Source organism: Eretmochelys imbricata, chromosome 2 (assembly GCF_965152235.1).
Source record: "Eretmochelys imbricata isolate rEreImb1 chromosome 2, rEreImb1.hap1, whole genome shotgun sequence".
Lineage (NCBI taxonomy): Eukaryota > Metazoa > Chordata > Testudines > Cheloniidae > Eretmochelys > Eretmochelys imbricata.
In genome coordinates, this window is record NC_135573.1 from 85,982,642 (window position 1) to 86,270,999 (window position 288,358).

Below are 288,358 nucleotides of genomic sequence, written 5' to 3' on the forward strand. Positions count from 1 at the left end.
GAAAACACAAATTCTGAGTTTTCTCATGCATGAAGGGAGCATCTCATAAACATCTACAAAGACATCTCGTTTTCTTCCTTCAAATTCCCCCTTAAAACTACTTTGCTGTTGTAACCCTTCTGCCTGTCAGAGTTGGCAGCAACAAGGGCCGGGTTCAGTATCTAGGGGTTCCATTCCAATAACACAATGCAAAACCGGCTCGAGCCCCCACCCAGTGACCTGGGACAAATATATATCACCCCGGCTGGGCACCTCCAAGAGGCAATACTTCCCCTCTTGCAAGCACATAGTCTGAGTGTAGCAAAAAGCCTTTTAATAACAGAAACAATGTGGTATTTTGTTGGGGAAACACACTAACAGGATTCATAACACAACCCATGAGCAAAAAACCCACTCCAAGTAAATTGGGGCATGTCCTTTCCCTTTGGTTCTTGAGTCCAGCAACCCCAAATCACCCAAAGTCCCAAAAGTCCAATGACCCAAAAGTCTCTGTCCCTGGTCAGGAGCAGCCCCAGAGTTTGAAAGTTTATCTGCAGTTTTACTTCCCAACCTGGGTGGAGATTGGGGGGGAGTGGGCGTGTTAAGGGGCACCTTACATGAGCCAAAGCTGATGGCCCCACCTCCCCAGGGGGCTCCACTCTGCCAGCTGCCCGATGAGCTGCTCTAGGCATCCAACAAACTGCTCTGCTCCACAAGCTGCTCTGCTTGCCGTCCCACAAACTGCTCCACCATAAATCTGCAGGCTCCCCCACTACTTAACACTCAGTGATTTCAGTTCTTCTTAAGTTTGGCTCTTTTGTGATTTCAGCTTGTGGTAGGGGAGCCTCAGTGCTGGTGCGCCATTAGCCCAAAGTGAATTCAGCTCAGCAGCCTGTAATTAGACTCCTAATGGAATCAAAATTAGTTCTGATATTCCACAGTGGAGAGAGGAGGAAGTGCAATTAGCATTTAATACCCTCACCAGGGGGCCCATACCACCAAGTATTAATACCTATTCCCAGCCTTTCTCAAATTCACAGAGTTTTGGAACCCATGTCCCTTGACTAGTGAGTGCTAGTTAGTTGATGGCGAGTCCCTCCATCATAACAAAAGGCCAAGGACAGTTCCACTGTCTTTGATTCCCATAATCAGAGTATAACAATTTATTCTTCCTGCCCCAATAACAGAGACACTGAGGATCCCACAGCAGCCAAAGTGACCGCTTGGGCAGCTATGGCGTCATTCTAGGCGGGGTGGGTGTGCCTGTGCAAATGAGATCAGCCCCTGAAGTTCTTTTCCACAACTTGCCATACCTCACCACCAGATGTCAGAGTGGAGCTCATCCTGACTCTGCTTATACTATCATACCTAGAACAACCTTGACAACAGATAAGCAGTTGGTATACTGAAACCACTGCTTATTTTGCTGACCCATATTGTCTCACTGTTTCTTAGTGCTCCTTCCAGCTGCTATATCCACCTGTTATTTTGTTTTATATTTATCTTTTAAATGCTTTACTGCAGGAGCAAGCTTTGATGGGTTTGTAAAGTGGATTGAATAATGGGGACCTGTCCATTGTAGGCTCCTGGATACTACTACTGCAATACAAATAATGGGAGTCCTTTAAAGAACTTCTCAGTGACACAGCAGGTGTGGCAATTTGTTTTTTCTTCACCTTTGTGTTATAGGGCTGTTGAATGTGTGTTTGAATGTCCCTCTAGCGGTAACTCTTGTAGTTCTACTTAATACAGGAAATATATGCATACTACTCAGAATAGTTTGCAGAAACTGTGGGTACATCTACACAGCAAAAAGAAGAAGGAAAAACAACCCCACAGAGCCTGTGTCAGCTGACTCAGGTTCACACTATGTGGCTAAAAATAGCAGGGTAAACATTCCAGACAGAGCTGGTACTTGGAGACCCCTTCCTCACCAGATCTCTGAGCCAGCCCAAGCCCAAATGTCTGCACTGTTAGTTTTACCCTACAATTCAAGCCCATGTTAGTTGACACAGGCTCTGGGACTAGTTCCTGTGGTTTTTGTTGCGCTTTTTGCTGTGTAGATGTACCATTAGTGTGTTTGAGGAATGAAAGATAAAGTATGGTTCATTGTTAATATAAAACCTTAAGCTTAATGTTTTCTTATACACAAAATTCTGACTGCACAATGTGATACAAAAGTTGGCAATGATGTGGGTGTGACCCTGAGCACCTCATACTCATACCCTACACACTGTCATAATAATCTGTACAAAATGTTTATTGTGAGGTATCATTTGAAAACTAATAATTCATTGTTCGTTAATATCCTTGCGGGATATATGTGTGTGGTGTGTATTAAAAGTTATGGATTTCTGCTGAAAAATGATCAAAGTGTATTTAAACCAAGCATGTCGGGAAGTTAGTGAACTGAGGTGAAGTTAGGTCTGCCCTAGACAAAGGAATGTGTTTGCTTCTCTGACCAGCTCATGAGGCAAAGACAATCAAGGTCCATTTTTACATATTAGGTAAGCAAAGCTAACAAGTGGGGTGTGAGACAGCCTGGCATCTACACCCAGCAGGAGAGAGATCTTGATCTGGGTTTTACTTTCCAAAGACTACATTTCAAAGGTTTACTGGTCTATAAAGACGGGGTGCTGAACCTCAAATGATAAACAATAGAATCAACTGATTCTGTATAATATTGCTGTATTATAAAAGTGTATAGAGTGAGGTCTTTTCTGAAAACTAATGTCACACTAATGATTAATATCATTGTGAAATTTATGTATTAATATTATATAAGGAAATATAGATACTTAATAATGATGTGTTTTCAAGTCTGTCACCAAACAGGGAGAAACAAGTTCCCTCTCAGACAGGAGAGAAGGCAGCTATTTACCTGTCTCCCAGGTAAATTAAATATGGTGAAACAACAGAAGCCCTATTTACATACAGGAGGGGTGGGAAATTCATAGAAAGGGGAAAAAAGCATGAGGTCATCCTGCCTCTTGGAACAAAGTCATTGAACTTTAGAAGATATAAGCAAAGACAGAAGCTGTCTTTGTCATCCACCAATAGACAGTTTGCTGGAATCAGAGTTGCTGAACCAAGGCTGACTGCATAGCACACAGACTCTCAGGATGTGACCTGCATGTTTGTTGCTGACTGTTAGCATCCCAGGCAGAGAGCTACAGTAGCAACCTTGGGTGCCTCACAATGCTTTGCTACTGTAGCTCTCTGCAGTGTGAGCTACTCAGGGTTACAAAGTAGGTGACAAAAAGAAAAGGAGTACTTGTGGCACCTTAGAGACTAACCAATTTATTCGAGCATAAGCTTTCGTGAGCTACAGCTCACTTCATCGGATGCATACTGTGGAAAATACAGAAGATGTTTTTATACACACAAACTGTGAAAAAATGGGTGTTTATCACTACAAAAGGTTTTCCCTCCCCCCACCCCACTCTCCTGCTGGTAATAGCTTCTCTAAAGTGATCACTCTCCTTACAATGTGTATGATAATCAAGGTGGGCCATTTCCAGCACAAATTCAGGTTTTCTCCCCCCCCCCACCCCAAACCCACTCTCCTGTTGGTAATAGCTTATCTAAAGTGATCACCCTCCTAACAAGGTGTGTGATAATCAAGGTGGGCCATTTCCAGCACAAATCCAGCGTTTAACAAGAACGTCTGAGGAACAGTGTGTGTGTGTGGGGGGGGGAAATAATAATGAATCAGCCATTCCCAGTATCTATTCAAGCCTAAGTTAATTGTATCCAATTTGCAAATTAATTCCAATTCAGCAGTCTCTCGTTGGAGTCTGTTTTCAAAGTTTTTTTGTTGAAGGAGAGTCACTTTGAGATCAGAAATCGAGTGACCAGAGAGATTGAAGTGTTCTCCGACTGGTTTATGAATGTTATAATTCTTGACATCTGATTTGTGTCCATTTATTCTTTTACGTAGAGACTGTCCAGTTTGACCAATGTACATGGCAGAGGGGCATTGCTGGCACATGATGGCATATATCACATTGGTGGATGTGCAGGTGAACGAGCCTCTGATAGTGTGGCTGATGTTATTAGGCCCTGTGATGGTGTCCCCTGAATAGATATGTGGGCACAGTTGGCAACGGGCTTTGTTGCAAGGATAGGTTCCTGGGTTAGTGGTTCTGTTGTGTGGTATGTGGTTGCTGGTGAGTATTTGCTTCAGGTTGGGGGGCTGTCTGTAGGCAAGGACTGGCCTGTCTCCCAAGATTTGTGAGAGTGTTGGGTCATCCTTCAGGATAGGTTGTAGATCCTTGATAATGCGTTGGAGGGGTTTTAGTTGGGGGCTGAAGGTGACGGCTAGTGGCGTTCTGTTATTTTCTTTGTTAGCCCTGTCCTGTAGTAGGTGACTTCTGGGAACTCTTCTGGCTCTATCAGTCTGTTTCTTCACTTCCGCAGGTGGGTATTGTAGTTGTAAGAATGCTTGATAGGTGACACACGCTCTTACTGGTCTGGAATGCACTCCCAACCCCATGACAGAGCAAACAGAGACAGACTTGTTGATTTCTACGTGGTGATGCTAGAGCACTGTGTGATTGTTAGTGATGTGGCTGAATAAAAACAAGTACGTGCCTAAACGTAACAGGACCTAAGGTTTTTGGTTACTTAAATTTAGCAGCACCACATAATGAAACAAATTACATGGGAATTAATAAACATCTTAGCTTAAATTGTTGGTGGGAGACTTACTTATTTCCCTGTTACAGAGTAACAGCCGTGTTAGTCTGTATTCGCAAAAAGAAAAGGAGTACTTGTGGCACCTTAGAGACTAACCAATTTATTTGAGCATAAGCTCTCGTGAGCTACAGCTCACTTCATCGGATGCATACTGTGGAAAATACAGAAGATGTTCTTATACATACAAACCATGAAAAAATGGGTGTTTACCACTACAAAAGGTTTTCTCTCCCCCCACCCCACTCTCCTGCTGGTAATAGCTTATCTAAAGTGATCACTCTCCTTACAATGTGTATGATAATCAAGGTGGGCCATTTCCAGCACAAATCCAGGATTTCTCCCCCCCTCCCTTTTTTCCACACACACAAACCCACTCTCCTGTTGGTAATGGCTTACACAATGCAATCCACAGCCCTCAGAAACAACTCTGACATCATAATCAAAAAGGCTGACAAAGGAGGTGCTGTTGTCATCATGAATAGGTTGGAATATGAACAAGAGGCTGCTCGGCAGCTCTCCAATACCACTTTCTACAAGCCATTACCCTCTGATCCCACTGAGATTACCAAAAGAAACTACAGCATTTGCTCAAGGAACTCCCTGAAAAAGCACAAGATCAAATCCGTACAGACACACCCCTGGAACCGCGACCTGGGATATTCTATCTACTACCCAATTTCCATAAACCTGGAAATCCTGGGCGCCCCATCATCTCAGGCATTGGCACCCTGACAGCAGGATTGTCTGGCTATGTAGACTCCCTCCTCAGGCCCTACGCTACCAGCACTCCCAGCTACCTTCGAGACACCACTGACTTCCTGAGGAAACTACAATCCATCGGTGATCTTCCTGAAAACACCATCCTGGCCACTATGGATGTAGAAACCCTCTACACCAACATTCCATACAAAGATGGCCTACAAGCCGTCAAGAACAATATCCCCGATAATGTCACGGCTAACCTGGTGGCTGAACTTTGTGACTTTGTCCTTACCCATAACTATTTTACATTTGGGGACAATGTATACCTTCAAATCAGCGGCACTGCTATGGGTACCCGCATGGCCCCACAGTATGCCAATATTTTTATGGCTGACTTAGAACAACGCTTCCTCAGCTCTTGTCCCCTAACACCCCTACTCTACTTGTGCTATATTGATGACATCTTCATCATCTGGACCCATGGAAAAGAAGCTCTTGAGGAATTCCACCATGATTTCAACAATTTCCATCCGACCGTCAACCTCAGCCTGGTCCAGTCCACACAAGAGATCCACTTCCTGGAAACTACAGTGCTAATAAACGATGGTCACATAAACCCCACCCTATACCGGAAACCTACTGACCGCTATTCCTTCCTACATGCCTCCAGCTTTCACCCTGACCACACCACACGATCCATTGTCTACAGCCAAGCTCTGCGATACAACCACATTTGCTCCAACCCCTCAGACAGAGACAAACACCTACAAGATCTCTATCAAGCATTCTTACAACTACAATACCCACCTGTGGAAGTGAAGAAACAGATTGATAGAGCCAGAAGAGTTCCCAGAAGTCACCTACTACAGGACAGGCCTAACAAAGAAAATAACAGAACGCCACTAGCCGTCACCTTCAGCCCCCAACTAAAACCCCTCCAATGCATTATTAAGGATCTACAACCTATCCTGAAGGATGACCCAACACTCTCACAAATCTTGGGAGACAGGCCAGTCCTTGCTTACAGACAGCCCTCCAACCTGAAGCGAATACTCACCAACAACCACATACCACACAACAGAACCACTAACCCAGGAACCTATCCTTGCAACAAAGCCCATTGCCAACTGTGCCCACATATCTATTCAGGGGACACCATCACAGGGCCTAATAACATCAGCCACACTATCAGAGGCTCGTTCACCTGCACATCCACCAATGTGATATATGCCATCATGTGCCAGCAACGCCCCTCTGCCATGTACATTGGTCAAACTGGACAGTCTCTACGTAAAAGAATAAATGGACACAAATCAGATGTCAAGAATTATAACATTCATAAACCAGTCGGAGAACACTTCAATCTCTCTGGTCACGCGATTACAGACATGAAAGTTGCGATATTACAACAGAAAAACTTCAAAACCAGACTCCAGCGAGAGACTGTTGAATTGGAATTCATTTGCAAATTGGATACAATTAACTTAGGCTTGAATAGAGATTGGGAGTGGCTAAGTCATTATGTAAGGTAACCTATTTCCCCTTGTTTTTTTCTACCCCCCCGCCCCCTCCTCAGACGTTCTTGTTAAACCCTGGATTTGTGCTGGAAATGGCCCACATTGATTATCATACACATTGTAAGGAGAGTGATCACTTTAGATAAGCTATTACCAACAGGAGAGTGGGTTTGTGTGTGTGGAAAAAAGGCGGGGGAGAAATCCTGGATTTGTGCTGGAAATGGCCCACCTTGATTATCATACACATTGTAAGGAGAGTGATCACTTTAGATAAGTTATTACCAGCAGGAGAGTGGGGTGGGGGGAGAGAATACCTTTTGTAGTGGTAAACACCCATTTTTTCATGGTTTGTATGTATAAGAACATCTTCTGTATTTTCCACAGTATGCATCCGATGAAGTGAGCTGTAGCTCACGAAAGCTTATGCTCAAATAAATTGGTTAGTCTCTAAGGTGCCACAAGTACTCCTTTTCTTATTTCCCTGTTGAAACTGGGAGAAAAAGTTTCTGACTGTATTCAGTCTTTAATGATTTGCAAATTGTGAGCTTAGGACTCAAGGATTTTACTTTCCAGTTAACTTGTGAAATATGATTAAGCAGTAGAGATGGCCAACAAATAGGGCAAATGTAGTGTGGCACAGCAAAACCAAATGTTTTTGCAGAAACCCTAATGTATAAAATATTCCTACAGTGATCCAATGAGTAAATAAACTAAAATGAAGAAAAAAGGACAGAAGTAAAAAATGTTGTTGGCATGGGGAAAGGATACATTTAAAATCAATTAGTTTCACCGTTACATGATTTGCTGAAGAGTGACAAATTTTGGGGATGATCAAATAATACTACTTTTAATATTATGGGGGGAGGGATAGCTCAGTGGTTTGAGCATTGGCCTGCTAAACCCTGGGTTGTGAGTTCAATCCGTGAGGGGGCCATTTAGGGATCTGGGGCAAAAATTGGGGATTGGTCCTGCTTTGAGCAGAGGGTTGGACTAGATGACCTCCTGAAGTCCCTTCCAACCCTGATATTCTATGATTTCTAAGTGAAAACAGCAGCTATTCAATAGAAATGTATTTGTGCATTAAGACACACAATCTTATGTAGCTTGCAATGCATATGGAAAAGGCACTGTGGTATTGCTAATGAGGAAGATAACAAGCAGAGACTAATTGGCCTTGACTCGAACTAGAAGGATCATGTACACAGAAAAAGTCACCGTCCATAATTTTTGGTGTATGAAAATTTCATAACTATATAGCTGAGAATGTACCTTAGTTACTGACCACAACATCTTGATGGTCATTTAAGGTTCTTTGTCAGCAGTATCTGCTCTCACCCCACTAAAGATGCAACACTGGGCATTGATCTTACTTATATTTATAATATCAAATAATGGAAGTCATTAGACCTTGGAAATGATGACAACTTATCAATATCACCATGTAAAGATCTTCATCCTTCAAAAGATATTGGTGAAGGGATTGGAGAAGACATTCTATCCCAAGTTTAATCAATGGCTGGCTTAGTTTTTCGGCTTAAGGTGGCTTTTCAACTGTACATAGTAATATTTATTTCTGGTGACCAGGACTAGATTATACCAGACAAAATCCTCAACTGGTGTAAATCAGTGTCATGGCAATGAAATTTCTGACCCAGTTGGTGTCAATCACCATGGAAATATCTGACCTGTATGTACACAGGCATAAGGTCTATATGACAGGAAACATAAATCTGTAGAGACTCTCCATCCAAGTGATCAACTCCCTTCTAGTGGACTTTCAGGGTCTGATTTTCATTCACTCCTGATCTACGCTGACATAATTCCATTGATTTCAAAGGACTCACTCATAATTTACACCAGTGTGAGAGAAGAATCAGGCCCCTCAGAACTTTTAGAAGTGATTACAACTGTCAAGGAAACAGTAGGTACCAACCAACAGGAAGAGAAGTGTTCAGGCAGTCTATACCAATGGCACTCTGCAATGGATAGTAGTACTGTTACCTCTGAAAAAATGTACTTGGAAATTCAGACTGCATACTACAAACTGAAATAAGACATGAATTCACAAAGCCTCAGAGACATCACCCAATCTGTACTCATAAATCTCCTACCCAAATGGACATAAACAGTTAATCCAGTTAAAAACATATCTACACCTACAGGACCTAATAATCTGAATTTGTTCACAAGGTCAGAGAAGTCTACCTTGCTATAATAAATAATATAATAAAAGCACTTAACAATTTTAAAGCAATTGTTAACTATTTTAAACCTAAGTATAAGAGACTATTTTACATATCTTATATAAAATGTTAACAATGTGTGTGTTTCCTTATATGTAATAGAGCAGAAGAGTGTAACAGTAATAGGAGCATATAGTGACACATCCTATATGCGCACACAACTCCCATAGAAATTAATGTAAATTGTACTTGCATATCCTATTAAAAATTAATAGAAGTTGCAGCTGCATATCTGAGGACAGAATTTAGCCCACTATATGTCAAAGTAAATATTTAATAGTCAACCTAATAAAAATGTAATATAACAATGTCACTGTAAGTTAATTTTATTATGCAAATCTTAATCTTTTCATAGTCTGACCAGTGTGCATTTAAATGTGTACCTTTAGTGTTGCAGAAACATACTGTAGGTTTTTGCATTTACAGCAGTTTTCTTGGATCAGATGCTTCTCTCTACTGTGCTGAATAAGCAAAAGAATAAGAAAATAAACACAAGGGGCCCAAAGTTAATTAAGGGGGTGGGGGTAGCAGAACTTGTTCAGCATGCTCTCCCTTGGCAAACTGCATTTGGACCTCCATGGGAGGAAAGTGAATTTACTAGGGCAGAGGGGGATGGAGTCAGGGAGCAGATGCTTTGTGCAGCATGCTCCCCTAGCAACCTGGCAGACTTCCCAGTTGAAATCTCCGTGGGAGTTAATAATGTTTCTTGCAGCATTAGCTCCCCTCTGTAGTTTCTAGAATCCTCAGAGAAGAGGATAGCATGAAGACACACTGGGAGGGCTGGGCTGCAATATGGGCACAGCCCTTGGTTGAGCTGTTCTACCAGGAAGAAGGGGGAGGCTTAGGAGCGGGGCAGAGTGAAAATGCCCCTGTGGATTCCCAAAATTCAATGGGATTGGAGGATCCTTAAGCTGTGTATTATTAAAGGTCTGTGTACCCTACTGTGTCTACAGTGTAGCCAAAATCCTTTGGTCCTAAATTACTATACTGCACTAACATTGCTTAAGTAAGTAATTTTCTTAGCAAAGGTTGATGTACTCTTTGTGCCACAGATACACAAGGTTGTACATGTATTTAAGATTGTGGGACAGTATACATTATATTGTATTTTGTATTCTTAATGGTTCCCATTGGTTCCATTCCCAGTGGTTCATTTTTGATTACCAGCTCACCCCTTTGGAGCAAAGTTTTCTTAGCAAAGTTGCCATATCTAGCTGTTGTTTGCATATTCTTGTGTCTTTTTTCTCTGTCTGTTCTTTGCCCTGTTCTCCTGGGGTTTTTCTTAAACTTGTTGATTTTGGTTTTGCTTTCCATTTTTACTCTTCTTTTCTCTTGCACACCCAGTGTCTCCTTCTTTCTTGCTCTTTCACTCTCAGTTCTCTTTGTCTACATCCAGTCCTTGCCTCCCTTTCAATCCTAAATACCTCTTTCCCCGGTGATCTTCTTTCTTCTGTGTCTCCCCACCTCCAGTGTTGGCATCCCTCTGCTCTCTCTTCACTGTTTCGGTGCTGTTTCCCTGCACCCCGGTTCTGGGCTCCCCATTACCTCCTTGCCCATTCCAGCTGCACATTCCCTCATGCTCTTCCTTCACTCCATGCTAAGCAATGTGCTCCCTGCCTGTTGTCATAGAGACTGTAGGGAGCAGCACTGTATAGCATCACCGATGGGAAGGGAGGAAGGGATGGCAATGTGTAGGAGCAGCAGTTCCCAGGATAAAAGTGAGTTTTGGTGCGCCACATGCTGGGACTCTTTCTCCTAACTAAAGAGGATATTACAACATACACATTACAGATTACACATTCAACCTTAACTTTGGTATTTCTTGACTCTTGAGCAGTTCCGATTGCTTTATTGGAGGGATACTTTTGCATTTGATAAATTAATTAATATTTTTTAACACTCTGAAAATATAAAGTATTAAGAATTATTACTTCTATGCTGAGTTCCCTTTTGTATTTGCAGGTTGTGCAAATCATTAAGTGAATGCACTGTATAAAGAGGCTGGCCCTTTTTTATGACTGGTTTATCACTATGAACACAGGGTCAGATATATCCTTATGCACAGGGTCAGATATATTTTTGATTTACACAGCACACATACCATATATCCTATGAGACGAGCTGTCAGGTTTTAGTCCATTTGCAATTCAGTTTCAAGACAGATTTTTCAGTACGTAGTTAATGGAAGAGTTTAATAACTCCTTGGTCAAACATTTACTTGATGCCTTCTTAGTCGAGTAGTTTGATTAGGTTTAGGGCAGATTTCTTGGATATTGTATGTGTTAGGGGTAGGAGTAAGGAGCGTGAGCCAGTTTAGTTCTGCTTCAAGGTAGATTTGTGGCTAGCAAACCATAGTGAGGAATCTTGCAATGTCTATGTGTGAAATCCTTATTTTTAGTTACAAAATGTGTGCACTTTCGACATTGCACAATGTTTTTCCCATGGACTGAATCTATTGAACATGCCAAAATGTAAACAAGTGCCATATACCATAAGTTAATTATTTTGTTTAAAAAACAAGTGAAAGCAGCTTCTAGTCTGTGACATTCATGCAGAAGATATTGCCTCCAAAGTGAGCACATTCCATGACCGAGAAATCATGTTACTATATTGCTACAGCCCTCATCCTCTTTTCCCAATTCTTTGTAAACTGCACAGTAGCCCATGTCTGAAATTAAACTATAAGGTCTTTATGGCAGGAAGAGTGGGCCAGAGTCTTCATTGCCTTATACTCTCATTTACACCTGTGCAGGCAAATACAAAGTACTTTAATTCTTATTGGATAGTTTCATACCCACAGGTATAAATGGCTAACCAAGGTGTAAGGATGTCAATACCCCTGGTGGAGTCACCTGCAGGTACTGAACCCAAGACCACTGAATCTAAACACTTGAATCCACATGGTTTACACTAACGGACAAGGGCCCTTGGCTAGGAATCAAGATCCAGTAGCAGACTCTTGAACCGCAAAAATTAGTGAGGAATCAAGAATCACACTGGGTTAAGGTGTGCTACAAAAGTCCGCACAGAGTAAGGCTCTATGTCTTTTTTATTTGTTCTATGAAGCACCTAGCATACTTTTGAGTGCTACAGTTGTTTCCTGCAACAACTGATGCAAAGCATGATTTCCTCTCTCTGAAGGTGTATAGCAGGGGTGGCCAACCTGTGGCTCCAGAGCCACATGCAGCTCTTCAGAAGTTAACATGCGGCTCCTTGTCTAGGCACCAACTCTGGGGCTGGAGCTACAGGCACCAACTATCCAATGTCCTGTGGGGTGGTCACTGCTCAACCCCTGGCTCTGCCACAGGCCCTGCCCCACTCCATCCCTTCCCACGCCCTCCCCTGAGCCTGCCATGCCCTTGCTCCTCCCCCATCCCCCCCAGAGCTTCCTCCACTTCACAAAACAGCTGATTGAGAGGTGCAGGGAGGGAGGGGGAGACAGACTGGCGGCGTTGCCGGTGTGTGGGAGGCGCTGGGAGCGGGGGGTGGGGAAGCTGATGGGGGGCTGCTGCTGTGTTACTAAAAGAAAACGAGGACTTGTGGCACCTTAGAGACTAACAAATTTATTTGAGCATAAGCTTTCGTGAGCTACAGCTTACTTCATCGGATACATTCAGTGGAAAATACAGTGGGGAGATTTATATACATAGTGAACATGAAACAATGGGTGTTACCATACACACTGTAACCAGAGTGATCACTTAAGGTGAGCTATTACCAGCAGGAGAGCGGGGGGCAGGGAACCTTTTGTAGTGATAATCAAGGTGGGCCATTTCCAGCAGTTGACAAGAACGTCTGAGGAACAGTGGGGGGGAGGGGGAATGGGGGGAATAAACATCGGGAAATAGTTTTAATTTGTGTAATGACCCATCCACTCCCAGTCTCTATTCAAGCCTAAGTTAATTCTATCCAGTTTGCAAATTAATTCCAATTCAGCAGTCTCTCATTGGAGTCTGTTTTTGAAGTTTTTTTGTTGAAGTATTGCCACATTTAGGTCTGTAATTGAGTGACCAGAGAGATTGAAGTGTTCTCCAACTGGTTTTTGAATGTTATAATTCTTGACGTCTGATTCATGTCCATTTATTCTTTTACATAGAGACTGTCCAGTTTGACCAATGTACATGGCAGAGGGGCATTGCTGGCACATGATGGCACATTGGTAGTGAAGAAACAGATTGACACAGCCAGAAGAGTACCCAGAAGTCACCTACTACAGGACAGGCCCAACAAAGAAAATAACAGAACGCCACTAGCCATCACCTTCAGCCCCCAACTAAAACCTCTCCAATGCATCATCAAGGATCTACAACCTATCCTGAAGGATGACCCATCACTCTCACAGATCTTGGGAGACAGGCCAGTCCTTGCTTACAGACAGCCCCCCAACCTGAAGCAAATACTCACCAGCAACCACACACCACACAACAAAACCACTAACCCAGGAACCTCTCCTTGCAACAAAGCCCGTTGCCAACTGTGTCCACGTATCTATTCAGGGGACATCATCATAGGGCCTAATCACATCAGCCACAATGTCAGAGGTTCGTTCACCTGCACATCTATGAATGTGATATATGCCATCATGTGCCAGCAACGCCCCTCTGCCATGTACATTGGTCAAACTGGACAGTCTCTATGTAAAAGAATAAATGGACACACTTCAGACGTCAAGAATTATAACATTCAAAAACCAGTCGGAGAACACTTCAATCTCTCTGGTCACTCGATTACAGATCTAAAAGTGGCAATACTTCAACAAAATAACTTCAAAAACAGACTCCAACGAGAGACTGCTGAATTGGAATTAATTTGCAAACTGGATACAATTAACTTAGGGTATGTCTATACTATGAAATTAGGTCAAATTTATAGAAGTCGTTTTTTTAGAAATAGTTTTTAAATAGTTGATTGTGTGTGCCCCCACTCAAAATGCTCTAAGTGCATTAAGTGCATTAATTCAGCAGAGTGCTTCCACAGTACCAAGGCTAGAGTCGACTTCCGGAGTGTTGCACTGTGGGTAGCTATCCCACAGTTTCCGCAGTCTCCGCTGCCCATTGGAATTCTGGGTTGAGATCCCAATGCCTGATGGGGCAAAAAACGTTGTTGCAGGTGGTTCTGGGTACATGTCATCAGACCCTCCTTCCTTCCCTCCCTCTGTGAAAGCAACGGCAGACAATCGTTTCGCGCCTTTTTTCCTGAGTTACCTGTGCAGACGTCATACCACGGCAAGCATGGAGCCTGCTCAGCTCACTGTCACTGTATGTCTCCTGGGTGCTGGCAGACATGGTACTGCATTGCTATACAGCAGCAGCAACCCATTGCCTTGTGGCAGCAGATGGTACAATAGGACTGGTAGCCGTCATCATCATGTCCGAGGTGTTCCTGGCCACATCGGTCAGGAGTGCCTGGGCAGACATGGGTGCAGGGATTACATTAGGAGTGACTCGACCAGGTCACTCTCTTTAATCCTGCAGGCAGTCCTATTGTACCATCTTCTGACGGGCAGGCAGGAGATGAGGATGGCTTGCAGTCCTTCTGCACTGTCTGCTGCCAGCCAAAGATATAAAAGATAGATGGAGTGGATCAAAACAAGAAATAAACCAGATTTGTTTTGTAGTCATTTGCTCCCCTCTCTCTCTCTCCCTCCCTCCCTCCATGAAGTCCTGCCTGAAATACGAGAGGGAGGGATAGCTTAGTGGGTTTAGCACTGGCCTGCTAAACCCAGGGTTTTGAGTTCAATCCTTGACGGGGCCATTCTGTGTGACAGTTGTTTTTTTTCTCCTCGATGTAAAGCCACCCCCTTTGTTGATTTTAATTCCCTGTAAGCCAACCCTGTAAGCCATGTCGTCAGTCGTCCCTCCCTCCATCAGGGCAACAGCAGACAATCGTTCCGCGCCTTTTTTCTGTGCAGACGCCATACCACGGCAAGCATGGAGCCTGCTCAGATCACTTTGGCAATTAGGAGCACATTAAACACCACACGCATTATCCAGCAGTATATGCAGCACCAGAACCTGGCAAAGCGAAACCGGGTGAGTAGGCATTGTCAGCACAGTGACGAGATTGACGAGGACATGGACACAGACTTCTCTCAAAGCATGGGCCCTGGCAATGTAGGCATCATGGTGCTAATGGGGCAGGTTCATGCCGTGGAACGCCGATTCTGGGCTTGGGAAACAAGCACAGACTGGTGGGACCGCATAGTGTTGCAGGTCTCAGTGATTCCCAGTGGCTGCGAAACTTTCGCATGCGTAAGGGCACTTTCATAGAACTTTGTGACTTGCTTTCCCCTGCCCTGAAGTGCATGAATAGCAAGATGAGAGCAGCCTTCACAGTTGAGAAGCGAGTGGCAATAGCTCTGTGGAAACTTGCAACACCAGACAGCTACCGGTCAGTCGGGAATCAATTTGGAGTGGGCAAATCTACTGTGGGGGCTGCTGTGATGCAAGTAGCCAACGCAATCAAAGATCTGCTGATATCAAGGGTAGTGACCCTGGGAAATGTGCAGGTCATAGTGGATGGCTTTGCTGCAATGGGATTCCCTAACTGTGGTGGGGCCATAGACGGAACCCATATCCCTATCTTGGCACCAGAGCACCAAGCCAGCGAGTACATAAACTGCAAGGGTACTTTTCAGTAGTGCTACAAGCACTGGTAGATCACAAGGGATGTTTCACCAACATCAACGTGGGATGGCCAGACCAGAAAATAACAATTGGGGATGTTGAAATGCCTATAGTTATCCTTGGGGACTCAGCCTACCCCTTAATGCCATGGCTCATGAAGCCATACACAGGCAGCCTGGACAGTAGTCAGGAGCTGTTCAACTACATGCTGAGCAAGTGCAGAATGGTGGTAGAATGTGCATTTGGACATTTAAAAGTGCGCTGGCGCAGTTTACTGACTCGCTTAGACCTCAGCAAAACCAGTATTCCCATTGTTATTACTGCTTGCTGTGCACTCCACAATATCTGTGAGAGTAAGGGGGAGACGTTTATGGCAGGGTGGGAGGTTGAGGCAAATCGCCTGGCCACTGGTTATGCGCAGCCAGACACCAGGGTGGTTAGAAGAGCACAGGAGGGCACGGTGCGCATCAGAGAAGCTTTGAAGACCAGTTTCATGACTGGCCAGGCTATGGTATGAAAGCTCTGTTTGTTTCTCCTTGATGAAACCCCCTGCCCCTTGGTTCACTCTACTTCCCTGTAAGCTAAGCACTCTCCCCTCCTCCCTTCGATCACCACTTGCAGAGGCAATAAAGTCATTGTTGCTTCACATTCATGCATTCTTTATTAATTCATCACACAAATAGGGGGACAACTGCCAAGTAGCCTGGGAGGGGTGCTGGAGGAGGGAAGGACAAGGACACACAGCACTTTAAAACTTTTTGAATGCCAGCCTTTTGTTGCTTGGGCAATCCTCTGGGGTGGAGTTGCTGGATGGCTGGAGGCCCCCCCACTACATTCTTGGGTGTCTGGGTGAGGAGGCTATGGAACTTGGGGAGGAGGGAGGTTGGTTACACAGGGGCTGTAGTGGTGGTCTGTGCTCCTGCTGCCTTTCCTGCAGCTCAACCATACGCTGGAGCGAATTAGTTTGATCCTCCAGCAGCCTCAGCATTGAATCCTGCCTCCTCTCATCACACTGCCGCCACCTTTCAGCTTCAGCCCTCTCTTCAGCCCGCCACTTACTTTCTTCAGCCCACCTCCATTCCTCCCTGTCATTTTGTGCTTTCCTTGCACTCTGACATTGTCTGCCTCCAAGCATTCATCTGTGCTCTGTCAGTGTGGGAGGACAGCATGAGCTCAGAGAACATTTCATCACGAGTGCATTTTTTTCACCTTCTAATCTTCACTAGCCTCTGGGAAGGAGAAGATTCTGAGATCCTTGAAACACATGCAGCAAAGGGACAGTGGTATTTAAAAAGACACATTTTATAGAACAATGGGTACACTCTTTCACGGTAAACCTTGCTGTTAACATTACATACACAGCACATGTGCTTTGGTTCCTAGGTCGCATTTTGCCTCCCCCCACCACGTGGCTAGCCCCTCCCCCTCCCCGTGGCTAACAGCGGGGAACATTTCTGTTCAGCCACAGGCAAACAGCCCAGCAGGAACGGGCACCTCTGAATGTCCCCTTAAGAAAAGCACTCTATTTCAACCAGGTGACCATGAATGATATCACTCTCCTGAGGATAACACAGAGAGATAAAGAACGGATGTTGTTTGAATGACAGCAAACATACACTGCAATGCTTTGTTCTACAATAATTCCCGAGTATGTGCTACTGGCCTGGTGTGGTAAAGTGTCCTACCATGGTGGACAGAATAAGGCTGCCCTCCCCAGAAACCTTTTGCAAAGGCTTTGGGAGTACATCCAGGAGAGCCACAGATGCCAGGGCAAATTAATCATTAAACATGTTTGCTTTTAAACCATGTATAGTATTTTAAAAGGTACACTCATCAGAGGTCCCTTCTCCACCTGGTGGGTCTGGGAGGCAGCCTTGGGTGGGTACTGGTTCCAGGTCCAAGGTGAGAAACAGTTCCTGGCTGTCGGGAAAACCGGTTTCTCTCCTTGCTTGCTGTGAGCTACCTACAACTTCACCATCATCATCTTCCTCATCCCCAAAACCTGCTTCTGTGTTGCCTCCATCTCCATTGAAAGAGTCAAACAACACGGCTGGGGTAGTGGTGGCTGAACCCCCTAAAATGGCATGCAGCTCATCATAGAAATGGCATGTGTTGGGGCTCTGACCTGAAGCGGCCGTTTGCCTCTCTGTTTTTCTGGTAGGCTTGCCTCAGCTCCTTAAGTTTCACGCGGCACTGCTTTGGCTCCCTGTTATGGCCTCTGTCCTTCATGCCCTGGGAGTTTTTGACAAATGTTTTGGCATTTCGAAAACTGCAACTGAGTTCTGATAGCACGGATTCCTCTCCCCATACAGCCATCAGATCCCGTACCTCCCGTTCGGTCCATGCTGGAGCTCTTTTGCGATTCTGGGACCCCATCATGGTCACCTCTGCTGATGAGCTCTGCACTCACCTGCAGCTTGCCATGCTGGCCAAACAGGAAATGAGATTCAAAAGTTCGCGGGCCTTTTCCTGTCTACCTGGCCAATGCATCTGAGTTGAGAGTGCTGTCCAGAGCAGTCACAATAGAGCACTCTGGGATAGCTCCCGGAGGCCAATACTGTCTAATTGCGTCCACAGTACCCCAAATTCCACCCGGCAAGGCCGATTTAAGCGCTAATCCCCTTGTCGGGGGTGGAGTAAGGAAATTGATTTTAAGAGCCCTTTAAGTCGAAAAAAAGGGCTTCATCGTGTGGACGGGTGCAGGGTTAAATTGATTTAACGCTGCTAAATTCGACCTCAACTCCTCGTGTAGACCAGGGCTTAGGCTTGAATAGAGACTGGGAGTGGATGGGTCATTACAAAAAGTAAAACTATTTCCCCGTGTTTATCCCCCCCCACACACACTGTTCCTCAGACGTTCTTGTCAATTGCTGGAAATGGCCCACCTTGATTATCACTACAAAAGGTTCCCCCCCACCCCACTCTCCTGCTGGTAATAGCTCACCTTAAGTGATCACTCTGGTTACAGTGTGTATGGTAACACCCATTGTTTCATTTTCTCTATGTATATAAATCTCCCCACTGTATTTTCCACTGAATGCATCCGATGAAGTGAGCTGTAGCTCACAAAAGCTTATGCTCAAATAAATTTGTTAGTCTCTAAGGTGCCACAAGTACTCCTTTTCTTTTTGCGAATGGAGACTAACAAGGCTGCTACTCTGAAACCTGATGTGTTACTGTGGCTCTTTGGCAATGTACATTGGTAAATTCTGGCTCCTTCTCAGGCTCAGATTCACCATCCTTGGTATACGGTTTAATAACCAGGGAATCACTCATTAGAGAAAATACTGAGAACAAGTGTCTAACAATAGCAACTTTGTATATACATCTAAATTTCCATATTTAGAAAGCATTAGTTTCAGCCACTGTTTGTGCATGACAATGATTACAAACAAACAAACAAACAAAAAGTAGAATAAAGTAGGAAATCATTCTCCTCCCTTCCCCCGTTTCACTTCCTCATCAACATAAAGTCAACAGCAGTTCAGAGAGAGGCATGAATTTGCAGAGATTACAGGAATTCCTCTGGAGATTTTTTTCCTAATGTCAATATATTTAAGGAGGCTTCTCCAAGTAGTGGAGAAGCATATGTTAAAGACAGATGGAGCACTTCACATAGCTGCCAAGTTTTGTGCAGCTCTATGTGTGACATTTATGAATGTTTAATGAGCGAGTTTGCCTATTTACAAATAACTATGAACTTCAGCTTGGGGAAAAAAAGCGTGATTTAGTGCTCATGAAAGGCATGCTTCCCATACACCCTGCCATGCCAGCGGGACACAGTCCCGATCTGATGGGGAACTTCCTTCCAGGGTAATAGGAGTAATTCATGACAATGCTATTTTTAAGTCTCACTGCTGAGTCTGACAGTCCATGCAAAGTGTGGTGGTAATTTTGTGATGTCAGAGCTGGAATTGAGATCCACCAAACTCCTCTCATATAGCGGGCACCAAACATCCATTAGATGGTGTAACTGTGCCTCAGTGGGTCACAACTGAAAACAACAAATTCAGGACAAACTGCTGAGAAATAGGGCAGACATACCCCAAAACTGGTGGTTATTCTCCCATAAGATATACCAAACCAGCAACAAAAGTAAACGCCTGTTTCACCACACTGGCTAACAAGAAGTCAGAACAGCAGTTTCCTTAGGCATTCCAGTCCTTGTATCTTCACCAAAAGCATGGAACTTAATGATGAGTGGTTATTTAAAACCAATTTAATCAAACAAAAGGTTCTTCTGATCCCAAAGGACCAGCCACACACCCAGGTCAATATATAACTCAGATATTACCCAATAATCATGCTGTTGCCAGTCCTTTAGTATCTAAAATCTAAAGGTTTATTTATAAAAAGAAAGAAAGGTGAGAGTTAAAATTGGTTAAAGGAATCAAATACATACAGTAATTGTAAAGTTCTTGGTTCAGGCTTCTAGCAGTGATGTAATAAACTGCTGGCTTGTTAAGTCTCCGGTTACTTCCAAATCATTGGAAGGCCCTCAGTCCATTGGTTAGAATGCTCCCATTAGTATAAGTCCATAGCCCAGAGGTTTCAGCAGGAAAGAGGCAAAATGGAGATGTTTCCAGCACCTTTTACAGCTCATCTCAAGTGAAGGGAATGCCATTGTTCTCACTTTGCAAAATTACAGGTATAAGATGGAGTTTGGAGTCACATGGGCAAGTCACATGTCCATGCATAATTTCACTTAGGGCTTGCCTACACTGGCAATTTACAACATTGCAACTTTCTCGCTCGGGGTGTGAAAAAACACCCCCGAGTGCAGCAAGTTTCAGCGCATTAAAGCCCCAGTGTAGACAGTATACCAGTGCTGGGAGCTGCGCCCCTGGAGCTGGTAGCTACGCCCTTCGTGGTGGTGGGTTTTTTAGAGTGCTGGGAGAGCTCTCTCCCAGCACTCTGCCGTAACCACACAAGCCACATTAAAGTGATGCCGTGGCAGTGCTTTAGTGTTGCCAGTGTAGACTAACCCTTAGTCATAGCAGGAAAGTCCGTTACCTGTAGATAGGCATCTCCCATGGTCCATTGTGAGTTAAGTGTTCCTTGATGAGCCATTTAATTTGAATAGTCCCTTCAAGATGTGCAGGCTAAATACATTGTGGGTGTTACCTCAGGAGCAAACATTTGAAATTCAGGTATAGAGCCAATACTCAAATACAAAAATGATACATGCATAGAAATAGCATAATTATATTCAGCAATTCATAACCTTTCTATAGACATCTTACATGGCACATTTTGTACAAGATTTGTTGCAATTGTATAACAGTGATAGCAACAATGATCTACATAGTCATAGTTTAATCAGATAATGTCACAGATGAAAAAACTTTCAGCCCTTAATGAACTGGGCTAGATTCTAACTATAGGCAAAAAGTTCCATAGCCCATCAGCAATGTTAAAATCACTGGTTATCACCTGTTTAGGAAGGATAGACAAGGCCAAATTAACCTTTTTTGAGCCCCAGCGCCTGGACTCTGGCTCCATTTTGCCCATGCTCTGCCCCGAGGAGCCACCCATGCTCTGCCTGAAGCCCCACCCCTGCTGAGCCTCTCCCCTTGGGGCTCCGCCCACTGCTTATGGGGGAGTAGCGGTGGGGGGAGGGGGGAAGAGGAGCCAGTGGCCAGCATGCAGGCGTGGGGGAGGGGACAGAGAGGTGCGAGTGGTGGGCAGGTAGGAGGGACAGAGAGGAGTGAGCAATGGAAGGGAGGGGGAAGAGAGGAGCAAGTGGTGGGCAGGGCCTCAGGGGGAAGAGGCCAAGTGGGGTGGGGCCCCTACTGAGTGTGGGCCTGGCACCAAGGCAGCATTGCAACCATTTTAAACCCAGTACTGAGGATAGAATGGGTTAAGAGGTGGGATGATGGCACACTACTTTAAAGACACTGTTTCCTGTTTTAGAGTTACTAATAACTCAGAGCCACAGAATTTTAAATAGATATAGTTCAATGTGCTAACTAATAAAGTGGGTGTCTGTTACAGACCACTGAATTAAATCAGAGAACAGGGTGAGTCAGTCACTCCTTAAGCATCTGTCTGTAATGTATGGAAAGAAAACTTCTGTTATTCTGGGGGACTTCAGTTTAGGAGATATATGCTGGAGGACTCATGCAGCCAGTAGCAAAACATTATCAGACATTTTAAAAATATAGAGAGAATTTTGCAACACAAAAAGCTATTGCACACAAGATGGGGTAATTACTTTGTACCTGAATTATGATGGATAGAAACAAATTAATTACTGAACTGGAACTTGCTGGTTGCCTAAGGACCAGTGATTGCGACCTGTTTACATTCAGTGTTGGCAACCAGAGGACAGTCCCAACTGGTAATATACATAATTAGTGATTCAAAAGATTTAATTTCCCAAAGCTGAGGAAAATTGATTGTGAGGAAAAATTTAGACCGAAAAAAATTGAATAAAAATTGGGAGTTCTTTAAGAAGAGTTTGTTAGATGGCCAAAAAGTCATGATTCCACAATCGAGAAAGAGGACAACTTTTAATCTAAAAGCCCACCCTAATTCAGTGGTGACCTAGAGGCAGCAATTAGAATTTAAAAAACCCAATAATATATCACAAATGGAAAAAATGGGAAATAGCTATTGATATACATTGGAAGATATGAAGTGTAGAAAATTGATGAGGAAAGCTAAAAACATCAGGAAAAAAATCCCTGACTGGTAGGACTAAGGAAAATAAGAAGGCTTTTTTTTAAATAAAGAAAAAATATCCTACCACAAGTATGGGTCTGTTACTAGATGGAGATAGTAAAAATTATAATAATGCTACAGAAAAGGCAGACATATTAAATAAATACTTCTGTTCTGTATTTGGAAAGAAGCAGGATGATGTATTCATATCATATGAGGATGATGAAGTACTTTCCAGTCCATTAGTAACCAACAAGTATGTTGAGCAACATCTACTAGGGATAAACATTTTAAAATCAGCAGACATAAATAATTTGAACCCAAAAGTCCTAAAAGAGTTGGATCAGGAGATCTGTGGCCCACCAATGTTAATTTTTAATAAATCTTGGAATACTAGGGAAATTACAGAAGACTGAAAGCATGCTAATGTTGTGTCAATATTCATAATGGGCAAGTCGGGTGATCTGAGTAACTGTAGGCCAGTTAACCAAACATCAATCCCAGGAAAATTAATGGAAAAGCTTATATGGAATTCATCTGATAAAGAATTAAAAGATAGTAATATAATTAAAGCCAGTCAACATGTCTTAATGGAAAATAGATGTTGTCAAACAAGTCTGATTTCATTCTTTAATGAGGTTACCGCTGATAAAGGTAACTGCATAAATGTACTAGGCTTAGATTTTTGATTTAGTATCATGAAACATTCTGATTAAAAATAATTCTGTACAATATCAGTAAAGCACCCACTAAATGAATTAAGAACTGGCTAACTGATAGATCTCAGAAGGTTGTGGTCAGTTGGGAAGAATCATTGAATGGGGGTTTCTAGTGAGGTTCTGCAGGGATCAGTACTAGGCCTGACACTATTCAACATTTTCATCAATGATCTAGAAGGGAATATAAAATCACTGCTGATAAAACGTATTGGTAGAGAAATAGATAATGGTGAGGACAGTGCAGTCATACAGAGCAATTTGGATTGTAGGATAAGCTGGGTCCATTCAAACAAACTGCATTTTAATACGACCAAATGCAAAGTTTTACATTTAGGAATAATGAATGTAAGCCAAATCTACAGAATGGGGAACTGTATCTTGGAGAGTAGTGAGACTGAAAATGGATATTGGGGTCATAGTGGACAAACAGCTCAATATGAGTTCCAAGTGTGATGCTGTGGCAAAAAGGGCTAATACTATTATTGGATGTATAAACAGGGGAATAGTGAGAAGTAGGGAGGTGATTTTATCCCTACATATGGTATTGGTGAGGCTGATACTAGTATATTGCATACAGTTCTGGTTCCCATGTTTTAAAAAAGGATGTTGAAAAACTGGACAGGGTTCAGAAAAGAGCCACAAAAATGTTTAAAAGGTTGGGGACTTACCATGAGAGACTTAAAGAGCTCAATCTGTTTAGCTTATCACAAAGAAGATTGAGAGGTGTTTAAACACCTTCACAGGTAGAAAATATGGGGTACTAAAAGACTCTGTAGTCTAGCAGAGAAAGGCATAACAAGATCCAATGGCTAAAAGCTGAAGCCAGACAAATTCAAATTAAAAATAAAGCATTAATGTTTAACAATGAGAGTGATTAAACATCGGAGCAAACTATGAAGGGAAGTGGTAGATTCTGTATCTCTTAAATTCTTCAAATCATGACCTGGATGCCTTTTTGGAAGATGTAGGTTAGTCAAACACAAGTTATTGGACTCAATGCAGGGATAACTAGGTGATATTTGCATTTAGGACCAGATCCTGCTCCCCTTGAAGTCAGTGGGAGTTTTGCTGTTGATTACAAGAGAAGCAGCCCTGGGCCCTTAATTTCTAACTTGTGCTATAGGGGAAACTGACATATCAACTACATTAACAATTATTGGACAACTAACTATATATACTTAGAGATGAATTCATGGAATGAAGAGAATTATATTTAACTTTTTAAATTATTTTTAAAGATACTCCTCTCTAAGACTATAGACATATAAACAAATAATTTTTAAGTGCCTACAAGTTTATTTAGACCACAAATTTAGGTCATTTGGGGGGAAAATGACATTATAAATAATTTTTTTTTGTTTTGGGTTTAAACATTCTCCTGCATCTTCTACATTTCAGACATTACAACATTGCAATAGAGTCAGAGAGAGAGAGAGAGAGATTAGAATTACATGTAAACAAAATGTAAGTGGATTTGTCCATTTTCATTACCCCCTCCCATTCAGCCCTCCAACATTCCACAGCAGCCTTCTGCACATGGGGCCTGATCCAGCCCCCATTGAAGTCAATGGAAAAAACTTCCATTGACTTCAATAGGAATTAGATGAGGCCCTGCAGAAGATGGGGCTGACTGTGCACCTTAATGCATGAACCACTATCCTTGTTCTCTCTGTCAAGTGATAAATCAAAAACGATTAGTGCTAATTAACTACCTGAGCCCTGTTTCTTGTAAGGTGAAGAACAATTACATATCACAGTCTGATTTGATTATGCATTAAAAATTATGAAGCATTAGACAACTTGCTGAAATCAAACATACTGCCTTCTTCATCCCTACTAACTCAGGGCCAGATTCTGTAAGAACAATACTGAATCATGTGAATAATCCTATTGACTTCAATGAGGCTACTCCCATTATTTAGTACTAATCAATGTGAATATAGGTTGTAGAGTCCAGACCTCCATGACTATGCTGAAGAAGGCTATTAGATTTACTTGGCATGACCAAAGAAATCTACATTAGCTGGTTATGAGACCTAAGGTCCGTTCCAAATATTCATATGTGCTTTACTCCTTTACTATGCTCAAATACATTGCCCAGAAGAGACATCAGGTTAATTGGTTGGTAGCTGTACGGTTCTTCCTTAAATATAAGTGCATTATGTACTAACTTTTCTTTTTTACAATAATCAGGAAATATCAGGCTTTTCCTGAAGACTGAAAAATCATGTCATCAGTCTGATGTCCGAATAATGAAATATGAGTTATTTTTAGAAGATTTTTAGAAGTATCAGCTCAGAGAGCTTATCCATATTGTATTTCTTTAGACTTATATAAGGCACAAAACCGGCGCCTACCTTACACAAATTTAAAATAATGAAATGCAAGGCCACCAGACAGTAATATGAAGGTAGATCCCTTTGTGCTCCAGAGGATTGGGCAATGGACTAAGATTCAGGAGACCAGTGAGCTGTTGCCAGCTCTGCCATTGAGTTGCTGTGTGACTGGGGACACTTCACCTCTCTCTGTCTCTATTGCTTCTTCTACCCTTTGTCTGTTTTGCCAGTTTAGGGTCTAAGCGCTGGGACTGACTAAGCTAAGAGACTGACTCTGGCTATATGTGTGTACAGTGCCTAGCACTGTGGGATCTTGATCTCACTTGTGGCCTCAAGGTCCAAATATTTGATTATGTTGACACATCAAAACCCGTATGGAAACACAACCAGATATACTGTTGGTTGAAATGATTGTCATCTTCTCAAGAACACCCACAGAAAATAGTATAAGACTGAAACTGAGTTCCACAGAAAGAGTAACTGTAGGTAAAGACCAAGCTAAGCAGACTGAGCGTTCAATAGTCATATTCTCTGTATGTATGTTTCTGATTCTGAGATCGCCACTTCCTTATTTTTTAGCTCTGGTCAATCCCCTAAATGTACTCAGACCATAAGTATGTACAACAACATCATCATCTGGTAGGTACCAGCGTGGTATTTGAAAGCATAGTCAAATTGTTAAGACATTTCTTTGAGGTATCTGCGTTTTGAACCAGGCTCTGCATCTCCCTTGCCATGTGATCTTGAACACACTACTTCAATATCTCTTTGCCCCAGTTTCCCAGTCTGTTAAAGGACATAATAATACTTATATTGAAGAGTCTGTGGGGAGGTGCCTTTTCCAACCTGCTCTAAAACAAAGTTCACACACTGCATAGAGTAAAAAGCCACCTCATTCCAGGGGGTTGGCTTCATTAACAAAGAAATAAACAATTAGGCTGGGATTTTCAAAAGATTTTAAGGAAATTAAGTGCCCAAACTCCCTTAGCCTTCTTTAAAAATCTCAACCTTAGATAACAGCATTCAGTTCAAACCTTCCCTAGTCTCAGCTGCTCCTAAAAGTCCAACCTCAGTACTGTTCTGCACATACTGAAAAGGAGTACTTGTGGCATCTTAGAGACTAACAAATTTATTTGAGCATAAGCTTTCATGAGCTACAGCTCACTTCATCGGATGCATTCAGTGGAAAATACAGTGGGGAGATTTATATACACAGAGAACATGAAACAATGGGTGTTACCATACACACTGTAATGAGAGTGATCAGGTAAGGTGAACTATTACCAGCAGGAGAGCGGGGGGAAGGGAATCTTTTGTAGTGATAATCAAGGTGGGCCATTTCCAGCAGTTGACAAGAACGTCTGAGGAACAGTGTGGGGAGGGAGAATGGGGGGAATAAACATGGGGAAATAGTTTTACTTTGTGTAATGACCCATCCACTCCCAGTCTCTATTCAAGCCTAAGTTAATTGTATCCAGTTTGCAAATTAATTCCAATTCAGCAGTCTCTCGTTGGAGTCTGTTTTTGAAGTTTTTTCGTTGAAGAATTGCCACTTTTAGGTCTGTAATCTAGTGACCAAAAAAATTGAAGTGTTCTCCAACTGGTTTTTGAATGTTATAATTCTTGACACCTGATTTGTGTCCATTTATTCTTTTACATAGAAACTGTCCAGTTTGACCAATGTACATGGCAGAGGGGCATTGCTGGCACATGATGGCATACATCACATTGGTAGATGTGCAGGTGAACGAGCCTCTGATAGTGTGGCTGATGTGATTAGGCCCTATAATGGTGTCCCCTGAACAGATATGGGGTCACAGTTGGCAACGGGCTTTGTTGCAAGGATAGGTTCCTGGGTTAGTCGTTCTGTTGTGTGGTGTACCACACGATCCATTGTCTACAGCCAAGCTCTATGATACAACTGCATTTACTGCAACCCCTCAGACAAACACCTACAAGATCTCTATCAAACGTTCTTACAACTACAATACCCACCTGCTGAAATCAAGAAACAGATTGACAGAGCCAGAAGAGTACCCAGAATTTACCTACTACAGGACAGGCCCAAGAAAGAAAATAACAGAACGCCACTAGCCATCACCTTCAGCCCCCAACTAAAACCTCTCCAACACATCATCAAGGATCTACAACCTATCCTGAAGGATGACCCATCACTCTCACAGACCTTGGGAGACAGGCCAGTCCTTGCTTACAGACAGCCCCCCAACCTGAAGCAAATACTCACCAGCAGCCACACACCACACAACAGAATCACTAACACAGGAACCTATCCTTGCCACAAAGCCCGTTGCCAACTGTGTCCACATATCTGTTCAGGGGACACCATCATAGGGCCTAATCACATCAGCCACACTATCAGAGGCTCGTTCACCTGCACATCTACCAATGTGATATATGCCATCATGTGCCAGCAATGCTCCTCTGCCATGTACATTGGTCAAGCTGGACAGTCTCTACTGTGACAGGGTCAGGCCAGATGGCTATAGGAGACTAATTTTTTTTTTTTTTTTAAAGCAGAAAAGAATTTTATTTGTGTAACACTTACAAAGAATCACCAAAGAGAATAAAGCAAGACTATGCAACAAAGCAAAAGCAAACAGAAGGTATAACATAGCAGCCTTCAGGAGGGAGACGTGTTCAGGCTAGCCTGGGCCCAGAGCGGGGGGGCTTCCTCGACACTCGTGGTCTTCCACCCCCTCGAGTTACCTAGTGCCACGCCCAGTGTCACCGATTATTCCTCTCCTGAGAGTGCCCGACAAGATGGGCACAGCTGCGGGGTGGGCGGTTTGGGGGTGGGGGGGATTACACCTACGTGTTATAGGACCCCTCTTAGGTGACAGTAATGATGGTATCCACAGCGACAATGGCTGGGGCTGGGGTCTCTCGCTCTTCCCCTCAATCAAAGGGTCAGACGGAGGGAACTGGACGGGGTCACTGAGCAGAGAACTTTGGACAGCGCCCACCGCTCCTCGAAGGCGTCAAGGGAGTCGTGGACGCCGCCCAGAGGAACTCCGCCCGGATACATGAATGTACTGAGGATCGGAAAACGGCCCTACAATCGCAGGACGCTTCATTAGCTAACCTTCCCTCTCTGGTTTTATAAATGGCTGTTTTAGCTAGGGCTAGGAGGAGGTTAACCAGGAGATCTTGCGATTTTGTGGGGCCACGGATGGGGAGTGTGTAGATAAAAAGGTGAGGGGAAAAATGGAGCCAAAAGTGTAATAAAATGATTGTGAGGAGCCGGAGAAGGGGCTGCAGCCTGGCACACTCTAAATATACGCGCGCCAGGGTTTCCCTCACATTACAAAAAGGGCAAGTATCCGGGATGGGGGTAAACTGTGTCAAAAACACGCCCGTGCTCACAGCTCCGTGAAGGAGCCACCAACTAATGTCCCCGACGGGCCTCGGGACCAAGGTGGAATACAGGCTGGCCCACCGAGGTTGCTCACCCTCCAAAGGTGGCAGGAGGTCCTGCCACTTTGTATCGGGGTGGGATACCAGGGTGTGGGCGTGAAGGGTGTGATGCTTGAGTGTGTATAAATATTTCCGTGGCGCAATTTGGAAGCTGACCGGCTGCAGTTCATGCAGCCGGCTTGCAGTGAAAGGGTGAGGGGTTTGTTGGAATCTATGGGGTAAGGGCCCAATTGAAAGGTCCGGCGGGCCTGGGGTAGAGGATGGGCGGGGTGCACCCTCGCGCAGGGCTCGGTTGAGATAAGCCCGAGCAGCGGGCGTCAAGGCGGCCTTCACCTCCTGAAGTACGCACTGGGGGGTACGAAGTCTGGAGAGTCCCATGCGCCGAGCGAGCGTCAGGGGATCCAGCCAGTCTCCCCAGTCATAGTCCAGGAGGTCTCTGACTCTCGTGACTTCCTCCAGGACCAAACTCTGGTGCACCGAGCGGGACTCCGCCACCTGCATACGGAGCAGGGGCTCCGTGAGGAGATCTGCTCTCACAGTGGCCGCCACAGACCTGGTCGTTGAAAACAGTTTCCACGTCCGGAGGAGGTCCTCGAGAAGACCGGCAGCCCGGAGAGGTCTCGAGGAAAGCCTCTCGGACAGAGATAAAAGAGCTGCCAGTCGTATCGGAGTCCTTGGAAGCAACGCAGGAAGGCGTGCGCCAGTATGCTCCACGTCGAACTACCTGCACTGTAAAGGAGCCTCTGCAGGGCCTGGAGGCGGAAGACATGGACCTGAGTGTGCAGACACTTCAGGTCCTGCCCTCCTTCCTTCAGGGGTAGATGAAGAACCCCAACAGGGGCCCAGTGCATTCCTGACCAAAAGAACTCTAGAATCGATGTCCGGAGGTTGCTCAGGAAACCCGGGCCAGGACCAGGGTGTTGAGCCGGTACCAGAGCGTGGACAGGACTAGTTGGTTAAGCACCAGTGCTCTCCCTCGGAGGGAGAGACATCGGAGTAGCCTTGTCCATATCCGGAGCAGCTCTATCACCCAGCCCTCTAAATTTTGCCAGTTCTCTGGTGGGGAAGGGGGCGTGGCAGAAAGGTAAACACCTAGGTAGAGCAGTGGACCCTCACTCCACCGGATGGTCTGAAGTGCGGGTGGGAGGGAGCCTACCTGCCGCCAGTCCCCTACCGCCAAGCCAGAGCTATTGACCCAGTTGACTCGGGCGGAGGAGGCTGCCGAATAGATGGCTTGGCATGCCTCCACTCGCGCCAAGTCGCCCGGGTCCTGGACCACAAGGAGCACGTCATCAGCGTACGCCGACAGGACCAGCCGTAGCTCCGGCTCCCACAGCACCAACCCTGTCAGCCTCCTGCGGAGGAGACAGAGGAAAGGCTCAATCGCCAGAGCGTACAGCTGGCCCAAGAGGGGGGACCCCTGCCGCACTCCTCGCCCGAAGCTGACCGGTTCGGTCAGGGTCCAGTTGAGCCTAACCAGACACTCCACGGAGGCATACAGCACCCAGAGAAAACTCACAAACTGAGGTCCGAATCCAAATGCCTGCAGAGTGTTCAGGAGATACCCATGGTCTACTCTATCGAACGCCTTCTCCTGATTGAGAGACAGGAGGGCGAATGACAGACCGTCTCTACGCCCAAGCTCCAAAAGGTCTCGGACTAGGAAGAGGTTGTCAAAAATGCTGCGACCCGGGACAGTATAGGTCTGGTCTGGGTGGATCACATCCGCCATCAAGGACCCTAGCCGCAGCGAGATTGCTTTCGCTACGATTTTGTAGTCCGTGCTAAGAAGTGAGACGGGACTCCAGTTTCGTAAATCGCGGAGGTCCCCCTTCTTTGGTAACAAGGCGAGCACTGCTCGCCTGCACGAAAGAGGGAGGACCCTGCCCTGCAAAGACTCAGCCCAGACAGTGGCTAGGTCTGGGCCAAGGGTGTCCCAGAACGCGCGGTAGAACTCCATGGTCAGCCCGTCCATGCCCGGAGATTTATTGCTGGGCATGCGACGGAGGGCTTCCGAGAACTCGGCCAGGGTGAGAGGCAGCTCTAGCCGGTCTCGGTCACCCACGCTGACTGTGGGGAGTTCCTCCCAGAGCACCCTGCAAGCGCCAGGATCGGTCGGATCCGGGGAGAAAAGGCTAGTGTAGAAGTCACGGGCCCTCCCACACATCTCCACCAGATCCGTGAGGGGTGTGCCGTCTTCTGCTAGAAGGCAGGTGACGTGTTTCTTGGCCTCCCTCGTTTTCTCCAGGGCGTAGAAGAAATGGGAGCCGCGATCCATCTCCTGAAGGAGGCGGATGCGGGATCGAACAAAGGCACCTCGGGGGCCCGGAGCTCCTCCCGCTTCTCCCGGCACGCTCCGCAGAGGAACGGGTCCTTGGGGCTGGTGGCCAGACGCCTCTCCATCTCTAAGACCTCCTGTTCCAACTGCTCTATCACTGCATTTCTCCGTCGGCTGGTGCCGCGGGTGTAGTCACGGCAGAAGAGCTTGGCGCGCACCTTCCCTAGATCCCACCATTGCCGCACCAAGGGAAAGGCACGCCGCTGCTCTCGCCAGGCCAGCCAAAACTCCCGGAAGGATGTCACGAAGCCCTCATCCTCCAACAGACTGTTGTTAAAGTGCCAATAGGTCGGCCTCGGCCTCTCTGCATGGAGGGAGGCTGTTATGGTGGCTAGATGATGGTCGGAAAATGGGGCTGGCCGAATGTTGGAGGAGTGGGCCTGTGAAAGATGGAAACGGGATAAATAAATACGGTCCAAACGAGAGTGGTGTGACTGATGGGCCTCCACCCGGACAAAGGTGAACAAAGGAAGTGTCATCTGGGTGGTGGTCACGCCAGACGTCTACTAGGGAGTGATCGACTATTTTTCGGAGAATGTTTGCAGCGGCCGGGCTCCGCTCGGCCCCTGAGCGGTCCCGTTCCTCGAGGGTGGTGTTAAAGTCCCCTCCCAGGACTAGGCACTCATGAGAATCTAGGGCGCCAAGGAAGTCGGACACCTGCTGATAGAATTGTGGCCGTTTCGGGCTCATTGTCGGGGCATAGATATTAACAAAGTTGACCACGAGCCCCTCCATACGGACTCGGAAATGCAGCAGGTGGCCCAGCACGGCCTCAGTGACCCCTAGCACCTCGGGCCGTAGGTTGGGGGAGAACAGGGTCGCCACTCCAGCTTGCCGAATCGCGAAGTGGCTAAAGTATACCCTGTCCCCCCACTCCAGCCGCCAGCTGTCCTTGGCAGTCGGATCCGTATGGGTCTCCTGCAGGAAAACTACAGAGTACCCCCCTTCCCGAAGGTAAGAGAGCACCTGGGACCTGCAGAGAGCCATCATACAGCCCCTGGTGTTCAAAGTTGCGACAATGAGAGGCGTCATGCGGAGGGCTGGTGGGGTGGTGGTTCTTTATTGGTGGGGGTGTTAGCGGCCCCCGGCGGGTCGCATAGCAATCCGTGACCCATCCCGTAAGTGAGTAAATCATTACGGAAGCCACGGGCCTGCCCGTAGGCCGCAGCACCACGCCTTCCTTGCCCTCTACCCTCCTTTATAAGGGCCCTTGTGGCCTGGAGGATTTGATCAAAGTCCCCCCATAGCTGGAGAGCCAGCTGTACCCTGTTGCAGGCGCCACGGATGTTTTCTAAAAACTTCCGCAATGCATTTTGAAGCTCATGGGGGGGTGGGGTTGCGATTTCTGGGTTATTCCCTGGCGGGGCTCTTGATGGAGCCTCGTAGTCCCCTGAGGCGGGCAGGCAGGGTGCGGACCACTGACGGGGCATCTGACAGGCTAAAGTTATTAGGTTCATCTCACGCCTTGGGGTAGAAGGGGATGGCGGAGGGAAAATTGCAGCTCCTAATGGGTCATGGCAGGAAAATGCAAAGGCTGCTCCCTGGGGGGAATCTGCAAAAAACGGAAAAGAAATAACCCCAGGGGTGGCAATAGCATTGCAGGAGGAGGTGGATTGGGCAGGGACAGGGGTGGGGGCGGGGGCAGAGGCAAGGCTCTGGGCTTCGGGAGGCAAGCAGCTGAAAGGTGGTGCCTCCTGAGCAGATTTGAGGGTTGAGGGAGGGGGCTCCCAGTCATGCTAGGCACAGGCTCTGTGGTGGATTTGGCGGCCATGGCATCAGGTGGTGGACCACCATCTGTAGGGTGCCCGCCCGGGAAGGCGGTTAGGGGGAGGGAGCATGGGGAAAGGGGGACTGGGGTGAGGTTGCCAGCCGGCAGTAGATCATCCTCTCCCTGGGTGACCGAGGTCAAACCTAGGGCCTCAATCTCCTCATACATGGAGGAGAGGTCGTCTTCTGCTACCCCGGGGGCCTCTCCTCTGGGGCCCGACTCGACGGTCGCTTGGGGGTTCGGGTGGTATCGGGGCTTCCTCAGGGGTCTCAGAGGTGAGGGTCTCCCATGGAGGGGAGATTCTACTTTCCAATGCCATTCTGTCTTCCCCTCCTGACACCGGCGGATGGATCTGATTCGTGGGCATAGCGGAAGGCTCAGTATCAGTGCCTCCCTTCCTGGTCTTCCGGGAGGCCTCCGCATTAGATGGGTGCAGCGGAGCTCGAGCCTTCCGCTTGCCTCACTTCCCCTGGACTAGGGTCCAGCCCTCCATAGCATCGTCTGGGGGTTGGTTAGCAGGGGTCGTGTCAGGGGGCAGAGGCGATGGTTCAGGGGTTGGGGGGGGGGTAACGGTGAGGCAGTATGAGAGGCGGGGGGTTCTCCTTGGGGCGGGCCCTCTCCTATACCCAGTAATATCTTTGCTGCACCCTCCTCCATAGGCTCTGCTGGATTGTTAATAGCAAGAGTGGGACTCCCTTGCTCGTCTGGGTGTTGTAGGGGAGGTGTCTCTTGGGCCTGGACGGGAGCAGCGGTGAATCGAGCAGGAGGAGAGGTGGTTTCAGGTGCCGGGTGGCCAGGGGCGTTGGCAACGACGGAGCCGACGTCCTTCCGGGTCTCGGGTGCCCCTCCTTGCTGGGTCAAAGGGCAGTCTCTTCGGACATGCCCCGCTGAGCGGCAGAGGTAGCACCGGGCTTCTCCCGTGGAGTAAAAGACCCGATAGCGGGCTCCCTGGTAGGGGACTAGGAAGGACCTCTCGATGCCTCTCCGTCACGCACCGCTGGCGGCGGTAGAAGCTGCACTTGCCGGCGGAACGAGAGGACGTGACAGAGGGTGGGGTCCTTGCAGCCCAACGGGAGAGGGCTGATGACAGAAACAAGTTTCCCCAGGGTGGAGAGAGCAGGTAACAGGGTGGCATTGGGTAGAAAGGGAGGGACAGAGGTGAGGACTAGGCGAACGCCCAGGTCCTCTAGCGGCTCCAGGGGGACAAACACCCCCCGCACCGCCAGGCCCTTCTCCACCACCTCCTGGGCGGCAGCCTCCGATGCTAAAAAAAAGACGACCTTCCCGTACATTTTGGAGGCCGCCACGATAGCTGTGGGTCCTACCACCCTCGCCAATGCCTGCACGTATGTCTCCATGTGGGGCAAGGTGGGGACCAGGAGGCAACGGACGCCGTGCTTCCTGGTCATGGTGGGAAAGGGGCCCCGGCCGCTATTGATGATAGTGGAAGTGGTGGGTGGGCGAGATGACGAGGCGGCAGGCAGGGTGGGGGCTGCCACCGCCCGGGCATACGTCCTGGGGGCCGGGGGAGGGATGCTCGCAGAGCTGGTGGAGGGAACAGCGGGGAGGGACACCGTGGTCGATGACGAGGCCACAGCGGTGGGGGCAGCCCCTGCCATGGAGGGCCTGGTGGTTTTAGCAGGGCCCTTTCCTTTCTTCACACCCTGGCCTTTCTGGCCAACTGTGGGGGGTTTCCTAGAATCTGGGGGGCTGGTGGGCATAGCAGCGGCAGTAATCGCCCCGGTGCCTCCTGTTGCTGATGCCCTAACGGGGGCGGTGGCAGGTGTTTTGGCAGCAGTGAGGTGGGGGCTTGGGGGTTGGGCAGGGGGTAGGTGGGGGAGGGGCAGCTGAGGTTATTAGGGGGGTCTCACCCCTCTCATTCCCCGCCATTGTGAGCGGGGAGAGACGGGGAGATACCAGAAGGAGGAGGGGGAAGGGGGAAGCAGATTAACCACTCCTCCCTGCTGGGCTGCAGGCGGGGGAGGGGGTGGGGTGCCAAATGGGTTGGACTGGACGGGGGAGGAAAACAGGAATTGGGGTCCGGTAATAGGGGCAAACTGTGGGGTAAACAGTTCGGGGGGGGGGGGGACGTGGACCCACACGCGTTTGTCCAAAGAGTCTTGTTTTGTCGGCTGTTGTGTCTGGTCCGAAACGGCAAAATTCAAAGCAAACAGCTGAATCCAAAGGCAGATGGCAAGTTGCCAGCAGGGATGGATAGCGGGGGGGGCCGTGACGGCTGTAATAGCATTGGGGGGGGCACCGATGGATTGGGGGGGGCAGCTCCGTGCTACACCCCCTGTGCCCCAACAAACGCAATTAGGACAGAGTCAAACTCCCCCCACATGAGAGTATAGTTCAAAAATTACTCAGTCTTACGGCCCCCTCCACAACGGTTAGTAGCTTCCCTTGGTGATTTTTCCAGTCGGCTGTCTTCTCTTCCGGCTTTATAATAAGGCTTTCAGCAGGCCAAGAATGTTGCAAAGATAAGAAGATTCCTCTTGGCCATAAACATACAGCAGAACAGCTGGGTCTGGGGGCTTCCACTCCCCTCCTCCAGGTAGCGGGTCGGCAGTCCTCCCCCCCCCCCGGGGATTTCAACTGGAGCAAATAGCAGTGTCCAAGAGCAGGCGTGGAGGGGCAGCAAGCTGGCAACCGACCAGCACTCGAATGGCAGCAAAAAAAACAGCAAAAAAAAACCAAACCAAAAAAAGCGTCTGGCCCGGTCTAGGGGGGAACTAAAGCAGGGTCAAAAAGTAAGAAAAATCCAGGCCAGGGGGCTTTAGGAAAGAATAGAAAGCAAAGAGAGTAGCAGCAAGCGAAGGAGGTCCCTTTTCCCTGGGTAAGGGAGCAGGGAAGGTTTTTTTTTAAAACAGAAAGAAAGTTTATTGGTAACGCTTACAGAATTACCAAAGGAAACAAAACAACTATGCAACAAAACAACGCAAACAGAAGGTATAACACAGCAGCTTTCAGGAGGGAGAAGTGTTCAGGCTAGCCTGGGCCCAGAGCGGGGGGGCTTCCTCGACACTCGTGGTCTTCCACCCTCCTGAGTTACCTGGTGGCCTAGAGCGCGGGGGCTTCCTCGACACTCGTGGTCTTCCACCCCCTCGAGTTACCGAGTGCCGCGCCCAGTGTCACTGATCCTCCCTCTCCTGAGAGTGCCCGGTAAGATGGGCACGGCTGCAGAGTGGGCGGCTTAGGGGTGGGGGGGGGTAGACACCCATGTATTGTAGGACCCCTCCTAGATGACAGGAATGATGATATCCACAGCGGCAACGGCTGGGGCTGGCGTCTCTCGCTCTTCCCCTCAATCAAAGGGTCAGACGGAGGGAACCGGACGGGGTCACCGAGCAGAGAACCCCAGACAGCGCCCACCGCTCCTCGAAGGCGTCAAGGGAGTCGGTGGACGCCACCCAGAGGAACTCCGCCCAGATACGTGAATGTACTGAGGATCGGAAAAAGGCCCCACAATCGCAGGACGTTTCATGGGCCAACCTTCTCTCTCTGGTTTTATAAATGGCTGTTTTGGCCAAGGCTAGGAGGAGGTTGACCAGAAGATCCCGCGACTTTGTGGGGCCACGGATGGGAAGTGTATAGATCATAGAATCATAGAATATCAGGGTTGGAAGGGACCCCAGAAGGTCATCTAGTCCAACCCCCTGCTCGAAGCAGGACCAATTCCCAGTTAAATCATCCCAGCCAGGGCTTTGTCAAGCCTGACCTTAAAAACCTCTAAGGAAGGAGATTCTACCACCTCCCTAGGTAATGCATTCCAGTGTTTCACCACCCTCATAGTGAAAAAGTTTTTCCTAATATCCCAATCTAAACCTCCCCCACTGCAACTTGAGACCATTACTCCTCGTTCTGTCATCTGCTATCATTGAGAACAGTCTAGAGCCATCCTCTTTGGAACCCCCTTTCAGGTAGTTAAAAGCAGCTATCAAATCCCCCCTCATTCTTCTCTTCTGCAGACTAAACAATCCCAGCTCCCTCAGCCTCTCCTCATAAGTCATGTGTTCTAGACCCCTAATCATTTTTGTTGCCCTTCGCTGGACTCTCTCCAATTTATCCACATCTTTCTTGTAGTGTGGGGCCCAAAACTGGACACAGTACTCCAGATGAGGCCTCACCAATGTCGAATAGAGGGGAACGATCACGTCCCTCGATCTGCTCGCTATGCCCCTACTTATACATCCCAAAATGCCATTGGCCTTCTTGGCAACAAGGGCACTCTGCTGACTCATATCCAGCTTCTCGTCCACTGTCACCCCTAGGTCCTTTTCCGCAGAACTGCTGCCTAGCCATTCGGCCCCTAGTCTGTAGCGGTGCATTGGATTCTTCCGTCCTAAGTGCAGGACCCTGCACTTATCCTTATTGAACCTCATCAGATTTTTTTTGGCCCAATCCTCCAATTTGTCTAGGTCCTTCTGTATCCTATCCCTCCCCTCCAGCGTATCTACCACTCCTCCCAGTTTAGTATCATCTGCAAATTTGCTGACAGTGCAATCTACACCATCCTCCAGATCATTTATGAAGATATTGAACAAAACCAGCCCCAGGACCGACCCCTGGGGCACTCCACTTGACACCGGCTGCCAACTAGACATGGAGCCATTGATCACTACCCGTTGAGCCCGACAATCTAGCCAGCTTTCTACCCACCTTATAGTGCATTCATCCAGCCCATACTTCCTTAACTTGCTGACAAGAATACTGTGGGAGACCGTGTCAAAAGCTTTGCTAAAGTCAAGAAACAATACATCCACTGCTTTCCCTTCATCCACAGAACCAGTAATCTCATCATAAAAGGTGATTAGATTAGTCAGGCATGACCTTCCCTTGGTGAATCCATGCTGGCTGTTCCTGATCACTTTCCTCTCATGCAAGTGCTTCAGGATTGATTCTTTGAGGACCTGCTCCATGATTTTTCCGGGGACTGAGGTGAGGCTGACTGGCCTGTAGTTCACAGGATCCTCCTTCTTCCCTTTTTTAAAGATTGGCACTACATTAGCCTTTTTCCAGTCATCCGGGACTTCCCCCGTTCGCCACGAGTTTTCAAAGATAATGGCCAATGGCTCTGCAATCACAGCTGCCAATTCCTTCAGCACTCTCGGATGCAACTCGTCCGGCCCCATGGACTTGTGCACGTCCAGCTTTTCTAAATAGTCCCTAACCACCTCTATCTCCACAGAGGGCTGGCCATCTCTTCCCCATTTTGTGATGCCCAGCGCAGCAGTCTGGGAGCTGACCTTGTTAGTGAAGACAGAGGCAAAAAAAGCATGGAGTACATTAGCTTTTTCCACATCCTCTGTCACTAGGTTGCCTCCCTCATTCAGTAAGGGGCCCACACTTTCCTTGGCTTTCTTCTTGTTGACCAACATACCTGAAGAAACCCTTCTTGTTACTCTTGACATCTCTTGCTAGCTGCAGCTCCAGGTGCGATTTGGCCCTCCTGATATCATTCCTACATGCCCGAGCAATATTTTTATACTCTTCCCTGGTCATATGTCCAACCTTCCACTTCTTGTAAGCGTCTTTTTTATGTTTAAGATCCGCTAGGATTTCACCATTAAGCCAAGCTGGTCGCCTGACATATTTACTATTCTTTCGACTCATCGGGATGGTTTGTCCTTGTAACCTCAACAGGGATTCCTTGAAATACAGCCAGCTCTGCTGGACTCCTTTCCCCTTCATATTAGTCCCCCAGGGGATCCTGGCCATCCGTTTCCTGAGGGAGTCGAAATCTGCTTTCCTGAAGTCCAGGGTCCGTATCCTGCTGCTTACCTTTCTTCCCTGCGTCAGGATCCTGAACTCAACCAACTCATGGTCACTGCCTCCCAGATTCCCATCCACTTTTGCTTCCCCCACTAATTCTACCCAGTTTATGAGCAGCAGGTCAAGAAAAGCGCCCCCCCTAGTTGGCTCCGCTAGCACTTGCGCCAGGAAATTGTCCCCTACATTTTCCAAAAACTTCCTGGATTGTCTATGCACCGCTGTATTGCTCTCCCAGCAGATATCAGGAAAATTAAAGTCACCCATGAGAATCAGGGCATGCGATCTAGTAGCTTCCGTGAGCTGCCGGAAGAAAGCCTCATCTACCTCATCCCCCTGGTCCGGTGGTCTATAGCAGACTCCCACCACTACATCACTCTTGTTGCACACACTTCTAAACTTAATCCAGAGACACTCAGGTTTTTCTACAGTTTCGTACCGGAGCTCTGAGCAGTCATACTGCTCCCTTACATACAGTGCTACTCCCCCACCTTTTCTGCCCTGCCTGTCCTTCCTGAACAGTTTATAACCATCCATGACAGTACTCCAGTCATGTGAGTTATCCCACCAAGTCTCTGTTATTCCAATCACGTCATAATTCCTTGACATCACCAGGACCTCCAGTTCTCCCTGCTTGTTTCCAAGGCTTTGTGCATTCGTATATAAGCACTTGAGATAACCTGTTGATCGCCCCTCATTCCCACTATGAGGCAGGAGCCCTCCCCTCACAGGCATTCCTGCCTGTGCTTCCTCCCGGTATCCCGCTTTCCCACTTACCTCAGGGCTTTGGTCTCCTTCCCCCGGTGAACCTAGTTTAAAGCCCTCCTCACTAGGTTAGCCAGCCTGCTGGCAAAGATGCTCTTCCCTCTCTTCGTAAGATGGAGCCCATCTCTGCCCAGCACTCCTCCTTCATGGAACACCATCCCATGGTCAAAGAATCCAAAGCCTTCTCTCCGACACCACCTGCGTAGCCATTCGTTGACTTCGACGATTCGACGGTCCCTACCCAGGCCTTTTCCTTCCACGGGAAGGATGGACGAGAACACCACTTGTGCCTCCAACTCCTTTATCCTTCTTCCCAGAGCCACGTAGTCCGCAGTGATCCGCTCAAGGTCATTCTTGGCAGTATCATTGGTGCCCACGTGGAGAAGCAGGAAGGGGTAGCGATCTGAGGGCTTGATGAGTCTCGGCAGTCTCTCCGTCACATCGCGAATCTTAGCCCCTGGCAAGCAGCAGACTTCTCGGTTTTCCCAGTCAGGGCGGCAGATAGATGACTCAGTCCCCCGGAGGAGAGAGTCCCCGACCACCACCACCCGCCTTCTCCTCTTGGGAGTGGTGGTCGTGGAACCCCCAACCTCAGGACATCGCATCTCATGCCTCCCAACCAGCGGAGTCTCCTTCTGCTTTCTCGCCCCAGACATATCATCTGGTCCACTCTCCGCAACGGTACCTGTGGAGAGAACATGAAAGCGGTTAGTTACCTGTGTCTGTGTTACTGGAACCCGGACATTCCGCTTACCTCTTCTGGAGGTCACATGTTGCCAAGCTTCTTCACTGGCCTCTTGGCTCCTCTGTGCAACCTGCTCTATATCTTTAGAGCTTTGTGCCCCTAGAAGCATATCCTGAGTTTTGTCCAGAAAATCCTCAGTTTCTCGTATGCAACGCAGGGTCGTTATCTGTTGCTCCAGACCTTCAATCTTCTCTTCCAATATGGAGACCAGCTTGCACTTTGTACAGACAAAGTCGCTTCTGTCCTGTGGAAGAAAGACAAACATGGCACATCCAGTGCAGGTCACAACAGCTGAACCCCCCCTTCCATATCACCTTCCTACTATGAGCTTCCTCAGAGCAGTTTGCAAGATGTAAGCCTCACTGGGCTCACTCCAGGCGAACTCCCAGGCAAACTCCTGCTGTGAGCTGCTCTGCTGGTTCGCCGCCGCTCAGCTGGTTCACAAAGCTCTGGCTATTTTTAAACAGCCAGGCTTCCCTGACACAAACAAACGGACACCCTAATGCCCGCCCCCTGCAGGCTAGCAGCCAATCAGACACTCACTCAGGCTCTCACACTGCCCTCCCAGCAAACACACGCTCGGATACTTCCTCAGCAAGCAAACACACACACACACACTCGGATACTTACCAGTCCCAGGCAAACTCCTGCTGTGAGCTGCTCTGCTGTCCCCCGCTGCTCAGCTGGTTCGCCGCCGCTCAGCTGGTTCACGAAGATAAAAAGGTGAGGGGAGAAATGAAGCCAGAAGCGTAATAAAATATTTGTGAGGAGCCGGAAAAGGGGCTGCAATCTGGCACACTCTAAATATACATGCGCCAGGGTTTCCCTCACATTACAGAAAGGACAAGTGTCCGGGATGGGGGTAAACCGTGTCAGAAACACGCCCATGCTCACAGCTCCGTGAAGGAGCCGCCAACTAATGTCCCCGACGGGCCTTGGGACCAAGGTGGATACAGGCTGGCCCACCGAGGTTGCTCACCCTCCAAAGGTGGCAGGAGGTCCCGCCACTTTGTATCGGGGCGGAACACCAGGGTGTGGGCGTGAAGGGTGTGAAGCGTAAGTGTATATAAGTATTTCCGCGGTGCAATTTGAAAGCTAACCGGCTGCAGTTCGTGCAGCCGGCTTGCAGTGAAAGGGTGAGGGGTTTGTTGGGATCTACGGGGTAGGGGCCCGATGGAAAGGTCCGGCGGGCCTGGGGTAAGGGATGGGCGGGGTGCGCCCTCGCACAAGGCTCGGCTAACATAAGCCCGAGCAGCGGGGGTCAAGGAAGCCTTCACCTACTGAAGTACGCGCCGGGGGTACGGAGGCTGGAGAGCCCCATGCGCCGAGCGAGCATCAGGGGATCCAGCCAGTCTCTCCGGTCGTAGTCCAGGAGGTCTCCGACCCTCGTGACTTCCGCCAGGACCAACCTCTGGCGCACTGAGCAGGACTCCGCCACCTGCACACGGAGCAGGGGGTTGTGTAGCAGGGGCTCCGTGAGGAGATCTGCTCCCTCGGTGGCCGCAACGGACCTGGTTGTTAGAAACAGTTTCCAGGTCCGGAGGAGGTCCTGGTAGAAGACCGGCAGCCCGGAGAGGTCTTGCGGAAAACCCCTCGGAGAAAGGTAAAAGAGCTGCCGGTCGTATCGAAGCCCTTGGAAGCTGTGCAGGAAGGCGTGCGCCAGTATGCTCCACGACGAACTACGTGCACTATAAAAGAGCCTCTGCAGGGCCTGGAGGCGGAAAACGCGGACCTGAGTGTACAGACACTTCAGGCCCTGCCCTCCTTCCTTCAGGGGTAGATGAAGAACTCCAACAGCGGCCCAGTGCATTCCTGACCAGAAGAACTCTAGAATCAATCTCCGGAGGTGGGTCAGGAAACCCGGGGCCGGGGCTAGGGTGTTGAGCAGGTACCAGAGCGTGGACAGGACTAGTTGGTTAAGCACCAGTGCTCTCCCTCGGAGGGAGAGACATCGGAGTAGCCTCGTCCATCTCCGGATCCGCTCTATCACCCCGCCCTCTAAATTTTGCCAGTTCTCCGGCGGGGAAGGGTGCGTGGCAGAAGGGTAAACGCCGAGATAGAGCAGTGGACCCGCACTCCACCGGATGGTCTGAAGTGCGGGTGGGAGGGAGCCTACCTGCCACCAGTCCCCTACCGCCAAGCCAGAGCTCTTGACCCAGTTGACTCGGGAGGAGGAGGCTGCCGAATAGATGGCTTGGCATGCCTCCACTCGCGCCAAGTCGCCCGGGTCCTGGACCACGAGGAGTACGTCATCGGCGTACGCCGACAGGACCAGCCGCAGCTCCGGCTCCCGCAGCACCAAACCTGTCATCCTCCTGCGGAGGAGACAGAGGAAAGGCTCGATCACCAGAGCGTACAACTGGCCCGAGAGGGGACACCCCTGCCGCACTCCTCGCCCGAAGCTGACCGGTTCGGTCAGGGTCCAGTTGAGCCTAACCAAACACTCCGCGGAGGCATACAGCATCCGGAGAAAACTCACAAACTGAGGTCCAAATCCAAACGCCTGCAGAGTGCTCAGGAGGTACCCATGGTCTACTCTATCGAACGCCTTCTCCTGATCAAGAGACAGGAGGGCGAACGACAGACCATCTCTCTGCCCGAGTTCCAAAAGGTCTCGGACTAGAAAGAGGTTGTCAAAGATGCTGTGACCCGGGACAGTATAGGTCTGGTCTGGGTGGATCACGTCCGCCATCACGGACCCTGGCCGCAGTGAGATTGCTTTCACTACGATTTTGTAATCCGTGCTAAGGAGTGAGACGGGACGCCAGTTTCGTAGATCGCGGAGGTCCCCCTTCTTCGGCAGCAAAGCGAGCACTGCTCGCCTGCACGACAGAGGGAGGACCCCGCTCTGCAAGGACTCAGCCCAGATGGTGACTAGGTCTGGGCCGAGAATGTCCCAGAATGCGCGGTAAAACTCCACGGTCAGCCCGTCCATGCCCGGAGATTTATTGCTGGGCATGCGACGGAGGGCTTCCGAGAACTCGGCCAGGGTGAGAGGCAGCTCTAGTTGGTCTCGGTCGCCCACGCTGACCGTGGGGAGTTCCTCCCAGAGCACCCCGCAAGCGCCAGGATCAGTTGGGTCCGGGGAGAAAAGGCTTGTGTAGAAGTCACGGGCCCTCCCACACATCTCCACCAGATCCGTGAGGGGGGTGCCATCTTCCGCAAGAAGGCAGGTGACGTGTTTCTTGGCCCCCCTCGTTTTCTCCAGGGCATAGAAGAAGCGGGAGCCGCGGTCCATCTCCTGAAGGAGGCGGATGCGGGACCGAACGAAGGCACCTCAGGCCCGGTGGTCCTCAAGGGTCCGGAGCTCCTCCCGGCACGCTCCGCAGAGGGACGGGTCCTCAGGATCGGCGGCCAGGCGCCTCTCCATCTCTAAGACCTCCCGTTCCAACTGCTCTATCGCAGCATTTCGCCGTCGGCTGGTGCCCCGAGTGTAGTCACGGCAGAAGAGCTTGGCGCGCACCTTCCCGAGATCCCACCATCGCCGCACCGAGGGAAAGGCACGCCACTGCTCTCGCCAGGCCAGCCAAAACTCCCGGAAGGACATCACAAAGCTCTCGTCCTCCAACAGGCTGTTATTAAAGTGCCAATAGGCCGGCCCCGGTCTCTCTGCACGGAGGGAGAACGTTACGGTGACTAAATGATGATCGGAGAACAGGGCCGGCCGAATGGCGGAGGAGTGGGCCTGTGAAAGATGGAAACGGGATAAGTAAATACGGTCCAACCGAGAGTGGTGTGACCGATGGGCCTCCACCCGGACAAAGGTGAACGTGGAGGTGTCATCTGGGTGATGGTCACGCCAGACGTCCACTAGGGAGTGATGTTCAACTATCCCTTGGAGAATATTCGCAGCGGCCGGGCTCGGTTCGGCCCCTGAGCGGTCCCGTTCCTCGAGGGTGGTGTTAAAATCCCCTCCCAGGACCAGGCACTCGTGCGAATCCAGGGTGCCGAGAAAGTCGGACACCTGCTGATAAAATTGTGGCCACCTGGAGCTCATTTGCAGGGCATAGATGTTAACAAGATTAACCACGAGCCCCTCCATACGGACTCGAAGGTGCAGCAGGTGGCCCGGCACGGCCTCATTGACCCCTAGCACCTCGGGCCGTAGGTTGGGGGAGAACAGGGTCGCCACTCCAGCTTGCCAGGTCGTGAAGTGGCTAAAGTATACCCCGTCCCCCGACTCCAGCCGCCACCTGTCCTTGGTGGCCGGGTCCGTATGGGTCTCCTGCAGGAAAACTACAGAGTACCTCCCTTCCCGAAGGTAAGAGAGCACCTGGGACCTGCGGAGAGCCATCCTACAGCCCCTGGTATTCAGGGTCGCAATAATAAGAGGCGTCATGCGGAGGGCTGGGAGGGTGGGGGCTTCGTGTTGGCGGGGGTGTTCAGGGCCCCTGGCGGGTTGCGCAGCAACCCGTGACCCATCCCGTGGGTGAGTAGATCGCGTCGGAAGCTGCGGGCTCACTCGTAGGCCGCAGCACCGCGCCTTCCTTGCCCCCTGCCCTCCTTTATAAGGGCCCTTGTGGCCTGGAGGATTTGATCAAAGTCCCCCCATAGCTGAAGAGCCAGCTGTGCCCTATCGCGGGCGCCACGGGTGTGTTCTAGGAACTTCCGTAGTGCATGCCGCAGCTCATGGGGGGGTGGGGTTACAATTCCCGAGGTGTTCCCTGTTGGGACTCTTAATACAGCCTCGTGGTCCGCTAAGGCGGGTAGACAGGGTGCGGACCACCAACAGGGCGTCTGACAGGCTGGGGTTATTAAATTCATTTCACGCCCTGGGGTGGAGGGGGATGGCAGGGAAAAAAATTGCCACTCCTAATGGATCACAACTAGAAAGTGCAAAGACTGCTCCCTGGGGGGAATCTACGAAAGGCGGAAAGGAAATAACCCCAGGGGCGGCATTAACATTGCAGGAGGAGGGGACTTGGGCAGGGGCAGGGGTGGGGGCAGGGGCAGGGGTAAGGCTCTGGGGTTCAGGAGGCAAGCAGCTAAAGGAAAGTGCCTCCTGAGCAGAGTCAAGGGTTAAGGGGTAAGGGAGGGGGCTCCCAATAATGCTAGGTGCTGGCTCCATGGTGGTCTTAGCGGCCATGGCATCAGGTGGTGGACCACCTTCTGCAGGGTGCTCACCTGGGAAGGCAATTAGGGGGAGGGAGCATGGGGAAAGGGAGGCTGGGGTCAGGCTGCCCAGCTCGAGGCCAGCCGGCAGCAAATCATCCCCTCCCTGGGTGACCGGGGTCAAATCTAGGGCCTCAATCTCCGCGTACACGGGGGAGAGGCCAACTCCTGCCACCCCGGGGGCCTCTCCTCTAGGGCCCGCCTCAACGGTCGCCTCGGGGTCCGCGGGGGGTTCGGGTAGTGTCCAGGCAGAAGGGGCGTCCTCAGAAGTCTCGGAGGGGAGGTTCTCCTGTGGAGGGGGGATTCTACCCTCCAATGCCAGTCCATCTTCCCCTCCCGACACCAGTGGATGGATCTCACTCGTGGCTGTGGCGGGAGGCTCGATAGCAGTGCCTCCTTTCCTGGTCTTCCGGGGGGCTTCCGCGTTGGATGGATGCAGCGGAGCTCGAGCCTTCCGCTTGCCTCGCTTCCCCTGGACTAGGGTCCAGCCCTCCATAGCGTCATCTGGGGGCTGGTTAGCAGGGGTCGTGTCGGGGGGCGGAGGCGATGATTTAGGGGTTCGGGGAGGTAGCGGTGAGGCAACATGAGGGGCGGGGGTTTCTCCTTGGGGAGGGCCCTCTCCTATGCCCGATAATATTCTTGCCACACCCTCCTCCATGGGCTCTGTTGGATTGGTACTAGCAAGGGTGGAACTCCCTTGCTCGCCCGGGCGTTGTAGGGAAGGTATCTCTTGGGCGCGGACGGGAGCAGCGATGGGTCGAATAGGAGGAGGGTTGGTTTCAGGTGCTGGGCAGCCAGGGGCATCGGCAGCGACGGGGCCGATGTCCTGCCGGGTCTCGGGGGTTTCGGGTGCCCCTCCCCCCCGGGCCAAAGGGCAGTCTCTGCGGACATGCCCCGCTGAACAGCAGAGATAGCACCGGGCCTCTCCGGTGGAGTAAAAGACCCGATAGCGGGCTCCCTGCTAGGGGACTAAAAAAGACCCCTCGAGCGCCTCTTCGTCGCGCACCCCTGCTGGTGGTAGAAGCTGCACTTGCCAGCGGAACGAAAAAATGTGACGGAGGGTGGGGTCCTTGCAGCCCAACGGGAGAGGGCTGATGACAGAGACAAGTTTCCCCAGGGTGGAAAGAGCGGGTAACAGGGCAGCATTGGGTAAGAAGGGAGGAACGGAGGTAAGGATGAGGCGAACGCCCAGGTCTTCTAACGGTTCTAGGGGGACAAACACCCCCCCCACCGTCAGGCCCCTCTCCACCGCCTCCTGGGCGGCATCCTCCGAGGCTAGGAAAAAAACGACCTTCCCATACATCTTGGAGGCCGCCACAATAGCCGTGGGTCCTACCACCTTCGCCAACGCCTGCACGTATGTCTCCACGTGGGGCGAGGCGGGCACCAGGAGGCAACGGACGCCGTGCTTCCTGGTCAAGGCGGGGAAAGGGCCCCGGCCGCTGGTGATGGTGGCGGAGGCGGGGGGGGGCGAGATGACGAGGCGGCAGGCAGGGGGGAGCCCGCTGCCGCCTGGGCATATGTCCTGGGGGCCGGGGGAGGGACAATCGCAGAGCTGGTGGAGGGAAACGCAGGGAAGGGCGCCACGGTTGATGACGGGGCCACAGCGGTGGGGGTAGCCCCTGCCATGGAGGGCTTAGTGGTTTTAGTGGGGCCCTTTCCTTTCCACCCGCCCTGGCCCTTCCGGCTAACCGGGGGGGGTTTCCTAGAATCTGGGGGGGCGGTGGGTGCAGCAGCAATCACCCTGGTGCCTCCTGCTACCGGTGCCCCAGCAGGGGGGGTGGCAAGTATCTTGACAATAGTGGTAGGGGGGGGACCTTGGGGGTCGGGCAGGGGTGGTGGTGGGGGAGGGATAACTAATTTTGTTGAAGCAGTCTCGCCCCTCTCGTTCCCCGCCATTGTGAGCAGGGAGAGACAGGGAGACACCGGAAGGAGAGGGGGGGGAGAAAGCGGAGTAGCCCCTCCTTCCGCTAGGCTGCGGGCAGGGAGGGGGGGAATGCCGAGGGGGTTAGACTGGGGGGGGGGAAACAAAATCGGGGTCCAGTAATAGGGGCAAGCTGTGGGATAAGCAATCCGGGTGGGGGGGTGCAGACCGCACACGTTTGTCCAAAGAGTCTCCGTTGGTCGGCTGTTATGTCCGGTCCGGAAGGCAAAGTTCAAAGCGAACAGCTGGATCCGAAGGGAGATGGCAGGTTGCCAGCAGGGACAGACGGCGGGGGGGCCGTGACAGTTGTAATAACGATGGGGGGGTAGGGGCACCGATGGATCGGGGGTGGGGGTCTCCACGCCACACCCCCTGTGCCGCCACAAACGCAAGTAACCACAGTCAAACTCCCCCCCCACGAGAGTATAATTCAGAAAATTACTCAGTCTTACGTCCCCCTTCACGATGATTTATAGCTCTCCTGGATTATTTCTCCTGTCTGCTGAAATCTTCTTCTCCGGCTGTGTTGGCTGTGTTCCAAGGCTTCCTGCCTGTAAAGGCCTGTACTTTAAGAATTTAGGTGTATTCTTATCACTTGGCTAGTTAGAGGTATAAAAGAAAGAATCAAAATCACTGTCTGCCAATGTAAGGTCCTTCTCTTACTGTGACAGTCTGAGGCCCTGTTCTTAGGCTAAGGCCTTTGGCTAAGCAGCAGAGGCAGCCATAAGCTGGGAAGCGAACGGTCACATCCTCACATTCCAAACTAGTCACATTGAAATAAGGTGCTATTGGGCTGTTAGGCACTATCAGGACAGGATTGTATTGCTATCACCTCCAGACAAAGGGAAGTGCCTAGAAAATGTAAAAGAAAACTTAATTTGATAGCATCCTGTCTGGCAAGAACTCACTTATCAATACTGGGATGTGAAATCCTCACTTCTGTATTGTCTTGCCATTATAGTTCCCACTTTGCTATTGTTTGTCTGTATAATCTCTGTCTGGTTCTGTGATTGTTCCTGTCTGCTGTATAATTAATTTTGCTGGGTGTAAACTAATTAAGGTGGTGGGATATAATTGGTTACATAATCATGTTACAATATGTTAGGATTGGTTAGCTAAATTTTAGTAGAATGATTGGTTAAGGTATAGCTAAGAATATTACTATATAAATTAGGGGCAAACAGGAAGTAAGTTGGGATTCGGAAATAAGGAAAAGGAACTTGTATTTAAGCTTGCTGGAAGTTCACCCCAATAAACATCGAATTGTTTGCACCTTCGGACTTCGGGTATTGTTGCTCTCTGTTCATGTGAGAAGGACCAGGGAAGTGGGAGGAATAAGCTCTCTAACAAGAATGTTGTAAAGTCCGAGCTGCTGGCAAAACGGCTGGGTCTGGGGGTTTCCACTCCCCCCTCCGGACAGCAAAATCGGCAATCTTCCCCCCCCTCCTCCGGGGGCTCAGCTGAGGCAAATAGCTGCGCCCGAAAGCAGGCGTGGGGGGGGGGGCGAATGCTGGCAAACTAAGGGCCGAAGCACGTAAACGGGAAAAAAAAAAACAAAGAATCAAGAAAAAACAAAAAAAGCGTCTGGCCCGGTCGGGGGGGGGGACTAAGGCAGGTGCAAAAAGTAAGAAAAATCCGGGCCAGGGGGCTTTAGGAAAGAATAGAAAGCAAATAGCTGAGGAGCAAGCAAAAGACGTTCCGTTTCCCAACAGGGAAGGTTCCAGAACAATCAGGAACCTTCTGGAGACAATTAAGGCAGGCTAATCAGGGCACCTGGGTTTTAAAAAGGAGCTCACTTCAGTTTGTGGTGTGCGTGTGAGGAGTTGGGAGCAAGAGGCACTAGGAGCTGTTGGAGGACTGAGGTGTACAAGCATTATCAGACACCAGGAGGAAGGTCCTATGGTGAGGATAAAGAAGGTGTTGGGAGGAGGCCATGGGGAAGTAGCCCAGGGAGTTGTAGCTGTCGCACAGCTGTTCCAGGAGGCACTCTAGACAGCTGCATTCCACAGGGCCCTGGGCTGGAACCCGGAGTAGACACTCCAGGTGTGTAAAGAAATCATATGCATGCAGCACTGCCATTGCAGTATGATCACCACTCACCACGTATCCGAGTAAAAAATTTTGTGTGTACAGAACATACTGCTGATGTGTATTAAATCATCCTATGAGTGTCTCAGGTGTCCAGAGCAAGTACAGATATGGAGAACACCTTCAGTTACTCATTTTATCTTGTAGAAAGTTCCTTCATTAGGTATATTGTGCCAAAAGACAAAGCAAGCATCATTCAAATATTGGCAGCTACAGAATGTGAAATTGCATCAAAAAAACAAAAAATAAAGAAATAACCAGTCTGTAAAAGAGAAGGTGCCATTGCTCATATTTCATTCCCTTTATGGAGGCCTTTCATCCATACCATACAAACACTGCAATATCCATAAATATGTTGTAGACCACCATCTCTTTCTACAAATGCACAGATTACTATGGTCACCTACTACTGTACTTTTGAGAACTTCATGACCCTTGCTCAGCCTTGTGTCATAATCAGGAAAGGGTACATTCAGGGCCGTCCCTCAGGGGGTGCATGGCCTGGGACAAATCAGCCTGTATGGGCCCCCCCTTAACAGGTGAAATCTGATGTGGGGAGGGGATACCAGTGCTGGGGGGCAAGGGAAGATGGAGAGTCACAGGGTGGCACCTGTGCTAAGGGCAAGGGGGCCCCCCGTGCTGAGGGGTCCTGGAAAAGGGAGGGTTCTGGGGTGGAAGAGCAATGGATGGGGTCAGCCTGGTGCTGGCGTGTTCCAGTGGCACTAGGATGCTGGTGGCTGATGTGGTGGCAGGCGAGCAAGAAATACAACACGTGCTTCCTGCTGAACCCTGCTGCCAGCACCAGCCCCCCTGTTAGCCCTCCTGGGCCAGCTGGGCCCCCCCAGGCACCTCTAACCCCACCCAGCCTGGGCTGGCCTAGCTCCCCACATGACACATGCACACTGAAACACGGTGGCCCCCACAGCGCGTGGCCCAGAGCGGTCACCCCAATTTGCCATACCTAAGGGATGGCTCTGGTTACATTTTTGGTCATCAGCCTGACTGAAGTATAAATGAAATTTGCTATCTATGTCAGGAAGGAACCCCTTTGGTGATAGAAGCAACCAAAGTTTAGAAGTTCTATGCAATGCACATGTAACTGCAGACTGCCATAACTGATAAAATACAAGCATATTAAAACAGCCCACAGTGCTAAGATTTTTCTTCTCAAATATATTCAACAGCTTGTTGTTGACGTTTCTGCTAGCTATTTAATTTTCTGCCCATCGATGCCCAAGGGAATAGTGCTAACATATTCTGAAAACAGCAATTTAGGTCACATGATGGAGTGTCTAAACAATAAACAGCCTGTTTCCAGTAAGTCTCTAATGGACAAAAAATTGTGAGAATTAAGAATGAGGTAGCAGCATTATTAATCTCATCAGCTGTAAACATCTCAGCTTATAAAGAAACTGGTGTCTAGTGAATTTATGTTGCTATCATTTCACTATCAAAAGTATTTCCTTGCAAATCTATCACATATTTCGTCAACGAAGGCCATTTAATTTTTATCTTATGTGGAGCACATGCTTGTATCAAGATAGACAATGCTTGCTTGTTTTTAGTACAGTAGAAGCTCAAAGATATGAACACCAGAGTTATGGACCGACTGGTCAATCGGACACCATGTGAAAATTGTGAGAATTAAGAATGAGGTAGCAGCATTATTAATCTCAGCTGCTGTAAACGTCTCAGCTTATAAAGAAACTGGTGTCTAGTGAGTTTATGTTGCTATCATTTCACTACCAAAAGTATTTCCTTGCAAATCTATCATATATTTCGTCAACCAAAGCCATTTAATTTTTATCTTATGTGGAGCACATGCTTGTATCAAGATAGACAATGCTTGCTTGTTTTTAGTACAGTAGAACCTCAAAGATATGAGCACCAGAGTTATGGACTGACTGGTCAATCGGACACCATGTGAAACTGGAAGTAACCAATCAGGCAGCAGCAGAGACTGTACTGTGCCTGGTTTCAGAGTGGTAGCCATGTAGCCCATGAAAGCTTATGCCCAAATAAATTTGTTGGTCTCTAAGATGCCACAAGTACTCCTCTTTGTACTGTGCCTGTATTGCATCTTAAAGGTAGGCAATCTCATTTGCCTGTCCCCACCCCCACGTGCAGGGCAGCCACTTAGAGCAAGACACTGGGGCTGTCAGCCCAAGGGAGCCAGAGCCAGCAGAGGAGGAGCAACGCTGGAGTCTGCACCACTTTCACCCCTCCTCTCTTGCTGTTTTTCACCCTCCCTCTTCTGGGAGAGGGACACACTGTTTTCACTCACAGACATCCACCTACCCACCCCAGGCGGGGGATAAGCTTGCAAACTCATGTGGGCACTGAGTAGGGAGCTCAGCTGCTGCTGAAACCTGGCCTGGAGTGTCAGCTGCTGGATCTGGAGCCCAAACTGTGTTTTGTTCAGAGTTACGAACATTTTAGAGTTTACGGACAACCTCCATTCCCAAAGTGTCCGTAACTCTGAGGTTCTACTGTAGTGCATGGTATTAAAGGCTGTTACATGTGGTTGGATACACTAGGAACACAACATTAAATGTCCTAACGTTAAGGAAATTTGGTACAGTGATCATCTGAGAGTCATACTTATGATATAATTCCTATGTCAAATATGTGCAGCTATTATACATTAATGTGGGCTACCTGAAAGCATCTAAAAATAACATTGGCTAGATCCCAAGGGAGCTACACTGGCTTCCATGAGCTGAGAATCTGGCCCCATCAATTTATTATTTGCTTTGTTAATGTCAGAGATACAGATAATTATAATTTTAAAATTTAAAAGGAGTTTTAGAAAAAATAGTTTACAATATGCACAAACTCACCCACCGTAGCAATATCATGAACGGTACTCCCTTTGCACTGGTTACTGGTGTACAATTTATTCCAATTTTTCAAATAGATAGTTATACATTAAAATTCTTCATGGCATAGTCATAAACTTAGAACGTAAAAGAGCAGCTTTATAAACAGAACACCAGATCATATTTCAAACAGGTGTTCTGAAATGTTACCTCTCCAGTGGTGGTGGGGGTTATACCACATACATTCATCCACAAATAGGTAAGTTCTGACTATTTCCAAAGCCTAATTTTTATAACACTTCCTTAAAACCAAAAAGCAAATATGCAAGTTATAACTAAGTAGATATATTTCACACACTCAGAGTTGTGTGTGTGATTCTCTAGGAGACCAACAGGGGCAGCCCTTACTTAGGTCACTGGTTGTAAGTATCCACTTATGAAAATCTTGACCTATCAGAGTAGCACATACCATAGAATGTAGATCACAGTCCGTCCAGGCAATAACACTGCTCTGTGTTTACTTTGATTTTTATTCTGTACCGACATATTTAAGAGAGCACTAATATTTCACGCACTGTGGAGCAGAAGTCAGAAACATATCAGTAGTAATGTTTACTGAGTTTGATAGTGTACCACTAGTCACCCAATGTAAAATATAGCTTCTAGTTCTATTACCTTTTGATTAGTATGTTGCATGCTGTTCACAGTATTCATAGTTTGCCATCACAATTATAAGACCTGCATGGGTCTATGTAGTCAGCTCAGCACCAACATGTGTAAATATTATATCAAACAGGGCTTATTCTTCCAATATTCTTTGATAACATTACTTATCCTGCAACAGCTCCAAAGTAGTTACACATATGAATTCTTTAAAGGGAAAAAAACAAAACCATAAATCTTGGTCATGCATGTTACCTTTATTTGCCCTGAAACGTGCCACGTGTTGCTTACAGTAGTCCGTGAAAATAATAATACAAATGAGGCTTAATGTGTTCATAGAATCATAAACTATAGGGTCAGAAGGGACCACCATGATCATCCAGTCCGACCTCCTGCACAACACAGGCCACAGAATCTCACCCACCCACTCCTGTAACAAACCCCTAACCTATGTCTGAGCCCAAATCGTGGTTTAAAGACTTCAAGGTGCCGAGAATCCTCCAATAAGTGACTTGTGCCCTACACTGCAGAGGAAGGCGAATAACCCACAGGGCCTCTGCCAATCTATCCTGCAGGAAAATTCCTTCCCGACCCCAAATATGGCGATCAGCTAAACCCTGAGCATGTGGGCAAGACTCACCAGGCAGACACCCAGGAAAGAATTCTCTGTAGTAACTCAGATCCCACCCCATCTAACATCCCATCACAGGCCATTGGGCATATCTACCGCTAATAGTTGATAATCAATTAATTGCCAAAATTAGGCTATCCCATCATATCATTCCTTCCATAAACTTATCAAGCTTAGTCTTGAAGCCAGATGTGTCTTTTGCCCCCACTGCTTCCCTTGGAAGGCTGTTCCAGAACTCCTCTGATGGTTAGAAACCTTTGTCTAATTTCAAGAATAACTTCCTGATGGCCACTTTATATCCATTTTTCCTTGTGTCCACATTGGTACTGAGCTTAAATAATTCTTCTTCCTCTGTGGTATTTATCCCTCTGATATATTTATAGAGAGCAATCATCCCTCCTCTCAGCCTTCTTTTGGTTAGGCCAAAACAAGCTAAGCTTTTTGAGTCTCCTTTCATAAGACAGGTTTTCCATTCCTCAGATCATTCTAGTAGCCCTTCTCTGTACCTGTTCCAGTTTGAATTCATCTTTCTTAAACATGGGAGACCAGAACTGTACACAATATTCCAGATGAGGTCTCACCAGCATCTTGTATAACAGTACTAACACCTCCTTATCTCTTCTGGAAATACTTCGCCCAATGCATCCCAAGACCACATTAGCTTTTTTCACGGCAGTATCATATTGGCGGCTCATAGTCATCCTGTGATCAACCAGTACTCCAAGGTCCTTCTCTAAAACAACAAGGAGTCCTGTGGCACCTTAAAGACTAACAGATTTATTTGGGCATCAGCTTTCATGGGTAAAAAACCACTTCTTCAGATGCATGGAATGAAAATACAGATGCAGGTATTACTATACTGACACATGAAGAGAAGGGAGTTACCTCACAAGTGGAGAACCAGTGTTGTCAGGGCCAATTCGATCAGGGTGGATGTAGTCCACTCCCAATAATAGATGAGGAGGCATCAATTCCAGGAGAGGCAAAGCTGCTTTTGTAATGAGCCAGCCACTCCCAGTCCCTATTCAGGTCCAAATTAAGGGTGTTAAATTTGCAAATGAATTTTAGTTCTGCTGATTCTCTTTGAAGTCTGTTTCTGAAGTTTTTTTGTTCAAGTATAGCTACTTTTAAATCTGTTATAGAATGTCCAGGAAGATTGCTCCTACTGGCTTTTGTATGTTACCATTCCTGATGTCTGATTTGTGACCATTTATTCATTTATGTAGGGACTGTCTGGTTTGGCCAATGTACATGGCAGAGGGGCATTGCTGGCACACGATGGCATATATAACATTAGTAGTTGTGCAGGTGAACGAGCCTCTGATGGCATGGCTCATGTGGTTGGGTCCTCTGATGGTGTCGCTAGAGTAGATATGGGGACAGAGTAGGCAACGAGGTTTGCTAGAGGGATTGGTTCCTGGGTTAGTGTTTCTGTGGTGTGGTGTGTAGTTGCTGGTGAGTATTTGCTTCAGGTTGGGGGGCTGTCTGGAAGCAAGAACTGGCCTGCCTCCCAAGACCTGTGAGAGTGAGGGATCGTTTTCCAGGATAGGCTGTAGATCATTGATAATGTGCTGGAGAGGTTTTAGCTGGGGGCTGTACGTGATGGCCAGTGGTGTTCTGTTATTTTCCTTGTTGGGCCTGTCCTGTAGTAGGTGATTTCTGGGTACCCGTCTTGCTCTGTCAATCTGTTTCCTCACTTCCCCAGGTGGGTATTGTAGTTTTAAGAATGCTTGATAAAGATCTTGTAGGAGTTTGTCTCTGTCTGAGGGATTGGAGCAAATTTGGTTGTATTTTAGGGCTTGGCTGAAGAGAATGGATTGTGTGATGTGTCCTGGATGGAAGCTGGAGGCATGTAGGTAAGTACAGTAGTCAGTAGGTTTCCGGTGTAGGGTGGTGTTTATGTGACCATCACTTATTTGCACTGTAGTGTTCAGGAAGTGGATCTCTTGTGTGGACTGGTCCAGGCTGAGGTTGATGGTGGGGTGGAAGTTGTTGAAATCCAGGTGGAATTCTTCAAGGGCCTCCTTCCCGTGGGTCCATATGATGAAGATGTCATCAATGTAGTAGAGGAGGGGCACTAGGCGACGAGAGCTGAGGAAGCGCTGTTCTAAGTCAGCCAGTTTATAACAAAAATTCTTGTTATTAATCCCTAAATGCATGACCTTGCACTTTTCACTATTAAATTTCATCCTATTACTATTACTCCAGTTTACAAGGTCAGTCAGATCTTCCTGTATGATATCCCGGTCCTTCTCTGTATTGGCAATACCTCCCAGCTTTGTGTCATCTGCAAACTTTATTAGCACATTCCTGCTTTTTGTGCCAAGGTCAGTAATAAAAAGATTCAATAAGATTGGTCCCAAAACTGATCCCTGATGAACTCCACTAGTAACCTCCTTCCAATCTGACAGTTCACCTTTCAGTGTGACCCGTTGTAGTCTCCCCTTTAACCAGTTCTTTATCCACCTTTCAATTTTCATGTTGATTCCCATCTTTTCCAGTTTAGTTAATAATTCCCCATGTGGAACCGTATCAAATGCCTTACTGAAATCGAGGTAAATTAGATCCAGTGCGTTTCCTTTGTCTAAAAAATCTGTTACCTTCTCAAAGAAGGAGATCAGGTTGGTTTGAGACGATCTACCTTTTGTAAAATCATGTTGTATTTTGTCCCAATTACCACTGACCTTGTCAAGGTTTCTCCCCCACTCTGAACTCTAGGGTACAGATGTGGGGACCTGCATGAAAACCTCCTAAGCTTATTTTTACCAGCTTAGGTTAAAACTTCCCCAAGGTACAAATTAATTTTATCCTTTGTCCTTGGAATATCCACTGCCACCACCAAACTCTAACTGAGTTTACTGGGAAACGTAGTTTGGACACATCTTTCTCCCCAAAATCCTACCAACACTTGCACCCCACTTCCTGGGAAAGGTTTGGTAAAAATCCTCACCAATTTGCATAGGTGACCACAGACCCAAACCCTTGGATCTGAGAACAATGAAAAAGCATTCAGTTTTCTTACAAGAAGACTTTTAATAGAAATAGAAGTAAATAGAAGTAAAGGAATCACCTCTGTAAAATCAGGATGGTAGATACCTTACAGGGTAATTAGATTCAAAACATAGAGAATCCCTCTAGGCAAAACCTTAAGTTACAAAAAAGACACACAGACAGAAATAGTCATTCTATTCAGCACAATTCTTTTCTCAGCCATTTAAAGAAATCATAATCTAACACATACCTTGCTAGATTACTTACTAAAAGTTCTAAGACTCCATTCCTGTTCTATCCCCAGCAAAAGCAGCATACCAACAGACACAGACCCTTTGTTTCTCTCCCTCTTCCCAGCTTTTGAAAGTATCTTGTCTCCTCATTGGTCATTTTGGTCAGGTGCCAGCGAGGTTACCTTTAGCTTCTTAACCCTTTACAGGTGAGAGGATTTTTCCTCTGGCCAGGAGGGATTTTAAAGGGGTTTACCCTTCCCTTTATATTTATGACAGACCTCAATGTCCTTAACTAATTTCTCCTTCAAAATTTTTTCCAAGACCTTGCATACTACAGATGTCAAACTAACAGGCCTGTAGTTACCTGGATCACATTTTTTTCCTTTCTTAAAAATCGGAAGTATGTTAGCAATTCTCCAGTCATACGCTACAACCCCTGAGTTTACAGATTCATTAAAAGTTTTTGCTAATGGGCTTGCAATTTCATGTGCCAGTTCCTTTAATATTCTTGGATGAAGATTATCTGGGCCCCCCGATTTAGTCCCATTAAGCTGTTCAAGTTTGGCTTCTACCTTGGATGTGGTAATATCTACCTCCATATCCTCCTTCCCATTTGTCATCCTACCATTATCCCTAAGCTCCTCATTAGTCTCATTAAAGACTGAGGCAAAGTATTTGTTTAGATCAGGGGTCAGCAACCTATGGCATGCGTGCCAAAGACAGCACGTGAGCTGATTTTTAATGGCACACTGCTGCCTGCCAGATCACAGCTGCTGGCCCCGCTCAGCCCACTGCTGAACCCAGGCCGGGACCCCGGCAGCTGTGTGCCATTAAAAATCTTGCCCACCCCAGCCCGCTCTTCTCCCCCCTCCCCCGCCTCTTCCCCCAGCATGCTGGGTTCCTGCCCCTCCTCCTCTCCCTCCCTGCCACCGATCAGCTGATGGCCCTTCCGAGGGAACGGGAGAAGTCGAGCCGCAGCACACTTGCTGCTCCGGGGAGGAGGCAGAGAAGAGGTGGGGAGGAGGCCTTGGGGAAGGGGGGTGGAATCAGGGCATATCCCCTCCAGCCCCCTGCCGTGAGCTGCTCCAGGCTGGGAGCACCCCTGCAACCCCAGCTCACACCCCCAGCCCTCTACCCTGACCCTTACACCCCAGCCCCCTGCCCTGAGCCCTGCACCCCCCTCACACACACCTAACCCTCTGCCCTGATCCCTGCACCCCCTTCACACACACCCAGCCCTCTGCCCTGATCCCTGCACCCCACATCCCCCCAAACTCCAGCCCCCTGCCCTGGTCTCTGCACCCGCACAGCCCCCAGCCTCCTACCCTGACACCTGCATGCCCCACGACCCCAACCCTGATTCAGTAACCCCCACACATACCCAGCCCCCCCACACCCCATGTCCTGACTCTTGCACCCCCCACATTCCCGCCCCCACCCTGAGCACCAAACAGGAGCTCCTGCACCCTCCGACATTCCCACCTGAACCCCTCTCACCAAATGGGAGCTGCCCAGGTAAGCACTCCACAACCAAACCTCCTGCCCCAACCCTGAGCCCCCTCCCTCATTCTAGCTCCTGGCCAGACCACCCCAACCCCCAGCCTGCTCCTTCACTCCCAGCCCTGTGCTCAGTGCACTCCCACCCTCAGCTCAGTGCAGAGGGAGAGGAAAAGAATGGGCTAGAACCAGGGAGAAGGTAGGTACCCACTCTGTGTGGACAGGGCCGGGACCCCAGACTGGCAGCAGGCTGAGCCGGGCCGGCAGCCAGAACCGTGGCTGGCAAGAGCTGGCGGACGGAACCCCAGACCGGCAGCGGGTTGAGTGGCAGCGGGCTGAGCCGTTCAGCCCACTGATGGTCTGGGGTCCCGGCTGCCGGCCCCACTCAGCCTGCTGCCAGTCTGGGGTTCTGGCTCCTGGCCCCTTGCCGGCCAGGGTCTCGGCCACAGGCCCCGCTCAGCCCACTGCCAACCTACGTGAACGGAATGCCAGGCTGGCAGCGGTCTGAGCGGGCCAGCGGCAAAAGATCAGCATTTGAATTTAATTTTAAATGAAACTTCTTAAACATTTTGAAAACCTTGTTTACTTTACATACGACAATAGTTTAGTTATATAATATATAGACTTACAGAGAGACACCTTCTAAAAAACATTAAAATGTATTACTGGCACGTGAAACCTTAAATTAAAGTGAATAAATGAAGACTCGGCACACCACTTCTGAAAGGTTGCCGACCCCTGGTTTAGATATTGGGCCATGCCTAGATTATCCTTAACCCCCACTCCACCCTCAGTGTTTAGCGGTCCCACTTCTTCTTTCTTTGTTTTTGTCTTATTTATAGGGTTAGAGCCTTTTACTATTGGTTTTAATTTCCTTTACAAGGTCCAACTCTACATGGCTTTTGGCCTCTCACACTTTATCCCTACATGTTGTGACCTCAATAAGGTAACTTTCCTTACTAATCCCTCCCATCTTCCACTCCTTGTAGGCTTTCTGCTTTTTCTTGGACACTCATTGCAGACGCTGAATTATTTAACCACGGTTTTATGATAAATTACAGAACTCGAGAACCACAAAAACTCACATGGTATCCCAATTATACATTGTAATTAGCAATGGTCGGCTACGGTAAGCATATAGAAACATCAGGCCTGTTCTCGTTTACGCTGGTGGAGTGGGGGGGGGCCTTAAAGTGCTCATAAGTGTAATTCATGCCCACTTTAAGGCCCTATTACACTTCCAGAGTAGTGCTAAGGGACCCAAGCACAAATGAGAATCAAGCACACTGTTTATTTCTTTTACAATTTTTCAGTCACCCCGATTGTGTCTTGGCATTTTTTGTTCTCCCTTTTAGCTTGGTGTGGTTCCTACTGTATGTGTCCAATGATGACAGCAGCTGTATCTTTTCCATCAAATCCCTTGGGAAGTTCTTTATTTCTGAAGCTACCATAATGTAGAGTTTACTCCCATTTTCTTGGACATTCTCATCTGTGGATGATCTGGTAGCTGTTTCTTCATTTTAACAGTGTTTCAAGCCAGTAGCACAGGTGAGGATTCAGAGTTCCATCTCTGTGAATTTGTTCAAGGATTTATTATTATTTGTAATTCATTTGTTTTGATTAAAAATCATTTTGTTAAGCAGACTTCGTTAGCCTGCCATCCTTTCTAATACTGCATTTTGAGGCTTTGCTTCAATTTCACAGAGTGGGTATATTTCTTCTCAACCTCTTCTGGTTTTCCTTCAACCTCTCTAATCACTTCTTCAAAGTGTCCTTTGAAGGATCCTCCTCATGCGCCCTCCAACTTTCTGCAGGAGTTCCACAGGGCTCTTTTCCTGGTTCCCTTCTCTTCCTTATCTCTGTGTAATCTCATCCACAAACACATATTCAACTACCATTTCTGTGTTGGCAACTTACAGATCTACCCTCTACTCCAGATCTGTCTTTTGTTGGAACCAAAAATCTCACCCTCTTTCCCTGACATCTCTTTGTGGACATCTAGCTGTTGGCTCAAGATCAACATAGCTAAAAGAGAGCTCTTAATCTCTCCCTCCTCCTAAAGTCCTCCCTACCACCTCCTTTCTTGATCATTGTGGAGAACACCATCCTGAGAGTTATGCAGGCCCATAACCTGAGTGTCATCTTTGACTCAGTTTTGTCTCTAGGTGCTTACATCCAGACTATGTCTAAATCTTGCAGATATTTTCTGCATATCATCTCTAAGATATGGCCTCTCTTATCCAGGCGCTCATCAGGTCATGTCTCAATTACTGCAACATCCTTCTCTCTGGCCTTGACAAATGCAGTCTTGCTGAGTGCTGCTGCAAACATTATCTTTCTAGCCTGTCGCTGTGACCATGTGATCCGTACTTTGCATCCCCCCCACTAGCTCCCCTTCTTTATCACATCAAACATAAGCTACTTGTCTTCACTTTCAAGGCCCTTCACGGCATAGCCCCATCATCCCTCATTCACTATCGAGATGTCACCCACTGCTTCCGAGTGGACCATAATGCCAGCCTCCAGTGCCCATTTGTTAAATTTGTTCTCTTCGTGCTTTTATCCAGGCAGCCCATCACATTTAGAAGGAGCTCCTTGTAAGTGTCTGCAAAGCGACCTCATTATCATCCTTCAAACCCTCCCGAAAACTCCCCTTTTCTGGGATGCCTGTAAAAAGCTTGACAGTAGTTAGGCTGCTCGTGTGCTGGTGCCACTGTCTACCATGCTATTTAATATTGTCTCATCGTTTTCTTGTACGCCCTGGTCTTGCTGTCTGTATCCACCTGCTGTCTCGTTTCATACTTAGATTATAAATTCTTTGGGGCAGGAACCATCTTTTTGTTCTGTGTTTAGCAGCACTTAGCACAATGGGCCATGGCCCAGGGCCCCTAAGCTCTACAGTAATACAAATACATAATAATGATGCTGTTTATCATAGAACCTCCAATGCCTCAACAAATACGTTTGGCCCATCATCCTTTCCAGCTTGGGTCAGGCAGTCCCTGCTTCACTTGTAGGTTTGGGTTGCAGTGAGTGTTAGCAACACTCTGCTCGGGTGTGCCAGGAATTCTGGAACAGCATCATGTGTTTCAGTTAATTCTGTATTAGTTTCTCTCCTCTCCTGCACATTTGCTGACATGTTTCCAGCATAGTTATTTCCACAGGATATTGACATAGCACATATGATGTACAACATCTATTACAATAAATGTTCCTGATTTTCCTGAACCTGATCCCAGGATTTGCTGGACAGTGTGTTTTCTTTGTTTCTCCTGTGGGGGGAAAAAAAGTCACTGCAGTTCAAAACATGTGCATCTTTGCCATATGAATTACCGTCACGTGCGGGAAACAACCCCTCATCCCAAAACATCTGCTGTTTTATGGTTGCACTTGCTTTGTTTATGTTTGGTGTCTATACTCAATTTATGAGGCAGCTATAATATTGTAATTCTAATAATTTGCTTTGGGCTTTTTTCCAGGTCTTGGGCAGAAAAAAATCAGCAGGCATTAAAAATATTGGTCCCATAATCTATATGGGTGACACAAGATCATTCGCCAAGAATGCCATAAATTGAGCAATTTTAAGAGGACTTTGGCGACCACAGGTTGTAAGAGCAAAGCAGGCTTTTCCAAGTTGTAACTAGTGGAACTGTTGTTACAAAAGTGTGTATCATCACATCACTGTTATCAGATGCCTGAGATCATGATGATCCAAAAGAACATCTGTAATAATTAAAGTGACTTACTAGAAATATATTTAAGAGGTTAAACTGGGCATTTTGGGGCCAAAATGCTTCCAAAGTAGACTTCTGTTTTGTCTTATCTGTCAGGGTTTTCAAGTTATGTTCCTATTATGTTGTTTACTAACCAATTTTACTGCTTCCCAAAAAGTTTTATTCAAAAGTCAAAATAAAATCCTTGGCTCCTTCCAGCCCAAACAAACCATAACAATCAGATCTTTACTGCATTTATTTTGATCCCTAAGTGAGGACCCCTCCCTTAACTGTATCTTATGGCTTTTTTTGGTCCAAAACTTTAAGTTCCTCTTGGTGGTACTGATTTGGGCCCTTCAGCTCCAGCTCGTCAGTGGAACCTTCTTTCTCCAAACTAAATCATACCTTTTCTATGAGAAGTCTTTTTAATCTTACCCCTCTAATTGAGGCAGGGGCTGTATTTTCCTCCAGTTCTACCTCCACTATACACCTGTAAGTTAGTGAGGGTAAATGCATTCCCTCACACAGGCATTTCTCAGTAGTGCTATCCCAGGTAGCTAAAACTCACCACTTTTTCTTCAATTCTCCAGTGTCTTGTCCCTTGTGTAGTTATTTACAGCTGTGTAAAGAGGATGTGAACTGATACCAGATCAAAATGGTTGAGTTTTTCCACTTATTTGGCACAGGTTTAAGTGACTACATACAGCACAAGGCAATGATATATCAAGTCCATGGCTTGTAGAGCAGTTGTGTCCACATGGTGGGCTTCTCTGCTATGATCTATACACCATTTAACTCTCAAATCAGTCTCACTTACTGAAATCTGGTTTTTCAGAGCCATGACCAGAGGATTTTTGCTGCAAAGGCAACAGCTGCTGCTGGAATTGAATGCACTTAAATATGTTTTAGTCATAAGAAATATGCTGTGATTACAGTTATTATAAAAATGTAGAAGCAAGTGTGGCTGTACATTGTTATTCCCATCAAAGGGGGGCTCACATCCCTATTTATTTGTGGGTGAAATAAATTAATTACTTATTGAATCTTGATTGGCAGGCCATGTGACTGCAACATTTGTGGATTGGTGTAGCTGCTGTGATGCAAGACTTTATGTCAAACTACTAACTAATGCTGCTTGTTAGATTTGTTTGCTTTGACAAAACGAAAGACAGGAAACGTAGAGATAGTCTTGCCTACTTCTTAATGTCCCTCAAAATGAAATTTACACCACATTAAGGTTTAATCCGTAGACTCATACACTTAGTGACTTGTAAGTATCGGCAAAGTGTAGCTAGTTTAGTATTCAATGATTGTCATTTATTGCCATTTTTTATTTATTGCCACTATTTGTTTTATATTGTTAGTTGTACATTGTGGAGAATGAAGGTGTTATCTGTATTTTGTATGAACAGCAAATGCACTTCAGTTTATCTGCTTGTTATTATCCTGCTTGACTGCAAGGAATTGAATCGGGGGGGATGTTGGGTTGGGGATGGGGGCACAAACAGGAAATGAAACTATGAATAATAAAATAAAGTATAGCTAGAGAGAATACCCAGGGTCCTTGAGGAAACAATGGGGATACAATTAATTGGGGAATGTCCCTGTCTGGCTCCATCCAGGATAGCATGATTTCGTATCCACAAACCTAGGGGATACATTATAAAATTTCATGGATTCCAAGGCTGGACCTTTGTGATCATCGGCCTGGTCTAAGGACAAAGGGTGCATCTATTCAGCAGCATCTAGGGAGAAGTCTCTGAAAAAGAGAGCGAGAGGATGCAGCAGGGCATTCTCTATCACTCCCAGCCCAGGTGTATGGAGGGCTGGGCTCAGTAGGATTTAGCCAACGCTGGCAAGGCATGAATATAGTGTAGGTATGACCTAGGCATAGAGACCTTTATACTTTTAACCCTTGTCTCGAATTGCTATGGATCTTTGGGTAAACAAATAAAGAATACTTTGTTTTGAAGATGCTGTCTTTCAGTCACTTTAATCAGCTTGTCACAGTTCCTTGGGGTGAAAGAGCTTACAAATGCCAAAACCAGTTGTGTCTGTTGTATTAACATGGTTGGAAAACAGCCTAGAGACCCTTGAACTGCTTGGTTCCACCCTTGAGAGATGAAGAAAACCAGGCCTGCTACCTGAAGAGTGCCCTCAAAAGGGACAAGAAGTGGTCTAAAGCACAGCTCACCCTGCAACAGCGACAGCCATTAAATGAGGAGCTCAGTTAGCCAGCAAAACTGCCACCTACCCACCAAAGCAGTGTTTTCAATAATGCTGAATGCATTGCATTAGTAATAGCTGTGCAAGTGCCAAGGAGCAATTCAATGGTAGTACAGAAAGTCACTAGTGATGGAGGCTATAAATATGCATGCAATTTGTATCTATGGCTACACTAATAGCACACTTTGAAAGAAAGACATGGAAGTAGAGGGCTGCCTTGGAAAGCCCCAGAATAGGACTCTAAACATGACTAATCATGAGACTATTAGGAGAGTTTACCTAGACAAGTCTTCTATTACTGGCATTTTGAACTTACTCTGAGCAAAGATCAAGCAGTACTATTGGCAGTTCTAGTAGCTGTAACATTTCAGCACGTAATAGCTGGGGTAGCTGGCCTCAGTCATTAGTTTTACATTGCATGACAGCCCTTATCAATGTATTAGTTATAAATATTGCTGGTTTTATCATTTTCCCATGTACACCTGCAGCCATACCTGTGATAAAAGACGCTTCTTTAGGTTACAGCTCATTTACCATGCTGTAGCTGGATGGCACAACCCAGTGTGCAGTCTGCTCAGTAACCAAGACATATATCAGTGGGAAAAATTTCCAGGGCTAGAAGGTTCTGGGTGTATGTGCAGTGTGCATAACATCATTATAACTATTCATGCTAATTAATTAGGCTTCCCGTTATGACTCTGATGGGAGCTCTATGCAAGGAGCCAGTGCTGTGTGCTCTGCAGGGATAGGGTGACTAATAGGTGAGAAAGGGGTTGTGCACTTCAGCCACTTAGACTTGGGGCACACAGGGCTGGAGCACACACGGGAAAAAATTGGTGGGTGCTCTGCACCCACTGGCAGCTCCCTGCCCCAGCTCACCTCTGCCGCAAGCACGCAGCGTGCCTGCTTTCCCCCCCTCCCTTCCAGTGCTTGCTGCCATGAAACAGCTGTTGGGGCAGGAACTTTGGGGGAAGGGGATGGAATGCGGGGAGGGCCAGGGGTGGGGCACGAGCACCCACCACCGCCATGAAAAGTTGGCACGTACATTGGGGCAGCCAGCACAAAAACCCCAGAGCAGGGGATACTCTGAAGCAAGGCTGGGGGTGCAGAGGAGGCAGTGGGACAAGACAGAGTGTGGTCATAGTTTCCAATTCCCCATGGGCAAAACACCATAAATTTATGGCACCAAGAAAATTAAGATAGAGCAGCCCCATGACAGCCCTAGCTTGTGCCTTGGCCACAGCAACAGCAGAAAGGAAATGCCTTTCAGTCCTTGTGTCGACTCTAGCACTGGGATTGAATCAGGCGAAGGGGTTGAAGTTCACCTCCGTGCAGCAGGCCTGCAGCAGGCCACCAGTAGCCCCAAGAAACACTTAATAGCTATTGTCATAAATATAAAGGGAAGGGTAACCACCTTTCTGTATACAGTGCTATAAAATCCCTCCTGGCCAGAGGCAAAAGCCTTTCACCTGTAAACAGTTAAGAAGCTAAGATAACCTCGCTGGCACCTGACCAAAATGACCAATGAGGAAACAAGATACTTTCAAAGCTGCGGGGGGAGGGACAAAGGGTCTGTCAGTCTGTGTAATGCTTTTTCCCGGAACAGATCAGGAATGCAGCTCAGAACTTCTGTAAAAAAGTTAGTAAGTAATCTAGCTAGAAATGCATTAGATTTCCTTTTGTTTAATGGCTGGTAAAATAGGTTGTGCTGAATGGAATGTATATTTCTGTTTTTGTGTCTTTCTGTAACTTAAGGTTTTGCCAAGAGGGATTCTCTATGTTTTGAATCTGATGACCCCGTAAGATATTTACCATCCTGATTTTACAGAGGTGATTCGTTTACCTTTTCTTTAATTAAAATTCTTCTTTTAAGAACCTGATTGTTTTTTCATTGTTCTTAAGATCCAAGGGTTTGGGTCTGTGTTCACCTGTACAAATTGGTGAGGATTTTTACCAAGCTTTCCCCAGGAAAGGGGGTGTAGGGCTTGGGGGATATTTTTGGGGAAGACATCTCCAAGTGGGCTCTTTCCCTGTTCTTTGTTTAACACGCTTGTGGTGGCAGCATAGGGTTCAAGGACAAGGCAAAGTTTGTACCTTGAGGAAGTTTTTAACCTAAACTGGTAAGAATAAGCTTAAGGGGTCTTTCATGCAGGTCCCCACATCAGTACCCTAGAGTTCAGAGTGGGGAAGGAACCTTGACAGAAGTTGGCAGAGGTGGGATCATTTTGAGATTTTTTTGGGGATCATTTTGAACCAGAAGCACAGCAGGATTTTAAAAGGTTTTGTAAATTCTGTGTGTCTGCCTGGGGGACAGAGCAGCAGGCATAACAAAAGGGATCTTTCTTTTTTCAGCTGGAGTTTTCTCTACCTAAAGGCAGGGTAGTTAACCTCCTGCAGGGAAATTCACAAGTTTTCACAGACCTGAAAAGTTTTTTTTTTGTTTTTTGTTGGTTTTTTTTTAGCTAAGAGCAGTGAGAGGGTTTTTCTGTCTATTTGCCTGGAGACAGAGATGTTAGCTTTTTTAACGGATTTTTCTGTAGGCTGAGAATAGCTATCAGAGAACATAGGTATCAGATTACAGCACAGCAAAATTTTAAAAGCTTGTTTTTTTTTTGTTATTGTTTGTTTTGTGGTTTTCTTTCTAACTCTCGGGTGTAAAGTTAGTTAAAAATAGAGATGACAGAAACCAAGGCACAACACAAACTGGAGTTAACCAGATTGGAGACAGTGAAAGAGGCAGAAAAAGCCCAAGAGGCTGCCCACAGGAGAGCTATGGAGGCAAAGGAAAAAGAAACGGAGGCAAAGGAAAAAAAGAGTGGAAGCATGCACTGGAGATGGAGAAAGCAAAGGCTCAGCAGAATATACCAGATAAACCTAAGAATCCTTACCCAACAATCCAAAAATGGGAGTGACTATGTCCACAGTATGATGAATCCAGTGATATTGCTGAATATTTTCTCACCTTTGAGAGACTGTGCACACTCCATAAAATTCCTGAAGCTCACAAGATGACCACATTGGTCGCAAAATTGACTGGAAGGGCTCTGGACATATTCAATAAGATGCCTATTGATGAGGCATCTGACTATAATAAATTCAAGGATTTGGTTTTAAAGCAATTTCAAGTTACACCTGAAACTTACAGAGTAAAATTTAGAGCCCTTAAGAGAGGACCTGGTTAAGTAATGTGGCTTATCTAAACCAGATGAAGGACCTGTTAGATAAATGGGTCAAAGGAAGGGGTGTAACTAGCTTTGAAGGAATGTGTGATTTGATGGCTCAGGAGAAATTCCTGAATATGTCCAAGGAGGAAATAAAGCAGTGTTTAAGGAATAAGAAAATGGACACAGCAGAAAGTCTTGCTTCTTATGCTGATCAATACGAGCAGTGCTAGACCACCAGAGAGGCAGGGCAAATCAGAACAAAACAGGTGGAGGGAGGAGAGAGAAACAACCCTGGTCACAGTCGGAGCGGATACCAGAAGAGACAACCTCAGACCACACCCTACTACCAGGGGCAGCCCAAGGCCCCAACTACACAACAAGGAACACTCCAGACACCTTATCGTCCCGCCACACCATTCTCCAGCAACCCACCTCGCCCCAGTGACCCGTCAGCTGGACGATGTTTTAAATGTAACGAGCTGGGGCATGTAAAGGCCAGCTGCCTCAAGAACCCCAACAGATTACAGTTCATTGCACCGGAATCACACCAGAGGTCTGCAGGCCCAGATACCTCCCAGATACCCTTGGAGCGGAGGGAAACTGTGAGTGTGGGCGGGAAGAAGGTCACCGCGTGGAGGGACACTGGAGCACAAGTGTCAGCTATCCATGCTTCCTTAGTGGACCCCAATTTAATCGACCCAGAGAGCCAAGTGATGATTCAACCCTTCAAGTCCAACTCTTTCAATTTGCCTACAGCCAAGTTGCCTGTCCAGAACAAGGGCTGGTCAGGAATGTGGACTTTTGCAGTCTATGATGATTATCCAATCCCCATGCTGTTGGGGGAAGACTTGGCCAATCATGTGAAGCTAGCCAAGAGGGTGGGAATGGTCCCCTGCAGCCAGGCTAAGCAAGCTGTCACACCTAGCTCTGTTCTGGAAACTTCTACCAGGACCCAGTCAGAGGTGATGGACCCGGACTCCATGCCAACGTCTGCAACAGCAGTAGTGGATCCAGTCCCAGAGACCCAGACACAGCCAGTCTCTGAACCAGAACCCGCAGAACAACAAGCACCAGAACCATTGCCAGCACTGAATCCAGTACTTGCAACCTCAACACCAGAGGGCCCCTCCGAACCTGCACCACCACCAGCAGATAACCTGCAAAAAAGGCTCAGCTGGAGCCTGAACCCCAACATAGTGCACCAGCAGAGAGCGGTTCACAGTCAACGGAAACAGCCCCATCCCCTACATCGCTTCCAGAGGGACCAAGCCTAGGTCCACAATCCAATGAGGAACTGATGTCTCCAGCATCAAGGGAGCAGTTCCAGACTGAACAGGAAGCAGATGAAAGCCTTCAGAGAGCTTGGACGATGGCATGGAGCAACCCACCGCCTCTCAGTTCTTCTAATCTATCCAGGTTTGTTGTAGAAAGAGGACTTTTATACAAGGAAATTCTGGTGGACACCAGGAAGACTGGCATCCTCAGAGACAGTTGGTAGTTCCAACTAAGTACCGGGTCAAGCTATCAAGCTTAGCCCACGATCATCCTAGTGGCCATGCTGGGGTGAACAGAACCAAAGACCATTTGGGAAAGTCATTCCACTGGGAGGGAATGGGCAAGGATGTTTCTACCTATGTCTGGTCTTGTGAGATGTGCCAAAGAGTGGGAAAGCCCCAAGACCAGGTCAAAGCCCTTCTACAGCCACTCCCCATCATTGAGGTTCATTTCCATTTCAGCAAGTAGCTGTGGATATTCTGGGTCCTTTTTCAAAAAAGACACCCAGAGGAAAGCAGTACATATGGACTTTCATGGATTTTGCCACCCGATGGCCGGAAGCAGTAGCTCTAAGCAACACTAGGGCTAAAAGCATGTGTCAGGCACTAACGGACATTTTTGCTAGGGTAGGTTGGCCCTTCAACATCCTCACAGATGCAGGAACTAATTTCCTGGCAGGAACTATGGAAAGCCTTTGGGAAGCTCATGGGGTAAATCACTTGGTTGCCACCCCTTACCATCATCAAACAAATGGCCTGGTGGAAAAGTTTAATGGAACTTTGGGGGCCATGATACGTAAATTCGTAAATAAGCACTCCAATGATTGGGACCTAGTGTTGCAGCAGTTGCTCTTTGCCTACAGAGCTGTACCATATCCCAGTTTAGGGTTTTCACCATTTGAACTTGTATATGGCCGTGAGGTTAAGGGGCCATTACAGTTGGTGAAGCAGCAATGGGAGGGGTTTACGCCTTCTCCAGGAACTAACATTCTGGACTTTGTAACCAACCTACAAAACACCCTCTGAACCTCTTTAGCTCTTGCTAAAGAAAACCTAAAGGATGCTCAAAAAGAGCAAAAAGCCTGGTATGAGAAACATTCCAGAGCTCATTCCTTCAAATTTGGGGACCAGGTCATGGTCTTAAAGGCATTCCAGGCCCATAAAATGGAAGCGTCGTGGGAAGGGCCATTGACGGTCCAAGAGCGCCTGGGAGCTGTTAATTATCTCATAGCATTCCCCACCTCCAACCGAAAGCCTAACTTGTACCATATTAATTCGCTGAAGCCCTTTTATTCCAGAGAATTAAAGGTTTGTCAGTTTATAGCCCAGGGAGGAGATGACGTTGAGCGGCCTGAATTTGTCTACTATGAAGGGAAATGTGCTGGTGGTGTGGAAGAGGTGAACCTCTCCATGACCCTTGGGCATATGCAGCGACAGCAGATCAAGGAGCTGTGCACTAGCTATGCGCCGATGTTTTCAGCCACCCCAGGACAGACTGAACGGGCAAACCACTCCATTGACACACATAATGCTCACCCAATTAAAGCCCAACCTTACCGGCTGTCTCCTCAAGCTAAAACTTCTATAGAACGAGAGATCCAGGGTATGCTACAGATGGGTGTAATCTGCCCCTCTAACAGTGCATGGGCACCTCCAGTGGTTCTAGTTCCCAAACCAGATGGGGAAATACGTTTTTGCATAGACTACTGTAAGCTAAATGCTGTAACTCGCCCAGACAACTATCCAATGCCACGCACAGATGAACTATTGGAGAAACTGGGATGGGCCCAGTTCATCTCTACCTTGGACTTAACCAAGGGGTACTTGCAGGTACCACTAGATGAATCTGCCAAGGAAAGGTCAGCCGTCACCACATGTTGGGCTGTATGAATTTAATGTGCTCCCTTTCGGACTGCGGAATGCACCTGCCACCTTCCAAAGACTTGTAGATGGTCTCCTAACGGGATTAGGAGAATATGCAGTCGCCTACCTTGATGATGTGGCCATATTTTCGGATTCCTGGGCAGAACACCTGGAACATCTACAAAAAATCTTCGAGCGAATAAGGGAGGCAGGACTAACTGTTAAGGCTAAGAAGTGTCAAATAGGCTTAAACAGAGTGATTTACCTTGGACACCAGGTGAGTCAAGGAACTATCAACCCCCTACAGGCCAAAGTGGATGCTATCCAAAAGTGACCTGTCCCAAAGTCAAAGAAACAGATCCAATCTTTCTTAGGCTTGGCCGGATATTACAGGCCACTTGTACCGCAATACAGCCAAAATCGCCGCCCCACTGACAGACCTAATCAAAAAGAAACAGCCAAATGCCGTTCAGTGGACCCAAGAGTGTCTCAAGGCCTTTAACCAGCTTAAAGCGACACTCATGTCTGACCCTGTGCTAAGGGCCCCAGACTTTGCCAAATCGTTCCTAGTAACCAGAGATGCGTCCGAGCGTGGTGTGGGAACAGTCTTAATGCAAGAAGGACTGAATCAAGAGTTCCATCCTGTAGTGTTTCTCAGCGAGAAGCTGTCTGAGAGGGAAAGCAACTGGTCAATCAATGAAAAAGAACGTTACGCCATTGTCTACGCTCTGGAGGAGCTATGCCCACACGTTTGGGAACGGCGTTTCCACCTGCAAACCGACCATGCTGCGCTGCACTGGCTTCATACCGCCACGGGAAATAAAAAATGTATTCGGTGGAGTTTAGCTCTCCAAGATTTTGATTTCGACATCCAACACATCTCAGGAGCTTCTAACAAAGTGGCTGATGCACTCTCCATGAAAGTTTCCCAGAATCAACTGGTTAAAATCGTCCTTGAGATGTGGAAAATATTATTAGTCTTTATACACTTGGTAGTATATTTAGAGGTGCATGTGTCTTATTAACTCTGTTTTCTCCTAGAGCTCCAGGAAGAAATCACAGCCAGTGCTTCACCCTATCTGTGATTTTGGGGGGGGGTGGGGGGGCGGCGTCATAAATATAAAGGGAAGGATAACCACCTTTCTGTATACAGTGCTACAAAATCCCTCCTGGCCAGAGGCAAAAGCCTTTCACCTGTAAAGGGTTAAGAAGCTAAGATAACTTCGCTGGCACCTGACCAAAATGACCAATGAGGAGACAAGATACTTTGACAGCTGGAGCGGGGGAAGACAAAGGGTCTGTCTGTCTGTATGACGCTTTTGCTGGGAACAGATCAGGAATGCAGCTCAGAACTCCTGTAAAAAAGTTAGTAAGTAATCTAGCTAGAAATGCATTAGATTTCCTATTGTTTAATGGCTGGTAAAATAGGCTGTGCTGAATGGAATGTATATTTCTGTTTTTGTGTCTTTCTGTAACTTAAGGTTTTGCCAAGAGGGATTCTCTATGTTTAGAATCTGATGATCCTGTAAGGTATTTACCATCCTGATTTTACAGAGGTGATTTGTTTACCTTTTCTTTAATTAAAATTCTTCTTTTAAGAACCTGTTTGTTTTTACATTGTTCTTAAGATCCAAGGGTTTGGGTCTGTGTTCACCTGTACAAATTGGTGAGGATTTTTATCAAGCCTTCCCCAGGAAAGGAGGTGTAGGGCTTGGGGGGATATTTTGGGGGAAGATGTCTCCAACTGGGCTCTTTCCCTGTTCTTTGTTTAACACGCTTGGTGGTAGCAGCATAGGGTTAAAGGACAAGGCAAAGTTTTTACCTTGAGGAAGTTTTTAACCTAAGCTGGTAAGAATAAGCTTAGGGGGTCTTTCATGCAGGTCCCCACATCAGTACCCTAGGAGTTCAGAGTGGGGAAGGAACCTTGACAGCTATTTTGAGGGTTTGTGTATGATTTAAGACGTGCACAGCTAGTCTTGTGCTGGCCTTCTGCTGAGAAGTGAATTTCATCCTTACAGAGCTGCTTGTGGAAATTAAGTTAACTAGTTGTGCATCAGAACTATGTGCAGCAGATGCATCTTTTATCTTAGGAAACACAAGATGGTATTTTTTTCGATAGCACGGTGATCATGTTTAGTTATAATCTGTCTAAATTCTCCTGAGCACTCTGCGTTTATTTGTAGACAGTACGATGCGTATGCCAGGCTGAACGTGACAGAACCTTGTGAATGAGGTGGTAATGGTGAATAAGCAAGCTACACGGAATGTTATGATGCATAGGATTTTTCTTTCTGGCAAACGTGATCCTACGCGCCTGCCCATACCAGACTGATGCAGGATTCTTCAATCTGAATTCTATTTTATTTTAATTTTCCGCTAATGATTTCTCTTACTTTAGAACCCAAAGCCCAGTGTTAAGTCACTTTGGAGTCAGTGGATGCTTTAAGAATTGTTTGTGATAAGCCAGGTTATAAAAACAGGAGCAGTATGCAAATTGCCAAATGGGATAGCATGGCAATTTGTGTATTAACTATTACTTATTATAGAGAGGAAGGGCTGTCCAGTGGTTAGGGTGCTAACTTCAGACTTTGCAGACCTGTTTCCAGTTCAATTTCTTGTTCTGCCACAGATTTTTTGAGTGACCTTAGGCAAGTCACTTAAGTCTCCCTCTGTCTCTCTATGTCCCCTTCCGTAAAATGGGGATAATAGCATTTCCTTACTTCACAGAGGTTTTGTGAGGATAAATACATTAAAGATTGTGAGGCACTCAGATACTCTGGTAATAGCAGCTCTGTAAGTTCCTAAGATAGTCAATTGTGTTGTGGTAGCACCTAGGGGCCATGGACATGAATCAGGGCACCACTGTGCTTGGTTCTCTCCAAACACAGAACAAAAAGATCACCTCTGGTCCAAAGAGCTTACAGACTGCACATCATAATCAATGACATGTGGCTGCTGTGTGTGGTTGGTAATTGTGAATGCACAAAATAGCGATATGATCCATATCTCTATATATTTATCTGCAAGCTCTGAGAGCATAGGGCAGTGAAATGAGTATAAGTGCCATGCATATTTTTTGTTCAGCAATAAATAATAAGAAGGTATCCACATATTACAATGGGTGTATTTTTATAAAGTAAATCCAATTATTTATTGTTTTCATAGGTGCTCTATTCCATTAGTGTTTCACTGTGAATTTTCATCTACCAGGGCTTTGAGCTTAGGACAATTTGTCCAAATATTATTTTGAAGTATTGTTTGACCAGGTTTGTTTTTAACTGCAGATATTAGCTGTGTAGAATGTTGAGCGTGTTTGTGTGATATGAACTAAATGATATCAATGGGTGTGGTATCCAATGCATTAACTGCGGCAGATGGATAAATAAATGTAGTGCTCTGAAGCGGTACTGTGCTATTTATGATAACATGGTTTCAACATGACAGAAAATGATCAGCACCTTAATGTTCTGTCATTGCAGGAGACAGTGGAAGAGAAAGTCCCTCTGTGTTTACTTACACTGTTCCGGTACCAGTCAACTCTGGCAGAAGCAGCTTATAATATTTCCTATTGCAAAACATGGTAAGTGATAGGAATGAGAAAGTCTGTTTTGGATAACGAAGATGTACTTTCACCACTCTGTGATAGAACCCAGGAAGTCTTACTGGCTGGCTATATAGTTGAACAGCCACTTTGCACAACGTTGAGGGGCCAAGAACTCTTCCCTTGAATGAGGATGATACTGTTGCTGCAGATAGCTTTGACAAGGAACAAGGGGCTGTCATCTGCAGAAAGGAGGACAATAACCTCTCTGAAGATGACAGCCCTTTGTTCCTTGTGGTTCCTGCCTCTGGCTTCACAGGGGTGTATGAAGAACGGATACTGCTTCCTACAACCCAACACTCGTTCGAAGAGCTCATCCTGGGACTTGAACCGGAGCTGTGTGGAGATCATCTCCACACTCAGCTCCTTCTTACGCCTTGGGGAGGAAGGTCTGGATGGCGGCTGAGAACTGCCTGATGCCAACCATATTTCTGAAGAGGTTTTGGACTTGGACATGACCAGTTTCTTGGACAATGTGTCCCAGAACTCAAAACTGTGAAGGTATCTTTGTGCTCTTCATTATTATGGCTATAATCCCTCTCTCCAGCTTCCCCAAAGATCCAGGTCTCTCTGTAGCAATCTATCAGACATGTTTGGATCCAGGCCTTGACAAACACTTCATTGCTGTCAATGTATTTCACACAGTCATTGATGTCCATCTCCTTCAGCAGCTTCTTCTGCATGGTGAATTTGATGACGCTCTGGCTGCTGTACTTGATGCATTCTCTGCAGCAGAAAAAAAAAATCATCCAGGTTTTCCTATCCTGAGTCTTGTCATACAGTCCTGCAGGGTAGGTTGCGGACATTGGTTGCAGAAATCAAAGGCCCTCTTCTGGCAGGCATCCTTCTTGTAGTAAATGTCTCTGAAGGTGCAGTAATACTGACGTCTCAGCTCCTCCAGGTGATGCTGAGGACTTTTGTTCTTGCAAAAGTCTTCATGCATCTTCTGGAAGGCACTGGCCACATCCTCTGGATTGTGAAGCTTCAGGTAGACTTGGAAGGAAGCACTGGTGTGAAGTTTCCCACGATTCTCCTGCTGGAGCCTCTCACTGATTATCTGCAGCAATTCCCTGCAGTAATCCCTACATAAGTGGACCTTCAGCCCAAGATACCTATTCCTTTAGAGACATAGCAAACTCAATTCACACCAACATTCCTGCATTAGAAACTCCATATTGTACCGTGCCAGGTCCAGATACTCCTCCTTCATGTGGAAGGGTTTTCTTTGGTATCTCAGCTAGCCCTAGGCTGTATGAAGCATTTACTTGACCAGACTCCGTCTGTTCTCCAGGTCCCTTATATGGCTGGTAGTGGACATCTTTGTGGATTTGGAGCTGGGGTAAGCTCCCCAGTGGCAGCTCTGTTAAGGTTTCCTTCCACATTTTTGAAAACTCCCATTCCACCCTCCTTGGGTTTCAGTGCCCTCTTCCTCTCTATCCTGACCCACATGAGCCTGCTCATGAGCCTTCCCTTCAATGACTTTCATGTACCCAGCCTGCAGATGGTCTAACTTGTGCCAGCCTTTCTGGGTATCAATGGCCTCTTCAGACTAGCAAATAGCTCTCCAGCCCACCTGAAGATATGTTACGCTTCAAATAAAGTCTTCTCTGTATTTCTCTACCAGGTGTAGGCTCTCACTTCTACTCTCAAAGTAGCTCTGTAGACTCTGCAGCATCTTCTGCTGTCTGTCATCCAGCATCTGGTAGACTTCCAACCTTAGCTTCTCAAAGGTACTGGAGCTGAGGTCATCTGAGAACTGGTTCTGGAGCGCGGTTTCTGCTTTGGATGCCCAGAGATATGGATGATGGCTGCTATTGTAAAGACTGCTGAGATAATTTTCCCCCCAAATTGTGTATTAATCATTGTCATTAATCAAGTTGAGTGTAACAGGCTGATAACGTTACCTGATGTTTCAAGAGAGTGAGATCTTTTCCAACTCAATGGAGCCGTGAACTTTGTCCTGCTGAGGCATTAGCTGGTTTCTCTTACTCTGCAGTGTTAGATGTCAGCTATCCACAATGATGAAAAGCCCATTCCATACCAGAGAGGACAGTGTCAGCCCTCAATGACTGACTTGTCTTCCTGGTCAAAAGTATGTAATTCTATGCAATTTGAGCAAGGAGCCAACTTCCATGGGGTTTGTTACCATCATTTGGGCACAAACTAGCTTTTGTTTCTGAAGGGATCTGTCTCTAATGCATATGACACAAGCTGTAGGACTTCAGAACAAGTAGGTGTCAATTCATTGATGATGTAATTAATTTATTCCATTACACTAGTAGGTAGCTTATTACATAGTAGTCATTGCATATTGTCTTCATGTATGGTTAAGAAATTGCCAAGGATGATTCTGGCATGAAGAAAGGGCAATTTATTTGTCCATTATGGGGAAGCATCATGAAATCATGGATATTCAGACATGTCTTTGCAGACATGTATGTAGTTGGTTATTAGCAAAATATGAAGCAACATGACTTCATACAAATTGCAGCAATTTTGTAAGGGTAATCCTCCAAAAATAAGCTCCTAGATTTGCTCAGAAGTCTGATTGGAACTACAAGTTACCAAAACTTTAGGACAGGCATAAATTCTGAAAATTTTATGTATTGGCAACTTGACAATGGTTTCAAATGAAAGTTACTCCTTGCCTCTTATTTTCCCACAAAGGGATTCAAACAACCTTTCCATGAATGTATGTTCCTAGCACAGAGGCACATGCAAAGTCCAGATTAATTTATTAAATGGAAGGAGAGTGATTCTGTCCTTACCCCCCAGAGTCCTCCTAGGTCAGGTATACACTTATACAGGAGAATACTAAAAACACTGTACATCAGCACACTACAACTACCTTGTAACAGGTATGTGCTTAGCATTAACCATTTATGTTTTTCATAGGTAGCAGATGTTATTATGACAAGTGTTTGTCTAATGTCTATTCCAAGGATGACATAAAGGAAGCACTGCTTTGCCAGAGGCTGTACCACAGTCAATCTCAGTACTGTGCTGCATGTTAGTATCACTGACAGGCTTTGGCATTAGAGCTATGACCATGGTGCACATGTATGGGTTTCATCAGTAGCTAGGGAACCAGGAAGTGTGAGGTACTAGTGGGTAGATTAACACCACCCCCTACTGCTGTGTAACAAGATGTACACTTGTGTGAATTATGTGCAGGTTGTGGTCTAGATCAATGGAATAAATGCCTACGCCCCTACTGCCTTAGAAGTCCCTGTGAGAAGGGCACTTAGCTGAGGGATGCACTCTTTGTGCTATTTCCACTCCTTGTGCCAGGGATGAGCATAGTGTTTGGCCTGACGACTCCTACTGGAAAAGGTTTTGTAGACTCATGAATATTTTGATTTTGTACCTTCACATTTTTTCTTCCCTTCAGCATCAAGTCACTTCCCTCGACCCCATTCTACAGGAAGAATTTGGATACTCTGTATATCCATCCCCTGGATATGCGTTTTATCTAAGCTTTATCTTTGGGACTATCATCACCCTGAGAAATAAGACTGGGCCTTATCCAGGAAAAAACACTCTGTCAGTGCTTAATAATAATAAAGACTGGCTTAGAATACAAGGTGAACTTTAATCCATCCGTGTTGAAAAGTACAGAATAATTTGTGATTCTTAGAACCAGTAAAATGTTCTAGTATCCAGGCAGAATTTTGCAAAGCAGAATAGTACTGGGACTGGCATCACTGTTGGGGTACGTTTGTGTGAGTGAATGGAGGAGCTCATGTATCACTGGAACATTTCCTGCTAAATAGCCGAGTGATTTCTTAAAAGAAAATAAAAAAAAATCCTGGTACATCTTGAGAGGCAGGACATCTCTCAACATAAAGTGGCTGTTAGCTAAGCTATTGTACTGGAGAAAACAGACCTGATAGAGCCTTCTAAAGATAAAAGTAAAATAGCAATGAGGCTAATATTATTGCTGGCATCTTCATTACTTTCCTTTAAGGCTCTCTCTCCAGTATAGCCATTAATCCTAATTATGTGGAATGGTGATTATGTTACAGACTAGAATGAGGCCATCAGACTATAATGGTGAGTTCTGAACTCTGGACCACGAGATGAAAGGAGAGGGGGTACTGTGGATTACATATAAGCAGATCAGTCTTCTTTCAAACTAGTATTTTTAAATCCTGGAGCTAACAGTCTGAGAAGCATGACTGTGCATTCGAATAGGAGCAAGGAAAGGGAAACTAATCAGATATGAAGAAGCACAAAGAATATTTAACAAAATTACTAAGTGGCTACTATTACTTCCAATAAAAGGTACTATTTAGTCTTCAAGATAACGAATACAGTATTTTGTGGCTGCTCGGCAAGACTAAGCAGTGTCACACCTATTGCTTACCTCCCCTTAAATCTCTACTTTGAGATGGAACTACAAGATGCATAGGTGGTAATGGTCTTACTAGCTGTCTGATAAAGCTACGTATTCCTAGATGTGGAAGTCTAATCATGTTTTCCACTGGGTTATTGGAAGGAACCTCGAGCAAGCCAGCCACAAAAGACTGTTATTCACCTTCTTGTAACTGTTGTTCTTCGAGATGTGTTTTTCACGTCTATTCCAATCAGGTGTGCGTGTGCTGTGTGCATGGTCATCAGAAACTTTTTCCCTTAGCAGCTCCCATTGGGTTGGCTAGGGAGCCCCCTGGAGTGGCGCCCTCATTGCATTCAATATATGACCCCGTTGACGCAACTCCCCCTTCAGTTCGTTCTTGCCAGCTACTCTGACAGAAGGGAAGGAGGGTGGGTATTGGAATGGATGTGAACACCACATCTCGAAGAACAACAGTTACAAGAAGGTGACTTGTCTTTTCTTCTTTGAGTGCTTGTTCATGTTGATTCCAATCAGATGATTCCCAAGCTCTTCCCTGGGAGTGAGGTCAGAGTTAAGGAATCGCTGATTGGAGAACTACCCTGCCAAAAGCTGCGTCCTCTCTAGCATGCTGGGTGATGGCATAGTGGGTGGTAAACGTGTGCACCAAAACCCAGGTTGCTGCTCTGCAGATCTCCTGGATGGGCACCTGGGCCAGGAAAGTGGCAGAAAAGGCTTGAGCTCATGTCGAGTGGGCCATAATAGCCAGGGCTGGGACCTTGCCGAGATCATAACAAGCACGGATGCAGTCTGTGATCCAGGAAGAAATGCGTTGTGAGAAGACTGGAAGCCCCCTCATCAGGTCTGCCACCGCTACACTTCTTTTGACTTCCTGAAAGGCTTCATGCACTCAGTGTAGAATGCTAGTGCTCTCTGGACATCTAGTGAGTGAAGCCTCTGTTCCTGTGCATTAGCATGTGGCTTGGAATAGAAGACTGGTAGAAAAATGTCTTGGCCAATGTGGAATTAGGATACCATGTTGGGCAGGAAGGCTGGGTGCAACTTGAGTTGTACGTTGTCCTTATGGAAGACTGTGTGTGTGTGGGGGGGACTGGGGTCGGAGGTTAACACTTTTAAATCTGACATCCTCCTGGATGGTGTGATGGCAACCAGAAATATCACCTTCCATGAGAGATACAGAAGGGAGTGTGTAGCCAGTGGTTCAAATGGGGCCCCCATCAGCCTAGAGAGGACCAGACTGAGATCCCAAGCAGATACTGGCAGCCAGGACTGTGGATACAGCCTTTCCATACCTTTCAGGAAACAGCCCACCACAGGGTTGGTGCATAGAGCCTGGACTGTGTTTTTGGAAAGAGCAAAATGTTGGACACTTCCTGTTGCTCATGGTGGCAAATAGGTCTATCCAGGGAAACCCCCACCTTTGGAAGATGGAATGCATGACATCTGGACGGATGGACCAGTTGTGATGAGGTAGTCTGAAAGCTCGTTCCATACTCCAGAGAGATAGGACGCCTCCAGGTGAATGGAGTGGGCTATACAAAAATCCCAGTTAGAGAGCTTCCCGACAGAGAGGGGAGGAGCGGGCTCCGCCCTGCTTGTTTATATAAAACATGGCGGTGGTGTTGTCAGTCAGCACCACCACGCATTGACCTTGTATTCTGCTCTGGAAGACCTGGCAGGCCAGTCTCACCGCTCTGAGCTCCTTTATATTCATATGAGTGGCAATCTCGAACTGTGATCACTGGGCCTGTGTCTGTATGTCTCCTAGGACGGCCCCCCAACACAGGTCTGACACGTCCGTGACGAAGGTCAATGACGGTTGAGGGGTGCTGAATGGGACTACTTCACGGACCAGGCGAGGGTCCAGCCACCAGCATAAGGCATCTAAGACTCGCCTCGGCACTGTTACTACCAAGTCCAAACTGTCTCGAGCTGGGTGATAAGCTGAGGCAAGCCATGCCTGGAGTGGTTTATGCCTCAGCCTGGCATGCCTGACCACATAGATGCATGCCGCCATGTGTCCAAGGAGACTGAGGCACATCCTTGTGGTTGTGGTGGGGTATTGCCTGAGAGTCTTAATGATGCCTGTCAGTGCTTGAAATCTGGTCTCTGGTAGTATGGCTCTTGCCTGCACCAAGTCAAGCACCGCCCCAGTGAATTCTACTTGTTGGGTCGGTGACAGCGTCGACTTGTCCATGTTGAAGAGTCGTCCTACTCTCTGGAAGGTATCTCTGACTAACCGGGCCTGGGACTTTGCCTGCTCCCTGGACCGCCCCCACAGCAGGCAGTCATTGAGACAGGGATACACCTGTACCTGCCTCTTGCAGAGAAAGGCCACAACCACTTACATGCCCTTGGTGAACACCCGGGGGGCCTTCAGTAAACCGAATGGGAGCACTGTGAACTTATAGTGTTTGTGGTCGACAACAAACCTCAGGAAATGTCTGTGGGCTGGCCAAATGGCTACATGAAAGTACACGTCTTTCATGTCAAGGGCGGCATACCAGTCCCCCAGATCTAGGGAAGGGATAATCATGCTCAGGGAGACCATGCGGAACTTCAACTTTACCATGAACTGATAGAGTCTTCGCAGGTCTAAGATGGGGACAAGGAAGTATTGGGAGTAGAATCCCTTGCCCCATAGCTCCTAAGGAACCTCCTCCACTGCCCCTATGGTGAGGAGCGATTGCACCTCCTGGATAAGGAATTGCTCGTGAAAAGGGTCCCTGAAGAGGGACGGGGAAGGGGGGTGTGGGGGAGGGAAGAGGCAGAATTGGAGAGAATATCCCACTTCTACCATGCGAAGAACCCCGCAGTCTGATGTTATATGGGACCACACATGGTATAAGTGGGATACACGGTTCAGAAAGCTGGGGGAAGGATCTGGGATAGCGGTGGGTACGCCGACCTTGGGTGACCCTTCAAAACCCTTGTTTGGGTCCTGACGATGGCTTGGTTGGGCCCAGGCAGGTTAGAAGGTCAATGTCTATTGTTCCTGCCCCTACGGCGATCTGTGTCCTGCCTTGGGCAAGGCTGATATTGCCTCTGCTGCTGCTGGGGTTGAGGCTTGAAGAGCTTTCTCTGGGTAGCGGGTGAGTGCATCCCCAGAGATTTCCCAAGAAATCTCTGGGGATGCACTCGCCCGCTACCCAGAGAAAGCTTCTTGAGTAACTTGTTTTAAACGGAAGTCATGCTCCTTTCTAGTTCTAGTCTTGAAAGCCTTACAAATCTTGCAGTGCTCAGACTGATGCACCTCAGGCATGAGTCGTGGGGATCTTTATTAGGCATAGGCTTTCAGCATACACTGCAAGGCAGGACAGAAAAGGTGGGGGAGTTGCACTGTATGTAAGGGAGCAGTATGACAGCTCAGAGCTCAAGTATGAAACTGCAGAAAAACCTGAGTGTCTCTGAATTAAGTTTAGAAGTGTGAGCTACAAGGGTGATGTCGTGGTGGGAGTCTGCTATAGACCACCGGACCAGGGGGATGAGGCGGACAAGACTTTCTTCCGGCAACTCACGGAAGTTACTAGATGGCAGGCCCTGGTTCTCATGGGAGACTTCCATCACCCTGAGATCTGCTGGGAGAGCAATATAGTGGTGCACAGAGAATCCAGGAAGTTTTTGGAAAGTGTAGGGGACAATTTCCTGGTGCAAGTGCTGGAGGAACCAACTAGGGGCAGAGCTCTTCTTGACCTGCTGCTCACAAACCTGGAAGAATTAGTAGGGGAAGCTAAAGTGGATGGGAACCTGGGAGGCAGTGACCATGAGATGGTCGAGGTCAGGATCCTGACACAGGGAAGAAAGGAGAGCAGCAGAATAAGGACCCTGGACTTCAGAAAAGCAGACTTTGACTCCCTCAGGAAACTGATGGGCAGGATCCCCTGGGAGAATAACATGAGGGGGAAAGGAGTCCAGGAGAGCTGGCTGCATTTTAAAGAATCCTTACTGAGGTTACAGGGACAAACCATCCCGATGTGTAGAAAGAACAGTAAATATGGCAGCTTGGCTTAACAGTGAAATCCTTGCTGATCTTAAACACAAAAAAGAAGCTTACAAGAAGTGGAAGATTGGACAAATGACCAGGGAAGAGTATAAAAATATTGCTCGGGCATGCAGGAGTGAAATCAGGAAGGCCAAATCACACCTGGGGTTGCAGCTAGCAAGAGATGTTAAGAGTAACAAGAAGGGTTTCTTCAGGTATGTTAGCAACAAGAAGAAAGTTAAGGAAAGTGTGGGCCCCTTACTGAATGAGAGAGGCAACCTAGTGACAGAGATGTGGAAAAAGCTAATGTACTTAATGCTTTTTTTGCCTCTGTCTTCACGAACAAGGTCAGCTCCCAGACTACTGCACTACAGCATGGAGAGGAGGTGACCAGCCCTCTGTGGAGAAAGAAGTGGTTCGGGACTATTTAGAAAAGCTGGACGAGCACAAGTCCATGGGGCTGGATGCGCTGCATCCGAGAGTGTGAAAGGAGTTGGCGGATGTGATTGCAGAGCCATTGGCCATTACCTTTGAAAACTCATGGTGATCGGGGGAAGTCCCGTACGACTGGAAAAAGGCTAATGTAGTGCCCATCTTTAAAAAAGAGAAGGAGGATCCTGGGAACTACAGGCCAGTCAGCCTCACCTCAGTCCCTGGAAAAATCATGGAGCAGGTCCTCAAGGAATCAATTCTGAAGCACTTAGAGGAGAGGAAAGTGATCAGGAACAGTCAGCATGGATTCACCAAGTGCAAGTCATGCCTGATTAATCTAATTACCTTCTATGACGAGATAACTGGCTCCGTGGATGAGGGGAAAGCGGTGGACGTGTTGTTCCTTGACTTCAGCAAAGCTTTTGACACGGTCTCCCACAGTATTCTTGCCAGCAAGTTAAAGAAGTATGGGATGGATGAATGGACTATAAGGTGGATAGAAAGTTGGCTAGATTGTCGGGCTCAACGGGCAGTGATCAATGGCTCCATGTCTAGTTGGCAGCCGGTATCAAGTGGCGTGCCCCAAGGGTTGGTCCTTGGGACGGTTTTGTTCAGTATCTTCATAAATGATCTGGAGGATGGTGTGGATTGCACCCTCAGCAAGTTTGCAGATGACACTAAACTGGGAGGAGAGGTAGATACGCTGGAGGGTAGGGACAGGATACAGAGGGCCCTAGACAAATATGAGGATTCGGCCAAAAGAAATCCGATGAGGTTCAACAAGGACAAGTGCAGAGTCATGCACCTAGGATGGAAGAATCCCATGCACTGCTACAGACTAGGGCCCAAATGGCTCGGCAGCAGTTCTGCAGAAAAGGACCTAGGGGTTACAGTGGATGAGAAGCTGGATATGAGTCAACAGTGTGCCCTTGTTGCCAAGAAGGCCAATGGCATTTTGGGATGTATATGTAGGGGCATTGCCAGCAGATCGAGGGATGTGATCATTCCCCTCTATTCGATATTGGTGAGGCCTCATCTGGAGTACTGTGTCCAGTTTTGGGCCCCACACTACAAGAAGGATGTGGAAAAATTGGAAAGAGTCCAGCAGAGGGCAACAAAAATGATCAGGGGACTGGAACACATGACTTATGAGAAGAAGCTGAGTGAACTGGGATTGTTTAGTCTGCAGAAGAGAAGAATGAGGGGGGGATTTGATAGCTGCTTTCAACTACCTGAAAGGGGGTTCCAAAGAGGATGGATCTAGACTGTTCTCAGTGGTAGCATATGACAGAACAAGGAGTAATGGTCTCAAGTTGCAGTGGGGGAGGTTTAGGTTGGATATTAGGAAAAACTTTTTCACTAGGAGGGTGGTGAAACACTGGAATGCGTTACCTAGGGAGGTGGTGGAATCTCCTTCCTTAGAAGTTTTTAAGGTCAGGGTTGACAAAGCCCTGGCTGGGATGATTTAGTTGGGGATTGATCCTGCTTTGAGCAGGGGGCTGGACTAGATGACCTCCTGAGGTCCCTTCCAACCCTGATATTTTATGATTCTATGATTCAAGACTTAAACCCTTGGGCTTGAGGCATGCCCCAAAGCCCAAGGCGGGGTAAGAGGATAGGAACGATCCCACTCACCAATTTCTATACCAACTATAAACAATAATACACTAACTACTAAAACAAAAACTAGGACTAGGTACTAGCCTAAGGGAACACTTGCAAGGAAGCGAAATGCCGTTCCAACCCTGCCATAGATGGTAAGAAGGAACTAAAGGGGGGTCAGGTTGGCAGGCTCATATATTGAGCGCCATGGGGGCGCCACTCCAAGGGGCTCCCCTAGCCAACCCGACGGGCGCTGCTAAGGGAACAAATTTCTGATGACCATGCACATGGCACGCGCACACCTGATTGGAATCGACGTGAACAAGCACTTGAAAAGAATCTCTTGTTTCTGAAGTGGCACAAACTTTAGTGATAAAGGTGCTTCCTCTGTGCATTCTTAACTCAAGCAGCATTTGCAGCTCTTTGGGAGTTACTGAATTAATACAATCCTTCATTTTCTTTTTCAAATCGAAATCATATGATAAAATGAACCATCATCTTGGCACTCATATTTAGTAAATATTTGCAGTTAAGCCTGGTGGTCCACAGAGCACTTCAAGGTGTTCTATGTAGTTTTTTCTGTCACAAAGTGGAACCATTTGTCTTATTCAAGCAGCTGTGCTCCTTGCTGTAGTTCAATTAAACACTCCCAGAGTTCCCACAGGGTTTTTTTGATCAGCTAAACTCGAAGAAACAAGCATCTCCCTGAACAACTGCTTTTTTGTCCCTCTTCTTTGGGAGTTTCTTTGGTATATATTCGGCTGTGGTCAAATTTGTGGACACTACCAAAATTGGAGACCTATAAAACATTCAGAGAGGCAGAACTAAACTGCAAAGGGATCTTGAGAGAGATCAGAGCAGTAAGGGCTGCAGACAACACGAAGATATTCAATATTAATAAACAAAAAACCTCTTCCCAGAGAGATGTAACCAAGTAGCTTGTTTTCATTATAGCTCCTTAATATTGGCCTGATATATGACACTTTTACTTCATACAACCAGGCACTAGAGTTCCTGCAGGGACGGCATGGATTCAAAACTGTGAAGTGGGGAGGTAAGGGGTGTCCATAACATGAAAAAGGTTGAGACCACTCTTCCAGTCCAATCACCCTTATATGGTTTGGGACTTGCCTGCCTTAGATGCTGCCTCTTTTCCTTATGTTTCGCTGCAATGGCTGAAATCCGCTCAAGAGCTCTTGCTGGTATTAACAGACCTTTGAAGAATGAAGGTATAGGCATTTTAGTATAGGGTCACTGCCATCTGTCAAAGCTTGGGTTACTATCAAAGCATGATGCAAGCTAACTTTGATCAAGCATTTGCTCAACTGTGCATTGTTGTTATGGTTCTTTATGATAGACCAGGGTAATCTGAAGTGTTGCCTGCTGTTGGCAGCTTCAATATTTTATATATAACATATGCTATGTGCCCAGATGTTATAACAATGGGTGTATAAACAAAATATTTACATAACAAAGTAGCACTCAAGTTGAAGAAAGATTAAGGCACAGGATTCAGAAGATCAGGGTTGAGTTCTGTCACAGATTTCTTGAGCAAGTCATATAGCCTCTCTGTGCATTCAATCCTCATCTATAAAATGGGGATACTAATATCATCTCACCACTAATGCTTGTGAATTGGGAAGATTCTATGGTTCACAACACCATGGAAAAGCCAATAAATGACATTAAATGAAATACTGAAATTCAGATTGTGTCCCACAATCTTTTATGAGATAACAAAGGAAATTGGTATCAGATTTTCCTGAATTATAGGTTGGTTGAAAGACTGAAGCACGGCCTCATTGTCGAATTTACCTGCAAAATGTGCTAACAAGGAACAATATCTGAATGGGAGCTGACAAGGTGAACATCTGTCACCCCCTCACCTTTCCCCCAGCTGAACAAATCTTGTCTGTTTGAAGAATATGGGTAAAGACATCAGTTCAGGTTCTGATCTAATTTCTGAATACAGAGGCCCATCAGAAAATTCCTGTGATGCTTGAACTTGGTCAACATTACTTATTATTTATGTAGTAATAGCCTCAAAAAGCTTAAGAAAGATCAATACTGATTCTTAAGGACAGTATTTGTTTGTAATGATTATGAGATTATTGTATTTATACTTTCTATATCTAGAATGGTCATACCAGCTATATTTCTTTTTTACCAGATATGCTAGTTCCACTAAACTCCACCTACACATTTGGATCCCTTATCTTAATGATGCAGAACAGCCCGTTCAGACAGTGCTGTATTGTCAAAAATTATTATTCCAGCTGTAATGAGTGAGATTTCTCTCTGTATTGGTCTGTGTTAGTAATGGTGCAGGTCTCGTGACAGTTTGTTTCTAGGGACGGTCGTACGGCTCAGAGCTGGACAAGTGAGAAGAGACCGACACAAAAGGCATCTGGTAGAAACAGGGAAGTGTTTTTTATTTCATGTGGCACAGCATTAGGCAGACAACCCAAGAAAGAGTCACTAAAAAAATCAAAACTATTATTCCCAGGAACCATCCCAAGGAATTACCCCAAACAAAGGTCTGCTGCTAACAATGACTGAGATGTCATTGCCAATCCACTCTAATCTTCTCTTATTCTGTACATGCTTAGGCCATACCTAGCTTTTTACGGAGACTAACCTCAAAGATACAGTATCTTCAGACAGCATACATACTGTACATAATCACTATAGTACATTTCCCTCAAGCCATGCTAAAATATAATGCTAAGGGTAACTCTGGACAGAAGGCAGTATAGTAGCCACTCACATCTCTGAGGTAACATAATGCTGTTTCTTAACTGACAAGGAAAGGGCCACCTGAGGGAAGATCAATATGGCTTCAGAGTCTATTTTTAAACTCCTGATGCAGACGCAAGAGCCTGGAATGTAGTCTGCTGAGAAACAGGGTGGATACCTCTTCTCTCTGTAGCTGACGAGGTGGTGGTGGGGGAATAAATCCAATTCTACCTTCACTGGGAAGGAACAGAATTTACAGACACATTTTGTTTTATTAGGAAGAGGGTCAGGAAGAGAGAACTTCAAAATATGGACATAAGAACACAATCTTTGCATTATTCATTAGGTAATAGGTGAGAGATGACTGATGTGCTAGAAGGGGAGTTACATAAAGGGAGGTCTTAAACAACAAAGACATGAAGAATGGCTACTGAAAACATCATTTTAGAGAGAGAGAGTAGAACAGTCAAAGCCTCAGGATATTTCTTTTTAATTATTAACTACAGATTATTCTCTTGATATATTCTCTTTTCTTTCTTTCTAAATTAAGAAAATAAATACTTGCAACAAATCTGTGGGCCAAATCCTGCCCTCCATTGAAGTCAATGAGAAGGAGCCCTGCGTACACAAATTCACTTGTATTTATTTCTTGCATCCTACCAGGGTTTATGGATTGAAGGGTGAGTTAGCCTCTACAAATTCATCTTAAATCACTAAGGGAATGTCATCAAAGTGTGGTCAAGGAGCAAACAACAGCAAACAGAAAAGTAAGGATTCTCTTACATAGATAATTCATCCAAGATTCAGAGCAAAAATATAAAAGAAAACAGATCTTGAGCCAATACTACATTTTCATTATAATTTTGTTAGCCAAACACAAATAATTTCCATTTAACTTAACTGAAACACAGTACACAGCGATAGAAAAAAGCATAATGTTCTCTTTCCTTCGCTATCATCATTTTACCCAAAGGAGTACATTTTCATATTATTATCCCGTAGGCTGCCCTGCAAACTCCAGTTGTCTGCACGGTGTACTGCGGTCCATTGTAAGACAGAACACATCTACTATGCAGATGAATAAAGCCTTTGATATCATACAGATATTACTTGGGTTTTGAATATAAAAAACAATGGATTCTTTTAGACACAAAACAATACAATTTTGGATGCATTTACCACTTTTATTTCACTATGCAGAAACATACATTCACCATGTGTTGTGACGCAGCTGAGAGTGTAATGGAGACTATATCCCTGCAATGGATATTATAACGGAATACTAATGAGTTTTCAGTGGATGTTCTGTACAGTTTAAGGCTTGGCTCTGAACTAGATAGTAAATGCTGCTGACCAGATTCTGAAATGAAACATTTTTTTCGCTGAGAACAAAAGGGAAGTCAATAAAAAACCATCAAGGTTATTTCAGAGTAATAATTTTGTAACACTATAAACTAAGGAAAATACAGACTTTCTCCAAAATAACTACATATAATTTACAGGGTTAGAACTTCTGAAGGGCGACTGGAAACTTTCTGACTTAAACTCTGATCAATGCTGACAAAAAAATCTTAAAGTCAAGTAAATGTGCTGAAATCTTTACTACCTCACAAGGTATTAAATCAGGTATGCAAAGCACATTTTGTAAGAATTTAAATATTTTGATAAGATTATTTTTTATCAGGCAATAGTAATAAAACCAGATAAAACAAATACAAGATTCAAATTGTTTCCTGAATAAACTGTGTTATTGGCACATCTAATGTGTGATAAAACATTATACACAGTACCTATACAGCTTCTAGCAGTTTCGGGTAATCTTCATATACAGTATCCATAAACAAAAGGTTTGCCACCTAACAAATTTTAATATGTTTAGATTTAATAAAATGTGAAAGGCATGAACTGTTTATGTGTTACATTAGATCACTGTTTATATCGTTTATGAACGTGCAGGTATAGCTGAAAACTTAGATATAATGAAAATTAAAAATGCTGCTTTTCTGTAAATTTATTGTTGCTTCATGCAATATTGTTTCACTGATGCTGATTCAGATTGCTTTATACGGGAAAATATCTCTGCCAGTGTCTTTATTAGCGTTTAAGATCAATTCTTCGGTACTGAAATTTTCCACGGACAGATACATGTCAGTCAGGTTAGAACTGAGACTCCATATAGGCTCTGGTATTCCTAAGGGTGTGCATGACTGGATTCGTATGCAAGCTAAATTATTCCTGCAGGAAAGAGAACCGAGTTAATTATTTGAAACAACTGAATTTCTCTCTCTCTCAAATCAAGGGTGAAAAGGGGCTCATGTTGAATACTTCAGGTGACAACATTATAATAACCGCATCATTCCAGTATAAGTAACTGCCAACCTTGGGCCTGATCCAAGGTGCATTGGAAAGACCCCCACTGATTTCAGTGGGCTCTGCATCTGGCCACTTCATTGTTTTCTCTGAATTGATTAGCAGAAGACCATAACTGTTATTGGTGCTCATTCCTTAAGGACTGGCTCCATCTTCCAAAATAAGTAGCAGTTGTCCTACTCACATTTGCTTTAGGCATTTATATTTCCTCATCCAAAGCAGGAAAGTAGTAAACTTTCAAGAGATGTTGCACATCATACTATGTTACTTATACCAAATGCTAGGGAATACAGAGTGCTTCAAGAATATGATGCTGCTATCATTTCAGACAAATTCGACAAGCAGCCTCTTTTTGTGTGTGCATACAGCATTCAAAGCAGCCTATGGATGATGCTGTCATTAAGAGCTCTTGCATAGCAGGTTAGTAGGCATGATATGTTTCTGCACATACAGTAAATACAATATTATCAAGATGACTGTTTAGCCAAACTTAGTTGGAGAGCATGCCTTTACTGAAGACAGCTAGACACAAGAAAAGCTGCATTATCATCTCATCCTGAGAAACAATGCCACTTTCAAACACAAAATGTCCTTTCAAAATACAAGGAAGTGAAGACATCCAAATATTGACAAAAAAATAATTTGGATTTAAAAAAAGAAAATTGGACCACATAGCTTTACAAGTTTGAACTAAAAACCTAAATTGTGCCATATTTGTGCCTAAAATAGGGTAAGTAGCTATAGTTATTTTCCTCAGCATTTTAAAAGAAATTAAAAGTGTACCTTTAAGAACAAAATGCTTTTGTTCTTAAGTCACATATATAAACAGACAACAGATTTTTGATCGCAGAATTAGAAATTTTAGGAATACATCAAAGCATGGATAATGAGTAACATCCAGAGAGCCAACAAAAGCAAATTTCCATTTCTCTAACTGGCACTATTAAACAAGGAAAAATACATAGAACTAAATGTGTATAATTTACATCTAGAGTAAATTCCAGAATTAATACTTGCATGGTTTTTGCAAATGCCAGTAAAAGAAATAAGGAGTTAGAGGTGAATTATGGAAGGAGAATGCCTTTGCTGCATGCCAGCCCAGTGAGTGCCTAGGAAAATCATCTATTCCTCTTACCTGTGGGTCAATCTTCCCCATCTTCTGGTGTGATTTCTGTCTCTTTATGTACCACTACTTTGGTCACTGACATGTCAGGGTGCTGCTCTTTGGCCTCTTTAATTGCCTGAGCCAGCGCCTAGCTCAAGGAAACCACAGAAGGGCAAAAACAAAAAGGAGGTGGAACATGCATGATCAGTAGCAAGGTGGAGAGATTCATGAGAAATTACACAATTTACAAATGAGGAAAAATGATTAAAATATACTATCATTGATTTAAATACTAATCCAGTTTAAGGCATGCCAGTAGGAACAGTGTTTTAAAGCTTAAGGTTAAATATTCCCTCTCTGGTAGTCTTCAGTTCAGGGCAGCTTTTTGTAGCTTATATACTCTACCTGGTCATGGTCGATATCTGCATCTCCTGTGATGACTATTCGTTTTTCAATTCTTGTCTCTGAAATGCCTCCTTTCACAGTCTAAAAGAGAGATGAACAAATACAAATAAATGCACACACTTAAAAGTGGTGCTGCTTGTTCCAAGAAACAGTTCCAGAATCTGAAGATAAATGAGCAGGAACAGTTCACCTAGCAAGAGTTTCAGAAAAGATGGTTATACAGTGCATATATCAGAATGGTTGCCATCAACTGCATATCCAACATATGAAAAATGGCATGGATATACAGAATATCTACACACACACACACACACACACACAATAGGAGAAACACAAAGCCTCTGCTCCCACTTACGTCCCATTGTGAGGGCTCTTAATGGAGTGTGGCCTTGTGTAACTCCTTTCCCCAGAGATCAATTTCACCCAGATAGCATTAAATCCTGGTCCCAAAAGGTATGTCTGCACAGGAACTAGACACCCATAGCTGGCCTGTGCCACCTGGCTTGGGCTTGGGCGGTGGGGCTGTTTTATTGCTGTGTAGACTTCTGGGTTTGGGCTGGAGCCTGAGCTCTGGAACCTCCCACCCCTTAGGGTCCTAGAGCCTAGACCTCATCCTGAACCCGGAAGCCTGCACAGCAATCAAACTGCCCCGCAGCATGAGTTGGCTGGCATGGGCCAGCCGCAGGTTATTCCTTGCTGTGTAGACATACTCAGTGAGATTAATGGGAGTTATGCTTAGGGATGAAAGATGGTCCAGGGGCGGGGTGCTAGCCTGGGACTTGGAAGACCCAGATTCAATATCCTGCTCTGCCACAGACTTACTGGGTGACCTTGGGCAAGCCACCAAATTTCTTTGGGTCTCATGTGTAAAATGGGGATTACAGTTGCCTACCTCACAGGGATGTTGTGAGGTGCTCAGGCACTACAGCCATGGGGACTACATAATTACACAAGCCAGATAGGATTTCACACGGAAAATATTAGCTTGCATCCATCTTCTGAAATAAATATTGATTTATAGAGTCATGTCAAAGTTCTGAAAATGCACCTACTCAAGGACTGAACCTATCATTTTCTTACTTTGGTGATATGGGTAGTGGTTGTAGTACTGGTAGTTTCAGATGTGATGGTTTGTGCACTCATCAATACACCTGGCTCCGAGTCAGCACCAGAATCCGCCTAAAGAAAAAGAATGCCAGAAATAGTGCGTGAAAAATGAGGATATTGGCTGAGCTTTCCCCATCTTTAGACTTCTTCATAAAGAATGCGGCTGATGATATAAACTAATTGCTGCTGGGATGTTCCTTTGTAGCCGACAGGCTATTCCATTTGCCTGAAACAACAGCATTCCTGTACTGTCTTGAGGTGTTCAAAGTGCTTTCAAATAGTTCCTATTTTGGCCACTTCTAGAGTGCAACGCAGCAGCTGCTTAACATGGAACATGAAGTGACGAATTCTACATGCAACTGGAACTGCCTGGAGAATTCAGAGGTAGAAGTTAATTGCTTGAGTTGGAATTTAGTCTGAAGACCAAAATTAATATCCTTACTTTTACAAAAAGAATCATGTGGTTCTTTAATGGCCAGGAGTGGTCAGGACCTGTCCCGTAGGATTTAGATGTTATTTCATTACTTATGTCTCTACTTCAGAATTTTGCATCACCTCATAAGTTTACAACAGTACTTTTGTTTGTATTACAATGTGTCTCATACAGTTTTTAAGGACATATGTTTAAACATATACATCAAAGTCCTGTAGTCTAACCAGTGTTCACGAAAGACCGTATACTGATACAAATAAGGGTACCTTCAGATAAGCCTACATATTTATATAGTTCTTTTGTTTAGTACAGAGTTACTATGGGTGATATGACTATTTAATACTATAACATATTTAACACAGCTGACACTCAGGTATTTTTTTAGTCCCTGGTAAATTAGGTCCTGGGTCTTGCAAAGTTTCTTACCTGTGATGATTCATATGTAATGGTTTTTGTTTCTGTATGAACTATGGGAACTTCCTTGGTAGAAATTTCAAGCTTCTCCCCACCTGCAGAAACACTGCCAAAGCTGATGGTTTCAGTCTTCACAACAGGTGACTGCTTCAATGGAAAAGTAATTGGAGCATTTATTAAAGCTTTTGGATTTCTCAGAGAGATGTTTTTTGTTGGGGAGTGGAAGAAAAAAATAATAAAATAAATGTGCTCTGCATTACAGGAGGGAAAAAATGTCAGCATAACGGTCCATACATGTATATATGTTAACAATACTCCAAGGTGGTTTTTATATCTAATGTTAAGCTGTACTTCGTGGAAGTTGACTTTAGAAAAGATGCAAATATTAAAAGTTTGCTTATTTCAAAATTACAGTAGAACAGATTGACATTACAAGCTTATTTTCTTGTAATTACCTCTCAGAAAGAGAAGCAAAACAATGTGAAGGTTTTTAACCCCTTAGTACAAATAGGTCTAGAAATCCTCCTAATGAGGCTAAAATGAGAAAACTTAGTAGTTTAAGACAAGGTAAATTATTTCCAGTTGAGATAAATACAGGCGAATGTATTATTTTCTGATGTTTTTGGACAAGGGAACTTTATACGTTTTAATGAACTTTCCAAAGGCAGTGGAAACTTATCCTTATGATTAGCTACATAAAAGGCATCAGTCTTCAGCACTGCCCACTCTTTTAGGTAAAATATACATTGCATGTTGTCCAGGACCGGCCTTACCGGTGGGCAACCGCGTAGGGTGCTGAGGTCTGGGGAGACGCCATGCTCAAAAAGGAACGGAGTGGGGTAGACCTTGGGTGCGAGGCTGCGGAGGGAAGCTCAGAGCAATGAGGAAGGAAACAGCGGGGTCTGGGGGCAATAGAGGGTTGGGGAGCCCAGGGAAGCAGTGGGGGCCAATGGCGCCAAAATACAAGTTCACCCAGGGCACCATTTTCCCTAAGGCCAGCCCTGATGTTGTCAATAATGGAAACCAGCAACACGCCTCAGAACTGCCATGCAAGACGGAAATAAGAGGAGAAACAAACTGCCCACTATAAAGATGTGATAATGTAATCTACTACCTGTGTATGTTTTATTTAACTCTTCATCAGTGCAGTTAATTTAGTCCGATATTGTATACATTATACCAGTGATACTCAAACCTCAGCGGTTCAGGAGCCAAATTAGCAATCATTACCCAAAAGAGCCACAGTAGTGTAAATTCATTGTTTCATTTATTTTTTTTTAATATATATGTGTGTGTGTATGTATGTATATGTGTGTGTATACACACACACACACAAAAAATAAATGAAACAATGAATTTATATATATAAATAAAATAATGTACACACACACACACACATATGCATGTGAGTGTTTGTATATATATTTTCGCTCATAGCAAAATGATTGACCAAGTATTCTACAATTGGTTAATAATATAGTAAAAATATCCTGATTGGTTAATAATTAAATCACACCGTTTTTTAATATCATGTGCTGCCAAGAGCTGCAGGAGACTCATTAAAGAGCCACTTGCAGCTCCCAAGCCTCAGTCTGAGTATCACTGCATTATACTTCAATGCAGAAATAACTGATTATTAATAACTAGTTACCTCAAAATGAGGTTTTCTTTCCAATGTATCAGAAACGTGGACTGTTGCACTCTGCTCCTCCTCTTGCTGATAAGAAGCAGCAGCAATTTCTTCTTGTTTGGTTACAGCTTTATCAGCCTCCTCCCTTTTTTCCTCCTCAGCCCCCTCAGTCACAGCAGAACCCTCCTTTCCTTTCATGCTAGAAGCAACAGCAGATACTGCCTGTGCCATAGCATCCAGCTGATCTCCAGCCAATTTAACAGCATCCCCACTTGCATGCACATTCGTCACATGTCTCTCCTCTACCAATACAGTCTCCTGCACAACCTTCTTCACTGCATCCTGATGTGGCTGAATCTCTTCCTTCATTTCGCTGGCACTTATCTCCTGGCCTGTCTTTGTTTCTGTTCTCTGTAGGGAAATGGATTTAAATGTCAGAAGTGAAAAATAAAACTTAATTCAGCTCCTAATGCCAATGTACTGTAAATATAAGTAACAAATGATATTAAAGTTTGCCATTTTGTTTCTCCTGAGTTGCTTAAGTTTTCGCTTTAAGGTTATTATTATAGCAAAAGCGCACCATGAACCAGCATTTAAAAAAGGGAGAAGAAATCTCATACTATCCTTTTCGTTTGTATCCATGCCCTAGCATTCTAAACGCAAATAAAATAGCCTGTAAAATGACAAAAATTTAAAAAAAAAAGGAATAGAACTTGATTTTCTTGTGAGGTTTCTAGTTGTGATCTAGCTTTAGGAAGTAAAAGGTACACCAAGCATTTGAATTAATATTAACCATGCAGATTCTGAAACATCAATGAGTCAAACACACGTATGTGCAAATACAGGGAACAAAAGAAAAACAAAAATCAGTAGTGTGTAGTTATAAAATTCATAGATGGAATCAAACGGCCACCTGAGCCCTGCTATGTGAAGTAGAAGTAACCTCTCCTATGAACTCAGTTGGTTTTCTTGCAGACTCTAATAAACTGAAGATATCTGAACCATCCAAGGTCTTTTCACTGGAGGACTGTTTAGTCTAAGTGGACAAAGAAATGCAGAGTCATACACAAAAGACAGACAGACAGACACACACACACACACAAAGAGATATGTTAATTGACAAAACTCTAGGCTGAGATAGAGGAAGGGAGGATAAGATTGCAAGGACACAGACAGGTTGAAAACAGGAAAAGAATGGGAAAATAAATGAGCACAAATCTGTAATGACTATAAGCAGTAATTGAAAAGCATACTTGTTAGCACTGGGATTTTGCTGGTTCAAGCAAACCTCCCCCACCACCCCCAATTACAAGCCACAGCAGCAACACTACATTTCAGCGACATGGACTTCAAATAAATTGGAAAAGTTTAAAGGATTATAATGCCTGCTTTGGACTGTGGTACTGACTTAAATCATGAGGAAAAAAAAAATAAGCTGGGTTGGCTATTGTCAACATAAAGCCAAGCAGCAAGATAACTGAAAGGTAGGGCAGTGTGAGGGTATTGCCTACAAAAGTCATGCTTTAATCTTTAAATTGTGGCACAAAGTCAAAGCCACTTGTTACCACTACTCTTGATGCAGACGATTCAGTAACATAGTGAGCAGTAGCAATGGTAAATGGCTGTTCTCTGGAATATCTCCACTCAGACAGGCTCTTATCTTTCCGACCAAATGCCCCTGCTTTCAGAGCTTCACTGTCAAGGTGTTTTTCAGCTCTGCCAAACTGCAAGCTTCCCAGTGTACCATGAAAATCCTGGTCCATCTTTTGTGCTTTCTTCAAACTTTCCTCTTCAGGACTATGCAACTGAGACTCTGCTTCCTTTATGGGTGTCAAAGATTCAGACAGCTTTCTTTTTGTACTCTGTACATCGGATCCCCTCCTGGCTTTTTCGTCAGTGATGGGCTCTAGAATTTCATATTCAGCCACTACTGGAATGATTTTCACAGATTCTGGCATTCCCCTCTCCATTTTTTGAAATGCTTCTAGTGATGACTGCACTGTTTTCTCTCCCTCTTTAGCTTTACTTGTCATGGTTACAATTTTCCCGGATACAGTGTCATAGGACTTTCCTAAGGTGTACATTTTCTGTTTATTCTCCTCTTTTGATTGTATTTCATTTTCCAAGTCCTCAAAGCTTTGCATTTCAATGGTACTGGATTTTAATATCTCAGGTGGAATGTCCCCAGTTCTACTGCTCACAGTCATTACTTTGTATGTCACAATTTTTTTCGATTCACCATCAACTACCTCAGTAGGTATTTTGTCTACAATAACCCAATCCTCAGTGCCCTATATTTGAAATATAAAAGCTACATTAGATTATCCAATTGTTTATTTTTGTTTTAGGAACACTAAAATACTAAAACTTAAGAAATTTGAGGTAGCTATTTTGAGAACATGTAATAGCTGTACCTAGTACAGCAGCAATTAAATTTATAAACAGCATCACTGTTTGCAACATAAAATCTGCAAAGAATTTCTTTTGTGACCCCCATTTGAAGCCATTTATGATGTGGCTGCAAACATTTACTTTAGGCACAGTCTTTCTCTGATAACTTGCAGCTGAGTAGCATTTAAAAAAAATTAAACACACATCTGACTGGCTGTTTTTGAGTAATCCTGGCTGGCTATAAGCTCATGCACCATAACAATACCCTATTTCTTTAAAATAAAGGTCAAATTATAAAAATAGGACAAATTAGCCCATTCAGTCACACCCCCCACCCCACTACCATGCAAATATTATTTTGTGGAAGTACTTTGAGGTCTCAGGACAGCGCATGTTTGTATATGCCAGTCTTAACTGAGTTTCCTTGCTTTTATGGGAATAAATCAGACTTCTTTAGCATTGTTTAAATTTAGCTATACAGTATATTAAACACCCTGAGTATTGTGGATTTTATTTGAACATAATGCAAAATATACAAATGCAATGTACCTGTATACATATACAAGTATGCTATGTGATTTAGTTTCAATGCACACAGTGTCCAATTATTTATCCCTACAATAGTTTAATTTATTCAACTAAACCAATGCACTGGTTTAAATCAAATGAATTAAAAATAACCTCTAAGGATGATGGGACAGTTTTCTGGAAAATGATTTGATGAGAAGTAACAGTGCCAGTGGATTCTCCTTCCTGCAGCTTCTTCTCTATCTCCCTTGGCTAATGGAAAAACCAGTGAGAATTCAAACTTCATCATCACTCAGGATAATCTGAATTCACTTGACACCATAAAGGAAATTCATTCTAATGACAACAGTGCCTCATTCACTGTAACATTTTCAGTGAGACTTCTGTACTCTGCAAATGCATGCACAGTTAGAGAACCTTCTCCCCCTGAGATCCACTCACCCAAGGCTGTTAACCATAGGGAAACAAATCTCTAGTAGGTAGACAAAAACTTTGGAGGGTACTTGTTCTCCTTCCCCAGTATTCTGTCCACAATAACATACCTACTTGTGGAGCTTTTTTTAACATAATTTTGTGGCTTTGAAAAGGAAAATGATAGCAAAAGAGTAACTCTGTGCCAGTCTATTTGATTGCATTTTAATAAAGTATGTTTTGTTTTTACCTGGGACTCCAGGAATGTAGTACTTCCCTTCTGCAAAAATATAAGTTTTTCATATTTTTCTTTTTCTTCTTTGGTCTAATGAATAAGAGAGGGCCAGGAAGTAGACACTCTTAATAACTGAAATGCATTTTTACTCCATACTCTACACAAACTTATCTATGTTTCATACATTTCTAATGTACAAGCAAACCATTCATTGCCAGACTATTTCATTTGAGAAATAGCAAATAGAATTAAACAGGAATGATTGTAGCAAAGAATTTTCCAAGCAATAATAAAAAAAAAATATCAAGGAGTACATCTTTGCTCAGGATACACAGGTGAATGAAAGATAGACACTGGAATGGATTTTAAGCAGCAGGCTACAACTTTATTAACTTACAACTGGGTATGGATGGTATATAAACACCCCATCTCATATACCAGACATTTAACGGAGTCTAGTGTGGGGTTACAGGGCTTCCACCATATAACCAAAACCAACCTGTCCCACAGGGCCCAGCCCACTTCTGAGTCCTCTCACCCACTCGCCTACTCCCCATGAGGGGGACAGAGGTTACAAATGGGGGATCTCGGTCTGTGAAAACGTAGGTCTCATTTACCACTGGTAGCTGGCCCTTTTAGCCTTTATGTACACTGGACACAGGCTGAAAATTGTGACAAACTAAATATTCCTAAATAATCCCTAACTAAGACTTCCAAATCCTATTCTTCTGTACCTCAACTGTGCCTCCATAATGATTCAAGGAAAGTGAAAAACCCTTTGGAAACTGACAGTTTGGCCCAGTGTGGGGAAAAAATCCTGATCCCCAAAGACTGATTGGCCAGACCTATCCCTTCCTATCCAGCATTCTGGAAACAAAACTCACTGTGGTTACAGCTAAAGGCAGGGAGGGGAGAGCAGACGAAGAGGCAAGAGGCTCCTGAAGTCCAGGGGAAAGTTTAAATTGTTGGGAGGGGTGTGGCGGGATCAATCAGCTCCCAGTACCCCCACTCCCTAAAGCCAGCCAATGGGAGGCAAGAACCCGAGGAGGAGGGACACGACTTCTGCATCTTTGGGCATGGGTTTTACTCCATCCATACCTTCTAGGAGGGGTCCATCCCCTTTTCTGGTCCAACACCCCACAATCTCACTTGTTGAGATGTGGGTGGGGATATTTCTCAGGCATGCTCTATCCCTCCTCACTTCTAGGGCAATTCATTTTCTTGGCCAAATATCCCCCGCAGTGTGATGAGGCAGAGAGGTAGAATTATGGAAAAATCCGCATCTACTATAACATCCAGTGTATTATCTTTTATTATATTTTTTGCAAGTATTATTGCTGAAGTGATAAAAGTGTAATCTTTCAACATCTAATGTGACGCGTATTCTACATGGTTTAGTCACTTGAGAAGAATACAAATTTTAACAATGAAAAAACAGACAAAATAAAGAACATTTACAAACTATGCATGAAAAGGTAACTCGCTGAACTTCAGGAAACAAACGGCTACTACTGGTTGAACCTCACTGCCAAAAGCTGTGTGTGTTTTTTTTTTAATCACATTTTCCCATTTTTAAAAATGTTAGTCTTTCCCCTATTGTTGTGTGAAACTGACTAGTGGACTATACATTTCCTTACAGTAATCTTAAGTGTTACTTTTAAGTGTACTAAACAATTCTTAAGTGAGATTTAACTAGACTGTGTATCTCTTTGAATTGATTACATTATTTTAATAAAACAAGTGCAACTGGGTGTTATCAAAATTCTTATATTAATATACCATGTTCCAGAGGAACCAGGCAATTTATTTAGGCACCATACATTTCCAGTACATACAAAATAACATAACTCTATCACTCAATGCACTGGAGAGAGCAGTGGTGCTTAGTCAAAGTAAATGGGGCCAATATGACTTAATTTATAATACAGATCACAAAAATCAGTAGGTGATACTAAAAACTAATATCTCCCAGTTTCCTGTGTCAGATGTTACCAAATGGGTCAGTAGAGAGCCTAGAACAATTTTCAGGTAACAATAATTCAAGGACTGATTTGGGGAAGACAAGGGTAACAAGTGAGAAATGGTGTGCTGAGTTGAATGAAACTTATTATTGGACAGGTTGTGATACCCTGACTCCTGTTGAAAAGCCCCATTAAAGTCAGTGGGGCTAACAGCAGAGAAAGATTATACTCTATCTGAGAAAGAGTATTGTAATCTGACCCTATCTGACTGTGAAATAATAATAATAAAAACTATCTGAGGGAAGACTGTTGTCATGAGACAATTCTCACAGTATCTGAATACTCCTTGACCTTTGTCAATATGGGTGCACTTGTATCCTATCCTCTCATTTTTGCACTGGCTGTGGGTTTCCAAGTGGAATTTGAGGTATTGATTTTGACCTATAAATTGCTTGGAACCTGCCTGACAGACACCCACCTCTCTGGGCAGTACTTGAGCAGGAATCCCTTTGGTTTATAAGAGAGACAGCATACTGAGGTGTCATGTTTAGTGAGGGCCCTTCGCCTTTGGAATTCCCCCTCTCACCGTTGGTCCACAAGAGCCCTCACATCTGTGAATCTTTAGAGCATTTTGCTGAATCTCATTTATTGGGTGGGATTTTGGGGAGAACTGAATATTAAGGTTGGTGAAATTGGGTGGCATGTACGGTTTTGAGAGAGAATTTAGGTGGTTGGTGAGGGGGGAATGGCTGTTTTTGTGGGGAGTTTGTTTGCTACTGCTGGCTTTTGTCTTACGTATGGACTTGGGCTTTTATTTTGTTAAGGTGCCTAGAGTTTCAGATAAATAACTTTATGGTACGTTCACAACAAAAGTAAACAGGGATTTTTAGTTGCTTATACATTTTTATCATGCCTCTCTCGGTCATATTTGGGCACATTTATCAAAATGACAACCAAAATGATTTCTATCAAATAGTAGTAAGAAAAAAAGCCATTTCAATAATCACCTCTTCCACTGATAATAAATAGCTTCCCAGCCACTGATTTTAAAAAGCCAAGGTAAACAGATGAGTCTTGCACTGTATCCCAGAAGGCAGCCAAACTGAGACTCTGGCATAGTGCGATTTCTAAAGCTAAAGCTGTCCATCACGAATGCTTTGTCATCTACTCACAGGGATTCATCCCTTGGGGAGGACAGCAAGAGCATTCCAGCCAATTGTAGCTACCACTGATGTATTGACATAACAGATTACAGTGACTATAAAGATACCGCCCGATTCATGAAGGTGTCATTAGCTGCTATTCCAAGTATAAACTCTGAGGATTTTCTCAAAACAAGGGGACATAATCTGTGCTCTCATATTCATGTAAACCATCAATGAAGAAATTATGTTTTACAGAAGAGGCACTCAGAGATTTAATACATTTAGTATTGCTTGGTTACCTTTATGTGGATTAAACTTTATCTGACGTTAGAAAGTGTGATCTCTCTTTGGGGAAAAAAAAGAGTTAATTTAGGAAATGTAATGGCAGGGAAGTTACCGTACCACATTGTTAGAAAAGGGTGTTACTACTCACTGCAGAACTGTACAGAATTTCCTTTGTAAGTCCCCATCCAGTTCAGCAAAATACTTAGGCACGTGCATAGTTTTACACATTTGAGTAGCCCCACACAAATCAACAGGGTTATTCGCATGCTTAAAACTACGCATTGTGCTCTATACTTCCTGACTCAGAGCTTAAATACAGTGTTTAGGAATACCAATTTTTACTATACCGGAACTGGATTCCTACTATGTCACTGCATTTTTAGAGGCTCTTCCTTAGGCATCTGTAGGGTACCAATCACCATAGTGTCTAAGCACTGCATATATTGGATGCAAGCTGAAAGATCCTTAGGATCATCCCCTTCTGATTCCTGGCTTAGGCTTCCTTACAAGTCTGAGATTGTACACAATCCCTGAATGCATTGCCCTGATCTGCATAAGCAGTTCCTTGTAATATTTGGGGTCCAGGCTTTTCTGAGTGAGAGACTGTTTCTGTCTTCAGGTGTTCAAAGAAGAGGAAGCTGAGGAATGTTTCCAAAAATACAAGTGCAAGCTTCTCCATATTTTCCCATCATTGTTTTTCTGTAAGTACAACCCAACAGGCGTTCAGTTTCCAGGATCATTCAATCACTGCCCTATAGTGATAACAGTTACTGACAATTGTGATAATGGTTCTGGAACTGGATTAAGAGCATGAGTTTTCTCATGAAGACCACTGGTAACAACTTTGAGACCCTACCGACTTGAACTAGATTCAAACTAGTGGAAGGCTCCGTATTCCCCATTTTCTTTGAACTTTTAGGAATGGTGAGGCAGCTTCGTGTCTTAGGTTGTTTTGATGTTACAATACCACTTCTGTCAATATCGTAAACCATACAATTTATGCTTAACTTAAAAAGAAACATTTTTGTTGGAAACAGAGTAGCAGTCGTGTTAGTCTGTATCCGCAAAAAGAAAAGGAGTACTTGTGGCACCTAAGGGACTAACCAATTTATTTGAACATAAGCTTTCGTGAGCTACAGCTCACTTCATCGGATGCATGCAGTGGAAAATACTGCATGCATCCGATGAAGTGAGCTGTAGCTCACAAAACCTTATGCTCCTATAAATTTGTTAGTCTCTAAGGGCCACAAGTACTCCTTTTCTTTTTGTTGGAAAGTTCTTCTACGAGCATTTCCTGACCACTTAGTGCCCCAGGTTTTTACTTTTGGCAATCTAGCCTTTCAAGCTGGTCGCAAATAAAAATGTATCACATAGTTTACAGCTAATGCCTACAAAATGTTAGTCTGGATTATGAAATTGGAAAATTAGGCATAACTAACACATCACCATCTTCAAAGTTCTAAATAACTCTGCTCCTCCCTACCTACTCCCTCTTGTCATCCCCTCCTCCTCCTCTGCTCTGCCAATGCTCCTGACCTTTGTCCAAGCATTTGCCAGATTTTCATACAATTGCCTCCATGCCTTCTTTCATAAAGCCCTCTAGGCTGGTTCACACCCGCCCCCCCAAGCTCATCAGACCCCTTAACCCTATCCACATTTAAGTCCCTCTTCAAGACGTACCTCTGCCATGCTGCTTACAGTGAACCTTACTGATTCATCTGTAAATGCACATAAATTGCCTACTGTTCTTCCCCTTTCCCTGACCTCTGCCTTTCAATTGCGAGTTCCTCAGAACAGAGAATACCTTTAAGGGCTTGGAAAGCACCTAGCACCTAATGGGAGCGACCGCAAATAAAGTACATAGAGAGTAATAGGGTGATAAGGAATTGACAGCATGGATTTGTCAAGAACAAATCATGCCAAACCAACCTCATTTCCTCTTTGAAAGGGTTACTGGCCTATTGGATGCGAGGGTGGGAGGGGTAGTACATATGCTATATCTTGAGTTTGGTAAGGCTTTTGTGACACAGTCCAAAATGACATTCTCATAAGCAAACTAGGGCAATGTGGTCTAGATGAAACTACTATAAGGTGGATGCACAACTGGTTGAAAAATGGTACCCAGAGAGTAGTTATCAATGGTTCACTGTCAAACTGGGAAAGCGTATCCAGTGGTGCATGGCATGGGTCAGTCCAAAGTCCGAAACTATTCAATATTTTCATTAATGACTGGGATAATGGAATGAAGATTGCGTTTACAAAATGTGCAGATGACACCAAGCTGGGAGGGGTTGCAAGCACTTTGCAGGACAGGATTAGAATTCATAACAACCCTGAAAAATTGGAGAATTGGTCTGAATTCAGCAAGATGGAATCAATAAATGTAAGTGCAAAGTACTTCACTTCAGCAGGAAAAAATCATGTGCACAACTACAAAATGGGGAATAACTGGTGAGGTGGTAGTCCTGCTGAAAAGGATCTCGGGGTTATAGTGCATTACAAATTGAATATGAGTCACCAACATGATACAGTTGAAAAAAAGGCAAATAATCATTCTGGGGTTATGTAATGGGGTTCGGAACCCCATACTGAGCATAGGCAGAAGGGAGAGGAGAGTCTTTCCTGCGTACAGGTAATCAGGCTGACCACATCCTAGCACAGCTGCTAGAACTGTCAATCGTGGTGACATGCATCCACAGGTTGGACCAATAAAGAAAACAAGCCCAACTATAAAGGATGGAGAACAGAGAGAGAAAGGAGGCAGAAAGGTCTGGGATAGAAGAGGGGCAACAGGCGGCCTCTGAGAAACTAACAAAAGGAGACTGTAAGCCCTGGAGTTTAAAGGCTGGTAGACTCAATTTAAGTTAAGAATTTATAGACTGGCTTAAGTGCAGATGAATTTAACAGGACCAATTAGGAAAAAGCTGGGACCCCTAGAGAGACTGCACCAAGAGCAGTTGACAGATATATTAACAGGAGTGTGTATGAAAGACAAAGAAGGTAATTTCCTGCTCTACTCGGTACTGGTGAGGCCTCAGCGGGAGTACTGTTTCCAATTCAGGACGCCACACTTTAAGAAAGATGTGGACAAATTGGAGAGAGTCCAGAGGAGAGCAACAAAAATGATAAAAGATTTAGAAGACCTGACCTACAAGGAAAGGTTAAAGAACTGGGAATGTTTAGTCTTGAGAAAAGAAGACTGAGGGAGAGTGGAACCTGATAATAGTCTTCAAATATGTTAAAGAGCTGTTATAAAAAGGATTGTGATCAATTCTTCCCCACGTCCACTGAAGGCAGGACAAAAAGTAATGGACTTTATTTGCAGTAAGGGAGATTTAGATTAGATATTAGGAAAAACTTTCTAACTCTAAGGGCAGTTAAATTCTGGGACAGGCTTCCAAAGGAGGTTGTGGATTCCCCAACATTGGAGGTTTTTAAGAACAGGTTGGACAAACATCTATTAAAGATGGTCTGGGTTTACTTGGTTGTGCCCCAGCACAGAGGGCTGGACTTGATGACTTCTCAAGGTCCCTTCCAACCCTACATTTCTATGATTCTGAGTCTGATGAAAAGGTGGGCACTGACCTCTTCAGGCACAAGTGGTTCAATCATCGGAGCTTCCTCCTGTCTTGTAGCAAGCCGAACTGGAGATGTCGAAAGCCTCTTCTCCCATTCATTAGACACTGTAGTGTCTGTGGAGGTTTCCAAGAAGGTTCGTTTCAGTTCACTTATATTCGTCTGGTGTTTCATCAGGTCTTCTTGATTTTTGTCTAGCTCCTGGATAATATAAAAACAAGGGCATTTTGTAACATTCACCTAAGCTGCCAAAATGTAAAAATCAAAATGTGTAAATTGGTTAGTGAAGAAGGTAGTAAGTATTTTAGGGGATCAGGGATCACAGCACTAACACAACACTTGTGAAAATGTGGTATTTTGAAGGATAACTGCACAGAAAAATCTAGTTTGTGAGCAATAAAATACTCCTAAGTTTACCCATATACACTGTAAGCTATACCTGATAAAGAAACTTTGAACATATATATACACACACAGATATTTATGGAACAAGGTAGAGAAAGCCATCATAATCTGAGAAAAAAATAGCCATTTAATTTATTAGAAGGTGGGAGTACACGGTTCATGCAGCATAGTGCAGATCCACAGGTTTACCACTAAAACCAACACACATGTACAGTACATGCACTGGTATATACAATACCAACCTCTAACATAAGATTACTATGTTTGACATACACATTTTCACCCTTTATTCGCTTAATCAGACTATTCTGAAAGAAGTGAAAAGAAAGGGAAAGGTAAGGGACACAATATTCAAAGGATACAAAATGCTGTTCTATGCATTGCTTTACAGAGACTTGGCAAATAGCATGCTGAGAGATATGAACACTGCGGACACCCACAATTCAGTAATGCGCATGGCCTTCCATTCTTTACCTGTGCCTTGAGATCTCCATCTTCCTCTTGATCCGACTGCCAGCACAGGAAAGATTTGAAAACAAAACCTTACCAACACAAATCAATGTAAGGTGACAAAAGCTGATCCGTATATTTTATAATGCTAAGATCACATTTTCTCTCCACTGAGAGCACTGGAGAAATGGGTGGACACATTTATCAACCCAATCTTGCATAGTTCTCAGATCTAATATAAGAGCCTTCTTTTAAACTTGCTAAATGTGAAAAAAGGATATTAAAACTTCATTTTTGTGTGTGTCTGTGTGCTCAAATATTCCCAGGCCCCTCTATTCATTTATGAGCCAGCATTCAGACTTTCTTACCGAGATGTAATGTATTACACTTTAATGCTCATAGTAAGAGCTTCAGATCTACATGACACCAAGAGTTGAAAAATTATAAATAATGGTCCACTAGCAGTCTCCTATAAACTTTGAAGCAGGGTAACAGTGCACAATGCTGCCTACAAAGCTGAAGCATCATCTAATTCCATAAAATGCTATTTTACTAATTTTATTCATTCTCTCTCTGTCTCTGTGAGTTTTTTTATACACACATTTTAACTATACTATGTATACACTGTCTCTGGATCCACTTTTAGGAACTGCACTATGGAATGGCATATTCACTGGGATCCTAAATTTTTTGAAGTGACTGATGATTTCAGTTGCTTCAGTTTGTGAGTGCCCAACTTGAGACATTTGAAAATTAGGCCCTTATTTGCTGTCAGGTGCTCAACACTTTCTGAAAAATCAGGTCCCTAATAAGACACCATGTTGGGGAACTCAAAAGTTCAGGGTTCCAAAATCTCTACCTGTGAAAATTTAGCTTAAATGTTTTCAATATATCCTTTCTGTTTAGTTAAAAATAAAATTTTAGATAGGAAACACTTAATACAGAATTATATTTTTCCTACTGGTTATCAACATTCATAATGTCACAGTTTCATAATGGGTTCTGCTGATTTTTGGGCCATATTTTCTTATTGATATTTTTAAATTTACACTTAATTATTCAAATAACTGCAAATTCGGTATTTGCCATTCACTTTATCACTCAATTCAAGTCTCCTGTATTTACAGGCAAGATTTGATTGCCATTGATATGCTGCATACAGAATATTTCCCTGATGGTGATTTTAATTATAATAATTGGAAATAGTGATTGGATCATTTTGAAACCCTTTCATAATGTATGTGATAACACTGTGCGGCTTTACCTCATATTGTATCAAATTCAGTCCTGGTGTATGCAGTTGCAACTCGATTAACTCCATAGAAGTTACACCCTCTTCACTGGAGTTTTAATAGGGCTGAATTTTGTGTATTCAGTATACTTATTATATTGTATACGTTTTTAAGTTTTTGTTTGTTTGTTTATTTGAGGAAGAGGGCTAAGCTACTTATTTTCATCCTCTGAAAATAATACATGTAACAATACATGTATTATAAATGTTATATGTTAATCAGAATTCAAGGCCCAGTCTCAGATATGATTGTACAAACTTGAGTACACTCCAGGAGGAGAAAAATTCTCCCAGGAGAAACTTTTGAATATCTGTCTGTTCTCCCTTTTTATACATTTAATTATCCTTAACATGTTCATCTTAAAAACAGGATAACTCAATCTCAGTCAGCACTACAGCCCAAGAAAACAGCATTTGTTCAAGTTACTTTACTACCATCTGTTACCTACACAATACACAAAGTAGTTTAGCAGAATTTTCAAACAGAAACCCAAAATAAAATGAATCTAGAATGGATGTTTGAAACTTAAGGAATCAAATAAACTCTTCAACACACACATATACAGAAAGGTATCTAAACTACAGCAACAGAGGCACAGAATAGTGCTAATATACAGGATCTGAAAGAGGTGAAGCTACATGCTACATTCTTTGGTAACTTATATGCTGGTGACTATACAAACCTCTGTGGCAGTGGTTTCACCATCAGCTGCAGTATCCGTCTGTTCACTGTCAGTCTATTTTGTTACACAAGTAACCAGGTTCCAAGAAGTAAGCAGGAATAAAGAATAAACCCAACTTGTCAGTAAATGCAGGTCACAGCTTGAATTGCTAAGTCTACATCTCTGTGGCGTGGCTTTTTAAACCATATATAATTTAAAGAAACAACATAAAAATGCTATATTTAATAAACAGAACAGACTCAGAGGAAGACTCAAGACATACTGTACACAGTATATGGCTTTACCATAACAGCTTGATTAGCCCAACAAAACATTATCTGAAAAAACGTTAATTGAATCACAGGTTTTTCCTCTTAAGAAAGCCAGGTGGCTTTTTTAAAGAACTAAAACCTTGTAAAAATATATATAATTAACAAACTTTTCCCTTACAACATAAAAACAAATAAATACAATCCTGTTAATCAACTGTTTATACTAGTATACATAGTTACTGCAGTGTTTGATTCTGTAGTTCAAGGGGGAAAAGATGATAATTTTTTTTTTAAAATAAAACAGCTACTTTAACAGTCACCTGACTTTCAGCCCCTCATCTGTACAGATTTTATTACTGTCCCCACATTTAAACATTATGAGGCTGTCTGCATTACCAAGGAGTTCAAATAAGTATATACACAGTTATCTACAGTCCACCTATGTCATGTGGATGGCTCACCCCCCCATTTGCTAGTGGCAAGATAGAGCTGCCAATATTGTTTCTAATATTAAACAGGGACAACCTTACCATTTCAAAAAATAATACAATTTTAAATACTTTTCATTCCAATTAAAAATACTGACCAACCCCCCCCCCCCCCCCACAAAAAAAAAACCAAAAAAAAAAAACCCAAAACCAAAACCAAACCAAGTACAAGTGGTAAAAATGAAACAAAGCACAGCATCATGCAGCCTAATGTAAGCCTACTTTTCAGGCTGCACAAGTAGAACATTGACACGGTCAGGTACGTCTTGGAATAGACAATATGAGTGTCAATAAGTTAATACAGATAGAGCCAAATTTAGGTAACTCCTCATGAGGTGGTTGTTAAAATGGTTAATAGGCTTGCAGATCATCAAAATAACAACTTTAAAAGCAAAAATTAAATATCATTAAGTACCATTAAGTCACCTGCCCTTGATCTGCATGCACAACTTTCACTAAAATCAATGAAGGTTCTTCAACTGACCAAGGATCATAAATGGTCATAAGACTATATATAAAGTAATAAAAGTCAAGTAATTTATAGTTAAGACGATACTCTTCATCCTTAAGTCTCATCAACATGAAGAGAGAGAAAAAAGGCAACACAGTTGAAGGTATGGATGGAAGGTCAGACTCAACTTTGAATTTCCTTTCTTCAGTCAGTTTGTGACAATTTTAATGTTACCTTAAAAACACTTTTGACACTTCCTTTGCCTTTGGCTATCACTCCTTGTTTTGAATAAAGGGTACAGAATGTGCATTATTCATATGCTAGCCAGAACTGGTTAGGTCATTTTGGTCTACTGGGTACATACAAAATACTATATACAATTTTCTAGTAAGTGGATTTGACTGGACAGGTTACTTTTTTTTGTATGAAAGTTTAGTGCCAGAATAATTCATAAATCAAAATACATTGATTATAAACATAAGGTGTTATAAAAAGATTCTGTAAAAGTAGTTGCTTTGCTAGTAAAGCAATCATTCTTTTTTTGTACTAACTAGAAGGTCAGACATCATTACAATTTTATAAGCAAAACTGTTTTTGAGTTAAAACAGTATAACTGAAATCCAATTTACACCTGTAACTTAAAAACCATCTGAATAGAGGAGTCCAGGTATTTTTTAAAAATAAATAAAAAAAAACGTCTGGGGCCAAGACACTGTAATGCTAAATTTTGGCACAGATTGTTATTACAACAGTTACGATTGGAAAGAAAAGGCTGTCAAGAATTTTAATCACTAAAGTGTGGATCAAGCAGCTAATGAAATGTAAAGGGACAAATTCTGCTCTTGGACACACAGCCTGACACCGATGCACGTCTTAGGATTGAATGTGGTCAAAGAAGAAGTTTTATCAGAATACGGTCCATAGGGGCAGGATACTTATTGTAGCTCTTAAATATGTCATGCACATCATTGGGTACACTACTGTTAACTAAAAGTACACGTTCATACAGAGAGTTTTTTTCTATTTCTTTCTTAATGAAACTGAAATTCTAAATGAAATACAGAAATCAGTATATAACCACGATGGACAAATCTACTAATAAACCAATCTACACCAAGAGGCTAAAAGTTGATGTTACTGAACTACTTGTCAAATAAAGATTTGAAGTCATTTAAAAAGCAGTGAAATGGAGGTTTAAGAGGCTCAGCAAGGCAGATTTCACTAGGAACAGAGAGTTAAAAGAATGGCTGGTTAAAATTATAGACCAACTGTAGTGCTCTGAATGATATGCAGCTGCTGGAACTAATTGGCAGGCTAGGGAATACGAACGAAAAAAGATAGCTATATTCTGATAAGCTTCAGCTGCTTGTCCTCTAGTTTGTGACAATAACTGCTGTGATTTGTTTTGCCGATGTAATGCAGACATGCCCAACTTTAAAACATATTAACTTTCATGCAATATTTTGAACAAGAAATACACCCTTGATTAGGCACAAGTCTGTGTAATTTGCCATACAAGTATTGATTCTGGGGTAACCATTATCACAAAAGGACTAAATTGCAAAGTTTATTTTACACATTGTTATTATGATGATATTCACTTTGACCACTAAGTCTAATATCAAAAGAGGTGGTCATTTCTGAAAGAAGAATACACAAATGGATTATATAAACACTGCTTTATTATTATTTTTGGCTATACACTCTGCTTCTATAATAGACAATATATTATTATGTTTTTACTATTATAATCATCTGAGTGCAGAGCTATTGTAAGTTGAAATTTAATGCTATCTCAAAGTGAAGACATGAAATGAGATAGTAAAATTGATCTTGGATGCCTTTCATCCTAAATTGCAGTTTTTTTTCCCTTAAAGACTGGAACCAAGAACATCTAAAGAAAATGTTTTGGTGCAAACAGATGTAACTCTGGCATTCCACAAAAGGGAATCACAATCCTATGGCCAAATGTTGCTGAAACTCATGGGGCAGATTTTAAAAATCTTTAGAGGCGAACAGAATGTGCATACAATGCAAGTCAGACTAATAACTGCATGTACAAATGGCTAATGGTAATTTATATATGCAACTACCTGATTTGTGTCTGCAAGGACAGTACAATTGTGTGCACAAAACAAGCGTGTAGTTGTGCATCTAAAGAGTCTAAAAATCTGACCCCATGCTTTTACTCTGTCATCATCGAAAGGCTCAGGAGTAAAATAGATACCAATCACTCAGTATCTGTTATACAATCAAGTAGATTCCCTTTCTTCTTCTTCTATGTAATGACATCCAAATTTCTCACCAGCACTACAGATCTTGTTACCAGGCAAATTGCTTTAGCTGTATTTTGTTATAAGCCCATTCAGTTTACTGACAGAAAGCACTAATTCTGGTAGTGCTAATTTAAAGCACCAAGTGGTAACTAGGAAATGCTACCATTGCAATTGAAAAATGTACCAATGCAAATTTTCAGTGGAATGCTGCACTGAATGGGATACTAGCTGAATCTACAGTAGAGACAGGATCAAGCCACAAAGACCAGATCCAGATTTTGACATTCAAAGTTTGGGATATTAGGAACTGGGGATTTTGCTTGGCCTGTTACAAAATTAAAGGCCATTTTCAAAATTCTGACTCTGGTTTGGATTCTGAGCACCCCCAAAATTGGGGATAGTTCCAATTATTAGTTGTTTGATATGTAACTATGCATGCAATTGTACTTAACTACTCGCTATTTAAACAACCCTTCTACTGTCTTTAGTAAAAACTAGTATTAACTGGGAAAAAAACTGATTGGAAGAGAGAGAGATTTCAGATATTGTTCTTTAGAGTTGATTTGTGGCAAATCGTAAGTGTAGTTCACTGCACAACTGAAAGTTTGAACCAAGCTGTTACCTCATTCACAGTGTTGTGCCTAACCCTGGGACCCAACCTGCACTCCCAACACAAAAAACTCTTACATATCAGCACAGACAGAAATGAGGTTCTGAAAGTAGGACCACTATTGCAGCATTCTAACACTGTTTAGGACTGAAGCACTGAACACAAAAAGAAGTGTGTTCTATGCCGAGGTACACACCTCTTCCTCTGAACTGTCACTCAGGTCATTGTCAAGTGAGGCACTCAAGGAGGCCGCCTTGGGCTCCAGGTAGCAGAGGCACATAGCCAGAGGAAAGGAGAGAGTGAGAGCATATGGCACTGAGAATGAGGCAGATAGCAGAAAGAAAAAGATGAAAAGGAAACAAGGCACAAGGGATGGTGATCGGATGGGAAGGTAATGCTGCACGCTTTCAGGCAGGAAGTTGGTTTCAGAGAGGTTAGGGAAGGAAAGGTAGCCGTCATCATCCAGGAGAGCAGGAAATGACTCTGGAAGTTGCAAGGAGAAGGAAAACAGTGTTCCGCTGTTACCAGCTTTTTGCTTATAGCTAAAAGCCATGTCTTGTTCATCAGAGCAAACTCTTCCTTTTCTATCAGAGTCCAAGTCAGACTCACTGTGCATTTGCATAATGTCTTTAGACGACTCATAACTTAATGGGTTTTGAGCATTCTCCTTACATCTCCTACGAAGCTTTGTTGAAAATACAGGGGGACCAGACTGTGAGGTTGATGAGGAATTAAATGAATCAGTGCCAAGCAAAGATGACTGATGAAAGAGAAAGACCAGCAAACAAGGTGCAGAAGCAAAAGGACAAAAAGAAAACTGTAATTAGTTAATTTTCTTCTGTGTTTATATATACAAAACTCACAAAACAGAATTTTAACACCAAAGCTTTTCACTGCGTTAAATGAGACGAATTCTCAAGTCGCATGCCAATTATTAGTGATGGAGGGTTGCAGCTTACAAAAGCAATTTCTTCATTCAACATTTGTCTGTCCAGTCATATGTAGTACACGATTTAAATAAAAGTCCTTTAAAGGAACCTAGTCTATGTGCATCTCCAGATACTGTGGATTCCCATCTATCATAAGTGCTTTCAAACATGAAGTACATGGATAACAACAAAAAAACCCTAAAAACAAACATAAAAATCCCAAAACAAAAAAAGGCATTGAAACAAGGGAAAGAACTTCTAATAACTATTCTGCTTATGACAACATGTCCTGCAGTCCTTACTCAGTCAAGTCAGTGGGAAATTAGCCTGGGCAAGGACTAAACACAAAGTGGGAGATTTTCAAAAGCATAAAAGACATTTAGGTGTCTGTCATCCGAGATTTTGAAAATCTCCCCCAAAATGACTGAAAAATCAAGGCTTTCAATAGTCTTTTCCCAAGTCTCCTCCACAGAATATCTAACAGAATAAAATGTCCCAAAATTAAAGATGATCAAAAATGAAAACTTACTCTGGTTTTGGGAAAAATTACTAGCTCAGCCGTTGCCAGTTTCATGGGTGGGTAACTAAGCAGAAAAATCATACTCAGTAGATGAACACAGTGGGACAGATCCTCAGCTAGCTTTACAACAGGTGAAGATTTGCTCAGTGTATTTAAATTTCTTGTCTCACTTTTGTTTTGTGATTGGGGCCATCAAACCCCTAATCAATTTGGCCACATGGAAAGAAGCCTCATCTAATAATCAAATAATAGTTCTAAATAACTTTTCAGAAGGCTCAGGAATGGCCCTCCTCACCAAGGGCTACACGAGTACACTGTGTGACTTCAATATCCCCTGGAAAGAGCAATTGCACTGGCCCCAAACAGGCCACTAGGTACAGGAGGTTTGGGAGCAGACTGGAGGAGGGGACATAGGATCCTTGGCTATGCAGATGCAATGTCCCCAACAGCACCTCATTGGCTGTGTAAGGGCATGTCATTGCAGTCTATGTGCTAGGATTCTAGCTACATGAGCCTTGGGGGTAAGGGCTGAATTCCATACAAAGCCAAATCCCTCTGGTTTTGCGCTAGAAGAGTGATTTTTTTTCTACCCTTTATGCACAGGCAAAAAAATGCAGCCAATACTCTTGCTAGAAAGTTCGCTCTACCTATGAAGAACAGGCAGGATTTACTACTCTTTCATTGAGATGCAAGAATGTTAGAAGGGCATTCAACAAAATATTTAAAATGTAAACAAATAAGACAAGACAATGGTGCGAGTTGCCATGAGGGAATGCACTCTATTAGTGCGCTGGGAAACTATCACATTCCCTTGTAGCCTCTCACTGGCATTCTTTAAAAAAAAAAAAAAAAAAAAGGGCCAGTAGATTTAGCATAATGTTTGTTTATTTTTATACATGTTGGGTCAAATTCAATATGGACCACTGTGAATAAATGGAACAGAGAACCAGCTCCATTACCCAAACTGCGACAACTTGAACTGCACCCATTATTACTGTCTTCCCAGACCAGTTTTCTACATTTCACATGCATTTACAGTCTTACACCTGGATCCCAAAACCAGCTCCATGTGGGAACAGGCACCTGCAACAGAGCCAACTGGAAGATAAGGGGCCTTAATGCCATATCCTGCAATCACTGGTTACTATGCGTAAACCTTACTACGTATTTTAGTAGCAGGAGCTGGTCCCCTTAAGATGAACATTTACATTTAAAAAAAATACAGATTTTTCCCCATTACTTTCCTTTAGCCTAGTCTTCAAACAGATCACATAACTACACACTTCCTGATTCCAGTTAGTTTAGGTAATGATGCATTCAATTTCATAGCATTCCAGAATTTAAAAAAACAAGTAAGTAAAAAGCATTTTATAAATTTTAGATACTTAAGTTTAATATAACATCAATTTTAAACATTATTCAAAATGAATTCCTTTTTTAACTATCTGCCAATAATTTCATGTTCAAGTGCTATGTTCAAGTCCATACTTGTTCTGAAGTGTCCAAACAGATTACATTTGGATGAAATTACTTTATTTTATGCGATATATGCACACAAATATTTCTTTACAATATGAAGCCAAAAGTCATAATTTGTAAATTTTTCCTCTGCCAGTAATATTTTAATGCATTTATTTACATGCCTGGAGAATGAACATTTAGAATTTCTCCTGGTACACTAGTTAGACCTGCAATGCTTAATTCAAACTGTAAAATTCCTTATCAGAAAAGCTGAAAAACTATATACAAAAGTTTAGATTTCTTTGAATAAGAAACAAATTGAAAATTGGTCCAGTTGCTTCTTCAGGCCTGAACCGTATACCCATTTCGGTCAACTGCAAAACTCCCATGGTCCTCAATAGAAACCGAACTGGGTCTTCAATAATATTTTAAAATTGCACTACTTAATTGATTACTTAAACACAATTTTTATTTTTGGAAAATAAATTATGTATTCTGGGGGTGGGTAAGTAACAATGTTCTTCTGAAACTCTCATTAGCAATTTCCAGCTATATGTCTCCTTTGAACTGCAGCTCACCCTCCTGCTTGACCTAAGTTAACAATCCTATAGGGACAGCATTTATTTCCAGTGGACATTTCTTTTTTTCTCCCATACATTTGAATTTCAATATAGTCTTTTCCATTCACAATCCATGTTAAAAATTACAAAGGTATTATTTTTTAAAAAGAGAGCTCTAAAGGATGGTCTCGGTTTTGGGGTACAATTTGCATCTGTAAATTTTTTCCTGAATTTTTGCACCTGCAACTTAATTGCAGGTGTCTGTTTAGGGACTCGAACCTCCAATTACTTACCTCATTGCAGGCATATCTCAGGGAGTGAGAAGTGCAAGCTCTCAGATTTGTATCCATAATTCATTTTGTGGGGGTTATAAAACGTGGGGGTGCAATTTTGTGCTTCTAAGCAGAAAGGCTGGGCCCTCACCCTTTTTGAAAATGTACTCCTTAATATGGAGCATCAAAGTTCACGAAATATCCCTTTGCATTATATCCTAGATACAAATATTTCACATGCTGTTTTTTTCTGATGTAGGGGAACAGGAAGATTGTTTGGCTGCATATTTCCCGATTCTACATGCCTTTTCCTCAGTGCTAATCTTTGAAGTACAGCATCTGCTCTGTTTGATTTACACTTTATCAAGAATAGAGCAAGCTGAATTCCAGAGTTATTGGGAGAGGAGGATGGGATGTGGTGAATGACAGAAATCTATACCACATGACTGAGGAGTAGAGAAATGCCAGTAAAAATAGGCTTTTCAGTGCAAAGTTACACAAAAGGGAAGCCAACACCTTACTAAGCCAGAAAAAAACATGCTACAGTACACTAGTGCCGAACAGTTAGGTGTAGAGAATATATGCCCATTAAGTATGTGCTGAGGTATGGAATGTGACCAGAAAAAAACCCCAAGTGGTTCTTCAAACACTGAACTGTGCAAAAAAACCTGAAAAAATATTGCTGCCCATTCAAAAATGAACAAAAATAAATAAATAAAACAAAAACACAAAAGAAAGAGCAAAAGTGTATTACGTAAATGCCACTCCTTTTAGATGTTCCCTGTTGAAAGTCAGATCACACTGACTGCTAAACCAAACTGTTTCTAAATCAAATAGCAGAAAGCATGAATTAACTTTAAACACATCACCTACTCACTCACAGAGAACACACAGCACCATACAAAGTTTTCTTGTTATGCGTTTAATACACATTATGCTTCTTCTTATCCTTACTGAATTTTGCTTCTCTCTCTAATAATTACTGTGGTGCGCCAAGTACTTCACAGCTGGGTAAGTTAAATAGTAAACCTGAAAACATTACCTTTGTGTCATGGCGTATTGCAGAGACTGGAGCGATTTCCTCTCCTTTTTTTTTGCCCTCTTCCTCATCTCTTTCTTCCTCTGCTTTTTTCTCTGGCGTCACAGTGGTTATCAAGTTGGTTTGAGAGATGCCCTTTGTTGTGGCGTACTGGCCAGTACCAACCTCTGCAGCAGACATAGAATCCTTCATGTACATTTCATGGTTTTCATTCACTGATGCTAAAAGCAAATATAATTTAAAGAGATCAAGTCTGAAATAGCTTGTTCTGCAGATCTGAATAAAATTAGAAGCTGGGTTTGTAAAACATTATTTTGCTGAAAACATTAAAATATCGTATTTCAGGAATCCACAAACATGCATATATACTTAAATAAAAGTGTTATGTGCTTACTTTAAAGGTCTGGGTTGTATAGACATACATACATTTTTCAGATGTATGTGTATACACACACTACATTCATAATGCATGCATTACGCATTATTTTGAACTGTTAGTAAGCTGTTAAAGCGCTTACCATGATTTAATATCTGAATGAAATTAGTGCATTGCCATATTAGTAGGCCAGGAATGTAAGAAAAAAAAACTGACTTCAGCCATGGGTAGAGGAACAAAGGAATTTTTTGAATCTCTGTTACAATATAACTTAATGCAAATCAAATGCATTGTATATCGCTGCACTGCATTTCACAAAATGACATTCTTAATGTAAGACATGCATAACATCTGAGAAGCAAGAAACAGCTTTTCTCTCTTAATATTATTATTATTATTATTCAGAATTAAAATCTGACAGTCAAATATGCCCACAGCCTCAAAAACAGGATGGCAAAAATATTGTGTTCAGGTCCATTGACTATCTATGTGATTAAGCCAAACAGGATATGGCTTTTCTCAGTATTTGAGGTCTTAAATGTTCAATAATCTATAAACCTAAATACATATTAATGATTCCAAAAGAAGTAGTGGATTAACAAATACAATACAACTATATGCCTAGATCCTGCACAGGAATAACTTTATGCATATAAGCAGGTCCTAATCTAATGGGACTGCTCACACCCATAAGGTTACTATCACATGTGAAAGTTTACACTAGCCCTGATCCTGCAATTTCACGCAATGCTGAATGTTATAGTCAGATTTGCATTACATAACAATTTTCATGAGAAAATCTGAATGAATGCCACCCCAGTAGGTGTATCTATGCAAATTAACATATTTTTAAACCTTGCAGATCCTACTACACTCGTAAGAAAGCATTTCAGATTTCTTGTCTCTTAGATGACCTGGGGGACTGTTTGGATATTATAAATAAAATAAAATAAAATAACACAGAAGGGTAATTTGTGCTTGGAGACACATGCACAGCAGTCAGGTCACTAGTTGCTTGGTAACCAGTATGAAGCATATGAGAATTAGAAGGATCCAAATTAACGAAAATAAGCACCGTTTGCATCCATTTCATGGGGAGAAGGGAGGGATTGTCACTAATATGTTTAAATCACAGATTTTTTTCCCTAACCTCAGTAGTCTTCATTATGTATCATCTGTGTAGCATTTGTGATATCCTTTTGTCAGCATTCATTTTTTAAAAATGCAGTCATTTCAAATAAAGCTTCTTAAAATACTTTTTTCACACAAAAGAAATATTCAAAAACCAATTATGAATGTGGGGTGAAACAGTACAGTACTAAAAACTGACCAAGTAGTTTAGGTTTCTGAACAGCATGCTGGTTTAACCTAAAGGAGAAGCAGAACCTTGATTTCCATGAGCTACAGAGAAGGAGGAAGGAAGTAATATTAACCTATGCCATATTATCCTTAATATTACATAATCTGAATTAATTTATGTAAAAAGCTATATCTCATATCATGCTAAGCAGCTGTGCTAGACTGGAAATAAGAAACAAATGCTATTTGTTACTCACTGAAGAGAAATGATTCACCTGTGAACTTCTATCATATTCTTATGCCATTTCCATGCAGAAAATTAAATTACAACCTTCGTACGAAACCTATAATTCATCTAAATCCTGGAGAAAACTTTGAATGCTGGTTTGCTACACACAGATGGGCAGATGCTAGCAGCCTGTGCAAACACTTTTGAACAGCCCCCAAAATACAAAAGTACTTTGCAGTGATGGGGCTGAGGAATGCAGCCCAGGAAGGATGTTTCCAGGGATATAACCTCCAAACAATTTTTTTAAACTATTGTACATGCGGTTTAGTGCGTCCCATACTCTGTGAAGTGTTCTTCAGAAGAGTCTTTATGAGTCCAGGATAAAAAAGTCATCACTGGCAGGAATGGACTAGTAACATTCCAAGATGGGAAAGAGAGCAAGAGTTTTTATCTATGTAAAATCTGACAACAGCTGTATTTTATTGTAACTGTTTTCCATTCAACTTCACATATTTCTGTTCACTATTTTTTAAATTATGTATTTACCCCAGCCTTAACCTCTCCTTCTCACGGTCCACCTCTGCATGCGCACTCAAATCTCTCGCTCGCTATTCCTCACACCCAGCTTAACTTCACCCACTCCACTAGGCACTCACTCATTCCTTTTTCTGGCTAGTGCATCTGCAACGTATCTTGAAGGGAAGGGGCATACTAGGCTGGGTGCCTTTCACAGTCTTCAAAGGCTAGGAAATTTGTTCTTCTCCTTCTCTGGCTGGATTAAAAAGCTGATGGAGCAAAGGGAATCTTTGCTCTCCCTCAAGATCATCTCTTTTCCTCTTGAGGCCTAGAAAGGGAACTCTCAGTGCAAGGGATTCTTGCTCTCCAGTGGAAATCAGGTACACCATAGGAAGCACATGGGAACTGGGCCTCTGCCTCATCCTGTCTGGATAGCAAGGTGAATGGTAAGAAACATCTTTGTAGCTGGGAGCCAGGAGGCGTCGAGAGGGGAGTTGGCCTATGCAGGTTGCTGCTGGGAATGCCTGCTGAGATTCTTCATACAGTAGAACTTCGGAGTTACGAACACCAGAGTTACATACTGACCAGTGAACCACACACCTCATTTGGAACCAGAAGTACACAATCAGGCAGCAGCAGAGACGGGGGGAAAAAGCAAATACAGTACAGTACTGTGTTAAATGTAAACTATTAAAAAAAAAAGGAAAGAAGAATTTTTCTTCTGCATAGTAAAGTTTTAAGGCTGTATTAAGTCAATATTCAGTTGTAAACGTTTGAAAGAACCATAACGTTTTGTTCAGAGTTATGAACATTTTAGAGTTACGAACAACCTCAATTCCCGAGGTGTTTGTAACTCTGAGATTCTACTGTAACTAAAATGAGCACTATGGAGCAGAAGTCACCAGGGTGCTATTTCTATGTCTTGTCCCAACATACTTTGTGCTCCTTATACACCAGTAGCCAACAGATGGGCATTGGTTCCAGGATACAGTCCGTGCACTTGCAAGCAAGGGGGAGCTGGCCAGCCCTTTAGTTCAAGACAATAACTAGCTCATTAACTTCCTAATCCAGACATGACTACATATAACTGACTGCGCATGGTACGTTCAAAGGCCCAGAGTGACAGAGGAGAACAGCTTCTTTTGAAAGTCAGTGGGACTTGGTGACTTAGGGGCCTTTGAAAATCTTGGTGACTTAGGTGCCTAAGTGACTTAGGAGCGTTTGAAAATCGCACACTGCTTGTTTAACTGGAGAAAGGTGCTCAGTGGTGTGACTGTTTAGCATCACGTAACATCTGTCCAGAATCAAAACATTTTAAAATCCACCTAGATGAACAACAATACAGAAAAATGTTTGGTTCTCTTGCCACGTAAGTCTTATGCTACAGACTGTGCAAAGTTACTAAAAGCAGGAGAAGGGCCAATGTTTATTTAAAGGCTATCTACTTACAATGAAGAATCAAGGTGAATATACTTACAAGTCTCATTCAGCAGAAGCTGAAGGGATATGAGATCACAAGAGGTTTATAGCTATTCTCTAGCACTGTCCTTTACCATTATAATTTGTGACAAAACTCCGAGGAAGACAATTAAGAGCATCTTACCCCCATCTAAGCTGCGAGACATAGTATAACGTTTGCTGGAAGAACGCTCAAAGTAAGGTGCAGGACGGTCTATTAGTGCACTGGCTCGTCTGGTTTGGGCTTGTGTTCTTCCACTGTAGCGGAATTTGGAACCCAGTGTAAGGAATTTCTTTGGCGGTGCCTCTGGTAACAACAGCCTAATACACATAGAACAGTAAAAATATTATTCCAAACACAAAGAATTTATTTTATGGATTAAAAAAAACCGCATAAAATGTTGTGTATCTTTATCTTTGTTCTGTAAACCTCTGTGTAAAGGGAAACATAGAGCATGCCCTCAACGTTGGCTAAGTAATTTTGTAATGATATACAGAAAGGCTGAATTTTTCACAAAGTCTTTATGGGGAGAAACAGGTTATCTAATGAATGAATCTCTTCTTTTATTAAAATAAAGAGATACACCTCAGCACTGTTTTTTTATAATCATCAAAAACAGAAACAAAGATTCCATGTTCTTGGGGACTGTCAGTTATGCTGCTTGAAAACAGGATAAGGCCCTTGCGTACATTTGAGGTTTTTGTTGATACAGCTACACTGGAGACTAGCCATCGATCCCTGCAGTCAGGCCAGATTCCCAATGTACACAAGGCCCTACATGCATACAGATGTTGGGGCCCCCTGTACTCTGCAATTACATGGTTAGTGGAATCCCCTTCTTACCATGGAGTCATACTGCGAAAACTAATCTTTCCTTTGGGGTGGGGGAGGGGAGTAACACATTTTTTCCCCGTGTGATTGCAAAGAAACTTTCCAAATGTCAACCAAATGTAATCAACAGGATGGATAAAAACTGATGACTTAAAAATAAAATAATCAGATTTTTTAATTTAAATTGGAATTTTTAAATTTAAATTAAATACGGGTTTATTTTTAAACAATAAACCAGTTTAAAATGAAATTAGAAATTCAAAACCTATGTTAAAGCCCAAATTTACTGTATTATATTAAAATCATTTACATTAAATACAAAAAATAATATTAAGCAGTACATGTTTGCTGCCAAGTCATGAAGAAAATCAATCCACTGAATTGGTGGAAACCGCTGCTAGGCAACAAGTACTAGCGTTCCTTGAAGGGCTAAACAAGCTTGTGACAGCAGTAGTCACTTCTGCAGGTGCAGAGAGAATATATTCTTTCAGTTTATTTCACTAGTTCAGTACAACTACTAGTTCACTCAAAGCTAAGAAACCAACTGGGAGTTGACAAAGCAAGAAGGCTAGTTTTCCTCTTCCAATCTATGAATAAAAAACTAGGTGTGAAAGGATAAGATCTACTAGTTCTAAAATCTAGAAGGACGATGATCAGAAACAATCAGTTCAATTCACTAATTATAGAGAATATTTTCTTAATTTTAAACACAAAACAAGTTTTAATAAATATTTTTTCTTATGTATCCAGAACATTTAAGGTAATTAAAAAAAATCAAAATGCTGGTTTTGTGCATTTTTATTTGCATTTGAATTTCCATTCAGAATGTGACACAAATCACAAGTAAAAAATTAATTGTCTAGTAAATAAATGCTTCATTCACCATTTCTAACATAACAAAAATGTAGAAAATTAAGAAGCTGGATGAATGTAAGTTAAGTTATACAGTTGCTTAAATAAATCTATATAGATATAGCATACCCTCCTGGTGAGAAAAAAGAAGTACCAAATTTAGTATAAAGGCTATATATCTTTAGTTTCAATTCATCTTATTTTAATGTTTACCAACCACTAAGAATCAGCCTTTCTTTAGGAAAATAAGTAAAAAGTACAAATGCAAAGGACAACTAAAATCAATAATTTAAGTCAAGGTTTCCTGCCTGTTGATTTAAATTGAAGTGATTTAAATCAATCTACCCTGCTAACCAATGCAGCGATATCTGCCTGAGTCTACAGACAGCCTGAAACAACAGCTCTCAGAAAGGTGTGAAATCCCCCATTCATTTCAATGGTGTGTTACCTTAAAATGTAAAGGTGTTAATTTAGGGTGGGATTGTTCAAGAGCACCCAACAGAATCAGATGATTTTCAATGGGAACTGGATGCATTTGGTGCCTTTGAAAATCCCACTCTCATAGGTAAACATTACTAAATGTCCCATTGCTTATTATCTTAGTAAAAACATCCAGCTAGTGTTTCTCCCACATTCCCAACCTGTCTCTCAGGCATTTTCGGGTGACAAAAGCCTGGCTGTATCTTCACAGCTGCTAAATCCCTCAGGTGCCCAAGGAACATTAAATAATTAAAATTATGGGATGGACAAAATAAGTTGATTAAAACATTTACATATGCATCCCAAGCATCACGATTGAATTCCGCAGTTTCATATTTAATTCAACCAAAAATCTCATTTTTTTTTTACTTTTACTCAAGTCTGCCAAAATTTTTCCAGTTGCCACACAAGTTGTGTGTGTATGAAAGGGAACAGGTACAGAAATTATGGGCCAAATTTCCAATCAGCCCATTAACTGTAGGTGTCAGACAAATGTGAGCTCAGGGGTGGCCAACCTGTGGCTCCGGAGCCACACGCGGCTCCTTGTCCAGGCACCGACTCCGGGGCTGGAGCTACAGGCGCCAACTTTCCGATGGGCCGGGGGGTGCTCACTGCTCAACCCCTGGCTCTGCCACAGGCCCCGCCCCCACTCCACCCCTTCCCGCTCCTTCCCCTGAGCCTGCCGTGCCCTCGCTTCTGCACCCTTCCCCCCAGAGCCTCCTGCACGCCACAAAACAGCTGATTGGCAGGTGTGGGGAGGGAGGGCTGTCAGTGGGTGGAAGGCGCTGGGAGCGGGGGATGGGGGGTGGAGCTGATGGGGGGGCTGCTGATATGTTACTGTGGCTCTTTGGCAATGTATATTGGTAAATTCTGGCTCCTTCTCAGGCTCAGGTTGGCCAGCCCTGCATTAGCTGATAACATCATTGTGCACATGAAATGAAAAATGTCAAGTTGGCAATCAAAATCATGTGATATTTTAAGGTCCAATTAAGGACCTGCCACAGTTGGAATAATTTTGGTGAAGCATTACAAATACTTTGGGAATAGTAATCTTTCCAAATATGGTTCCAGATCAGCAATCAGAAAGGTAATAATTTGATCCCAAGTCATTTAGCCGTATTAGCACAATTGTTCTTTTTTTTTTTCCGGTCAGGCTTTATTCTAAACCTTTAGGAAGGAAACCCCACATACCTGAAAAATGTATGGTGCTCAACACATACTTTCCATAAACGCTTTGCAGCACGATGATTTGGCAACTTAAACCCAATAGTGCTTTCAAACTGTTCAAACTAGGTAAAAAGAAAGAAAAACTGAGTAGTTATAGATTGCCAGAAGGGACCACTGTCATCATCTAGCCTGACCTCCTACATAACACAGGCCATAGCACTTCCCTAAATTAATTCGTTTTGGAAACAGCATGGCTCTTTTACAAAAACATCCAACCTTGATTAAAAAAATTGCCACCACAACCCCTGGTAACTTGTTCCACTGGTTAATTACCCTCATTGTTAAAATTTTTCACCTTATTTCCAAATTTGAATTTGTCTAGCTTCACTTCCAGCTATTCCTTTCTCTGCTAATTTTTTGAAGAGCTCATTATCAAATATTTGTTCCCTGTGTGAGTATTTATAGACTGTAATCAAACCACCCCTTAAGCTTCTCTTTGTTAAGCTAAACAGATTGAGCTACTTGAGTCTATCGCTATAAAGCATGTTTTCTAATCATAGAATCAGAACTGGAAGGGACCTTGAGGGGTCATCTAGTCCAGTCCCCTGCACTCAAGGCAGGTCTAAGTATTATATAGACAATCCCTGACAGGTATTTTTCTAACCTGCTCCTAAAATCTCCAGTGACAGAGATTCCACAGCCTCCCTAGGCAATTTATTCTAGTGCTTAACTACTCTGACAGTTAGGAAGTTTTTCCTAAAGTCCAACCTAAACCTCCCTTGCTGCAATTTAAGCCCATTACTTCTTGTCCTATCCTCAGAGGTTAACTAGAACAATTTACCTCCTCCTCCTTGTAACAGTCTTTTATGTACATGAAAATGTTATGTCCCCCCTCAGTCTCCTCTTCTCCAGACTAAACAAACCTATTTTTTTCCAATCTTCGCTCATAGGTCATGTTTCCTAGACCCTTAATAATTTTTGTTGTTCTTCTCTGGACTTTCTCTAATTTGTCCACATCTTTCCCGAAATGTGGTACCCAGAATAGGACGCAATACTCCAATTGAGGCCTAATCAGCGCAGAGGACAATTACTTCTTATGTCTTGCTTACAACATTCCTGCTAATACATCTATAACAGGGCACACTCACTTCTCGCGAGCCCACGTGCCCCCGCCCCCGGCCAAGTCTGTGTGCGCCTGCACTCTGTGGTGTGTCTTTGATGACTCAGCCGTCCAACCAAGTCACACACAGTCTGTCTGTGTGTTAAAAGCAAAGCAAATCCCTTTTGGGGTACAAGTCCCACAGGGTCCTCCCTCAGTAATGCCTCAGTTTGACCCTGCTCCGGAATAGAGTGGTGCCCCAAGGCTCCTTCCCTGGAGGCAATGTCTTTGCCCTCTCAGGGCCCTTGTGGCCCCAGCTCTTCAACTGGGCTACTACATTTCAGCTCCCACTCTGGGGTAACTCAGTGTTTAGCCACTTCCCCCAATGACTAATGGGGAGGTTGGGGGAACTGCCGACTACTCCAGGTCACAGTCCAGGGACCCTGTAGATAGCAGCTGTCACTCTGTCCCTTTATCTCAGGCTGCATCTACACTACAGCCAGGATCTACCCTCTGAGATCGATCCACCGGCGGTCGATTTAGCGGGTCTAGTGAAGACCCTCCAAATCGACAGCAGATCGCTCTATAATTGACCCCTGTATTCTGCCCCTGACAAAAAGAGTAAGGTAAGCTAATGGGAGAGTTAACGTAGCTGGAGTTGTGTAGTGTAGGTCGACTTACCGTGGTAGTGTAGACATAGCCTAAGTTGTGCTACTGCTCTAATTCCCTGCCTTTCCTGTGGCCCCATGCCATCTTCACCCTTACCTCAGGGCCTTGTCCTGATGGAGTCCCCGCAACCAGCTCAGGGCTCCTTCTCACCCTCCCTGGCTTCTGGCAGCACTACCTCATCCAAGATCCTGCAGCTCCCTCAGCCAGCACACACCATGTACACTCCTCCAATTCTAGCAAGGAACTGAACCTCACTCTTGCCCTGCAGCTCTTCTTATACTGACCCACTGGGCCCTGATTGGCTGCTTCCTACACAGCCGCTCTAGGCAGTCTGGAGGACCTCTCTATTGTCCTTTTCTGGGGTGGAGTGTGGCAGGGCCACAAAGCCTCCAGCAGCGGGCCTCAAGGCCTAGTCCACCCCATCACAACATCCCAAAATTATGTTTGCTTTTTTTGCAACAGTGTTACACTGCTGACTCACATTTAGTTTGTGATCCACTATGACCCCCTGATCCCTTTCTGCAGTACTCCTTCATAGTCAGTCATTTCCCATTTTGTACATGTGCAACTGATTGTTCCTTCGTAAGTGAGGTACTTTGCATTTGTCCTTATTGAATTTCACCCTATTTACTTCAGACCATTTCTCCAGTTTGTCTAGATACAGTTTCAAATTCATTTTCTCTACCTATATAGCTTCATTACCCGTATGTACATATCTGCACATCTCTAGAAATATATACACATACATTCTCCTGATTCCTGTCTTGAAATCCCGGCTTGGGTGGTGATGGAATAGTTTGTTAGGACTCCGAATGAGGAGTGAGAGTTTATTGATTAAGATGGCTGCTCTATGCATTGTAGTACAGAACAGACTTTTTAAGAAAGGACTTGGGAGATTTAGGAGAAAGATTTATGTGGTTAGTGCCTCTCAACTATTTGTTGCTCTAATGTTTTAACAACTTAACCGCAATGAGAAAACATTTGGATTTTCTGACAGTAGCCTGAGGTTAGAGAGTCCCCTGAGACTGATTTGGGTTTCAGAGACCACTAGGATTAAGGAGGTATATAGGAAAGGAACTAGAGTTAGCAAATGAGAGTGGGAAGCGTTTGGCTAATCTATCTCTATGGATATGAATACCTTCAGAAGCAAATGAGAAGGGCAGGTCACTGAAAGGGTTTGTGGTGGATGCTATGCATCCAGTGAAACCACCAGAGGGCACTCTTCGTACAATAGTTCATAACATCTTCAGGCACTTCAGAAGATGAAGTGCTGTAGATCTGAAACGACTAACATTCTTATGTACCAATATTACTGATGGATAGATATTTGATTTCATTGATTTAGTATTCCAGGATATCTGTAAAGCTCTGAATGTGTGGCCTATGTGCTCCTCTGATTGGGAAGGGCAAACAGACCCCAGATTAAACCATGTATAATCTCTGACCAGCTACAGTGATAAGCACCCAATAAATAAGTGTATTTACTAATATTTTATCAACATATTTTTCATATTCACAAAATATTTATTACGAGGTATATGAGAGTGTTATCTTTAAATGAAACAGGACAAATTCATCCTTCGTGTAATTTCATGACCCAGAATGTATTTTAGACATATTTTAAATAAGGGGTTTGCCTAATCTTTCCTAAGAAAGGGAAAAAAATTCAATACATCTTAATTTAGATGAAGATATTGCTACAAACTTGTGAACAATGGCAAACAAACCAGTCCATGATGTCACAAGGTATTCTGAATAAGTTTCTAGTGTATGTGTCAGGATCTGCTTACCTCTCCTGGTCGGATTTTGATGTAGAAGTTGTTCCTCTTGTATGAAATTTTCAGAACCTTTGGCCAAGCAAATCTATTTATCCTGAGTCTGTCTCGATATATTAAAAGACCACTGGCACAAACCCCTAACATGATTTCAACTCCTTCAGAATCCTGAAAAAGTAAGCAACATAGTTTGTTGATTTCTTCTCTCCTTTTCCAAAGTTCCATAGTTTTTATATGTCATGTTCTTATTTGAGCTACATATTTAAACTGTGTTTGCTGTGGTGACTCACCAGGTAACCTTATTTAATTACTATTCATATCTATACAAACAGCTGTAAGGTGCCATATTTAACGACATCATATACAAAGATGATGATTTTACTGAATGATAAAAACTTATCTGAAAGACTCCAAAAAGGAAAAAAAGATAGCATAAGAGGTTTAACTATATTGATAATTGCTTTATTAAACAGTATTACCTCTCTAATGCCATAAGCACAACTATGAGACCTGGAGTGACAAGGGGCATTTCTTTACTATCCTGTTTACTATATCCCTTATCATCAAGATTGTTGGTCTTGTGCAGTTTCACATCTAGTTCTTCCCAAGGTTACTTATTTATGTAGTTGCACCTATGCCCAATACTCTTCCTTCCTCATTTCTCTGCCAGTGTAAATGAATAAATAAATAGAAAAAAAAAAGAAAAGAAAAAGAAGGAAGCATTTAGAATGGAATGGATCCTTAAAGCTTATAGAGCTTGTGCTCTCACTCATTTTGCCTGAGAAACCAGGCTGCAGTTCACATTTCTCAGGATTTTAAGGAGGTGTCAAAAGCACTTGTCAAGGTTCCTCCCCCACTCTGAACTCTAGGGTACAGATGTGGGGACCTGCATGAAAAACCTCCTAAGCTTATCTTTACCAGCTTAGGTCAAAACTTCCCCAAGGTACAAAATATTCCACCCTTTGTCCTTGGATTGGCCGCTACCACCACCAAACTAATACTGGTTACTGGGGAAGAGCTGTTTGGACGCGTCTTTCCCCCCAAAATACTTCCCAAAACCTTGCACCCCACTTCCTGGACAAGGTTTGGTAAAAAGCCTCACCAATTTGCCTAGGTGACTACAGACCCAGACCCTTGGATCTTAAGAACAATGAACAATCCTCCCAACACTTGCACCCCCCCTTTCCTGGGAAATGTTGGATAAAAAGCCTCACCAATTTGCATAGGTGACCACAGACCCAAACCCTTGGATCTGAGAACAATGAAAAAGCATTCAGTTTTCTTACAAGACGACTTTTAATAAAAATAGGAGTAAATAGAAATAAAGAAATCCCCCTGTAAAATCAGGATGGTAGATACCTTACAGGGTAATTAGATTTAAAACACAGAGAACCCCTCTAGGCAAAACCTTAAGTTACAAAAAAGATACACAGACAGAAATAGTTATTCTATTCAGCACAGTTCTTTTCTCAGCCATTTAAAGAAATCATAATCTAACACGTACCTAGCTAGATTACTTACTAAAAGTTCTAAGACTCCATTCCTGGTCTATCCCCGGCAAAGACAGAATATAGACAGACACACAGACCCTTTGTTTCTCTCCCTCCTCCCAGCTTTTGAAAGTATCTTGTCTCCTCATTGGTCATTTTGGTCAGGTGCCAGCGAGGTTACCTTTAGCTTCTTAACCCTTTACAGGTGAGAGGAGCTTTTCGCTGGCCAGGAGGGATTTCAAAGGGGTTTACCCTTCCCTTTATATTTATGACAGCACCCCTTTAGAAATCTTACAAAATAGTCTAAAAAACTATCTTTGCCATTTACTATTACAGATGAATGCAGCTGGAGATTTGTCAAGGATTCATTTCTCATTATATTTGTGTCATCTAACTTATTAACTGCCATCGGAAACAAAAAGGTTATCACTTTAAGCTTGGAGGCTTTTTTAAAAACTATTTTAAGTTAACAGCAATCTGACAACAGAACTTACAAAACGTTCATACTATGACAGTCATAAAATGAGTGAATTGGTTTCCTTTAGTCCTCTAGCAAATCATCTTTTAAAGATATACTGAAAATCTGGCTCATTTTAAGGTGAACCAAAAGACCACAGGCATAGTTAATTTAGATGTAAAGGACATGCACAATCTGAAAATTCTACTGCAATTCAAAAATTGCTTATGCGGAACTTTCTTAAGGTGAGATATACAGCAAAGAACTAGACAGTGTATAAAACGTATTGCACCGTGAATGAGAGATCAATAAGAGATACAACAATAATGTGCGAGGGGCCCTCAAAGGGGAATGACACCTGAATAAAACTAGATTTCAGTGTTGGGATGTACTATCCAAAAATAAAATTTAGTGTCTGCAGTGTATTTCAATTTTTCATTTTTCTAAGAACAAAGAAATGTTTAAACATACTGAGACAGATTTAAATAAAAATAATAAAAAAAAGGCTTGAGGTCCATATGCAAAATGCACACACAATGTCTCAGATGCAAGGGACTATTTCACATTTCCTGTTTAAGAAAAGATTTCTTTCCTGAACTTTAACTTTTGTACCAGTTATAACTGCATTCAGGCCCAGATCCTGCCACCTCTATTCCCCAAACAGTCCTGCTGATTTAAATGGCTGTACTTGAGGAAGAAGGTATTACTCAATGTGAGTGGCAGACTCTGGCTCTTAGTATATGGGTGAAGAGACTATTCAAGGCAGCTCTAAAGAGCAGCAAGGTCATAGCCACATTGGAGAATACATTACAAATACTTGTACAGTTTTGCATATGTAGGCGACTTACATAATTAACGTCAAAATATTAATTCCCATTTATAAACACAACTGTCAGTCCAGTTTTCAAGGAGAGCACTTAATCAAGGAACAGAATAATTAACTTAGTGATTGTTTGCAGCCTTCAGCTCATTGATGCATCTTTTATGCTGATATCTTTTCTAGTAAGCACTCCCTAGTTCCTAGATAGTAAGCATCTTTGATATAAATACACATCAACTTTACTGAAAGTTTTGCCCTGATCCTTTTTGTTTTTCATACTCTGTCAGATAAAACTGGGTAACAAGGTCTTTGTGGCACAGAATAGGTTACTCCAATAGTTGTACTCTTCTAGTTACCAGCATTTCTCCAGCATTACATGATTCTCTTGATAGAATAACTAGGCCCTATTGCAAAGTAACTAACTTTTGGTATCAAAGACCAAAACATATTTTGCACAAAAACTCACAAATGTTCTTTGTTGATCTCCCTCTGAGGGATGGAGGATGATAAAATGCTACAAAGAAAGGAGTGAAATTTCCTATTCCAGTTCTAGCTTTGCTGCAAATGTGCCTCAAGATCTTGTGCATACATGCAAAAGACAAGAAAAGCAACAGCATGCCTATTGGGAGAATGCTGTCCACTGAGCCATAGTCAGCATTTTTGTTTTCAGTGTAGGCAATTAATAGACTACGAAGGATTACCTTGAATTCTGTAATACACATATACAGTTCCTACGAAATGCCTCATGCACATGGATGAAGGCCCTTTCAAGATCCAAGCAGCACATTTATCTCAACTGTTGAAAGGATCTGATGCAGAATGAAAATGGCTCTACAGTAATTTGACCCTTCATCAAAAATGTGATGCTCTTCCAAAGCTCTGGCTCTTTCATCCAGCATCAATTTGCCAAGGACATTTACTGACTTCACTCTATAGTTGCTGGAATCTATTAATCTTTTTCTGAATAGTGAAACAGAAAAATTAAAAAATAACCCTCCCACAAGACTACAAAATGACTGGAGATCTCTCATCAACCACACTGAGTGAGTACCTCTTGATCTGTGAATGTACCTAAGCTAGCTGATGATTTTAGAGACAGTTTCATCATGGTAGATTGATTCCAAGAGTTCCTAATCATTGGGCTAACTGAAACAAATACACTTCTTTCAATGAGAGCTAACCGTCAGTCCCTTTATCACTACCAATCTGATTAAGTTCCAATATGGTTAACAAAGTGCTTCAAAGTACTTTTATAGTGTTAGAAGTGATCCGTTTGTCTAGCTAAAACACCATAATTGACTTTATTAAATTGGAAAATTCACCTGAATGAAATGACAATTGATCATTGTCTGGATGTCTTCTGATACAAATTCATGCATATTTTTCAAACCAATCCAGTCAATAGCTTTGAGGCTCATTACATTAACTGTTTCTTAGATCACGGCTTTCAAAAAAGATTTGTTTAATCAGCTTGACAGACTTTTTGAAACGTGTATCAACAATTGATGGAACTGGAATCAATTAGTTAAATTCTGCAACAACTACACAATGTAGCTGTGTTTACATCATGACACACTAATCACTTTGGGCCTATTTCTGCCACCTCTACTTTCCTTGAGTAGTTACTTAATCTTCAAGTTGTTCCACTGAAATCAGTAAGAAAAATTAAATCAACAGGATCTTGTGAAATAACATACTAGTCAAGCTGAGAAGGGGTATAGAAATGGGCCCATAATATGAAACAAATAGTTTTTAATTGTAGTCCAAACCTTGGCATGATGTAGATCCACTCCATACATAGACAGTTTTTTGGCATTCTCCAAGAAATGCATCTCAGCGTCTGCAGGTGTCATTCCCCTGAAGAAAAAAGTCATTATTAGTGTCAGTTTTGAGCAAGCATCATATGGAATAAACTTCAGTACATGGGAAACACATTCTGTCAGAATTTAGCTAAAAGCCATTACACACTTTACATCATTATCTTCCATGCTAAAGAACTTTTTTTTTTGCTAGCAAAACAGTCACACTCCTTCAAAAGACCTGTACAGAACTGTTAGTTCCCTAAAAATAACACTTTCCAGCAGATTCTAATATTTCACATGGAGGATGCTCAAGCTCCAAAGTTGAGTGGAAGCTGGATTTTACTTTCAGGTCCGCTGCTCACCTGTGGCTCTTGTGCAGCTCAATTACTTTGTCTTCCAGTTCTTTAGTATGATTTGGTGCAAACCGGAATTCACTGACATAATCACTTCCACATTCATCAGGATCATAATCTCCAAGTTCTGACTGAACAGTATAGGACCCCAAAAGAGCAAGAGTAACAAAAGAACAAGGCAGCCGTCCAGACACTATGTCATCTCTTAGCTGCAAGCAGAGGTAGTACCTACAATAAATAAAAGCAAGAGTTTATAGGAGTTCTTCCAGCACTTTTAGAAAAGTGATGTGGGTCAATCATTAGTAAGAATTTCTGGGTTCTTTCCCTGACTCTGCCACTGACAGCCCCTGGGCAAAACACCCAATTTATGCCCAAGTTCCTCCACGTGTAAAACTGGGATAAATGTTTGCCTATGTAACAAATGAGTCCTAACTCTTAAATAACTAATCTTTGAAAAGCACTTTGAGATCCATTGATGAAATAGGCCACTCTCTGTGTTTTATAACTATAGTATAAGTCAGGGGTTCTCAACCTCTCTCCTTCTGAGGCCCCCCCAACATGCTATAAAAACTCCCCGGCTCAGCTGTGCTGCAACAACTGGTTTTCTGCATAGAAAAGCCAAGGCCAGTGTTAGGAGATAGCAAGCAGGGCAATTCCCCGGGGCCCCACACCACAGGAGGCATTACGAAGCTAAGTTGCTCAGGCTTCGGCTTCAACGCCGGGTTGTGGGGCTCGAGGCCCCAGGCTGCGGTCCCACGTGGCGGAATTTGGCTTTCTGCCCTGGGCCCTAGAGAGTCTAATGCCAGCCATACTTGGTGGACTCCCTGAAAGCTGCTCATGGTCCCAAAGGGGTCCCGGACCCTGGTTGAGAACCACTGGTATAAGTTACAGAGAAAATTCCCCATTAGATATTAACTATACTAAGGTATCTACTGTCACGCAGATATCCTGAGCAATTCATCTTATTTGATTTATAATTTTCTGTAATAAGCACTTTAGAAATAACAGTTAATTGATTAGCTAAAAAGCAAAAACAACAAATTACTACTTCCCAAAAAGGCAGCTATGCTGCTAAAAATGATCCCATTAATCATGCAATGTGAGGGCCTGATGGAAGAAACTGAAAATAGTTTCAGAGGAACTAGAAAGGAAGGGTGGTTTAGTGGCTAAGGCACAGAACAGAGAGAGAAAATCCTGACCGTACCACAGATTTACAGCAAGACCTTGAGCAAATTGCTTAATCTCTGCATCTGAGTCCACATCTGAAAAACGGGGGATCATAAGTCTTCCTTTCTCCCACCCTTTGCCTGTATGTTTAAAAGCACTTTTGGAAAGGTATTTATTGTTTCAAATACCTGGTAATATCTTCAGACAGCTGGGAAGGATCTGGAGGGTAAAATTTCACATTAAAGGAGAACTGCCAAGCACCACCTGAAAAAAACCCACAAGTTCAGTGAAATTGCCTACACAAGTAAAAATGAAGATGTTCACACTGTTAAGTTACTAGCAATCTAAAAGATAAATTAGGAAATATTCCAGTCAAATACTCAGTAATGACAGGATTTATATTCTTCTTCTTGTATGCAATATTAAGATACCTTCCTGCTTTTCACAGTTACAGTTTTAGGCCTACAGTTCTTTTCTTGCACAGTGAACCGTCATTTATTTCTAATGCTCTGAAAATTTAGCAAGAAAAGAGTCTGTTTACTGAGATTAGATATATTAAAAAGTAGCCTATAGAAATAAAATAAAAAGAAAACAAAACGTGGAGATAAGCATTGGAAACACCACAGGCTAAAAATGAAAATGAGCTTTAAATATGTGACCACAATTATGTGCAAAATAGATAATTCTATCGGTCTATAAACCCCCATTCAGCAGTGTCTGACTGCTGTCTTAGCACACACTCTGTCTCTTTAGCTGGCATAAATTATCATATAGACAAAATTGCAAGGACAAATTTAGAGGCCATTACTGAAAAAAAATGGACCCAAATTTTTAACACTAGGGAAACATTAGTAATTGTAGTACTTTAGATAACTCATGTCAGTCACCAATTTAGGTCACAGGCAATAACTTTACACATCTTATAAGACATTTTTAATAGGACCTTACTTTTCAGTACTATAGATAAAAAAAATACCAAGAACATTCCAAAAAAGTAGGGAAAATTTAAGGGGATAAGGATTCCTAGAAGATAAAACGGATGTCTCATGTTTAATAAATGGCACAGGTAAAAAAGCCAAATGCTTGGCTAACTAGCAAAACCAACAAACAACAAAACAACCAACCTTCTCCCCCACTTCTGGTACAGCCAACCAGCAACCAAGATTCTGTTGCATTAATTACATAGCTCTTCACCTATACTACTCCTACAGAGACCCTCTATTAGTTGATCACCCCCCTACACAAAATCAATATGTGAGGTGACATTACTGCGGGAATTGAGAAATGGACATCAAGATGCTTCTATTTTCTAAAATATGGTAACCTATTAAAATACAGCACTGAACTGAAAAATACACTTTAAAAAATATGCCCAACAGACTTGTATAGGGATAGCTCAGTGGTTTGAGCATCAGTGGTTTGAGCATTGGCCTGCTAAACCCAGGGTTGTGAGTTCAACCCTTGAGGGGGCCATTTAGCGATCTGGGGCAAAAACTGGGGATTGGTCCTGCTTTGAGCAGGGGGTTGGACTAGATGACATCCTGAGGTCCCTTCCAACCCTGATATTCTATAATGATGGTTACAGATTTTTTGTGGCTACTATGTGAAAAAGAACTCCTCTTTATAAACTCTACAAAGTACTCTTTCATGCTAGCACAACTAACAGGTATTTTGCACTGTCTAAATTGTGATGAACATATGTTTTGAAGGTGTGTCAACTTCTACTACTGGATGTTATGCTGGATAGAAGAAAGGAAGTGTTAATGTTGACTATATTGCAAATGCTACTTTTAAATTGCCTTAAAATTCCATAAGTTTTCTTGATCATGTATTTGGGACTGTTTGTTTAGGGCCTACAATGAGATCTGTGTGGTTCATTACTTGCCTTATGCAGAAGGCCCCATTGACTTCAGGGCCTTCAGATCTTTAGCCATACAGATCTCATTGCAGGATCAGCGGCCTTAATTTATTGAATCTATCTGAGAGCACAGATTGCGTATGCTAAAAGAGGATGAAATTTAATACTGAGGAAGATAGTCCCAAATCCTCTGTGAAATTTTTGGATACACGCCCTCTTTTGAGAAAGAGGAGAGAGAGAAGATCCCCTTTGACAAACAAGAAATAAATTTAAATCCGTATTGTGTGCCTTGGGAGTACGATTCTGTAAGAAAAAAAAGTATAACAGGCCTGATTCTCCTCCGCTTATGCTGGTTTCAATCAAGAATAACTCTATTGAAGTCAATGCTTTTAAACTGGTGTGAGGAGAATCAGACCCAGAAACTCTGTAAACAGTGTTGGCCAAATTCTTTTCTCAAATACTGGCTTGGATTTCCTCCTGCCTGTAGTGGAACTGAGAACTCTTAAAAGCAGAAATTTGTCCTATAGTATTCAATACGATTATGGTTTTAATCATTCATGAAATATATAACTTGTAAGATAGTTTTAGTATTCCAAAGTTCTTAACAGAATTATCCGAACCAAGCAAATTAACACTGTCATCTATGACAACTCTAACTGTTCCCAGTGTCAACCGTAGGACTAGACGTTCCTGCCCTGGTTAGTCTCTTGCTGTCACAATCTTTCATTGCCTAGCTCTTAGATATGACACACATTAAAAACACTGCCATCAACTGTAAGTAGTTGGACTCCTTTAATTGCATCAACGATCTACATAACTTATCAAAGTCTACAGCACTTTCTTTTCCTGTGATAACTTTTCAGTATCCTATTAAAAATAACACAATGGAACACAGATTTTAATTATTTTTCATTACACATCATTTTTAGATAGTATATATAACATCTAGGATAGTTTGGAAAAGGTGAAGTTAAAGTATTTTTCGTAATGATTAAGGGAAATTTTCCACACAAAGTTTAAATTAAACCTTTGAATCTTGAAATCGCATCCTACTATTTTAGGGCCTGATCCTAGAAACACAAACTACCAGATGTAATTGCTTGTAAATGCTAGGATGCTGAACGTGATTATTTATAAGGTGTGTGGAGGAGAATAGTGAAGTTTTCTTGGCAAAATAAAAATCACATTTATTAACATTACAAAGAGCTATTGGAGGAAAAGAAAGGCAGGTCACATTTTGAGCCTAGCAGCCTTGACACAGGGTCCCTTCAAGACATTTTTGGATTACTAACACAGCATACAGCTAAATTTAACAACTGAGCCTTTTAAAATATTCACATGAAGCAGCAAATTGATTCTCCTTGTGAAGCAGTAAATCATCTTAGGAACAAAGTTCATGTTATTGGAGAAATGCAGGAACGAGATAAAAATGTTTTGGGTAGAGGGATATCTGTACTAACACAGTTACGTGTTTTGGTATGTGAGACCAGCAGTTCTCCCAGACATGACCCAAATGACAATAATTCAAAGAAAACAATTTATATCTTGTGACCCAGGCCCCAAAGATTATATTGCTTAATGCTCAGTTTAGACTTTTCCTTCTCTGTAAATGTCAAGTTGTTTTTAGCAATGAGACATTTATATTTCATGATCCTGACCAACTGATTGATTTTGTCAGAGGGTAAAAAGAAGATGAAGAAAAATGTCCAACAATTCTTCTACAGACTCAGAAACAGACCTGAATAAATAATATGAAACTTAACATTTGAGATGGGGCTTCATGATAAAAATGATGTTTTCTCTTGAAGAGGGAGTGCAGTATTCATGGAGACATCTCCAACTACCTACGGCTCCCTGCATGCCTTCCCCATACAGTACCAGTCCTTGAGGCTAGGGAGGGTGAGGTTGGAGCTCAAGCCTGCAAGTGATTGGTAGGTTTGCACCCCACTGGTCATTCTAACTGGTAACTCAGGCCCAAGGGGTGAGGGCATTTAAAGAACCACATGCTTGGGTAAGGAATATTCCTGCTCCACAGGCTGCCAGCCAGAGAGCTTCTCCTGCAGTGATCCACCCCTACACACTATAACTGCCTGGACTGGAATCTCCCACTGAGGCAATATGTTATTTATGGCTCAGTTGAGTGGAGTTCAATTGTCTTTGTCCTCCACTCTTTTTGGGTCTCTGTGCCTTACAGCAGGTTAGACAGATTGTCACATTTGGAGTCAGGTTGTCCTCCACTTCCCTGCTTGATCCAGCAGAGTCCTGATATAATTATAAACATGTGTTTTGGTGTAGGCAGATGATGTAGGTGGATGGGTAGCAATCTGTTATGGTGAGAAGTATTTATGATGTTTTTTGACTCTTTTAAGGGGGATATTATTTTTAATGTCCGAAAGGCCCCCAGAGCCCTGGACGAGATAATAGCAGGTATATGGTGTGGGGCACTTCCAGTGAAGTGTCTAATTTCTCTCAGAAGGAGATGGCCATGGAGAGAGTGTGGATCTTTTTTGGGTAACCATTAGTTTGCTTGGTGGATTTATTTGTTGGGCAACAAATTAATAGTTAAGTACCAGGTTAACTTGGTTCATAAATGAAGTTGCATCTGGAGGCCTTAAACCATAAATGTTGTGTCAATGTGCTTAGTAGGGTTCTACCTGGATGGCGATCTTTCAGTTGTTACTGCTGCTTTATATAAAGTCACTTAGATTGGCAATATGTTCTCTCAAATTGGGAAAGTGTGTTAATGTGAAATTCCTTGTATGAGTATTTAGGACTTTTCTCACACCATTTATTACATGCAAACAATGTGGAATGCCAGGGAACGCAGCATTTCCAACTGTATACAAAGCAGTGTAAAGTTATTTTTCAATAAATGTTTTAATTTTGTTCAAAAGTATTTCATATTATCAACACTGCTCTCCATATTAAAACATTTCCCAGATCTCCTCACACAGACACATGATTAATTACAACTTACTTCGGATCTGCTTTTTGATTTCCTTTGCAGGGTCCAACCAGTTCTGAAAAGACATTTTGTTTAATTTGACTAAAAATACAGTGAAAATTATTTTTAAACATTGATATTAATAGCACTGAAATGAGACAAAGTAATGTTAAATGTGTTCAGTGGCCTTTTAAAAACTCAGCAGCAGATGCCATGTTTGTTGGCTAAATTAACTTCTTGCTCCATCTCTCTCCTTTGGAATACTGTCACTACAGCAATTATTTTACGTTAACACATTTATTTGATTCCTTAGAGGGTTTTGTTGTTGTCGTAAGAACTTCTTAGATCACAGGAACCTGCAGATTAGCGTAGAACACAGGCATCCTGTGACAGCATGTCCACTGACCTTTCATTAACACACCAGGAGGCTCTTGTTTGCTTAAACCTTGAAAGGCTGGAGGGACTGAAGAGTCTGGCCCTGCTTAGGTACATAAAGAGGAGGAAGGGGACATGAGCCTCTCCTCTATTTGTGCCCCAGTGGAGGAATCAGGCTCTAATCCATTGAGGAGTGCAGATACTGTCTCTTGCTAGAATTTCTACCAGTACTAGCTACCCAAAAGGGTGAGGTGGCCTGTGCAATGCCATCATCAGCAGAGCTTGTGAGGTGTATGAGAGAACTGTACAATACAGCTGTTGAAAGGATGGGGGAACTGCCACTGCAGTGCATCCTCTCTGGCAGTCAAGGAGGAATTATGGCTGCATCACAATTCCGCTTGGGATATCTTACTTCAGCATAGTATCGCTAACCATTTCAGCAGGCAGCATGGTTTAAAATCCACAGTCTGGACTGCTTTGTACCTGTTTTTCTCTCTCAGATATTGGGAGGTTATGTCCCTGGCCTTCAGCATTGTCTTAACCAACACAAATTAATATTTAATATGCATATAGTTCATAACAAAAACAGTTTGTTAATCCCCTAGGAAAAATTCCACTTTCTCCAAGGAAAGATAAACAAATATAGCAAAACCCAAAACCAAACAAACCCCAGAACAACCCTTGCACCTAACCCCCTCCCCCCCGCAGCCCTTAAGCTGGCAGCGGCCCAGAATCAATTAGTCAGTACTCCAAGGTATGAGGCTACAAGAGTATCATATGCCACTATAATTAACCTCAGGGTTTCTTTTTAAAGCCCTGTTTTCACATACTTGTAACTCAGGTAACTCAGATGGAAAAATGTGATGTGAATTCTTATACATCATAAAGATCTTCAGCCTGGAAGACGTTTTTTCTGTGTTGTGTGTGGGTGGGGTGGGGGGAAGGGAGATGAACAAGCTGTTTTTACATTGTAAAATATAAAAATATATGTAGAAATTAAAAATTAACTATTGCTCTGAGACTATCATGTACATGTTTTTAAAATTAATTATTGACTTATTCTAGCCACTGTTATGAAGTAACTTGAGATCTATAAATGTTAACCATCATTATTATTAATTATCTGACAGGATCTCTAAATACCCACTTATTTTGGCCCCACTTCAGGAAAGCATGACTGTTCAGGGAAGTACTTAAGCACATGCTTACCTTGAGCTTTAACTTAAAGTACATACTTAAGTGCTTTCTTGAATCAAGATGTGACCAAGGACCTGCTTAATTCCTTTTTGCATCAGTACCAAAATCCTCATTTTAAAAAGTCCACAAATATAGAAAGCAAGGGTTCTCACTAAGACAGAAAACCACCACATACTTATATGAAAACCTGTTAGGGGACTCTTTTATAATATACATTTTAACCAAGACATATCAAAAGGGAGTTAACAAAATACTTTAAAGAAACATTTAGAGGGTTCTCTGATGCTCCTGAGTGTACAATGTACATGTTGTATGGATCTTAGATCATCGTATCCCAGTAGTAATTGAGCAATAATGCTCAGGTAAAGATAACGTGAGTCTTGAAAGGGAATTAGCAGCAATAGTGAACCAACTTCTGCCTGTCTGTGTCACAACCTTAACATTAAATAAACCGTTTTTAGTGTTAAATATATTTATGGATGTAAATCTGACTTTCAAGGCAGTATTGGAACAAACCATACTAGAAAGGGAAAAGCTACACGATTAACTTCTCTTACATCATAAATAACCAAGGTAGAAGGAAGACAGGAGAATATTGTTCCTGTTCTTGGGAGGCACAAACAATTAAAATGGCATTTCATAGATGACATTAAATAAGGATGCATCCTTTGGGAGGAAAAACTAAAACATCAGTTCTGGACTGTAGGTAACTGATCACCAGGAAAAAAAATCTGATGGCTGCATTTCTTATCCCATGCAAACTCAAGATCAATGCCAGTTAGCAAGATTCCAGTACTGTTGATTTTCTTTCTTCTTCCTTTTAAATCAAGAAAACCCTAACTGAAGTGTCTTTTTTACCTTTTGGTTTTCCATGTCTCTGTACGTTAGCCCAAAGTAGTCTTTTTCCAAAAGATTCAGATGCTCACATACTTTGTCAAACAATATTTGACCTCTGGAACGTTTCTATGGAAAACAAAAGAACAATTTCATCAATTTCAAGGTACAGCAACATTTAAATAAACCCTCTTGAGCATAATAAAGTTACGAAACCAATACTGATTTATCTTAACCTACACACCTTTCAAAAACCATTGATTTGGAACTGTACAAAATCTGCTGAACGGGGCTAATTTGCCTCCTGCAAAAATTCAGGTCTCAGTGTGGAGTTAAAAATAAATCAATAGATGTAACATTCAAGGGGTAGCTTAGAAAGTTTCTTCTATCTCACCAATACTGGCACTTAATATATTCTGAGCTTATATTGCAGTAGAACTATAGCCTTCTCTATATGCAACAGTAGTAACAAACATTGGTCCCAAATACGCACCTAAGTGGGTTTGAAACCTGTGGATGATGGAGCAAAGGCATTTGTGTGGATTGAAGTCCCCTCACCCCCTTCCCCCCCATGAAGTCCTTCTTTTATGTTTACACATGGGGGGTGGGGAGGGGCTGATCCTGCACCCACAAAATTCAACAGAAAAACTCCAATTACCATCATTGGGAGCTGGACTGGGTTAAGAAAGTGAAAGAGCAGGATTCTCCAGAATCCCACTGACATTTCTCAGCCCAGACCTCCTCTATGACAGGACAGTTAGTTTTTTATGCTCATTTAGGACCCGGCTATCTGCTAAGATTGTACCAGTTGTGGTGATGGTTTTGTTATATGAGCATATGCCCCTTACAAAGTACCAGTAGATTGAGTCCAAGAGAGCCATGAGTTTATAGCAACTTTCAAAAGCTGTAATTCTGAGCCAGATAAAACTGGTGACCTGGAGGCGAACAGTTTCTATTAATAAACGAACAGCTGAAGTAAAACTGTTACAATAGTGAGTGATATTACAGTTCAACAGGCAACACTGCTAGGAGCACGAAACCTAAGTCAATCAATTCTAAGGTTTATTAATGAGTATTTTATTTATCAATGAATATTTAAGCTGTATTACGCTGCGTGAGAGCCAGATTCTCGGAGGCACTGAAGTGTCCCCGTAAACTGTTGAGCACCTGCACTTCCCATTGAGACTAATGGGAGTGGTAAATATTCCACACATAGCAGGAGATGCTCAGCAAATTTTGGGCTGGATGTTAAGAACTCAAATTATTTCCTACTCTAAGCATAAGGTTTACAAGGCAAAAGACCCCTTTTTATAATCTGCCTGTGTGGCAATGCAATACTCGTTAGTTATGCCTTGTTATGTTATTTAGTCATATCTAAAGTTCATACTACACAGAATTCAAGCAGCATGCTGACCATCATTTCATCATGTATTACATATCCCCCAAAGCTATACCCTTTGCAGAATCTTCTTATATTAAGCATGAATACCTCTGTTTCTTTGATTCTGTGTGTATATATACACACATATATATGCACACACAACTTTTTAGTTTAACATAAATATAAGCGGAACAGTTTCATTATCAGTAAAATTCAACAATTATATGAGCAGAATAGTAATACTCTAGTACTTGTTGACTTTATTTCATTAGTTCATTATTTTAATGAAAATAAAGAGCACTGTAGATATTATTATTTCAGTCTACTTTGTATGACAGTAAATTGTGTTTTGAGTAACACGGAGTAAATCCATTACAGTCTGTCACTCCACGAAAGCTGGCCATTTAAAGTCTCAAACTGTTTTAGATTTGTTTTAAGTAAATCAAACAAATAAATGAATGTGAATGAATGCTATTGTGCAATTCACCGCAAAGTGTTTGAGAAAACATTTTGGAAATGGTAAGAGTAGTTGCACATTAACAACAACAAAGTAACACTTTACACTTACTTGACATTTTCTTCTTAAGATCTCAGGGCACTTTAAAAAGGTAGGAAAAAATTATTCCTGATGGGGAAATGAGGCACACAACTGCTAAAGTGACTTGTCCAAGATTCCACAGGAAATCTGCAACAGAGTAGGGCATAGACCACAGGGCCAAGCTCCATAGCTAGTGTAAATTGGCGTAACTCCATTTACTACAATAGAACTATGCCTTCCTATGCCAGCTGAGGATGTAGCCCCAGGGCATTGTACTAGTCACTTGCTTTAAACACTAGATTAAATGAAGTGCTTGGCTATATAGACACTATTGCTGTAGACTTTCAAACAAATATTTATCCTCCAGCCAACAGATCCACTCTCCTAAACCCCAGAATTCAACAGATAATAGAAGTTGGCTGGTTTTCTTTTTAAGCTTTATACAGCTTTTTAATTACATCCAAAAGACAGAACCTACTACTGAGAAGAAAGGAAATCAAGACTTTCTAGCAGAAATCTGACAACTATTTGGTTTAAAACAGTAGACCTCACCAGGTTTTCCCCACACTGTTGTTTTACTTTTTAATATCAATCTAAATGACAAGATCTCTGAATGGGAGTAAGTGGTGGATTTAAATCTACAAAAATCTTTGTCTTAAGAAAAATAATACGACACAACTGTTACATTTACATGTATTTGCATTATGACAGCTCAGTGTCCTGTCATTTAAAAGTCATGCAAAGTGTCAAGGCTGATTCCCCACTCTGGCACTTTGAGTGCAGAAGGCGGCGGCCCGCAAGGATTCTAAAAATTAATATTGGCCACTCCAAGCTAGTATTAAACTCCCAAGGTTACAGCTTTTCTCTGACCTTGGATTGGTAGATGCTGCCACCATTGAAGTGCAGAACCCCTCTGAGAGCCCAGGTGCACTTGGGAATTCTTTCCTGTGGGGTACCCCCAAACCCTTTCACCCCCCCTCCAGGGAAGAGCTGAGAAAAGAAAAAGAAGGAAATCAGCTGTTGTCCTCAGCTAATTAAACAACATGTGCACAAACCTCTTAAGACAAAAATCCTAATCTGTTCTTAAAAAAGGTAAATTTTATTAATAAAAAAAGAAAGAAAACATATTAGGGAACTCAGGCTATTGCTAGATTTTAAAAGAGCAATACAAGGGATAAGCACCAAGAACAGCTTTCTTGAGGTTCAGTTTAAAGGTTACAAGCAAAACAAAACAAAAGCACCTGGGGTTAAGCACAGAGGAATCTAGAAGCCATAAAGAAATAAAAAGAGATAAACCTAATCACGTCTTTCTAGACATTCCCTGATCTATTTACATATCTGGGGTTTCAAATAAATAGTTGCTAGGTATGATACCGAGGATTTTTCATACCTGGCCCCCAGCTTCTTACAGCACAGCTGTTGCCCTGCCCCTCTCCAACCGGTAGAGCCACAGACAGACAGACAGACAGACAGACAAAAGGGGAGTCTTTGTTCAATTTTAAAAAGTTTTAGCCTTCCCATTGGCTCTTTTGGCCAGACGCCCACTCACTTCCTTTTACCTATGCATCACAGTGAGACTTTTTAACCTTTTACAGGTAGAGCAATTAGAGAACAGCTACTAAGAGGGATTTTATAGCTACTGGCTGGCTGGGTGTCCATAAAAGGGAGCTAACCCCTCCCCCCTTCATTTATCACACAAGGTCAAAACTGAAGCTGTTTCAGCTGGAGGATCCATGCATTTGCAGCTTTGACAAATAGTACAGAGCAGCTGCAAGTTAAGGTGTTTTAAAGAAGACGTGTGTGAATGGAAATTGCCTTTAATGTTTAGCTCCACTGTACAATAAGCATAAAAATAAGGCAGCTAAGTACAATTAAAGACCAAATGTGATCTCTAATCACTTTTCTTACTGAAGTGTCACCCAAAAGGCCCGATCAGGGTCCCACTGTGCTCAGTGGGTATAGGTGATGAAGGTAAGAGCAAAAAGTCTGGCTAGCTGTGTGCAAAACTGGATGGTTCATGTTTTAGCTGTTATAAAATGTCCTCTACTTTCTCTAGCCCTTTTCCGTGCAGATACCCTATACCTACTCAGGAAATCTCCACAGCATTGTAGCTCCATCGGAACAGAATATGGCAAAATCAGCTTCTTGTTACTATGGCAGCTGCTAAAAAGGATGCTGTGATGAGGAGGTGGTTAAGAGAGGCGCCTTGCTGGGATGAAATTCCTACCTTCCCATCACATCAGTGCCTGTTGGTATCAGGATAGATGAGCTTCATATGTCAAACCCTTCCATTGCCGCAATCAGATCTTAACAAGTTGCTGTAAATTATCTCACACTATATGTCTGGGTACTTATATGGCCCTTGTTATACAGTCTATGAATGAGTTCTGGAAGAGGTGCTACCACCTATATCAGAGATCTCCTGCTGCAAACAGCAAGAAAAGAGAAAAGCAGACACATGCTTCCCACCCACAAGCCACAGTCAAAGAATTTGTGCAGATTTGCATAACTGTTCATATATTTGCACAAATTCCTGTGTACATTAGGGCTGGCCATAAAACAAGACCTCCGTTTAATAAAAAATGTTGAGCTTTTGAAATCTGTTTTTGTTCCACACAGGAATGAAAACAAGACCTTTCAGACTTTTCTTTAAAAAAAATAAAACAAAAAAAAACAAACCCCCAAACACGAGAGAGACACACTCCAGAATAGTCAAGGGGTTATGCACTCAACTGGAATGTGGGAGATCCAGGTTCAAACCCCTGTCTGATTCAGAGTTGGGAGATGAACTTGGGTCTCACACTGCAGGTGACTGCCCTAACTACCAGGCAGGCCACATACCTTCACCCCTCCTCTCTTCCTCCTTGTCCCCCCATACCATGGGCCTGAGAAACCTCCCTGATGAAAACATCATTGTAACAGATACATTTCCATCAAAAGTTTCAGTGTCAACAAATTGGCATTTTCTATTGGAAAAAAACATTTCACTGATAAATTCCCAACCAGTTCTAGCACACAAACACCATTAGACGTGTGCGCCTTCCCATTTGAAAATTATACTAATCTGGGGAGATAACTGCATATATAGATAGGACACAGTGTTTTAGTTATGTGCCATGTATCAATGAACAAATAAATAAATAAAACAAACAAAACTTCCAGGCCATTATTAATTAATATTATTTTGCAGTGCCCAAAGGTGTGCTAGGCACATTACAGCAGAGATAAGACATGGTCCTACCCCTTAAGAGGGATAACAAACAGGAGGAGAAGAGAGAGGAGGAAGGACAGTGGGTACAACAACAAGATCGCAGAGCTTCTCCGTTTATGCCATAATATTTCTAATATGATTCCTATCATCTGTTCCCTGGTGACAAGCCTTAAGAAGTAAAGTAATGGCGGAACAACTGTCTGTTAGTAAGACTCATAACTTAATTTTCTCAATGCCAAAAGTGTCAGGTCATTCTCAACAATCTGTACTGATGTGCTTAGCAGAATCAGAATGAGATCTTAAGTCCGTACACTGGAAAATCATGGATCAAAAAAGATATATTCCAATTTCCCTGTCTGCAAAAAGTTCTAGCCTCTAGAACTTTTGCTCTCTAATCCAAGAGAACACCCTAAACAATTCAAACATAATAGCACCCTCCTCAACAAATTCTCAAATGCATTTTAAACATGAAAGGGATTAAATGAGACGTGGCCATTAGAAGTCACAGAAAAATATTTGCTTAGAATTAGTTTGAGAGTGACTGAGTGAGCAAAAGAGTGTATGAGAAATCTAGATTTGGATAATATAAAGTAGGAGACAAGTTGTGAAGTAAAAAGGTAACTTCAGAATTGTAGTTCCAGGTCTATTTAAAAACATACACATACTCTGCTCTCTGAATTCACACAAAACCCACAATTCTCACTGACCTGGGAACCAGAAAAGGCAGTAAATTGGTCAAGTTTCTTAGTAGAAAGGGCTAAAAGCAGTAGACTTGGCAGGTCCACACTTGTCAGTGACTCCCATATGCAAGGGAGAGGAGAAGATGTCTCTTTTCTTTGTTACCCCCTTTTCTATTCTTGGATCTGTACCTCTCCCTCTTCAAGCTCCCCCAACTGGCTTCTGCAGATCCTACCATGATAGATAGCCTACCTCTCCCACTCTGTTCCTTTTTCCTATCCTACTTCAGCAATCCCTACCCACCGCTTCACCTCCCTTCTCCCTGGTCACTCTAGCTTCCCTCCTTACCCCTCTCCAGTTCCCTCTTCTTCTCCTCTTTCTCCCATTGTTTAAGAGCATCCCCAGCAGTCACAACCCACCTGACCCTTCTCCCCTTCCCTGTCCCATGAACACACTCCCTATGTGTCTCCTAGCCACCGATTTCTTCAGCCCCACAATACCGAAAAGAAAGGCTGGAGTGAAGGGACTAACAGTATGAAAAATAATGGCATAATATCCTTGTTAGTGAAACAAATTTATATTCTCTAGATACATGTCCACTTGGAGGAAGTTACAGAGGTCTGAAATTCTCTTCAGCCTCTCATACCACAGTATTCATCCAAGCCATTACAGATACACACACACTTCCACGCCTCACATTTCAGCAATAAAATATGAGACTGAAGTAACATGTTACTCATCAGACATGAATGAGAAGCCTGAAAATTAAACACTTCAGCCTCGCATTGTATGGATAACAGGCTTACATCAGGCCAAGTATTCTCACTTGTTAACAGTAGGGTACAATTATTGATGTTTCCTAGAGCAGGGAAATAAGGAGGAAGTTTTTGTTCACTTATGCATTGAACTCATGAACTGAATTGTATTTGAGAAGATGAAAGGACATAACGTGACACAGAAGAAAAAGCTTTTGTATATTCTTTTGTTCCTTATACATTATGCCATTCTAGTCACCAAAATAAGCATTGTGAATTATTCTCATCAAACTTACACTAGAAAAGCGTTTTTTATTATAAATCTATGAATCAATGACATCAGGGTTGAATGTTATTTGTTTAGGGTAACATCCATCTTGTGCTAGTTTCTTTCCAGGAAATTGACATGGGGACAGTGAGTATTGAACCTATCAATGCACAGGTGGCCAAGTTAAGACTTTGCAAAAGATAGATATTCTGAAGATGAGAGGTACAAGAGGCCCCCAGGAAGCTAACCAAACTTTCTGTTCTAGCTGAGAATTCTAGCAATAGTTGCTGCATTGTTAGGGCACTTAGAGTAAAACCAATTCATATTCCCTCTTCTAAAATACATGGAATCTGATCCTTCAACACGTTTCTCTTTATCCTTGTCCCACTATCTAATCTTCTTCCAGATTCTGGCTTACGCCATGGTATTGAATCTCTTTCTGGGGGAGTGAAACATGTTGAGCACAGATTCCTACTACAGTTTTTCACTCAACCCTTGTGCTACAGCAACTGGGCTGTCAAACCAAAAGTTACTGAATTGTGACAAGATCCTGCATCTTAGTGGAAGTCTACTGAGGATGGACAACAAACAGAATGGTGGTCCACTGCTTCCAGCAGTAAGAGATGCCATCGTCTCATGCTGGTCATGCTGGTGCTGTGAGGATCACAGAAAATTTCTCTCTTCAAAATTTAGGAGGACTTAAGGTATAATAATGGGACTGGTGAGAGGGCAAAAATGTAGCCAGGCAAAGAGCAGATTGAGTGCCCTCTCTCAGTTGCACTGAAAAGGTCAGGCTGAGATGGCAGGGAGCTCCTAATTCTGAGAGCCAAGATGCCGCTTTAACTTCTGTCCCTGGCATAGGGCGCATGGGACAGGCATGGCATAGCGTAGCGTAATGTACTCCATCATGCTCCTTTCCCTTCCTTCCCAGATACATCTCCTATGGGGTGGGGATGTGTGGCAGGCACTGGACCTGCGTCTACAAACTTTATGCCAGTGGGAAGTGCCCCAACATTGGCACAGTTAGCTTGGTCATGCCTCACCTTGTCCTTGCCCTCCTCTGGCAGTCTACTATTAGTGTGGAGAGCATGGGTCTGCATAGATGCCATCTCTGCTAGCTTTATCCCAGGGGGAAGTTCCCCTATGTCAGGGGAATTTCATGCTGGCCATTTGCATTCAGAATTCATCCCTATAAATTCACACACCATTCATATTTGTATCTACATGTGTGTACGTACAGTTACTTAAGAGTGAATTATTCTGACTTTTATATACCTGCTTGAGTAGTAGAGTGGCAGGCTACCCCCTTCCTCTATTTTTAATTCACTGCTTGATTACTTTCCCTTTGCAGATTTATCAGAGATAGGGTGAGCAGGTTAGGAGCACAACACAACAGTCTCATCTTCTTAGAAATTAAACCTATTACAGCGGCCAAAATGCCACGTTTTAGAGTGAAGCTATTTTTGCATGCAATGCTGCAGTCTCATGTGTATACAAAATGCTGAACAAGGACGACAAAAAACCACAGCCCACTGCAGCAGGCAAGGAATGTCTGTCTTCTGAAGGCAATTAAAAGTGATCACATTCAGCATGAGTTCTATAGGCAAGATGGAAGCAAAGATGGAAAAAACATTACAAAAGGCTAGCTATAAATGAATTTATTTTCATCACTGGTGCCCATCTTCTCCCTATACGATAACTACGGGGCCAGAACAAAACAGAGTTCAAACACACTCTTTCTGTTCTTCGACCAAGGAGCACAGCAGTGCAAATAAATACTGTGGCTATGGGGATTAATTTTAAATTGAAAATGTGTGTGTGTGTCTCTCTCTCTCTCACACACACACTCACACGAACAGCTGGAAAGTTGCCAGTGCAGCTCTTAAGAGTCAGAATTAGCACGAGTGACTTTTAGGTTGTTTATTTCAGCACACAACTGTTATAAAAATTACAGTGGGCATGACCGCTGGAACAAAGACACAGATTAACATCATGCAACGTTGATAGAAGTAATTGGATTTTGAATGATTCTGAGGTTATCGGATTCTTATTCCTAATTAGCATTTGCACTTTCCAGTGGATCTTAACAATATAAACGTGTGCTTACTCTAATCTTGCATAGTGTAATATGTTTTGGCATGTGGCAGTACAGACCTTTTCCATTTCCTCTCATTCTTTTCAGTACAGGTCTACTGACCATTTTTTCTCTCACAATGTGCCTTACGGAAAAGGCTAATTTTTTATCTTAACACTAATTTATAGTTTTAATCAATCCCACTGTTTTAACTGGAGTTTTGTCTGAGTAAGAGGACAGGATTTGGCTCCATAAGTTTTGCAGATTTTCTTATACACTTTCATTTTTGCATTGCAAAAAATCACATGGTAGCCTCTTCACGATCTTTTTGCTAATCAAAAAGAGAAATGGAAAAAGAGTGTGTGTGTGTTGCAATATTGTTGTACTCCTGTTGGGCCCATAATATTAGATGGGTAAGTTTGGTGAGAGAATATCTTTTATTGGACCAACTTCTGTTGGTGAAAGAGACAAGCTCACAAGCTACACAGAGCTGAGACCGGGAGAAGAGTTCTGTGTGGCTGGAAAGCTCATCTCTTTCACCAACAGAAGTTGGTCTAATAAAAGATATGACCTCACCCACCTTCTCTCTCTGGTACACACACCCACCCATCCACCCCATCTCCCCCGTGCTTCACCTTCCACAATTAACCTTGTAGCAGAAACAAGCATAAATCCTTAGCTGGTTGTCAGAAATACTCTGTATTTGGTGTAGTGAACATTCCCTCCCCTTCCCCTAGCGGAAAGATTTTATTTTCTACAGTAGGTCACTCTCTGAACTGTTGATTTCCATGACAGTCTAATGTCAATACAATTGCACTCGTTCCTTCCTCGTACTTCAGAGGTCTTATACAAAAACTGGGACCAATCCTGAAAAACCTAGTCTTTACTCTCATGATTAGTTATACCAAAGTCAGTGGAACTAGTCACATACAGACAAGTCTCCAGGATCAGGGTAATCACTGTAGTATTATCTGAGTGCCTCCCAAATATTTAAAAATTGAAACAACAATACTCCCTTCTTTCCCACACTGTAGAAGAACTATCTTGATGAGTTTACATTTTTTGTTTGCTGTGTGTGTGTGTGTATTTATATATATAGCGCTATGAAAACTGAATTTTGCATTTAGTTTCAAATGCAATGAAGCCAGCAATCATTCATATCTCTTTGGGAATTAACTCCCTTTTCTAATCAGAGGTGTCTAACCTGTGGTCTTAAATTTGGACCCTCAAGGGTAACTATGTTAAGAAGAATATTTGTATTTGGTTATGAACTAAAGAGGGGTAGCATGGGGGAAAAAAGTACGTGAAAATGAGATAAAACCTACTTCTCCCATGTCCTTACTGTTTTCCTACTTTCCCCCCCATGTTGGGGAAATCCCCATCAAGAGATCTGTGGATTATTTCCATTCCACTTGTATCATCTAAAGAGTGCAAAGATCCACTCAAGATCCATCTCTTGTGAAAGTTCTGTCTCCCACATGTATAAGCTTTCCCCTGTTGATCAACATAGCTGTCGAGAGGTATTCTGGTCATGGAGACTTGGTGTGATCTCTCAGATTGCTATGGCCAATGAATCCCATGGAGAGCTTTGAATATTAGGGCAGAGACCCTGAACTGGATTCTGCACTCATGTGTATTACATATACACATAGAATGCCTACACAATTCAGCACATTGTTAAAGGAAAACAGTTATTTTCTTACTCCCAGTAACGCCCTCATATTTTCAAATATTAACATTTATTTAAATCAAATGAGAGCAAAAGCCAATTTTAACAAACGGGCCCCTTGCCTGATCCTTAAGCAGGCAAATACATAGTTTACAGATTAAGGCACAGAATTTTTAAAAGCACCAATGTGACTGAACTGTTGAATTAGGTTCCTAAGTCTCTTAGGTGCTTTGTGAAAATGTTCCCTGAGGGGTAGCTAAACTCCAAATTTGAGATACCTGGAAAATACAACATTCTGATAGAAATATCCTGTGGATTATGTGAAACATTTTATAAATAGCTCACTACTCAGTCACCAAAATATTAAAATCCAAGAAATCATGCTAAGGTTCTACCATAAACTGGTAAAGCCTACTAAATCAAAATTCAGATTGCCATCTTGAAAAGTCTGAGGCAGTCATGTATACCTTTACACGTGAGTAACACACTGAAGTATATAAGGAATGAGCCGCCTGTCTCTTTCTACTGCAACTGTTGTCCTTTCAGTTTCATAATCAAACAGATATGCAGACTACTGTAAATAAATGTTTATGCAGACATGTGCTTCTCTTGGACCAGCATAAAATTCTAAGCTCAGTTTACAACCAGTTACACAGCATGTAGAAAGAACTTTCTGCCAATCTTTCAGGCTCCTAATCTGAAAATATTCCTCATAAAATGAGAGAGAAAGAGAGAGAATAAACATAATCAGTTTTATGGTAGTTAAAAATGAACATTGATTTTTCAAGTAAATATATTAACTATAGTTATCACTAATTGTGCACTCAAGAATTTTGATGGTAAATCCACTGGTAGATGTTGAAAAGTGCACATCAGAATGAAATCTATTGACTGGACAGTATTTAACTGGGCATGAGAAATCACTGAGGACTGGTCGATCCAAAAAGATTTAGTTTAATAAAAATTGCACACATTTTTGCACACAGACAATGCAAGCAGTACTTCCATTTGTTTATTCACAATATATATATTTCTTACTAAGTGACTAAAAGATACATATCTTGAACACTAAAGAATTGCATTACAGAAATTATTTGTTAAAGAAATGTATTTGCTAAACTAAAAACTCCACTATATCTCCAATTACTTCAGTGCTACACATAGAATCAAACTTAAATTAATGCCTCATAAAAAATAAACCTCTTATTACAGATTGGAAAGTACCATCTTCATGTACACCTACAATTAAGGGTGTTCATTTGCTTTCATTTAATTCTTCTGTGTATTTTGCTACTATAATATACAAGCTTCTTCACATTCATTGTATCTAGCATCTTCAACCACCTTTCCATTCCTGAAAATATCTTACCTAGATTCTGAAGTGAAGTACGTAGATGAATACATAGCACTTGCTATGCTATAGTAACATGAATAGGTCAAGTGTCAGTGACATTGCATAACACGACATATTTTCTATTGGGAACAACCTTCTTTAATACTGTTTGAGCTCACAATTCTAAAAAGCCAGCACTAATCTTTTAAAAAAAAAAAAAAAAAAAAAAAAAAGGGGATTGCTAAATCCTGCTAAGAAGATTGGTGACCTAGTCCCAATTCTGGAATTGGACCAAATTAGGATCTCTGCCTGCTTGCTACATCAGCAGCAGAGATCACACTAGACCTAGCATTATATGAGCTCTGACTACATTGGTTTGGCTCACAGAATTTGCATGTTTTTGTATAAAATGCACATCTCAGAATAACTTGTGTACTGAAATCCAAAGCAGCAAAAGGAACTATGTAAATAATAATAAACAAATATTTGAAGAGTATGTGTCTCTGCACATGGGAGCAGAAACAAGCCACAGACACACATGCAAGCCAGCTGCTTAAATGTATAGTAGCCCATCATTTCTACTGTCTAATGTGATAATTATCAAGTACTTGGGCATTCCAAATAACAAATGTATCAGGAAAATATTTCTGAAGCATGAATTAAATATCCAGTCTGTTTGTTATGCTCTTGTATATAATAAATCACAGCATAAAGGAGATAAATCAGACTCTGCATCTGGAGGCTTCCTGGTCAACATGAAACTAGTTATCTACAATGTTCTTGGGGTACAAGGTATTTTTCCGAAATTGCGTGATTTTTTTTTAAAAACAGCACTAGATACTTCCATAAAAGTTCTGCAGTAATTAGGTGGCTCTATCTGGTTCAAATGCAGCAGTTGAAGCCTTCCTATTGGCATAATAAATGTAGTCATTTTCCTCATTCCATATGTTCTTAAAAGGCAACAGCAAACTCTCCTCTTTCCTGTGCTGCACGCCACCTTTCATTTGTTATGTCGATCTGTTGCAAGACGATGCAGAGGATTCACTGCTGTAAACATGCCATAAAAGACAGTTGATTGTTTCCTGCATTAGAAGAGTAATCAAGCACTACATATTGGGCTAGTTTATAGCATCTGTCTGTTGTATTATTAACATTTTTGTTTATTTTCAACAAGAAGAAATCTCCTGTCAATACAAAATGATTTAATGTCTAATCTTGCCATTTGAATTTAATAACCATGGCACTATCCCTGACCTACATTGTCATGCAGGAAAGAAAAAAAAATCACAATGCAACCAAAGCACAGCCAGCCATTTTCTGCAATGGGACAGGTGGAGGTGGCATTCAGGTTTTTAGATTTGAGATTCCTCTGTAAATAATCACACCTTTCACTGCCTGTAGCAGTCAAGAAAAATAGCTTGGACTATATATATATATATTTTTTTTTTCCAATATTCGCTGTTGTTTTTTTGGCTGTGTCTACACTATGAGCATGGGGTGCAATTCCCAGCTTGCTTATACATACTTGCTCTCGCTTGATGAGCGCCAGTGTGAATAGAAATAGCAGCAACGGCAGAAGCAGTGGTGGCATGGCTTACCAGCGCTGAGGACATACCCACAGGGTTCCGGCGGGTCTGTGCTCGGCACAGCTAAGCTGAGCCGCCGCTACCCGTGTTAAAAGCAACTCCACTACCATTTACATTCACATTAGCACTCATCAAGCTAGTGCAGGTATGTATATCTATGCAAGCTGGTAATCACAGCCTAAGCTCAGAGATACAGCCTTTGTTTGAAAACCCAGAGAACACTGCACTGGGTTTGACTGGAGAGTTACCCAGCTGACACATTAGGATTTTATATATATGGCAGCTAATGTTTTTAGATACAAATGGGTGTGGGTTTTTATTTTTTGTTATGGCCTGTTATCACTTAAAGCAGTTACTTCCATATGAATGAAAATAGGAGCAACTGATTCCTGAGATGGAGGTTCATGTAGGTTGTTCAGGGGTGAAGGGGAATGAGTAAAAGGACAATTCAGCAACTGAGAAGATGGGTAGGACGTGTGCCAGGAGATATCAGGGAGGCTCACCGGCAGGGTGATTTGGGCAGGTGGCAGGAAAATCAGACATCTGGGAGGGTTGGATAATGGCTCTTGTCAAACGTCTGGGATGGAGTACCTAGAATTGGGATCGGTATGGAAATGAACAGATGGTTCAGAAGTAGCAGGAGGCTTTAGCTTCTGGGATTTAGTTACAAGTTAGGTTCCTTGGCCAGGGAGAGGAAAGGTTAAACAGGACACTTCAGCTACTGGGGATAGGTTTGATTATTTATATTACAGTACTGCGTAAAGGTCTCAACCAAGATTGGGTCCCCACTGTGTTAGGTTCTGTACTAACACGTAGTAAGAGACAGACAGTCCCTGCCCCAAAGCATTTATCATCTCTGTAGACAAGACACATTTGGAGTGGGAAAGGAATCAGGCACAGAGAAAAGTGACTTGTCCAAGGTCATACCGGCAGTGAGCAACTGAGGCAGGAACCCCAGTCTTTGAACCCCCAGTCCAGTGCCCTATTCATTACACCATACTGCTTTCCATGTTAAGTAGCTGACGGGTGGTCTAGAGCAAAGTTCATGGAGAAACATACAGTATTAGTCTACCGCGCAATTCACACATGACAAATATACGTCTAAGGGTTAACCTGGGCAAAGACCCATGGATAGTTTCTTTTTAAGGAACAATTTTAGGGACCCGTAAAGCACTGCAGTGGCTTTTAGCCACAATCAGAAGTAATAGAGGCATTTGGGCTTCAGAAGTCACATTGCCTCCTGCAGTGCTCCCTAATGCACAGAGGGCAACATTCTGTCAAGGTGCAGCACACACTCCCCTGTACATCAAGCAAGCTCTGCTGGCTTGCGCAGAGTGAATGGGAAGGAAGGCATAACCCTGCCTTACCCCTACTCCCTTAGCTCTCCAGGAGATTAGTTTTCCTTGTTAGCAAAGAGCAGTTCTCATGCCCAGGACAAAGCATGACTGCATCTGTGGCTGCCCTTGCACAGGAGATACAAAGTGATGGTGGAACAGTCTATCCTCTCCAACTCTTACTTGGGGCTATCTACAAGCTGTACAATAAGATTTGGATTTCCACGGCGTGTCAAAAACAAAAACATTATTCAGAGGGTAGCAAGGCTCCCCCCATCAGCCCATTTCCAACTCGTTCGCTGACTGGAAGGAAAGAGGAAAAAGCTGGAAAATACCACAGCCTGGCTAATGATTTCTAGAATACTCTGCTTTTGAAATTAAGTATTTGTATTCAGAAACAGTAACTTTAGATAGAAAGCCAGCAAAGTTGATGTGTAACTATATTCATTAAGAGCACACTCAAGCTTGGAAGGCTCCTACCGACATGTGTCAGATAACATAGCCTTAGCTGAATTCCTTGGATAATCTGAGTCTGCCCTAATTAGGGAATGTGGGGAAAGAAAACATTCTGTATGATGATGTTTTTCAATCCAGTTACATTTTCACTCCTTACCAAGGTTATTTCAGTAAAAAACCCCAAAACCAAAAAAAAAACAACCCAAAACCAAAACTCCTTTTGTTAAGCTGCTTGAATTGTAAGTGAAGACTCAGTCAACAGAAGCAGCATGAGTAAAAACTCCCTCTTGTATCCAGCGATAAGTTTAGTGTATTATGCTGTGTGTAAGAGACTATGTTTGAAATTCCCCCTTCAGTATGCTCCCTCAGCACATGTAGGAAGTTCAACATTATTAAAAAAAGTCTAAAAGCCAAAACTATGCACTGTCCTAGGGTTAGGGGTTCCACGACCACCGCTCCCAAGAGAAGGAGGCGGGTGGTAGTGGTCAGGGACTCTCTCCTCAGGGGGACTGAGTCATCTATCTGCCGCCCTGACCGGGAAAACCGAGAATTCTGCTGCTTGCCAGGAGCCAGGATTCACGATGTGATGGAGAGACTGCAAAGACTCATCAAGCCTTCGGAATGCTATCCCTTCCTGCTTCTCCATGTGGGCACCAATGATATTGCCAAGAATGACCTTGAGCGGATCACTGCAGACTACGTGGCTCTGGGAAGAAGTTAAAGGAGTTTGAGGTGCAAGTGGTCTTCTTGTCTATCCTCCCAGTGGAAGGAAAAGGCCTGGGTAGAGACCATCGAATCGTGGAAGTCAACGAATGGCTATGCAGGTGGTGTTGGAAAGAAGGCTTTGGATTCTTTGACCATGGGATGGTGTTCCAAGAAGGAGGAGTGCTAGCCAGAAACGGGCTCCACCTAATGAAGAGAGGAAGAGCATCTTCACAAGAAGGCTGGCTAACCTAGTGAGAAGGGCTTTAAACTAGGTTCACCGGGGGAAGGAGACCAAAGCCCTGAGGTAAGTGGGGAAGTGGGATACCGGGAGGAAGCACAAGCAGGAGCGCGCAAGAGGGCAGGGCTCCTGCCTCATACTGAGAAAGAGGGACGATCAGCGAGTTATCTCAAGTGCCTATACACAAATGCAAGAAGCCTGGGAAACAAGCAGGGAGAACTGGAAGTCTTGGCACAGTCAAGGAATTATGATGTGATTGGAATAACGGAGACTTGGTGGGATAACTCACATGACTGGAGTACTGTCATGGATGGATATAAACTGTTCAGGAAGGACAGGCAGGGCAGAAAAGGTGGGGGAGTTGCACTGTATGTAAGGGAGCAGTATGACTGCTCAGAGCTCAAGTATGAAACTGCAGAAAAACCTGAGTGTCTCTGGATTAAGTTTAGAAGTGTGAGCAACAAGGGTGATGTCGTGGTGGGAGTTTGCTATAGACCATCGGACCAAGGGGATGAGGTGGACGAGGCTTTCTTCTGGCAACTCACGGAAGTTACTAGATGGCAGGCCCTGGTTTTCATGGGAGACTTCAATCACCCTGAGATCTGCTGGGAGAGCAATATAGTGGTGCACAGACAATCCAGGAAGTTTTTGGAAAGTGTAGGGGACAATTTCCTGGTGCAAGTGCTGGAGGAACCAACTAGGGGCAGAGCTCTTCTTGACCTGCTGCTCACAAACCGGGAAGAATTAGTAAGGGAAGCTAAAGTGGATGGGAACCTGGGAGGCAGTGACCATGAGATGGTCGAGGTCAGGATCCTGACTCAGGGAAGAAAGGAGAGCGGCAGAATACGGACCCTGGACTTTAGAAAAGCAGACTTTGACTCCCTCAGGGAACTGATGGGCAGGATCCCCTGGGAGAATAACATGAGGGGGAAAGGAGTCCAGGAGAGCTGGCTGCATTTTAAAGAATCCTTACTGAGGTTACAGGGACAAACCATCCCGATGTGTAGAAAGAACAGTAAATATGGCAGGCGACCAGCTTGGCTTAACAGTGAAATCCTTGCTGATCATAAACACAAAAAAGAAGCTTACAAGAAGTGGAAGATTGGACAAATGACCAGGGAAGAGTATAAAAATATTGCTCAGGCATGCAGGAGTGAAATCAGGAAGGCCAAATCACACCTGGAGTTACTCTTAACATCTCTTGCTAGCTGCAACAAGAAGGGTTTCTTCAGATATGTTAGCAACAAGAAGAAAATCAAGGAAAGTGTGGGCCCCTTACTGAATGAGGGAGGCAACTAGTGACAGAGATGTGGAAAAAGCTAATGTACTCAATGCTTTTTTTGCCTCTGTCTTCACGAACAAGGTCAGCTCCCAGACTACTGCACTGGGCAGCACAGCATGGGGAGGAGGTGACCAGCCCTCTGTGGAGAAAGAAGTGGTTCAGGACTATTTAGAAAAGCTGGACGAGCACAAGTCCATGGGGCCAGATGCGCTGCATCCGAGAGTGCGAAAGGAGTTGGCAGATGTGATTGCAGAGCCATTGGCCATTATCTTTGAAAACTCATGGCAAACGGGGGAAGTCCCGGACAACCGGAAAAAGGTTAATGTAGTGCCCATCTTTAAAAAAGGGAATGAGGAGGATTCTGGGAACTACAGGCCAATCAGCCTCACCTCAGTCCCTGGAAAAATCATGGAGCAGGTCCTCAAGGAATCAATTCTGAAGCACTTAGAGGAAAGGGATCAGAAACAGTCAGCATGGATTCACCAAGGGCAAGTCATGCCTGACTAATCTAATTGCCTTCTAGGACGAGATAACTGGCTCTGTGGATGAGGGGAAAGCGGTGGACGTGTTGTTCCTTGACTTTAGCAAAGCTTCTGACATGGTCTCCCACTGTGTTCTTGCCAGCAAGTTAAAGAAGTATGGGCTGGATGCATGGACTATAAGGTGGATAGAAAGTTGGCTAGATTGTCGGGCTCAATGCGTAGTGATCAATGGCTCCATGTCTAGTTGGCAGCAGGTATCAAGTGGAGTGCCCCAAGGGTTGGTCCTTTGGCCGGTTTTGTTCAGTATCTTCATAAATGATCTGGAGGATGGTGTGGATTGCACCCTCAGCAAGTTTGCAGATGACACTAAACTGGGAGGAGAGGTAGATACGCTGGAGGGTACGGATAGGATACAGACAAATATAGACAAATTAGAGGATTGGGCCAAAAGAAATCTGATGAGGTTCAACAAGGACAAGTGCAGAGTCCTGCACTTAGAACGGAAGAATCCCATGCACCACTACAGACTAGGGACTGAATGGCTCGGCAGCAGTTCGGCAGAAAAGGACCTAGGGGTTACAGTGGACGAGAAGCTGGATATGAGTCAACAGTGTGCCCTTGTTGCCAAGAAGGCCAATGGCATTTTGGGAAGTATATGTAGGGGCACTGCCAGCAGATCGAGGGATGTGCCAGCAGATCGAGTTCCCCTCTATTCGACATTGGTGAGGCCTCATCTGGAGTACTGTGTCCAGTTTTGGGCCCCACACTACAAGAAGGATGTGGAAAAATTGGAAAGCATTCAGCGGTGGGCAACAAAAATAATTAGGGGACTGGAACACATGACTTATGAGGAGAGGCTGAGGGAACTGGGATTGTTTAGTCTGCGGAAGAGAAGAATGAGAGGGGATTTGATAGCTGCTTTCAACTACCTGAAAGGGCGTTCCAAAGAGGATGGATCTAGACTGTTCTCAGTGGTAGCTGATAACAGGACAAGGAGTAATGGTCTCAAGTTGCAGTGGGGAGGTTTAGGTTGGATATTAGGAAAAACTTTTTCACTAGGAGGGTGGTGAAGCACTGGAATGCGTTACCTAGGGAGGTGGTGGAATCTCCTTCCTTAGATATTTTTAAGGTCAGGCTTGACAAAGCCCTGGCTGGGATGATTTAGTTGGGGATTGGTCCTGCTCTGAGCAGGGGGTTGGACTAGATGACCTCCTAAGGTCCCTTCCAACCCTGATATTCTATGATTCTATAGCGAAAGAATAGATCATGCCATTTAGGCACAGCCTGCTTTGGAGGTGATACAGAGCCATTCTGCCTCAGAGAGACAGTGTCTCCTGAGCTCCTGTATGCAGGCACCATATTCTCCTTCCCTAAAGAGGGCCAATGCATCTGTCTACTTGTATGGCTCTCATCACTGTAGTATCTGAGCATCTCAATCACCAATGGATCTGTAGCTTCATGAACTCCTTGGGAGGTAAGGGAAGCACTACACCCATTTGTCAAGCAAAGAAAATAATCTCTGGGGGATCTTCTATGCAAAAGTAGTATTACAAGCTGGGTGTGGAAAATGCAGAAAAAGAAATACAGGTGCCACTAAAGTAAATTACCAAATTTTATTTTCTATGCCTCTCAATTGCTTGCAATGGTGGTAAAGAAAAAAGTGAGACTGCATATTGTATACATTTGAAATCTCTCCTGTGATAGTCCTTTAGGACTAGATGCCATTTTGACCTTGTCTAGTTCTTCCTGGAAAGGATCTACATACTCCCACTTAAAGAACTTTCTCTCAAAAGGGAAGGAGATATAATATGCCTCTGTGATATGTGAGGCACTATTTATCTAGCTTAAAAGTATGTCTCCCAAATAGGAATTCCACCATGCACTGGTGGAACAAATAATCTGTTTATTCCAGTCTACCCCTATATTTTTCTGCATGCAGCTGCAGTGTTTTCAGTGACAACTGTATTGTACATATAGGAATAATGTATGAATAAAGACTTCTGCTCTTCTAGTAGTAGTTCCTGGGAAGTGACTACAAACTTATTTGACCATCCAGAGGTGACACCTGGGAGGGAGCACATTGGTCACGTGCCCCCCACCCCCCCCGAGTTTTCTGCCAGGGTTTATATTTTTTTTTGTTTCTTTCGGGCTGGGGGGGGGGGTCAAAATACATGCCCCTCCCCATCTACAGTTACACAGTCTCTGTGACCTCAAAAGAAAGGCATCCTTAGACATAAGACAACTGCTACCCTCAGTAGATTCATAATGTAAAAGTGCAGTGGAGTTTGTGGCATAGAACCTACTGTTTTTTGCAGAACAAAAAGGAGGTTTTGTGACCTATCTTTGTCTGTTTCTGGTTTGGAATGTCTTCATGCCATGAAAAACATATCCCTGGCCAGGAAAAAAAACCCACAACAGACAGGGAGGCTGGAGGACCAAAAGAGGAAGTTTTCAGCTGAGTCTTAGAATTTTTTCTCTGTGAATACAAGCCACCTTACAGGAACTTTGGGTCTGCCCACTGTTACACTCACGGTGAGTTCTCTGCAAATATGCATTGGAGCACGATCAAAAGAGAGTATCCTGGTGTCATACAAAGTACTGGAAGCATGAGAGAGACAGAAAGTTAAGTTAGTAGGAGGTGAAGACTCCTAAGCAGTAATGATGGAAAAAGAGGGTGTGACTGATTATGCAGAGAATGGCAAGGAGATAATGTATTAGTAAAACCTGTTTCTGATGTGACCGACTCCATGAGTATGTGCAATTTTAACTGTCAGCTTATTATCCTGATGAGCACATAATTGATATACTGTAGGTTGTGTTCTACTTGAGAGCAACTCCTTTAAATATTAATATTTAGCATTCCATAAGGTGCTTGTCATCTGTAAAGCACTCTACAAACCAACTAATTGATCCTCTCAGTCCTCACAGTCAACCAGGGAAATATTATCCTTGTTTTACAGAGTGTGGAATGCAGATCTAAAGGGTTAGTGACTTGCAGAGAGCCACACAAGGAGCGACTGGCAAAGCTGTGATTGTAACTCAGGACTGGGATTCTAACTTTCTGAGATTTTGCTTCCTCTTGGCCCCTTTTGGGATGGGACATGATGCATTCAATCCAATAGCACTGATAGGGTTATTACTACGTGGTGATGCTTCAGTCAACAGCTGATGGTTTGCCACATTTCATGTTGACTCACTGCCTTAAAAATTAAAAATGAACACTACACCTTTTGTAAGAGGGAATTAAGAGGACAGAAGCCCAAGGAGCTTCAGCATTTAATCTTTGAGTATATTTTTTCTGAAAGAGCATCTGTTTTTTACGGAGTTCACATCACATCCATGCATGACTTTTTAGGCCTTTCCCCTTGATCTCTTACTGTTCAGCTTACCAAGATGGAACTAGCATAACTCTACCAAGGAACATAAGTTGTGTCTTTTGGGGCTGTCCTTAAAATGTTGACAGGGCTTTTTGGAGATGTGACAGGTGAGGTATCCCTTATTATGCGATAGTTTCTTTGGATCAGTCACATAACTCTACTGCTAGCCAGAGCTGCTGCACAGAAACTTTTCCCTCTACTTCTATTTGAGGCATGGAGTTCTCTTCTTTTTCTTTCTTCAGTCTCCCTGGCCAACTAACCCTTCTTGAGAGGTCCGTGTACAGAGTTAAAGAGGTATCATTCCTCTTGGCATGATGTCATCCTTCTCTTGCCAGATCAGTTGTGCCAGCAGCGGAATCTTTTGCGCAGAGAAATTAGACTTCCCTGGGATCTACCATGCATTTTAGGGTGCTGCACAGTAGCATGCAGTTGGCTTGAGAAAGCACAAGCTTAACACACAAACATGCTGATAGTTTAATATATTGGGAGGAAGATACAGATACTGATACAGAACTGCAATGCCAATATTGTCGTCTGCCACATGCACAAATTCACATGTACAAATCTGCAAACCAGCAGAACTTTGGTCCTCTCAAATATGTTTAATTTTGCCTTTCCAGTACCTGTACTGACAGCTGCTTTGGTGAATGCAGTTGCATATCCTTGCATATGTAATGGCTAAAGTGCTATCCACTTAAGTTGGATAATTTCTGGACTATAGTGATTATGAATAAAAGGATATTTTAGTTATCTGAGCTGATAAATCATAGTGCAATTTATATTGGATATTTTTTAATCAGACAGACTTATAGGAGAGAAATAAGACAGGAGAAAAGACAATGACATCTATATGCTAGCATTTTGACACTTCAACTTACATTCAGTACATATTTGGAGACAGAGTGCAAATTCCTAGAAGAAATTCCTAGAAGAAAACATTATTCTTAGACTCTGATTTTTGCAAATAAAGTAGTAACTTAATAAATTTCTTTCTACTGCATCTTATGGCCTCAAAACTTGTCTTACTCATAATATTTCCATCTGTCTAGTGAAATTTGCTTGACTGCACTCCACACAGTGACTTTGATTTTCCACCTCAGTGATTAAGACTGCAGTAAGTTCAACTCTTCCCATTAAAACAAGTACCTATGTGTGGAAACCCACACATGTTTGCTGTCAGATATAAAAACGAGTCAAAAATAGTAAAAAAGTAAAGCAACAATCTGAGATTAGTGGTAATGTACCAGCAGCGTATCACGCCAGCTACCTATTGCTAGTCTAGAAAGAAACTGTAGAGTACTCCACCAATAAAACTAAAATGCACTTGACAGCATATTTTTCAAGTTGCTATATGTAATAAATCACACCTGCTGTTTACAGCTAAGCTCTTAGCATTGCAAAACATACCTTTACTCCAAATTTTAACAAAATTCTGAAGTCCTTGCTCAAGCAATGCTCCTCATCGAAATCAATAGTCGAGACTGAGTGAAAACTGTGTAAGAACTTCAGAATTTGGCCCCACCTGCAGCAGCAACCTTCTACCTTTAGAGCGGTGGCTCCCGACCTTTTTAGATTGTAGCCCCCAAATCTGTGATGGAGCAACAACTGCTTCACTGTTTAGGGCCCCTCATGTCCTCCCCTGGTGTGGTTGCCACATCTCACCTCCTTCTCTCCACTCCCACATTTTCTCTTTGGTGCCATTTTTCCCCAGCCTTCTCTCTCTCCCCCCCCCCCACCATCAAACTTTTTCTTTTTTACATACTTTACAGGTTATGCTTTCCATTTTTATTCTATCCCTACTCTTCCCTTTCCCTGCTTCACCTTCTCCCACACTTTTACTGTATCATTTCCCCCTTCCTCTTCTGTACCTGGTGGTTTCTCTCCCCTACCACACCCTCCTCAGTTACCAAAAGGATTCATGCTGGGTAGCGGGAGCAAATGGCTCCTGCGTGAGGCCTACGGGTTGCAATGGGAGAACTGACATGGCACATAAAAGGGCAGCCTGCCTGAAGAGAGTGTGCAAGGAACCTGGGTTGCTATAAAGCTGCCAGGGGCTCTCTACTGCTGGGAGTCAGGGTAAGTCTACACATTGAGCAGCAAGTGTAAATTCCAGCTCAAGGAGACATACCTGGACTAGCTCTGATCAAGCTAGTGTGCTAAAAATAGAATGCAGCAATGGCACCATGAATGGCGGGAGAGGCTAGTCACCCTGAGCACATGACAGGTGTAGACTGTAATGCTAAAAGAAAAGGAGTACTTGTGGCACCTTAGAGACTAACCAATTTATTTGAGCATGAGCTTTCGTGAGTAATGCTAGTGTCTTGGACAAGTACATACTTGGCGCCATCAGCCTCTTCCTGACATTCGAGCTGTGGTGGCTACACTCTGTTTATAGAGCACTAACTCAATCAGGTGCTATGTGGGTAACTACAGAACCAGGGAAAGGCCCCTTGGAGATGAGAGGCTCCCTTTCTTTAATGAGTTTCACTGTCAGTGGTCCAATTTGAGTGTCACAGACAGTCACATGCATCTAGAATCCCATGCTCCTTCCCCAGAGTGCTCATATACCATCTCTGTGGATTAAATCTGAGTTCAGTCCTCAATCACCTAGAGAAGACATTGGGATTTGGCACTTGTGAAAAACCAGACCATTTATTTAGATGCCAAAATATGGGTTTGGGAGTCTAGATTTAGGCTCTCATTTCTGAAAATCTTGCCCCACAAGTCTACTCCTTTTTTTAGTAGAAGAATTTTTCTCCAAAACAGAATTAATTAGGATATACAGGTAAGAACAGATAAAGCAAAATAGAGGAAATAACAATTTACCTCCACTTCACATCCATATTCAGAGCCATCCAGGAGCATCACTTTGCACTGCATGTTTTTAGGCTTTTTAACAATCTTTAGAGGAGATCTGGAGAGTTTGCTAGATGATGATTTTTGAGAGAGCTTGTCGTCTTCAAACTGCTGGTATTCCAGCTGTTTTGCAGCAGCAGCAGCAAACTCCCGTTCTCTGTCAGTGACCTGTGAAGAGCAAATGGGAAGATTAAGTTTCAATTTCAGATTAAAATAGTGGCTGTACAATGCAGCCATTCAGAATCAAAATGCACAACTGGCTTTCATCGTATGGAGAGACTATTCACTACTAACAGTTACCCAGCTGCAGCGTAAAAACAAGAACTTCATCTTTATTGTTTGGGAAAGCCTGCTTTAGTCAATAAAACAACCGTGTGACTTCCTGTAACTCCCACTTTGAAAGACAAAAACCCACTGCAGTAGTGTTATTTTTGGCTTATCCCTGGGTCAGCATTTGAGACATCTATAAAGCTGTTATGATGCAATATTGACTGTGGTCCTTTCCCCTGGAAGAGACTGTCAAAGCCACTCTAACCTTCAGATATTCACCTTTAATAGTAAAAAGCATTACACCAGTTTTAGCTCCATTCCAATAATGGTTACCTCTATAACCAGTTGTGCCCCAGCTAGCCTCCAGACAAAGTTTTGACAACAAAAGCATCATAATACCTAAGATAAAGTATAAAATATTAATCTTTTAGTCATCTCAGTACCATGAATAAATACATCTGATTTGGCTCTGAACAAATTCAATATAATCAGCAGCCAGCAGCACTGAAATTCATCACAATTTAATCCTCTGAGTCTGTTTTCCTTCAGCGCAACAAGCCTTCATGAGACTGGATCAAATCTGTCCAAAAGCTTTAATCTGCTTTCAGACCAAAACAGTCCTGCATCACACTGGTAGTGCACAAGACTGTACAACACACACTGCATCACCACAATATTCCACCTAAATGCAGGGATCTTTCTCTGAGGAATCGCCTGAAAAAGGTCTCCCGAACATTAGTTTTCCTTCTTTATTCTGTGTGAAGGGGAGACAGATACATGCCAAGTGATCTAAACCTGCAAATATAGTGCTCAGTTGTGGTTTTACTACAGCCCCAGGGCAAAGGGCAGAGCATAGCAGTGCTGTCCCAGGAGCAGGCGAGGAACCAGATTGCGATGACAGTCATAATCTGGTCCTGGGTTTCCCCCTTCCTCCAGGCAGGAACTAACAGGGAACAGCCCTATATCTGTCTCACATTATTTCCCCTCCTGTGCCCATTTAAATACACTGGCTGGTTACTACGTTACCACGTCCCTGTCTGCTGATTCACACCTCTCCCATATGCAGAGACTGGTTTCCCCATGGAAGTAAGGCAGTGCCTTATGCCTCTTGCTCCCCTGTGTGGGAGCACAGTAAGGGTCACAGTCTGGCCCTCATCTTGGAGCAGAATGCAAGAAGGAGAGTCAGCCTAGAAAGATATAAAAAGGAATAGAGAAGCCTCTTTCAAAATCCAGCACATCCTCTTAACAGCAATAAAACATGCTGGGGGGTGGTGAGGGATGACAATGGGAAAACAATCCCTGCTATTTCAGCTGGGTCTCCTGTTTTAGCTCAGCCACGTATTAGTTGAGCGCTTTCTCTTTCAGCCACGTAGGGCAAAGAACCTCAACTCCCCCTAAAGCTAATGGGGGTTGACAGCATTTAGTATGCCAGGGGATTAGGGCCTCGTAGAACAATTAATGTTCATAGTGCCGGTCATAAATATAAAGGGAAGGGTAAACCCCTTTAAAATCCCTCCTGGCCAGAGGAAAAATCCTCTCACCTGTAAAGGGTTAAGAAGCTAAAGGTAACCTCGCTGGCACCTGACCAAAATGACCAATGAGGAGACAAGATACTTTCAAAAGCTGGGAGGAGGGAGAAAAACAAAAGGTCTGTGTCTGTCTGTATGTTGCTTTTGCCGGGGACAGAACAGGAATGGAGTCTTAGAACTTTTAGTAAGTAATCTAGCAAGGTATGTGTTAGATTATGATTTCTTTAAATAGCTGAGAAAAGAGTTGTGCTGAATAGAATGAGTATTCCTGTCTGTGTGTCTTTTTTGTAACTTAAGGTTTTGCCTAGAGGGATTCTCTATGTTTTGAATCTAATTACCCTGTAAGGTATCTACCATCCTGATTTTACAGAGGTGATTCCTTTACTTCTATTAAAAGTCTCCTTGTAAGAAAACTGAATGCTTTTGCATTGTTCTAAGATCCAAGGGTTTGGGTCTATGGTCACCTATGCAAATTGGTGAGGATTTTTACCAAACCTTTCCCAGGAAGTGGGGTGCAAGGGTTGGGAGGATTTTGGGGGGAAAGACGTGTCCAAACTATGTTTCCCAATAAACCCAGATAAAGTTTGGTGGTGGCAGTGGAAATCCAAGGGCAAAGGGTAAAATTAATTTGTACCTTGGGGAAGTTTTAACCTAAGCTGGTAAAAGTAAGCTTCGGAGGTTTTCATGCAGGTCCCCACATCTGTACCCTACAGTTCAGAGTGGGGAAGGAACCTTGACAGTGCCCATGGTGTGTAGATGAAGGAAAGCTTTGGAGGGGAAGGGAATGAACATCCCTTAAGAAGGCAGGTAAGTTGCTCAAAAGGAAAGATCAATGATAACAAAAGCAGAAGAGATTGCTGTTTTAAGAGAAAGAGGCATCTTCAGTCAGAAAGAACTCCCAGACCGCCTCCTTATGCATTGTTGATTTGTTTCACTGCAACCGACAACAGACATTAATTTCTCTACATATGCATACAAGAGGTGGCACTGGTATTATTTTGTTGGACTAATCAAGTAGACCCACATGAAACTAAATGAAATTTGTCCAAGGTTAGAAACAGAAAGGATTTTCTATGATTTGCACAGAGCACAAAAACATGCCAGGAACTATTAGAGAGGGCCCCAAAACCGTGATGACATGTCCATGCATTGAGATGATTTCAAAGTGAATTAAGCCTCCTCGTCTTAAAGAAACTTGACATTCTGTTGGTGCCGTTATCTAGGGCAAAAGCAACCACTGAGAAGCAACTGCATTCACTAGGTTATTTTTAATTTTGCATGCATAGGTGCATTCTCTCCCAGCCACATTCTTCTCATGGCCAATTTATCCTGTATTTTTGGAGAATTTCAATGCCACGGCCTGCCATGCCATCAACATCTAATAGAGCAGAAGTTGCTTCTGGGCTGTTGTTGGAACATAATTTTTGCAGTTACAGCATCAGTGATACAGACAGAACAGCTGAACAGCAGCAGGGCTGTCTTCTGATCATATAATTTGGGCGTTGTTCAAGCAATTTACTGCCAGTTTTGGGATTCAGAGTCAGTGAATAAATAAGGGGTTTTGTACTCAACTGTTTTACTTCTGAATCTTTCAGGGGTGGGCGGGTATCTGGTATTTAGTTTGATATATCCCCATTTCATTTTCATTGGTTTCATTTCAGCTTGTTGGCTTTAGAAGCTGAGAGAGAACAGTGTCAAATCCCAGAAATCCTCTGGATATTAGTCTGGTACAAATGGGGTCTGTTCAAGAAGTCTTTCACCCTCCAAGAACTTGGTGGATTTACTAAATAGATTAGTTCAGAAGGGAACAAAGTTTGGAAATTCCAAAACATGTGTGAAGAAGTAGTAAAATTTTTTTCCAGTCGCTGTGAAGTCAGCAGGAGTTCAGTGCTATTCTCTGCAGTGAGAGGGTCATCAACACAGAAGATTAAAAATAATAGTGGAAGACTGGGAGAGCGGTCAGGGAAAAGCGAAGCATCAAAGAGAAGACCCACAGCCCTGGGATACTGATATATGACAGCACACAGAGTAATAAACAAGGAGTCAGAGGGAGAGTCACATTTTTGTGAGAACCAGGAGATGAAGAAAGTGTGGGAGAGAGATCATGAACTGCAGTTGGTTTGGAAGATTTGAGTTACAGTATCATTCAGCTGAAGGGGCCCTCATAAGCAGGCAATTCAGATAAAAACATGTGAATATTCACATTGCCGTGGTCATTTGAACATGCAATTGCCGTGCTTATGGAACGTCTGAAGTGCTTTTTTCATTACGGCACACAAAGTACAGTGTGCACCACATGCTTCAAAATCAGTTCTAATTTCCTTATTAAAAACAATGTACACATCAAGCTACAAGTTTTTAAATAAATCCCTTTTAAAATGAGACAGCAAAAATACTTTGGACACTTTTTCAAGTATATTTTTCATACTTGCTTAACTCAAAGCTAAACAGATTTTATTCAAAGAACAGAGGCTTCCTCTTCATTCGCCAGGCCACCTTGCTCTGTCTTCCCCTGAGCCCCGCCATCTCAAGTAGGAGCTGCTTCTGCCTCTTCTCCATGCCCAAGCTCCTTCTAAATGGCATATAGTGAAGGGCCAGTCATCACATCATCACATGACTTTTTGGCCTTAAGTGGTGTACTGGATTGGGTATATTAAAGGGCCCAGCTACATGGCTGTGGACCATTTATAGCAACAGAGGAGGCCAACTATGAAGTTTTTTCTGTCCCTCAGTCAAGATATTGGTGTGATTCTGCTTGAGTTAGCTCATTATTTTGTTGGTGCTGCTTTACAGGGACCTCTTTTGGTTGAAGTCTCTGCTGCCTGCAGCAGGTAGAGCTGAGCAACCTACTTGAGACTGAAAAAATATTTCCCTTCCTTGGAAGATTGGGCTGACTTTCTCTCCTTCTCTGGTGCATTGAAGGAATGCTGTACTGGTGGAGCCGCAAGGGATTTGGAATTTTCATACCATGAGAAATTCCAACATTTGTTTTCAATCCCAAATTGGGACCAAAAGTTGAAGTTGCAAAAATGTTTGTAGAATGAACATTCTGAAAAAATTTTTGATTCAGAAATGTAAACACAAAAAGCTTTTCAACATTCTCAAAATCTGTTCTAGTTTGGTTTGTTGAAATTACCCAACATGTTTTGTGTCATTTCAGCATAAAACTGCATTTTCCCATTGTGGCACATTACTTTATGGGAGCTGCAGTTCAGAAACAGGAAGACCTCACTTTCCCTGGGGACCTGGTTGGACTACATCTCCCACGATGCACCCACAGTCATGCAACTCCCATTATGCATCACACATAGCTTGGTCAGAGGGCAATCTGCATTGCATTATGGGAGAGAAAGGGCCTGAACTACAACTCCCATAAAGCAATGCACTGATAAGGAAATGCAATTTAATGTTTTATTGAACTGATTCTAAATTAAAAATGTCAAGGCAGTTTGAGAAATGAAGTATTCCAATTTGGGTTGAACCAACCAAAATGAAATTTCATTTAATTTTTCCTGATGAAAAAAAAATCAAAAATATTTTAGCAAAATCAAGATATTCCCACGGAAAATGTTGATTTTTGTGGAAACTACGTTGTCCATTGAAAAATCATTCTGATGGAAAATTCCCCAAACTGGTCCATTTATTGGTAAGTTTCAAGATGCCTGGATTTATGGAGGTGTGTGATGGAAAACTGGATTAACTATAGAGGTCATCAGAGTGGGACAATTGTCATAGTTGGGTTGGTGGAGCCCCTAAAGTGATAGATTTGGGCCAGTATTCACAAACTGGACAAGAAATGGATAATTAAAAGGACCTCATCTGGTGGTAAGAACATTGTGAGGACAGGAAGTGAGTCAGGGCTTGGTACAAGTCAGGGGACTCCACTGGGCTATTTGGGATGTGCAGTTTGAGGAGGTTATCTTTTTAGCTTGAGTTGGGCAAAAATGGCAAAAAACATTCAAGACACACAGGTTGAGATTTACACAGTAGTCTAGAGGATTAGAGAATTATCTTCCCTCAAAAATAATGGAGGGTAAGTGTCAAAAACCAGAATGGTAGAACACTGGGATTTGGGGTTTAATACAAGTTTAAAAACAGTATGACCATCTCAGCTTTAAGCAAATACAAAGAACAGCTTGCTTGGCTTTCCACTTCACAGTTCATTAACTATAAAGGGCCTAACAATTTGTCTTATGTAAATCAAATCAGGGTACCTGAAAGGTGTGTAACTCTTGTATATTACTGCAGCTCCTTTAGCACAGTTATATGAGTATGCTGACACCTCCATATTATCACTGTTATGACTGTGATATAAAAAAAGCTTAACATTTTTTAATGAATTTCAGCAGAGATTAGTTATTTCTTGTTATGACTGAGAAAAGCCCTTGATAACCGGCCAAGTAAAACCAGAATAATTTCTTCTGTTCCACCCCTACTTTTTTACAACTAACTCATAATTCAGGATCAACCCCAGTAAATAAGGAACACAAATTTTACTGCAACTGATTGCACCTGTGTATGTTTAGAAACACTACATAATGGAAATCTTTCATGCAGAAAACTGCATCTGGAGAGGAGTGCCAGTTCACGTTTCAGTTCTCTAAAAAAAACCAAGAAAGGTAGGGGTGTGTGTATGTGTGTGTGTGTATATATACACACACACACACGCCTCAGCCTTTGTCAAGGCCGAGGCGTGTATATATATATTACTTGACACACTAGGCCTGTGACTTTTCCATCCATGAATAGATGTTGCTCTGATGCAACACGCTTTCAACCCCTCTGAAACTGGAATCCCTTTTGACAGACACTTCAGAGTTACAGAATCTAGCAACAGTGGTCTTTGATGCTGTCCAGCCTCTGCATCAGGCATGAAATACTAGTAAATTTGCCGAAAATCTGCATGTCTTAGATTTAGGTAGATGATTAGCGTTTAGAGCCCTGCATGGGGACTTTCTTCTCACTACATCACGTTGGGGTAAGGCAAAAAGATGGGAGGATTAAATTATTGTATTGGATAGAAAGAATGTTCATTTTTGGAGTAGATTTCAGCGAGGGGCTTGGCATCAATGTAAAAAATACACAGTACTTTCCTTCCTTTAAAAAAAAAAAAAAAGAAACAAAGCAAAACTTTTCTTGTGGTTGGAATGACAGTAAGGAAAGCCATTGTAATTGGGCAATGAAATATATCCTGTCCCAGGGATTCTTTCACAGAACTGATAATAACGACAGTACAAACTTCCTCTCTCTGACTGTCTCTCTCACTTCTGAGACAGAGGAACTGTGGGTAGGCGATGAGAAGAAAATAAAGCCCATTGCCCAATCAGTTTTTGCCTTCTTTGCTGAAACAGCCAACAATAGTGCTGATTAATGACAATTTTAATGGTCTTTTCTGTGACTTGTTCACTAGGAAATACTCTACAAGCATTATTTCAAATAGGTTATACAGCCATCTCACAGTCATGACTTCTGAAGTCAAACTGATGACCTAGAGGCAAAAGGTTCCATACTCCTTTACCAATCTACTGAGAAATCCAGCTCTTTAAGAGCCTTGAACTACCCAGAGAATTAAAAGGAGTACTTGTGGCACCTTAGAGACTAACAAATTTGTTTATTTATTTATTTATTAGTCTATAAGGTACCACAAGTACTCCTTTTCTTTTTGCAGATACAGACTAACACGGCTGCTACTGTGAAACTAGAGAATTAAGTAATTTGTGAAAACATGTGATCCCTCCAGTCTCATAGGGGAAGTTGAGACCAAGATGGCAAAAACTGGTGCATAAGTTTGAAGGAGAAAATGAAAAACGAATAGTGAATGTGTGTAGCAACTCTGACATAAAGCAACAGATTTATAACCACATAATCAAATTTTGCACCACAATCATTTGCTAGCACAAATGACAGAATTTGGGTGTTCAACTATGCAAATACACCAGGCCAACCAGGCAGACATCAAAATGCTGTCATTTGCACCAGAAATTACTTGTGCCTACAATTCTGCTCTCAAAGTAAATTTGGATGTAACACTGTGGGAACACATTTAAAAACCAAATGAGATATCTTCAAATCCACAACCTGCACAGGAGCAGTCATAGGTCACTAGGAATGCTTTAAATATACGTTCTCAAAACTTATAAATAGTTTGTCCAGTTAAAAAATAACATGTCCTCACTTCAAAGGCAATGCCCTGAACTTGTTAAAAGGTTTAATACAGGAGTATTAAAAGGTTTAAACTGATTTCTATTCTATACTTCAAAGATGAATGAGATTAGACAAGGGTCATTAACCCTAGCACACTTAGAGCTGTGTTTGCCAGACACCAGAAGCTAATGGAGGGTCTCTTATCTGCTAAAGCTAATTGTTGGCACTCCTGACCTACTGACTAAAAAGGGTGAGATAAAGTTTTGACGTGATAAATTTTTTACAACTACAATAAATGTATAGATGAACAAAAAAGAATAACCATTTAATAACTTCTCATAGCTAAAACAGCACCACTTAAAAGTAATTACAGTGCAGTTGTTTTAAAACTATAGTGGTTTAAAAGACCTCAGAGTTTTTACATGGGTCACACATCAGACAAGCATCAGTTTTCAGCAGATGTCAGTATGAAAATAAACCCTATAAATCTTTCAGTTTCTAAAAAAAATATTAGTGTGCTCTGATGCCGTGAAAGACTGAAGGGTTTTCTCCTCCCTTTAAGGATAACATTGGACTCTGATATTAAGTGCATCAGGTAGGAGATCTGACATTAATTCCAAAAGATAATTGCTTGACTGTGAACTAAAATATTTTTAAGCCCGCAGGACCAGTCAATCAATATCGCAAAAGTTGCGAATAAAATGACGAATGAAACTCTTTAATTCAGGGGAAAAAAATTGTTTTGACAAAACCACAGGTTCCTCCTAGCCGTTAGTTAATAAGATAGCAATTAATCAACCATGTTCACCAAACCTAGAAATAGTTCACTTGCCTGCTCTTTTTTCACAGGTGTGCTGTGCGCTGCCACGGCAGAGAACTGGTCTATCGCGTTCTGATGTTCCTCACTGAGCTGCCGCTGCTGCTGCTGGTCTTGAGGTTGTGCCCCAGCTGCCCCTTGCTGAGCAGGGGCTTCTTGCTGGTCTTGGTCTTGATCCTTGGATTCAGAGTCTGATCCCGATTCTGTAGTCATGGTTGATTATGCTGTAAAACAAGATGGCCAGACCTACTCAGTGTTATTCTTGCAGCTGTTGCTATTTTCTCTTTTTCAATTATATTTGAAAATGGAGAAAGACAATTGCTAAGTTTTTGTCTCATTGTTTCTGGCCCTGAAAATGTAGTGTACAGTGGATCATATTCATTGGTGGCCCACTCTGTCCGGTTTCTTGGAAAAGCATCTCTTGATGCAGAGGACTAGACTAATTACATTTATGAATTTTAAGGAGGTTTACGCGTCCATTAAGTTTCACTCTCTATTGCTATTTAACGAACATATTGTAGCAAAAGTACGTTAACACAATAATAATCAGATATAATAAATGGATAGAGAGTGTGAAAGCCAATTAGTACAATTTTCTAAAGCATGTAAATGACACAGGAGACTAAGTCCCATTGATTTTCCTAAGCATTTAAGAGCTCCTTAGTATCACTTAAAGTCAATGGGATACTGGGCCTTAGTTCCCAAGTCACTTTTGAAAATGGGACTTTGGCACTTTTGAAAATTTTACCCAGTATCTTTAGTGTTAATATTTAACTGATATAGAGAGATATTGCATGACAATTAACCCCTTTGTAGCTGTGAGACATGGTTAGCTGTTAATGAAGGTGTTTCTATGAGCCAAATTCTGCTCAGTGACCTGAACTAGAGGGTAGAGGGTTATACTTATACAGGTTCAGTGGATGCACATAAAAATTCATTCTGGTTCTAGAGCTATTATTGATTCTAGCACTATTTCACATTTTAAGTCAAAGGAATCTCTCTGAAACCCACAATCTCTCTAAGATCAGTATGAACTTTTTAAGCGCGCTCCCCGCAGTCCCACTGCCTTCAATGAGGCTTTAATTGAATGAGTAAGCAGAATTTGGCCCTATATTTTATTCAGCCCCACATGGATATGATTCAATCATACTTTCATCATTCCCCTCAATATGCCTGAATATTAAAAAAACCCAAAACTTTGTTATTTTATCCCAAGACCTCTAAACTTTGTGCAGTTTTTTTTTTAAATGGAAACAACAAGGGGCCTCAGTATGAAGTTTGTGTTCGAGCTTATTTTGATTCAATAATAAATCAACATGAAATATTAGCAAGAAAATATTTCCCATTAAAAGAGCCTCATATCATAGAGGAGCCAAACCCAGTTAAACACCGTCACAACCATTCTACATCTAACAAGGATTTGAAAGAACAGATTCTACATTAGCACAAGTGGCACAATGAATAAATCTAACATTATCCTCAATATTTGCACCTTCTTAGCCATCACTGTCTTATAGATCTATATCTTGATTTTAAGCTATTTTTTAAAAAAAATCAGACTCTTGCAATCTATTTCTGTTCATCATCAAGTCATAATTTTCTTTAACCTGGTAACCATAGTTACTTTCCAATTACAAGCAATTCCACAGAACATAAAGCTGCATATTAATTTGGTATACGAGTCCACTATCAATACCTAGATTAAACTAATGATGATTGCTAGTACAATAAGTTTGGTTATCTCTGTTTGTTTTTTCCATTTTAACAGCTTTATTTTTTTTTCCAGATCATTTACTAAGGTTCCATTGTTTAAATGAAAATGTTTTGTAAGGTATTTGAAAATATAATTTGATAAGTATTTGTCTGTTGGTCGACATCTTCTATACACTGAAGACCAAATTTTCAAAGGGGCTCTGTTTGTACATGCGTAGTTCTGTGTGCGCAATTTTTGAATGGCTTTTGTCCCAAGCCCTGGTTCTGCAGTTCCCACCGGCTGGGAACCGTGGCCAATGGGAGCTGTGGGGGTGGTGCCTGCAGGTGGAGACAGCACATGGAGCAAGGAGCTGAGGGAGGGGAGTTCCTGTCGCCCTTCCGGGGAGCCTCCCCCTCGGTAAGCACCGTCCCACACCCCAACCCCCAGCCTCCCCACACCCAAACTCCTGCTGCTGGGGGGCTGCCCAAACTCCTCAGGTGGCTCCTGGGCTATCTGCACGGGCTACTGCAGAAGTCACGGAGGTCACAGAAAGTCATGGATTCCGTGACTTCTGTGACCTTCACGACAAACACGGAAACTTTCTTTTTTTCTTTTTTTTTTTTTTTTTAGAAGAAATAGAATAGGAATGTTAAAAAGCAGCAAAGATATAATTTAAATTATTTCACTTTTGTTTGTACATAGCAAGAGGAATGTACACATAAACCACACTTGTGGATTGTCAAACATAATGCAATTGGCTGAAATAACTTCTTATCTTCACTTTACTACTCCCTTCTAGCTAATCAATAGGTTTTGGTGCCAAAAACATGACTCTGTGATCTGAACTCATTAAGTCGTAATACTTGGGAAACAAATCTGAGGCAGTAATTAATATATTTAAGACAAAGACACTGCATTTGAAGTGATTTGAAATTTTCCCGTATTTAGTACAAGCCTGGGGTCATGTTCCTCCTCCTAAACATGAATTGTTTAAAAGCACACTTGATGAAATGGTTAATCAGAAGTAAAGTCAAGTCAATTTTTAAATAAACAAGTCACCATTTGATACAAATTGTGTGACATGATTCGATACATAGATTCATAGTTGGGTATCTAATACAATTTTGCCTAAAAATTCTGAACCCAAAGATTCCAAAAATTAAATTCTCACCCTTAATAAAAATGCTATTGCCATTGAATAGGCAAAGGCTGCTCCAGTTGAAGTCAATATGCTTATTGAATTATATACAGTTTACTGTTTTAAAGAATGTAGCAAAGACTGTTCACTTTAATTAAAAAGGACTACTTCACACTGAAGTTAAAAAATACTGTATATACCAAGCAATATTACATTTAAAAAACAAAAGTCTAAGCATTTGAAAGTATCAAGATGAACAATAAAGGGAAGGTAATATATATTAATGTACACTCACAGGTAAAAATATTTTAACTAAATATACACAAATGAAATGCATACGCTAAAAATAAGCATAATTCTGTCTGTATGCCTCTTCAGCCTTAACCTATAGACAAGAAATCCTCATATACCTCTCCACGTTAGCCTGCATATGCACACATATTCAATATGGGCTTCAATCTTGCAAACCATTCCCCACATCACATATGGCCTATAACTATCCTCCAGTTTATCTAATCAGTGTTAGGTAAAGACACCAACAACTTATCTCTTACCTTCCATGTGCAGACCAGAGACTCTACCCTCCCCCTCTCCAATTACTTGTTATGATTAAGACAAAACAGCCTATCACCGCATTCTCCATATACTGTTCATACTCCTGAGGGCATTCTGCACCAACAAATAAATTCTGTGCCAAAAAATTAAAAATTCTGCAAATTTTATTTGCCAAATAAATGTGGAGGCCCCAGCACGGCACTGTGGAGCACAGGCCACTCTCTGCATAGAGGTGGGAGATCACTGCGCAGCTCCCCTCAACCCAGACATGGACTCAGTGGTGAGGCTGCACCCAACCCTGACACAGCGCAAGGACTGGGCCTGCCCCAGAAACACCCCCCTCCATGCCAGGTGCACCAGGAATGGGCAGGCAGGATCAGCAAGGCAGTATTCAAGTACAAAGGGGCTTAGTGTGGGGGGGATCCAGGTGTGGGTTGAGAGGGTTCTGTGTGGGACAATCTGGGTGAGGGTGGCTCAGTGGGGGATTTGTGTGAAGGGGGGTCTGGATGCACGCGGGGGGGTTCTGGGTGGAGTGATAATGGGACACTGCAGGGGGTCCAAATGAAGTTTGTTGGGGCTCAGCAGGAGGGTCTGGGTGTCAGGGGATCGTTGTGGGGGTCCAGATACTGGGGGAATTTGGCTCAGTGGGGTGGGGATCCAGGTGCGGCTGAGTGGGGCTCAGTGGGGTGGGGATCTGGGTGTGGGTGGCTTGTTGGGGTGGTCCAGTGCAGGGGGAGTGGGGCTCATTGAGGGGGGTTCTGAGTGTGGGGAAGTGAGGATTGGCAGGAGGGCATGAGGGGTTCTGGATGCACGGAGTTTGGGCGGATGGGGGAGCAGCTCCCTGTACAGGGATCCCTCCCCCTGCAGCTGAGGAGCAATGGGTGCAGGAAGCGAGGAAGGGGAAGTTTGCAGAGCTTCCCGCAGCTGTGGGAGAAATATAGGGGTGGGTCTGACCCAGCCCCAGATGCCGTGCAGGGGAAGAGGAAGTCCTGTCCTTCCCAGCCCAGCCAGGACTAGCAGCTGAGCCCAGCGCAGGGTAGGGAGCCGGGTCTTCCGTAGTCCTGCCCTCTGCACCACAGGGATTTACCTCTTTGCCGGCTGCCCTGGGCACCCAAAACGTACTGCTGGGGAGGGTTGCATGACTGCTCTCGTGGCTTCCCCTTGCTTCCCAGTGAGAAAGTTATTTTTCTGCAGGGAAGCAAAGAAATCTGTGGGGGACATAAATTCTGCACCTGCACAGTGGCGCAGAATTCCCCCAAGAGTACTAGTTCAGAAACTACTCTATCCCCTGTTTATCATTCTACTGTGAGGTAATGTCCACTCTACCACACTCCTTCTCCTGACTGAAAAAATCCTATTATACCTTCCTTATTCACACAGTCATTAAGAGTCTCAGACCCTGCCTTCCAGTTATAAAACACAGATCTTTTTTCACCCTATACATGCAGGCCACAAAACTTCAAAATACTCTGTTCATCAAAGCGAGTGATACGGGTAGATCTGGATAACCTGGCGCCTGAGATAAGCTGCTACCACCATAATGCACTTGGTAAACATTCTCGGTGCTGTTGCCAGGCCGAATGTGAGGACCACAAACTGGTAGTGGTGGGGCCGCACCGTAAACCGGAGGAAGCATCTGAGTCCTTGAAAAATCACGATGTGGAAGTGTGCCTCCTTCAAGTCGAGGGCAGCATACCGGTCTCCCGGATCCAGGGAGGAGATAATAGAAGCCAGGGAAACCATGCAGAACTTTACCTTCTTTAGTACTTGTTGAGATCTCGCAGGTCCAGGATGGGCCATAGATTGCCCTTGGCCTTTGGGATTAAAAAGTACCAGGAATAGAACCCCTTGTTCCTGTACTCGAAAGGAACTTCTTTGACCGCACCCAGCTGTAGCAACCCTCTTACTTCCTGTGCGAGGAGAGTCGCGTGAGAGGGGTCCCTGAAGAGGTACAGGGAAGGCGGGTGGGAATGGGGGGTGGGGTATAAAGGAACTGGAGGATATAACCCTGCCCCACTGTGCTGAGGACCCAACGGTCCGAGGTTATAGTGGTCCAAGCAAGGAGGAAAAGGGAAAGGCGGTTGGAGAACTCTGGGACAGATGGAACCGGGGAATAGTCTGGTAGGTCACACTCGGGCGCACTCTCAAACGACCATTTGGCCCTTTGCTTGGTATGGGTCGAGCCCAACTGGACAGGGGGTGGAGCCAGGTGGCTCAGATGGCGCTTGTAGCCCTTGGCTCATTTGGGGGGCTGGTCCTGCTGAGGCTGGCTCCCCCGGCCCTGAGGCTGCTGCGGTTTGAACCGCTTATGCACTGGAGCTGGGACATAGAGACCCAGGGTTTTCAGGGTGGTGCGGGAGTCCCAGAAACCATGCAACTTCCTGTCCGTTTGCTCCGCAAATAGGGCTCGGCCATCGAAGGGCAAGTCCTGCATTGACTGCTGGGCCTCAGAGGACCACCCAGAGAGAAGCAACTAGGAGGCTCGCCGCACGGAGATAGCAGAAGCCATGGTGCACCAGCAGCATCTGACGCCGCCTGGAGGGCCGCCCTGGCCGCGGTCATGACCTCATCAAGGATCTCTCAGAACTCCTTCTTGGAAGCCTCGGGAAGCGACCCTTCGAACTTGGCCATGGCTTGCCACATAGTCATATCGGCCAAGGAGGGCTTGGTGGTTGCCTGCTCTCAGCTGAAGGCTGGAAGACGAATAAATCTTACATCCAAAGAGATCCAGGCTCTTCAAGATTTTATTTTTGGGGGTGGCCCCTAGTTGTCCTTGCCTCTCCTTGTGGTTAACCGCCTTGACCACAAGGGAGTTGGGGGCAGGGTGAGAGTATAAGTACCCATGTCCCTTGGTTCTCATAAAATACTTTAACAGCCCCTATCTCTAAGAGGGCTGGACGCAAGAGCTTATTCCTTCACTCTCCCTCTTCCCTGGTCCTTCTTGCATGAACAGAGAGCAACAATACCAGAAGTCCGAAGGTGCAAACAATTCGAAGTTTATTGAACTTCCAGCAAGCTTAAATCCAAGTTCCTTTTTCCTTATTTTTGAATCCTAACTTACTTCCTGTTTGCCTCTAATTTTTTAATAATATTCTTAGCTATACCTTAACCAATCATTCTACTTGAAATTTAACTAACAAATCCTAACATATTGTAACCAATTATATCCCACCGTCTTAATTAGTTTACACCCAGCAAAATTAATTATACAGCAGACAGAAACAATCACAGAACCAGACAGAGACCATGCAAATAAACAATAGCAAAGTGGGAACTATAATGACGAACAATACAGAAGTGAGGATTTCACAGCTACATCTATAAAGACATAAGGGTTTCCCAGCGGTGTCTATTGATAAGTGAGTTCTTACCAGACAGAAAACTATCAATCTAAATTTCCTTTTACATCTTCTAGGCTCTTCCTTTTCTCTGGAGGTGATAGATCGGATCACCTTCCTAACAGCCCCATATTGACTAGTCTGGAATGTGAGGCTGTGACGATATGCTTCCCAGCTTATGGCTGCCTCTGCTGCTTAGCCAAAGGCATTGGCCTAAGAACAGGGCCTCAGACTGCCACAGTGAGAGAAGGCCCTTACACAGATTCTTTCTTGTATACCTCTATTACTAGCTAAATGATAAACATATACCTACATTCTTAGAGTATAGGCCTTTACAGACAGGCCTGAATATCTATATCCTAACAGCAAAAAGAAAAGGAGTACTTGTGGCACCTTAGAGACTAACAAATTTATTGGAGCATAAGCTTTGGTGAGCTACAGCTCACTTCATCGGATTCATTCCCCGCCCCAGCCATGGGGTGGCAGAGCTGGGTGGGGGAGGGTGCAGGGCACAGGCACTGCCCAGCACATGTGGATCCCCTTGCAGGGCACAGGCTGGCGCTGTTCTACCATGTGACAGTCCCTGTGCTGGCAAGTCCCCCCGGTGATGAAGTGAGCTGTAGCTCACGAAAGCTTATGCTCAAATAAATCTGTTAGTCTCTAAGGTGCCACAAGTACTCCTTTTCTTTTTGCGAATACAGACTAACACGGCTGCTACTCAAACCTATATCCTAACAGGGGCCAGGGAAGAGGGGGTCTGCTACAGGGCATTAGTGATTTCACGAAGGGGTAGAGTCACCCAGGCAGGAGCCGAAGACCAGAGGGCATCAGAGAGTCCGAGGGCTCTTCCAATTCCTCTACCTGAAGTCCCAGGTTGGAAGCAACCCTCTTCAACAGTTCCTGGTGCACTTTGGCATCATCCTGAGGAAGTGGGTGAGGGAGCCCCGTGATAGCCTCATCTGGCGATGACTAGAACGATGCCGGTGCCATGGGAACCTCCACTTCCTACCATTGAAGCCTCAAGCACCGGAGGGAGATGGCATACCGAAGCCACTGGCCTCTCTGAGGCTCCCGACGCTTACCGGACAGCCTGGGAAGGTTGGGTGAACCCCCAGGGGTTCCATGACGCAGGCTACTGTGCTTGGGGCCATGGGACAGGTTTCAGTGCTGATAATGTAATCGGCACTGTCAATACGGGAGCCTGCCCCATACTTAGGAAACCCTGCTCCATGCTGGAGGTATAAACGGAGTGGTCGGTACCGGGCAACAAGGATCAGGCGGAGTGGTGGCTCTTGTCCAACTGGTGCTGGTCACTGCATCCCAAAGCTAACCCATCTGAGCAAGACTGGAGTCTTGGTCCGGATCTCAGGAACTGATGGCGTTTGGCAGATCTGCGTTGGACACCCGGCGATCCATGCCTCATGCTACTCGACTGGGACCAGGACGTCGAACAGGACCGGAAGCTACCAAGGGCTGGTTGCCAGGAGGATCTTCCTGAGTAGGGCGACCTACTTCTTAGAGACGGGCGATGATGGCCCAGTGATCTGTGGTCTCTGATCCTCAGACGGTCCCATGATTGGTACCAGGCCCTTAGAGATGGTCGGGGCCAGTCTGGCAGTTCTTGCCACATGGCGCATGCCTCAGAGGGTCTGCACCAATCTACCAGCAAGGTACATCTCGAGTCCCTCGATCGGTGCCCCCTGTGCAGAGACTGAAGAGGGCTCCACTGGGCTTGACTTTCTAGTCCTGAGGCGTGACGGCTTCAGGTGGGTGAGCAATGGCGGGACGTCCCGCTCATTGGGGAATGGTGCTGCTGAGGCAGGGACACACACAAAGGTCCCAATGCGCGTTTTCCCCAAGACCAGGATACTGCTGGAGCCAGTGTGGGAGGCACCAGGAGCGTCAGGATCTCCTGAGCTGCTTGAAGGGCTTCAGGCATCAACAGCACCTGAAGCTGTCCGGGGCCTGCACCACTATCTGGAGTGCAAGCGAAATATGGGATGGGGTGCACCGCTCAACTTGAGCTCGAGCCCAACTTCCCAAAGGGGGCGTTGAGCTGCCCTGCATGGGTCATGGCTCGTCCCCAGCCCTCTCTTTTCCCTTACAGGAGGTAGGAGATTATACCCCCCAGTCTTTTTCGGCTTCTTGACTGGAGCCATGGAGGAAAACCGATGCCGGCTCATGGATGGCGCTGGCAGAGTACTGTGCTCGGTGCAGAGTCGGTGCATTAGGAGCGCTTTCAGATGGATATCGCGCTCCTTCTTTGTCCTAGGCTTAAAGGACTTGCAGATATGACACTTTTCACTTATGTGTCCTTCACCTAAGCACCTTAGGCAGCTGCTATGGATCGCTGATGGGCATAGGCCATTTGCAGCGATCACAGGGCTTAAAGCCTGGGGACCACAGCATGCCCTGTCCCCCTGGTAAGTCTGTTTGGGACTATCAAAGAGTTTGAAAACTACTACTATGCATAAGAAAGAAACTACTGATTATATACAACTGTATTATAGGTTTTCAAAGTTCACAAGGACAGAGAACGACACAACGCTAGCTGAAGCAGCAGATGTTCCAGCACCATCACTGATGGCAAGAAGGAAGTAAGGGTGGGGGGAGTCAGTGGTCCCATTATACTGCACCATGCGGGCGCCACTCCAGAGGGTGCCAGAGCCGATTCCCTACGGATACTGCTGACGCAAAAATTTCTGGCACCCAGTGCATGTGGTGAGCACAAACATCTAATATGGCATGGACATGAGCAAGCACTCGAAGAAGTAGTAGTATATTCCTTTTTTATTGCCTTAACTTGTGTGAATGTTGTGTACGTGTATGTGAAGGACTTAGGGCTGATTACTGGTTTTGCACACACTGAACTGGGGAGAGAAGGACCTCCAGGAAAAGTAGATAAGAACTTATGGTGGGTGTTTGGGACTATACTGGCCCCACCTGCACCTGTCTACCCCACCCTCATCATCTCCTCCATTAAGGCCCTACAGGGGCAGGGTTTAAAAAAAATCTCTTTCTTATCTCCCTTCTGATAAGTGGGTTGGAAGTACCATTGCCACTTTGTGTTATGATCTCCCTGGTGCACATCAACAACTCAGCGCTTGGTTTTTCCACGTAGGCTGCCTACTCTCCTGCTGCCTATTGATTCTTGTGTTTGAATTTAGGTCGCATTACAGAGTGTCTAAGATCACACTGCCGAATCCATACATTTTTTAAAAACTCAGTAAACTGCAGGAAGCAGTCGGAAACTACTGCATTGGCTCTGTAGGAGATTCTCTAATGAGAAACAGTTCTCAGCAGGAGCAGAACCAGAACAGTAGCATCCTACACTGCCACAGTGCCTAGGCTCCAGGACACAGAAATAAAATAGGGCGTGGCCAGAGAACAGCATGCAATAGCTATTCCCCAGCTAATGAATAATGCCCTTGAGATCATTACCAGTTGGCAAAGGTTAGAATAGCCCCCAGGCTGCTCTAACCTGTCTGGGAGAAAGGCTGAAGGACAAACAGGGAACCCTAACCAGCTCCCTGACACCTCCCACAGCAGAGAATCTGTCCCTGTGTTTTTCCCACCACTTCATAAAATGTATTGCAACATTCCCCTGCCTACCCACAAATGGTGCAGTTTCATTTAGCATTCCAGTTTAAAAGAAATCTACACACCAAAGCTGGCAAACGTAAGCATTCCAGAGGGTTCTGAATTTAATTTAACTGTTGAAAACTGCACAGATTATAACAAAGCTTTTACGGTTATTTCATTCAGTATAAAAATATCAAAGTTCATTTGAAAAACCTGAGAAACTCCTGTTGTTTATAATGGTGTTCCATAAAGCTGCCTATTACTGAGCAGCTTTAATCCACATCTTGTATTGTGATCTCAATAAGGTGCTGTGAGATAGTAAAATAATAGAGTCTGCAGAAAAACAATGGGGGATTGAGCAAGAAAACAGATGTTATGAGGGGGAGGAGAAGGAAGTGAAGGAAACAAGAATATAGGATACAGAAAGTGATCAGGAAATGGTTGAGGGGGAGGGGAATGGGACTAGTAGAAATTGCTGACTTCATCCATTGCTGGTTTCTGTTACTACATGTACATAACAAAAATGCGTACAGAAGAAATTACAGCTGAACTGCTATTATTACTGTGAATACAAATGAATGATAGATATTTCACCAAGCCATTAAGAAGAGTAGAAAGAGCCACAGAAATGGCATATTATGGTTCTCTGTAGACCAGCATTTTTGAATATTCAGGTTTAAATTTCTTTGAGATTTTGACCTTTCTGAAGAACTAAAGAGCCAAGTGTTCATTTATCCTACTTTCATCGCTATGCATCAGCCAATATCTCCAGCCTTATGACTGATGAAGGCTGCAGTGAGCGCTCTATAAAGACCTCAGTGGGTACAGATGAGTTTCTGGAAAGAGCTCAAGTTACTGCCTCATCACTTTCTTGCAGGAAGGGGGATCATCAGTCCCAAGCCATTGCCTCAATGGTTGCTGTGAAATGCTTTGTTTACAGGGGGGCACATGCACCATTGACCACTTAAAAGCTTCATTTAATGTTTTACAAAACTGAATGCACTTCAGGCATCAGCTCTTCAGACTTCACTTTTACTTAGCTTGAGTACAGACAAGAGAACGCATTTAATACAAAAATTGCACCATCTGCTCACACATGAAAGGAGAGGTGGATGGCTACAGTGGCCACTCACCCTTCAGGCTAACACATTGTACTGAATTAAGTGGTAAGAAGACCAACATTCTACATACCTGCAGTTGTTCATATATAATTATCATACCTCAGCACTCATAGGCAAATGACCAGTCCATCATTATGTACATTAGAGAATTAGAAATGCAAGGGACTTCCTAGAGCAACATCCCATGCAAGAGCCTTTTGTCCAGACCCCACCCATTTATTTTGCCACCTCAGAGAAATAAAAACTAACTCTATGCAAAACTCTACAAAGTAGAGGGGGGAAAGCCCCACACCTCACATTATAGAACATAATTTAGAATTATCTAAATGCGTGCTTTAATTCCCATGGCATCTTAATAACTAGAATTCAGTTAAAAAAATCAACTGCTTCTGCTTTACATTATATAGTTAAACTATTCATGAAATACCATTGCTTTATACACTCATGAATCTATTGCATGATGAGAAAGATGTAGCTTTAGATTCTTATGCCTTTACAGTAAGTGGATATTTTCCCCATTTTTACTGGTTTCGATATTTCTGTATCTTCCCCTCCCACCCAGTATCACAAAAGAAAGGAGAAAAGCATCTGAAACAGAGAAGATGAAGATTTCAAAGTCAGCTGGAAAAATTCAGTACTGTCAGTGCCTATCTTTTCCATCATTTGCTGTTAGTCTATACGAGTAGCTAATGCGTTATTTTTGAAAATGGCTCTGAACACAAGTTACAGCTGTAAAGATGATCAGTCCCAACATAGGCACAAAGATGTTACTGCCCATTTTTATATTCAGTTTCGATAGGTGCCAGTTCATTTTTGTAAACCCGTCCAGAATGAAGATTTTTTTAAAATGTAATCAATCCTTTAGACTATGAATGTCACAAGGAGACAGCTAGCAGAGCGCATGCATAACGAGGCGCTTGGGTGACTACTTTTCCCATGTGTCTTTAGTCATCATACCAGATCAGCGCACAGTTTCCATATAGAAACTATTCAAATATTTCCAATTTTAACAACTTTCAAGAACGGTACATGACATTTTTTGAATGGTGGATTAAAGTAATTGGGTTAAATTCACCAGTGAGGAAACTCCACTGACCTCGGGGAAGTCATGCACATAAAAAGGATATTCAAATGTCAGTCAGGCCAGACAAAACGAGTTTCAGCAATAGCTCTACACTGTGGATTGCAATTAATATGGTCTCTCATTTCCTCATTCCCCTTAATAGTCAATGTTTAGCGTGTTAAAAAGGCAACAGCTTCAGGCCTACTGGGTAGCATGAGTCTTCCACTGACTTTACTGATGTCAGGATTTCATCCATAGTCCCTTCCCTGAAGTTCTTACAGTATAAGCAGGCAATATACAGGCTCGGGATGGAGCAAAGGGGTGCAATATACGAGCAAAATGAAAAGGTATGGCTAGGTACAATTCTTGCTAGTGCCAATTTTAAGTCTATATTCCTGTCCTTTCCTATTCCCTCTCCCGCCCCCAACAGGCAAAGCCCAGATTTCCAGCTTCGTTCTTTCCCCCCCTACGGGCCCTCATATGCTGCCATTACCCACAGGCACGTAAGGACTGAGACAGTAGGAGCATTAGTCAAACAGAAGAAACTCTCAAAAGGCCTTGATCCTGCTAGGTGACCTGCATGGGTGGACCCTTGCACCCATATGGAGTCCCACTAAAATAAATGGAGCTTCATGTGGGTTCCGGGGTCTGCCCACAGAGATCAACTGGGAGGATCAAAGCCTAAAATTTTCCAACTTAATTTTATTAGAGTTTTCTGAATGTTCTACCTACTCCCTCTCCGGATTTTCAGCCTCCTGAGAAATTAAGTGGGTTTGCCACGGCAGGACAATGTTATTAGGTTTCACCTGGTGTTCAGCAAGCAAAAACCTCCCCTCCCCTTAAAATAGATTATTCACTTCATGGTTCTTAAATCTTAAATGAACCAAACAGTATCACAGAATCTCTACAGATAATAATTCCATGCTCTAATAATAAGAATATAGCAATAGGGATATATTACAGACCACCTGACCAGGATGGGGATAGCGATGATGAAATGCTCAGGGAGATTAGAGAGGCTATTCAAATAAAAAAGTCAATAATAATGAGGGATTTCAACTATCCCTGTATTGACTGGGTACATGTCACCTCTGGGCAGTAACATCTTTGTGCCTATGTTGGGACTGATCATCTTTACAGCGGTAACTTGTGTTCAGAGCCATTCAGAGACAACGTTTCTTGACACCTTAAATGGCTGCTTCTTGGAGCAGCTAGTCCTGGAACCCAAAAGGGGAGAGGCAATTCTTGATTTAGTCCTACGTGGGTGGAGCACAGGATCTGGTCCAAGAGATAGGTCCTATGGCAGATGAAATTCAATGTCGATAAATGCAAAGTAATGCACATTGGAAAACATAATCCCAACTATACATATAAAATGATGGGGTCTAAACTAGCTGTTACCACTCAAGAAAGATCTTGGAGTCATTGTGGATAGTTCTCTGAAAACATCCACTCAATGTGCAGCAGCAGTCAAAAAAATGAACAGAATGTTGGAAATCATTAAGAAAGGGATAGATAATAAGACAAAAAATATCATATTGCCTCTATATAAATCCATGGTACGCCCACATCTTGAATCCTGCGTGCAGATGTGGTTGTCCCCATCTCGAAAAAGATATATTGGAATTGGAAAAGTTCAGAAAAGGGCAACAAAAATTATTAGGGGTATGGAACGGCTGTCCTATGAGGAGAGATTAGTAAAACTGGGACTTTTCAGCTTGGAAAAGAGATGACTAAGGGGGGATATGATAGAGGTCTATAAAATCATGACTAGTGTGAAGAAAGTAAGTAAGGAAGTGTTATTTACTCCTTCTCATAATACAAGAAAGAGGGTTCACCAAATGAAATTAATAGGCAGCAGGTTTAAAACAAACAAAAGGAAGTATTTTTTTACACAACGCACAGTCAACCTGTGGTATTCCTTGCCAGAAGATATTGTGAAGGCCAAGACTATAACAGGGTTCTAAAAAGAAGCAGATACGTTCATGGAGTATAGGTCTATCAATGGCTATTAGCCAGGATGGACAGGAATGGTGTCCCTAGCCTTTGTTTGCCAGAATCTGGGTTTGGGTGACAGGGGATGGATCACTTGAAGATTACCCGTTCTGTTCATTCCCTCTGGGGCACCTAGCATTGACCACTGTCGGAAGACAAGATACTGGGCTAGATGGACCTTTGGTCTGACCCAGTATGGCCATTCTTACGGTTATATTTTAATCTGTTGGGTGATCATGTTAGCTGGCTCTAAATGTAAAGCATTTTCTGTAATGGCAAGTAACAGGCTTTCCAATTTGGAGCTTCACTTAAGCAAACCATTGGCTTTTGAAATAATTACTACTGCCTCCTCAAAACAAATAAAATCTTATGAGTGTAAACAGCCAGAAATCGTGGCATCAGATAGCCATAATTTTATATTTTACCTTTTTTAGGTCTCCTATGTTCCTTTATGGTTTAATCCCCTACTACAGATTACAAGAATCCTGTTCACTTGGCAAAGTTAACTGGACCATAATATCCATACTCCAAAATACATTTCTAATAATGGCACTATGAAAACATTTCTTTAGCTCTAACAAGACTACCGTTTGCCAGATGATCAAAGTGGGAGATACTGTTGAAATGTGCTTTTGCTGCTGGAAGTATTGCTAAAACTCAAATATGTACCACAAAACCATCCATCGTGGTCCACGTGGTGTCAAATACATAACTCCTCCCTAGCAACTTCTAAAATGTACCAGCTGTTAAACAATTTGCTGGATTCAAATCAAGTTTTACAGATGGTGTGGGAGCAAAAACTTCCATGTACTAAGCAGTCAGAATGGAATTGCATTATTTAGGAGAACATTTATGATGGACCCATGGAGTTGCATATTACAGCAATCTAATTTAAAATCCTTGAGCAAATGGGACACCATCCCAGTTTCACAGAATGGGTTCACTTTTGCTCAGTTACTTGTTAAAGATGCTTTATGGAACACGGAACACAGTATATATGCTACTGGAACATACAATAGGACTGTTTTAGCTAAGTTTCTACAGATGATCAACTCCACTGTTAATGAAGACCAAACACCTCGCATCATCCCTGATATCCTGAAGCAGGACATTGAAACTTTTTCAGTAATAGATCCGGTACACAAATGGATCTTTATAGCTACTTTAAAGGAACAGTTAAAGACTAAGACTGGCATCTTATAAAGTCCATCATTGAAAAGTGGATCAGTTCAATTCTGAAAATTGCTATTTTTGAAGGGGATGCTTTTCTACTTTTCACTTACAGATCTAAAAGTGCTCCACCATGAAGAAAGGTTATTATTATTAGCTCAATTTTCCAACCCAATGCTCTGTACACTGGATCACACTACCTCAGATACAGAATACATCTGGCCAAATCTGGCTTCTTCCTAGATCTGCTGGAGTAGAAGTAAATGAGGTTATAATTCAGACAAATTAATCTTGTTGTCCACGGACTTGAGCCTGTTGATCACAGTCTCCTTTTACCTTTTTTAAATGCTGGGGCATCATTTGCTGTGGGGGAAGAGAGGCAGTTACACCCTTTTGCCCCCCCCCAGACTTTTCATGAGCCTATATGCTCCATTATGTCTTCCACTTTTTGCCCCACCAGACTTTGCAGGATGTAATACAATATTTTATTTGCTGACCCAACTTTCCCTCCCCATCTCCCTGCCAAATTATTCTGAAATGATGCCCATTTAAATGGACAACCTACATTCTGACATTTCCATACTCAGTGAGTGAATGACCTTGCCACTTCAGTAATGTTCTTTTCACATAGTTATTCTAATATGCAATTTCCCAATTTTTTTTTTAAAGTTAAAATAAAATTATTTTATGTGCAATTGGGGTATGCATCACAGAACCTTCAGCACAGCTTAAACCACAGGACTAACTATATTATTATTAGCTTGTGGCAGGAGAAGATTTATCACAGGGGACTAGCCAGATCTGGATCTCTCGGCCTTGACATATGTTACTCCCGTTAGCAAAGGAGAGCAAATGTCTTCTCAAATGGTTCTGTTACCCAACAAAACATGTCCACAGAGAATGTGGACACAGCCAGCCTTTGCTGAACATTTGCACCTGTTGAATCAGCTTTGTATGATTTACATTTCATGTTCAACCCAGATATCGGTTTACACTGCATCATTTCAAAACATCGGGACAGATATACTTGTGCACTAGGATCAGCACCCTTCAGATCAGAGCACAACACACAAATGAAAAATTCAGACTATTTCTTCTTCCTTTTTATTTTTGACTCTTTGGTTGGTAGTTTCAGAGAAAAAGAGCTATGAGAATTGTACCAGCTTTCCTCTTAGGGAGCGCTTATCAGATCTGTCCAATAATGTGTTTGTAGTCTCAAAGTTTACCTGTAACAATCAATTTTTATATCCTAACATGTTACCCAAACTTTTCAGGAATCAAAGAAGAAAGCTGAAACGGCAAATAATTCTGAGAAGTGCTCCCTTCCAGATCCCAACAAACTTCTCCTAACAGTCATGTTTGGTTGCTAACCAAATGACTGGAAGTAGAAAATAAGGGATTTCAATTTTCTTCTTTTCCGCTAACTCTACATATTGCCTTCCAGCAAATCTTCCTATTCTTCTGTTGGGGTGGAAACCTTGGCATCTAAGATTCACATGTCTATTGCACCTGAACCTAAAAATGACATAACCTAATTACTCCCTAGATGTCCTCTTCAAAATCAGAAATTTCTTACCAAATCCCACAAAAGTTTATATATGTGTTTAAGTTTACATACTGTGAAGCCAATGGGAATATTCACAGTGCTTAAAATTAACCACATATGTACATTTTTGGAGGACCAAGGCCACAGAAACTGTCCTTAGCCTACAAAAGAGTAAAATTCTATTCCATAAAGAGCACTTTGGTTGGTTTTTTATTCTGCCATATTTAACCTCTCAGTGCTTGCTGAGCTAACCTTAGCTAAAAGAAAAATGTAAAATCCTATTTAGGTTTGCCAATTGACAATACCAATATAAAATAAGCACATTTTGTTTTCTGAGAGTTGCATACACTGATCTCACTTCCCTGAATTTGTTCAATAAACAAAACACAGCAATGTCGTAAGAATACACAGGAGCTGCATGACTGTCTCCAGACACTAGAGACTGATCCAACTCAGTGCCAAGTTAGTGGGCATGCCTTAGTGGAGACAAAGAATTTCAGTTCAACAGTTTACATATCCAAACTTGTCTACTTTTTGGAGGACAAATATTTCTACATATATTTTCTGCAGAATTATATTCAGTTAAATGTTTAAGGCAGAAAGTTTGGGGTAATTTCAACATGCCTTCTATTTAAACATTGGTCATGATAATAAGCCCATTGAAGCCAGTGGAAAAACTCTCATTGACTTGAATGGAATTTGGATCAGATCTAATGTGAGATGTATTCTACATGTCTTCATTCTGGAAAAAAAAAGCAGTAAACTCCCTAGTAATATTTTGGACTGAATTAGTGATCTATATAAATCAGATTTTCCTGCCTAGTTTGTTGCTTATATTTCTTAGTCAAACAAAAGCAGAATATATTAAATATTTCATAACACTGACGTACTCTCCATCCATGGTTTAAAATGGCATATTTTGTCTAGTTAAAGCAAACTCAAGTAGGTATGTTCTCTTTTTGTTTACCTCTGCTTATTTATTAAAATGTGCTAGTGAATGCAACTACTTAGAAATATTTCCTCACTCCCCTTCAGTTATCCACCTTTGATCTAACAATGATACAAGAAATACCTGCCTTAAGATCTGACAGATGTTGGATTAATGAATAATTGTTTGGCCAGTCTGTTGCAGTACTATAAACACTTAATATTTTTTTGGGGGGGGAAAATCTCTCTCATCTCGTTTTAAGAGCTCCTAGGACATATGGTGACCTGAGTTGCAGTGCTGACAGTATCATAATTTATTAATAAATTGGGAGTAAATCTATGTCCATAAGAAAAGCAAAAGATGGTTTATACCATTCACTGGCCTCTATCCCATTCAGGAACATTTAAATATATATTACTTCCATCTACCTGTCACTTCTTGTAACACGTTTAGATTAACAGATACAATCCAGAGTTCAGAGACTACTGCAACATCAGAAAGGATTTCTGAGAGATGCTATTTGCAACAACAGAGTCTTCAGATTTCCTTAAACATGCTGGCAAATGCATGCTTTCAACTCTTGTTGAACCAGGGATTAGAATGGCGAACATAGATTAAAACTTCATGTTATTCTGTGCATTTTACACTTCAGTATGCTCATTTAAAGTATTATATGCTAAGCCTCAGAACTAAAAAATGCTCAAACACTGGCTGATTTTCTTCTTTATGCTCACTGGTCCAAGTCCAGTATGTTTTGATTTTATGGGTTCTTAATTTTGTTCTGCTCTGCCAAAGCATTTCTATTAGGTGGAGTGTAGGTGCACATCATTCTGATTACATTCAGACAGCATTAGAGCTATGAGGGGACCAAGTGCTGTGCAGTTTAATTGCACTGTAGGGGAAGGCTGAGAAGAAGTTTGAGAGGCTACATGGGAAGTTGACACACCCTGCAGAGTTCAACTCCATAGCAATTTCCTCTTCATCTCCACACTACAGGAATTTGTGACAAGTAAAAGCAGAGAAGCCATAAACATGGAGCTGAAGGATGTGCCACTAACTAGATCTTTCCACCACTGCAGGACAGGGGCACAGGAACCTTACGAAACAGTGCAGCCCTAGGTCTGCACTAGCAACTATGGAGTGGCTTGGCTGCTTTGACTTCTCCATCTCCTCTGTTTCAGCAATTAAATATCTTCAATTGACAGCAGACCCTAAGAAACAATCAGCCAAAAAAACCTAGTTTCTCTGAAAGCGGGCTACCCACAGCAATTGTCATTTGCATGAGATGCCAGACAACTGGCTGACACACAATTACATGATGCAGTTCCCAGAAACTGGCACACCAGTTGCTAAACAATGACTGGCATTCAAAGGATTCTTCTGGTGAAAGCTTAGAGAAAAGTTCCCTCAAGCTGTGATTAGCAGATATTATTGTGGACTAGGGTGTTTAGGAGTTCTTAACAGGAAAAGCAACCAGAATACTTTAGGGATGTAGATACAGGATTTTTGTATAATCAAACTCCATTAATACTGATAAAACAGGGCCCATGACAGAGCCTTTTGTACCCAGATAACTTCTTGTCATTAGAGTTGCTGTTGCATTCATATGATTTTCCAAGCTTTGGTATATCAGGCAGAGGAAGAAAAGAATCAGATAAAACCCCCATAATCAGTCCATAAGCTGAGAGAGGGAGTTACCAAAAAAACCAACCAAACAAAAAACACACACATCTGAAATACCCTGAACCCAAGATTTCTCCCTACTTTAAGACCGACTCATGATATTTTGGATTCCAAGGATAGACTGAGCTGCCAATGTAGAACACCAACTCACTTTATCACTTGACTTACATTAGTCTTCCTACTGACAAAGAATGTGGGAATGCTTTCCTTAAGTAATGAGGAGGTAAAAGTGTAAAATTTTTCACCATTCTCAAGAGTGCACTATATTTTCTTTGGATTTTGTTCATTTGCACTTCAGAAAGACAGGAAATTCCAGCTGCAAATTCTTGTCCAGCATTTTAAATACCAAGTGAAGTGCTTTACTTCCATTACCAGACAGTTTACCAAGGAACATAAGCACTTTAAGAAAAAGAGGTGTAAATATTTTTGTCCTTTTCTGTCAAGCGGAAAGCATTTGCACTAGACTCATAGCCAACAATCACTCACTGCCGCAAAAGAGCTTTAGTTTTGGACGTGGGCCTGATCTTACAATCCTTCCTCACATGTGTAGTCCCACTGAACACTCATGCGAGTAGTGAATATTTGTGGGAGTATGAGTTGCAGGATCATGAGCTATGTGGCCACACTAGCAAGCAGCTTTGGAGTACAAGTATAACAGACAATATGAAAAACTACAAAAAACGTGCAATACTAAACTAAAACTGTTTAGTTTAAAAACTAAACTAAAACTGTTAATTCTTTTTCAGCAAGTCAGTTGCACTGACTTATCTCTTAGCTATACATTTAATATCAGTATTCATACGCAAATTCCTCCAGGAATAACTGTTCTAACATCCAGAGACCTCATACGGTAAGAAAAATGTGCTATATATATATATGGGTACGTAGGTTCCTTTTTTATTTACAATACATTGTCTTGAGACTGTGTATTTTTTTAAATCGCCAAATAAGATCATGTGAGATATAGATATTACTATTTAATATATTAAAATAATGGCTACATATTTAAATTAGCTTGTACCCGGTAATGAACTTTCACACCAATGTACCAATGCTTCCACACCATAAGATCTATAATAGAGATGCAGCAGATCTGTTATACTTCTTATTAATCTAATGAAGACAGATCTTAACACACTTTATTTCCTTTGGTAAGCAATAACATCTCTTTAAATGCCATTATTCTCTGAGGTATTTAGAGTAAAAATCCTGATGAAATGAAATTACAACACATGTACTATAATCACCATGCAAAATTAAATAATCTGGACGTTATTGTTCCCCTCCTTCTCCCAAAGAACCAGCAACAGTGATTAGAGCATGTCATGAATTAATAATTTATCAACTGAAAAACAATTATTCAGTTATACAAGTGTAAAAAATGTTTTGATCAACTTATTTTGGGAGAACTTGTATTTAAAAAGGAAAATGTATTTTGAAGGTTCAGGCGTGATTAAATTATTTTATGAAATAATTAACCACCCCAGACCCAAGAAAAAAGGCATTAATGGAATACTGACCCAACCTCAACTATGCAGTGATGCTAGTGGGCACTATTAATAGAAATGGAGGATTTCCCCATGCCATTTGCTGTCAAGAGCACAAGGATTTGGAATTACCCAATTTTAACCATTAATGCAGATTCCCAGCACAACTGCAATTATAATTAGCATTTTGATAACCAAACTCAAGGTGAAAAATGCGTATTCTCTAGTTTTTATTTATATCTGGTCATGTGCAAGTGCTGTCATGCAGTTTCATGCTTTATCCTTGAATAAGGAGCAAACCATCACACTTGTTTGTGAAATTAATACGTATTTTTCTTCCTTACACATAAATCTTCTCTTGCCTAAGCTCTTAAAATGATTTCATATAAATCAGTTTCATATATCAAGAGCCAAATAAGCTGGGGCTTTAAAATGTTTAAAGCCACCATATGTTGAACACCACACTTTATTTTTATTCTACATTCACTTTGCCTCTTTGAGGCCTGCGGCAAACAGCTGTCATTAACATTCACCCCTTCTGCTAACACTTCCCTTAATCCCTGAAGGGCTTCCCAGCCTATAATTAAACTTTCCAGCTGCCGCGCTCATAGATGGCACCAATATGCATCACTTGTTTTATAATATTTCCTAAAAAAGCTCTTTTTACTGTTTTTAAGAGCCAGGCACTGGAACCACACCCCTTTTGAGATTCAAGTTTTGTATTAAATATGCTCATTATCTTCTAAATCAGGTCATCTTTTATTAATTAATTTAACTTTAAAAAGTGGATTTATCAATAGCCTGAGTGCGAAAAAGAACTGAAGAATGGTGGCCGAAAGTGGGTAAACTCTTCCACATTACGAATGGCAAAATATTCTGAAAAGAACAGTATATCCACAACCATTTCCAAAAATGTTCAGTTTAATTCTAAAGCTCAGACACCAGTCTTACAATGAAATAGCTGTGGTCTGGAAGGCCATTCTGAATAAATGCAAGTGAAAGACCGAACATCTCACTTTGAAGCTTTTAATTTGGATTAGGATCATGTATACACAACCACCTGAAAAGACTGCTTTTCACACATCAATAAATATCCTGTTTTCTGAATAGGGGTGAATAAACTTTTTTTTCCCTGAATTTGAGCCCATTTGAACATCATGGCTGCAAAATTTTGATTTACTTAAACATTACTCAATTGGCAACTGAAAAAGGGGCAAAAATGCTTGAAATAAAAAGAAACCAAATACTCTGTTTATATGCCACGTATCAACTACGGTAACTACTTGTGACAACATAGCTTTTTGGGTAGGGGGTATTATGCTATCTCTTGTACAGTCATAGCACAGAAACAGTAGAAAAAATATTACACAACTGACAGATAAAAAAAGTCAAACTTAGATTAGTTGAGCATCCAGAAAATAAAATAAGCTTGAGAGGTTTGCAAAACCTATCATACGCTCTTGCTTCTAATTCACTGTGATGCTAGCAACCAGGCTGTGCAGTAGCTTATTTTCAAACTACAGATCTTGTACTCCATACATTAGAAATCAGGATGGAGCACTCAGTTTCAGAATACAAAAAAGCAACATTAGCACTTCAGCAGTAGAGCACTCTTACAAATAATAATTAAAAAAGTGAGATCAAAGTATTCAATTTATCTCAGAAGTACTAGGCAAGACTTAAAGCCAAAGCATGTTGTGACTTCTAAATGTTTTAAGACAAGACAAGGGAGTAACTGACCTAGAATGTTCACCAACAGGCTAAATAATTGCTTCATGGTAATATTTTATTGGGATTGTTGATGGACCTTTGCCAGTCTATTCACAAGGAGACTATTCACCATAAGACTGGCAAAGGTCCATCAACAATCCCAATAAAATATTACCATGAAGCAATTATTTAGCCTGTTGATGAACATTCTAGGTCAGTTACTCCCTTGTCTTGTCTTAAAACATTTAGAAGTCACAACATGCTTTGACTTTAAGTCTAGCCTAGTACGTCAGAGATAAATTGAATACTTTGATCTAGCTTTCATGTTTCTGAAACTAAAGAATGCTTTAAAATGAGATTAAGGCTGCACCTTTCTAAAAGTTATCTGCTATTTAAACAAAATGGGGGCACCATCACAGGAAAGGAATGTATTAACTTTAAAATTACACTATTGTTGAGGTTGTTGATTTTCTTCTTGAGTTTCTCTAAGATGCCTTACCTTCAGATATTCACATGGCAAAGTCTTTTCTAAAAATTACATACTAGCTGTTCAGTTTAATAATTACTCGTGCTGGTTGGGAGTGTTTCGTAGAATCATAGAAGATTAGGGTTGGAAGAGACCTCAGGAGGTCATCTCGTCCAACCCCTTGCTCAAAGCAGGGCCAACACCAACTAAATCATCCCAGCCAGGGCTTTGTCAAGCCAGGCCTTAAAAACCTCTAAGGATGGAGATTCCATCACTGCCCTAGGTAAAATTATTTTCTGTTGAAAAAAATGCCAACTAATGGGACAGATTTTCTGGTCCCAAATGAAACTTCTGGTAGGTGTGGGAAAGCATTCACCCTAGAATAGCCATTAGCCCAGTGGTTAGGACACTCATCTGGGACGTGGGAGACCAGGTTCAAATCAGGCACAGCAGGGCTTGAACGTGCGTCTCCCACACCTCAAGTGAGTGCCCTAGCTGCTTGGCTCTTGGCTATTCTGGGGTAGAGTTCTCTATAATTTTTGTAAAGGTCTTGATTTTGTTCTGCATCAGCATGGAAACAAATGCATCAGAATGGAAACCTCAAAATGAAATGTTCATGTAACAATTCTTGTTTTCTAGCCAACCTTAATAATTACACAGAAAATTGTCAGCTAAAATGAGCTAGATTCTTTGCTGTAGACTCTTAAAAGATTAATAATTCTGTTTCAGCCATGTCAAGTTTTAAAAAAATCACTCCTTGCTAAGGATTATGTACAAGTCATACATGAAGCTTTACACTTTGTCCATGTATGAGTTATCCTTGTGGTAGTTTGGAAGGGGGGGGTAAGTGGGGAAATAATGTATTAGTAATTCTTTCAAAAACACAGTTGGAAGTTTCCTTCCCTCCATCCCCCTACCTTTAACTGTTTTGGTTTTTTTTAAATCACCTTTGAGCACAGAGAGAGTATGAACTGTTTAAACTTCAAATGCAATTTTTTTGGAGCGTTATGATGAACATATGAAAGCAGAGTGTAACTGAAAACTGTTTGCACGTCTTAATTATAGTGGTCATTACTAGCAGTGTAAGTGATATAATTTAAATATTCATATGGCTGAAACAGAATTATTAGTTTTTTAGGAGTCTACAGAATCTAGTTCACTATAGCTGACAATTTCTGTGTAATTATTAAACTCAACAGCTACTATGTAATTTGGGAAAGGGAGGTTTGCCACATCCCCAAACATAGTCTGGCTCTCAGATGTAATATCCAGGGGGGATCTGAAGGAGGCAGGGAGGGTCCACGTGGAGGCTCTATGTCCTCGGCACCCAATCCACTTCCTGTCCATAAGGCTTCAGTGGTGCTATCCAGTCAGAGTCTTCCCTAGTAAAAGGCTGCCCCCAGAATTGGGCCCACATCCTGTCACAGGCTTGTATAGAAAAGGTAATACATAGGGCTGTTTTGCACTTTTTGCTTTATCTTGGTGGATCCAGGAGGTTTGTGCTCCCTCTGTGTTTTTTTCACCCTCCACCCAACTCCTGGCCTGATCAGTCCCCCCACAGCCTGATCAGTCTCTACTCCTGCTGAGAAATTTCATTTGGCCCAGGAAAAGGATTTGGGGATTGTGCCACACAAGGTGCTGACCCAGCTCTCCACACGGGAGGAATGAGATCCCTGTGTGGAGGACCACCTCTACACATAGGTCGAAAATATTATTAGCAGAAAATATTATTCTTTATGGCAGACAGAGTGTAGAAGTGCTACTGTAGCTGCTTAAGGAGTTTACAAGGTACCCTGGCAAAGTCAGCAGAGCTTCTAACCTCTTCCCACCTGAATCCCCAGAGCAAGGACCTTATATGATTCTCAAGTGAAGAGCTTTAGATTGTACATGTTTCCATCTTTTATTCATTTTAAATCTCTCTCTCTTTTTGGGGATGGGGGGGGGGGAGATGGGACCACCCCCTTTCTAACTCCTTAAAAACTCGGGGGGAGGGGGGGAGTTTAAAAGGTTGGGTTTTTTTGTTTTTGTTTTTTTTAAAGTTTTTTTGTATAAGGTTCCACCATATACAAATTACAGCAAATGAAAGCGGTAAGGTTCCAATACATTATTAATTAGCTGCATTACACACACGTATTTCCTGCTTCTGTTTTCCTCATTATAGATGCAGTCTAATATATTATCTTTAAATCAATTAACATATGTATCAAACACACAGAACGAGCAATATAGCCAAGTTACTGTGGTGGTCAAAACCCCAGTTTTTCCATCTCCTGACTTTATGGCTTTCACTGTGCAACTTTAGCAATGCGGGGTTAAATTAAATTTACCGATCTAATTTAAGTCTGCAATCTGCTCTACTGTTTTGATGTGGTCCTGGTAAATTTGTACAGTGTCTAGCACATGATGGGCATCACCATTATGATTCATTTGTTTCTGGTAACAATGATACCTGTATGTAAAAATCAAATACAAATGACTTCTTGGGGAAAAAATTGCATTGCTCAGAACTCTCAAGTGGTGGGCCTGGTTACATGATGAAGAGGATAAAACTCGTCCTCCTCCCATCAGTGGCCAATTACAGAACTCCAGACAATTGTGACTTGCCAGTGCAGGGGATAGTAGGTCACATGTGGACCAGCACTGGGCGAATGAAGCTTGGTTTTTAGAGGCTACAGCAATGGGTGGGGACTCTGTGTGAAAACTGTACAGGTGATGTTGCTTTTCCACCTTCCTAAGCATTGCAGTCCATGTACAGACACCCCCATCTGCAGGATGCATTGGTTTTGGGCAATGGTGGAAAGAGAGAAGAAGCTTGGCTGAACTGCTCTCCGAGGGATAGAGAGAGCGCTGTGCCTTAAACATCTGGTCATTCTGTTTTGGTGCTTTCCTTGTAATAAATTGTGGAACTGTGTGATAAATTCATCTTTGAATGCCTCACTGTATTTTGCTCACTCATTTTATCTTTCACTGGACTATTTTTAATATTCTAAGTCTCTGCAAAGTTTCAAACAGCTGCCTTCTTTTGCTGGTGAGGAATGGCACACATGAATTTGGGATGGTTCCATTACTCACAAGCACTGAAGCCATGAGTGTCTTAAGAAAATCCTCCCAAGAGAGTATTAAAAAATATTTATTCCACACCACATCAGATTTTCAGCATATGCTATGTATTTTACAGAAATAATATTTAATAATGTCTAAAGTCATTAGTCTTTGGTACTAATTTCGTATCCCTCAATTTTTAAAGCTAGGGGCCTTTGTTAACAGGTGTCCAACAGTTCTGGGCTCACAGAGAAAGCAACTAAAACTTGGAAAAAAAGTCACTTAAAATTGCTTTTCTATACAAAACGTCACACGATATCAAGATCAGATCTACAGAAATCTACAAGAGCTAGAAACAAAAGCCTGATACCACTGGACAGTGGGATTCCAGGCCTGATGGGTTGCCAGATATTGGACTTCAAATAGTATGGTCAAGGACTGAATAGTGGCCTAACTAACACCTCCGATCAGTGATAATGCAATTTTTAAGTAGGAAGCCATTCTGTTCATGCTATCACGCAAACACATTCATACTCAAGGTTATGTACTGTATAAACTTTTATTTTCTTTTTTAAGTTATTGTTCATGCACAGTAACTACCATTCGATCACTATCTTAGCAGCTTTTTAATGCCAATCTCCTACAACACAGAAATTAATAACTGCTTCTCAATTCTATTTTGCAAAAATCAAAAAAACACATCATACCAGTGTGAAAAGCATCCAAAACAGAGAAAGGGAGATTTGCACTCAGCTGAACTACTTTTGTTTAGAAAATTAATAGACAATGCATTTCCTTGGCTGAGACCTTGGCTCATTTGCCAAGCTCCATCCCACAGTGTTTTTATTTTTTTACAACTTTATAAGCCGACAGGACATTATTAAGGAAACATATCCTCAACTCTGGGGTTATGAACAGAGACAACCAGCCCCAGAGCTGCTTAAAAGGAATGTGGCAAGGCATTTTTAATAATCTAAATATATCTATTTAACAGTTTATAACCCCCTGGAAGCTAGAAAATGACATCTGTCTCCTTATTGAAATTTGTATCACCATGGCATGTACACAATAATTTGTTTCTATAACATCTAATACATACTGGTATCTGTTCTATGAAAACACACCATAGAAAGAGGTGTTTCAATTCGGGAGGGGTGGGAGGCAGGGAACAAATATTTGCACAGACTTTCGCAAACAGTTACAAAGGCAGGTCAAGTTTGGGGCCAAGCATTCTGGAGTGAGTTTTTTCAAAGTAATGTGACAAAATCAGAGTGGAGTATCAGGCATCCTCATTCCTACATGTTGCCTTGCCCTTTGGACAGAATAAACACTGACAAGATTACAAAAATGTTAGTGAAAAAAGGAAGGGCAAACAGCAAAGCAGCACAGTACAGCTGCTACTGTGGTGAGACACTGCCGATACTCAGAACAATGAGGTACTGCAGGAAATGCACTGCTCTTGTCGACAGACGGGATAATTAAAGAGAAAGTAGCAATCAGAAGGGACTGAATGCAAGAACAGCCAAAGAACCTACTTTAATACAGAGGATCTTGTTACGTAGTCTACATACATCTTTAACCAATGCAGTGGTAGTATAAACTCCCATTAATTAAAAACATTCTAAATGTAATCTACAAGCGAAGCATAGATGCAAAGCATGTTTTCAAAACTACCTCACAGGAGCCTTTTAAATACTTAAGATATTTCCAGAGCAAACCATTTGCGAACAGAACATTACAGAGAATTTAAGCACGACTTTTTTTAAAAAAAAATACCATCCTTATTATTAATCATTTCTATTACCACAGCATCTAGGAGCCCTACTCATGGACCAACACTCTATGGGTATATCTGTCTATGCTGCAGCAAGGAGTGAGCCTCCCAGCCAGGATAGGCAGATTCATGCTACCAGGGCTCGAGGTAAAAAGGGCAGTGTGGACACAGCTGCACTGGCAGAGACCACCTGAGCTAGGGTAGCTAGCTCGAGCCTCCACCAGTGCAGTAACATCCATACTGCTATTTTTAGCATGCTAGCTTGAGTCTGTCCACCCAGACTGGAAGACTCGCACTCAGCTGCTGGGTAAACATACCCTAAAGTGCTGAGTATTGTACAAACAAACCAGAATCCCTCCACAATTGCTTAACTCTGCACCTCCCTCTTCATTAACTGGGTGCAGTGAAGAGATGGCATTACCTACTCTGGGATCCCAAACCCGCAGGAAAACTAGGGTTTTTTTGGGGAGGCACATGTTTGAAAAAAAACACCAAGAAACAAAAACAAACAAAACTATAAGCTGGAGTTAAGCTTGCAAATGTCCATCCGTTACTTAATGGGAAAGGCTTTTAAGGAAAGATTTGTTTTCTCAGAAAACACAAACGTTTGATAGCATGGAATTTGTATGTTAAGATTCACCTAAAGAAAAAGAATGATAAAGTATGGAAGTACAGAGTTAAGGTAACCTACACAACCTTAATTCTGATCTACAAGCATGCAGTTTGATGGAAAAAATAAGGAGTTTAAGAAATTCAGTGGGCAGATGCAGGTTGTCTTAAATCAACTAAATCTGTGCAAAGTTAGAAACTCCAGAGGGGGCACATTTCATAACATATGAGGAAGCAGCTTTCACAACGTAAAGTTCCCTCATAACCCCCAAGGCTACTCAAAGTACCACTCTCATCAAGACCAAACACATTTGGTGTTTCTAGGCCAAACCATTCATTAGTAACATTTTAGTCACAGGGATTTTTAGAAAAAGTCATGGACAGGTCACGGACAATAAACAAAAATTCATAGGGTGTGACCAATCCATGACTTTTACTATATACCCATGACTAAAACTTGGTGGTGGTGGGGGGCGGCTCAGGAGATCAGCCCTGGGGATGTCACGAGTGCTGGGGAGGGAGTTGCAGCTGCAGGGGGCACCGCGGGTGGTCTGGCAGGGGGGAGTGCACGGGGGGAGTCATGGCTCGGGGGGGCACTGCGGGTGCTTGGGGTGGGGGGGGGAAGAGACGGGGCAGGCTCCCTACCCAGCTCCCGGGAAGCAACAACCTCCATCACCTAGCTCCATCTCCGCTCTGCCCCCAAGCCCTGGTTCTGCAGCTCCCACTGGCTGGGAACCATGGCCAATGGGAGCTGCGGGGGCAGTGCTTACAGGTGGAGGCAGCCTTGTGTAGGTTACCTTAACTCTGTACATGGAGCTAGGAGATGAGGACGGGGAGTTCCTGTTGTCCTTCTGGGGAGCCCCTCCCAGGTAAGCACCGTCCCGCACCCCCAGCCCTGAGCCTCACCACACCCAAACTCCTACTGCTGGGGTGGGGAGACTCGAGACTGCCCCAGCAGTGGCCAGCGCGCCTGGCCCAAGGGCTGCCAGAGCTGCTCAGGCGGCCCCTGGGCCAGGCGCACTGGGCTGCTGCAGAAGTCACAGAGGTCATGGAAAGTCACGGAATCTGTGACCTCCGTAACAAACACAGAGTCTTATTCATGAGTTATGATGGAGACAGAATTAAACATTTGGCATGGATTTAAGAGAAAACATAAATTTCATCTTTCTCCATAAAAAAATACTGACTTGATGAAAAATGTGAAAGTCAGCTTTTCTTTCAGTTTTGTGCTTGTGGCAAATACACCGAGCAAAGCTTGGGAAAAGTAGAGATGATGGCATAATCAAGATATTTATCTTAGTGATAAGGTCCTAAAGCCCAGGCACCAGCCCGAGCCCAAACATCTCCACTGCAATTGAACAGCCCCTTAGTCCAAATCATCTGGTGCGGGCCAGCTGTGGGATTTTAATTACAGTGTAGATATAGCCTCTTGGCTGAGACTGTAGACCAGAGCACTGAGAGCACTCCGTGTGGGGAGGAAAAAAAACAAGACACAGGATCTTAGAAAAAAGGGAAACCTGTTATTTCAAGGAAGGGTCCACAGTTTCCCAGTGGTTTTGCATCTTCTTTTCCCTTCTCCCCTGGCTGCTCAGTGATCCAGTCTATGGAAAAGCTGCTTCTCTGAGCTGCATGCAGCATACAGAAGCAGGCAAGAGGGCAAAGCATCAACAACCTAGGAAAGAGGAGTCCTGCTATCCCCATTAAGAAAATGAGTGAGAAAATTTGTATCCAGGTATGAGGTTATGCCTGTGAAATGTCAGCTGGATGGTTTAGTTTTGTATGAATTGGGGTCAGTAGGGATGGGTCAAAATCAGGCTGGCTTTAGATGTAACTTTGGAGAGTGCAGTGTCTCCCCATACCATCAATATTTAATGACGTGGTGTATTCAATTATGCACATATATAAGTAGACATGCATTTAATATATGCAGAGAGAGAGCCTAACTGAATATATTTACATCTCTGAATGAAGTGTGTGGGGGCTCTCTCTTTCCTATCACAAGGCATCAGGGTTCTCTCAGTGGAGGTCGAGAGGCTTTTCTTCCCCAGCACCCCACCTCAAAGGATCCACAAGCAGCATCAGGCCTCACAGCTCTTAATAAACTAAATCAGCCAAACCACCCTGCAGCAGCTGAGGCTTTTTTGAAGGCAATGGGACTGCAGGGCTGTGACTCAACATAGAATTCAAACCAGTAGGAATAGTAATGCCAAAATGAACTGGAAAACCCTGCCTGTAATTACAGTCTGTTCAGTCTGCAGCAATGGGATGAATTATCCACACTAATGCTACAACTAAGCGACCAAATACAACAGTGTGCTGGCACACTATTAAAGGATGCTTATAACGGCCATGTTTCAAATTCCATTAGCCCTCTAGCAGAAGGCCTGCAAAAGTCTTTAATAAATCATAGAAATCAGAGATGGAAATTAGGTCAACCTGTCCATCTATCTCCACCACCCCCACCGCAAGTTTGTTTCCTATATTGTACTGCTGAGTGCTCTGTCTAGTCAACTTTTAAATGATTCAAGCGATGGGCTTTCTACTAGCTCCCCAAGGAGACTGTTTACACAGTCCAATAAGTCTCACTGTTAGTACGTTTCCCCTTGATTATCCAGCCCATCTTTTCCTTTGCTCAATTTTATTATGTTATCCCTATTTATACCCCCTGGATCATCCTAAATCTGCTCTTAATACTACTGTTCAACTAAAATTTTTGCTCAAAAAACTTTCTTTTGCCGCTCCTGTAGTCCACTAAAATTTGCTACTATTTTTAGGAGAAAAAGGTGGCGGTTAAGGAATGAAAAGCTACCAGCTAGAGCTGTACTACAATAGTGCTCCAATACATGGAAACAACACTACTGTTCTCTTTTATAGAGAGAGAGATAGCCCTTCATTTTTGGGTTTTATTTTATTTAATTTTTCCCAGGAATTTATCAGTGTTTATTACAACAACAAAAAGATGAAAATCAGTGGAAAAAGCTATTAATAATTTTTCTGGTTAAATATCGGGGTTTATTTTGGTGGACGGAAGGACAGGGGAAAAAGTATTCAGTAGATTAATGATTTGATGAATGGAATTCAATGTGGTTTGCTGCAGAATTAAAACAGAAGTCAAAACACAATGCTACCTCTGAATTTAAGAAAACAATACAACTCTAATATCCAAATAAAACTTTTAATTTGAATAAATAGTTTACTGTTGTAGACAGAACTATCAGCTTATAAATATTTACATTTAATAATTGGGACACACAATTTGCAGCGCATACACTCAGCTTCATCCTTTTCGCCTGTTTTTTTTTTTAAACTTTTGAATATTTCCTTGTGTTCTGAAATGAATTCTGATACGGATTTTCATTTTCTTCCCATTTTAGTGTGTCAGGTCTTTAAATATTTATCTGCTAACAGCCTGAAATATGTATGCGGTAGGCATGAGATTCATCAGTACATTCAGATGCGTATGCACTTCAGAGATTGCATGCATGCCTGTTTGTTTATTGTGTGTATCTTCTAGACTAATATATAACCTTACTTCAACAGGCAGCTTTGCATATACACACAGACTAATGTGTTCTCGTAATACATATATCTCATGCAATGTACTGTATTTTCCTAATAAAACAAGTTATTTTTTATATATTTGAATGATACAAAAATAGGGTGAAAACTGGAAAAAAACCCCACATATAATGCTTTTTGTAAAACCTGGGAGTTTACAGTAAAAATCGGTTTAAACTGAAAATGAAGGGGCTTTATTATATATAATTAACAGAAATTTTCTGGATTCTATAGTGATCCATAAAGAGACATGGGGAATGCATGTTGCAGTGTAAGAAATTAACAATGTTATCACATATTTGACTAATACATCTTGGGCCTGGTGCTCCATTTCTTTTCTTAAATTTTACACTAGTATCAATCCACTGAAATCAATGACTACACCAGCCAGAGGTGAAAGTAAGTCAGTAAGCTCCGGTACAGCAGTGGCTGGAGCCCCAGGTCCTTTAAATTGCCTCCAGAGCCCTGCTGCTGGAGCCCTGGGGTAGCGGCTGCAGGGCTCCGGCAGCTATTTGAAGGGCCTGGGGCTCCCCTGCTTCTACCGCCCGGGCCCTTTAAATAGCCACTGGAGCCCCACCACCGCTACTCCAGGGCTCCGGTGGCTATTTAAAGAGCCGGGGCGGTAGAAGCAGGGGAGCCCGGGCCCTTTAAATAGGCCCCGGAGCCCTGGGATAGCGGGGGCTCCAGGGGCTATTTAACGGGCCAGGGCTCCAGCTGCCTCTGCCACCCCGGGCCTTTAAATAGCCGCTTCCCCAGGGCTCCGGCAGCTATTTAAAGGGCTAGGGTGGTAGAACAGGGGAGCGCCGGGCCCTTTAAATAGCCCTCGGAGTCCCGGGCTGCTGCTGCTACCCCAGTGGGGGTGGAGGGGGGGTAGCACTTACCTTACAGGGTGGGCTGGGGCTGGCTCTGATCCCCTCAACCCTGCCCCTTCCACCCTAGGCCCCGCCCCTTCCGGGGGCCAGAGCTGGCCCCAGAGTACCGGTAAGTCACTCGACTTACTCCAATGTTGTCCTGTTGTCAGGGGTGAAAGTAACATATTGGTTAATCAAGCCTCGGTATCCGAAGACTACTGGCTGAGAGTCAGCTTGCTCTAGTGGATAGAGCATAGGACTGGGAATCAAGAGCTATGGGTTCTATTCCCAGCTAACTTGGGCTCGTGGGGCTCAGGTTAAGGGGTTGTTCAATTGCAGTGTAAATGTCCAGGCTTGGGCCTGAGCAAAGGCTCTAGGACCCTGCAAGGTGGGAGGGTCCCAGACCCTGGGCTGCAGCCCAAACATCTACATCACAATGACACAGTCCCACACACCTGAGACAGCTGGCACAGTCAAGGGTGTCTAATGGCAGTGTAGACACACCTTGTCTGTCTTACCTGTTTAGATCAAAAGGTCTTTGCACCAGGGTCTAGAGGTCTAATTATGCCCGATCTTAGTCCGAGAGGATCAAGTTATTTCCTGACCCTTTCCAGGAATCTGAGTCAGTGCTCCTTCCTGTGAGTTCAGCACCTCTTGCCCATGGGGTCAGCTCACCTCCCCCTGCCTGTGGGGTCAGCACGGCAGGAGTAACATTCTGCGGAGTGAGGGGTGCTGTGATTCTTCCACCCATCACACAAAGCGCAGCAAGGTGGTGGTGGCCAGCATGGGCAGGAGAAGGACAGCTGACTTGACCTGTGCCCAAGATGGTCCAGTTGTTTTCCCACCCCACCCATCCCAGACCTGACACTTGGAGTCAGGTCCCATTAGGTTCAGGTCGGGTTGAAGGGTTCTATGTCCTTCTCTTACTATGCATACAGTGCCTAGGACACAAGGACTTCCAGTCAAACAGTGAGATATAATAAATATAATACTACTATCACTATTCAGAAACATCACCTTTTTATATCTGAACTTCCAGTTATGCCTTTTCTTATTGAAGATAATATACATTGCATAATGGGGGTGTATGGGGTGAATTTAACAGGCAATACCACTGCATAGGAGACAGCCACACCCAGAAAGGGTGGTTTGCTTGCAGCCGGTGCTGGCAATTCACTCAACTCTCATCCAAATCTAGTGAGAGTAGCTGGCGGTGGTGACCACGTAGCAAAAGGCGTGTCTGGCCCTCCAAGTGCATGCCAAGGAGTCATGATTGAACACTTGGCAAATATTAGACCACAGAAACTGAATGAAGATAGAAATTCGGCCCCATAGCAACTGCTGAGCTGAGAGATGGAAATCAAAGATGACGACACTGCCACATGACACAAACCCTCCATTATAAACAACTATTCGCTAACGTACATTTATTTCAAATTGACTCCAGACTCTTGGCCAGGAAAAGTATAGAAAGTAATCATACAATAATGGGAGGGAAGGGAGAGGTTCTCCCTTTTGGGTGAGAGCAGAAGTACTAGCCAATTTTTCTAAATCAGTGCTCCTTGCTATTAACAAACAAAACCATATCTGCACAAAGGAAAAAGGAAGAAAGGAAAGATACAATTACGTATGCAAGGTAATTTTTAAAGTGATATATTGCTATCAACTTCTGAAAAGTTGAACAGTAATAACTCAACAAAAATGCTAACCTCTCTGATTACTTCATCTGATGAGTAGAATTTACCATCTCCAGAACCCTTAGGGAAGCTCTCAGTATAACTAACTAATGTTCATAGGCCCAAATTCTGAGGCCTTTACTTTACTGAATAGTTCCAAGCTCTATAAGTAGGTGTAGTGATTTCTATGGGACTATTTGCAGAGTTAGGTGCTACTCAGCACAAGTGAGGGTGCAGGAATCCGGCCCTGAGTCAGTCTAAAACATACTTTTCCTGGGTCTGCAAGAACCTTCTCTTCAGTTTGTTTGTTACAGTCTTTTTAAGTAACATTTTTGATTGCAACCACTACTCCTGAGGAAACAGTGAGGTGTCATTTACAGTTGCCCCTGGTTTCATGAGGGCCAGACATCACCACCCCCACCAGGGATCAATGACATAAATAATCCCCAGTAATGTCACAACTGCATTGTGTGGCTGATTTTCTGCAAGGTTCTGTACCACCTGCTGCCACTGGGAAACTCTTGCAGGGGCTGGAGATGTTCCAGCCCATTGAGGCTGCAATACATGTGGTTTCCACAGGGACTTCTTGGCCTGAAGAAGTCCCTCACTCAGGGACTCAGCAGTGCGAGGAGAAAATGAGCAAGGAATAGGGGCTTCTTTTGGACTACCTCAGATTGCACGCTCATCCCCCTTTTGCCTCTGCTCCTGTTTTGCCAGACCCAGCACAAAATATGGGATTTCTGAGAGGGGTGGCAAGATGGTTAACCTTGGGTGTGAGGCAGGAGTAGGGATTGTTCTGAGGATTGTCCGATAGGAAAGGGTTAAGAGCTGAGTGTGTGGTTCTGAGCTGTAGAGAGGTTAAGTAAGGAGGGTGAGGAGTGTTCCTAAGGGCGGTGGATGAGGAGCGTTCCTGAGCCAATAGGGGTTGGGTTGGAGAGGTTCTGACTCACGAGGGGATGGATTTAGTTGGCATGGTTGATTCTGCAAGGAAGAAGTCAGTTGGTGAATTAAGTTGTAGGTCAGTTGGCAGTGTGGGTGGAGGAAGGAGATGGTAGGGCAAGAGCCAGATTTGAAGGGAAGAGATTGGGACTAGGAGACAACAGTGACGTGCTGACAATGATAAATATACTGTTATCGTCTACCCTGCCCTTTACTGTGAACTGCTCCAGTTTTTCAGTTTGAAAGAGAGAATGGGTAAGAGAGAAGAGAAAACACAGTACCCCTTTTCCTTTTCTCCCTCATCCCCAACACTCCTCTTACTGTACCCCCAACCCACTTACCAGAGCATGTCAGTTTTTCCACTTGAAAAATATAATCCCCTTACAGGGAGACTGCTCCCCACAGTACCATCAGCTATCCTGGGCACCAGCTGCCACTGACAACCTCTTTTAGGAAAAAATGCTGTATTAAGAGCCAAATCTACTTCACAATGTACATATATCATACGAGGGTAGTCTCTCTAGCTTTTAACTCAGGAACTTCAATTTCATTCCACCCCACTCAAGAGTTTTATAGACCTCCTCTAATGCCACTTATGGATACTATTATATTTATCAATGTTACAGTGCTTGCACACAGACACACATTAATCATAATCATAGACTATCAGGGTTGGAAGGGACCTCAGGAGATCATCTAATCCAACCCCCTTGCTCAAAGCAGGACCAATCCCCAATTTTTGCCCCAGATCCCTAAATGGCACCCTCAAGGATTAAACTCACAACCCTGGATTTAGTAGGCCAATGCTCAAACCACTGAGCTATCCCTCCCCGCATATGTAAATACTTGTATATGCTCATAACAGTACACATTATTTCAATTGTTCTTTTCCCCTAAAATTTTATACACTGATCACATATGCTTTTAATTTTCTTCTAGCCCTTTTTCCCCCCCAAGTCCCCTTGGTTTCCACTTTCTTTTTTAACCCTATAAATGAAAACCTTTTCACAGTGGTATCAGACATCTGGTGGACAATTTTCCCCTCCCTTCCCCTGTTTCCTCCCTCTCTCTCCCAACACTCACACACTTACTCCTACCTTGGTTTCTCATCTTGCACAGAGATTCAAATTTTATAGATTAAGAACTCAATGAAAAATGACTGTCTTTCTGTAAAGCAGAGTGCTTTCAAAATGAACCATCTGTACAGTAGAGGGTGGTGGAAGACTGTGAGGATTGAAAGTGAAAACAAATATTTCATATAAGCACCCTACAGACAGGAAACACTCACCAGGCCTCATTTTATTTATGTAGCACCTTTCATGCATTGTATCTCACTGACTGCACCCTAAGCAAGTCACAAGTGATTTAGAAGGCTAAGATATGGAATGTTCATGAAAGCAAGAATTAAATATAATCATTTAGTTCTGCTGGTACAATAGAATAATAAACAATGACCAGGTGAAATGTGAACATTAAATTTTAATTTAGGTTAAAAGGCAAAAAGTCAATTATTTGAGTTTATTTATTCAGTAATTCATAAGGGGAAAAACACTGAATCTGCATGCGACATTTCCACATTATCCTCATATTAACTCAGTTGTCTCAAATACTGTGACCCCATTTCTGGGTTTTTTTTTCCAGCCAATCAGTTCTAAACATTCTTCCTGAGGTTCCTCTGCACTGATGCCCATAGTGACAACCATTAGTAATGGCAGGGGCAGGAGCAATAAGCCTGCAGGACTTCTCTTACTGAAGGCAGACTGATAGGTTAGCTATTATTTCTTCTCTACTACCCAAGCTGTTCCTTCTCCCAGATGTCAAGAGCTTTGGAAGGTCATCCTCTTTCCTATTACACATCTAGGAGTCTCTCACTAGATAATTGAAATATTAGGTCCATTGCCAGGGTAAGAAACGGAAGCTCTGCTTAAGGAAATGTTCATGTCCCGTTATGACCCACATATGGACCTTCTGATAATACGGAAAAATCGATACGATTCCTCTTAGTTACAAGCTTGTGGAATCAGAACTATAGCCAGACTTCTTGTTTTCAACAAGTGCACACCGGAGTATATATTAAACACCTAATTTCAGAAATTAATCAGTCAATACTTCCTCATCACCACAAATTGGGGGGGGGGGAAGGGTAGAAGTTCATTTTCAGTGTTAGACAGCTTTCAGGATATTTTTTTAACCTGCTCATATCTATAAAGTCTTTAAAAAAGTTTGCTACTGCAGTAAATGTCTCAGCTATTAACTACCCTTTTCTAAATCTATTTTCATTTAGCATTCTACATTTGTGGATAATAATATAAGACTTTTTTGCGTGTTCTACAGGTTGTGCACCTAGTATAAACAATCCACCTAGAGAATTAACATGCCCTATTCAGGAACCCATCACACAATTCTCAGCGCAGCTGGGAAGTAATCACTTTTTTCAAAATTATATTCATATTTATCACTGATTGATTAAATCAAATTAGAAGTCAAAGCCCTAACAGAACACTCTGAAAATTCAAACACTTTTTCAGGAATGTAATGTCTTGCCAGTATAAAATGCGATCAATAGGATCCTGAAACAAAACATAGCACAACATTGTCATCTACATTTAAAGAACCACATCCTTCAAAATAAATGTACTTAAACGAGTAGCCACACTGATTTCAATGGACCTACTCCAGGTTAGTCATGTGTACTTGCAGAATTAGACCTATATTCTGTATTTCAAAGGAAAAAAACTTCATGGTTGTAAAAGCAAATACTTTTGAGTACGTTGTCAGAGTAGTAACTGATACCACTGATATACTGAATCTTAGGAATCAAATGTTCTTTTGTAACATACTTTAAAAATTCTTTGACTGTTCCTCCGCGTCATATACCACCGTTTACTGGTACATGAGAATTACATGAATCAAGTTTAAATATTACCCACTGAATGAATACCCAATTTCAAGTTCTATTTTACTGTTAGTTAAATCAAAATAAATACTTAAAATACAAGAAAGACATTTTACATAAATTTTAACAAGGAATACATCATTTCCAGTACACCAAAACATATAATATACCTAGTAAAGAAATATGTTAAATGAATACATTTCCATATATCAAACTGATTGTGAATATTCACATTGTTTGAGAGCTTCATTGTTTTATAAATAAACTACAAAGTCCTCACACAAATAGAGGATTTTTCCTCTTAGAGGAAATTTTTGTTCAGCAAGGGTAAATATTTTGCAGGTTTCCACTACAGATGAAAACCTGCATCTCATCTTGTTTTATTTGTAAATATATACAAACTTTAAATTCACCTCTACTTGTCCCTCCTTTGGGAAAAAAAAAAAATGCCAACAGCTGTGCTGCAGTTCCTAAGGCAAGGCTGCATCAGTCTCGTTCATGTAGTAGACACAAAGTTAAAACAAAGATGGTTCAGACAGTCTGATTTTCAGTGCCCCACCCTCATTTCCTTGAGCCAGAGTGATGTCATAACAAGGCAGCGCAATGACTTCATTGCTACAGTTCTCCTTGCTTCTGGGCACGCACCCCCGCTCTTCTTCACGACAAAGACAAAAACCTTTAGACCACAGTAGCAAGTCAAAGGCAGACTGACATCAAATGAGCTCTTATAATGTACCTGTCAAGTTTCCAATAATATTGGCTAACCCTTTAGAAGAAAAACATCGCTGGCATCAATAAACATCACTTTAATAAGGGGACGCCACTATAAGATGATTTAGGTGAAGGGAGATTCAATGTTGGCTATATTAGTGTGATTAAATAAAGTAGGATATATTAAAAATATTTCACAATGTGTTTAAGCTAATATTCTCTGGTTCTAATCATTCACCACTGCAGTGAAAAGGACTGTAGCAAAACAGAATCACAAGGAGCCTTCCTGTTCTAATGGAATCATACAGAATAAACTTGCAGTCGCTCTTCACTCTAATGTGGTGATCCCTCTCTTTCCATCCACTATATTATTCCTGATGTGCAAATTTCATCGTCATGTTAGAGTGGAGAGTTCCCATCCAAGGAGAGTGGTACAACAACATGAAGGAAAAAAAATACTGATGCAGCAAATTGTCACACAACAATTTTAACCAATTAACTGACACAGGAAGATTAACTTTGCTTCTTATATTGTATTTAAAGGTTATCTTCAATATTTATTTTGAACAAACCACTATATTAACTTAACCAAAGTCTAACAGTAAATTAAGAGTGAAAACACCTACTTTAATTCTAGATTATTTAACTGTAAATGGTTCACTGCGTAGGAGATAACACTACTGTGGAGAGTGTCACCTTTGACCTGTGATTCTTCAGTTCTTCTCCCTAAAAAATTACAAGTCAAGTGAAATAAGTACTTTTGCTTGTTCCTACCTCAAAGTGATGCACAAGGGTCAGTTTAGCAGGTGGGTTCCAGGTTTGCCTCAAGTATAAATAAGGTTTAGGCACATATTCAGAAGTAGTATTCAGAGTAATGCGAGACTTTCAGTACATTCTATTATATCAATAAAATGACAATGCTATGAGGAAAATTAAAAAAAACTACAAAAGACTGATTTTACTGCCTTTAATTATTATGGAAGTGTAAATGTTCAAGTGTAGTGTATTTCTGACAAAGCTAAACAAAAATACCCCTCCCAGCTAACCCTTCTTTCTCCACAAACTCTGTTCTGAGCTAAATGCAGAACCTAGTACCACGAGATTGACAGAGCCACTCCCTCTTCTATTTTTTAAATCCCACAAAATACCCTCAAGTTTCCTGTCAAAGCGAATAAAACCAAAAGAGTATGAATAATTCTGTAACTGCACATGAAAATACGGCAACTGTATGACAGCACACTGTGAACTTTCTAGCCCACCTGGTTTATCTTTGCTCTCTAAGCTGTGGCGAAGAACATGCACACATCTATCTCTGCAACATTTTTAAAGTACCCACCTCAACCCAACGCTACGACTGAAAACACAAGCACTGAAATTACACGATTGCAAAACTTGTCCGACCCCTTGTTTCTCTCCCTCCCTACCCCCATCCCTCACATCTGATTAATACCATCTGTTTCCCTCGATCTTTCCCTTCCGCTCGCAAGAACCTCTCTTCCCCAACTTCAGACGCCAGGCCAGTGTGCAGCCGAGAGAAACCTTGGAACTGAAAACGTTAAAAACAGGAGAGGAGACAGCGCTGCCACTGCAGAGGTCCAGAGCTCCAAGTTACTATGTAACCACACCCACCGCATTGCAGAAGCCACGGGCTGGACTGCGGGGGGGGACACAACAAGCAGTAACTCCGCCGCCACAAGACGACGCGCAAGAAGAGCCTAACCGATTTCAAGAGGGGGGGAAAAGCCGGACAGCTGACTCCCAACCCCGCTCACTCGCAGAAGTACCGCCGCCGCCACATCAGGCTTCACACGATACATGCAACAACCCCCCTTGCCAGCCCGCCAGGTAAACAATGCAGCTGGCACGCCACTGCGCTCAGCACGGGGATGAATGGGAACAACTCGACTGGAGGCTGCCCAGCTTGGGGGGGGGGGGAGGTTATGGAGGTGCCATGACAAGAGAGCTCAATCCACGCACCCCACTTCCCCGCACTGGCGCAGCTGTCCCGTAGACAAGAGAAGTTTCCTCGGGGGGGGGGGGAGAGGAGGGAGGGAAATGGGAAATCGATGCCTTGTGTAAACACCCCTTATCCGCCCCCTCCCCTGGCACCCGTTGCCCAGCGCAGGCTTTTCCCAGCGCGTCGGCGGGAAGATCCCGGGTAACCGCAGCAAACCCAGCGGCGAGGCACCCGAACAGACGCCTCCCCTGCTGCTGAGACCACCGCATCACAGCCCCGGGACCACCCGAGCCAGGCGCCGGAAGAGCGGGCGGCTGGCTGGCGAGCCGCATCGCCGCAGCTGGAGGGCAGGCGGGTCAATGGCTTTTTTTTTTTTTTTTTTTTAAATCCGAGCGGCTCTCCAGGGGTGCGGAGGGAAGGGGCAGCGACACCCAGGGCTCTGCGCGCAGATCTCGCCCTAGTTTCCCCCTCACCCCCCGCCACGGATCACTTTAAAAATGGCTCCTCGAAAGGAGATTTAAAAAAAAGAAAAAGAAAAACGCCCCTGGTCGCGGAGATCCCCCGCCCGCCCGCCGCAGAGGAAATTGCAACCGCACTGGCAGCCAGGGTAAAAGCGAAGCGAGGTGCCGGGCTAAGGTACCTTGGCAAACCGGCGCAGCAGCAGCAGCAGCGAGCTGGAGCCCGGGTCTCCGCTAGGTCCAGGTCTGGGTCCAACGCGTCAGAGGGACGTGCCGCCGCCGCCGCCACGCGTCAGCAGCCCAGCCCAGGACGAGCCCGCCGCGGTAGCCCAGCAAATCAGGACTGGGGAGGCAGGCGCCTTCAAAAAGCCCCTCGCCGCGGAAAATGGGAAAAGCTGGAGCCCGCCGGAATCCGCCGGCTTTGGCGCGCAGCAGCCCCGCGCCGGCTCCGCGGAGAAAGAGGCGCTTCGCGGCTCCCACCCCCAGAGGGAACTCCTCACCCTAATGTATCCCAGTGTAGTCCGCGCGGCAGGCACCCGGCTCTGTCCCCTGGCCGGATCCTGCCCAAATTTGGCCCCTTTCCGTGCAAATACCACAGGCTCGGAGATCAAGGGTGGCGGCTCAGATTTGCGCGCCCGCGCCCAAACGCAGACCGACGGCGTCGAACAGCACTGCGCGCCGAGGCAGCGACCAACCCCAGACTCAGCACCTGGACCCTGCGCCCCCCAAACCGCCAACGTTCACTGTCTAAAGAGAGAGACTGTCTAAAGGCCGAGCTGCTCCTAACGCACCTTCAGAATCTGGACCCTGCTACACTGCAGCTCCACCGTATCCCAACAAACTCAGAGCCAAGCTCTGGAGCCTGCCAAATTTTGACGATAAACCAGACATTGTAGCAACACTAAGATTAGTTTTTGCTTCTACTATTCTTCCCCAATCTCTAAATTAGCGCCTGGATCGGGCTAGTTTTTGGCTGCATTCCTCCAGCTTTACCATCTAACTTCAGCACATACGCAGCTTTTCCTAATACACTTGAATAATCTGGATCCCATTTCATCTGGCAGGATCCAGATTTGGAATTTTGCAGCACTGCACTTAGATGCATTGATTTCTGGATTTTTTTAGACATAAGATATCTTAGCAACAGAGAGGTTAAGTGGCCATGGGCTTTGGATGTGAAACTTAAGATTCTTGGGCCTGAGCTTCAAAGATTTTAAGCACTCACAACTCCCCTGGAAGACAAAGGATATTTCAAGTGCTCAGTATCGCTGAAGCTCAGGCCTAAGGAGTCTTAAATCTTTGTACCCAAAAGCTAAACACCCCCCACCTCAAAGCACTGGGCCACTTTTCAAAACACTGGTCTTCATGATTTTCCCCCGGGGCCCTCACAAAAAGGTCTCCACCAGAGCTGGCTGGAAAGCAGAATTTCCTTTCTTCCAAAAAATTCAAGCTGTTCAATTCTGAACAGGGCCAGCCAGCCTGCCTCCCTGTCCAGTTTTCCTCAAAAGTTTTAATGGAATAGCCACATTTCCGCAGAATGTTTCAATTCCATCAGCTCAGCATTTTCCAACAGAAAATTGTTCCGTTGAAAAGTTTTCACCCGACTCTAGCATTCCCTTCTGACTCAGCTGTAAATCATGAATAAGGCTGCGAGTTTGTCACTGAGGTTACAAATTCCATGACTTTCCATAACTTCTGCAGCGGCCGGTGCGGCTAGCCCAGGAGCCACCTGAGCAGCTCAGGAAGCCCCTGGGCCAGCTGCACCGGCTGCTACTGGGGCATTCTTGGGCCGCCGTGCCCCCACAGCGGCAGCAGGCATTTGGGTGTAGGAGGGGGCTCAGGGCTCCAGCATGGGAGGGGGCTGGGGTGCTGGACAGTGCTTATCTCAGGGGGTTCCCTGGAAAAGGTGACATGCCCTTACCTCAGCTCCTAGCTCCAGGTGCTGCCCCCACATGCAGGCACTGCCCCTGCAGCTCCCATTGGCCGTGGTTCCCGGCCAATGGGAGCTGCGGAGCCAATGCAGAGGCAGCATGCGGAACCGTCTGGCCGCACCTCCACCTAAGGGGGTGTCGCGAGAAGCCAGGTAGGGAGCCTACCAGCTCTGCCAGCCCCTTCCCCCAGCACAGCGGCACCCCCAGACCGCCCCCTCCTCCTAGAGAACCTGCGGTGCCCCCAGGCCACCCCCACTGCCCAAGATTTAGTCAGGGTTATATAGTACAAGTCACAGACTGGTCACAGGATCATGAATTTTTGTTTACTGCCTGTGACCTGTCCATGACTTTTACTAAAAATACCTGTGACTAAAACATAGCCTTAATCATGAATAACTCCACTGGAGTGATTGAAGTTACAGCAGTGTTCAATTAGGAGAGAGAAGAATCAGACAAGATCTAGGCAGCACTAGGAAGAGACCCCAGATCACTCCTTTCACCTCTGGATACTGTCTTCAAATCTAAGTATTCAGTGTTGTTGTAGCTATGTTGGTCCCAAGATATTAGACAGACACAAGGTGGGTGAGGTAATATTTTTTTTGGACCAACTTCTGTTGGTAAGCGAGACAAGCTTTCAAGGTACACAGAGCTCTTCTTCAGGTCACCTGGACCTGGAGAAAAGCTCTGTGTAAGCTCAAAAACTTGCCTCTCTCATCAACAGAAGTTGGTCCAATGTAAGCTATTATCTCACCCACTTTGTCTTTCAAATTTAGGTGTCAGTAGCAAATGAAAATTAGTTTCATAGTTTTATGTTAGCATCTGTTTGTCTTCAATAACCACTACAATTTGGTACAATTAGTCACAATTGGACATTTCTGCTCAAAAGGAGATCCATGCTTGGAAGTGCGTTCGTGGTATCATGACAAACCTATGCAAAGAAGGTTGCACAGTTCCTCCCTTATCCTGCAAATATCTAAGCATGTGCATAACTTTATGATGTGAGTCGTTACACTCATGGTAAAGTTATGCACATGGTCGTTTTCGGGATCAGCAACCTAATACCCAAATGTACTATATTTGGCTTTCACCAGTGCCATTGTCTCTCTCTTTCATGGAGCACTAACAGTCACAATCAAAACCAAACAACAAAGAATACTTTTGCAATTCTTTACCCTGATACAGTTATGTAACTATTTAACTTTTTTTCTTAAATAGTACATTTTCCCATTAAGCAATTAATTAGTCGAGACAGCACTCAGAAAACCTGAAAGTACTGTAAGAGTATTAGTAACATTTTCAGTAAATACCACTTTGGCATTACAGGTCTAGACAGTCAGTTGATTTCGGGTTTACTTTAATTTTATTCCCATATCTTCAGTTTATTAAAAGCAAACTTCTGCTCATGACTCCTGCAGCTTAGCCTTCTTCATGACAATGAAACAAAATTCAAATAATTAAGAGTGATCACTGTGTGACAATGAATGAAAGTAAGACTTCTGGAAGTTAGAAGGAGCCTTCTAATACTTCCTTCCTTCTCTATGCAAATATAAAACCTACACATCTATATTAAGCTAATATTATAGTTATGATAAATATTGTAAGACAGTAAAATTCAAGGTGAGATATGCACTCTGGATATCAAGTCCCTCCCCGCCCCCCACATCCCACCTCAATACATATGGCTACAAACTGTAAGGAATTCAAAAACATACACCATGTTAGCCAAACAAAATATGATGAAGATTATGCCATTAATTGTATCTTTTCTCACAAGGCTCATATTGGCATATAACAGATCTATATGCCATGAGTCAATGGAAGAACTGGTAATAGAACTAAACAGTTATTGTCTCCCAGTGCTATAACACACCAAATGGTGTGATTCACCATTGATTGTAACAGGATGTGCTAAGAAATGGAACCCAGCCAAAACCTCTATTTCAAGGCCCAGTATTACCAACAGATAACTAATATTTTGTCTTTCATCCTTACTGGGCTGCTGTTCCATTAGAGTGTATTGACTCTCTGAAAGCTGCATTAAGAGGAATAAACAACTCATTCTTTCAAGTGCTTTCTAGTCTTCCAAGATTGTATGAAGCTCCTCCTGTTTTCATATCTCCTGAAGTTTTAATTATTCTTTTAAACAGTCAAAAATAATTGGTGACAGTCTTTTTAGAGAGTCATATAAAACTTTTTTTCTCAGCAATGGAGGCATTAGAGAATGAATTCCGAGAAGGGTTAATCTTGCATTTATTGAATTTGTTTTTGTGCTCCTTTTATTTTTTGACTTATTTCCCCGCTCTTTAAGGGTATCAGAAGCACGCATCTTTTCAAGGGGATTTTTCCTTTTTTGGTACCCTGATCCCTGGGTCTTAACAGAAGAGGCCTTATGCCCTCTAGGGAATAAAGCTGTGTGGATTATTAACTGAAGAGACCACTTTCTGGGATGCCATACGTACATACCCATGACATACAGTAGATAAATATGCCAGTTTCAGTGATTCAATAGGTCAAATTTACCCCTGGAATAAATTTATTGACTTCAATGGAGTTATACAAGGGACACAGGAAATTGTCTAAAATTGGTCTTACCTTCCCACCCAGAGCCAAAACCATCCTTTTAAGATTACTGACGGAACAACCAGGAACTCTGTCTCCAGAGCTATTACAACTAAAGTGCTGAGTAAGGATTCACTTACTGTAATTAATTCAGCATTGCCCTTTGTCATTTTCATACCTGTAGCAACTTACTGACTGCGAGAATTTAAAAGATTATTTAGACATGTAGCTATTATCTACTGGTTCACTTCTTTAGTCTCTTTAATAACCAGGGCAATCAGGAGGGTGTAAAACCCGACATATACCTTGGGACTCTATTACCCCAGAGAGGGGCAGGACTAAATTGGTGATCTGGCTGGAGAGCCCTTTTGTGACCCACAAAAAGGCAGATCATCACAGAGGTAGTAATTACCAGTTAGACACTAGAGGCAGGACAAGTGGGGAGCAAGTGACCTAACTGCAAGGCAAGACTGCTGGTGAGCCCAGCCAGTAACACTCCCATGGACTTCACTGGGGCCTAAAATCAACACTAATGTTGAACTAAGGGGCAGTTATGAATGATCACCTCCAATGTGAGCAGTTTACAGTCGGTTTCATATACCCAGTCTTTGTTTAAATCCTGTAAAATCTTAGGGCTGGTCTATACTACCACTTAAGTCAATGTAACTTACATTGCTCAATGGTGTGAAAAAGACACCCCTCCCCCACAGGCAATATAAGTTACATCAACCTAAACACTGTCCACACCAGTGCTATGTCGGCGGGAGACGCTCCCCCCACCAACATAGCTTCCACCTCTCACGGAGATGGAGTAATTTTGCCAACGGGAGACCTCTCTCCCGTCAGCCTAGTGCATCTTCACCTGATGCGCTACAGCGGCACAGCTGCACCAATGTAGTGCTTTAGTGTAGACTTGCCCTTCAGCACGTAATTTTATTCATATTAACAGTCCCCTGGATATCAGTGGGACTGCTCAAATCAATTCCTGCATTCCTAAGTATTTGCATGATCAGATTCACAGGATCTAATCCAGCTCCCAACTGAAAGACTCCCAGTGGCTGTAATAGGAGTTCCACTGGGCCCTAGTTTGTTATGTTTGTAGCATCTTAGTCCCTCTCAAGAAGCACTGTCTCTTACATTCATATTATTTCTTCAGTTCAATTTGTAGTTTGTTTCTCTTTCAAATTCACATTGACTGACAGGAAGGAATGCAAGTGGTTTGCAAGGAACAGTTCAAATTTAAAAATGAGTCAAGTGGAACACAGCAAAACAATTACATCGTTCTTCTCAGCTTAGGTAATTTACTTTCCCCCCCACAATTTATCCTCATATTTCGTGAGGAAGGAGAAATAAAGAGACATTGACCCAGGCTCAGGTGTAACTCTCTAAATCATATTTCATAGAATACATGACAATGTCTTAGGGTTGTGTGATATGAAAAAGCAGCACACCCGAAAAACAGTCTTCTCATCAAGAAGAATGTTAGGAATCTCTGGGGCAGAGATCATGTTTTCAGTCTGTGTTTGTACAGTGGATAAATAGCACAATGGGGTCCTGGTCTAGGACTGAGGCACCTAGGTGCTACTGCAATACAAATAAATAAAAACTATGGCTGTTGATAAATCGCAGTTAACTCATGCGATTAACTCAAAAAAATTAATCACGATTTAAAAAACTGATTAATAGCACTTTTAATTGCATTGTTAATTTATTAAATATTTTTGGATGTTTTTCTACATTTTCAATTATATTCATTTCAATTACAACACAATACAAAGTGTACAGTGCTCACTTTATATTTTTATTACAAATATTTGCACTGTAAAAATCAAAGAAATAGTTTTTCAATTCACCTCATACAAGCACTGTAGTGCAATCTCTTTATCGTGAAAGTGCAACTTATACATGTAGATTTTTTTTTGTTACAAATCTGCACTCAAACAAAACTTTAGAGCCTGTAAGTCCACTCAGTCCTACTTCTTGTTCAGCCAATCGCTAAGACAAACAAGTTTGTTTACATTTACGGGAGATAATGCTGCCTGCTTCTTATTTACAGTGTCACCTGAAAGTGAGAACAGGCATTCGCATAGCACTTTTGTAGCCGGCACTGCAAAGTATTTACGTGCCAAATATGCTAAACATTCGTGTGCCCCTTCATGCTTCGGCCACCATTCCAGAAAACACGCTTCCATGCCCATGACACTCATTAAAAAAAAATGTGTTAATTAAATTTGTGACTCAACTCCTTGTCTCCTGCTCTGTTTTACCCACATTCTGCCATAAATTTCATGTTATAGCAGTCTCAGGTGATGACCCAGCACATGTTGTTCATTTAAGAACACATTCGCTGCACATTTGACAAAATGCAAAGAAGGTATCAATGTGAGATTTCTAAAGATAGCTACACCACTCGACCCAAGGTTTAAGAATCTGAAGTGCCTTCCAAAATTTGAGAGGGATGAGGTGTGGAGCATGCTTTCAGAAGTCTTAAAAGAGCAACACTTCGATGCAGAAACTACAGAACCTGAACCACTAAAAAATAATATCAACCTTCTGCTGTTCTGCTGGTGGCGTTTGATTCAGATGATGAAAATGAACATGTATCAGTCTACACTGCTTTGGATCATTACCAAGCAGAACCCATCATCAGAATGGATGCATGTCCTCTGGAATGGTGGTTGAAGCATGAAGGGACATATGAATCTTTAGCACATCTGGCACGTAAATATCTTGTGATGCCGGCTACAACAGTGCCATGTGAACGCCTGTTCTCACTTTCAGGTGATACTGTAAACAAGAAGCAGGCAGCATTATCTCCTGCAAATGTAAACAAACTTGTTTTTGAACAATTGGCTGAACAAGAAGTAGGACTGAGTGGACTTGTAGGCACTAAAGTTTTACATTATTTTATTTCTGAATGTAGTTATTTTTTGTAATTACATAATTCTACATTTGTAAGTTCAACTTTTATGATAAAGAGACTGCACTACAGTACTGGTATGAGTACTATTTCTTGTTTTTTACAGTGCAAATATTTGTAATGAAAAATCAATGTAAAGTAAGCAGTGTACAGTTTGTATTCTGTGTCATAATTGAAATCAAAATATTTGAAAATGTAGAAAACATTCAAAAATATTTAAATAAAAAGGTATTCTATTATTATTTAAAAATGTGATTAATCGCATGATTAATCACGATTAATTTTTCAATCGCTTGACAGCCCTAAATAAAAACAGATTCAATACATCAGTCAGGTTCTTTTTTAACTGAAATACAGCTAGAGTTTAACCCTGTTCATGGTCGTGATATTTAAGGGGTTTTGTCATTACTCCAAGAGAACGAAGGATATTTTAAGCTTCTCCCTCTTCCTCAAAAGCTTAAACTGTAGTCCAAAAACTCATGTTCTCATTAGTTACAGGTATTTTAATAATTTTGTGTGTCCTATCTATAAAGACCTGAGTCCCAACACCTATAACCTCTCAAAACTTTAAAAACAAAACAAAAACCTCTTTATGCTTTGTTAATAAATGACAGTGATGAACAGCTTCCTATAATGCACACATTTTAATTGAGAACAGTTCCCCAACTACTAGGCTAGATAAATTCAGTACCATGACTTGTTTACTTATCAAATGCCAGGTGTAGGTCAGTCTGTACGTAAACACTTGGCTTACTGATTTTGGAGAGTAACGGATATAACACAACGTTGCCAAACAACAGCTGAAAACTCTAAGGATCCAAATGGCATCTGTCTCTTATGTTTATTCTGTCTTCCCTTGCCCTGTACACACCCTACCAGGGGCTGCTCATCAGGCCAGGCCAGCAAGGCACAGCCTAACCAAGAATTCCCCAAAGCTACAAAATACATTTTGCGTATTCTTTATTTAATTGATAAATATGCACAGACTTAAGGACAAACTATGCTTTGATTTTAATGTCAAAACTCACTCTCTCCAGTAGCAAAACTCAGCACCAGGAAGTTTGAAAAATGTAGTGCTGTGAGAGGCTCAGATCTTGGTACAGCTAATTGTGCCTCAGGAAGCTGCCTTTTACCATGGCAATTTACCAACCCAGGAGTCTCTTTATCAGGGAATAGCTGTGGTAACCATTGCTTGCTGAGGCCACAACAAGATTGTAGCAATTAAGCCCAGGCTGCAAGAAGTTTACACAGGGTGAGGTTGGGGCTGCACCCTGAACTTTCCCAGCTCCTTCCTTGGACTCCCTCATGCTTTGCACCTGATGCCAGCCTGGGTTGCAATGGCGGCTGCAGCTCCCGGGCCCACCTGCTGCTGTTTCACTATAAACAAGGTAAGCTTTTAAATTAATATAGTAGGCGGCGGTGGAAATAGCTATTTTGTGATTTGTGCCTCATCTGTCAAAAAAGTCACAAGCTGCCTAATGCTCGGAAACATTAGGCAAACTTGAACTACAGAAGGCCTCAAGAATATGCACTATCATTTGCAACAGGTGACCAAAATCTCAAATATTGTCTGCACTTTATATCCCTTTTTAACAGGGAAATAAAATTAACAAGATTCCAATGACTATAAGGAAAATAACTTTCCATGCTTGAGGCTCATTAGGCTGAAATCAGAATCTAAACACCACTAATTTGCAATGTGCATTCTATCTTTTTAGCTATGGTGCTGGAAATTTAAATGGAGAGTAGCACGTATTGCCTTTCCACTCCCTGTCTCACAATATTGCAGACATAGGTCTTAATCCATCAAGACGCATAAGCACATGCGTAATTTAGTCAACGGGATTACATATGCTTAAAAGTTTAAACATATGCTTAAGTGCCTTGCTAGACTGGGGTTACATACATGTAATCAGAAAGCATTAATTTCTGTAAAAAAGCTTATGAACAAAAGATATTCATACTGTATGTGGACAGAGTATTGAGTTTGAGTGAGGACAGATGCAAACAGATTTTCCTCTTATCTGAGCTACATTTTGCACAGGTATGATTCCACTGACTTCTGTGGAGCTACTCCTAATTACTGCAGTGCCAGAAGTCCATGATTTTCAAAACTTTAACATATATTTTTAAAATCAGAGTTAGATCCTGTGTATATTGCAAAATGACCTGACATGATGGCCACAAATGTGTTTTCCTCACAGGGAAGGTATGGTACGGAATGGCATTACAAAGTCAAACTTATTTTTTGTGATAGTCTAATGTTCAGCATTGAGATCTATCAGAAGTTCAATTCCCTGAATTCATTTGGTCTACATTTACTAGAAAATACACTCATTCAATTCACCTGGCTGACAACAAAATACCATTTCATCTTTGGTTCCAAATGCACTTTTGGGGTTTCACTGTTATTTTATCTTTGTATCTTTCCAGGCACATCCTAATCCATAGTGTTAAGAATTATGTTAAGTGACAGAAATGAAACAGGCACACAGATGAGCGAGAGACATGATCTAGGATTAAGAAAATAGCTTTCAGAATAAGACCCCCTGTGCTCTTCTATATCCTGCATGACAAAGTTGTAGAAGGAGCCATAGATGACCGATACTGAGGGGAAAGGCAACTATCAGAGTTATTCCATCAGACACTGCCAAGCTGCTGCTTCCCCATTCGCAGAAAACCTGCATGGAAAAAGGGGTCATAGGAAGGAAGTGGCTGTGAAACAGCTGCCCTAAGTGGCATATTTCCCGTACGGCATAGACAGAAGCCAACAGAGAAACAACAAAAGCCAATGTGGTTATCTGATTCAACTTTAAGTAGCCTTAGCTATGGAGTATCTCCACTGGAAAGATCACTGAAGGCAGTAGGAGAGCTGGGGGTTAACCGCGGTGATCTAACAATGCAGGCACAACTGAATAACTATTGCACAAATCTCAGTTTAAGGAATAGTTATTCTTTTCTGTGTGTGTTTTTGTAGTGAAGGGGGATACCAGGAATACCAGGACCAGTCATCTTTTTTTTCCTGGAAGATCCTGGTAAACTGAAGGACCTGAAATGTGACAGTACTGATGCATGAGGAAACCTGAACTGTAGCTCCAACTGAATGAAGAGGCTAGCAAGAGCTCCAGATCAGGTTTCCACATCCAGCTGTGAGGTCACATTCCAGGTTCTCCTTCAAAGATTGCTAAAGTCATCCAGAAAGAAAAGGCAAGTTGGAAGGCAATCCTTATGTATTCTAAAGCAAATCTCAAAAATTGGTCTTTCAGTTGATCAGTAAAAAAAATGTATTACTAGTATCATGTAAGAATAGCAACGGCGCAGTCTGGAAAATAATTTCTTAGAACTAAAACAAAAATATGCCATTTGAGTGGGATAAAATGTTCTCTCCAGTTTCTGCAATCTCAGTGAAAGGTTTAACATTCTTATACAACTACCTGATATCCATCTTAGATGTCCTCAAAATGTTTTTAATCTTAAAAAACACAAAAGAGTGAAAAAGATTTCCTACCTGCACAGATTAAAACTAATAGCTTCCTTTGGTGCTGGACTACCTTGTTCATTCTTCTAACAATTTTTAGGATCTTGGAATTTGTGTGATTTGAGCTCTCTTTTAAAGCCCATATCATCCACAAGATTATTTTATTCAGTTACATCCTGAAACCCATTTAAAGCTAAAATTTGTGTTCCCGGCAGTGATTTCCTGAAATGTTAATTCATATCTCAGTTTCCATTAGACTAGACCAATAGAATTCTTATTTTGCAGTTTTATGGCATTTCTAGAGCTAGTGCAGAATTTATCAGCCAGCGTACTTGCTGGGTTAGAGAATATTCGTCATACAATTCCCATATTCGAAAGAACTTCATAGACTCTCCCGGAGCACAGCAGTGAGCAGAAAAATACTATTACACGACAGTGCAGTATGTTATCTTCTAATCTCTTAGGATCTAAACCCCTCAAGTCCCAATGGTTTGGCCCATGCTTATCAGGGCACTCTCTTCACTTTTTAAGACTTTACCTATACTGTGGATATGGTTCCTGTTCTTTGGGTTTCGTGTATTTACCTTATGAAGCCTATTTATCACACACCCACTCAATGCATTTCCTTTATGAATCCTTCTCCATCCTCCTTCTCAACCTAGTTATTTGATTTAGCTTTTTACATTTCTGGATTATATGACTGTTGTAAAGCACTCTGAGAGCACTTGTGTAAGGGCCCTGTAGAAATGGAAAGGAGTGAGTGGTTGATTAAAGTGAGAGGTAGAATAAGATCAGTAAACTTGATTAATGACAGCTTTGTGCTGCAGAACATAAAAATCTCAATTCAAAATGTCTTGAGAGTCCAAAATCCAGACCACAAGAGGCTGCGTGTGTGAAATAGCTGATAGCAAAGCTGCACTTCTACGGGACTCACTGTCTGACTGATCCAGAGAACGGCAATTACCAGCTCTTGGAGGGAGTTCCTCATCTGTCCTACTGGGTGGAAACAGTACAAGAAGAACTGCCAGCATAAGATAAACAAATTCAGGATGAAAAGGAGAAGTTGGGGGATGAACCATGTTGGATGGTAGCATCTGTTAATCTAGAAACAATAACTGTATTTTTTTAAAATTTAAGTTCATATAATAACCCTGCATTTTATAAATCTTGACTTCCCAATAGGGCAAAGTAATTGCATATATACACAGTCATGTTAAGCTAATTTATTGGAACTGCGCTTATCCAAGCTCTTTGGGGCAGGAACTGTCACTTTATACATGCTTGTAGAGTGTCGATCACAATGGGGCCCTGACCTGGTTGGACTTTAGGCACTACGACAAAATAAGTGGTAAATAATACTTTAAGTTTGAAAAATTCTATTTTGTCCTCTGATGTTCATCATTTGCACTGAGAATGTGTCCATTTATTTGAATACAATGCATGTCTCCACCCCATTTGATTTTTGAGGGGAGCTTATCTTGGAAAGACTTTCACTGCCTACAGTAGAAATGGTATCAGGCTAATAATGTAGAGAAAATGAGGAGAGGAGAAAATGTAAATATATGGCTAAATAGTTCACTTGCTGTGAACCCATTTAAAGCCCAATTTTGGGGGTACCAGTTTCAACAGCAATCTGAATGGTTTCCATGAAGCTCTAGTATCTGTTTCAGTACTACAAAATATTTACTATTATCCTTCAAATTCTGTTTCAACATCCCCTTGAGATGAACAGACTTTTTGTAATCCCTTTTATCTTTAACTGTTATTTAATAATCCCTTGTTACAGCTTCTGAGAACTGGAACCAACAGCTATAACCAAGGAACTAATATGAGTTTATATAAAATTGTTCATCACCCTTTCACTTCAACTTAAAATTGTCTTGCTAACGTAGTATTCGGAGAGAGAGAGAGCATAAAAATGAAGGACTGCTGGCTACAGCAGAGCATGATGGAAAGAAGCAGCTATGCAAGCAAGCAGTTGTTCTCCAAACAACTTTTCCAATGAATATTCCAATGGAGGCAGGAATTGATAATTACCAAATTTAACAGGTATTTTACTATATTAATAATCTTGTTCTCAATCTTGTGCTTAATACATGCAAGTAAAGGCCAGTTAGGTTGATAACATGCTATTTGCATGTGTAAATCCCCAGTGTAGGTGCACAGTTGCAGGGATTTCACATGCAAGTTAGGTGCACAATTTCATGTGCATATATTTGTGTATAATTCTCAAAATTGGGCCCATTATATTCTCTCCCCTCCCCGGCTTCAAGCGCTACATAAAGATCAGCTGCTTTTAACACCAGAAATTTAGTAAAATAGTCTGCCTTGCTGTTACATTGGTACTGTGTCTACTCAGTAAAGCTTTCAGCTCCCGAGTAAACAGAACAAGTAAATTCAATTAAAATAGCTCTGGGACACAAAGGAGATGAGTAAGCCAGGAAAATATAATGTGAATTTAAATGAATGTTATGTGAATAGAAACAGACCAGATCAGACGATAACAACCACTGTATCTTTCCTCTTTCTTTTATGCCTGTATTATCTCTGTCAACATGAAAAGCTTTACAACAAGCTAATCCGTTTCACATCTACATGCTATCTTGAAATACTCTACATAGGAGTATGTCTTATTTTCTGCCCTCAGTGAGGGCCTGACTGTGGCTGGCCCTTACCTGGGTGCACAGGAGATAGGGAAAGAGTGAAAAGTGCATCCTTTCTTCCCCTGCAGCCACCTAGGGTGCAACCTGCACAAGGGCTTGGCATAACTGCAGTTTGTGAGCCCAGGGAGGCTGTTCCCTTCCTGCTTCCCGACAGATGCACAACACTTGTAAGGAGGCAGGGCCATGGTCCCCACTAATCCCTCCATACTGACCCATAGAGCAGGATTGGTGCAACCTGGGGAGTAAAGTGCATACAGGGGAGCGCTCAAGAGGAATTCAGCCTCTGGTCTGTCTGGCTCCACCCACCCCCAACACGAGGGTCTGCCTAAAGAGGACAGTGGCCCTGACACATTTTATAATTGTACAAACAAGGAGCAACAGTTCCTCATTCCTGCATCTTGTTACCACTTTTGAGCACTATATTTGTTACAACTGAGAACTAACCAGATAAAATTAACAGCATGCATTGCAATCAAGTCTAAGTTAGGCCAATCAGGTCACAGGCTCTCAAGTTATCATATGGGAGAAGAGAGGGAACACACAACAGATCCATGTTATATTGTAATATATGTTTTTGTTCATTTTATAACATAAACCTTACTATCATGCTTTACTTGTACCACACAATTAACTTTCAACGTGCTTCATAGTTAAAACATCTGTGCAACTAAAACCAACTTTGTGTCTGCACTGGAGTGAATACCATAATCCAGATCATTAATAAATTATTCTTCCTGTAACACTTGCACAGGTGAATATGTCATGAATGCACTTTTCCAGGTAACATATTTTATTGCATTTCAGCTTGACAGGTATTTGCTTTTCAGTGCTAAATGGAAATAAGTGTCCACTGAATTATCATTGACAGCACCATTTCTTTATTTTGCTGTTACAATTAAAAGAAGGTTGAAAAAGGTGTAAAGTTATCCTTTAGGGCAAGAATTTTGATTTTTAGAATGCCTAGAAGTCTATTCATTTCATTGTACAGTCAGGGGACTATTATATTCACCAGGTAGAAAGACATCAACCAGTCACCAAGTAAAATCTTTTCCTCTGTAGCCCCTAGTATCTCTCACTCACTCTCTCTCACTCTCACACACACTCCCTTTCTTTCACTGACATTTTTTAAAAGGTAGTGGATAAATGCTTCTCTCTATGTCAAGTTTTATTGGATCAATTGTTTATATATGTTTTAATTAGTTATCTCAACTATTCTATTACTGGAACTATTTGTTAAAATGCAGTGATTTCCAGTTTTCAATGTAGAAATACTTAAATATTGTTATTCATTCTTTTGTGATGGCACCTAAGGACACCAGAGAACAAGATTAACAATATTTCAAAAGAAAAGTTATGTTGAAGCTTACATGTAACTATAAAATTGGTGTATGTAGAACAAGTGTATCTTGGCATGAGTTCAATAAGCCATGGACAGACATGGCAGAAAGGGAACCGAAGATAGCAGTGTTCTAAAAATAAAAAAGTCATAGTTTCAAAAACAGGAACCAATGTGTGAATAAAGCCACTTTACATGTGGAGGAAATATAGATTTAGTACCGATGAGACAGAAGAGGCTTGTGCACACCCCTTGTTTACAGAGCTGGCTTATTTGTCTTATGAAAAAGAAGGTCAGCTTTTGTTTAAAAACAAGATTCTAGCCCTTAAGTGTAAACTGATTGCTAGGGTTGAGAGGAATAAGCAGTTTGGTCCTGCTCGTGTAACAGGGACTGGGGGAGAAGGAGGGGAAATGACAATAACCCCACCACCACACTTTATACAAAATGACACACACAAAAACTATAAGCTTTCTTAATTCTGGCTTCCTAACTTTGGAATGCTTGACTTCACAGCCTTAACGTTTAATGTAATTTTTTGTGAGTTGACAGCAGAGGAATGGTGAGACTCAAGAATCTTTAGTTCCATTCCAGGCACTGGAGCTGAGAGTGCTCTAATGGACACAGATCTTCTGCCCATTTGCCCCAAAACTGACCCCTTCTACTCCATCCCCTTCATCTTGTCCCTATCCCTATTCCTGTCCAAGCTCTTCCCCACCTTTGGCTCTTTGTCCCAGTCTCCACTTCTCAGACTGGTCATCCCAGTTCCAATCTCCTTGCCCAACCAGTCCTAGTAGCCCCATCCAGACTTGCGGTCCAAGTCCCAATCTCCACTCAAGTCTTCGTACACATTTTCTGTATCTCCCTGTTACATTACACTCCATATTCTTTATGGAAATACACTTATGATATGGATATGACATAACTGATGTACTTTATGCAAGATGGCTCATGTAAGATATCATTGGAAAGGTTAGGATTTACTGAATGTGATTATCCAATTTGTATGCATGTATCATTTCTGTATCTAAAGTTTGGAATGTGGACTTGTAACAATTACAATAGGGTGTGGATTAGGAAGACACCCACCAGAGGACAGGCCAGACTTGATGGGCCATTAGGAAGGAACAAGAATTCCTCACCATCTCCCTCCCCTTTACTGCTGGGATCCAGTGATTGCTTATCACACTGCAGGGACTTGAGCCCAATCCTAAAAGATGTTCTGTCTCAAAAAGATGCAGAGAGGGAACCAGATGACATTACCATCTCCATGGCCACGTCCTAAGTTAATGCATGCTGTAGTCAAACCAGCAAAGTTGCTATTTACACCACAACCACTGAAGGACAATATTTCTCCATGCTGACTTTATGCTGTTATGCTGGAAGGTGTTAGAGGCCACCATCTATCACAGAGGAAGGTAATGCCCATGGGTGTGCTAAACGCACTTATTTTTAAATGGAAAGAGTAATTAACCCCCTTTGTGGAGTAGATAGCTGGAAACCATAGGAGACTAGTACCTGCTGATAGTAAGGGGGCACAATTTAAAGTTTATAGTGGTATGCAGCAGGGTTCAAGGCTGTTACTAATGAGACAAAGGAGTTTTGGTTTCTAGTGCTACTTTTCATAGAATCATACAACTGGAAGGGACCTCAAGAGGTCTAGTAGCAGCTTAGATGAAGTGAGCTGTAGCTCACGAAGGCTTATGCTCAAATAAATGTGTTAGAAAAGGAGGACTTGTGGCACCTTAGAGACTTTTTGTGGATACAGACTAACACGGCTGCTACTCTGAAACCTGACAAGATGACTGTGAAGATACTAATCTCTCCCCCTCCTGGAAGGCGTCCTGGGATATAACTAACTCTACTAGGTCAGGTGGTCTTGTCACTTGATACTAAATATTATCTTGGACTTCTTGTATCTTTCCACTAAAAGGGAACGGGGAGGGGGTCATGTTTAGGAAACAAAGGATTCCCACCTTATGTAAATCTTATTTAAGGGTGGGGAGGAAGGCAAACGGGACTCTCCTCTTTTGCCTACCCAAGAAGGAGTGCTGAAAGAACCTGAAGGGAGAAAGGCACTAACCTGAAGGGAAAGGCAGGGGTGAGTCCAGACTGAGATGTGGGTCCAGTCTGTAAGAAGAAATAAGATGGGAGTTGCCTTACCGTGTTGGTGGTCAGTGCTAATGAGGCAAATTCAATCAAGGTGGATGTGGCCCATTCCCAGCAGTTGACAAAAAGGTGTGACACCCCCCCGCCCCCACCACACACACTTGGTAGGGGAACTCCCATTTTTTCATATGTTGTATATTTATACCTATTTACTATATTTTCCACTCCATGCATCTGATAAAGTGGGTTATAGCCCACAAAAGCTTATGCCCAAATAAATTTGTGAGTCTCTAAGGTGCCACAAGAACTCCTCGTTTTTACTGATACAGACTAACATAGTTACCCCTCTGAAACCTGATACCCTTGCACCACATCTAATTTCAGTGATTTCACACACCAGCTAACTGGCAAACAATACCCATGTTCCCTCCTCTCCTCCCCTCCCACACACAGCTCTCAGTCCTTGTCTCCTTGCCCAACCAGTCCCCACTTCCCTCCCTTTCCCCTCAGCTCCCAGCCTCAGCCTCCCCACCAAACTGGTCCCAGCCTGCCCTCTCACTCTGGCTCCTAGGGCCCTTTCCCAGCTCACCTCTGTCTCATCCTCCAACTCCCAGACACAGTTTCTCTTCCCCCTAGAGTCCTAATCTCATCAGACTCTTGTCCCAATCTGTTCCTTTCCAGGAAAGATAAAAATCAATGATCTAAACAAAACAAAACCCCAAACATAATTCGATTTTTTTAAATTTACCTTAACTAAAAGTTTAGTTTTTTGCCTTTTAAAAATATTGAAATTTAATTTTCAATTGACAATTTACGCTGAGGCCTAAATTTATCATAATCGATTAAAACAATTTACATTAAATACAAAAAATGTCAAGCAATACACATTTGCTGCCAAGTTTCAAAAGAAAGTGGAATCACTGGACTGGTCGATGTCACTGGAACCGGAGTTTGTTGAAGTACTAAACCAGCTTTTGACAGCAGTAGCCTTCCCCCCCCCACCCCGCATTTCAGTTTATTCAACTAGTTCAGTTTAATGACTAGTGCGTTCAAAGTTAAGAAACCAAGTGGAAGCTGAAAAAGGCAAAAAAAAAAAAACCAACAACTTGTTTTCATATTCCAATCTATGAATTCAACCTAGGTGTGAGAGGATGACATCTATGAGTTCTAAATTTGAAGGCCATTTTGACTAGAAAAAATAAATTCAGCTCACTAACTACATATAATGCTTTTTCCTTTAATAGATCAGTTATAAATGGAAAACAAGTTTTGATACACTTTCATATGTTTTCAGCATATTTAAGGTAGTTATTTCATAAAAAAATTAAAATGCTGTTTTTGTGCAATGTTATTGATTTTGAACTTCCATTCAAGTAGAGCTTGACATAAATCACAACAAAACAATTTAGTAAATAAGAAATACATTATTCACTATTTTCTAAAATAAAAAGATATGCAAAATATAAGAATTGAATAAATGTTAAGCTATATAGTTGCTTAAATAAATGTGTATCCTCATGGTCAGCAAATGGAAGCATCAAATTTCACATTTAAATCAGCATGTTATAGTTACCAATCAGAATCAAGCTCTCTTTTGGAAAATAACTAAAAAGTACAAATGAAAAACACGATTAAAATCAATTATTTAAGTCACAGTTAAAATCTGATTTAAAAATCACTTTGACTTAAGTCAATCTGCCTTGTTCCTTTCCCTTCTCATGTCTGGCTTTTGTTTCCTCTGCATTCCAATCCTATGGCTTCCTCCTCCATACTGCATGGGTGCCAGCAGAGGGGGCAGCAAGGACAGACTCTTTCGAGATTTTAGCTGTTAAAATTGAAGAAGCCTCCGGCTAAATATATGCAAACCTGATTTTTTTTTTAAAAAAAAAGACTAATAACTTGGCCAAATTCACATGGACAAATGGCACTTCTCTCACACAAACACCAACCACTCTGCCAAATTTCAAGTCTCTGCTCCCGAACATGGGGATAGGAGAGCTTTTCAAAGAAAAATTAAAAATTGGCAAAACGCTATTTTCCCCTTGCCTTGTTCTCAGAAATGGCTGGAACATTTTGGCTGAAACTTTCTAGAATAAATCAGCATGTAACAGATACCCAACAGAGAAAATTTTATCCCAAATGGTTAAAATCTGGTAAATATATAAGGAACAGAAAACAGGGTCTTCTAATGGGGAGCATCAGGCAACCTTAATAATGGGCAGTGCTACCAGTGCCATCTACAATCAGTCACTTAAATTTGGAGTGCATTCCAAGGATCTTGCTAACTCTCCTCAAAAATCATTTAGTCAGCCCTTTGCATAGCAATGTAATAACTATGGACAGGAATCGGTTACATTTAGAGAGGGAAATGTCTAGGGATTATAATGTCATTTGGCAGGCCCATTCAGAACCGTGACTGCTGATCCTGCTTGTTAAAAACTGTTAAGCTCTCTCTGAGTCTGGGCTTGAGCTGGCTGCTGCTCACAAGGGGAGCTGCCATGCTGCCACCATTTTCATGATCATGGCCACTAATGCAAAAGGAACTCTGCATGTGTATCCTTCACCACTGTATCTAAGCTTTGCTCTGGGGATTTGCCATGTAGTTCCCACACCCTATTCAGAGGAGAAGGGGAGACGTGGAGCCAAGCTGCTGATGTTAGACTGAGTGAGAGGTCATGCAGTCTGCTCCTCTTCTTTCCAGTGCCTGTTGGCCCAGCCCAAGCTTGAAGTCTGAATAGGTGGCATCAGGAAAAAACCTGGATCCCCCCTCCTCCACTATTTCCTACTCCCCATTCAATCTTCCCATTCCTTTCATCATCAAGGGAAGGCTGTCCACCTCAAGGCTACATGTTTCCAAACTAACAACGCAACCTGCTAACAGAAGGCATGGAGAGCAAAACAGAAGGCATCCACAGAACCTGCCAACCAACAGAAGGCACCAACATTCAGGCATGGAGAGCAAAATAAGTGTTATGTAAAACAAGTGGTGACAGGTACGTCATCCTAGGGCCTCTGATTTGCAGTGATGGTTGCAAAGGTCTCGGGATAACCTGCCTGCCACCACAAGATTCAGGACATTCTCCTTCCAACACCACTCCTGCTGTGAGGAACAGCTGCCATGTAAGGGAGTCACACTGGGAAGAGAAAAGTAATGTGGGTCAGGAAGTACTGGGCTAAGTATGGAAATAGGACGACTAATGGATATATCTGTGGACATGCCTGTGTGTGGAATTAAGAAATATTTTTGCTGCAAGGAGAGTATAGAGTTGATGAGGGTTTGTTGTTTAGTTTTTTGAGGGAGTAACTTTGTAAAATTTGGCAACACATCTCTAACATTTATGGGCTACTGAATCAATTTGAATTACTTGTCTAAAACAGCTAAACAAGTATTAAGCATGAAGGCAGAGGAAGAGATAGCAAGTGGAAATTAAAAATATAGTTTTTTAAATTTACTTGACCTGTATTTGAGATTTCAGTTTCATCATTTTGAACAAACAAAGCTACATCCCATCTTCTACTACTAGAAACTCCATCTTTTCTAAAATAAAAATTAGAGTGGTAGGTCTATCATTTTTGTCTACATGTACTGCTGCTAGGTTCTGATGCTGCGATGCTAACAATCATTTTAGGCTGTGTCTACACTTTTAATTAAATTTGTAACCATCGAGACATATGGTTGGCTCTAAACATGGTACTCGCAGCACACAATATTAGTTGCTAGTGACCCAGCCTGTCATATGGTTATCTTCCTGTAATCAGGTCATAACACTTATTTTGCTCTTTAGACAAAACCCCTGAACTATGGCTGTATATTTAGTATGGCAATCCTCCTTCCTCTAAGTTCTTTGTGAAATCCCAGAGTACATTGCCCCATGTCCTGCCAGTGCTGCTTTGTGTGCATGTCATGCAGGTATCAAATACCTGCCCAGTTTTCTCAGAATACACCAGACAGACAGTAAGGTAGATGTGGAAAATGGCTGACACACATGGTTGTATTCTGAAAAAAGCTGCTGGTTGCATGCAGTTCAACTATGTTTGTTGTAACTGGGTTGGATAAGAGGGTCACAATTTGATTGTGTCAAGATTGCCTCATCATTCCAATTTCGAAAGCAAATGACAGTGAAAGGTTGTACAAAGGGTAGCAAGAGCAGAGACAGACTAATGACTTTCTAAGCAATCCATTTTTAAACTAAATCAAAGGCCTCTAGACATCTCAGCCAGAGTTTCCTCAGTGGCTCCGTATTCACAGAGCACAAGCACATTCTCTCAAGTCAAAAAACTCAGAGCCCCAGGGGATGTCACAATCAAGCAGCTTTACGCATAAATTGTTGAGGAACCTCAGAGAGGTACAATTTGATACACAGCCCAGGAAAGCTGCCAGCAAAAGTGAAAAAGAACAGAAAGCAAATCAAGTTGGAAGTAAATTCTGAAATTCCTCACCAGGATAACAGAAGAACATAAAAGAGATGGGTTGGTTGACTCACAGCTAGTAAGGGATCATTGGCTTTAAATCCCTTTTCCACACAGAATTAGATCACATCTGGAACCTATAGTTTAGTCTTCCACAACATTAAATATTTAGATTTGAAACCTTAAACATGATACAATTAGACTGTGCTCTATAAAAGATTCCATGGTTTCAAATAATGGCACCTGTACAAGAGAAACCTTAAAAACAAATGAATGTCCCATAGAAAGGTGTCAATGTAGCCTATCAAGTTTGCCTAATATCAACCAGTATCATTCCATATGTTTTCTCATATATAATTATGGTTTCCATCTACAATTGGAAAGAGTGCAACCGGTTATTTCAGATGCAGTAAATTAGATTAGTTTGGTAATATCTCAAAATGAGATTACTGCAATGCATTCTAAATGGAGTCACACCTTAAGGCCAGGCAGGAACAGAAGGTGGTTCGGAATGCAGCTTCCCGATTATTAAGTGCAGTTTCTTGCTAGCATATATCTGTGTTAGTGGCTGGCATTGCATAGTGCCTAACTGGGATGTGTGAGGATGAGGAAAGGGTAAAGAGGATGCATGTACCAAGATAGACGTGGCGGGCAGGATGAAGCCATGTCCTACCCCCTTCAACTTTCCCACCAGAACTGCCCTGAAGCACACATGCTTTCAAAGGTTGTCAGAGGTTTTGCTCCAGTATGTGCTCCCCTAGAACCCTGGGGAATTCTGCCTGGGTCAGCTAGAATTCCTCCAAAGACTCCCATTGCGGTGTGGCAGGGGTATGACAAAATACATTTCAAAAGAACTAGGATCTGGTTCTAGGAACTAGGATCTCAGCACCTTTTCAGTCCCCCAATACTAAAAGTAATGTTTTCTCTGGGTGTGGAAATAAATAAATAGCAAAGACTTCAATTTTTACAGATGTATGTTTTTCCTCTTATCCAGTATTATGTGATATTGATATAAAGGTGTTGTATTGTGACACTGATTAATTGAATTCTGAGTTTAATTCAGGTCTTGGGATGGGTATTTCTACTTGTACACTTATAAAGCAGAATAATTATGTCCACTTCCTACTAGAAATGGTCTCTGCCTCAGCAAACGAGACAAGGTAGGGCAAGGCACATCTGCACTGCTTAAGAAAAGGAGCGATTTAGGTAGCTAGAATATTTGGTCAAAGTGTCATAAGGAAAGAATCCCATCAACTACTGGGAGGGGGGGTGGAGAACAAAAAAATACCACACTATTCCAGCTACAGTTACCATCAACAGCCAAGGAAACTACTTATAATCGGTGTTCTGCTCTCCTACAGGAGAGTGGTCTTTCCCCTTGCAAGCGCTGAATTTCCAAATATAGCCAAGCACACCGTGTTTGTACAGCACCGAGCAGGACAGGGTCCTGGTCCATGACTGGGGCTATTCGGCACTACCACAACTAAACTAAATGGAAGGATAAACAAAAATAGATCTTCAACTAGGGTCCTTGATTTCAACAGGGCAAACTTAAAAAAATTAGCTAAGTGGACCGGAACGAAGAACTCAAGGATTTGAATTTGGAGGAGGCTTGGAATTACTTTAAGTCAAAGCTGCAGAAACTAGCTGAAGCCTGCATCCCAAGCAAATGGAAAAATTCATAGGAAAGGTTTGCAGACCAAGATGGAAGAGCAAGCATCTCAAACAGGTGATTAAGAGAAAGCAGAAAGCCTACAAGGGATGGAGGATGGTATGGAGCAGCAAGGAAAGCTCTCTTGGAGGTCAAAAAGCATAGGGATAAAGTGAGAATTGCCAAAAGCTAAGCAGAGATGGACCTTGTAAAGGGAATTAAAGCCAGTAGTAAAAGGTTCTATAGCCATATAAATAAAAAGAAAACAAGGAAAGAGGATGAGGATGGAGATTAAATATAATCTAGGCATGGCCCAACACCTAAACAAATACTTTGCCTCAGCTTTTAACGAGGCTAATAAATAGCGGGTAGTTGCAGAGTGGCTAATGGGAATGAGGTTATGGATGTAGAAATTACTACATCTGAAATAGAAATCAAACTCGAACAGCTTAAAGGGAGATTATCCGGGCCCCTCAAAATAGTCCATCCAAGAATATTAAAGGAACTGGCACATGAAATTGCAAGCTCAACAGCAAAGATTTTTAATAAATCTGTAAACTCAGGGGTCGTACTCTATGATTGGAGAATTGTGAATATAGTTCCTATTTTTAAGAAAGGAAAAAGAAGTGATCCAGAAAACTACAGGTCTCTTAGTCTGACCTCAATTGTATGCAAAGTCTATAAATACTTCTTTCAAAATTTTGTTCAAAGACATAGAGGTTAGTGGTAAATGGGATAAAATACAATACAGTTTTACAAAAGATAGATTGTGACAGACCAACCTGATCTCCTTTAAGGTAACTGATTTTTTTAGACAAAGGCAATGCAGTAGATCTTATGTACTGGATTTCAATATGGCTTTTGATATAGTTCCATACGGGAAATTATTAGTTAAATTAGAGAAGATGGGGATGAATATGAGAACCGAAAGGTGGATAAGAAACTGGTTAAAAAAGGGAGACTACAATGGGTCATACTGAAAAGTGACTTGTTAGGCTGAAGGGAGGTTACCAGTGGAGTTCCTCAGGCATTAGTCTTGGGACCAATCTTATTTAACATTTTTATTACGGATCTTGGCACAAAAAGTTCGAGTGTCCTAATAAAATTTGCTGATGACAAAGTTGGGAGCTACTGCCAATACAGGAGGACCACCAGAATATCATACAAGAAGATCTGGACAACCTTGTATACTGGAGCAATACAAATGGGATGAAATTTAGTAATGCAAAGTCAGACATTTAGAGACTAGACAAGAATTTCTGCGATAAGTTGGGGATTTATCAGTTGGAAGAGACAGACCTGAGTGTATTGGCTAATCACAGGAGGACTATGAGCCATCAATGTGATGCTGCTGTGAAAGAGGCTAACGCAGTTCTAGGATGCATCAGGTGAGGTATTTCCAGTACAGACAGGGAAATGTTAGTACCATTATACAAGATACTGGTGAGACCTCATCTGGAATGTTGTGTGCAATTCTGGTCTCCCATATTTAGGAAAGATAAACTAGAACAGGTGCAAAGAAGGGCTACTAGGATGATCCGAGGAATGGAAAACCTACCTTATAAAGAGAAGACTCAAAGAGCTTTGCTTGTTTAGCCTAATAAAAAGAAGGCTGAGGGGAAGATATGATTGCTCTCTATAAATACATCTGAAATGTAAATATCAGGGAGAGACAGGTGTTAAAGTTAAGCACCAATATGGACTCAAACAAATGAATATAAACTGGCCATCAACAAGTTTAGGCTTGAAATTAGGTGAAGGTTTCTAACCATCAGAGGAGTTAAGTTCTGGAACAGCCTTCCAAAGGGAGCAGTGGGGGCAAAAAAAACCTAACTGGCTTAAAGACTGAGTTTGATAAGTTTATGGAGGGGATGGTATAATGAGACTGTCTACAGTAGCATGTAGCCAATCTGTAAATGCTAGCAGCAAATATCTCCAATGGCTGGTGATGGGACACTAGATGGGGAGGATTCTGAGTTACTAGAAAGAATTCTTACCCAGATGTCTGACAGGAGGGTCTTGCCCACATGCTCAGGGTCTAACACGGATCACTATATTTGGGGCTGGGAAGGAATTTTCTCCCAGGTCAAGTTGGCAGAAACTCTGGAGAGTTTCACCTTTGTCAGCAGCATAGGGATGGATCACTTGCAGTTTAAATAAGTGTAAAATGGTGGATTCTCTGTAACTTGAAGTCTTTAAATCATGATTTGAGGACTTCAGTAACTCAGCCAGAGGGTAGGAGTCTATTACAGGACTGGATGGATGAAGTTCTGTGGCTTGCAATGTGCAGTAGGTCAGACTAGATGATCATGATGGTTCCTTCTGACCTTGAAGTTAGAGTACTGGATTCAAAAGAGAATTAAATAAGTTTGTGGTGGCTAAGTCCATCAACGGTTATTTTTCAAGATGGTCAAGAATGCAAACCCATGCTCTAGGGGTCCCTAAACCTCTAACTGCCAGAAACTGGGTCACTTGATAATTGCCCTAGTCTGTTTCCTCTAAAGCATCTGGCACTGGCCACTGTCAGATGGACCACTGGCCTGACCAAGTACAGCCGTTCTTATGTTGCTGCACACAATAAAGCAGGGTGAATTGATTTAAATCACCAACTGTCTATCATGATTGAAATCAGTAAGCAGGACACCTTGATTTAATCAATCAACTTTAATTATGTTTTGTATTTGTACTTAGGTTAATTCTCATTGGTCAATAACCATTAAAACATATTGATTTGCAACCAAATATAGTCTTTATATTAAATGTGGTGCTTTTTGCAAGTAGGTGGATACACAACATCTGTACACATTTGTTTAAGCAATTATATAGTTTAATTCAAATTCTTAATTTTTACATTTTTATTATGCTGGAAAATGGCAAACTATACATTTCTAATTTACTTGATGATTATTTTTTACTTGTGATTTGTATCAAGCTCTACCTGGATGGAAATTCAAATTCAATTAAATGCACAAAATCAGCATTTTAAAATGCTTTTTTATTAGTAACAGAAAGCTTTCTTAAATGTGGATACATAAACAAGTTTGTCAAAATATGTTTTGCATTTAAAAACCTAATTGATTTACTAGAAAGAGAACGTAGTTATTGCACTGAACTAATTATTTCTGGGTACCATGTTGTTCAAGATTGTAGAACTAGTAGATCTCACCCTCTCACACCTAGGTATTTACTCAGATTGAAAAAGCAGAAAAGCTTATTTTCCTCTTCCAGTTTCCCTTAGTTTCTTAACTTTGAATGAATTAATCATTGAACTGAACTAGTTAAATCAACTGAAAAAAGAACATTCTCCCTGTACAAGCAGAAGAGGCTACTGCGGCCAAGAGCTAGTTTAGCACTTCAAGGAACTCTGGTTTCAAGTGCTTGGCCAGCAACTTTCACTGCTCAAATAGTTTCACGTTCTTTAAAACTTAGCACCAAACATGTACTGTTTATTATATTTTTATTTAATTTAAATTTTATTTTAATTATTGAAGTTTAGGCTTTACATGGTTGTCAACTTCAAATAGATTTATTTAAAAAAATAAACTTGTATTTATTATAAATTAAAAATCCATTTAAAATAATTTTTGTCCATCCTGCAATAAAGCTAAAGGGAGGAAATATCCCAATCCATTCAAAGGAGCCAGCAATTACAAAATTTACTCATATCTGATCATACTAATATATTCACCTGAAGGGAGAAGAGTAAGAATCTGAACAAGAAAAATGCAGGTGCCTAGTAGATTAGAGGAACAGAAAGGAGAAGGGAAAAAAGTTTGTCCCCAACTTTTTTTTTTTTGAAGTCACCAAGAGTTCGTTGTTAACCAGTCACTGTAGCAGTATTTTTGAAATTCTACACATAAGCTACAATAATGTGAAGATCTTGCCCTTAACCAACTAGCTGTCAAAGAGTGATTGATTAGTTGTCCTGTAGGGAACAGTTAAACCAAACTGCAGCACCAATCAAATTTGAGGCAATTCTAAATGACAATTTTTAATTCAACCCATAGTAGAGCTAAGGGGCTTCATCAGAATGTATGTTTCAATATAATTAGGCAAAATCAGTTTCCTCTACATAATACGAACAGCTGTGTGCTGCGTTGCCATGTGCTAAATCCAAGATTAAATTTGGGATTCTTGCTCCCTTAATTGCCAAAGCTGACTAAACACAACAGAAGCAGGAAGACAGGGAGAAGAGTGAACAACTCTGACAGCATATCTTCTAAGAAGGCCAATGGAATAGAACCAATGGATGCCATTGGTTTGCTCTTCTGCAATGACATATCTCTGCATATGGCCACAGATTCCTGGTGGCGGGATATACAAATTATTGTATTATTCTTTAATGTTCCATTTTTACCTGTCCATGCAATGTTACTCTCCAAGTTCATCAGTACATAAACTATTAAATGAATACTGAGCCAAATTCTCTGCTGGTGTAAACAGGTGCAGCTCCACTGACTTCAATATTTTGGACCACTATTTTTAAAGGAGTGTGAGATGGGGTATATAAACTCCACATTGGAACTGAAGGGCTTCAGAAGCAGTCCCAGGCCCAGCTGACTTCAACCTCTCGCACCTGCAGATCCTGCTCTAGGTAGAGAAGGAACTTAAAAAGGGAGCCAGACTGCTCAGAAGGGGACATATAGGATAGGAAGATAGGCCTATCCTGAAAGCTCTTGAACAAGTGAGCTACAGAAGCCTTCACTGCCAGGAAGTGACTACCAGCTGGGCTGAAGGTTTAGTTATTTTCTTTTTTGCTATCCTCCGTTGGACTTTGAGGAGAGATGAATGGTAGGAAGTGACCCAACCTCGAGAATGTCCAGGGCATCTGATAGTGTTGCTTCTGATAGGGCACTGGGCCAGAGCCTACTAAAGCAGGAGGGCCCAAGCTCCCTTAACAGCTACCCTATTTGCAGAGAGGGCATAAACCTCCCTTCCACAACCCACTCTCAGCAGTAAGGAGAGGATAGAGATATCGAACGCCCCAAGGCAGAAGATGGATTTAAGACCTTCATTGCTGCAAGGATGTGGGGCTTTATATATTTCTTTGAACTCTGTTACCCCAGAAGGGGGTTGAACAAATTGGTGACCTGGCCTGAGGCGTGTTGTCTCAGTGTTGGAATGGTGAGAGGCACCAGTAACCAGGCAAAGTGGGAAGTCCAGCAACCTAACTACTAGACACCACCACCAGTAAGCCCAGGTCTTGTCATAGAAGGATACACATAGGAAAAATACTAGTGCAGGAAGAGGGGAAGGTAGCTAAGGAGAGCTGCAAACTTTAACCACTACTGTGAAACACTCAAACAGGGGAAACTGAATGAGTATACTAACTGTATATTTACAGCAAAATTTTATACTAAGGAGTTCATATATTTTGAAACTACCTCCTGTAGATAAGGAACTGAGTTTGTGAAACTTCAGATATTCTCGATAATGTCTGCAAAGCATTCTAAATTAAAACAACTTCACAGCTTGTGTAACACAACACACTACTGGAACTTATTTGCCATTTCTAAAGCATTCTTTTCTTGATTCCTTAGTGATGTCCAACACCATTAAAAAGTAACTGCCCAGTTTACTGTCGATTTAACAGTTACTGTATTTCATGTCTGCCAAATAGAACAGGGGTATTATACTTCTGCTTAGGTAATTGCCAAAATTCTTGCTTAGGGGGATTGTGTTTTATTTAGTTTCTGGGACAGAAGGGGGGGGGGGAAGGAGGGAGTGAAAAGCCTCTCTAATCCCTCTACTGAATTTTGCATCACGTTGACTGGGTAAGGTGGGAAGAAGGAAATTTAAACATTAAACAATGCCACTATATCTTTAACCAGCAATCATAGACAATCTCCAGTTTCCCATGCTGTACTTTCGTATTCTACAATGTACTTTGTTATAACAAAATCCAAGACACACCCAAACGGGGAAACTGAACAAACGTACTAGAGAATTGAAAACAGTGAAACTGACGATACCCAAACTTCTTTTAAATGCACAAAGGAAGCATACTAAACAAATAGAGAATTATTTTTGAATTATGTGCTAATCATTTTCAGACAAACAGATCTAAGGTGTTAGTTGTTATACTAAGTTGTTGTTATACTAAGTAGCAAGTTATCACACACAAGTGTGACAGTTGTTTTGATGGTATTTCTTTACTGTGCTATAAAGACATATAGAATTTATATTTATATGCTTGCTTGCAGTCTCTAAAACCAGGATTCATAAAACAAAAATCTGTCAAGATATCCATTAAGTGAAACAAAGTGCATCCATATGACTAACAGCATTTCAGATATAACATTGTTCAGCTCCTACATTGTAGGATTTTTAACCAGTCCACTAGAAGGGACTTCATTAAACAAAAATGGAAAAATATGAAAAAGGAGCATGATAAAATAAAAAAATGGCTTCAACAGCCAAAACAATGTTGATTTAAAGTTATTCTAGCATATTTTAATAGCAGCAATCATTTCTTTCCTATAAAGTTTTCTAAAATTCAGGGGGAGAGTGGATTATCTTTCGCTCATGCAGCTGCTTTTGACTTTCTCTTTTCTTCCACATAGCCCTCAAGTGAGGGCTAAATAAAAACAGAGGGTGTACTCACTCCTCCCACAATAAAACCCAAAGGAGAAGTCTCCATGAGGAACCTCTCACAGTGTTCTTCCTGGAAGGTTACTGTTGAAGAAGGGTTCACACATCTGTGAAACAGGCATAGGACCTATCCAGACATCAGTTGGATCTCCAGGGATGTGTGTGGATCCTGGGAAATTTTTCGTACGACTGGGCCATATATGCAGAGGCTCTTTCCCCCAGTACAATTATGGCTTTTGGTGCCACCAGAGGTGCTGGAACAATTTTTATACTGGGGATCCTGAGAGCCATTGAGCCAAACTGTAAACCTTTATATAATGGAAGCCACTCAAACTGGAAACCACACCACCCCTGCACTCCTAGTTCCAGCACCTATGGGTGCCACCTCCAAACTGTTTGCTGACCACTCCTGCTCTCACCCCAGGTGCCTGCTAAATGAGAATCCCTGAAACAGAGGGACTTTAAGGAAAAGATAACACATCCCAGGAAATACTACTATGCTGGATAAGAAAGGTAATCTCCAAAGCCATGGAAGCCCCTCACACTTGGAAACCCAGTTCTCATCAACTCTCCACCAGCCCTTCCCAGAGATCCCTGGATTCACAGACAATCCGCCCTGAGGCCTGGGGGATTTGAAGATGACACAGAGAAAGCAGATTTTTTTTTTTTTTTAAATTCCCTCCTGTGAAGAAAGGTTCCCCTTATGTTGTTCTAGGGAGCAAAACCCCACCTCCTCACCCTGAGATATGATCTTAAGATTTGGTTACTTCTCACAAAGACCACCTAACAAGCATTCCCTCCTAGACCTAGAAATCTATAATTATTTATTATTTCTATTACTGTAACACCAAGCACCCTGAACCAGGACCTCATTGTGCTAGGCGATATACAAACAGAACAAACAAGATGACCTTATAATGACTTTTGCAGCAGCATTCTGAATGGCTTAGCAGGGCAAGATTGCATGTGAAAAAGATGTTGCAATGACCAAGATGTGAGACAAGAACTTAGATGAGAAAGCATTAGATGTGTGGGTTGATAGGAAAAGCACTGTGATGCTGACAGACCAGGTGCCAGCTCATGCAAAGGCCCAGGGCTTCACTGAACACTGACAAATGCATTGCTGGAAATTAGTCTCGCTTACTCAGATATGAGTGTTGAAAGAATATGTTTAGACTTTATGGAATACTTGTAGGATGCTTATATACTTATAATATAACTTTATACTATGGAATACAAATATCGAGTGTTTGCATTGTAAACTTCTGTCGTGTAACATCCCAAACAGGAAAAGCAGCATTAAGGTAAAGTGCTCGTCCTGCACACAAGATGGGCAAAGGAGTCATTGGTAGCATCAAAAGGACAGAGACCTTGTTGACTGCATTCCTCACTCCCTACAGGGAGGGAAGGCCTGCACATGAACTCTCCCCATCAACATGAATTCTGGGGTGACGGAGATAATCCCTGACAAGGAGAAACTGGATCTTTATGCTGTCTGGAGGCAAAGATTCATAAACATAAGCAAGACAGCCCCATATTGCTTGGCATAGGTCAGCCCTAAAGGATAAGAGGAGAGCTGATTATAGAAGCTTATATTATCTTTTAAAAATCTAAGACTAACTCATTTGTGTTTGTATGTTTCCCGTTTTAATCTTCTAAATAGCTCATTTCTTTTCTTAGTTAATAAATCTTTAGTTTATTATGGGATTGGCTACAGGTGTTGTCTTTGGTTTGAGATCTGAGTACAACTGACCTGGTGTAAGTGACTGGTCCCTTTGGGACTGGGAATAAACTGAATCTTATGATTTTTTGGTGTAAAGTGACAGATGCATGGCTAGAAAGGGTTAAACATCCTGCAAAATAAATAACCCTCAAAAGACAGGTGGGGAGAGGATGTTTGTGGTTTTGTGTATTTACAGATGTATGAGTAGGGTCGACAATGTTGTCAATAGTCCCTGTATATGCTGTATTCTGATCATTCTGATTTAAAAAAACATCCTAACATTTAAATGAATTGTAAACGTGGGATCTCTCTGTATTCATCTCTCTTTGAAATGTATAGCAAATAAACTGAATAGCGGAGGAACAAGGCAAATTGCCTTATGTTAATTCTATAGCTAAATTCCGGTGATGGACCTCCTTCAAAGTCATGCTAATAACCTTTTGAACTCCCAACTTGTCAAAAGACATGAAATTGTATAAAAGATCTTTGGATCCTGATTCTAGCATCTCAGATCTGCTTAAGCTTCATCAGGGGAAGTTTGACTCACAAGACTGAGGTCCCAGTTATGCTGGTAAGCCCTAAATAGGATATTTTGACATTGGACTATAACCTATGAATTATTTCTGAAAGAACTCTTTGCAACTACAAAGCTCACCATCTCTGCTATGAATCTGAACCTCAATGAATTGAACTCATGTCTGTATGTATATTGATCTTTTAACCATACTCTTGTTTAATAAATTTTAATTTAGTTAATAAGAATTGGCTGTAGCGTGTATTTGGGTAAGCTCTGAAACATTCATGAAGCGGGAGGTAATGTGTTCGATCCTTTGAGATTGGTAGAACCTTTTCTTTTATAAGATGAAATCAAATTTTCAGAAGTCATCATATTTGACTTAGGTACCTGGATGGAGGCCTGAGGCTGGATCACTTTAAGGGAACTGTGTTGTTTGGACTTTTGAGTAACCAGTGAGGTAGTAAAGAAGCTGTTTTATGCTGGCTTGGTAATTCTAAGTATTGGAATATCCACCATCCTTTTGGGGATTGTCTGCCCCATTCTTTGCAGTTCACCCTAACTGAGTGACCACAGCTGGCTTCCCACTAGGGCCCTGGTCACAGTGACCATCACATAGTCCAGCTTGCCTGGGTGGCAAGATAGGAGACTGTGCGTCCATGGGAAAGCACTATATCAGTCTCAGGAGTTCACACTTGTTACCAGGTTGGTAAAATCTAATTACAGAACATACAGGTCAGTCAGTTTGGGGGTTTTGCCCTGCTTTTTGACAGTCTGCTCTGAGGTTGGCACTCATGCTCATGAGCAGCTCCAAAGAGTGTGACAGCCATATCTTAGAGATGCTATGCAAAAAAGAATTGGCAAGATTTAGATATAGCCTTGAAAGCAGTCCAAATCCAGTAAGGGCTGGATGGTGGTGTTGTCCACAGTGATCAAGAAATGAGGTAGCAGGTAGGATTCGCAGGGGGATGGATTAAGAGCTTTTAGCCATGTTTAGCTTGAGCTGCCAGCTGGACATCCACAAACAGATGTCAGACAGGCCAAGATTTTTAGCTTGATCAGAAAGAGACTGGTCTGCATTAGAGAGGGACATCTGTGAATCAACAGCATAGAGATGGTAGTTGAATTTGTCTGTGGATGAGACTACCCAGAGATAAAAGCACATAGAGAATGGAAGGGGACCAAGTACAGAGCCCCAACAGAAAGTTGGGGAGGACAAGGAGGCTCCTTCTCAGAAGGCACTGATGATGCAGTTAGAGAAGTGGAAAGAGAACAAACAGAGGTCACAGCCAACCCAAGGGAAGGCAAGATTTTCAGGCGAAGGCTCAGCATTGTCAAAGGTGGCTGACGGGTCAAGAAGGAGGAGGGTGGAATTCTGAGCTTTGGCTAGGAAGAGGTCCTTTCTGAGAGCTGTTTCAGTGGTGAGCAAGGGAAGAATCTGCATTAGGGAGGACTGAGGCAGGAACTGGAAAACAGGAATGCCAGACTGTGGTTATAAGTGCATTCAGTGAACTTAGAGATGAAAGGAAATGAGGCAGACGTTTGAGTGGCAGGTGGGGTCAAGACTGTTTTTTTAAAATAAAAAAAGATAGAAGAGACTTAAGCATGGTTGTGCTTGTGAAGGGGGAAGAACCGGAGCACAATAAGAAGTTAAGGAGAAGAGTAAGGATGGTGTTGAGAGTGGGCATGAGGGAGATCAGGAGATGGGGTCACAAAGGCAAAGGAAGAGAAGAGGAGAAACTCGTGTTTCTGTGATGGGGAAAAGGCAGTGAGAGCTGTAGGAGGGGAAGGTGGAAAGGAAAGCAAACCAAGAGGAGGAGGGTCATATCATATTTTTCCAGTTTTTTCTTGGAAGAAAACAGTGAGATCCTGTGCTGGAAGAGAAGTAGAGGCAGGATGATGTGAGGGTTTGAGGAGTGAATTACAGGCAGCTGGGATTGAGGACATGGGAGTCAACTAAACCGAAAGAGATGTTTAGCGAGGAACACGGCAGAACTGAACAAGGAGAGAACAAATTTGTAGTGAAGGACGTCAGCCTGATTGGGGATTTTCAGAGACAGATTGTAGCATATTAATGCTATCACTAACCAGTGATAAAAATAAATTGGTTACTATTGTGCTGCCATTACTCCATGCTTTAAGAGTACTTACAAAAAATCTATTTTACATTAAAAAAAGGGAATTGGGATAGCAGGAGTAAGTGAAGGTTGAGAGAGTTATGCTTAATGAGAAAAAAGCTTTGACATGAATCATGACATTTATACAGTACAGCAGTAAATTTCTTGGTCTCTGTCAAAATGTGATTATTGTTGCAACACACACATCATCATGAACTAATGATTAATTTATCTAATCTGTTACATATAAGCAGCAATAACTATTTGCACCATATTGTACTCCAGAGATTTGGGCATACAATGTTCTATTAATAATTTAAAATTTGGAGAGAGATTATAAAGAATATATTAAAGATGAAATATAATGACAAAGCAAACATCTGATAATTCATTTCTGCCCTGCAATAGGGCACAACTAAATTTAAGTGAAATGCAAATCTCTTCCAATAAATTAAGAAAGTACAATGTATAATTAAAATATTGAACTTCCTATGCAACATTTCCCATCTCCCACAAGACAAAACAACCCACATGTCTGCAATATTGGCAAAAAGGGGTAAAATTAAATTTCATTACTGGAAAAGTATCTTTTCTAAAGGTTACATGGTAAAAATTGTCTTCAGAGTCCACTCAAGGAAAAGCTATTAACTGACTGAAGTGGTCTTCCAGTAAAGGTGGAGAAGAACTGTACTCCGTGCATATGGGATTCTAGGGGATAGGCTCTTAAGAGATGAGCCTCATAAGGAAAGTCTGTCATACACGTTGCACTATATTGAAGGATGAGCAAACCATTTTAAGAACTTGTGCCATATGGATCAGTTCCGAGGTTTGTTTTTTTAAGAGGCCAGAATGGACTATGATGATCATCTAGTTTGATCTCCAGTATAAACAAATGCCACAAGACTTACCTAATTCCTATTTGAATTAGAGCACATCTTTTTAGAAAAAAAAAAAAGGAGTACTTGTGGCACCTTAGAGACTACCCAATTTATTTGAGCATAAGCTTTCGTGAGCTACAGCTCAACTCACGAAAGCTTATGCTCAAATAAATTGGTTAGTCTCTAAGGTGCCACAAGTACTCCTTTTCTTTTTGCGAATACAGACTAACACGGCTGTTAGTCTGAAAACTGTCTTTAGAAAAACATCCAATCTTGATTTTAAAGTTTCCAGTGATGGGTCATCTGCAAATTATTAGTTATAATTTTGTGTTTTCTTTAGGCCATTTCATTAACAATTTTTTTTAAAATACCATAGGCCTAAGATCCAATCCCTGTGGGACCCACCACTAGAAATATTGATCTATGTAGTATCAATAATTGCAAGACTAGGAGTATGAGGCAGCCAGTTGTGGTAGTATGGGTATTTTTTTTTTTTTTTAAAGAAGACACTTATCCTGCATTAGTATTCTGTAATAACCTGCTTTATAACTTAAGTTTTAAGTTTGTTTGGCATGTAGTTTATCAAAATGCTTAACATTTCTTCTTATATACTTTATAGATTGATAAAGTGTTTCAGAATCAGGTTCTTAGGAGATGGTTTTTTGTGTCTTGATTATTCAAAAAGTTATGTATCTGCTTAGCTATAAGCAATGCATAGTCCCTTCAGTTTCAATGGGAATATTCCAATGCTCAAAGTTAAGCAGGTGCATACTGTTTACAGGGTTGGTGCCTTAATTTAACCCTTAATTGTACAAGAGTCTCTATCTTCTACTTTCTCTCATGATTTCGTTCCCTTCTGTATGCCCCCTTACATGATTACTTTTCACAGAAAAGCCTGGATCTATAACAGGAAGGGGTTTTGTGTGCTTGTTTCAATCAACATAGCATTTTTGTAATAGAAATGTTACTGCTAAACACTTTAACAAACAGTTGGAAGTGTGTCATAACATCAGGAAAACTATCAATTTAGAAATACATTAAATTTTGAAATAAATTGTATGTGAAAAATCTACTGCTCCACCTGAAATTAGTGCTCTAATATGCCACAGTCAATGAATTTACCAGAACATTTCCTTTAATCAAGTAACTAAAGAGAGAAGAAGTTTTCAACAATAAGACATTATTGAATCAAGTCTTCAAATTAAGACCTTTTTAAATGATCCCCCACAGAAGAACTCCTTCATAGAGTTGCACACTATCAGGTATTGATAGAGTTGCACACTATTAGGACCCCACACATTCTTTGAGAGGAAATTCCTGTGTATCGGATCTCAGACCTGTTGTGATTTTCAGAAATCTGAAGAAAAAAAATCCACTGATTTCCCTCCCTGCGGAAAGTTAAACACTCAAAGTCAATAAAAGAATCCTACAGCAGTCAAAGAGACTGCTCTGGAATTAAGCTGATACTGAAGATCTGATGGAAGGCCCAGAACAAGACAAATCACCACCAGTCTATGTTCTGGTGACAATGGCATCTAAAATGCCTCACTTGCAATATCAATATCAGCAATATGTTGCTTTTCTAGTCAACACACAAAAGTTCATTCAATGGCACTTTCACTCGTGAAGAATCCAAATAAACTGATGTACAGCAGTCTTTTTTAAAAATCTCACTAACTCTTGAAAATATTTACATTTACATTTTATTTTAAAAGAATGGTCTGTTTTCATCTTTTTTGTCAACATCTTATTTCCATCAACTTCAGGCACGGTAAGTCAAGAGTTCATACATTAATGTTTGGTAATTACTGATCACTAGAGCTGGCCAAAAAGTTAAATGAATTTTGTGAAAAAAGCTTAAATATTTTTGATTCAATTAAATTTTGACTCACACTTGCCATATTGACCAGCAGTTTTCAGATTTACCATGGTTATGAGAAACCATCTCATTCTGAATTAGACACTGAAAACTAAAAGTAGCATAGCCAGCTTTATACAGAATTGTGTTATCAGATTCCCTGCCCACCTTCCAGAAATCTCTGACCCAGATTCTCAGCAAGGGTAAACCAGCAAGCACCACTGAAGTCAATGTCCCTACTTTGATTTACTCAGTTGAGAATCTGGCCTTGTAGATTCTAGCATGCCTCCAGTAGTTCATAACTGTGCCCACTCTGGTCACTTCAACATCCAGCGACAGTCAAGTCCTCCTGCTAACCTTACACTTCTTTTCAATCACCATTGACTCCACCAATTCATGTTCTGTCTAGGCTTCTAGATAGGAAGCCTACGAAAATTGTAAAGCTAATAGGCATATAAAGTACCTCACTAGTCTCATAACTATTCTAACAAATTCAAAGGGAAGTACAATTTTGATTCACAAATAAAGATTAGGTCCTAATTTTTCTAGAATCAAAAAATGTTCAGGCATACGTCATGCTTATTTAAATAAAAGTATCAGACTAAATTATGCTGGATTGCGTAAAATAGTAAAACCACAGGTTTTTCCACAACCCAACATGATTGAGTCTGATACCTAAAAAAACCCCACAGTAATCACAGCATATGTATTATTCTTATTTAGAAAGAAAAATGGCTACAAGCTGTACTTGTTTTATGCACAAAAACAGTTGCTGTTGGTCAAGGTGTCTTGCTATATGAAGTTATCTGCACAGTCTATTTTTGGCTTCTTTGCCTTACAAACTATTATAGATAGAAGGTGATATTCTTGTTTTTCATAAACATGATGAGCCTCTAATGTTTTTAATAGTGGTAATTTGACTTAAGCATGCTGTTCTGGATATTTATATTAGGTTATACAACTTATCTCTAGGACGAGGAAATTTCATTTATTTCCCCTTCAGAAGGTAGCCTTAGTAACTAACTTCTTAAAATTGTTTTTCCCATAATGAATAAATGAAGCTAAATGGCGCTTGTCAGCACTGAAGAGCTAGATACAAACCCACAGTGAATGCAAAGAACACAGATTGATCGAGCCAACAAAACACTTACAGCTGACCTCTTCTTTATTAGCCTTAGCAATTTTTAAATTACATTCAGTAATATGATTCCAATGTGAGGTGGTAGTGGCCAGCCAGAGAAGAAATTATAACTATTACAAGTGACAAATAAATGCCTACCAAATTAATAACTAAAAATTGGATGAATTTAAAAAAAAAATAATTTAAACAGCTATAAAAAGGAAGAAGAGTGGTTCACAATGAGGAATTTTAGACAAAACAAGACCATTCCATTATTATCCCAAATTTTCTGCAAGCACAGTAAGAATGCAGTATGCTGGCAACCTGCTATAACCCAACAACTCTTTCTCTGATGCACTCCAAAAATAAATAAATTTAAGCAACAAACAAACAATCTTGCCCAATTTTGGTAATAAAGTTGTCTAACTCTCTTCACAGTAGAACAGAATGTGCCTATTTGCTGGCATTAGTCTTAGACAGCATACATCTCTAATGTTGTATTACATGATGGTATAGACTCAAGGGGTTAGCAGTCGCTCTGAACAATCCTTAAAGTGAAGATATTACATATTTGTTTTTAGAATCAGGAAATTGAGAAACAAAGGGGAAAGGAACTGACCACTGATTAGGTGTCATTTTCAAACAATGAATCAACTGTGTGCATGTATTACAATCCAATGATGTTTCTAGCACACAGGGTGCAAAATCCATTCTAACATGATTGTGTGTTCAGACCATCAGAGACTGCCTTCACAAATGCAAGAAAAACAGATCTAATTAAGGCTCGTATGTGGATGCCAATAATCTAGTTAGTTGATGTATTAGTATTTTTTTTCCTTCATACCTCCCCCGAAACAGAGTAGTTCTCTGATTAGCTGATATAGACTATCTTTATTAATTTAAACAATTTGATATACACTCCTGCCACCTATACTGTAAAGAAATTCTGATTGGATGGTTCATATACTCGTTCACACTCATGAACTGAAGTTACAGAGTGAAACAGTTCTCTCAAACAATTTTTATCATCCGGTCATCCCTTTTATTTCAAGGTTGTCCATACCCAAAATACCCCTCTTTTTTCCCCCCCGAGGCTAAGTCAGTCAAGACTACATTTTCTTCATAACCTCAACAACCTGATGTTCTGTTGTCTACTGCACTGTCATCTCAGCAATTCCTGTCCTACAATAGGGTGACCAGTATTTGCACAGAAAGCTCCAAATGTGATTTCCTTCTGCCAAAATCATTCCAAGTTCCCAAAACTTTTGCTTTTCTTGTTAATTGCTGCCATAAACTGTTTATTTTGAAAATGGTTCCACTTTTTTTTTCCCAAGATTATCTTCCACATTACCTTTTCCCAGGACAGACTGATTATTTGGTGTTTGTCTCATTAGTTTGCACTTCAACACTGAACAATTCTTATACAGAACATAAACCACAATACACCATTCTTTTAAATTTTCCATTTTGTTTTTACTTCATTTTCAATTTAGCATGCAATTTTCTAAATTTAGCCTCTTTCAAAATGTTACCTTCCTCATGGCCTTTTCTGTACCAAGGTAAACAAGCTAAACCCCCAATAGAGACCTTTGTAGAGTGACTTATTAACTCCATTAATCCTAAACTGCTCCAGAACTACCACCAAGTTATTTTTAGTATCACCAATTGTTGGAAATAATATTATTGTAACTTAATGCTTTTAATGGACTGATAATTTTCAGTAGTCATATACTACTTCCTTATTTTGCATTAGGCCCATTTATTCTACTAGTATCCACTACAATAGCTGATTCCTGCAACATCTCACTACAGGTCTTAAAAGGCGTCAAGCCCTTCTGGACTGTGATAAATTTGACCCTTCAAATAATTTGTGCCAATAGTCCCTATGTACGTTGTTTTGTGGGCACTGTGCTCCATACATCAATTCAATTTTACTCACATTCTAAAAAGGGGGGAGTGGGGACACACTACATCTTACAAGTAGATTTTAGATGGGCATCATGAACTCAAATTTCATCCAAAATTTAGATTACAAAAGCCCAAACTTAATGAATTTAAGTCTAATAGGTTTCCATGTTTTTGTTTTGAAATTCCAGTGGAAACTGTTGCTTCTAAATAAACAAACAATCCCCAGAAGTGATAAGTAGCTTAAAATGAAACAGATTGCATTAATTAATTGTTCAAGCAAGGAGAAATGCAAAAAGCAAGCACGACATACAGCAAAGAGAAAACTGGATTTATAAACATTTCATTTTAATGAATTTAAACACATTATTAGTAACAAAGAAATGTGTTTGCTTACAAAATTTAGGACCCAATGCCAATGAAAATTTTGGGCCTCATGATCCCTTTTTGGGAGTGAAGGATTATCTTGTGAAGAAGCAGAGAAAATAATTTTACACTTGTAATATTTCCTCTTAACATGGAATTGTTTGAATAATGACAAAACTATGAAAAAAAATCATTTAAAATTCTTTTTTAACTGCGACTTCAATTTTTTTGACCATCTCTACCAATTACAAAGGCCAAGAATAAGCTTTGTTGTACAAGGGAAGCCTCCCACATGGGGCAATGAAAACTCAGAATTTGGTGGACATTATTCCTTTGGGAGTGATGGCATAACTTGCCTTCCTACCATCTGATGCAGCAGAGCTTTAGGTCTCCAAATTGAACTTGGGTGGGTCTTCCAGAGGCACTTTGCATCTGCACTAGTTGTGAGGTTATTCCTATTGCAGCTTTCCTAGAACTGGGTTCTTGAAGCCATGCTGTCAGGGACACCCTTCTTGCCATTGTCCCTGAATCCTTGCCCTCTTGGAGAGACCCCAGAGAGCGGAGCGAGATGCAAACAAGTGTTAATAATGAATTAATCTTTTCCTCCTATCCCTGGTAGTGGCTTAACTGTACTCTCTCTTTGTGTGTGGATTCTGTGCTCCAGCAAAGGGGTTCCACAAATTCTGGGGAAGTGGGTGGGCTGAGAGAGGAAGGAAAGGTGGGAATTATGCTACAGAGCAACAGTCTACCCTACATTCTCCCCCCAGCCCCCTGCTGCAGACAGAGAGCTGTGGTTGTTTTTTTTCTCCCCCCTCCATGGAGTCAGGAGGCAAAATCTGGAGCTTAGTTTGAACTGTACAAATTCAAGCTTTTAGTGCAATTTAACTTAGTGCTCAGCACGCTGAACCACCATAACAGCTACCAACTTACTATTTTTAAATGGGCACTGTACCCAACACATTTCAGTAGAAAACATTTAGACACCAGATGGTTCACGTTATATTTGCTGTTTAAGCACAGACATGCTTAAGCTGGAAAATCTGTAAACTCTGAATGTTTTACAGCTGAAATAAGAACTGGCCTTTTGCCAAAGATACAGGACCAGATCTTGGACCCCTTTCTCCAATCACTCCTGTAGCATAAAACAGGCAAAAAGGTATTTTAACAGACCACTTGGGGATTCCCCCCCAATGTAGGGAGGCATATGTTGCATGTGTCATATCCTTATGTAATACAGGAAGTTATCCATCTGGAAATCATTTGTACAGAGATCACCTGATCACTCACAGGATACAAACCAATGAAGTGATGCTTAGTTCTTAGGAAGCTTAGTTCCTAGAACACTAAGCATCATTTCACATCCAGTGAGTGACGGCACTGTTTGTCCGCATTGGAGTGTGGTTTAGGAAAGAACACTGAAAAGTAAATCATTTGGTTAAGGTGAAATTGTGAAACTATTGAGGCAGCATTGGTGATTAGAGTCCTGGTTGGAGGATGACATGGAAACGGAACACACTGGCATACATTGCTCTGAACTGTCCACCACCATAAGTAGTCCAGGATCTCTGGAGGCACTCAGATAAGCATGTCCAATGAATGACAACTTGGGCGACAGACCAACCTCTGCCATGCTTGAAGAGGGCAAAGAGGCAATCTTGTATGCTGGATGATGTAAATGCTTGCAGCTATATGGTACAGTAACTTTAGGCATACACAGATCATAGTTGAAGCTTGAGGCTGTAGTGCCAGATAGATGCCGAATTACTTGAAATCATTCTTGGCAAAAATGCTCTTTAAGTCATAGAATGCAGTAAGGTCCCAATAAACATGAATTTGAGTTGGTGTTAATGGCAACTTTTGTTCAATAGGAGACCCAGATGACTGAAAAGTAGTAGTGTGAATTGGACATGGGAGAGGACTTGTTCTCTGGACTTTCTTCTCACTAATCAAAATCAGCAAGGCTCAGGACAACAAGAATTCTTCTTTTTCTGAAGAATGCTGACACTAGTGTCATGCATTTTGTAAAAAACAAGATGTCAAGGATAAGCCGAAGTGAAGCATGGTGTATTGATAGTGGTGGCCTGTCAAAAATAAAAAATCTTAAGTCTCCCATGGCTCAGGAGAATTGTCATGTGGAAATATGCACCCACCTTATAGTAGCTCCAGCTAGGTTGTATTTCCCTAGGTTTCATCCCTCCTTTGGATTTGAGGACCAGGAAATACTGGGACTAAAACCCCTTTCCCCAATGCTATAGAGGAACCTCCCCTATAGCTCCCCTGGAAAACAGAGTCTGGGCCTGTTACAGAAGCAGTGATGTGTGAGGGGGTCCCCGAAGAGGGACAGGATAGGGAGCTGGCAGAGGCAAGGGGATGGACAATAACTGAATGGCATAAGTACTGTGAGATCAGCTTATGATCCATTTGTCTGTGGTAACCATATCCCAAAGCATTATAAAAGTGAGACAGTGTGTCTCCAAAACAGAGTAAATAGAGACGGCAGAAAATCACAACTGAAACTCTGTTTGGACATGCAAGTCAAAATGGATGCTTGCAGGATGCTAGAGGGGAACAAGTTGGCGGATTGAAATTGTATCCAGAAGAATGATACCACTTTGTGCCTGGGGTACAAACTCCCAAAGAATGTAAAGTAGCCTGAGAGTCCTTAAAAAAATGTAAAGTTGTGTGAGTCTTTTCTGAAAGCAAAAACCACCACCAAAAGGTAAATCCCCAGGTTCTGCAGATCAGCAACAATGCCAGAATTCCATAGCCACAGGACCTTCACGGTCACAGCTGATGCCATAATTCAGGACAAAGCATCCGCCACATCCAGAGCCAACTGCAGCAAAGTCTTTGCCACCAGATGGCCCTTTGAAGTGAAAGCCTACAAATCCCCCTTGGAGGCCTCTGGCAACTTCTCTGTTAATTAATTGGGATGCTGTGTCCAAGTTAAGTCATATTTGGGTAACAGTGCCTTCTGCTTTGCAATGCTCATCTGCAATGAAGAAGTCTCAAATTTTTCTTCCTCCCCGTCAAGTCTAACCTCTTGGTGGAAGACATATCTCCCCTGCTGTGACCTGTCATTTACTGCTGTCACCAAGAAAGAATTAGGACAGGGATCGGCATCCTTTGGCACGTGGCCCATCAGGGAAATCTGCTGACTAGCCGGGACGGTTTGTTTACCTGCAGCATCCACAGGTTTGGCCAATTGCAGCTCCCACTGGCCGCGGTTCGCTGTTCTAGGCCAATGGGGGCTGCGGGAAGTGGCGTGGGCCATGGGATGTGCTGGCCGCCACTTCTCCCAGCCCCCATTGGCCTGGAACGGCGAACTGCGGCCAGTGGGAGCTGCAATTGGCCAAACCTGTGGATGCTGCAGGTAAACAAACCGTCCTGGCTAGCCAGCGGATTTCCCTAATGGGCTGCATGCCAAAGATTGCCGATCCCTGAATTAGGAGCGGAATGAGAGTGAACACTTGAAGTCTTGCAGGGGGACATAAAATGGCTTTTCAGACCACTTAGCTGTAGGTGGTAATGGGTGTATTCTAAGGAAACCTGGTAGACTTCATTTATCTGGCAAACCACTCTCCCCAGAGCTGAGGACTGGAGAATATCCAGCAACTTATGGGCATTCTCTTGCACATACTCGGCCTGGAACTGCAAGGAAGAAGTGGTCATGTACTTCTGTACAAGATACGGCCTAGTCGTATCTGAGCAAGATACGCAGCAGATGTGGTCATCACAACAGCTTTAAATGCTCTGCCAAGAATGGCTGAGGTTCGTTTAAATAAGATCTCTTATACACAGTTTTCAGAGTAGCAGCCGTGTTAGTCTGTATCCGCAAAAAGAAAAGGAGGACTTGTGGCACCTTAGAGACTAACAAATGTATTTGAGCACAAGCTTTCGTGAGCTACAGCTCACTTCATCGGATGCATCTGATGCAGCTCATGAAAGCTTGTGCTCAAATACATTTGTTAGTCTCTAAGGTGCCACAAGTCCTCCTTTTCTTTTTGCTTATACACAGTGTCACCTAGTGGCTGAAGAGTATAATACAGTTTAGCATTCCATTACAGAAGCCATACTCTGAAAAGGTCCTGGTATAACTTAAAGTCCTCAAGCATCAGTGAGGAAGAATGCAGTGCTGCAGAGAGGAAGAAGGGTGTATGATCAATGGAGGCTGATGTGAAGGGGCTGGTTTCTGCAAGAGACGGTCAGTCTGGAGTGACTCAGGAAGAATAACCTCCGATTACACTTGTAATAGAGGCAGCTCCAGGATAGAAACCACAGATGGCATCAGCAATCTTGCCCAGAACTCCCAAAGAATGGGATTTCCCAGACCAAGGCACATGCCAAGGATTCCATGGACACAACTAGGAATAGGGGTGAGGTATTAGTGGCTAGTAGGTAGCAGACCAAGGACCCATATCCATACTTCTGGAATGGTGCCAATCCCAGTACCAATGGTGATGCAAGGGAACAATCCCTCTTCCTGATAATGGAAGCACTGGTTCTTCAGGCAGGAGCCACACTTCATGATGGCTCCAAAGTGGGACCAGGCAATCACTTTTCCTTAATGTGCCCTTTACCCAGGCACCACAAATCCTCTCTGTGTGTGTGGGGGGGTCACTATTGGGGATAGCAACTCCACGTTTAAACCTCAGTGAGGGCATTATCCAGGGCAATTAACTATCTAGCCTAACTACTGTAACTAAACATAAGGGGTACCACTGAGCTACACTAACTACATACAATGAATTAAATTCCCGGAAAAGAATGAGGGGGGAAGAAAAAAAAGGGGGAAACGTGAGGTAAATCTCACGCAGAATGCTTCAACTCTAGCTACAGGTGGTGAGAAGGAATGGGGGGGGGGAGAGAAGGGATGAGGCGTGCCTTGGGGCAGCACTAACCTTAAATAGCCAGCAGAGGGGATAGAGCCACAGGACCCAAGCACCATCCCTATGAGCACTGCTAGGCAAAGTTCTCTGGCTTTGGTGTGCTGGGCACTCATGTACCTGAGTGGAATACAAATCTGCAACCACTCAAAGACTAACTATAAATTGCTTTTACTGAAAAATTATGGTGTAATTAAGAAATAGAGGCGGAACTCATGTGTGTTCATGAACAGGTATTGTATACCGTAAAAATATTTTGTTGATTCAATATTAATCCAGATAAATGCTCACATTTATTGCCTTTTTCAAATAACTTAGTTTTTCTGCATCAGATTTTAAATCAACTATCATGCCATTTTTGAATAATCCACATCAAAAAAATATATATTGGAATCAACTGCAGAATATTTAGGAACATATTATTGCCATGCCGTTTTAATTCCTTTTCAAAAGGCTTTCCATTGTATAGAACAGGAATATTATATTTTCTCTGTGAAAGATTATAACCATTTCAGTATTACAGGTCATCATTAGTATACTAACTGTACCTATAACCCTCATAGTTTAGATAACCATTACTGAAAATGATACCCATCTCAACTTGCTTCTGTGTCCTTTAACTATATACCAAGGGCATTCAGGAAAACAAATTTGAGAAATTTAATCCTATAATTTAAACACTAGGTGGAGCCCACTTCCCAAAACTGAAAATGAAAAACTATCCTTACAACATCTTCTTATAAACCTATTATAGTATCTGGTTATGAATAAACATGCCCCCCCCCCCCAACAAAAAAAACCCCAAACATCTGTGGCAATCATTACAGCCAAAATATATACTAGACAATTATATCACTGAATAAAAATCACTGGTTTTAACACTGGGCAGTAGTAAAAATGGATTATTTAGAAGAATGTGAATTTGCCAAACATTTTATATTATTTTGAAAAGAAAAGAGCTACAGTAGTTTGGTAAACTAGAAACAAAGTGCCATATGACAAACAATGTATTGAGACAGATGGAAGAGTAAAATCAATTAGTCAGGTCTCCATTTTGACATACAAATGTATTGACTCAGACTATGCTAGTATTCTCTTATCTATAAAATAGCTTAAATCCAATTGAATTTTGCTTAGCTTTCACTTGTTGTAATCAGAAAGCTAAAACACTTTGGGATGCCTTTGATAAAATGCCAGTTCACTGAACACAACATACCCTGTGATTAGGTATGGTACGTGAGCTTTGGTGTTAAAAATAGGCTGCAACAGCACAACACCTCTGTACAGCCATGCTGGAGAAAGAGGAAAAAATAAATTTCTAAGATACAATATGCAACTTGGTGGTCACTTACAGCCACGGGATAAATCCAAACCATTATCTCAGGCTGCATTCCAAAAGACTGCCGCTTCTGCAGTATTTCAGCTAGACTTCTGTCTTACCTGTCTCAAAAGGCAAAGTTCAGATACCACTCAGAAGTGGGCAACCCTTGCCTTTTCTCAGACTGATAAAAGACATGTCAGTTAATATCTATCAGCTCTGGGAACAATAAAAGTAGCTTAAGGCCTTACATGGAAACCTAGGCTATACAAGGTTCAGTTTGGCTGACAGCAGAACTATTGTGGATTACTTTAACCTTTGAACAGTACAGGCCTTTGGCCTCACTTAACTCGCTTCCAACAAAGCTATGAATATTGGCTAATCAAGATTAAGACAGAGCTAACTGCCTTCATGCTTATTACAAGAAACTTCATTTTGTTCATAATCACTGATTTGTTCTGCTCACACTAAATTAATCACAGAAGCTATATTTTGTGGTTGTCATTTGCCTTAGTACTTTTCATAAGTCCTCTGGCAAGACCGGTCTTGCCAGAGGACATTACTACTAATCCAAATTCACTATTGGATCCTAAATACAATTTCCAGAAGCAGAAGTGGAGTGTGTATAGGGAGGGGGATCAGCCATCAAAGAAATACCCTGCTTATTCATTATTCGGTTAAAAGATTTGTAAGGTATGTTTTCTTTATCCCACATCCTGGATGAGGAAAAGGGACCATAAATAATATATGGATTCTATTACATTAGCCACTTAGTGCTGATTGTTTGAAACAAGGTGAAGGGTATTACGTAAAGGATTTACTGCTAGTGGACCATGCCTTTTATTTAAATCTTCAAAAAAATTTCTCGAACAATGGCCCTGTTCCTACAAAGCCATCTGGGTAAGCGGACCTTTAACTGCATCTGGATTGCTTTGCAGCATGAGGGCTCATACCTAAACCCTGCTCCCTTCAAAGACAATGGGATTTCTGTCATTAGCTTCAATAAGGATATAGTTGGTTACAGCACTAGAACATCTACATTTTTTATTCCCTGTCCCAACAATTGCACTATTATGCTACATGCATTTTCAATACACACGTTAATTAAAAAATCTTCAGCCTGCCCAAGTGGGAGTAAAACAAATGTTTTGCAAGTACTTAAAATATACAATTTAATTTTTATTTTCAAAGCAAATGAAAATAACTTGCACTTATATTCATGTGTGGCCTGATCCAAAGCCCACTGACAACAGTGGAATGACAACTTCAGTGGGCTTTGGATCAGGCTTGAGATTCAACAGAGCAATTACTTTATTAGCACCAAAATTATCTCACTGACCTTACGCATCAATTGTTTCCTCATTTTGCTGACAGCTAAAAATATAGGTCATAAGAGCTTTTTTCCCCTTCTCTAAACAGTAATTTTAACTACTTCCTTATCAACATCTTCCTGTTCAAGTATAATTTAGAAACCTTTGCCACCATAATTTTCTCTGCTTCATTTTCTTTACAGCTAAGTCTTTGTGTGTCAGACTAAATACTTGTTCATCAGCACTATTATCCAGGCAACAACTGAAAATGCACAGCCATGGTAAAAAAAATACAAAGACTCTGCATATATATAAAAGAAATTAAAAATAAAAGGCAAATTCTTCAGCTTGATCTGCCTGCATAGTATATGAGGTTAACAGAAAAGTGAACATTAAGACGCAATTGTTCCTTAAATACAACTCTGAGGACAGTCACTGTACACTGCCATATTCAAAGACTCAAGTGGAGGAGAAAGCTCAGGGCTTTAGCTTCTCATAGGGGACGATGAAAATGTTATGGTCATTATACTTTCAGTCTCTGGAAATGGAAGTGTGCAGCATATACTGTGTTTTTGACCTCCACTGTTGGTTACAGTTTGTCCTGTTGTGACCTGATCATGACTACCACAGAGAATTCAGCTGCTATGTGGGTGGGAGCAGATGGGATAATGGTAGAAAAAGGAAGCATAGAATAAAGTGGTGGGTCAAAGCCTCTGAAATCTCATTTGGAGTTGCTAAATCTATATTTTAACCACTGTCTTGGGGACACCCCACCCACCTCCTCCACCCATTTGTTGGGTTATATGAAGCAAGGGAAAAGCTACTTGTAAATTATCCTAGGCCCCTTCACAAAACAAAAAACGATTAACAAAATCTGTTTAATTCAAGCAGTTCAAAAAAACCCCAAGACACGGACAATTTAACATGTTTCTAACAAATTCAGTATCCTCAGGCTTTCTATTCTTTCCAGCAGAAGCTGAATTCAAAGCATTTGGTGGAGTGGTTCCATTCTGATAGGTCACCTTCCTAAAGTTTGGATATTTAGTCAGAGTTCACACTAGTTGCTAGGAAGTCTCTTCCCCTCCAGATACCAACTTTGCACCTTACAAGTGCAAATTCTTCCTGAAATCTTATCTCTTCCATCCATTTAGCCAGTTCTCTTCCCTTCCCTCCTTTTACAACCCATGCTCTGGTTGATTCCAGACCACCACCAACTCACACATTTTCTGTGAAGTCACCAACGCCCTTTTCCTCCCAAAACAATAATCTGCATCTTACATTTGCTGATATCCCAATATCTCTCTCTCATAGGATCTCAAAAGATCTTAGGTCCAAAGTTTTCAAAAGTAACTAGCAATCCTCAGTGCCTAACCCAAGACACCTTAAGGAAGTCCAGTGTTCAGAAACTGCTGAGAACCCACCATTTAAAAAATGCCTTATAAAGGCATTCAATTAGGCACCCCCCTGCCCCCCCCCTCAAAAAAAATGCAACCAAAATCACTGGTAACTTCTTAAAAAAAACCCTTCTTGTCCTGGTTACAACAGCTGGTTTGACTACGGCTTTCACATCAGATAACCTAGGATTCTCGTCAGGATCAGACTGCAAAGCATTCTTTGACCACAAGAAAGCAAGGATCATACAAGATTTCAAGGCAGCAGCTGAATGAGTAAAGGCTGCCAGCTCTGCCAGTAGTTTGGCATGGATTTTGTGGCATATCACATTTCTGTTGTGTATGTGTGCTTAAAGTGAACTTTATTCAGAACCACTAATGAACCATGCTGTCACCAGACATATAACACTTAGAGCCCAAGTCTTGGTAAACAAGCTAATTGTTACATTTTTGTTATAAAAATGTTATATTTTGGTGACATTCAAATATAACCAGATTGCTTTTTCTCAGCCCCAGATTTAATCAAAACTACAACAATGAAAACTGGGTGAAACAAAGTTTGTCCATTTTAATCATCATTAGTTATAACAGTATGAGGAAGTGCCTCTGCCCCACAAAACAAGGTATTAAAAGTGGCATCTGTGTATGCAGCATATGAACGGTCAGTTATACTTTTACATTGTAAAATATTAACTAAGGTAGCCTAAAAGTAAAACAAAATACAAGGTGAAGTTTGATAGTGAACAATATATTTCAATAGTTCTCAGACTTGAGGTTTTATTAGTATGTATAGCAGAGAAAATATGCAACGTATTCCTGGGCACAGGAGTCATTACTCTCTCAGGTTGATGGAGGCTTCTTAGCACATCAAAGAAGGGGAATCTGAAGCAGCTCACTTACAGAGCCCACTGCTACTCAGTTATGAAATTACCTTGCATCAGTCATGCAGAAGGCCACTTAACTGCATTTTTAGCTACATTTCTGAGGAACAACAGGTATCCATGAGAAGTAGTAGTAGTGCAACGTATGTTCATCCAGCATGAAACATATGGAAAATGATTAAGGCCATTACCCTCCAGGACCCTGAACTCACATTACTGCCTTGAGACAAAAAGCTCTGCGGCCTGAGCACAGGGTCAATAAAAAGGGATTAAGAGGCATCACCCTGGAAAGGTACAACAAAAAATAAAATTTGCCAGTTTTTATTAGGGAATTCTTTAAAAAGCCATGTTTGTCTTCTCCAAATGGGGTTCCTGTCCTTTACTCTCTTACCCCCAGGCCAGCAGGGGTGGGGAGTGCCATGGATGGAACCTGTGTAGTCAGTGAAAAGGGGACATGACAAGCCAGGGTACCTTAATGGTTCTGAGCAATCACCTCTAGCTGATGAGTTCTGATAGAAGCCACAACTAACCCTCTTCTGTTGTATTAAAAGTAGCCCAGATAATCTCCCTCTGCTTCTAAGACCTAGGCATCTGAAGAGGGATGGAAGAGAGATCTTTGTTGCATATCAGATAGAAATCAATAACAAAGGGAATTAATTCACAAATAACTAAATCCAACTACAATACAAAAAGCAGCTAATGATGAAGTCTGTGCACATTTAACAGAGAATTAAAACATGAGAATAAAAAAAACCATCTACTCACATTTCCACACTACTTGCATTTAAGTGGGAAATCTACAACATACCACTTTTGAATTTTAGGTTATGTTTTATGGCTCTAATTCAGGGTAAGCACATGCTTAGAGCGTCACGGGACTGGAAGGAACCTCAAGAGATCTAGTCCAGTCCCCTGCACTCATGGCAAGACTAAGTATTATCTAGGAGACCATCCCTGACAGGTGTTTTTCTAATCTGCTCTTAAAAATCTCCAGTGATGGAAATTCCACAACTTCCATAGGCAATTTATTCCAAAACTTAACTACCCAAACAGTTATGAAGTTTCTCCTAATGTCCAACCTAAACCTCCCTTGCTGCAATTTAAGCCCATTGCTTCTTGTCCTATCTTCAGGGGTTAATGAGAAGAATTTCTCTCCCTCCTTCTTGTAACAACCTTTTATGTACATGAAAACTGCCCCCTCTCAGTCTTTTCTCCAGACTAAGCAAACCCATTTTTCAATCTTCCCTCACAGGTCAGGTTTTCTAGACCTTTAATCATTTTTGTTGCTCTTCTGTGTTTTCTCCAATTTGTCCACATCTTTCCTGAAATGTGACATCCAGAACAGGACACAATACTCCAGTTGAAGCTTAATCAGGACTGAGTAGAGCCAAAGAATTACTTTGCGTGTCTAGCTTATAACATTCCTGCTAATACATCCCAGAGTGATGTTTGCTTTTTTTGCAACAGTGTTATACTATTGACCCATATTTAGCTTGTGATCCACTATGACCCCCAGATCCCTTTCTGCAGTACTCCTTCTTAGGCAGTCATTTCCCATTTTGAGTTATGTTTTTCAAAGAGGCAAATTTAATCCTATAACAATTCTGAGTGAATATTAAGAGTTCCAAATATGTTTCTGGAATGGGTCTCTTGGCTGATATGTTTGCAGGAAACAGTTTTATCTGCAGCAGTCTAACCACCTTTAACAGAAAGTCCAGAATGCTAGATATACTAGCCTCATCTGGCATTGGTATTCTACCCTCAATTTGTGTGTAAAGTGAAGAAGAATATGGAGTAGCTATGATGCTTTACTTTTAAACAATCTCAGATATTCTACCCTCAATTTGTGTGTAAAGTGAAGAAGAATATGGAGTAGCTATGATGCTTTACTTTTAAACAATCTCAGAGACTAGTTGGGTTGGAAATCCTTTACATACACAAGAATTGTGGTACAGTATTTAATGCAAACAAGTCAACAATGTTATATACCTCTTCTAGGGATTCATGCCACAAGCAACAGTGGTATTATGAGAAAATGAACTGATTTGCATACTATATTTCTGAAAAGTCACATAATGAATTAATTTTTTTATTTGAATGATTTACAGAAACCTTATAAGCCAAGGAAAATATTTAGGTACAATTGTTTGTAAGCTTCATAAAACAGTTTAGAAATTATTTTCATGTCAATTATGTAAGAGTGATAAATACTAAAGCTCATAAAATCATCATTTAGAATTAATCCTCTTAATGTTATCTTCCACATTTCTGCCAATATCAAAACAGAGCTTAGGGGGGAAAAATAGACCTCAGCAACATTAGCACCAGATTTAATAACAATTTCATTTTGCTTCTACACTCATGCAGTTCTTTCTGGCACACAAAATAGATCTTTCATTAAATCCAATCCTAGTTTACTAATGCTCTTTTCCTTCCACTGGGTGGGGGGGAGGAGGAGAACACCCCCACTAATGACTTAAAGAGGATTCCAAGACTCACCCCAAAGTTATCCAAATTCCATGTGCCAGAGTTTCATCCAGTACATCAGGTTCATGTTGCAGTCAGCCATAATCATTGGTAAAAACAGAAAAGAAAAAGAAAATCAATTTAGTAATTTGACAACAGCATCATTGTTTTATGTAAAAACAAACATTAAATTGGTTTACATTACAGAATTGTTTCTATCAATTGACTAACTGGATTGAACACAGAAAAATCATCTTCATAAAATAATCCAGTACCAAAGAAATACGATAGCATATTTCAGCATTGAAAAAAATTAAGGTTTAGTAGTGGTCTGTCAAAGATGACATCATAACAAGGCTTTAGAAGAACAGTGTGTCTTTTATTTGTATTTTTTTCATTTGACAATTCTAGGCAGCAAAGATTGCATCTACACAGTGCATAGAAAAGGAATGCCATTTTCACAGATAATACACACACCTAACCCCTTAAATACTGAGATATACTATTTATTAGGACAGAATTTAAAAAAAAAAAAAAAAAGACTTAGGACCACACTGAATGGTCATTTTCAGGATCCTGTCTCATGTGACTTGATTTACTGGGGGCTAGCAATATATGCAAAAGCTTTGTGCAACTGAAAGCTGCTGGTTTTCACCCACTCCTTATCTATAAGAAGTTATCACATCCATCCCGAATTCTGGTAATTTCAACAGGTATGTGGTAACCAAAGTCAAAATAATGCAGGTTTTCCATTGACTGGAGCTGTCAAGAAGTGCTTGTATGGTCAAAAAAAATCCAGAAAAGTCTTTCCCATTAAAGCTTACCCCACCCCATCAATGGATTTTGTAGGTCATTGATAGAGCTCTTGTATTCAGGGAAGTATAATTCACTCTTAACTCCAGCTATCAAGTTGCCTAATAGAATACACCTGCAGAATTTAAGAAAAATGTAAAATATATCCTGAAATAGTTAACTAGCATGCTTTTTTTTTTAATTTGGGGGATGGAATTATTTTGAGACAGTGTACAAATTTCTAGATGCATCTCTGACTAACCAGAATATTTTGTGGGTATATAACAGCAGAGCAAAGTCTGTATTCCTAGATAGATAATATGATTGTTTCTGGAATTCAAGGGAGAATTAGAGGTACTAAGTGCAGAGTTACTATGTCAGATAAAGAAAACAACATGGACTCTAATGGAAAGAGAAAGGACAAGAAAGAAATAGTAGCTTTATTATACTAATGATTTGATCACCACAGTTTGCCTGTACCATAAGAAACTGCCAATACTGAAAATGTGCCAAGAAGATAAAGTTGGTTTAATCTGCTGTCAAAGATTTGTAATAATCTTCCCATCAGATATTTTTGGCCTGCCCAGATTCTTCAACCCAAGGGCTAGTCTACACTGACAATGTTAAAGTGCTGCCGTGGTAGCGCTTTAATATGGCTTGTGTGGTTGCAGTGCAGTGCTGGGAGAGAGCTCTCCCAGCACTCAAAAAAAAAAAAACCAAAACCCACACCTCCACAAGGGGCGTAGCTCCCACCACTGGTACACTGTCTACACTGGTACTTTACAGCGCTGAAACTAGCTGTGCTCAGGGGGGTGTTTTTTCACAACCCTGGAGGGAGAAAGTTGCAGTGCTGTAAATTGCTAGTGTAGACAAGCCCTCAGTGTCTTTATATTTTCCAAAGCACTATAATAGGCTCCACTGTGTCTATATTGGGCTGAGATCTGATCAGATCACAAGGTAAGCAGAATCTGGCATGATCAGTGTTTAGATGTCCAGAAGACTCAAAGCAGAACTGACAATGCAGAAGGTGGTACTTTTTCCTTCTGACTTGGTGCTGAAATAATGTCCTTGATGGGCCATCAGAGGAAAAATAATCTACAGGCTCTAAGGAGACTGCAACCAATAATCACTAATACTCAACACTCTTATGAATGGCAGTTGCCGAGTCACTTGTCATTCCCCCCCCCCCCCAACAGTACTTCCAATGTCTACTACTATGGAAGTAAAGAATGTTGGTGTATACAATGGTGAGAGAAAAGAGACAGGTTACAAGAAGCAAAAAGATATATTGATAAATTGTTTTGACCACTTCATGCAAATATTTTACCGCAACTCCCTTTGTATTGCCTATGTCACTTGCATCCATCCACCACTTTGGCCTTGCCCATGACATTTTGGGAAAAAAAAAAAAAAAGTCAGTTTAGTTTCTCGGCTGTATGCCAATTTGACTAAATTACAGATTAGTACATTTTACCTACCTGGATTCCCTATGCATTTTTAACTTGAAGCTGTGTTTGTCATTTCTATTCCTGAAGTGCTGTTATAAAACTGCCACATTTCATCCCAGAAGTAAATAGGTTTAGCTGGTGGCTGAAATGAAGTAAAGCACTTTGAAGTGACGATATATAAATTGTAATAGATTAGTAGTAATCTGCCACAGGATTTGTAACATCAAGAACAAGATTTACTACCAGATTCTTGAACCCTAGATTATATTATGAAGTGAGGTCATTCTATTTGTATTCAATACACAATGGTCAGTCACACACACGTACGTTTCACATTGTTCATCAGCTATTCCTTTCACAATAACTATGTTATGATCAGACACTACCCATTTTACCAGAGCCAGAAGAATCCCGGGTTTGTTGCAGCAACAAGATCCTCTCTAACATCAGGCATTATGAACAGAGTCATTCGGTCTACATTTGACCACAACCTTAACTGTATCTTCATAACCAGCTTTAGCATCAATAGGCATAGTAAGTAAAAGCTCTTTACATCTACATTCTAGTTTGTATGCGACCATGAGCTAAAGTTAAATGTTTTACTTTTCAATCCAATAAGTATTAGAGAGGAATGTGTAGACACCACTGCTTAATCCACATTTTAAGGACAGAATTACAATCTATCACCAAAAATTGTAATGTTCCTGTGCATGAACAGTGGTGCAGGAACAATTTTTATACTAAGTGTGCTGCAAGTAGAAACCATGTATTTTGTTATTACTACTTTAAGCCAGCGGGTGCGGCCATACACACCCCAGTACACCAGTCTTGAACCCAGACCAAGTGACCCAAATGAAATGAGTTCAACCTGTTCATAGGCTACTAGATGTTTCACATCAGGCTTACATTTTTTCAGGTGCAATTTTGAACTCAATTTGGACCCACAAGTGAATGACTAGGAAAAGAAAGAATGAACTGTACATACAAAACTGTGGCCACAGTTCGTGGCAGGTACAAAACAGTGAATTCCCATTCATGTCTATAATGAAAAGGCTGCAAGTGTCAGAACATACTATTGAACTGGAAATAGAACTAAGAGGTAGCCAACTGGCAAGAATTACCATTTGTCTGAAGAATCCTACTCACTCACCAAGCAATATGTACTTCAGTGCCACTGGCTGCACCGCAACAGACTAAAAATGAAAGACCCTGATTGCTCACACCTCATTTTCTTAAAAATAACCCTAGAAAAATTTCTACTGTAGGTCTGTTCCTGTAGTTTATGCTCCCAGAAGTGACAGACAAGTGGTTCACTATTTTCCCCCAAAGCAATCAGTGTGAGAATTCTCCCACACTTACCTTCCTTGCTTTCCACCCATAAAAATAAAATTAGGAAATATGTTCTCAACTGTGTTCCCCCCAAGCTCTTAACTGAGGATATATTTGCCAGCTTGCTAGCTGTCATAAATATAAAGGGAAGGGTAATCACCTTTCTGTATACAGTGCTACAAAATCCCTCCTGGCCAGAGGCAAAATCCTTTCACCTGTAAAGGGTTAAGAAGCTAAGGTAACTTTGCTGGCACCTGACCCAAAATGACCAACGAGGAGACAAGATACTTTCAAATCTGGAGGGGGGGGAAAAAAGGCTTTTGTCCGTCTGTGTGATTATACCTTTGCCAGGAACAGATCAAGGATGCAAGCCCTCCAACTCCTGTAAAGTTAAAAAGGGTTTTGTTTTGGCTTGTAAATTCACTGTGCTGGAGGGAATGTGTATTCCTGTTTGTGTCTTTTTGTAACGTAGGCCATTTTGCCTAGAGGGATTCTCTATCTTTTGAATCTGATTACCCTGTAAAGTATTTACCATCCTGATTTTACAGAGGTGATTCTTTTACCTTTTCTTTAAATAGATTCTTAAAAGAAGAATTTTGATTGATTTTTCATTGTTCTTAAGATCCAAGGGTTTGGGGTCTGTGTTCACCTGTACCAATTGGTGAGGATATCATCATCATCAAGCCTTCCCCAGGAAATGGGGTGTAGGGCTTGGGGAATAGGACTCCAAGTGGTCCTTTCCCTGTTCTTTGTCTAAATCACTTGGCGGTGGCAGCATACTGTTCAAGGACAAGGCAAAATCTGTGCCTTGGGGAAGTTTTAACCTAAGCTGGTAAGAATAAGCTTAGAAGGTCTTTCATGTGAGTCCCCACATCTGTACCCTAGAGTTCAGAGTGGGGGAGGAACCCTGACACTAGCCAACAAATTTTCTTGGAGAATGCGGCAGGGTGAAGGAGGAAGCAGTGTTGCCAACTCTCAGGATTTTACTGATGGTCTTGTGAACATTTTTTTTTGTGAAAGATTTCTCATTAACTTCTGATTTCTGCCTTCAATCTTGTGACATTCTGCCCCTATTCAGAATGGCTACTGTCTACCATTACTATCCATAGGACTGAAGCAACAATGCTCAGCAAGGATTGTTACCATATCCTCTCAGCCTTCACAAGTGAAAGCGAGACTACGCCCAGCAAAAAATGGTGGGCATTTAATCACTCTGGGAAGGCAGACAGGTGACAGAAGAATGTAGAGATGCAGAAAAGTGGATGTGTTAGTAAAATGATCAGGAAATTGAGGAGTCAAGAAAACATGGGAAAGCAGCAGCTGACAGAGTGGTGCAGGGAAAGCACATGGGTGGTGGTGGGGGGGGACGACGACAGACTGGGAGGGATGCAGGGAAATGTGGTATGGTAGGGCAGAGAAGGAGAATGTGAGGAGAAAGGGAAGGGGCAAGTGACTACGGGGAAGCATGGAGGGAGAATATCAGAGGGGTAGTTGCCTATCTTGTTTAGGTTTCAGAGTAACAGCCATGTTAGTCTGTATTCGCAGAAAGAAAAGGAGTACTTGTGGCACCTTAGAGACTAACCAATTTATTTGAGCATAAGCTTTCATGAGCTACAGCTGTAGCTTATGCTCAAATAAATTGGTTAGTCTCTAAGGTGCCACAAGTACTCCTTTTCTTTTTATCTTGTTTAGGTAGAAATGGAGAGGAGTAGAATGTCAACTTCCCAACCTTAGGGGATAGGAGCGGCTACATGGAGTCCCCACATAGTGAGCAGAGAAGCCTGAATTTCTGAGTATGTACCTAAGGTTCAGTTTTGAACCTGAGATGATCATACACAAATTTTGAGTTGGTAGCATCCCACTAAAATTAAAATATATATATCAGAAGGCATGTGAAAAAGAGATACATATTTTTTAAATCTCAAATTTGAGCCATCTCATGATTTTTGGTGTTGGGTGTTGTAAATATTGCAGAAGCAATAGGTGATGGCCCATGTTTTCATTCCCACTTTCTAGGTCACTACTAGATTTTCTGCTGTACATACCACATGGTAGCTGCTTGATTTAGGGTAAGAAGGAGATAATTGCTCTGTAGACATAGTCTAATGTAAGACTTTTTTTTTAAATTCTCACTGCTCTCCTTATGTACTCTCTCTCCACCCTTACCCGCTCCATTTGTGCACGACAACGGTTATGAAGCTGAAAGTATTGGTTCAGTTCTCAGCTCCAGGCAGCAATTTTAGGGTCAATTACTTCTTCACCAGACGCTGAAATCAGTTTTTCAGGCATCATATTAGCTGTAAATATTTCAGAGGACAGTGGATTTTTATTTCCTATTTTCAGTGTGAACCCTCTACTCACAACCCACATAAGAATCTTTTGTTGTTAGAAATATCTATTTAGTTTCTATTGCTGGGGTCTGATTCCAATTTGCAGTCTTCATGATATGTGCAAGTGTACTACTTGTTGCATTGCCACTGATCCTATTTGGTGGTAAGAACTGCAACTCATACATCATGCCACAAATCCTAAATAAAGGAGTAAGTGTTCAAAGTGTTGTGCAAAATTTCAGCCATTTATTTCACACTTACATGCATACAAGCCTTTCAGCTAAAAACATTTATGATTCATCTTGGATCCATCCTAACCCATGGGTTAGGAGTAAGAAAGATTTGAAACGAATCATATACCACTGAAATGCAAGAATGTCAGTCTAGCACAGAGTTAATTCAGTACACAGAGTATTAACTATCAGACTCAATTCGGTCAGCTATCCAATGAAGAAAACAATCAAACTGCACTGCACATCTTTCAGTAATATTATATTGAAAAATACAAAGTAACTACAAGGCCCTGATCCTGAAACTTGTTTCACATGGGGACAAGGGTCCAGTTGCAGGATCTGGCCATTACATATTCCTATATTTTGAGAGAAAGGAATGATAATGGAAGTCTTCATTATTGTTGATGATTTTAGATTTTTATTGTCTGAGGTGCCAAAGAAAGGAAAGTTTCACTATAGAAGATGTTTATATTTTACTGTCATAGCTAAATTGATAAAGACAACTTCAGAATATTAAAATAAATGGAAAAGCTTTATGCAAACAAACTTTCCTTGCCAAATATTAACCTTTTCTGTATGTTGTGAATCTTTAGCAAATGTAAATTTTAAATAAAGTGCTAAGCAATGTCAGAATAGGATGCTAATGCCTTGAAAAGAAATGAAACCAGGAACATAAGAACAGCCATACTGAGTCAGACCAAAGGTCCATCTAGCCCAGTATACTGTCTTACAACAGTGGCCAATGCTAGGTGCCCCAGAGGGAATGCACAGAACAAGTAATCATCAAGTGATCCATCCCGTCACCCATTTCCAGCTTCTGGCAAACATAGGCTAGGGACACCATCCTTGCCCATCCTGGCTAATACCCATTCATGGACCAATCCTCCATGAACTTATCTAGTTCTTTTTTGAACCCTGTTATAGTCTTGGCCTTCACTACATCTTCTGGCAAGGAGTTCCAGAAGTTAACTGTGCATCATATGAAAAAATTCTCCCTTTTGTTTATTTAAAGCCTGCTGCCTATTAATTTCATTTTGTGACCCCTAGTTCTCATATTATGAGAAGGAGTAAATAACACTTCTTTACTTTCTCCACACCAGTCATGATTTTATAGACCTCAATCATATCCCCCCTTAGTTGTCTCTTTTCCAAGCTGAAAAGTCCCAGTCTTATTAATCTTTCCTCATATGGAAGCCGTTCCATACCCCTAATCATTTTTGTTGCCCTTTTCTGTACCTTTTCCAATATATCTTTTTTGAGATGGGTGTCCACATCTGCACACAGTATTCAAGATGTGGGCATACCATGGATTTATAGAGGGGCAATATGATATTTTCTGTCTTATTATCTATCCCTTTCTTATAGGAATGTAAATAGCTATTTAAAAAAAATTAACTGTGTAATCGATTAAAATTTTATCAGTTACATGGTTAAATGTTTATCAGGGGAACTAAGGATGCGAGAGGTGTGTTGTGGCACCCCCACCTTTTATGGGGTTGCTAGCTGCCACCCCTGGAGGCCCCTCCTGGCTGCTGCTCTGGCTGGCAGCGGAGTTTAATCATTAACTGAAACCAATAAGACTGATGCTTATCAGCTAACCTTTTACATCCCTACTCTCTTAATGATTCCCAACATTCTGTTCACTTTTTTGACTGCTGCTGCACATTGAGTGGACGTTTACGTAGAATGATCCACAATGACTCCAAGATCTCCTTCTTGAGTGGTAACAGCTAATTTAGACGCCATCATTGTATATGTATAGTTGGGATTATGTTTTCCAATGTGCATTACTTTGAATTTCATCTGCCATTTTGTTGCCCAATCACCCAGTTTTGAGAGATCCTTTTGTAGCTCTTTGCAGTCTGTGGGACTTAACTATCTTGAGCAATTTTGTATCATCTGCAAATTTTGCCACCTTACTGTTTACCCCTTTTTCCAGATCATTTATGAATACGTTGAACAGCACTGGTTCCAGTACAGACCCCTGGGGGACACCACTGTTTACCTCTCTCCATTCTGAGAGCAGACCATTTATTCCTACCCTTTGTTTCCTAGCTTTTAACCAGTTACCAATTCATGAGAGAACCTTCCCTCTTCTCCCATGACAGCTTACTTTGCTTAAGAACCTTTGGTGAGGCTTGTCAAAAGCTTTCCGAAAAATCTAAGTACACTATATCCACTGGATCCTCCTTGTCCACGTGCTTGATGACCCCCCTTGAAGAATTCTAGTAGATTGGTGAGGCACAATTTCCCTTTACAAAAACCATGTTGATTCTTCACCAACAAATTATGTTAATTTATGTGTCTGAGAATTTTGTTCTTTACTATAGTTTCAACCAGTTTGCTCAGTACCGAAGTCAGGATTACCAGCCTGTAATTGCTGGGATCACCTCTGGAGCCCTTTTTAAAAATTGGTATCCCATTAGCTATCCTCCAGTCATTTGGTAATGAAGCTGATTTAAAATGATAGGTTACAGACTACCGTTAGTAGTTCTACAATTTCACATTTGAGTTCCTTCAGAACTCTTGAGTGAATACCCTCTGGTCCTGATGACTTATTACTGTTTAGTTTATCAGTTTGTTCCAAAACCTCCTCTAATGACACCTCAATCTGAGACGGTTCCTCAGATCTGTCACCTAAAAAGAATGGCTCAGGTTTGGGAATTTCCCTCACATCCTCAGCCATGAAGATCAATGCAACAAATTCATTCAGTTTCTCTGCAATGGCCACGAGTGCTCCTTTGGAACCTCAATCGTCCAGTGGCCCCACTGGTTGCTTAGCAGGCTTCCTGCTTCTGATGTACTTTAAAAAAATTTGCTATTACTTTCCAAGTCTTTAGCTAGCTGTTCTTCACATTCTTTTTTGGACGTCCTAATTATATTTTTTACGCTTCATTTGCCAGAGTTTATGCTCCTTTCTATTTTCTTCACTAGAATTTAACTTCTACTTTTTAAAGGATGCCCTTTTGCCTCTGCTTCTTTTACTTTGTTGGTTCTCTTACTATGTTTTTTAAATTTGTTATGGAGTGTTCTGGATATTCAAAATGTGACACAGCAGACTTTACATAGTGTAATGCCTAGTTTACCTTTCTCAAATTATACCTCAGTGCTCCAAGAGGTCTTCACAGCTTGATTCACACATTTGAAATTTAACAGATTATATAGCATAAGTGGAGGTACTCACCCAATTACATTGTCCTTCAATAAAACAAATGCAAATCCCCAAATTTCCTCTATCTGCAGCTAAAAATTTCAAACTCGAATGTACTGTTTTAGTCTACAGCCACACTCTCAGCCTGAAGGTCATCAGATCTCACAAGCTAAGCAGGATTGTTTCTGGATGATATCTGTCAGACCCTTCCAAAAATACCCCAGGTGGTAGTGTGTTTAAGATCCAGTAGGACCTTACCATTGAGTCAGCACTCAAACAATACTCCAGCATGATGTTAGGGGGCACTGCGCAAACAAAGGGCTCATCTTTCTGACAAAATGTAAACCAATGCTCCACTTGTCATTAAACTCTGCAAGAGCTTAGTTATTAGACTCAGTGCCCAGGCCAAATGTCATCTTAGGTCATTATATTCTGCCTGCATAAATTTCCCCTACAGTTTCAATATTTTTCATCCGTTCTTGTCTTAAGCTGCTGCATAGTGTTCCAGTGCATTCTGAAACTACTGCTGCATTCCTTTCCAGAGATGGCAGCATTTCAGTAGATGAAGTGATTCCTGCATACAATTTATAAAGTACTCTGAAGTATTTTTTTAATGGAAGAAATATAGTGTATAAAATGTAAGATAATATAAAGTTTAAAAACAGAGCTGCCATCAGGCTTTAGTACACCAAACTAGCTTTTAGTTAGTCTTAATAACCTGGGGCTTCTGAAGGTATGCATAAATGGTCAGAAGCAAACTCTTCCTAGACCATTAGTAAGATAAAGGCTGTCGCAAATGACAGAGGAAGTGTTGATTTTCCTTAGATTTAAAATGCAATCTGTTTTCTTCTCTAATATAGATGTCATGAGAATTTGTGAATTCTCAATATACTCATTCTTCAAATAGGTACTGCCACAAGTAAACAAAAAACAAAACAAAAAATCCCCCTTCCACTTAATGGACCACCCATCTCTATACTCCCTTTAGAGAATCAGTTTAGAAGCATCAATCTAAAAATGTCAGTTGTGTGTGCAGCATTTCCATTCCAAGTAGAAGAACGCCGCATGTCATATTGAAAGATTCCTTTCTAAGGTCATTCCATGTTCCTGTAAGTTTGTTATGAAGCTCTGGAATGGCAGATAAGGTTATGTTAGATAACAAAGTGCCTTCATAAGCTTGTTCTAGGCAGCAGTGTGCAGCCAATGTTTGAACAAGGGGCTCCTACAAAATTTTCCCTCTTAGAGTCTGCAATAAATCGCATGCTGGAGGATATGTTGTAGCAGCAAGGATGGGGAGGATTGGGAAAAATCAATTAATCCGTTTTCCTATGTTCCTGTTATAATTACAACCAAGGAAAAATAAGACCATTTGGCAAACAACCTCATATTAAGTGCACTTGCTGGAAGTGGTCATACTTCGTTCCTGAAAAAAAAAAATTGAATGCACAGTATTTATAGAATAGTGCAGTGCTCAGCTTGTGTGATCTGACATAGGAATGCCAGGTGGGAAGTTCTGGAGGAAAAAGGAAAATAGTCCATAGAAAAATGTTCTTAAAACATGTGATATTTGCATTCTGATGAAATCCAAAAGGAAAAAAAAGATTGTTCTACAGAAGTACTTTTGAAAAAAAAAATGTTACTGCAAAACGCTTTGGTTTTGTATCTTAAAAAATCTCAATGCTGGAGTGGGCATCATTTTCAGATCAAGAGCAGCAATGCCTGAGCTAAAGTACCCATACAATAGTAGAGAGGGACTATACATGAATAGGAGCGAATCATACATTGGAAGTATATGGTATTTGTATTACTATGAAAGACCCATGTATCTGGTCAGAAGGATGAGCAAGTGTTAGATTTTTCATGTAACAGAAATGGAAGCTGACCCACAACCAACTTAAAAAAAAAGGCTAGGGCTTTCCTTTAAAAAAAAAAAAATCACAAACACAGACTATTAACACTTCCATTAGGAGAGTAGCCCCAGCTCTACAGAGATACATAGTGGCACCTAGGGATTCTTCTTTTCCCATTATGCTGCCAGAGGCAAAAGCCTGCAACCAGACACAAATGCCAATGTCAGGTGTTAAAATAGGCCTTACAAATCAAATAACTGCGGAAAATCATTTTAAACCACACCTGAAGTCCCAAAATAATCATTTTGGGTTCTATAATCTGTCAGGAAAAGTTAGAAAAATGGCTTCCCAATGCTGAACTGTTGACAAAATGCAAAGTTCTAAATGCTCAAGTTATTGTATTGAGTCCTACAATATCTTTCACAACCCACATGCATTTCAAAATGCTTCTAAAAGTCATTAATTGCCCCTAAGAACTCATTCCTGAGGCAGTGGAAGTTAAGATTTTTAGAATCATGTTGTTCATTCTATTTATCCATTCATATTCCTATTTATGTATCTTATTTTCATGCTAGGACATATCCAATATTTATCATTAGAATTTAATATTGAGTATAAACATTTTGTAAGAAAAAAGAGCAGATAAATGGGCAATTTTTAGACAATTTAAAATGGTGTTCTTATAGCGCGTTGTAGTCCTGGGTCCGAGTCACGTGTACAATGCAAGCTCTTTTTATAGCAGTCAAAAAGAATGCATGTAGTAACATCAGCATCATGCACCCAGGCAATGAGTTCGTATAATGCTGCTAAAACCTCCAGTCACTGATAAAACCCACTTTGAATCTGCTGATTCAGTGTTTAACTTTGTACTCTGAGGATCTCTGCTTGTCATCAGTGCGCTACAACCCTGCGCCTGTGGCTATTTAAAGCTCGCCGTGTGTCTGGAAACAACTTTCAGCAGATTCCCAGCCCTCCCCTTTAGACGCATCTGAACGACCCGCGCCTCCTTTTAACCACAATGAAATGAAACCACCGAGCTATTAGTGGCTGGGCAAGTCTCATCTCAGCAACACGCTCGGACAATCAGCGAGTCCATCAGCTTAGGCAACGTGCCCAGTAATGCCCGTAGGTCACTCACAGGAACCCCACAAGATCGCGGTCTTCCGAAGGAGGAAAGATAGAGCACAAACGCACTTGAAAACAGTCCGATCCCAAAGCGATTTTACTAAAGAAGAACGTGCATTGCTGCGGAGTTTAAGGAGAGAGCCTTTAGCACAGCCTCTCCTCCAGCCACCCTATGATAACTACAGCTGGGAGATGTAAACAGCCACCTGCAATCCCCTACGTTATATCCATTAAAGCCTTCCATGTTCCTTTCAATTAGGGTACATTATATAAACGGGGGAGCGGCATTCCCCAGCGCCGAGGGATTTCAAAGACGACTCTTACATTACAGCAGTAGACAGTTGTACATGACTGGCAGCATACAGAACGCTACAGCCTAATCTGCAAAGAGTCAGAGCCTTCAAAATAAGAGATCACAAGCTTCCAGAGCAGGATCTTGGGAGCAGTGAAGTCAATGACCAACCAAACTACCATTGGCTTTTACTGGCGCAAACTTGCGCTTGGAACCCGCTCCCGCGGAAGCCTCTGGGAGCTTCCCCATCTGGTGGGCTTGAGTGGGAGCAGGATCGGGCCCCTCTCACCTTTCCGCTTCGGAAGCAGAGAAGGGAGTCAAAAAGGAGAGGGAGGATCGCGCTCCGCACCCGTCGCTGCCCGCAGCAGCTGATAACATTGGAGAGAAGCAGAAAGCAAGCGCGCTTGCAGCTCAACTCCTACCGATAGTGAAGAAACAAGCCCCACAGCAACTCGAAACTACGTATTAGCGGGGGAGCGAGAGAAAAGCCTGGGTTTGCACAGAAGGAAAAAAATCAAAGCAATGAAATCAGCCGGCTGCTGAAAGCTGCAGGTTACCCGCTTCGAGCCCAGCTTAGAGGATCGCCCAGCTCCTGCAGCCCCGTGCCCGACTGAAGACGCACTTCACAGAGCTTGGGAGAGCCGCGCTGCTGCACGTGAGCCCGCTGCCACCGCAGTCTAGTGTGAGATTTTATACCCGCTCCGAGCAGCTGTTTTAACCCATAGCTCCGCAGACACAGGGCAACGCACGGGCAGATATGTCCATGGGCAGGGATGAAGTCCGCGCCGGGCATCCCCCTGGCTGAACAGACTGGGGAAGGCAGGCAGGGAAGCAGGAGCAGCCCATGTCCACCAGCCTTTCCCACTGACCTCAAGCCAAGGACAGCACAGCCGTTCCTTCTGCGCATCGTTATCCGGCGCTGGCCGGGGCGTGCAAATACAACTGGGGCTCAGCAGGGCAAGGAGCAGGCGAGGGTTGGGGGGCAAGAAACTGAGGCACCTCACCTGAGTCCTCCGAGGAACAGGTCCTCCTGCCGCTCCGGAGGATGCTCCCCTTCGCCCCTTTCTCCGGGACAAGGGGCACAGGGCAGGGGAGTCCCAGCTGCGGCTCGGCACCCGGGAAGAGGCGCGCGCGCGCTCTCCCGCCGTCCCCGGCTGCTTTGACGCGCTCTGCACCCAAGGCGGCGGGAGCGTGAGAGAGCCGAGCGGCGGCGGCACCAACTTCCCACCTGCAGCGCTCGCCGGGCTGGGAGTCAGCCCCGCCCGAGCCCGTCACGCCGGCCCCGCCCCGCGCGCCCACCGCGCCTTCCGATTGGTGCGCCCTGCGCTCCCCGCCCTCCCTGCTGGCGGGACGCAGCCCGGGCCGCCGCCGCGCTCTGCAGCAGAGGTGTTGGGATGTGGACGAGCGCGGGCTTCGGGGAATTGCTGCTTGCATGACTCACGGCTCTTCCCAGGCAGAGAAAGAGGAATGAATTTGCAGACATGGCTGGGACGGGATGAGGAGAGGGTGTGATCTCATTTACACTGGTGTAACCCTGAAGCGCTATTCTGCATTTACACCCAGCCCATGCTAGCCCATTGGGGACCCTAAGCAGGAATATTTTGGAGAACCCTCGCTTGCACACAACACATCCTAATAATGAATAGGGGGGTCCTCTGGAGCTGCTTGGGGCCCTAAGCAATTGCACACAGCCTGCTTAAGAAGCCCAGTGCCAGCTCTCCCCCTGTGAAATCAGAATCTAGTTCCAGGTGCAGGCTGCTCAGAACTTTACAGCTCTGAGGATACTTGGACTAATTGTATCATGTCAGGAGAATGAAGGGGACACTTCCTCCCACCTCTCTCATTTCTTGGTGACAATGTTCTGAAGTACAGAGCAGCCAGGTCTGTTTTTATTTGATGGGCTAGACAGGCCCTTCTAGAAAAATCATATTAGAGGACTGGCAGCTGTATAAGCTTCCCCTCCCACACCTTTCCAGAAATTATAAGAGGTATGCATGGAAATCCAGTGACAGATTTCCAGGCATCATTTTCCCTCTCTACAAGGAGTAGAGAACAGAAAGGGAAAACAATACAGGAGCTATCTTCCTCAGCTAAGCATGTTAGGGACCAGTCTCAGCAGTAATGGTAGAAATGATCTGATCTTGGCCTCTGCAGCATAACACAATATAGTTTAATACAATTAGTAATGTTGCAGAGCGAGAATAATGATTTGTGCAGTAAAGAAGGATCCAGTAATTGACCCAGGGAAGCCACCTTTCAACTATTAATAGGTAGGACTGTTGCTATGTAACATGGGCTTTGTACTTAGTGGGGAAAATGTAGGGCTTGAAAATCCCACCTGTCTCCCCCCTTCCCTCAGCAGTCCTGCTAAAGCCCTTCTTTTGTCCAAGTTATGGGCAATCCTAGTTGCACAAAAGCACATTGAGGTTAGGAGGAGGATAGAATGGAAGAGGTCAGGGAAAGAAAAGAGGACACAGCTGTAGCCATGCAGCCCTTGAGTCCGAGGGCAGCTTATGGTCTGCAAATATGTGTTAAAAAAGCCCAGCCAAACAAACCAAAAAAAGCCTTACTATATTCTGCAGCAATCACCCAGAACACAGTCATTCTAATGTTCTGGATCAGTAATAATGTAGGCCCTTTTTATAAGAGTAGATCAGTAAGATCCAAATTGTGCCCCACTCTACAGAGGTGCATGAGGTAGGGGAATAGTCACAAGTCACTGGGCACAGTGCTGGGCACAATCAGAATCGCTGCATTCAGGAAACACAAGGATGGTGCCGTGCCTTTGTCCATTGTGGTACTAGCCTCTTAAAGGGCTAGAGACAATGCCTTCTGCCTTCCCTCGTGGAGCACGAGGCAGTAGAGGGGGGTACCCACTGCAGCCTTTCAGAGTTTGTACCAGCAGCTGCACTCTAGCTCCTGGAGACATTAGGTCTGTCTCAGGCATGCCTACAAAAGCTCCTACTGCAGCTTTGGCTTTCAATTCCCCTATCACTGAGGCTGATTAAAATTGTATGTAACCCTAAGTTCAGAGGATTCATACCCTGGAGATCATTGCATAAGGGGAGGGTAGCTAGCCAGGTACCAGTGGCAAAGACTTAGGAACCATTGCTTTATAAGGCAAGACTGTTGTTTTGTGATAAGCGAAGAAAGATGTTCTTCGGCTGACTCAGCCAGGTTATCTTGATATCAAATGTAGTTGTGTCAAGAAAGGCTGCTGGTTGTCTGCATTTTTTTCCCCCCTAGGCAGCTACATATAATTAACTTTGTGAAACTTCCCAGTTTGGAGTCTGACATAATGGATTAAGAAGAGCCAGAGAGAAAGAATTTAGTAAATAGCTGGGTAATAGCAATGCCTTCATTCTTTCTGCTGCTTGGCAGAATTTACATAGAAACTAATGTTACAGTTCTACATTGGGATGCACAAACATGGACCCTTGTGTGTCTGTAGGGTCCCAATAAAATCAATAGGACTCTGCAGAAGGTCTCACCAGCAGGACTGGGACCTAAGAGAATAGACCAGTTTAAATTCTCAGACTGAGGTCAGACATAGGTTCTCAGATACTGTGGTGATGAGCCAAGTATAAATACCTAGTTGAGATTAACGTGCATGATTTTAAAGTTAGTTTGCAGTTCCTTTCTGACTACCAGACAACTTGCTGGTTGGCAGCTTTGGTGTCCCATTTGGCTGACTAGGATTTTTCCTTTCCTCAGCTGCTTCATAGTAGAGAGAAACCAGAATAAGCATAGGGAGCCTTCAAGTTTATGACCCACACCAGCTGTATTGAGAGAGATGAGGGAGCCTACGACAGATTAGAGAACTAGGCCCAGGTCTTCAGCTGGCATAAGTTAGCCTAGCCCCATTAGGTTTAACACAGCTGTGCAGATTTACACCAGTTTCAGTGGAGAGGACTTGTAGGTACATCAGAGTAGCAGGAGTAGTTTAGGCCTGTGGTAAAGAAAGTAGCCAGGGGCCTTTAACTGGGAAGATCTGAAAGAATCAAGAGAATTGTTGTACGGGGGAGACTAGAAGCAGGAAGACGGCCATCAGGGAAAGCAGTTGTTATATAAGTACTACTAGAAGAAGCTGGCTTTAGGGAACTGTAGGGCAATAGTTTGATTAAAAAAAATTGGAAAAAAATGCTGACTCATGCTGGTGGGAAAAGGCCCCTGCCAATCACAGTTGTGGAGGCATTAAAGGCCCTAATAGTGAGGAGTTCTAAAAATATTCATTCTAATGGTCAGAATGCCTGCTAAGAGAAATCTGACTTTGTGCTTTTAGTTTTGTCAAGCCATTGTACTCCTCAGGACACGACTGTATTTAAGGCAGGTTTTAAAAAAAAAAAAAAAAAATTCGCCAGTAATAGTGTGGCACCCACCTCTTATGAGCACCCATTCTGGTCAAATGGGCCTGCAGTCTTCAAATAGTCCTCGCCCTGATATTGGACCATACTCTCAGACCTTCCTCCCTGGAGGCAATGGTTCTGCCCTCTTGATCTACTCTGGCCCCAGCTGGGCCATTAAGTAGTTCAGTTCCCCTTCTGGGGGCTTAATCACTGTCCAATTGTAGGCCAATTCCCAAGTGGCCTATGGGGGACCCAAGCCCACCCACTACTGCAAGTCCCTGCCCAGGGACCCTAAGAATGATATCTACACACCACCATGTTCCTTTAACAAAACTGCCTTCAGTTCCCTGGGCCACTTCCCCAATGCTTCACCCTTACCTCAAGGCTCATTTAAATTCAGGCCCAGCAGCCAGCCAGGAGTTCTCTCACTCCCTCAGTCCCTGCCAGTACTGAGCTGTCCATGGTGCTGCAGTTCCCATTGGCCAGTCAAGAGCACCATTTGTACTCTTCTAGCTCTAGCAAGGAACTGACTGTTTCTTGCGCTGCAGCTCCTTTTATATGGCCCTTCTGGGCCCTCATTGGCTGCTCCCTGCAACTACTGTAGGTTGCTTGGAGGACTCCTCTACTGCTGCTTTCCTGGGACAGGTGTGGCAGGACACTGAGGCCTCCAGTAAAGGGCCTCTGGGCCTAGTCCACCCCATCATATCACCCTATTACAGCATTTCAGACAAATCTTTCCAACTAATGGTCCAGTTGGTAGATATTTAATACATATTTACATAATAGATTGTAATTGATCTGAAACCATTTTAATACATATTGTGTTTAATATGAACACACTATAAAGCAGAATGTCTGTTTCTAAAATGAAAAATTTCACAAAAAGACTACACTAAAGTATCATCAATATGATCTACACTAACTTAGCAAGTAATATTGCAGTAATATTGAATATGAAGTGGAGAGCTTATGACAGGAAGGGCATTCATATTGCTTGTGATTTAAACTCCCAAAAGCTATGCAGAATGTTATATCTAAGCACAATGCGGTGCACAAAGGGAGCTATTTACAACATAACTCTACAAGGCCATTTATACTAGAGAAGGGTGTTAAAAATTGCAGCCAAGCATCACTTATTCCTGCAGTGATTTGGTGTGTCCACAGTGAGCCATTTTGGTTTGGGTAAATAAATCCACTGAAATGTCTGTTTATGGCACTTCAGCCAACTATGGCTACATTAGTATATTAAAATACTTATCCCATGGTTCTCTGCACAGTTCCCCAGAACTTGGATGAATACATATTATATATTGTTCCTTTTGACTCTAGCAGGTAGCTGATATATGAGGTCATGTGGGTTTCCATTAGGAGCAGAAATTGATGATAGCCAAGTATAAGGCAATTCTGTTTATAAAGAAGATACACAAAGCTCTGTTTCCCTTAACGTAATAGGATCAAGTGACAAGAGAGTTTGCTTGCTCTCAGTTCCAAGCTTTTTTCCCCAGCCAGAACTATGCTGAAAAAGCTCTGTTGGCTTTTACTCAGGGCCACGCTTCCAGTGCTTCCCTTGCTGTCTCCTGGGTGTTGCAGCCATCCTAGGGGTTTCTGACTCAAATCCACCCAAATCAATCCCCAGCTCTCAGTAGGAGCATTTAACTGTTCCCTCAGCTGGCCTGAATGAGCAGCATTTATCACACCCATAGGCTCAACAAGATCTAACTAACCATCAAAGACATGCTTGCTGGGAGCCACCCAACCTCCATCATATAATTACACACAAAAAACCACGTAGAAAAACATCAAGAGTATGTCTACACAGCTGCTGGGAGGGTGCTTCTCCACAAAGGTAGCCAGACATGCACTAGCTCTACTCAAGCTAGTATGCTAAAATGTGGTTGTAGCAGCATGGGTAGCAGTATGAGCTAGCCATCTAAGTATTGTCAGCAATCACAGCTTGCAGCAAATCCAGTCTCCAGGCAGCCCAATGACTACAGCTGGCTAGTAGCAGGCTGCTTGATTGGCAGGAAGAGTCAGCAGACCAATTCTTAAGCCCAGCAGTCTGGGGATTGCTCAAAGTATTTGCCCAGGATTGTGATAGCTTCTGTGCGTGCTTGTTCCCAGTCCTGCCCCTGCTTTGAACCTAGCCTTGCCTGTGCCATGCCTTGCTCTAGGTAACCCAACCCTGAACCTGGGCTCTATTCTTGGCTACTGACTTCTGCTCTTAGCACTAGGCATAACTGCCCACATCCTGACACTTTGAGCAGCCCTAAAACAATCAATCACAAAGGAACTAGAGCTGATCTGGTGACCAGAGATCCTTACAAAGGCCCAATATCTCTGTGATGGAGGAAGTGCAAGGCTAGGTTGCCACCCTCCAGGTGCAGAATGCAGTCCTGCAAGCTTTAGTTGCATGACCTTCAGCTCTGACTGCTGTTCCCCATGAGCCCAAGATTCCCCTGCCTGACAAGTTTGGTGATTTTGTGACAAATTTCATGGGTTCCTAAATGAAGTCAGCTCTCATTTTTGCTATGTCTGCAATCCCAATTGGGATAAGTTACTGGGGAGACCCTGATTTGGCATTTCTGCACCTGAAAAAATCATGCCTGATTCTGAGACAATTTGAGGACTTTGTTCAAGCAATGGTGGTGATCTTTAATGACCCAAGTTACTAGTATATGGCCAAAGCCACACTTCAGGTGTTGTGTCATGGACAATGGCCAGTTGCTAAATATGCAGTGGAGTTCTGATGTTTGGTAGTAGACACTGAATGGAACAAGGCTGCCCAGGGTTATTTTTGACTTGGCCTAAATGATTATAGTAATGATGAACTGGCAGGGTGGAATCACTGACCAGCCTGGATGCCTTAGTCGATTTAGGAATCAAGATCAACAACTGCCTGACCAAACACTGCCAAGAAAAAAATTGGTCCTTCCGACTTCCACCAGCCCTGCCAGTTCCATCTCCACTCCTCCCCAGCAGTCCACACCAAAACTTGTCCACCAGTATCCTGCTTATGGCCAATCAGCATCCAACAATCTCCAACTTCAACTCTGGCACTCTGTGATGCCCGATACCACTCTAGAAGCGCTGATGGACTAGGATGCCTCAGGCAGTTTAATGGATCTGGAGTTCACCTGAGTGCACAAGGCTCTCATCCAACGTAAGGGCCCCACCCTGAGTTAGTGGATTCTATAGAAGAGTCACTTGTCTCA

The 288,358-nt window shown here is 42.5% G+C and overlaps 1 protein-coding gene across 6 annotated transcripts; it reads right to left on the bottom strand.

The window, feature by feature from the left end:
- Positions 1-86,894: 86,894 nt before the first annotated feature.
- EPB41L3 (erythrocyte membrane protein band 4.1 like 3) lies at positions 86,895-216,131 on the bottom strand. 6 transcript variants are annotated; one of them, XM_077810430.1, is made up of 21 exons: positions 216,054-216,131; positions 173,941-174,149; positions 165,136-165,333; positions 140,967-141,071; positions 138,570-138,612; positions 133,923-133,998; positions 132,577-132,795; positions 132,182-132,269; positions 127,661-127,813; positions 124,127-124,224; positions 120,917-121,092; positions 116,897-117,114; positions 108,037-108,090; positions 105,217-105,408; positions 95,589-95,711; positions 94,697-95,086; positions 93,058-93,189; positions 92,172-92,270; positions 91,092-91,172; positions 90,717-90,834; positions 86,895-89,446 (listed from the first exon to the last, which is right to left on the bottom strand). In XM_077810430.1, the coding sequence occupies exons 2-20, from the start codon at positions 174,136-174,138 to the stop codon at positions 90,724-90,726; spliced, it is 2,754 nt and encodes a 917-aa protein (XP_077666556.1). In that variant the 5' UTR covers positions 174,139-174,149; positions 216,054-216,131; the 3' UTR covers positions 86,895-89,446; positions 90,717-90,723. The 6 variants fall into 6 exon arrangements, with proteins under 6 accessions (XP_077666556.1, XP_077666554.1, XP_077666552.1 ...); XM_077810428.1 differs by lacking the exons at positions 95,589-95,711; positions 173,941-174,149; positions 216,054-216,131 and adding an exon at positions 98,256-98,330 and having other exon boundaries at positions 86,896-89,446; positions 93,058-93,192; positions 116,897-117,060; positions 165,136-165,311; XM_077810426.1 differs by lacking the exons at positions 95,589-95,711; positions 173,941-174,149; positions 216,054-216,131 and adding an exon at positions 98,256-98,330 and having other exon boundaries at positions 86,896-89,446; positions 165,136-165,311.
- Positions 216,132-288,358: the final 72,227 nt, after the last annotated feature.

Excerpts from the sequence above, each read along its gene's own strand:
- EPB41L3 (XM_077810430.1), bottom strand. The coding sequence starts at position 174,138 with ATGACTACAGAATCGGGATCAGACTCTGAATCCAAGGATCAAGACCAA. Across the intron at positions 141,072-165,135 it reads AATATGGATGTGAAGTGGAG|AAACGTTCCAGAGGTCAAAT; the intron begins GTAAATTGTTAT and ends TGTTTTCCATAG. Across the intron at positions 91,173-92,171 it reads CCACTACCCATATCACCAAA|ACTGTGAAAGGAGGCATTTC; the intron begins GTAAGAAAATGA and ends TCTCTCTTTTAG.